General features: G+C 37.8%; 5 protein-coding genes and 1 long non-coding RNA gene across 14 annotated transcripts in view; 3 read left to right on the top strand and 3 right to left on the bottom strand.

Moving 5' to 3' along the window:
• The window catches only part of LOC117421498 (pituitary homeobox 2), a 17,327-nt gene extending 10,050 nt beyond the window's left edge, over positions 1-7,277 (top strand). For 3 of the 4 annotated variants that reach the window (XM_059030713.1, XM_059030697.1, XM_059030704.1), the window contains exons 4-5: positions 4,260-4,462; positions 6,019-7,277. In XM_059030713.1, coding sequence (XP_058886696.1) covers positions 4,260-4,462; positions 6,019-6,579 — 764 coding nt within the window. In that variant the 3' untranslated portion in view covers positions 6,580-7,277. Of the gene's footprint in view, positions 1-3,041; positions 3,550-4,259; positions 4,463-6,018 lie in introns of those variants that run through there. The other variant, XM_034035990.3, reaches the window with a different exon arrangement.
• Positions 7,278-8,488: 1,211 nt separating this feature from the next.
• LOC131737902 (uncharacterized) lies at positions 8,489-11,777 on the top strand. The gene is made up of 3 exons (XR_009329497.1): positions 8,489-8,568; positions 9,252-9,530; positions 10,993-11,777. It is a non-coding gene; the product is annotated as an uncharacterized LOC131737902 (long non-coding RNA).
• Positions 11,778-29,022: 17,245 nt separating this feature from the next.
• LOC117420444 (glutamyl aminopeptidase-like) lies at positions 29,023-52,201 on the bottom strand. 2 transcript variants are annotated; one of them, XR_009329577.1, is made up of 21 exons: positions 51,343-52,201; positions 48,166-48,307; positions 47,551-47,682; positions 44,058-44,178; positions 43,697-43,851; positions 39,455-39,568; positions 38,171-38,305; positions 37,588-37,653; positions 37,117-37,182; positions 36,486-36,637; positions 35,869-35,951; positions 35,197-35,333; positions 34,906-34,961; positions 34,573-34,723; positions 33,706-33,779; positions 33,505-33,609; positions 32,459-32,629; positions 32,026-32,166; positions 31,064-31,145; positions 30,751-30,959; positions 29,023-30,446 (listed from the first exon to the last, which is right to left on the bottom strand). XR_009329577.1 is itself a non-coding variant. In XM_034927753.2 (20 exons), the coding sequence occupies exons 1-20, from the start codon at positions 51,969-51,971 to the stop codon at positions 30,816-30,818; spliced, it is 2,856 nt and encodes a 951-aa protein (XP_034783644.2). In that variant the 5' UTR covers positions 51,972-52,201; the 3' UTR covers positions 30,529-30,815. The 2 variants fall into 2 exon arrangements, 1 of the variants encoding a protein (XP_034783644.2); XM_034927753.2 differs by lacking the exon at positions 29,023-30,446 and having other exon boundaries at positions 30,529-30,959.
• Positions 52,202-89,761: 37,560 nt separating this feature from the next.
• Positions 89,762-134,046, top strand: LOC117421317 (elongation of very long chain fatty acids protein 6). Its single transcript, XM_034035550.3, has 4 exons — positions 89,762-90,052; positions 115,307-115,438; positions 116,975-117,126; positions 129,586-134,046. Exons 1-4 carry the CDS (start codon positions 89,964-89,966, stop codon positions 130,011-130,013), a joined length of 801 nt encoding a protein of 266 aa, XP_033891441.1. The 5' UTR covers positions 89,762-89,963; the 3' UTR covers positions 130,014-134,046.
• Positions 134,047-151,946: 17,900 nt separating this feature from the next.
• Positions 151,947-208,255, bottom strand: egf (epidermal growth factor). Of its 3 annotated transcripts, none has more exons than XM_059030633.1 (25): positions 207,247-208,255; positions 199,667-199,798; positions 195,852-196,051; positions 193,393-193,574; positions 188,775-189,002; positions 188,113-188,306; positions 187,077-187,196; positions 180,360-180,482; positions 177,146-177,268; positions 176,787-176,912; positions 175,983-176,119; positions 173,798-173,946; positions 171,681-171,785; positions 170,076-170,299; positions 169,041-169,208; positions 168,493-168,642; positions 167,939-168,106; positions 166,650-166,766; positions 165,481-165,606; positions 164,522-164,644; positions 164,177-164,339; positions 161,541-161,705; positions 158,312-158,414; positions 155,384-155,486; positions 151,947-154,904 (listed from the first exon to the last, which is right to left on the bottom strand). In XM_059030633.1, exons 1-25 carry the CDS (start codon positions 207,365-207,367, stop codon positions 154,705-154,707), a joined length of 3,750 nt encoding a protein of 1,249 aa, XP_058886616.1. In that variant the 5' UTR covers positions 207,368-208,255; the 3' UTR covers positions 151,947-154,704. The 3 variants fall into 3 exon arrangements, with proteins under 3 accessions (XP_058886616.1, XP_033891721.3, XP_033891722.3); XM_034035830.3 differs by having other exon boundaries at positions 151,947-154,907; positions 207,247-208,253; XM_034035831.3 differs by lacking the exon at positions 199,667-199,798 and having other exon boundaries at positions 151,947-154,907; positions 207,247-208,252.
• A 116-nt stretch (positions 208,256-208,371) lies between these two features.
• Positions 208,372-219,400, bottom strand: LOC117421415 (leucine-rich repeat, immunoglobulin-like domain and transmembrane domain-containing protein 3). Of its 3 annotated transcripts, XM_059030646.1 has the most exons (5): positions 219,212-219,400; positions 218,452-218,924; positions 213,930-214,235; positions 211,976-212,041; positions 208,372-211,566 (listed from the first exon to the last, which is right to left on the bottom strand). In XM_059030646.1, exons 1-5 carry the CDS (start codon positions 219,325-219,327, stop codon positions 210,533-210,535), a joined length of 1,995 nt encoding a protein of 664 aa, XP_058886629.1. In that variant the 5' UTR covers positions 219,328-219,400; the 3' UTR covers positions 208,372-210,532. The 3 variants fall into 3 exon arrangements, with proteins under 3 accessions (XP_058886629.1, XP_058886644.1, XP_033891723.3); XM_059030661.1 differs by lacking the exon at positions 211,976-212,041 and having other exon boundaries at positions 208,372-211,563; XM_034035832.3 differs by lacking the exon at positions 211,976-212,041 and having other exon boundaries at positions 219,212-219,399.
• Between the last annotated feature and the right edge of the window lie 417 nt (positions 219,401-219,817).

Raw genomic sequence — 219,817 nt, 5'->3', positions numbered from 1 at the left:
GTGTATCATTGCTTTTGTATATGTTTAGTTGCATATAATATGTTAGATTCATTCTGCAGCCCTTTTTCGTAAACATAATAAATAGAAAAAATAAAAACATCTCGTTGCTCAGCTTGTATACATTCATCTATATATTGAAATTAACATAAAAATGCCAAACAAGGTTTCGTGGCAAATTGTTTATATGAATCTTAAGATCTGACATCTCAATATTACCTTAGGCCTATTGGTGGATAGTGTGTATTTCAAAGTTGTAGGCCTACTTTACAGATTGTATTGGTTATCAAATCTATTTGACAAATTGAAAACCGCCCGAAAAACGTAGTCCGATTCCCCAGCTGTTTAGACCACTCCATATAGTAAATACAATGACCGAATCAATTACTTGACTCGTGAATGTTTAAGCTAAATACATATTGTAATTGATTGACTAGTGAGCGAGTACAACGTCCTCTTAATATTTTACATGTTCAACAATTTATAATATAAATATGTCCATTTATTATATATGTATAACATATTTTTTAGCTAAATCCATAAAAAGGAAAGAGATTTAAGGAGTAGCCTAGTGCGGGTACCTGAGTTTAGTGTCATAAACTATTATATTGTTTTAGCTAAAAGTGAATATATGTTTATCATCAGTTAATAAGAAATACACTATAAACGCATCCAGACCATGTACTGTAAGTCTTATGCCGTTTAGAATGACTGCAGGCCGACGTCCATTCTATTTATGTTTTTATTTTCTAAATGAAGATGAATGGGTGATTTCCATTGCCTTGTCTTTATTAATTATCTCGGGTGTGAATAGCTATAGGCAGAAAAGTGAGTGCAAAAATGTAAGGCAACGGGCTGGTTGAGCAAAATACTTGCCTATATCAGTGAACAAATATAGAGTGCCAATAATGCATCTCAACTGCAAAACTGAATGGAGCGGTGTCTTTTTAAGAAGGCATTTGATTTACTTGACTTGCAGGTCAGCTGCTAAAATGTTAGGAAGGAAATATTTACTTTGCATTTATTCTTTATGATCTTGGGGGAATTACAGAAAATTAAATGAGAAAACTGCTAAAACTCATTTAAACCCCCCTGTTTAAAAAGACTTAAGCAAATTAGAGTCTTATCAGATTAAAAACCACTACAAATATAAGAGCATTGCCTCAATGAAAACGCTGTGGGGTCTGAAGGAGAGATACTCTGCCAAATCTCTGGGATAAAATACGTCATTTAAATAGGGGATAATGTAAATTAATTAAGCGCTTACCACTAACAGGCTAAATAAGTGAAATCTAGTTTGTTGATGATTTTTTGTTATTATGAGTGGCGTAAACATACGCGGACGGGCCAGGGTTAGAAAAGAGTAATTTACTTTATATAAATACGTATTTATATATACATTTGAAATCTGAATCTACGCCTCATTCTTATGGAATAGCCATATTGGGAATAAACAAATGGTCATATATATATATATATATATATATATATATATATATATATATATATATATATATATATATATATATATATATATATAAATCAAACGAAGACTTGGCCTAGACTATTATTTAATTTTTAAAAAATCTGAATTTTGGCGATTTCAGTTCTAACAAAAAATGCATTCAGATAAAGATCATTACGTAGTCCCGATGTCTAATCGGACTATTTGGTCTTGATAATATTTTTTAAACAGAAAAACAGGTATTCTAAATATCATTCAAATGAATGATACATGTTTAACATGTTTCTTATTTCATTACATACCAGGTAAGTATATTGAATTGTGAAGACGACTTTTCGTTATTTATTAAGAAGCTCGTGTCCATGCTCATTGTTGACAAGAGGCCAGGCCCATAGAACAAATAACTTATTGGTCAAAAAAAAAAAAAAAGTATTCCTTTTATTAGTCCAACAGAGTTAGTACAGAGTAACACTTAAAACCAAATGTTTCAGATTTAGCATGCATCTTACACAACAGGAATCACACACACACACCTTAATGTTTATTTTAACCTTTGGAGAATATACGTTATACTATACTGCTTGAGGTTTATGTTCAGCTCTTAAACAATAGCTTTACAATGCAGTAATAAGAGGCTTTTGTCTTAATCTTGGAAGATAAGGTTAAGCCCTTAGCTCTTTTTTCGAAAATAGGCCGATGCGTAGGTATAGATTACCCGTTGCTTGTTTGACAATAAGTTCTTAACAGACAGAAAGTAGTACAATTAATATTTCTTGAATTGCTTTGGGTAGGCCGTATTGTCTTAGTTTTCTTAATCCGTACGTTTCAGATGTTATAGGCCTATAGTTCTACTACAAAACTGAAGTCTGAAAATGAAACACAAATGTATTGTACCTGTATTTTATTACATTTCGTATTTGTTTAGTTTCTAAACATTTTCTGTGAAGAAACTCGAGCATTCACAAAACCTCTCATTATCTCCACGAACTGATTATGTATGCATGTATGTATGTATAAAAATTATTAATGCAGCTGACCTGTTTTGTATACATCAGTCTACCGCAATTATCATAATATAATAGCAGACCTGACGTGACAGCAGGTTATCATACAGTATATAAAAGAAAACGAAAGGGGAGCTTCAACCCAAACGGCTTACACTGTTTTTTTTTTGTTTTGTTTTTGTTTTCAGTAGCCTAGAGATGCATGTTCTTTATTTGTATTTTTTTTTAAATCTGTAGAAATATTCCCAGTGATCGTAGTTTTTAGTTTGTTGTTGTTGTTGCTGTTGTTGTTTGCCAAATATGTGGGTTTTAAGAACAATTGTTCATTAAATAAAGATGGAATATATCTCCTATTTCTGCACCGAAAGTGGTTTGTTGCATTGTGGGTGCGGTATGGGTTCCTATACGCAAGGCTAATGGGTTTCTATTAAACAGAACATAAGCATTTCCCCGGGGGAAAACCATTGGCAGGTTTTTTCTCCTTAGTTCTGGTTGGTCAGGGAAAACGTCATTTCTGAATTCCTGACGAGTCTGTCAAGGAGTGGGAGGTGTTTTGTGACGTCTGGCTCTAGAAAGGTGGCTCTGTAACTGAAGGCAAACAGGGAGCAGCTGAACTGAACAGCGCATTAGTGTGTGCTTGTGGATATAATATCATCTACCTGTCCCTGTCACTCTGACACTATACGGCCACTAACACAGTGTCAGCCAGGATACAACACTTTTTTTTCAGATACAGATAATGCAAGCAGGGCTTTAAATTAAGAAATCTTAAACAGAGCTGTGTATGCAATTTATTGGATGAGCTCCACCGCAAAACTCTTGATACCACAGGTTTTCTCATTGTTTTTCCCTTTGGACGCTTTGTGTTGGTACTAAGAAGTTAATCTGGTTATACCGCCGGGTCTTTTACTTGTTTATCGATGAACTCCATGAAGGATCCATTGAATTTGGAACGACTTTCCGGGAGTAAACTCACATCTCACCATACCACATTAGCCATGGCTTCTTTGCAGCGGTCTAATGAGTCCAAACACCGACTGGAGGTACCCACAGCCTCAGACACCTCCAGTCCAGAGTCTGTAGGTAAGGTCCAGCGTTGGCTTTGTAATCTAGAGTTGGGTGTTAGTTGGTGAAAAAAGCATTTCAAACTGCAGGGCACTGTTATAGCATACCTATGCTTCACAAGCGTAAAGGTATTGTAAAACTCACACCACCAACAAGAACATGCCTACAAAACGTAGTTTAATGCATTTAACCGTGAAATTCTAAACGAAACATTTAAGAAATGTGTTCCTTTCACGGGATGAAAATGTGTTTTCTCATTTGTTTAAATAAGAAGCTGCTTTCATTCAGCCAACAACGAAGCACTGTTACCGTATTGCTGAACTATAACATCAAATTGTTATGATTGCAATAGTTATCCGTGTCTGCCGTTTAAAATGGTGCTCGACTTTTGACATATTTGACATATCAATTCTATGAAAAATTGCCCCATCTGCAGTCATGCATTCATGTGATGTGATTCCAAAAATAAAATGAAGCACATATTCTGATTTTGTTTGACGGTCTCAGTTCACACAGTAAATTTTAGTTTCCAGGATATATGACAAGAGGTCACATAAAAGTGGATTTAAATGAATGGCACTTCAAACCCAGTGTTTTTTTTTTCTGATTATATGCATGTTTTTCTATGCGTCCAAAAATAGCCTAACAAATAAAATCGAAAATGCTAATTTGATCGATTTGGCAAGATTTCATGTGTAGTCATCTGTTTCTTTCTTTTTTTTTTTTAGAAAAAGAAAAGAGTCTGAGTAAAAACGATGACTCTGCTGCAGACGATCCTTCCAAAAAAAAGAGGCAACGACGCCAAAGGACTCATTTTACCAGCCAACAGCTTCAGGAACTGGAATCCACTTTTCAGAGGAATCGGTATCCCGATATGTCAACCAGAGAAGAAATTGCAGTCTGGACCAACTTAACTGAAGCTAGAGTCCGGGTATGTACAAATTGAATATAATACACAAAGAAATAATGACTACTTTCAAAAAACTAACACGGCTTTTGTAAATTAATTGAATGAAAATGACAGTGGTTAAGCACATTTCGAAATAAAATAATTTAAAAAATCTGCGATCCATGTTCTGGTCATTTTAATTAAGTTCTGGACGGTACACAGTTATGATTTAATGGAAGGTACATTATTTATGTCATTTAGCCTATTAAATGTGTACTGGTTTGAACATTCACTTCTAGTTGGGTATTTAAAGCGGACCATATATTAGGTGCCGATTTGTGTGGCATATATATATATATATATATATATATATATATATATATATATATATATATATATATATATATATATATATATATATATATATATATAATGTATGTGTAGTTACAAAGACTATTTATTACAAATGCTCACGGGATCAAGTGGCCTTAAGTGTTTTTTGTTTGTTTTGTTTGTTTGTTTTAAATCAAACGTGAACCGATGTAAAAAACCATGTGGTTGTGAATCAAAAGTAAAATGAAATGATGTTTCAGAATAAATTAGGCTACATATTTAAGATATAACGAATGTGTCTAGGACCGAATATTTTCAGGAAAGGCACGCGCATTTTTAGCACGACGTTTGCTAAATATCCTTAAAAAAATGGCTGTAGTTTTGAATTATATAGGCCTATATCTTTTTTTTTTAATACACACATACATTCTCCAAATCGAACTCAAGTTATTAAGTCAATTGAGTCAGCTACGGCGAGTATAGGCAAGTGGTTATTTTAATAACATTGTCAATGATGTGTGATTGCGGAGATGTTGAGATTTCTTACGTAAAATATAATTTAGGTCATCAGGTTGTCTCGAGGCATTCTGGAATACACAACCTGGGAATTGCAGGCGGGCGGCCAAGTGGCAATTTGGACAGAAAGATGTGTATTGGGTTCCCTTAAACCAGACAAGGCAGTGAATATGCGAGATAAAACGTTCGATTAGAACGCACTTAACACCTTGTAAACTAACAAACAAGCTACAGAGAATACAACACCACAAGATGAATCCGTTGCAAATGATTACTGACCAACATAAAATTGAAATCCAGGTATTAAGCGGGGTGTTGTTTTTAGTAGGCCTACTCTTAATAAAACAATGTTAATGAATACAACTTTACTTAGAAAAGCTTAATTAAATGATAGTATAGGCCCTATTAGGCTATAAACAGCAAACGTGACCGTTTAAAAATAAGTGTTTTCTTTTTTAATAGTGTTACACTTTGTGTTGTGTAAAACAAATCAAAACACAACCATTAAGTACATATGCATTTTACAAATTGAATTAAACCGCATGTATTCATATAGCTTATTGTCTCAAATTAACAGTGTATTTCCCATTTGTGTTTTCTAAAATTAAAAAAAAAGATACATTCATTTACAAATTAATGCAAATGAATGTGGTATTGCAGTACTTTTTAAAATTGACTAGTTATTTTACATGAGAGATGTAATGGACTCCCGATGTTTCATTTAAACTAATGTAATCTCCTCTAATTAGGTATGGTTCAAGAACCGTCGGGCCAAGTGGAGGAAGAGAGAAAGAAACCAACAATCAGAACTATGCAAGAACGGCTTCGGTCCTCAATTCAATGGCCTTATGCAGCCCTACGAAGACATGTACCCCAGTTACACCTACAATAACTGGGCCACAAAGGGTCTGACATCGGCCTCTCTCTCCACAAAGAGCTTCCCTTTCTTCAACTCAATGAATGTCAACCCACTGTCGTCGCAGACAATGTTCTCACCACCGAACTCCATCTCTTCCATGAGTATGTCCTCAAGCATGGTACCGTCAGCAGTCACAGGAGTGCCCGGCTCCAGTCTCAACAGCCTCAATAACTTGAATAACCTCAACCCTTCTCTCAATTCTGGCGTGGCAACGTCAGCCTGTCCTTATGCCCCGCCAACCCCTCCTTATGTATATAGGGACACTTGCAACTCCAGTTTGGCCAGCCTGAGACTGAAAGCCAAGCAGCACTCCAGTTTTGGATATGCCAGTGTTCAGAACCCAGCCTCTAACCTGAGTGCTTGCCAGTATGCAGTGGATAGGCCAGTGTGAAAACTGAAAATTCCAAAACAGAATGAGGAGAAAAAGAGACTCCAACTGACTTAAAGGGCACTACAGACTAAACCACTGAATATGAGCAAAACCTGAGATGGAGAATCTAACTTAAAAGGAACTAATTAAATATAGGCATCCCTCCTTACAAGTATTTTTTTGTTTGTTTGTTTGTTTCTCAAAAGAACAAGTGCAGAATTCGACTAGATGTGCCATTTTATTCCTAGATAGGCTTGTTACTTTGAAGTTTAGCATTGTGGACACTAAATGACTGAAAGGATGTATATATCAGAATGTCTAAATAATTTTATAAAATCAAATGCTAGTACTATCTCAACAGTGTTTTCAAGGTTTAGTTTAAAAAAAGCATGTGGAAACGTAAAGGAAATGTGTTTTGCTTGCAAACAAGGGAATGTATATACTTAATGCACCAGTTGTATGTTTATAACATTATTATTATTATTATTATTATTATTATTATTATTATTATTATTATTATTATTATATGTCTGTGTGAATATTGGTTTTAGAGTAGCACATCTGGTAGTAAGAAGTAACAATGTTTCTGCAAAATGAAATATAAAATTTACCCTGTGCATAATATTTGGTACAAATTTTTGTTTCATTTTTTTTTTTAACAACAACAACAAAAAAGAATAAAATATTGTGTTTTATTTCATGGGAGTAAATATACTGTAAAACTATTCTTGAGTATGTTTTTTTTTTTAGTTTGCACTGCATCAACACAAATATATATATTATATATATATATATATATATATATATATATATATATATATATATATATATATATATATATATATATGGGCAGCTGGCTCTTTGAGCTAGTATATATTTAACTAGTGAATTTCACAGGTAATAAAAAGCACATACAATGTTATTTACAGCAATAGCTTAACAATATCAGTTTGATAGAAATACACACTTCAATATGGCCCAGACCAAGCACCAGTCTCTCCAATACACATGTGCCAGTTTTGTCACAAAGAGGGGTGTAAAGGTTATTGCTACATTTCCCGGCACTTGAGTAGCAATATGTGGATCGCTGCAAGGTCGAGCATGGTGTGTAAAGTTTTGAATAATGTTGATCTACAATTTGTTACAGCTGTTTGTACATGAAATCATGTAAGATTATAAATCCAACAAGAGCCAGTATTGACTTTGGGTCGCTCTAGATCATGCCAGACGCGTTTTGGATATCGAAATTGATATTATTAATTAGATGCAATACTGTTTAATAGTGTGAGCCTTTAAAACACCTGCTGGATAACGATCTATTGTATTATTAAAACACCAAAACCCGGACAAAACAATGAATGAAGTGCTTGCCATTATGTCTAAAATGCTGCAGCTTTTACTTATTATTATTATTATTATTATTATTATTATTATTATTATTATTATTATTATTATTTATTTATTTATTTATTTATTTATTTATTTATTTATTTATTTATTTATTAGCAGACGCCCTTATCCAGGACGACTTACAATCGTAAGCAAATACATTTCAAGTGTTACAATACAAGTAATACAAGTTTTTTTTCCCCTTACATCCCAAAATGTAAGTGTTTCGAAGTAAGTCTTTAATCTTTATCGCACCACTCAGCAAAAAATGGAGATATACATTTTACAGTTTTATCATTACTTAAACAAAGTATTTATTTATTTTATAAAGGTTGATTTGCTTTATTTATTTATTTTTGGCACTGGAACCAGGTAGACATGTCTGTGGAACCGAGACTTTTGTCATTAAGTAGACAAGGAAAGATTATTCAAACGAATGATACGCAAAAGCAGAAAAACAATATCTCCCAGGCGTTTGTGCATTCCACTGCATCTGGGTGTCTGGGCAGGCTGCAAAGGCGTGTTCACTCATCAGCTCTGACTCCGACCAGTTGCATACAAGCGACCGAGTAACCAGTTGAAAATGGAAGTTAAGGACTCTGATCTATATTGACTTACAAAGTAGGTAAAGTATGGCTGATTTTGAACGTTTTATGGAAGGATCGCGACTGATTAGATATAAATTATATTTTAGCGACTATTAAACAGATATCTGAAACGTTAATAATTTAAGGAAGGCAATAGAAAGATTAAAATGGCTTTGCCTTTGTAAATGTAGCCCGTGTATTTAGTTAGTCATTATATTAAAAAAAAATATTTTACAGCCCCCTCGTTATCTGCAAATTGATTTTTCTATTTTTTGTGGTAAGTTTAAAATATTTTAAATTATTTCTTACGATAACATAAAGTTTAACTCTATAATAGGATAAATCTAATATTGAGTTCGCAGTACGAAATGGCGAGCTGTTTTTGCTAATGTGGTTTTAGAAATACACTCCTGAAACTACAGAAGTAGAGGGTAACTGAAACAACTTTCATTTCTTTGCCCAGCTAAAGCGTCTCGAAAAAATATAGAATACATTTTTTAGAGAGTTGTGGTGTAGGCCTTATTAATTTTTAAACTATTTTTTGATTCTTTGAATTATACAAAACATTGGGGAGCTGATACAAAAAAAATCCACAAAATTATTATTATTATTATTGATTTATTTATTTGCTATATCGCATAAGCTACAGACGACTGCATGTGTACAGTGGCGTTGTTTTAAATGTGTTGCTCAGAATATATGTTCCAAAAATTCTAGAATTGCGCCTAAAAGACTTCATCCTGAAAGACGAGGCCTTAAAATTACTAGCGCATGTTCTTGTTGAAGTCTGTTAAAATGAGGAGATAATAATGGCTGACAGAAGGAAACTCCTCTCAGCGTGAACAAACAACGGTGTCTGGGTCCCAATACACATCTCAATACACATCTCGCTGAGCTGCCCAGTTCGATCTCTTTTGGAAGAAAAGTCTGATTGCTAATGAGAATGGCCAGAGGGAAGCTTGGACTGATCACTAAAATCCCAAATTTAAACTAAAGGTAAGGAACATTGTCGTCGATGGTAGACTGTTAATGACCAGATTATATATGCCTTTGTTTATTTTAATACAAGCATGTAATTATCTATGTGTTTATATTAAATGTGCATTACAATTCATTGTAATTGAAGGATTTGTGGTATTTATTATATATGACAACAAACTCCAGAGTTGATTTCTAAAAATAACGTCACCAAACGAAGGATTAAAGGGGTACATAAACCGAAGATGTTGTTTAACAGTATTTTAAAAGTCACAATATAAACTAATTGTAGCCTATGTGTAGAATATTTCACAGAATTTTAATATATATATATATATATATATATATATATATATATATATATATATATATATATATATATATATATATAGTATTTTACCTATAGGTCTACATAAGGTAACGCGGTATTACAGCTGGACCTAAAAAAAAAAATTGAACAGTTCCGTTTCCTTATAATCAGAAAACATCTATAAAACAGATAAAGAACGCATAATACTGACTCGAGCATATATACAGAAATATACAGAGTTATTCTGAAAGTTCAGCATTGGATTTTCCATCGCAATGCATTTGACCATTTGGCACGGAGAAATATACAGATATTTGAGCTTATTTATAAAATAGTACTTACCTGCAATAACAGGGTGGGTACGTTATAAAAAGTAATTTGTTTTGTTAAAGAGTGGGTGCAATATTTTAAATAACCAACAACTTTTTAGTATTGCTACAACTAAAATACCTATAGGCTACACAGAGTTTAGCATATTCCTTCTATATACAGTATAACTTACTCGTGTGCCGTTGGCTAACAATTTAAACACACAATACATATTCTCAATTTTAAATATGCAATACTTTTACTTGACTTGTTTACTATTTACAAAGGGCGTTGGTTCGTATAGTCTCGGTAGCTATAAGACTTTAAGTCACACAATAACTTTAATCGATGCTTTGCCCCTGTACGTGCATTTACTTTGAACACTAAAGCATCTGTTAAACGTCGAATAAATTTGGACCCATTATGCTCGCAATAGCTTAATTACAAAGTTGCTTGGACCCATGCTATGATATTTCCTTGTTACATTAAGCTACGTGAGAACACATTAGTATAAACACATTTGTCTAATTTAAGATGAGAGGGCAGTATTGGTGTTCTTGAAATTTAGAAAGATCTGTGTCGTGAACTGGCAAATCGCTTGGGTATTGACTGATTTCTACTTAAATTAAAGCCTCGGGTTAAAGCCATGTGTTCTCATTAACTTTGCTGACCCAGATCTGTGCAAACCACAGTCGCCAGCCTCAGATACAATATAGCAAAAGTAAGCTGCATGTAGCAAAATATCACACTATACTCAAACAAATCGCATTTGTTTAAACGGCAAATCGACAATGCCAAGTGTTTATGTGAAACAATGTCTGGTCAGAGGGTATTAACGAATCCCCCTTGTTTCTGTTGCAGGGTCACAAGTGGCATCCGCCAAGCCAACCATACATACAGGGATCTGAGGGGAAAAAATAGATTGCCTTTGAATTGCGAGGTTCGCTTTATTCCACTTTTTACCGGCAAAGACCATTGGACAATACAAGAACATTATACACCTGGCTGATTATTTATTGTTTCATAACCTGATAAACATAATCTGTATCACTGGTTGTGCAACGTGAACTAAAGTTTATTTGATATATTTACTATTCGTGCAGTCTGTGGTTTACCATCTTTCGAAGGAATAATTGTGAAGGTCATAATGTTTGCGTTCTTTTCAAAATATGCTTTAAATGCAATGAAGAATGTTTTGTGCAGCCTCTGGGCCCTACCTGTACGCATGCTATTCATATTGATCCACTCAGCTAATGTCTTTTGAAATAATTTCCCAGACTGGCGCCAGATACCGAATAGAACATCTGTAGCAACGTTTCTCTTAAACCAACATAATTAAAAAGGGTGGCGTAATTGCAAGTCGGGCTAATTTATAGAATGCATTTAGAATAACTGCAGACTCCTTTAGAATTGTTTAACAAACCTAGCTCGATTTACATTATATGTATTCATAAATGTTATGCAGGCAACATAACCGGTGTGTGGAGAGTATAGATAACATCGGAACTTCCCTTATAGTCCACATAAGCTGGTGAAATCCATAATAAACCTGACGGAAAACATACAGAACTAATGACCTAAAGAAGTCTTATTGAAATGACAGTGTATACATCGATGTACAGCCACCAATAAACATATTACATTATTCTTTTTTGTTTATTTGTTTGTTTTATACGGTATGCCCTGTTTAAACGAATCTATTTTATTTGGGATGTTTGTTGTACAGTTATTGTCAGCGCATTGGCCCTATATTGTACTTGATTGTCAATGTATGTTTATAATATTATGGTTTTTAAATTCTAGAAAAAAACGATTTAGATTTTTTGTATTACAAAACGTATAAGATGTAGCTATGTAGGTTGACATTCTGTTATTATTATTATTATTTATTACTTAGCAGACGCCCTTATCCAGGGCCACTTACAATTTTTCTTTTTTACATACAATTACCCATTTATACAGTTGGGTTTTTACTGGAGCAATCTAGGTAAAGTACCTTGCTCAAGGGTACAGCAGCAGTGTCCCCTACCAGGGATTGAACCCATGACCCTCCGGTCAAGAGTCCAGAGCCCTAACCACTACTCCACACTGCTGCCCACAGTGTGGACTGTTGTATGTGTATTTTTTTTCGAAACATCTAGGCATACACTGGTGTTTTAATTTGGAGTTGAGCCAACAGCTTATGCATAAACCAAAGTTAGCAGAACAAGTAAACAATAGAAAATGCATTTCAAACTATCAGCTTTGTAGGTATGGCTCTTAAAACTCCGGCTCAAATGCAGTTAAAAAAACAACAATGACGTTCAATAATTAGACTGTGTGGACTGCAAGCATATACATCATGAATAAACTAGACGACCAGAGAAATTATTAATTGAAGGTTATTACATTGTTTTTTTTCTGTCTACATACCGGTATGGGATCGCTTTTTGACCAGATGGACCAAGTTAACCAACGCTCTGGCTAAATTGCCAATAACCTATAGTCTATAGACCTACATGTAAATTATGCTTTTATTCCGAGTTTGCTACATGGAAATATATAACAAAGTGTAAGATTTCCATTAAAGTCTTAATGTTAAAACGAGAACAATTCTATCGGATATATATATATATATATATATATATATATATATATATATATATATATATATATATATATATATATATATATATATTCTGAACATCCTGCTGAATTGGAGTAGATGCTTGTGCATTTATAAAGCATCTAGATTCGTCTCTGTGGTACACAGTAGCGCTTAGCATTACCTGGTATTTGTGGTTCGCGGGTCTGCTGCATCTTACAGTAACACACACACACACGCACGCACGCACGCACGCACGCACACACACATATACACACACACGCACACACACACCTGCTAATATTTATTTACAACAACCTTTAGACAGCAACATAAACTACTCTACCCCAACCCCACCCCGATGTCTCGGAGAAGATAACCCGACGTTAAGTTAAGAGGTGGTGGTGATCGTACAGCTTAATTTTAATACTGAACAATACACAGCAAAACAACAACAACAACAACAAAAGATACAGCATATACTTTCCGTACAATGCAGCATTCCCTGTAAGGCCAAAGTGTGTGTTTTGCGGACTCATGGGAGTAAAAAAAAAATAAATAAAAAAATCCCGAAGTCCCACCCATCTTGTAATCACTCGGCCAACCCCCTAAAGTTCAAGGGAGATTATTTGCTTATCTAGAACTCGCATTTTGCCAGGTTTCCAATCAAGTTGTTTGATTGTCCATTTGGTTTAATCCTTCTTTTGACACGAAGCAACCGAGTTGCCCTTAAAATGCACAAAAAGCCCAATTTATTGCATTGTTTACCATTAATAAACTGGAGCATATTTCTAGCCTTTACTGTAGTCTTTAATTAATGCTGGATTTATTGTTTGAACAAAGAGAAAAACGTTTGCTAACTATGTCCGTCAAAATAATTTGAGTTACTTATAGTAAAAACGTTACAAAGTATGCATACATTTCAAACAGAAATGAGGTAAACGGATGGCTTAAATTCACATATGTTATTTTAATTAATAATAAATAAACAGCCGTCCTCCGAAGCTTTCTTCTAAGAAAACAATGGCAGGCTTCAATGTATGTTTGTATATATAGACCAGCATAGGCTAGGAAACCTCTAAAGACAGTGCAGTGAATTCAAACAGGTCATGTTTTTATAAATATTTGAAATGGTGGGATTATTTTCTAAGACACATGACATGGCATTTGGGAGCAGGAGAATTTACAAATTTATACATTTTAGTGTTACATTTCAAACCCCACCTAATGACTGCAGTAAAAAGAGACAATTCAATTATATGCAAAACTGCAACATCCAAAACAAACTCTATAGGCAAAACAGCAAACGTAGAGAAGAGAAATATACAATTATATAAAAAATTATGCTAGTTCACAATGTTTATCCAGATCCTGTATATGTGTTTAATGTAACAATGATGAAAGTGTACCCATAATGTTACATTATTATGTAGCTGTTACCACTTGTGATGTGTGTCATAAAGTTCACAAGTAAATCAACTGGATAAAATCAAACATAGCCTTTAGTGTTGAAGTTTACATTGTCAGTGACTACAACTATAAATGTCAATTTTATACAAACAGTTGATATCTATGCATGTGGAGCATTCCATCACAATGTAATATTTGTTAACTCATCTATATCAAACTACTGACAAGCCACAGACTTCTGTTTAATAGGATAGATCCATCACCATAAAAAGTCTGAGATCCATGATTTATCAGTGCATTATGCCTAACATACCATTTTTAAAGAATAGCCCATACAAGTTTAGGCATATAAGAAAGCAGACTGTTACCAAACTAATTCTAAATAGTTTATTTACATGCAATACATATATTAGAATCCTGTATTGTGATATCCATCATGCAGTCATTAATTACTCAGACAAATGCCTGGATTACATCAAAATGATGGCAGTGCCATAGCCTTAATACAGTATAGTTATTCACTTTAATTTATTTCAGACATGGATCCTCATAGCAGCTGTGATGTGCCTTGCAAAAGACCCCATGCATCACTGACAATATATTAAATGGATATAGCCAAGTTGTTTTTTTTTCTCTAAATCTGTAACGATACAAAAGTTTATCCATATTTGATAATTGATTCTAGAATCAGAAGATTCAGCAGTACAGGACAAACCGCCACAACACAGACGTTTTAAATAATTACATTTTTATTAATGATTAAGTACAGATAAACATTAGTCTCAAACAGGCTTGGTTTGAGGGTCGACCGCCTGGCCTGCTGGAAGCAGCAGACTCAAGGAAAGGTAGGTTTTCTGACTATTTTAGGTTTTCTGATATGCCAGAACTGGAGGACATAACGTTTGTGTTGGGGGCAGACTCCCAAACCTAACTTAGAAACTTCATTTGTTTAAAACAGAAGATTGGCCTGGTATTCCATCATCTTGACCTGGAGATCAAAATAACAAGGTGGTAAGGTGTTTTATATTTAGGACAAAGTCTAAATGAGACATGATTTCAGTTGTCACATGAAGAAAAACACATAAAGACTAATTAAACATAGAATTCCTAAAACTTACTTTTTAAATTATTGTCCCCCAATTGATGAACTACACAGGTCCAGGCATGTCGTTTTTTCATATTCTTAAATACTGGCACAATTTATAGACAGATGAAGAAAGCTTTGGCTATTGTAGACTACAATATCTGAACAAAGCATCAGTATTAAACTTCACTATTAAACATGTGGCATGTTAATGATGTTCATCCTCCACCACAGCTATAGGTAAATAATAATATTAGAGCCATCAGTAACATGAAAACGTTGATCGTCATGACCTAAATCAACTACATTTCAAAATGTAGTGTGACAAACTGATGGACAGCTGACTTCACATACTATCAGATTCTGATACTCTCTATAACTTGTGCTAAAGTATATCCAGACCAAGTGTGTGGCTGTACAGACAGATGGTCGGACAGACAGACTGCTTCCATATACCACCAGGTTATATTACACTCAATATTAGCAAGTTTGAGATTATGATACATTATATTTGTGCTTAAGAAGGTCCTTAGCTAGTTTTGAGACAGTTGCACAAGTGGTTCTCTTTATATTTGCAAAATATCAGAGTCTTCAAGTGGGCACCTTCCATCCTCGGTGTTTCTTCGACGAGCCCACGACCCTCTGTCCCCCACTCAACTCAGCCTAGCTTATTTACCCGTACATCAGCGTTTCTTTCTTTCTATTGTGCTTGAGATCCCCAGCCAGAATCTTTCCGTCTCAACCACAGCCAGTTGCTGCTCCTCTCTGCTGCTTCAGATAAGTTCTTCACTGTGCGATGCAACTCTTGGCCACTGAATCCGATGTCTCTGAGAAACCGGGTTGTAGAGTGTGCCACTGGGCAGATTCGTAGAACTCCTGAAGCACTCTTGTACACTCCGTATGGAACTCCATTAGGCCCTGGAGATAACGAAGCCCTTGCTTTTTTCACAGCTTGCTCTACTACCGTGACAGGATAGCATTACGGCCCAAGATGTTACTGGCAGGAATTAAAAACAAACACAACACAGGAACAAATAAACATGGCATGAGGGCCAAAACAAATGTTCAAACAAAACAATACAGGGTGGGCATTTACCTCCACTATAAAGCTTCAAAACAATACAAAAATCATTACAAAAATTACAGCAGTAACACACTCCTCTAACAAACAAATGATTTCTGGCTCATTTTATACATGTGGCCACTCCCTAATTAGCACCAATTACCTAATTGGCCTGCCACAGCCACCCTCCTTGTAAACTTAATCCAGTGCCCTACTGGAAGCACACACTTGTGCAAACAAAGTTGCACTAGTTATCGAAAAACAGCATTATAGGGTCCTGTGGCTTGGTTTCATAGCATGCCCCAGATAAATGTAGGAACATTTGTATCTGTTATGCATCTATATTAATGTTACCTGATGGGAGTTAAAGTTAAGAACGGACTTGCCACACCTTGTGATTTACCCTATTTAGATAGACAAGTAATTTCACAACAGCATTTTGAAACTAATTTGTATATGTATAAGTACATGTAGAAAGCATTTATATAACTCTGAATTTAATTAGATCCCTGGGCTTGAATCTTCACTACCAGTTCATCAAGGCATGTTGTCATTTTACGTTTTGAGAGTTGCTGATGGCAAAGTTCCCATTTCTTTTGTTAAAAAAAAAAATCACATTCTGAATGTTTGTAGATAAAGGGCATCTCAATTTTGCAGATTTAAGAGTTTTGTTTGACAAAACCTCCTGACAAATAATGCACTGGGGCTTGGGTTGTCCTCGGAGTCAGTAAATATAAATACCAGTGCTGGTCCCCGCAACCTGTCCATTTCTAACGCAAAGTATTGCACTCACGGAGTCATCAATAACTATTGCACATCCGTAATAAAAGAAAACAGATACAGGTGAAAAATGCAGACTACATACATATCTTATAATTAGATATCATCTGGTTAACACTTTAAGGACCAAGTTTTTTTCATTGGGATGCTCCCCTGGGACAAGTTTTTTTTTTTTTTTTTTTGTATGTAGTTGAATCTCTTCCTATAAAAAAATCACTAGAAATCTATTTTTTAAAGTAGCATCTTGGAAATGGATGTCCTTTTTCAGAACACTGGGTAACATTAGCCTATAAAGTAAAAACCAAAAAAGCTTTTTTTTTTCAACATGGTATTTCGTTTATGTATTTATTTTTAAACATTAAGTATATATATATATATATATATATATATATATATATATATATATATATATATATATATATATATATTTTATCATCATGTATTCTGCTTAAAGACAGATGTATACAATGTGTTATTCTATGACCAGAGGGACCTTACAATACTTCCTGAAAGTTTTATTGAGACATATTGACGTTGGGGCAAAGACATATTTGTTTTCACCTGTGTGATTGGAATGACATAATACACGTTTACTATCAGGGTCTTTAAACAACAATGGGCACTAATGTCGATTATTTTCTCAAAATAAATATTTATAAATAATAGTTCATTCATTCCATTATTTGGTGTTGTGCGTTAACAAGCTGTGCTGCAAATTATGGTGGCCCAGCAAGTCAAAGAAACAAAGTGCGTTTTTTTTTTGAATCCCAGAATGACACTTCAATATGATCGTGTTTACACCATCAGGAGCCGTCTCTTGTGTTGAGAACTGGGTAACCACATTTGGGGAGTTGTTTGCGGACCACCTGGAGTTACAGCTACAGTTTTGCCTTATTATATTTTAACAGGTTATTCAAAGCTAAACCTGAGAGAATACATCTGGTAATTTGTAGTCCTTCAAGGATGTTTTTTTTTTCGTGTTTGATTTACAGCATGTATTCACATAGAAAATAACTTTGAGCAGGGGTATGCAGCTACTACATAATTAACATTACTTATTTTCTATACAAGTAACAAAAATGCACTGGGATTTTAAGTTTGTATTCTTTGTAAAATGTTTTTTGGCAGACTACAAATAGTTGGTGTTTTGCAAGTGCAACACTAGATGTCACCACCACTATTACAGTATAACTAAAATCTAGAAATTTACACGGTAATACTTTAAAAACCACTAAGCAAAATCTAATTGTTACTATTGATGCTAATGTGGTGTCTGCCGTGGTTAGAGCAGGGGGATTTAAAGTTTAATAACCTGATTTCAAATGTAGTCAAATACACCTCTAAAACTACACCACCCCTTGTTTATATAGGGGTAGGGGACCTCTAAGTCGTGACCAAGATATGGGTTCCCTCATACAAGCTCCTTCAATTGAATAAAAGTCAGTCATAAGTGCAGTTTAAAATTGTCTTTACAGAGCAGTTTTATTAAATAATAAACAGTATAAAAAGAGCACCACAGGGCTCTAATTTAGAATTAAAGAGAAGTGTCAGTTTTCTATAGTTTGACATGTGAGGTTGAAGTTCAAAAGGAAATGCCAAGTATTCAGGGTCTGTAGAGAAGTTAGAAACTATACAAAGACAACCACACCACGGACAGCAAGGAAAAGGACAGGCACAGGAAATGTGATAACTACACAAAGAAATATTAAACGTGAAACTAAAAGGGAAACATAGAAAACCACAAAAACACCAAGTGCAACATAAACAAACACACAAAATAAATGTGCAAACAAAAATGAAACAACATGACTAATTCCTGCGTCTACACAGTCCATGCAGGCCGTGGTGGGGTTGCACTTTGTTGTTAAAATACAGTGCAAAAGGCACATTCAATAATTAATAACGTGAACCGAAACACAAGGTGTATAAAATAATAAAAGGAAAGAGAAATGACATTCCAGAAATAAAAATGTATTTAAATAAAGAGGAAGGTCAGTAACCACAAATAAATAACCAAATAAATACAGTCAATAAAGAGAAGAAGATTGGTAATCATAAAGAAACAAATAGACAGTAACTAAAAAATAGTAAACAGTAAATCGGTAATAAACAGTAATCGAATCGCCGCTCACATACTAAAAAGGCAAGGGACAAAAAGTGAGCGCATAAAACTATACAACTTTAAAACAAGACACTGTGTGTAACAAAAATAAAAACAATACCTCAGGCAGACTGGCGTGTTCATAAACCATACAACTCCCCACAGGGTGCCCTACAATACCTATAAACAATAATAATTATTTAAACCAGTAGAAAACAAAATAATGAAAGTGGATCTTTAAAAAGAAAACAAAAGCATACCTCAAGTAAGCTGTTAATATACATACCAGTTGGAGAAGTCTCACACAGCTCACCCTACAAATTACCAAACATAAATTTCTACAAACAGCGGTTTAAAAATACATTTAAAACTAAAGGATGGTGGTGGAACCAACTTACCTGTATTGGTTTGCAGTTTGTATTTGAAAATGACCCCAGAAGACATGTCTAACCTGACTAGCGTTTCCATTTTTATAGAGCTTTTATAGAGCTTCTAAATTAGTGATTGCAAAAAGGAAGCTACAACCTGCATTCCACGTGGTCCTAGTGTCTCACAAGCTACATTCCACCCCTGCTAAATAAATCGATGCCCCATTGATTTCCCTTAAACAGAATACTGTCAAGGACAAAAACAAATATAAGGGACAGTGCTACAATTGTTGGATAACCTAGACTCAGGAAGATTTGAATCTGAAATTTCATCTCTGTCCCTGCCTGCTAGCCCTAAGACATTGTAGCTTGTGGAAGGCGATGTGGGTTAGAATGGTAACCTGCTATGGTCCTCTGAGTTCATCTAGAGGCCAGTCTTTCAATGGGATCATCTTCCACGGTTGGCTCATTCACCACAAGGTGATCTTCAATGTCAGCTGGTGGGTCAGCTTGTCACGTGGCATCATTTGTACCTCTAGAATAAGGGAATCTTAATCAGAATCACAGGCCTCATTGCTAAAACACTCAAATTGATCAGTACTTCTTACGAAGTCAGTCGAGTCAGTCGAATGAAATCCAGCGTCAGGAAGCAAACCACAGTTCGCAAGATATCAGCACCCCTGTCATAGACGTGAGGAGGACTTGCATGGACACAGTTATGATGAACCTAATGATCCTTGTGAACCCGGTCAGACAAACCAGCATAAGAGAGAAAAGAACCTCAACAGGCACAAGCCTGGAGTTAAATGGCCAAGAGCTTGTGAGAAAACTGCATGGGACACAGTAAACACAGATCTCTGCTTTGCGTTGCGTTAAGTGGAACAGTTGAAAAGAAGCTGGATAAATTTGGGGACATCATCTACGCATATGGAAGCAAGAGATTTGGAGTTGAAAAAAGGAAGGAAAAGGTACAAACTATTCCTGGAAAGTCTAGACGGCAGCAGGAGATTGAACGTTTAGTTAGAGAAAGGAGACAGCTGAGGAAGCAATGGAGAAGAGCAGAACAAAGTCAGAAGGAGGGACTCAATCTCTTACAAAGGGTCATAAAAGAGAAGCTTGCAACATTGCGCAGAGCTGAGCGCCTACGGAAACGCTACAAAAAGTAGGAGCGTGTGAGAACTAACTTTTATAAAGACCCATTCAAATTTGTAAAGTTATTCACCAGTGAGAAGAATGGCAAACTAAAAGCTGGAGAGATATTTGGAGGAAACATATACAGATTCAAAAAGGCAGGAGCCTATGTCAACTCCTTCAGATATCCCACCTATCAATCCACCAGAATACCAAATGGAGGACTGTGCACCTAAGTGGAAAGAAGTAGAGCAAGCTGTGAAAAAAGCAAGGGCTTCATCATCTCTAGGGCCTAATGGAGTTCCGTACAGAGTGTACAAGAGTGCTTCAGGAGTTCTACGAATCCTGTGGAAATTGATGAAAGTGGCATGGGAAAAACAGGTTGTACCAAGAGCATGGCACCAAGCAGGTGGAGTCTTTATACGTAAAGAAAGAGATTCTACAATCATCAGTCAGTTTCGCCCTATTTCCCTATTAAACGTAGAAGGCAAGAATTTCTTCAGCATTATTGATCAGAGATTGTCAACTTACCTATTAAAGAACTGCTTCATTGACACTTCAGTACAAAAAGCGGGCATTCCAGGTTTCCCAGGATGCCTAGATCACATCAATGTGATCTGGTAACAAATTCAATCAGCTAAAAAGGAGAGGAAGGAGCTCCATGTGACATTCCTGGATTTGGCTAATGCATATGGTTCAGTGCCACATGAACTTCTTTGGGCAGCATTTGATTTTTTCAGTGTACCGATGACAATAACAAATTTAGTGAAAGCCTACTTTGGAGATTTGCAATTTAGTTTTTCAGCTTCAGAATTCAGCACTACATGGCAATGCCTAGAAGTTGGAATAATGGCAGGATGCACCATTTCTCCACTGGCTTTTACCATGGCAATGGAAGTAATCATTAGGGCATCAAAATGGGAAGTGGGTGGAGAGCGCTTGGCTTCTGGAATGCGACTACCACCAATTCGAGCATACATGGATGACATGACAACCATGACTACAACAGTAGCCTGCACTAATCGGATATTGGGCAAATTAACTAATAACATTGAATGGGCACAAATGCAATTCAAGCCCACTAAATCAGGAGCATCCTATAATTAAAGGTAAAGTAGTAGATAAAACATTCTTCATTAATGGTGAGGCAATACCAACAGTGTCTGAGAAGCCAGTGAAGAGTCTTGGGAGATGGTACGACGGGGATCTAAAGGACACAGTTCGTGTGGGAGTTAGACAACAAGCAGTGGAAGGGTTGAAGAGCATAGACAGCAGCGCTTTACCAGGCAAACTAAAACTCTGGTGCTTTCAGTTTGATCTACTGCCGAGGTTGCTGTGGCCACTGACTGTGTACAAGGTTTCTTTGACAACAGTAGAGAAGTTGGAAGCTTTAATCAGTTCATACATCAGGAAATGGTTGGGAGTTCCACGCTGCCTCAGCAGAGTGGGACTTTATGTTAAAGGAATACTGCAGCTACCAGTCTCTGCTCTAACCGAGGAGTTTAAGTGCACCAAGGTCAGACTGGAAATTACATTAGTAGAGTCACACGACAAATGCGTAAGGGAGGCAGCACCTGTGTTGAAAACTGGAAGAAAGTGGGCGGCAAAGAAAGCTGTGTAGGATGCAAAGGCTGCCCTTCGAATTGGTGATATCATGGGGCAAGTTCAGCATGGAAGAGGGGGTCTTGGTTTCAGTTCAGCTCCTCCTACATGGCACAAGGCAGCCCCAGCTCAATGGAGGAAGCTGGTAGTCAACAAGGTGCTAAAGCAGGAGGAGAGGATGAGGTGCATAAAGGCCATTTCCCAGGCCAAGCAGGGAGAATGGATGAGATGGGAGAGTGTGGAACAACGCAAGATTGGCTGGCAAGACCTATGGTCAATGGAACAGAGCAGGATCAGTTTCCTCATCAGGTCAACATATGATGTTCTCCCATCACCACAGAACCTAAACCTCTGGATAGGAGAGGATCCCTCATGTCCTTTGTGTTCATCATCTGCAACATTAAGGCACATTTTGACAGGATGTAAGGTGGCTCTTAGCCAAGGATGGTTTACTTGGCGCCATGACCAGGTCCTGCGATGTTTGGCCTTAGCATTGGAAGACAAGCGTAACATGACCAATACGTTGCCACCTGTTCCATCAAAACATTTCACACAAAAGACAACATTCCTCCGCCTAGGAGAGCAACCACCAAGAAAAGGTGTTAAAAACAATCCTCGCCCAGGAAAACTGGAAGCTGCTAGAGACTGGAAAATGCTAGCAGATGTTGGTCAACAGCTTATTTTTCCACCTGAGATTGCCACCACTAACCTTCGACCAGATATTGTCTTGTGGTCTGGATCAGCACGCCTTGTTCACCTGGTAGAGTTAACAGTGCCATGGGAGGATGCTGTAGATGAGGCGTATGAGAGGAAGAAACTGTGGTATGCTCAACTAGCCACTGAAGCGGAACAGCGAGGATGGAGAGTCCGGGTTTACCCAGTGGAGGTGGGTTGTCAAGGATTTGTGGCACACTCTACAACCCGGTTTCTCAGAGACGTTGGATTCAGTGGCCAAGAGTTGCGTCGCACAGTGAAGAATTTATCTGAAGCAGCAGAGAGGAGCAGCAACTGGCTGTGCTTTAGACAGAATGATTTTGGCTGGGGATCCCAAGCACAATAGAAAGAAAGAAACACTGATGTACTAGAAAGTAAGCTAGGCTGAGTTGAGTGGGGGATGGAGGGGGGTGATGATTAAAACATAAGGAGACTGGCCAGTAGACTGATGATGTGAGGTATTATATGCAAAAACTACCCGAGGTAAACAATCTATCCAGCGTCATTTCTTCTCCAAGGGAAGGGTACGCAGAAGGTCATGCAAGGTTCTGTTAAAGCATTCCCATTGACCATTACATTGAGGCCTATATGGAGTTGTCCTAGTCTTTTGAATGCTGTAAAGTTGACACAGCTGTTGAATGAGTTTTCCCTCAAAACATCTGCCTTGGTCAGACTGAATCTGTTGTGGGACCCCAAAACGATAGAACCACTCATTAACAAGCACTTTAGCAAGTACTAGCACATTGGTCCAGTGTCGGCATGGACTGCATGTATTTAGAAAATACGTCAGTCATTACTAACACATTTTCTCTCCCATCACTGGAAGGTTCCAAGATGGTGAAGTCTATGGTTAGAATGTCCAGTGGTCTTGCTGCCACTAGATGGCCCATAAAGCTATGTAGTTTAGGCTGAACTGCTTCTGCAAGAGTACATCATTTACAGTATTTGCTCCACTGCTCTACTGTCCATGCCATACCTGGCCAATAGCATCGGCGATGATCATCATGGAGGCTTGTCAGTACTCCTTGATGGTGTACTGCAGGCAGAAGAAGCTGATGAAGCTCCTTACCTCCATCTGGTGTGTAAATACGGCGGTAGAGAACTCCATCTTCCTCCAAAATCTTATAACACTGCCGGAATAACTCCACCACCTCCCAGGACAACTTCTCCCTCTCACCACGATCCAGGCGCTTTCTTTGTTTCCAGAACTCCAAGAAAGGTCCTATAACTGGATCGGAAACCTGTAATAAAACAAGACTCTCTCTCTGCTGCACTGGAGTGCCATAATGGCCTCCTGTGCTGCTACCCCCTGCCCAGCATACCTGGTCTGATCCTCCTGGATGTTCCATGGGTACACATGTGGGATGGAAATATAATGAGTTCTGGTTGTAAATCTCCCTCTCGACCTGTGAGGATACGAAGTAGCGAAAGGGAAAGGCTTTGGACAGGTTGTCCTGACAGTTCATTCCCTGGGTCGGGAAGTCAATCAGCCTGGAAAAAGACGAGACTCCAGTGCGAGAATGTATTGACCTGGAAGGTAAACGAGGTAGCAGCTGCAGGCAATAGAATCAGCTGCAATCGTTTACCAAGGGGTCATGCATAATAGCATAAAAGGGGCTAGAGAATTGTAAATCTTTTCCTTCGCTTGGGTTTTGCTACGAGGAAACTGGAAGGACCGGGAGATTGCCCAAAATAATTAACAAAAGGAGTTTGTGAGTGTTTTGTTTGTTTGTCTGTTTAGTAATTGTCTGTGTTTGTTATCGGCTAAACACAGATCCGGAGCTGTCGCCAAGGGCCAGCACGACATTGTTATCAGCACTTGTTTCACTAATAGCACGTATTATATTGTACTTCACCACAAGCACTGAGAGCACTCACTTTGGAACAGTGATCATGTGTGTCTAATTGTGTGTGTTTTGTACCGTGTCTATTATTTGCGGGACTGCAACCCTTTGTTTCATTACTGTTTATTGCCAGCTCTTTATTAGTTACTGGCAGGTCATCAGACCATTGGATTATACACCATTAAATCAATCATTTTCACCCGTACTTTGTTGTCTGTGTGTTCTTGGAATTACTGTATCCGCACTGCACCTGCTATACACCTGCTACCACTTACCACTTTGCCACAGCATGTCATAGACACAACATCCTCCACAGAACAAGGTGTGGATTCAACGTATCGTCTTGACAAAGCATCGGCGTTCCTGTTCACTCGTCCCGGCCTGACTTTATCTCAAGGATGAAGACGGCAAGCTGTGCTGCCTATCTCTGCTCCAGTGCTCCTAGCTTTGCTGTCTGTAAATGACTGAGAGGATTATTGTCTGTATACACTGTGCATTTATTGCCTAGCAAATATTCTCTGAATTTCTCTGAAACTGCCCACTTGAGTGCTAAAAACTCTAATTTCATGGAGCTATAGTTATCCATATTGCGCTCAGACTGCCTCAGACACTACTGACAAAGGCAATGGGCCTTATTTTCCCTTCATGCTCTTGAGAGAGAACCGCACCCAGCCCGCTATGGCTGGCATCGATCTCCAAAATAAAGGGGTTCTTAAAATCAGTGTAGGCCACAACTGGTGCTGTTATTAGTTTTGCCTTGAGGGACTGAAATGCCTGTTTGCATTACCTCTGTCCAGCGCTCACCAAAGGGCTGCTTAAGTCCCCTCTTCCCCTTCTGGTCACAAGTCAGTTCTGACACTAGATGGTGTGAAGGTGCAGCAAGTTTAGCAAAACCTTCAACAAAGCGTCAATAATAGCTGGAAAACCCGAGAAAGGACCGGAGCTCCTGCACATTGTGAGGTTGTCTCCAGTCAGCCACTAAGCAATCTTACCTGGATCTGTAGCCACTGTCTACTGAAACAACCTCCTGGCAAAAGAAACAGCACTTTTTAAGTTTCACTTTTAACTTTTGTTGTTGTAACCTGTGCAGCACCAACTCCAACCTCTACAAATGTTGTTCAGCTGAGGAAGAAACGATTACAACATCATCTAGATATAAAAGAAGAGACTGAGAACTTTGGTCACCAAAAATGTGTTCCATTAGCCTTTGGAATGTTCCTGTGGCTTAATAGGGCCCAAATGGTATTCAGGTAAAGTCAGAAAGCCCAAATGGTGTACAAAAAGCGGTTTTACAGCGCTCAGACTCAGCATTCTCCATGTCTAACCTGACTAGCATTTTTATAGAGCTGCTTATTTAATGATTGCAAAAATGGTGCTACAACCTGCATTTCGCGTGGTCCTAGTGTCCCACACGCTACACTAAGGTGACCAGACGTCCCGTTGTGGACGGGACAGTCCCACTTTTGGAACACTCGTCCCAGTGTCCCCAGAACCTTTTTTGGGATGCTCATTTCATCCTGTTTTTTCCCCAGAGCATCGTCACTCCGGTAGAATATTGTATTTTCACGCAGGCTGCTGTGTTAGTACCATATCTGTTGCTAAAAAGAACTGGTGTCTATCCTCGTCTGAATAATCACTCTCTCTGCCTGAGGAGGTACTGTAGTCTAATAATAATGGTTCATACAGGTACCATTTGTTGTGTTGGAATTATTCTTTTCATCCATGATATTTGTACAAACAGCTTTGTTTCATGTGTAGCTATAGATGACAATTGCAAATAAATGCTGTTGTGTCAAATCACGTGCCATATTTACAACGCAGTACACTGAAGCTTGTCGTGGTTTGGATCAAAATAGCCCCTCACAACAATAGGAGGGGCTGTAAAATATGACAACAGTATTTGGAAACATATTTTCTATGGAAATAAGTCTGTATTCACTTTCTGTTCACTACAAGTACCCTCTAAGACACATATGTTAGTGAATAATACAAAATAATTAATTAATTATTTTTTTTCCCCACATTTGTGAAATTCATGTTGTAAAAATATTTTAAAAGTTTCAGAACATTTTTTATTTATAAAACAATATTTACATTGATACGTGAGTACTGTATAGGCTGGAGTCAAGTAAAGTGGGACACCTAAGGTTTGTTTACTTTTTTTTTTTTACATTGGTATGACCCAATCATTAAATATCTTATTGAACTCTTGCAAGGTAAGTACTTAACAGATACAAAGGTTTTCGTTGGTGTTAGGTCATCAAAGTGGGAGCGGCTTGCTATGTAAGGAAGTCTGGACCATTTTAGCACAAGGTAAGCACATGGGAATGAGAAACCACAATGTACAATCCTAAGGTTTTGATTCAGAAAAAAAATATTGTAGTTTGGTTTATTAAGCTGTATTTATTGAATTAATTAAGCACTGCTAAAAAAAAAAGCAAAATTTGTTGTATTTGATTTCTTTTAAAATTAAACTTTTTTAATTGTCCCAGTTTACCAGAGTATAGATCATGTGGGACAGCATGTTTCAGATAAGGTGGGTCACTGTTATAATCACAAATAATAGCGATTTTCATTCAAATTTGGCCTTCAGAGCAATTCAAATAATTCTGTGCTTCAGCATATAAAATTTGTGCACATGCATACATTTGTGTCTAATGTTTATCATTATCACAGGCATTAGCACGGCTAATGAGCTAAATATAAAGGGCCATCGCAGATTTTAGAGAATTCAAACAGATGTATCTGTGCTGTGCTGTTTGCTGGGAAGTGAGTTTATGATTTCTCTACTTCTGTCTCCATATTTTGACAGGTATCACACAAATATGAGTACATGTTACATATTCTAATTAATTTACATTTTTTGACTTTATTGTTTTCTATTACAGTACCATCCTTTTTTGTTTGTTTGTTTGTTTGTTTCGTAGTATTAGATGTGATCCCACTCATCAAACCGCTATTGCTCCGTGTCTCGATTGATCTGATTTTTGTAATGTGTTTTTTTTGTAACCTGCTTTACAAACCTGGGTGGCAATTAAATCAACTTATTTGTATTTATCGTAAAATATTAAAATAAAAATGTCATCTGGTCTGTTTCAAAGAAACGTAATTTGAGGAAATGGACATTTATGATCTATTTTGTGTTTTGATATTTCTATACTGTTTTTCTTTCTAAAATAAAACATTTAATTTGTAATACCAAAAGTTCACGGTACAAATTAATAGCATAAGTAATCACACTGCCAAACCTCAACAAAACACTCATGCATGCACATATCTCAAAGTAGGGCAAAATTCAGCACAGCCCCGACACCGATACCGCTGGCCACAGTATGATGACATTTCCTGCCTTGTCTATGCAGTTTTTCAGTAGGCTACCAATCAATTATATGTTTTTCAGTACTAATCAATGATAATGAGAAAGCATCTCCTGACAATGTGATAGGCTAATCCTTATGCTTATATTAAAGAAGATTAAATAGTATTCCTTTCCTAAGTAAAGAAGTGACAACATTTCATTTGATTAGAAAAGGAATACAATTTAATCTTAATACACATTGATCCATGTCTCAGCCTGCACTGTTGACCCACAAAAATAAACTCCAGCCAAGATCAGCAAAGAAATGAGCTTTCATAGTTTATTTAGATTGTCAGAAGTACCAAAACATGGAATAGGCAGGAAATTTCTTCATGCAATTAACACGTTTTTAACAAAGTTCCTTTCCATTTGAAGTGATACCCGTCGGCTTACAGCAGGTAATGTTTTCATACAGGAAGGGCCTGGTTTGTAGATTGGACACTGGAGGATAGCATAGAGATAGAGAAAGAGAGAGAGAAATCGGAGAGAGAAGATGCAGGTTCTTAGGCAGAAAAGGGACTAGATTTGCAGCAGTAATCAGCAATAAAATAAAATCTTGGAATTTGATATTCTTGATTTGCAACTGTGTAATGTAATAACTAAACTTGTTGTGTAGAAATGAAATCACAAAGACAATAAGATAATTTATTCACAAAAAAGTTTCTGAAAGTAAAAGATTCCACTCTGAATAGTACCACGCATTCACTTTATTAGATCAAGCATTGCCAAAGTGAAAGATTCCATACTGTCCCAGTTTAAGAAATCTGGTCACCTTATATTGATGCTCGAAAATCAGTTAATTCAGTAGTTCACAACAAAACCTACAACACAGAATTTTGAGTTTAACCAAATGTTTTATTGATGATTATCCGATGTATGAAAGAAACACTTTGGCATCAAACCTGGGGCTTGTTTCCTGATAACAGAAGTACTGGAGCTCACAATCATTGTCACAATGAACTTGTGGCTGCTTCCAGACTTTCCGTTTCCCAAAACATCACGTGAAAGTGCAGCTTTGTTCGTGATGTTCACATGCATCATTAGACATTGAATAGCTTCTTCAAGGCTTTGTTGGGAAACACTTTTTAAACTAATTTATGGAGTAGCAAGGCCGTTGCCAGCTATGAGACACGGTCCTTGGTTTAAATCATACTAATAATTATTTATTTAGGCTCTTACACATTGCTTCCAGCTTATTAATATTCCAATGCCCATGGGCAAGTGTCAGTCATTTTTTATGGCTGGCTATGGCCCTGAGTCCCTATATAAATGGTAGTTTTCTTGTAAATCAAACAAAAAGTACACGGCAGGTAGAAAATGCTGGCAAAAGTGAAAAAACTAATTAATATATTTACCCAAAATGAGGTAGAAATATTAAGTAAAATTAAACAAGGATATATTCTTCTGTAAACTAAAAAATAATGTAACAAACAAAAAAGAAGTGGGAAGAAATTGCAATGAAAGTAAATGTTTCAAACACTGGTCCTCCGCGAGACGGCAAAGAGGGTCAGAAGAAACGGCAGGATTTCGCATATGTGAAAATTCATTGCAACGAGCCGACTACGAGGGCGTCTGCTGTGTTACGATTCACAGCAACAAGCAGCCCTTGTTAAGTGCTGTCTTTACATTCCCATAATGCATTACAACCTCCATAACATGATAATATCACACCTCCTCCAGAACTTTAGTTTATAAACTTCATTAAGAAAAATCTAATTAACCTTTCAATCAATTTTGCTTTTGAGAAGTAAACTATAAAGTTCACTATCTTCACAACCAGCTTGATGATACTCTGCATTTTTAAATTAATTTACATTGGATACACATGAAAGGCTTGGCCCATACACAGTTTATGTTTGGTATGTATATATTACAAAATCTCATTTTTTGAATTTACAATTTAAAATGAATCATTCTCATTTTGTAAGTATTTTTATTTATTTTTTTGGTTGCTGCTTGTTTGGAATTTCAGTTGTGGAAATAGGATGCGCTCTATAGTCTGGACGTCGCGAGTTCGAGTCTCACCTCGGCTCACCGCGCACCAGCGACCCCTGTAGTCTGGCCAGGCGCCTGCAGGCTTGCCTGTAAGCTGCCCGAGAGCTGTGTTGTCCTCCGACGCTGTAGCTCTTGGGTGGCTGCATGGTGAGTCCGCAGAGTGAAAAAAAGCGGTCGGCTGACGGCACACGCTTCGGAGGACAGCGTGTGTTCGTCTTCGCCCTCCCGAGTCAGCGCAGGGGTGGTAGTGGTGAGCTGAGCTTAAAAAATAATTGGCCATTCTAAATTGGGAGAAAATAATAAAAATAATTGGCAACGACGAAATTAAAAAAAAAAAATGAAATTACAAATTGACTGTAAAAATGAGGCATCCACAACTGTATTTTATTGGATTTGTTTTCACATTCAAATAAAAAATATAAACTATGAGGAATTTTAATTTGATTAACTCTGTTTCTTCACATTCAACACATGGAGACAATCAACTACACCTGAAAACACCAATATTATGTACTGTATACATAATGTCCATGAAGAGACACACAGGTAACAAGGAAAAGACTTCTGAATATCACCCAAGCTTACGATTATATCTTTACATTAGTTTCTGGAGTGCTTCCATTGTACAGCAGGCAATTGTTCTGTTTTTATTAAGCAATGGTGTCCAGCCATCTCAGAATCTCATCCTTGTTTCTCTTCACCCAATTAATGTTGTTATTCAGAGTTTCCAGCGCCTGCTTCCGCGGTGTCTCTCCTGCACCTGCTTCTGGATATTTCTCAAAGAAGTTGTGCATCTACAATGTTTAAAAACAAGAGTTTAAGACAAGATTTTTTTTTTTTTTTTGCTTACCGCAAAGAAATCAAATTAACTGAACTGGAAAAATGATCTGCTCTATACCTGCCACAATTCCAGTTCTGTATTGAATGTTCCTGAAATTGAGTTTATCAAACGACCCAAGTTTCTGTCATTAATGGTAAATCTGAAAAAAAAAGAAAAAAAAAACTTAGCAGATTGGAACCCAAAAACCAAAACGCTGTGTATACCATCTTTCCAACAGCTACGGTTATGAAAACTTTCACACAGCATCCCTAAACCAGTTAAAACCAAGGTAGCCACCTGTTTTATGTCAAGTCAACCTTTCCAGAATGTTCTAGAACACTCCTATCCACAGGAAAAACAATTTTACCCAAATTCAATTACTTGGAGAATAATGGCTACCTAAAAGTATATTTGGGAGTTATCTCCAAAAGTACATACTTCATTTCAGGCAGCTTTTAGAATCAGTTAATAGCCTCAATAGAAAGCACTATTATCTGACTTCATGAGACTATTCATTCTCCTGAAGTATCTCTTTAAAAAAAAAAAAAAACAATCTGCAACATTTTTTGCCATTTATAGGGACCCATAAGTTTGATTGGTGCCAGATAGAGGTATGTTTGTTTTTTCTCTTACCAGGAGACTCCCTGATCCTTCCAACCTGCCCTGTCTTGTAACTTGCACCGACTTTGGGGTCATTCATTGAACCATATATAGATAGTTACTGAATTTAGATATTGCTTCCAGGGTTCACACTTCTTAAATAGTTCAAGAGATATGGGTCTAAGGATAAGGGTGTGGTTTTGTTGGACACCCTTCCTGACACTTGGTAAGTCTTCTTTCTCCACGTAATTGCAATAGAGTACATCTATTCTGGACAGGATGTAGAACATTTTGGATAGCGTCTGAAGCTGAGAGGGTATTGGAAGAGCTCTTGGATTCGTTTGAGTTGACACAAAATAACTAATAAATTCTGTATTACTGTTAAATAATAATATCCTAGAATATGCTTTTGCTCCACAATATTACTGAATATGACACACCTTTTCACCAAGTAATCCCAATTCAACCGTGTCCAGTCCCAGGCCATAGTATTTCCATATGTGTTATATGAGACATATCTTATGATGGTAAACACATCTTGACTCTTGACAATACTTTCATTTTTGATGGATTTTAAGAACCTGTGAAAAGGCAGCCAATGATAGTAACACAGAAAAACAAATGTTTGGTTTTATTTAATCTAAACATTAGAATTATTGTCGGATTCATACATCTATTCCTGAGATTCATATACGCTTAAGAATGTTATCCAATTTCATCAGTTAAATAAGAGGTTCTCTACATATATGTAAAAATGTAAGTTCTACATGCAGGCACCTCCTCAACTATATGCTTCTCAAAACACAACTAAACAAATCAAGATTGTTTTCATCTGTACTCTAAAAAAAAAAATGCTAATAATAGATAAAGTACCTGTCCAGAAGGTTGATGTCCTGCACAGAAGCTAATCCATTCAGCAGCTTGTCCTTCTCCTGAGCAAGAGCTGTGTTGGTGTATATTTCAAACATAGCATTCCAAGATTCCGCGTCCCCAGAATTCTTCATTCCATAGCGGTATACCAAGAGTCTAAGGTTAACTGGAACGCTGCAATCATAAAAGGCATTTGTGATTTATAACTGGAATTATGTGTGTGTGTGTAAGGTGGAGAGTGCATACTGTACATAAAACCTTATCAATAAATCCAGGATCCAGGAGCGAACATAGTTAACCAAGATATACAATTTGGATTAAGCTGCATGGGTTTGGTTCAGATTGATACTTTCCTATTACTAAAATATCAATTTTCCCACTGAATACACTACAATACCCTGGATGACTAATGGGATTTCCATATACTCTTTTTATTTCAATTGTACTAAATTATCTTGTTCAGTTATTTTATATAGGTTTGCCATTTTTTATTTTAGTCAATCCACCACAATAAGTAAAGAAGACCTTGTTTAGGTTTAATGATTTAATTAAATAATAGTTGACAAATTCTTATTGACATATTGTGACCCATCAATTTGTCCACAGCTATATGTATACGGGTAAAAAATAAATAATACATTCTATCATGATCGGCTGGGATAAATCAGCTTAAAAAGCTTGTTCTTTCTTTTCTCCTTGTGAAACACCCAATACTGTCAATAATGAATACCGTACCTTCTAATTGCAACGACCTATCAATCCCCAATTTTATTTTTAGAACATGGTCCTTTTTATAGATATCACATCTTTACAGCTGATCTGACTGTTCTTTTTGTACATATGACATTTTGTTGGTCAGATTGCACTGCAACAGCATTTTTCTTTCTTGTTAAAACAAGTTGCAAATCTTGTTTTTTAAACTTGTACATATCTATATATTTTAATATAAAAGATGAATAATATTTTTAATTAGCGCAGCAGTTAAACCATATATGTACATGTTGGAATGTATGTAAAATATATATTTTTAAAGACATATCCGTGGTCACCTTTTGCCATTCTTAAGCCACTCGTTAAATAAAGCAGAGGCGTTATTTAATGCCTCTTGGTCATCCATCTGGCAAGCAATTCCCAAGACGGTTTCCCTCAGTAACCTTGCAAAGAAACAAACAAAAAGATTTTTAAATCCTTCAGACATTTTTTTTTCTCTCACTTCAGATTTAAATTAAAAACAGACACACAAAAATCACCTTTCTAAGTGGGATCCTGTGTCTTGCCATCCCAGACGGTCAGCAATTGGCTTAACTTGATCACGGAAATAAGTCTGAAAAGAATTCCGGGAAAAAAAACAAAACGTTATTCCCTTAGCTCAGTCCGCATAAGCGATTCTTCAACGGAGATCTTTAGTACAGGAAGATGTACTTAGGTTTTCTTAAAGACTAATTTGGTATGGGCATGACATGTCAGAGTTTGCTACTAATGTATTCTTGTTGTTTAGATTGATTTTGGATGTCATTTCCTGTCTGTCGACACATTCTGTAGTTTAAAGCACCCCTGTCGCCTCAGAGATTTAAGTACAAATGGTACACTGGAATGTTTCCATTACCTGTGGCTTCAATATAGATATCTCAAAAACGTTATCTCAGAGTAGATCTGGTACATCAGAGTGTAACCATTACTTTGTCCCCCTGCAACAGTATATCCCTTGTGGATGTAAGAAACACCACATACATTCACTACGAGGGATACTGTTGCAGGGGGACAAGGTAATGGTTACACTCTGATGTACCAGAACATCTGAGAAAACAAAACAACAATCTTTATTTAATGACTATCTCTAGGGTTACATGTTATTTATGGTGCTGGTATCCTTATACTCTGCTGAGTGGTTTTAAGAAAACAACCACGAAACAAACAATATCATTACTGTAATAAATGAACGATAACACTTAGTGCTAAACAAAAAAAAAAAAAAACACCTGCTATCTTTGTAGCTGTATTCATCAAACTGGGCAATATAAAAAATAAAACATTCCTTAAAACTGTCTTTAAAGTTTCGTCAATCAGGCCCATTGTGTTATTTCTCAGACAGCTATTGATTCAGCAGTTTATTTTACCTTGAATTTGTTGTAACGTGTATTGTCATTCTTCAGCATGTCTGTCACGTATGATATGGAGGAAGACACTCTTTGCCATACTAAGTATTCTGTTTCATTTGTCAAGTATTTCGTGAGGTTTAAAGCATGTTGATAATCAAGAAGATCTGCCCTGCAAGGAGAAAACAAAATTCACTGCTGTTACAGCGCTGCGATCCATCCTATTATATTGATGGGATAGGCCATGTGTGGCAAAGACATTATACTAATTCACATTGTTAAATATTATTATGTGACTGCTCTGTGTGCATTTGCTCAGCAGATAAAAGTTTCTAAAAAGTGTTGTGTTCTTACCTTGCCAGAGAAAACCCGTCGTCTATGAGCCCAGCTCGGTCAGCAATGCTATACATCTTTAAAACAAATCAATAACTGAACTTTAACAATTGCTTCATACCAAAACTTTATGTTTACATAATAACAGGACAACAGTATAATTAACTATACAGTATAAATAAATTAAAGCACCAAAATATTTTGGGTTAGAAATGAAGTTACTTACAATCAAAAGATCAAGTATAGTGTAAAGTTCTATGTCAGATAATAATAATAATAATAATAATAATAATAATAATAATAATAAAATACCTCTTTATCCATGGACAGCTGGAGAGCAATGTTGTCCCACATTTCAGTGTGATAATTTACTCTGTAGAATCCCAAGTGATCTCTATTTACTTTTAACAGTCCATCGGCGGATGAAGAATATCCAGGCAACGTAATTGCTTTGTGTGGAAACAAAACAGATTTTTAAAGAAAAGACAACAACAATAACATATTTTTCAACATAACATTTATGGATATTATTTATAAAGTAGTATTTTCAACATTAATAAAAACCATATACAATAGCGTGTATTTGTTGCAAGCAGTTCTCAAATGTGATATAATAATAAAAACCAGATTGAAGTACTGTCCCTGTAAATGTAATGCTTTACACATTTTTTGTGCTAAAGATTTTTGTGCAAAATATCAGCATTCCCACATATGCAGCGTCCCAAATAAGCATAATGCTGTATATACTTTGGGTGGTATATTGTTCCAGGAGAAGAGATAACTCCCTAAGCAGGTACTCACATAGCACCTAATTTAAAAAGCACCTCACATACATTTTTTAATGAAAATACGCATTACAAAATATATTGGTTTTCCACATTGGTAATTGCCAGTAGCCCTCGCCCCTTCCCCCACCAATAAGAGTAATAACAGTCATGTGAAGAACAGACATTTTGTGTCTTAAAAATAGTTACTGTACTTTACCATTTTCTGACATGTTAAAGATAAGGGTTCCAATTTTTCTAGTGGTCACTGCATACCACTGAATAGGGATAGTCCATATATATCTGAAGAAAAAGACAAGGAATCAGTATTCCTACTGTAAGGTTTAAAAAATGTTTATGATTATGGGTAGATATGAACTATACAGCTATGGCCAAAAGTTTTGCATCACCCTATAGAATTAACATATTTTGATTCATAAAGTCGAATGAAACCTGCTGAATAATGTTGTGTTAACATATTGAATTACATACCACTTTGTAGTTTTCCATATACTTAACGAAAAACTGTCAAACATTGAAAAATGTGACATTTCAAAATCTAACATAAAATACTGAACTACTAGTATGGCTTCCGGTAGATTTTAGTGATATCATTTTGTAGTGTATTTAATTACATGATGTTAAATAAAAGATCTTTTTATATAAACTTTTGCAAAATTTTACCCCAAGCATAAAAACTAAGCCCATATAGAAATCAGCAGGCATTACCATCAGTAATTGTCATTATGATAACCAACACAACATTATTGTCCACAAATAATACCATTCCTTTATATTATATTGCTATTTTTGTATGATTAAAATAAACAACATTACCCCAAATCTGTTGGCGGCTGAGTGACATCTGCTTTAGGGTCTAACAGAAAACGTTTTTGTGTCATGGAATAACTTTCTGACACATTCAGTAAAGGAAACCCCATCTGCTTTGTCCAAGTGTCCATTACTTCTTTCACTGGTTTTCTACTCACCTAAACAACAGAACAACAGAACAGCACACCATCACTTGCAATCGGGCGTTTTTTGTTTTTTTTTTAACATTACCATAAAATGATATGGCACAGAAAGGGTTGCTGTTTAAAGTAATCACAGACAGCCAGAGTCTCAGGTGCGTAGAGTGGATTGTGTCATCACTACTGCACTCCTTCAGGGGTGTTCTTGTATATATAAAATGGTCTAGAAATATAAAGCAGTATATAAATAAGGGTGAATACCAGAGCCCACCAACTGTACTGACAATACTCAGTTGGAATTCATTTCAGACAATCTTTGGCAGAGCTCTTGATTTGAAGTTATACGAGTTCAGGACTACCATACATAACTCTCCTTAATTCATTTTCAATGTTTTTGAAAATAATGTACAGGCTTCCTACATTGAGAGAAGCATATACCTGCATTTCAATATAGGATTTACTACATTTTTGTTCACTCCTTTTCTGCAGACACATACCTTAGCAAGGGATTCCCAGAAGTTGTCAGTTTTTGCATTCTTAAAATGAAAATCCTTTAAATAGTTCTGTAAACAAGATAAACAATTTAATAATTGTATGCACTGATTTTAGAATAAACTACTGTTCTTTAAACATATAATCAAAAGCATACACTTAAATTTTACTTCATTAGATCACTTGGTATCTTGTAAATGTACTAACATCGTAATACTGGTATTATTAATACCACTACTACACTTCCTCCTCCTACTATTACTATTACTACTACTACTACTAGTAATAATAATAATAATAATAATAATAATAATAATAATAATAATAATAATACATTAAACCAATATCGATTTTTGTGCCTGATTAAGCTGTGATTTGTACAAGATCAAATTATTTAATCAGTAGATCATTTGCTTTCAATAACATATTGTGAAAGTATCCGCACATTCATTGACGTACATTAACACTGTACCTACCTGACATCCCGTTTGAAAATGTTCTGGACTAATCCAGTCCTGAAGCATGCGTAACACTGATGCACCCTACGGAGAAGTGTAAGAGATTTGTTAATTTGGTCTTCCCTGCTGGGGAGGCACATACGAGTCCTAAAAATAACATAGGGCATAGGAACTGAGAACAGAACTCTCAAGTCTCAAAGTTCAGAGCCCCCAGTAAAATAAAACCTGAAGCTGTTACTTTGAGGTTTCACATGAGCACCTGGCATAAGCTGGCCTACTGGTTTTCAACATTAATCACTTTTTTATTTACTTTTTTTGTTTGTTTGTTTAGAATGTAGTTGTGCAAGCTGTGCACTGTAGCATAACTGCATGTGGTAAGAGTTATATGGCACTTCCTTAACAAAAACATGTTTGTAGTAAAGCTCCAGTAGATGGCACTGTTTATGCATAATAATCTTATTTAACTCATTGGACATCACTTTATCTCCTTGTTCCCAATACACCTGTGTTGGTATAAAACAAATAAATAACAAATTGAAATAAATAACATGATTATTTGTATGTATTTATTTTTCTTATATTGTTTAATATCAGTGATTACCTTGCTGTATGATATAACATCAAAAACCGATGTTATTTCAGCTGGGGTCGACACATCTACTATAATGGGATGGGAGGATAGCAGGGCATCATCTCGCATTACTGGTAAAACATCATCGATGACCATCACATCAAGCTGCAACATAAAGTGAAATTTCTATTAGTATGTTTCAAACCCTTCTCATGTGGTGTAATATCACATTAGTTTACAGTAAAATAAGCTATGTCTTAGTTGGTGCTTATCTTGGCAAGAACTGAGTCCATTATCAGCATGAAGTTTTTCAGGGGTTAGCCACCCTAGCTGGCAGTATCCAGCTCTGTGCTTTCAAATAGAACAGGATGCTGGAGACACCCACCCAAGGCTTCTAAGAAATTAACCCTTTGCGGTCATATGTCGGACCAGGTCCGACATTACAATTTTCCCTTTCCGGTCCGATTACCACTAATTCGAGCATACATGGATGACATGACAACCATGACTGCAACAGTAGTCTGCGCTAATTGGTTATTGGGCAAACTAATCAATAACATTGAATTGGCACAAATGCAATTCAAGCCCACTAAGTCAAGGAGCATCTCTATAATTAAAGGTAGTGGATAAGAGGTTCTACGTTAATGGTGAGGCAATACCAACAGTGTCTGAGAAGCCAGTGAAAAGTCTTGGGAGATGGTACGACGGGGATCTAAAGGACACAGTTTGTGTGGGAGAAGTTAGACAACAAGCAGTGGAAGGGTTGAAGAGCATAGACAGCAGCGCTTTACTGGGCAAACTTAAACTCTGGTGCTTTCAGTGTGGTCTACTGTATAATAAGAGAACCAGATAATTCTCCCAAACAGATGAATTTGTATTAACACTTAATTGTTTTTATTATACACTGTAAAGTAAATCTGTAGGGTAATTTTGCAGTTATACCATGCTTTTCCCATGGTTATACTGTGCATTTAATATAGTTTACCATGGTTAACCATACTTTGGCATGTTTTTAATATGCTTTTCCATACCCATCTGGGCTCTAGAATGCTTACATTGATTGTGCTTTCACTATGCATTATTAAACTTTGTTTTGGGTTCCCCCAGAACACCCCAAAAACCTGCCTATGGACCTATGTGCGTATTCATTTTACGAGCACACATTGGCAAACACTCATCCAGTCAGAATTTGCAGAAAATTAAAGAAATGTCTTTGTCTGGTAGACATTTCAACAAGTGTATTCTTTGATGTCTGATTTGACAGTTCACGCCACTAAAAACAGACTAACAGAAAGAGTTTGCTGTACTTCTTACCATTTTCCAATCTGGTTCAGCTTTATTCACTCCAATGTATTCAAAGAAACTGGCAAAGCCCTCATTGAGCCACAAATCATCCCACCAATCCATTGTCACAATGTTTCCAAACCACTGTGGGCAGATTAAAACAATAAAACGAAACATCAACACATTTACACTGTCCTACCATAAAGCTAAAATCTCAAAGCCAACATGTTTATCCTCACTGAGGGATACAGTACGCACATTAGGCGGGCATAAGTCTGTCAATACGTATGTCACACTTGTTTTGCATATATTTAAAGAACCAATGGTCCAATTGTGATGAAACTTGCTTGTGACCTCGTTAAAAACAGGTTATTGAATGTATTGTAATATTGGAGTATATGGAAGCTGTTTGTCTGTCCATCAGATTATTTTTCTGTCTGTCATTTTAGAGTTTTTCATATGTAACAGGATGGCGGTTGGTGCACCATAACCAAGTGTCTTAACCACAATGCAAAATAGCCCGGCACTCAAGGTTTTTGGCGGGGGGGGGGGGCATGGCAAAGTTGGATCTTCCACTCCTAAGCTTTGTTGCAACCCTGTTCTAAACTGTTTAATTGAACCAAGCAAGTCTCCATTCAGACCCTGAATTACTTAATTATCTCCTTTTCCCTGTTAAACCTGTAGTGGAATGGTCCTCCAGGATAGTGATTGGACACCCATTTTAGAGCTTTTAACCTCATCTCCTCTCACCGACAGGGGACAGAATCCGTAACAGCACTGTATCACACAACACCTGATACCCGCTTATCTGTTCATCAAAGAAACACAGGAAGTAAAATAATAAAACATTTGTGGAAGTTATTTAAACCACCAAATCTCTATAACTGCCTCATGTTAACAATTTAAGTAATTTAAGGTGGTATTTTATGTTACTGTTTTAAGGTAGTAAAAAACTAGCAATAGTACCTTAAATTACCTCAAACCACTTTAGTGTTCATATAGATCAAAAGCCAACATGCATCTAGGCCAACTGGAAGATGTTATTTTCCTCTACTACCCAGCTGGGTTCCCTTTCAATTCGAAGACCACCAACATTACTTTTGGGATATGCTTGCCACAGGTCAGGTACTCACTGAGCATTTTATGTCAGAGCTGCCGACAGGCCCCTCCGTGGGTTGATGTCCTCGGTCCCGCCTACCGAGGGAACAGTTAACCTGTGGAGACAATTTTCTCTTTTGCCTCACTTACGGTAAGGTAAACTTCTGTGTTACTGAGTGTGATTTTGAAAGAGCTCTTCTGAGTTGACTGCAGTTCCCTTGCAATCGTGCTGGCTTGCCGTTTTCGTGGAATCAGCGGCTCTATTTTTGAGTTTCTTTCTTGCTCGTTTCTTTCACTGTCTGTCGTGTGTGAGCAACTGCCTGTAGAGTATTGATTAAGTGTGTGTGTGTGTGTGTTTTCAACTTTTACTCTCAGGGAGAACACCATTCCTCCACCAGGACTCGGCTTTGCCGTATGGCTGCCATTCACATGGCTTGGGAGAAATAAAAATAAATATTATTTGTGGAACTGTTGTTGTTGTGTGTCCACCTGTGTGTTGACCCTATTACACAACCCTGCTTTGCCTGTGTTGTGATGTGAATTTCTGCTGCATTGCAGTTAAAAAAATAAAAAAAATAAAAAAACACAACAGCCAGTCAGCCGTGTACTTCCTCCACCGGGGCTGTGTTTCTACCTGCCCCGCTGTTGAGTAGACCTCACCGGCTGCCTTGGCCCATCCACCTTGGTGCATTGGGCCTTCAAAAAAAAAAAGAAGGTGTGCTCTCTCCTTTTTTCTTCTTCACTCACCCACCATGGCTTCCTTTAGCCTGTGTGTCTCCCCTGGTGTATGCTGCACGCTGACCAGGTGTGTGACTATATGCAGTTAGGGTAGGCACCGTTTCATTAACTGCCCCCTGGTGCTTCTGTACCTTGGTGCACGTTTAGCCCTGTGCTTGGTGCCCAGTGCTCAGTGTGCACAGTACTTCAGTTCCTCGGTGCGCGTAGCGCCTCGTGCACTCGGTGCACACGGTACTCTGTGCACTCGATACACATGGCGTCTAGTACCTTGGTGCGCATAGTGCCCTTGGTGCTCGATACACTCGGTATACACGGTACTCGGTGCCCGTAGTGCTCGGTGCACTCGGTGAGTTTGGTGGCGGTGTGCAGCGCCTAGGGTTTAACCCTTTGCGGTCCATTTATTCAGCGCGTCTCAGGCGCTTCTGGTCCAATTTATTTTCACACGCGCAGTTTATTTCAGACGCGCTGTTTAAAAGTATTTTTTTCACAGTAAAACAGTTTTAAAAGGCACTGTATATCAACAGGACACTCAGTACTGCATCTCCATCAACCCCGAATGGAGCCTTGACATTGTACCGGAGGCTCTCACGAAGGCCCCGTTTGAGCCTATACACTCCATAGAGTTGAAGTATCTGTCTAGGAAGACAGCCTTCCTCTTGGCTATCACCTCCACAAAGCGGGTCAGTGAGCTACAGGCGTTATCGGTGCACAGCTCCTGTATGCGTATTTGGCATGATGGGAGCATGGTGTCACTACATACAAACCATGCTTTCCTCCCTAAGGTGATATCAGCCTTCCACATGAACCAGTCTGTGGAACTCGAGTCTTTCCATTCACCTGTTTTCTTCGGAAGAGGATATGAGATTGAACTCCCTCTGCCCCGTGTGGGCATTGAGGTGGTACGTGGATAGAACAAGAGCTCTGTGTCATTCTGACCAGCTCTTTGTCTGTCACGGTATATGAAACCTAGGACAGGCCCTCTCGAAGCAGCGATTGTCGCACTGTATTGTGGACACAGTCTTGATTGCGTATGAGAATGCCGGCTGGCCCCCACCTGGGTGGGTAGCCGCACACTCTATCAGAGGGTTGGCTACATCTAGGGCCCTCTTCAGAGGGGCTTCTCTGTCCGATATTTGTACTCTGGCTAGCTGGGCTACGCCGCATACTTTCTCCAGGTTCTACGGCCTTAATGTGGTCGATCCTTCCTTGCCTTCATTAGGCACGAGGGTCCTTGAGGTTGCATGCTCGCACTGCTAACCTTTGGGATATGCAGTTCTGATGTGTTCCTCATCTTCTGCCGTTCCTTCTCCCTCGCAACTGTTCTGGTATACTTTCCCAAAAGTAATGTTGGTGGTCGTTTTCGAATTGAAAGGCAATGTTATGTAACTTACCGTAATCCTGGTTCCCTGAAAGAGAAGACGACCACCAACCAGCAAGGTCACATCGGTCGTCCTCGTGGGTTTGATGCAAAAGAGAAAATAGTCTCCGCGGATTGACTGTTTAATCCCTTGGTAGGCGGGACCGAGGACGCCACCCCACAGAGGGGCCTATCGGTAGCTCTGACATAAAATGCTCATATCCCAAAAGTAATGTTGGAGGTCGTCTTCGAATTGAAAGGGGGTTAGAAGGCTGAAGGGGATAGTAGTCTGCAGCTCTCCTAACTGAAGCACCCAATATTTACCCCCACAATAATTTTGTTAGTGAACTCATGTACAGCTCAAAGCAAGCTCCAAGCCAGGTCAAGGAAGATATAGGAGAAAAATGATAATAAATCATTATTGAAGCAATAGAACCCAGAGCCACTCAAATAACTGCAAACATCATAAAAAAGGTAAGGAAAATGAAAATAAAAATTTGAATGATATTTTAAGCTACTGTACTTTAAAAACAGACTTTAAATTCATCAAAGCTTTATATACAGGACCCAAAGCTAGCTACAGCTTGGTTGTAGCACCAACATACTTTTAAAGTAATTGTTGCTAACAAAATAGTCCCATAAATTTTGTCTTGCACTTCATGGGTCATTTACCCTGACGAGTGAAATTGTACCCAACCTTTCAATGGCTTCTTCCCTATCATTAACCAAACAGATGCTTCCTCTATTAACTGACCTGCATTCAGCTGGTAACATGCTTTGACCCAGAAGACACTGCTGACGTGAAATGACTTATGACGTGCAAGTTCAGAGAACCTAAGAATAACCTGTCTTGGTAATGGAAGAGCAAAATGGATAAGATTTATGGATTTGTTAGCTTCAATTAGGATATGCATATTGACTAGATTAATAGTTTGCATAAATTACCGAGCTCATTGTACTGTATTTTTTTTTTTTAATGTATTTATTTATTGTGTTTTGGGTAAAAATGTATTGTTATTATATTCTAAACATTCAACAAATTGTTTGCAATAATATGGGTTGTAAATGGTTTAAGTTACCTGATGAACAAGCTCGTGGGCAATGACGCTGGCTACCCTTTGCTTGTTGTATGAGGAAGATTGGTCTGGATCATACAACAGATTGTTTTCCCTGTATGTGATGAGACCCCAGTTCTCCATGGCACCAGTTCCAAAATCGGGAATAGCTATCTTATCTATGAGAGAGAGAGAGAGAGAGAGAGAGAGAGAGAATAAGTGATTTTTTTTTTTTTTAATTCACCAACATTAATCAAAATGTGCTTTAAAAAACAACCCCAAATAAAACATACCTTAAAACAGGCCTTTGTGTTTTGTGACTAGCGTCTTTTAACTTTAAACTTTCAATATAAATGAATACTAAAATAATGTATAACAACATTACCTAGTTTGGGAAGGGAGTAGTTCATGTTGAAGTACAATTCAAAGTAGTCAAAAATGATCTTGGTGGTGTTTGCTGCGTACTCAGCAGTGTGCCTTTGTTGCGGCTGGACATAAATGTTGAGCTAAAATTGAAAAGATGAGTTTGCTTAATATAAATTGCTTTAAGTGCAAGAAAGTTTTAACCTCACACAACTACTGAGAAATTACGGATGCACATATTCTTCGCCTGTTTTCTACTTCTCAAAATTGTTGAATGTTGCTCTTTACATTATGTTAACCAATACATACATTAAGAAAGTATGTCAATTGCAAAACACACGTTTACATTCTTTGTGTAAGCACTTTTAAATATACCAATGATTGTTTCAGAGCATCCTGGAGGACTGTTCTTTGGCCATAGCAATACTGCTGAGTGAGTTGGTACAGTATGTCACACTACTGTGTGTGTGTGTGTGTATATATATATATATATATATATATATATATATATATATATATATAATTACAGTGCCCCCTCACTATAACTCGGGTCTCGTGGGACACAAAATATCAGCGTTGTAACCGAAGAGCGTTATAAATGGGTGGTGAGCAAGATGACATTCTACCGAAGTCACACTTAGGTTTCAAGCTATAGCTGGCAGTATTTATATGACTGGTTGGTATTTACTATTCAATCTCCAAATCTATGTTACACGGAAATCAACAGAGAAAATTAAGGAGTCTTCTGTACTTTACCAGAATTTGTACATGAGCAACAGCACTGATGATGCAAAAAAACAACCAAGGACATGGCCTCGGTGTCCTCATAGCTAGTTACGGCCATGGTTCGAAACGACAGACAAGCAAACCAAATGTTTATTGTTTGAACAACACTGGTACTGTATTTACTGTAGAAATATTGTATGAATCACTAGTATAGGGAATTGGGGGACATGCTGTAGGAGCGTTATATCCGAGGTGCGTTATAACCGAGAGCCTTGTATAAACTCTTTAAGTGAAATTATATTGTGTTAAACATTGAATTATGTTGTTACAGTTTAACTACATTTTTGTTTTTAGAAGCTGGTAAAATAGCCCAAGGCTACAGTAAAGTACTGAAATCTGCAACTTACTAAATACAGTAGTCTCAATTTCTCTAAGTTTTTTTACTCTGTGGTTTTTTCTTTTTTTTTTTTTTTTTTAGCAAATTGTATGTTTTGCGATAAAAACTTTGAAGAAAAGATATTGTGGGTTAGAGGTCTTATTTTAACTTTCTGGCTTGTTTGTACAAAGTTTGTAACAAATTACAAACTGGAGTAAAACAGGTCCTAAGTCCATAAATGTATAATCTGACATACTGTATCAATTGCTCTTTTTTATACTCAGAAAGACAACTGAAGAGTAGTTTTCATATCCTCAAAAGCCATTTTCTTCTGGTGGGTTAATTTGTAGGTTGTCCTTCTGTAAAAACTAAATGAATAAAGGGAACATGTTGCACCATCCTAGCTTCTGGCTTCCCTTGGTGGTTTACACTTGAGATTACTAGTACGTTTCCTGGGTAAATACACATAGGTAGTCTTTCATTTCTAACATTTTCCAAAAAACAGTTTCCAAGGAATTTTTCATGGTGTCAAATATTACTTCATTGAAAACGGTTCACTGCACTTTTAATATATGTTTAGCACAGGTATCTTTAATTTGAATTTACATTCAGAATTCAAATCAATTGAGTATACCTTTACTCAAAAAACAAAAAAAAACATAGAAATAAGAAAAACAACTTAAAATGTACACACATTTAAAACCTAGTTTCTCCTTGTAAAAGTGTATCGTACTAAATTTGCATGGTAGTTTATAAAAATTCCCATGATTTCCTCTTGGTTATTACCCCCGTTTACACTACCACACCCGTACCGTGAGGGCTCCACGCCAGTGGCGCCAATTCAGCAAAACCGGGGGGCAAAGCTGAAACCTGATTAATTAATTACTGGTGTTCATTGTCATGAAATCGGTCGGGTTTTATCAGTGCTAACAACTCATGTTGTGTTCACCTTAAGCACCTACATAGGGTAAACACTTCACACATGACACGCGAATAACAAAACAGTAACAACAAATCTCCAATACACCGCACAAACACCAATGTTTAATAAAACGAACAAAAAAAAAATCTGATCCAATTCTGTCACAAGTAACAATTTATGCAAGATCATAAAGACTTAGCAAAAATTATAATTATATATATTTTACTTTAACGGCAGTGAAGTTTTACCTCGGCTGTGGCGCATTACAGTGCACTGAATGCTTTGACGTTGCTCTCTCCTGGCATAACTTAACTACGGTATAGTTCGAGGGCCATGCAAAAAAAAAACGCAATTGCATATATTATTATTTAAATCTCATAAATAACTCGTATTTTATTTTTTTTTAATGGTTCGAGGCCCAGCCCCCGCAATTGACGCTTGACCACCCCCGGCTTGGGTGTGCAGGTGTAAAAGGGGTAATACAGTACTGTGCAATTACCATCATTTACCATGTTTTTACATACGATTTACTATACTTCTCTGGGTTTTAAAATGCTTATCTATGCTTTACCATGCTTTCACTATTCTTTATTACACTATGCTTTTACTATGAAAAACATTTAAAAGGGCCAAACTAAAGGGGGGCCATTATTGATTTGAATGTACAGTATTGACAATTTCAGGATTTAAAGACTCAATATCCCAAACCGTCTCTCAATGCATCAGCATCCTCAACTACAGTACAGTACAGTACAGTACATGGATGCATCCATTCAGACCTAGCAGCTGGAACTCTGGGTGCTGAACCAAACATCAGGGGCATGGCATCCAAGCATACGTACTATAGTATATTTTTAAAGTAACAGTTCTGTCTGCAGGATCATTATAACATATACTGTTTCTTGTTTGTACCACAGAATTACACACAATTCTAGGATTTTTTTTGAATCATCTAGTGCCAAATTAATACTGATATACACGAGAGGTTACTTAAGATTATGCATGGCTCCATATAGAGAACAGTGTGAAATAGTGGAGAGACAAAAAATATTTTAATTGAAGTTTCACCCTTGTGGATATCTATACAAAGATTGTCTCCATTTAGATGTATTTTTTCAACATTTCAACCAAACATTTTGTCACATTTTCCCTCCTTTTCTGCGTTATTGCATACAATATCAAGTTTCTGTTATTTATTAAGATAAGAATTGAATAACCCTACCCAAGAAGGCCACGACTTTATTGTATTGTATTTATACTTTTATAAAGGTTTGTGACAGGTAAAACATAATGTCTCTATTTATTTAAGAATGTGGAAGAACTGTCTGTGCTAAAAGAGAGATACAGCAGATGGTAGTCTTTCAAGGAGAAAATACTCCAATGTTAGGTGAATTACAGAGCCCCCAGTAATAAATAGCCCTTCCCTATGTTCTCTGTCCCAGTGCAGAAAAGTTGGAATACAACGGAACAATGGGAGAAAAAAAAACTTACAGGTATTCCTTTGGCCGATGTTCTGCCCACAGCAACAAACTGGTGCACAGCAAAGCACACCAAATAAGTACTCATTGGTACTGACTTCTGGAATGCTGTTTTAACAGAGCCATCTGGAAGTATAATATTGGTCTGAAAATGTAACAATAGGATGAGTTATTGTCACCATTATGTTATTAATACTGAATGCAGTAGTTCAAAGACAGGACATAAATTCATGTCAGAGTTGCATGTTCACATACACCTCTTTCATTAAGAGTATATTCACTCCCCTGAGCTCCCACAGCAGTTTTATAAAATCTGTGTTAGTTTTACTGGAATCGAACACCAGGTTATGGCAAGAATCAGATTACAATCTACTGTAAGTATTTGTATTCAGTAGAAATTAAATGCACTGGTAATTTAACTCTGTTGTACAAGGAAGGCCAGTCATAATTCCAAATTACCAAATACTAGTCACAAAATGTACAGTAAAGGGTTGTAAAACAAGTGTACTTGTTATTGGATCTTTTTTCCCCCCCTAAACTGTTTTGACCTTGGGCTTTAGCTCATGGAGCCTATTATATCAAGCTATTGCTACTTCACAGCTTCCCTTTTATACATTAAGAACATTACCTCCACTGGCATATTGGAGAGTGCATTGTAGTCTTTGTCATGTATTATTGATATTTTGTAGGTTGCCTTTTTGTTGGGTTCGTCAAAACATGGAAAGGATTTCCGGGCATCTGTGGGCTCATGGTCGGTTGCAGCAATCTTCCTTGAAATCATGAGTAAAAAAAAAATACAGGCCTGAGACAATACTTTCTTTTCTTGGTCTTTTCTTGCTGTATTATAAGTTGCCAACTTTTTACTCTTTTACAAATTAGTCTGCTAGAATAAGATATGAAATTGTATACAGTTTTTGCTCATGATGATAAAAGACATCCTACACACGACTTATTATAAATGCCAAAAAGGAAGTTTATACTCAAGAACTACTACTGTTGTTTCTCATGTTTTCTATGGGCGGAATTACGTCTGTGCAGAGGATAACATTTAGTGGAATTTTGAACATCGTTAACTGGGATTGCTTGATTTCTAATACATGATTTCTAATAATACACAGCATGCTTTGCTAAATAAAGTGGAGAAAAACGAAGGGCTTCCACAGAAGGTATGGGTAAGCATGCCTTTGTACCACAAACAAAACAGAAAAACAGGGACACAAATCTTTCATTCAAACCAAAGTGCAACTAAAGTGTAAAATGAAGTTGCCACGATATAAAAATTGAAATAAAAATTACAAAAATGCAGCTTAGAGCAGCAACAATATGTGAATAATTTAACACTATATTTTAGAACCCCTACCAACTTCCTGTTTATTGTTTGCCTTTCTAATGTGTAAAGCAATCTTTCTAAAGAGTATACATTGATTACCTTTTTTATTTTTACATGGTATATTTGTTGTTGTACACTGCAGTGTCAAACTCAGCAACATGTATTTACTATAGGACCTATTTACAAAGCTTTCTGAGTGTGTTTTTAGGAACAGAATAATGTTGTATATCCACAAAACTGTTTTATAGTCCACGATAGTCTTGTTCAATGAAAACACCGTGTAACAATTTTTTTTTTTTTTTTTTGGTTCCTGGGTAGTAAGTGTTATTTCCTAATTGCTTATGCCTCAAAAGTATAGAAAATAGCTATTATTCCCCACAAACTTTGCTTTTGTGACCAGGACAGTGATATTTTGAAATTTACCTATTTTCCAGAACATTCCAGATAGATTCAGTGCTGAGTAAACTTGGAGTAACTTCTAGAACTTTCCAGTAATATAAATAGTAGTATAAATACAGGGGCCTTAAGCCCACCAGTTCAGTTTAGTTCCAGCTGCCTAAGTGGATACATATCTGCATTTTTCTGAGATGGCATCAAGGTCATAGGAGACTTCAAAATGGTGGCATTCCTGATGGGTCTCCAAGGCGGTTTTACCAAGTTTCCCTGCTATCTTTGCCTTTGGGACAGAAGGGACACCAAGGCGCACTACCACAGGCGGGACTGGGCACAGTGGACCGAGTTCTCTGTGGGGAGGAACAACGTCAAGTGGGAGCCACTGGTGGACCCCCGGAAGGTGCTGATGCCACCACTGCACATCAAATTGGGCCTTATGAAACCATTTGTCAGAGCTCTAGATAAGGAGTCAGCAGCCTTCAAGTACCTTCAAGACTTCTTCCCTAAGCTGTCTGAGGCAAAGGTCAAAGCTGGTGTCTTCGTCGGACCACAGATAAAAAAGATCCTGGAGTGCAATGAATTCCCCAAGAAGCTCACTAGTAAGGAGAAAGCGGCTTGGAACAGCTTTGTCGCAGTGGTTCGGGGCTTCCTGGACAATCACAAGGCCGAAAACTATGTGGAGCTGGTTGAGACTCTGGTGAAGAACTACGGCACAGTGGGCTGTAGGATGTCCCTCAAAGTCCATATCCTTGATGCTCATCTTGATAAATTCAAGGAGAACATGGGAGCGTACTCGGAGGAACAAGACGAGCGCTTCCACCAGGATATACTGGACTTTGAACGCCGCTACCAAGGACAGTATAACGAGAACATGATGGGAGACTACATTTGGGGGCTGATTCGTGAAAGTGATTTACAGTATAATCATAAATCTCGAAAGACTACTCACTTCTAAATCTTTTGTAGTCATTTTTGTATACTTTAGTATAAATACATGTTAATATGGATTCATATGTTGTTTTTTTCTGACTTTATGTGAACGAAAAGACACAAATTCGCCCGTTTTCTCATTGGAAATAGGTACATTTCAAAATACCACTGTCCTGGTCACAAAAGCAAAGTTTGTGGGGAATAATAGCCATTTTCTATACTTTTGAGGCATAAGCAATTAGGAAATAACACTTACTACCCAGGAACAAAAATTGTGTTACATAGTGAAATCACTTTATTTTGTTCATAAAAACAGACTTCGAAAAATATAATTCTAACATGATTTAGAATGTTATTTTTCAAAGTCTGTTTTTACACACCAATATTACATATAATGGCCTTTTATCCCCAATCAGGCAAATGTATTTGTCATTATTCAAATACATTGTATGATTAACACTGGATATTCAAAATCATCATCTTAAATTAAGTAATTGTACTTTTGTATAACATCCCAATTACCTTTACAGTAAATTGCCTTTTCTATTTATTTATTTTTTTAAATAATCCAGGAATATATAAAAATTAGAAAAGGGACATGCTATAAAACAAGATTCCGTCATTGTACACATGGCTTCAGATCATCATCAGCATTATTTTATCCAAAAGGTAGTAAATTAATTAATAATTTTAAAAGAAACAGAAATAAACAACTTAATATCAGCACTGGTTAATAGTCTTAAGTTGTTTGTTATTAGTTTTATAATTTTTTAACTGCCAATGTGTATATATGGCTTGCTATACTTACTCTATGTCACATAGCCTATAAAAAAAGTCAATAATATATTAACTATCCATATATGAAAGCTGTATATTTGTTATACTGATGAAATAGACTAAAATAAGCTGACTAGTGTGTTTAATAACATTTTTCAGTTTAATTTAAATATTAATTTAAATATAACTGGAGAATCCCAAAAAAGATACATATTATCTGGTTAAAGTTGTATACATTATTTGTTGTTGAGATCTTATGCTTTATCTACATTATAACAAAAAAAGCATAGACATACTTTATACATTCACAAACACACTTAAAATGTTTGCTAGTCATACACTGACATGCACTCAATGAAAAATTGATATAATTACTTTAGAACTCCTTTTTCCATGTAAGAGGTTTTATAAAATCCAACCAGGGATCCATCTAATCGGCCCTGGAACTCCAATGTCAGCAGGTAATGCTCATCATTTGCTGTTGGTTGCAAACTTTCTTTCAGTTCTACAACTACATACTCCTGAGCCTTATACTCAAAACATCTGAACACAGCAACATCCTGCTGACTGTTCCCCGATTTCATCTGGAGCTTGGGGATCGCAGTGACAAAGGTCTCTCGGATGTGAAGCCACAGGTGTTTAGTGGCCTGCTTGATGTTAATGCTTATGGTTGTGCTACCTGTATAGATGTCGGTGTCCAAATTTGGTGCCAGCTCCAGATCGTAATGGACTGGGATCACGTAGTCAGGTAATCTGAAGTTGTTCCAAGCCCCAGCTCTGTTGGAGGGGGTGCAAGGCCCTCGATCTACTGGTGGCTCAAGGCCGCTTGTTGGTTTTGGTGTGCTGGGGGGTTCCTCTGGTGCTTTGGACGACTCCGATTTTGAAAGTCCTACACCCAGTCCAACTGCAAGGGTTGCTACCACCACCACAGCACAGATGATGGCCACATGCTTACCTCTCATGCAGTACTCATATTTAACATTTTCATAATCCATACCTTGCATGATGATGGTCTGTCAACCCTTCCAAACCACGTCTTTAAACAGCTGTCCTCTGAAAATTACCTCTTTTGGAGTCTCTGCGGTCCACAAAAAGCTCCTAATCTGCAGCAGACTGCATCCCTTGCAAAGTTGAGTAATGTTTTCTTAAAATGGCAGCTCAATTTGTCTTTACTTTTATCTTTCTTGGGGAAGGGGGAGGGGGGTCAAGCAAACAGGAAAGCAAAGCGCACAGACTGAAGCTTAGCCCCTGACAGGAGACAGAAGCACTGCTGTTGCTCTATTCATACCCTACTCGGGTTAAATATAAAACAGTGGTATGTTAATCAGCAATTGGGAGTTCTCACATGCCAAGTAGCTGTCAGCAGCTCAGCAAAGGACAGAAGACCATAGTGCACCCTGCAGTGTGAGTGGAATCGCTGCACCATTTGTAAAAACCTTTGAGCTAGCCTCTATAAAATAATAAAGTGTTATATTTCACAGTACAATGGTACCTTTACTCTCAGCAGTTTTGTAACAAGAAAGGTGGAGTTACAGGGAGTTTTGAAGAAGATTTTTTTTAAAATTTTTATTTCCAGATTTTCTTTCTTTCACAAAAACTATATTGAATAGACATGTAAACAATGAAAAAAAACTGCTTATTGTTTTAAAGCCGTGTTCGATAGTATTTTCTCCATATTCCAGGAGATTCTTACAATATACAAAATATTGATCCCTTCCTCCACAAATCAAAAGCAAATTTAACATTTAGAAACTGATGCAAAAGTTCAAAAAAGGGAGAGGGACATCTACACCACAAGCTTAATTATACAAATTCTAAAAAAGTAAACACTTCAGCAAACTATATATATATTTAATTGGGATTTTTGCCATTTGATTTACACAACATACTTAACACTTTGAAGGTGCAAAATATTTTTTATTGTGACGCAAAAGTTAATTAAACAAAAAAAAAATACATTTGTTGGTTGCATAAGTATTCACCCCCCATGAGTCAATACTTGGTAGCTGTGTGTCTTTTTGGGTAAGTCTCTACCAGCTTTGCACATCTGGATCCTGCAATTTTTGCCCATTCTTCTTGGCAAAATTGCTCAAGCTCTGTCAAGTTGGATGGGGACCGTTGGTGAACAGCAATTTTCAAGTCTTGCCACAGATTCTCAATCGGATTGAGGTCTGGGCTTTGACTGGGCCTTTCTAAGACATTCAGGTTCTTGTTTTTAAACCACTCCAGTGTAGCTTTGGCTGTGTGTTTAGGGTCATTGTCCTGCTGGAAGGTGAACCTCCGCCCCAGTCCCAGGTCTCTTGCAGACTGAAACAGGTTTTCCTCTAGAATTTCCCTGTATTTGGCTCCATCCATCTTGCCCTCAATCCTGACCAGTTTCCCAGTCCCTGCCGATGAAAAGCATCCCCATAACATTATGCTGCCACCACCATGCTTCACCGTGGGGATGGTGTTCTCAGGGTGATGAGCAGTGTTGGCTTTGCGCCACGCATAGCGTTTTGCGCTAAGGCCAAAAAGTTCAATTTTGGTCTCATCAGATCAGAGAACCTGTTTCCACATGTTTGCTGTGTCTCCCACGTGCCTTTTGGCAAAATCCAAATGGGATTTGATATGGGTTTTTTTTCAGCAATGGCTTTCTTCTTGCCACTCTTCCATAAAGCCCAGCTTTGTGGAGCGTCCGGGTTATAGTTGTCCCATGGACGGTTTCTCCCATCTCAGCTGTGGATCTCTCCAGCTCCTTCAGAGTTACCATTGGCCTCTTGGTTGCTTCTCTGACTAATGCCCTCCTTACGTGGTCACTGAGTTTTGGTGGACGGCCTTCTCTAGCAGAGTTGTGATTGTGCCATAGTCTTTCCATTTTTTAATAATGGATTTAACAGTGCTCCGGGGGATGTTCAAAGTTTGGGATATTTTTTTATAACCCAACCCTGATTGGTGCTTCTCCAGAACTTTATCCCAGACTTGTTTTGATAGCTCCTTTGTCTTCATGATGCTGTTTGTTTAGATATGCTCTCTAACAAACTCTGGGGCCTTCCAGAAACAGGTGTATTTAATCTGAGATCATGTGACACTTTCATTGAACACAGGTGGACTCCATTCAACTAATTATGTGACTTCTGAAGGCAATTGGTTGCACCAGATCTTATTTAGGGGTGTCACAGCAAAGGGGGTGGACACTTATGCAATCAAGACTTTTCAGTTTTTTATTTGTAAATAATTTTGAAAAATATGTAGATTCTTTTCCCCACTTTGACATTATAGACTATTTTGTGTAGATCAGTGACAAAAAATCCTAATTAAATCCATTTTAATTCCAGGTTGTAACACTACAAAATGTGGAAAAGTCCAAGGGGGGTGAATACTTATGCAAGGCACTGTATATATATATATATATATATATATATATATATATATATATATATATATATATATATATATATATGAACATTGCATATGTTCAGAAATTATGGTTTTATGATATCCCACTAGCAAAAAACCTATTCGGATGCAATAAATGAACGCCAGATCCAATAAACTACTAATAAAATGTAGGTATGTGCAATCAGTTAATAGATTCATTTTTAACGACACTGTATTTTGCGTAGTTGCAATACGCTAAGTAGCTTGCAACTGATTTTTTTGTAGGCAACTAGTGAAGTGTAATTTCTTAATTAAAAAAAAAAAACTGTGAAAATAAATAAACAAATTTCAACTACAAATCTCTTGTAATATAAGCACATAATTATGATCTTTGGTCAGAACTAAACTCATTACTACATGTTACTTACTAGTATAGAAACAAAATTTAATTAAAAGCAATGCACAGCCATCTGGTTGAATGAGTTGCTCCTGCTCAGCTGTCTTAAGTTTAATTAAATTTATATGTGGGATGGCCCGGCAGGATTAGAAAAAAAATAAATAAAAACAGCTCCAGCAGTCTCATTATACTGTAATCAGAAATCACAGCCATTTGCAAAAAATAAAACTGTTCTGGTGTCATTATGTGAAAAAATGGCTTGCAAAGGTCCACAGTGGCTCTGCTGATCATTTGTTCATGAAGAAACTTTACATGGTTGAATTGATTTGACTATGTGTGTTTCCTTATATAGGTCTTTTTGCTTTGCGTGAACGGAAAGCTTTGTCCTTCTGTCACACTACCCATTGATTTAAGTTGGATCATTTTGTCAATTTCTAAAAAATATGTTAGCATGCCCTCTAGTTAGCACTGGCTGACGCTGGTTGAATCAGCATAAGTATAAACATGATCTATATTGGCTGGCAAGTAACTTCAAAAAGCAATTTAAGTTTATACAGAAGTATTGTTCAGAAGTGGTAAACAAAAAAAACTAAACATCTTCCATTGGTGTTACACAAAAGATGTTGCATAAAGACTGCGGGGAGAAGAGACTCAAAGCATACTGTATAACTTAAGTGTTTACAAAGCAGGTTTGTACTGATCATCAGAAACATGCTTATTTATAGACTAAGTATATTTGTTCCAAGTATTTTTCTCCTGTTTCTCTTAGTTAGGTGCGCACAGAAATCATTTTACATGCCCTCTGGGAACTATCTAAAAATAGAAAAACTCTGGAAATCTGTTTCTGATCAAATTGTTGAGCTATTAAAAAGCAATTTGGCCCGGCAAACTCCATGTTCCCATGTAAACATCAGAATAATGACATTTATTGATAATAATATATCTTCATGGGATAAATCAAAAGAGAGCCCCTTCTTTAACACTTGTTTTTATATGTTCCTTTACCTTTTTATGGTACAGTATTTGCAGTCATTCTCAGTACATCTTATAACATGGGTGAAATGCTTTTGAACTGCCCAGCTTTAGTTTATAGTTGATGGAACTTTCTGAAACTTTTTGTGTTCCTAGTTATGGTAATGTAAGTTTATCAACAAATTGCTAAGCATTACACAAGCGATTATAAATAAAGTAGTGTTTCTTAAAAATAAATAAATAAATAAAAACTTCCTAGCACATGTATTACAATTATTTCTCGAATGCATTTACACACAAACATATTTAATCAAAATATATTAGTGCTTAAGTGCTTATTCAATTACAAAATATTAAAACACAAATTGAAACAGTTACTACATTTTTTTACATCTATTTATCCAGTTGTCCTTGGAATATTTCCCAGGAAACCCATGTTTTGCTTTTGCCTACTTTAAATTCTTTATTACAAAAGTAACTTGAGGTATTTTTCTTAAAGGTACATCTACCTCAAATAATGAATGAGACATCCGATAAATCAGGTGAAGGGGAATGTGTTCTATACTTGGGAAAAGGGCAGGTTATTCAGATAAAGGAAAGGGTTAACTAGGCTAAAGGGAAAGGTAAAGGTAATGTAGGTAAGGAGAGAGTGCAAGTCTCTAAGGTTTTTTAGGAAATGTTCCTCTTTTTGGCACCGATAGTGATTTGTTGCTAACCGATTCAAAACTGATATAGTACTGTTTTGTAACCAGATAACTCATTATTATTATTATTATTATTATTATTATTATTATTATTATTATTATTATTATTATTATTATTTATTTCTTAGCAGACGCCCTTATCCAGGGCGACTTACAATTGTTACAAGATATCACATTATTTTTACATACAATTACATTATTTTTTACACATTATTTTTACATACAATTACCCATTTAAACAGTTGGGTTTTTACTGGAGCAATCTAGGTAAAGTACCTTGCTCAAGGGTAGAGCAGCAGTGTCCCCCACCTGGGATTGAACTCACAACCTTCCGGTCAAGAGTCCAGAGCCCTGACCACTACTCCACACTGCTGCATCGTCATCAAATTGGCTTATTCAATCTTTCCAAATCAATCTTTTCAAAACTGCCTTGTCATTGCGAGAGTAATCTAGAGCTGCTGCTGCATGTTTTTACGTGTGTAGGGAGGTGCTGTTTTAATAACCACTGTGTTCAAATTAATGATCGTATTTATAATTACAGTTAGAGCCGCTGCTGCATTGTTATTGTATGTAGGGGTGTTTTGTTAATTCAGTTTGCCAGTTAGTTTATTATTGTTAGTTTGTTAATTGGTGTGTTAGTTTTTCTCTTACTTATTCTGTTAATTTCATATGTTGATGCACGTGCATCATGATGACATAAGCATAATACATTTGTATGGCATTGGCATATTGTGTCCAGTGGTCAACTCTGTCTTGGAGAACACTTCAGCTAAGTGAACACTTTGCTTGCTTCCCAAGGTGTGTTTTCTTAGCCAGAGACTACTATAAAACTTACAGTGTGCCCCAACAAGTGACTGCTTTACACAAGGCAAAGGGTGAGTCCTGTGTTTTCAGAACAATACATTATTTCATATATATATATATATATATATATATATATATATATATATATATATATTATATATATATATATATATATATATATATATATATATATATATATAAAGTGCATACATATATGGAAATGGAATACATGAAAAATAGAAAACAAAACACAGCGTATGGCTTACCTTTTCTGTATTCAAATATACTACCAATTAATACGGCTTTTTAACTTATGTCTTTATTTTTTAAATTGGTTCTCAATTTTCTCTTCTGTCTCACTTGGTATTACGGTATCTACATAATGTGACATGGTTTGTTTTTGTGCTTAAAATATCATTTCTCTGTATCATTGGTGTCTGGTTCTGTCTTTCTTTCACCACTTTTTTCTGTGTGTAATAAATTATTGCAAAACCAAACAAAGAGTTTACTTAAATATGTGGACTTACTTTGAAATTTACTGTGTGCAAAGACAAGTTTGTTGTTTTAAAATTCTACTATAAATACATTATTTTGTAATTACTTTTCATAGACACATATAAGTAACTTTTACTTGCTTTTTAACTCTTAGCGCCTAAAAACCTATATAAAAAAAAAATGAACAAAGTTATGCACTTATTTTGAATTTTGGGTCACTATTGAGGCAAATATTTAGACCCAAGATATACAGTTTTAGACCTCTGCAAAACCCTGAAATTCATTTTCGGTGGGGGACGTTGCCACCTGCACCCTCACCTTCTACTTAGGATTTCTAGCATCTCTATCTCTATCTCTATATGCTATATATCCCTGTTATTAAGCACATTACACGTGTACTGTACTGAACACTATTCAGGAAGATTCTGAGGTATGTTGACAGAAGTGTGTGTGGAAAACTGAGACAAGCGCGTTGTGACAGATATATATAAAAGACAGCCATGACCTTGTGAACTCACAGAGGGTGTGGCCCAATGACTTTTAGAAATGAAATACTTTTAGTTGGGAAAAAAAATTTAAAAAATATCTGTGTACACAGTAGAAAAATGTAAATGAATGAATTCATGCAGAAGGATTAAATTAAATTGACAAAATATCTTCGCTTTCCATTGACAAGCCTCCCTCAGGAAAATCTGCAGAAAGCATAAGCTTCTCTGTTCTTTCTGTACATATCTCCCTTGAGGCAAGTCTTTGTCTGCAATGTGGATGTCTGCCCTTTTACTTGAGATGGGTGCACTGAGGAGCTCTCGTGTTGCGAATCAAGTCCAGATCTCACTGTTGGTTTGGATAAATCCCTGTTGTAAGACTGAAATCTCTCTGTTTCCTCAGTGAGGTGTTTATTTTGCCTGCGGAATTATGACAGACATCTGATGAGCATATGGTACCTTTCCAAAAGGGATGCAGACCTATTAATTGTTTGATCTTCTTCCTTCATTTTCTTTCCTTCATAGAGACCAATCAGTGTTGAAAGTTAGGACTAAATATCTTAGAATTTCCCTGTAATATAGAGCTACTGCATAACCATTGTGGCATCATGGGATTGCCAGTAAAGATCATTTGGTAAGGGTGAGTGGTCTGAATAATAATAATACAAAATATCTAATTTCCTAGTATTGTTACATTGATTTACTTTTAATTCTAATTTGCTAGTAAGTAAGAGGACAAACAGATAAGTGAGACAAAAATGTAAAATGCGAAAGGGATAGAGATGCTATACATTGTCTCATGTAATACTGTTGCATGGGTATACTGCATGTTCTAGCCAAATACTACTAGCCTACAAAAAAAATCTGTTTTTCTGATCTATGTAATGACTGACAATAATCCTTAAACAACTCTTTAGATAAACTGCATGTTATCAGACCATATAAAATGCTTTTTATAGACTATATGGCAGTTAATATGCATTAAACATTAACATCAACTTCACTGAAAACAATCTAAATACTGGTGGACTTTAAACATTTTATTACAATACAGCAGCATTAGCAATAGCAATTACATTTGGGTGGTTATTCGTTCGAACTTTATTCTGTATTTAAACATAAGTACTGGGGAAAATGCATGGCCATAGGAGTTACGCTTGTTTAGTGAGCTTTTCTTTTTTAGAACAGACAGAAAAACATATTTAGTTGGTTGTGGTAGAAAACTGGTCGATACACAACACCAGAAGCTTTTGAAGTATGTTTTTATAGAGTGTTTTCATGACTAGTACTGTTTAATGTTGCTCATCATTAAAAGTCAAGACGAGTACAAAGAAATATCAAACTTGAAGTAATCCATAAAAATGAATTTAAGTGCCTAAAAATGATATGCAACAGATTGGAAATGCAAGGAAAACAGAGTTTGGAACTTCACTTGTACAGAATATCTTTCACATCACAAATATTCACTATTGGGGAACTTTTAAAAAGTAATCCAATACAGTTACTGTACAAGTTACTTGTAATTGTAACTAGTTACAGTAACAAATTACTTCAAAAGAATGTAACTAGTAACAGTTACAAATAGTTTCGATTTTACATAGATTTTTTTTTCAGTCTGGTAAGGCTACTGCTCAAAATATTGTTTCCATGTAACTAAATGTAACTATGTTATGTTTTTTCACAGAAAATGTAATTTGTTACCTGTCTGAAAAGGAACCATTACAGTTTCAAGTTACTGAAAAAATGTAATCAGATTACATTAATTAGTTACATGTAATGCCTTACTCCCCTGCAAATATCAAACTAAAAGATTCTAAATTATTTGCAATATACATATATTATAAATCACATATATGAAATCAACCATAAAGGATTTGACAGCATTCTCGTATCAAATACTGTGTACAGATGTTATCCCATGCATAGAACAAAGGCCACATTCCTAGTTAAAAAAGAACACATGTTGATTTTTCTGATTTATAATAGGTTAATATGTTGGTTAATGGATGTCTTTTATTATAACAGACGTCATTTTGCACAGTTTCAGTGGCTAGAGACACCTGACGTAGTGTTGGGTTATGGGACTGTGAACATCTGTGTACAGGTGTGTGGGCAATATCAGCACAAGTAGTAGTGAATGGACTGTGGCTGATAGTCAGTCATAGTCTATTTCCGTGCTGCGAGTGCCAATATCATTGATAAAAGAAAAATAAATTCCAACCAATTTCCCTGTTAAAAGTGGAGGGCAAGATATTGTTCAGTATTTTGGCACAAAGGTTGTCATCTATTGAAGAAACCGCATGGTCGACACATCAATACAAAAAGCTGGTATCTCAGACTTTATGGGATGCTTGGAGCACGTCAGTGTGATCTGGCAACACAGTCTGCAAAAAAAGAGAAGAATGAGCGCCATGTAACATTCCTGGATTTAGATCATCCATATGGTTCAGTGCCACATAAGCTCCTTTGGGCTGCATTTCAGTTCTTCAGTGTACCCAGTACAATAACAGGGTTAGTGAAAGCTTACTTCTTCTGCTGCAGTCATTATCAGGGCCTCAAAATAGGTAGTGGGAGAAGAACTGCTGGCTTCTGGCATGTGACTGTCAATACATGGACGATATGACTACCATGACTACAACGGTATCCTGCACCAAACGGTTACTTGACAAACTAGAAGGTAACGTCAGATAGGCACATACGCAGTTCAAGCCTCCCAGGTCGAGGAGCATCTCCATCATCAAAGACAAAGTAGTGGATGAGGTGTTCTATTTTGAAGGCCATTCTAACAGTGTCAGAAAATCCTGTAGAGTCTTGGGGGTGGTATGATGGGGATTTAAAGGACACAGTCCGAGTAGGAGAGGTGAGACAGCAGGCAGTGCAAGGGCTGAAGACGATCATCAGTAGTGCTCTACCAGGCAAGCTTAAAGTATGGTGCTTTCAGTTTGGTCTTCTTCCAAGGTGCTGTGACCACTTAAAATTCACTCAAATTCGCAAATCACAGCTGACAGATTGTTTATCTGGAAGTGGGATGCAGAGCAAGCGCTCTGGCTATAGGTCAGTTTTATTGTTTATTGAGAAATATATTGACATATGTTAACAGTTAAATATCCTTTATTCTCAACTGTTTTAAATGTGCTTCTAGAAGTTACAGATTTTTTTTAATGTTTTGCCATCCGACATTGTTAAGCACAGTTATCATATAGAAACCAGCTGCTAGGTCCGGACACATTTCTAAAGTAAACACTGTATCTTGCATGACAGTGCTTGGGGCTGATACTATCATTGATAGGTTGACACAATGAACGCCTGCCCTCGCATATCAATGCTTAGTGATAATTGGTTGAAACACGAAATGCCAGCACCCACACGGCAATACAATTGGTGGAAACAGTTAATTCATAACTTTCTTGCAGGCAGTGCAAATGCTCATTCATAAACTAAAGTTAACGAGAAAAGTTGCTGGTGCAGCTTCACCGCCAGCACTCCTCCCTCGGCATGTGGGGGTACGCTTCCACCCTCCGCACCCCCACTTCCCGCTTCCCTGCATGTGATTGCTCTGTTGGGAGATGTGATCCTAAAGGCGTAATTTCGTGAGAGCGAACAGAACTGAACAACCTGATTAGGCAAAACCGTTCCACCTTCCTGCCGTGGGACATGTTGTTCGGTCGAACAGCCCGATCTGCACACGGTGAAACATGCATGGTGAAGCCCCGCAGGTACAGCTATGGCTGAAAAGTTTTGCATCACCTACATTGTCTTTTTGTTGGATTGAGACAATTAAAAAAAAATAGATTAACATCATTTAGATGTTTTATTTAACATGTAATCAAAGAAACTACAGAACGATAGCACAAAAGTATACCAGAAGGCAGCATAACAGAAGTACAGTATTTCATGTTGGATTTCGAAATGTAACATTTTTAAATTGTTGTCCGTTTTTTGTTAAGTTGGAAAACTACAGAGCGTTATGATTGTAATTTAATATGTTAACATAACATTATTCAGCAGGCTTCATTCGACTATGAAGCAAAATTGTTCAATTATATAGGGAGATGCAAAACTTTTTGCCATAGTTGTAGGCTACTGCTAATTCATTGTATTCTATAGGTAAATTACACAACTGTACATGCAATACTGGCAAAATACAATAAACGTAGTCTCGATTTACGATGGTCTGTACTGTATAGTGAGATGTTTTATATATTTGACCATAATATTAATGTTATAGTTTATTACATATAATATAACTACTTCTTGGAACTTTCTGTCTAAAAAAACCCATCACAATGCACAAGCAACATCCCCAAATTGTTGTCAGCCAGGGCCGGCGTAACCATATAGGCCGCCTAGGGAGGCAAATTGAAGGGGGCGGCAAAAACGGTATATAATTACATTTTAAACTTCACATTTCTTTAATTGTAAAATGTTCAACATCTTAGATCACTGTTTCTTGTTCTGCAAAACGTATTGCTGATGTTACAGAACCATATCATGAGCAGTGGTGTAGTCCTTAATCTGGAAGTAGGTCTTTTACAATGTTCTGATGAAGACAAACTGTCAAAATGCGTTAACATTGCATTAACTAACAGATGGTAGAAATTCAGTTTAAAAAAAAATTGTTTTTAGGATATTAATTTGTTAAGTGTGTTCATAGAATTATGTTTTTTCTTATGAATTGAAACAAATGCATTTGTACTGTGGGCTAAGTTTTGAGATGCACACGTGTTGTTTTTTTTTATATAGAAACGTTTTCATTAATTATAATTCCTATGATTAATGCGGTTTGTGACCAATTTGAAGCTATTAATATGTTTCAATATTAACTAAATCAAGTAATTAATCAAATTGATTCATATTGTTACATAATTGATTCATTAAAATGTTTGGATATACTGTTACTTGATTGATTACTGTCTTTTTCACAGTCATCTTAAAATCTTAAAATAACGTTAGAATATGTTTTGTTGGAAAATAAATAAAGAATATGTTTTTGACCGATTCAGATTTTGTTTCTGATGTATTTATTTTCTAAAGGTTGTATTTGGTAGTGCTGCGTTCCACTTCACTGTCTTGCACCAGGGCCCAGTAAATCCTAGCGCCGGCACTGTGTATAAGGGTTCCCTGTCAACAGTAGAGAGACTGGAAGCCTTGATTAGTTCATACATTAGGAAATGTCTGGGAGTTCCACAATGCCTCAGCGGGGTAGCACTGGTAACGGGAAACTGCAGCTGCCAGACAGCTGTAACTGAGGAATTCAAGTGAACTAAGGTTCGGCTGGAAATGACACTGACTGAATCACGTGACGAGTGTGTAAGGGAGGTAGCCCCTGTAGTGAGAATTGGGAGTAAGTGGGCAGCAAAGGGTGCTGTGGAAGATGTAAAGGCTGCCCTTTTTATTAGTGATATCATGGGGCAAGTACAAAAGAGAAGAGGAGGCCTTGGTCTCAGTTCGGCTCCCCAAGATGGCATAAAGCTGCTCTAGCTGAAAGGAGGAAGTTAGTGGTTACTGAACTGTAAAAGCAGTAGGAAAAGATTAGGTGTGTCAAGATGTACCAGGCTAAGCAGGGTGAATGGGTGACATGGGTAAATGTGAAACAGCATAAACTTGAGTGGTGAGACCTGTGGACAGTGGAATAGAGGAGAATCAGCTTCCTAATCGGGTCCACATATGCGTGGGTAGGGAAGAACCTTGCGTGTCCATTGTGTTCATCACTGGCTATCCTGAAGCGCATTCATACAGGATGTAAGGGAGCTCTGAGCAATGCTTGGCATTAGCATTGGAAGAAAAGCATATTAAGATCAACAGCTCGCTGCCAATGTCAGTAATAGCCGTCCAGGAGAGCAACCAACAGGAAAGGTGATTTGAACTAAGATTCACCTGGGACAACTGGAGACTGCTAGAGATTGGAGAGTGCAGACAGACGTTGGCCAGCACCTTATTTTCCCACCCATGATTACTATAGCTATCCTTCGACCTGACATTATCCTCTGGTCACTCAGCACACCTTGGGAGGATTCCGTGGATCGAAGCATACGACAGGAAAAAATTGAGGTAGAGGGTCTGGGTTTATCCAGATGCACTCCATGACCAGACTTCTCAAAGATACAGGATTCAGTGAACCAGAGTTGCGGTGTATACTGAAGGCTCTATCTGTGGAGGCAGAGAGAAGTAGTAACAGGTTGAGGAGGAAAGAAGTAAACTGGACCTCAAAACGAGGTGATGGAGGAAGTTAACATCAATGAAAAGGAATGGATGGCTAAGGTAAGTAAACTGGACTAGGTTTGGGGGGGTGGAGGGGAGTGGTGCTGGGACGAGGTGTCGTGGGCTAGTTACACTGAAGACGGGAGGTGCCCATCTGATGACCCCTGCGAAGTGCCCCACCCAACCCATTCTGGACGCTAGGGAGGTGACGCTTTGGTTGATCCCTGTCTGGATCCAGCATCACCGTCACTGTGTATGCTGATGTGCCAGAAAAGCCTCAAATAGGCTGATCACTGGAGTCAGCATTACACTTCAGCCATCAGCACTGGGCCAATAGGAAATCCATGTTACCTGGCAGAGGAAAAGCACTGAAGGCTTGTATATTAATGTTAACTTGTAGCTGCTTCAAACTAAAAAATGTATGTTGCCCCTTGTTTCCCATAAGTTGCGCCATAATTTGGAATAACATTTTGTTTTTACCCATTTATCGTGGGAAGGTTTCATAATTAGTTTGAGTAACTGTTTTTTTGGTTTAAAAATATCCAATTGCAGTGTACCAGTAAGGGCATTTTAGGCTTTTCATTTAGATTAATTACCTAAGCCCATGGCCTCTGGTATATAATGAAGCTCAGATGTGACCAATTAAGGTTACAGTAAACAGCATTGCAATGAAAGTCTTACCAATTACACTGCAAATGTATTCTTGTGGGCACGGCCGGATTGACTCACTGTTGCCGCTGTTAACGGATCAGGTGCTGTGCCCGGAGTCAGCCTCTTTCACAACATGCAAATTCGCAGCAGAGGACGCTGGGAGTGGGAATTATTGTGGGGAAAATGTTATTATTTTTTAACCCTTCCTGTGCTGCCTTTGTTTGTTGAGTGAATGTCACCTTGAAAGTCGGAATAGTGCTCCAGGATGGGTAAGGGCTGTCTGTGTGTATGTGTATTGGCTTGTGAGGTGAGTTTGTGGATGGTGCTAGCTGCTGTTGGACACAAACACAAACCAAGCTCTTCCCGGAATTGCATACAGTGAAGCGTCTACTGTAGTGACAGTGAACTGCAAGGACAACTCCACTTTCCATGTGAAATCCTTTCAGCTATGCCAAAACTTGGCTCGGACATCGTTGTTCTGCCACGGACACACAGACATGTAAAGTAAAGCATTCTGACAAGATGGAGAAAGACACTTTGTGGAAATACTTGTAGAAATTAGATTAATGCATTACTTATAATGTGTGTTACTTGAAGTTCAGTATACAAATAAGATGTGAATTCATATTATAATTCTTGTTTAAGAAACTCTATATTTGAGTGGCATTCCGGTACCTTCAAATTTAAGAATACACCACTGGTTGTATTATTATTATTATTATTATTATTATTTATTTCTTAGCAGACACCCTTATCCAGGGCGACTTACAATTATTACAAGATACCACATTATTTTTACATACAATTAAATTTTTTTACCCATTTATACAGTTGGGTTTTTACTGGCGCTATCTAGGTAAAGTACCTTGCTCAAGGGTACAGCAGCAGCGTCCCCCACCTGGGATTGTGGGTATGTGGGTTACAGAACATCATCAACTTGAATTTCTAATTGTCCGGTTTAGTGAGACAGAGCTTTAACGTGACTGTAGTTTTGAAGGTGGTAAAAGAATACCTTGGTATAGTAGTATTAGGGATATGATACTTAAAGGTTGGGTTTTATTGTGTGTTTGACAAGGCCTAGATGTTGCATTGACAGGGTATTATTATTATTATTATTATTGATTTCTTAGCAGACGCCCTTATCCAGGGCGACTTACAATTGTTACAAGATATCACATTATTTTTACATACAATTACCCATTTATACAGTTGGGTTTTTACTGGAGCAATCTAGGTAAAGTACCTTGCTCAAGGGTACAGCAGCAGTGTCCCCACCGGGGATTGAACCCACAACCCTCCGGTCAAGAGTCCAGAGCCCTAACCACTACTCCACACTGCTACTCCACACTATTATGCATCATGGGCAATATCATGTATTTTGCAGATTAAGATGGCCTCTGTTAAATTGTGCCACTGCCCTGTCTGCAGCATACATCAACATATTAATAATTATGCCTATTACCATGTAAAATATAAATGTATCACTGAACTCTGGTGATGATGAGAAGTCACCTATTTTCACAAGAAGTTCTTAATTGGTCAAGTTGGATCTGGACTCATTCTAAGGCACCTCTTAAAACCAAGCAACATAATCAACACTGCAATCCAACTTTCTGTTCAAGGAAGAAGTTGGCAAGTTGGCAAGTGTGGGTATTTAAAGAGACTTGGAAAGGGGAGTGGATGTTTAAACCCTAACTCCATAAAATATCTCACAGCAGAACCACATTGCTGTCTCTTCCAAGTTTGTTTTTACACTGTTTGTTGCCATAGAGAAATTTTTATGAAATGTATTTCATGAGAATGTTGTTTATAACAAGCAATAAAACAAAAGAAATGCTAAAATAAAATCTTTAAAAAAATGTTTTCCCTCAGTTAAAACGTGTATAATGTGTAGTACAAATATATATCGAAACTATGCTTGCATGACTCATCATGCACCCCAGCTTTTACTTGGTGTCACACTATAAAGGTCTTTCCAAAGTATAAAAAGAAGACACCACTGTCCATTATCTTTGTCAGACCATCACATGTGTATTATATAGAATCAGTCAAGCATAGTTCCTAAGATGCAACCTTCTCAAATGGTAAAATTATATTGTTTTGTGTACATGATCTCTTTATATAAGCAGTGTTTTTGGTGAACAGTAGAATCAGTCATATTACCCATTTATAATTTTACAGAAATAAATAGGTTACAAAGTATATAAGTTCTAGTAAAAAAAAATCGCATTTGAGGGGCTCCCGCGTGGCACATCCGGTAAAGGCGCTCTGCATGGAGTGCAGGATGCGCCCTATAGCCTGGACGTCGCCAGTTCGACTCCAAGCTATTCCACTGCTGACCGTGGACGGGAGCTCCCATGGGGTCGGCCAGGGTGTCCTCGGCTCACTGCGCATCAGAGACCCCTGTAGTCTGTCCGGGCGCCCGTTTGTCAACATTTCTTAATCATCTTGTAGGAGTCCCTATGACAATACATTTGTTTTGTCATTTAGTAAATAAATCAATACTTCCCTAATACAAAGGCTAGTTTAAAAATATATTAGCTGTTTCTATTAGGAATGCATTTTTGTACAGTCATTATGTCAGTTTTACCTTAGAATTGTGACTGAATCTTTTGAAGTTATGCATGTTTTTTGCTTGGATTCGTCTTGCACTTGACCAGTAGGGGGTCACCAAAGTGCAATAAGGGATTATTTATCCCTTGAAGATCTTTCTCCCCTAAACCCATAGGAAAGACCCATGCATATGCAATACAAATTGGATTTGAAACCATGAATCAATGAATGCACTGCAAGCAGCAGATATTTTACTATGTGAGCCACTGGGGACCCTCCCTGCTTTTGTTTCCATGCATGTGTTGAATTCATGTCATAGCAACATCTTACGAGTACACAGGGGTTTTGTAATGACCTTTATAGTTCGTTAAGCATCCTTGGGTTTCCTTCTGGGTGTCTGAATTCCAAAAGCATTTACAACCCAATAGTGCCTGCAGAGCCTGCTCTCAGTCACAAGGCATGTCTGTTTTTTAATGAAGTGGCATTTCATAAGATTTAGCACAGCTGGGAGGAGCCTAGCTGTTCATTACTTGCTTGACTTCTCACAACAATGTAGGCTGCTAATTTATTAGATCATAAAATAAACAATAAACATCAAAATTCAACAGAGATATTGTAAATGTATTGGCTGTTCTATCACAAATGCATTTTTGTGCAGTCATTATGTCAATTTAATATTTAAAATGTTTACTTCACTCATCTCTTGTTTCCACACAGCTTTTGTAGTTGTGTGATCCCATTGAAGTGCATTGAAACTATTGTATTGCTTAAGTATTGTCTTAGCGCAGTTTAAAATGTTGATGAAATTGAATTCTAAAAAATATTTCTAGCTGCTTGTAAAATATGTTAAGAGAAAGAGAGGTTATTTACTATCCAACGTTTTCTGTTCCACCCAGGGACAATGGCATTTATTCTGAAGATGGCAAGGATGCTGACTCTTTCTGTTCGTTGTTCATTGTAACCTTTAATTTGAATCTATGAAAAAAAGAATGATAACTGCAACTTTAAAATAAGTTTTCATATCTTTATTAAGATTAGTAACAGTATCATTGGTCTCAGTATCAGTGGGGGTGGGGGGGGGGCGGGGTGTTGAAACACAACAGTTAAATGACATTTAATAGAGACAATAAGGCAATAAAAATGTGCATTATAAATATCATATAGGAGATACTGAAATTGAAGAAGGAATCTATGAAAAACACCTAGGAGTTTATATTGGCTCAGAAATGTCTTCATCTAGACAATGTGGGGAAGTTATAAAAAAGGCCAACAAGATGCTCGGATATATTGTGAGAAGTGTTGAATTTAAATCAAGGGAAGTAATGTTAAAACTTTACAATGCATTAGTAAGACCTCACCTAGAATATTGTGTTCAGTTCTGGTCACCTCATTACAAAAAGGATATTGCTGCTCTAGAAAGAGTGCAAAGAAGAGCAACCAGAATTATCCCGGGTTTAAAAGGCATGTCGTATGCAGACAGGCTAAAAGAATTTAATCTATTCACTCTTGAACAAAGAAGACTACGCGGCGATCTGATTCAAACATTCAGAATCCTAAAAGGTATAGACAATGTCGACCAAGGGGACTTTTTTTACCTGAAAAAAGAAACCAGGGGTCACAAATGGAGATTAGATAAAGGGGCATTCAGAACAGAAAATAGGAGGCACTTTTTTACACAGAGAATTGTGAGGGTCTGGAACCAACTCCCCAGTAATGTTGTTGAAGCTGACACCCTGGGAATCCTTCAAGAAGCTGCTTGAAGAGATTCTGGGATCAATAAGCTACTAACAACCAAACGAGCAAGATGGGCTGAATGGCCTCCTCTCGTTTGTAAACTCAGAAGTTAAGTAACAGGCTATGCCGGAAGGCCTGTTGCATGGGATACTTTAGCTATTTAAAGGGGTGAAGCGTGTGAGAATAGCTATCCTACTAGATCACTGAAACCACACTCACGACAATGGACCAGCAAGTGGGTTCTGGAGCAACAACATTAAAAAGGTGCATACTTGCTACCGCAGCTAGCATAGCCAGCATTTCTTGCTGCACCCCAGGAACGTTCAGGACCGCAGCAACATTCCATCAACTGAGGAGCGAGATTGCACAGGCAGGGGCCAGGACTATTGGAGAGACACTGAGAGAACCCAGTCCAGGAGAACTTAAGTACTGAAAAAAAAAACAATTGTAATTTATTGAAGGAATTGTATTTTGGTTATAGGGGGCGCTACAATCCAAATAATCCAATTGTGCTATATGTTTAGGGTGCGAGACATTGCATCCCAGCCAGAAGGAGAAAGGGCACGCTTGATAATGTATGTTGCAGTTTAATATCATTTATATAATATTTACTGTGTGGGAGGGAAGGGGGTATTTTAGTACTTACTGTGTTTTATGTGTGGGGATACGTTATTAAACGACGTGTCAAGCTTTAAATTATATAGTGCCTTTCATAGGGTAACGTTACCATAGAACACTTTATAGGAGGCTTTGTGGTCCAGTGGTTAAAGAAAAGGGTTTGTAACCAGGAGGTCCCGGGTTCAAATCCCACTTCAGACACTGACTCATTGAGTGACCCTGAGCAAGTCACGTAACCTCCTTGTGCTCCGTCTTTCAGGTGAGACGTAATTGTAAGTGACTCTGCAGCTGATGCATTGTTCACACACCCTAGTCTCTGTAAGTCGCCTTGGATAAAGGCGTCTGCTAAATACACAAATAATAGGGTATAATGCTGGAATTGTGGGCAAATTGGTGGATGTAAACACGTAGTAGGCGTTGGTAATTAATTACCAGCCATATTTATGGTACCATGGTTTATTTCTGTTTGTTTAGCACTGAAAATTTGGGGGGAATAACTTACCAGCATCACAATAAATAGCTGGATTATACTTGACAGTATTATCTGTAAAGAAAGAGCAGGGCCTGGATTTGAATTGCATTTGTACAATTGAACTTGATGGATAGAAATAAAATTGTCTTTGTTGAGCTGACCGCCTTTGTGTCGGGTGTTTACTGTGCACGTTTTAGGGTTGTGTTCTTGGTTGTGGCGGGATCTTTTAGTAGTGGTGATAGTAAATCAAATTGAGTGCCACTGCTTCAGCAATAGACCTGTGACATGCTTATCAAAGTCACTGCCTTTAAAACTGTCGGTGTTTGCTTGCTTTCTTTGTTTTGGAGAGTGGCTCCTGCGAAAATTTAATATGTTGCCTTGTTTTATTTTATTCTTTGGTGGCGTTTAAATTAATATTTTCAACGCCACTAAAGAATACATTTATTGCCTCAGCCAGAATATTATCGCCTTCTAACGCATTCATTTTTTCCATTCTTTAATTATCCAAGTTATCTGTATATTTCCCATTTTAAAAATAATCTATTTCTTGCGCTGAAAAAAAAATACCCCAGCAAAAGTAAAGCCTCTGCACACTGTCTTGTCTATCTGCCACTGCTGTCCTTCCGATTACAGTTATGATCTGACACATTTTTGTAGCCTGAAGAAACATTATTTTGGCGTCTCTAGATGCCGTAGCATCGGTCGTTCCGGTCCCTATGACCGCAACTAAATTGTGTGCTGTACAGTCGCCACCACTTACAGAGTTATTTTGGGCAGCCATTTATATCTGACAAATAGCGTTTGCCGTTTGCCATTCCCATTGATTTCAATAACAAAGGCATTGTTTATATCGTGTTAAGCACGCCATATATTTCGGGAAAACTCAGCTGTTTGGATCTCGTTATGTGCCATTCACAATTGATTCATGGGTGTAGTGCTGGGGGCACCCCACTTCTTGGACACGGAGAGCACCGCTTCCTTCACGTGTAGAATATTTAACTGTTTGCTCCTGTTAATATATGGAGATATACATGTGTATAACCCATACAAATAAGCAAAGAATACAATAACCGTAAGAAACCCTTGAGAGATAAATAATGAAAAAGTTTGAATTTTGGGTGCCTGGTCTGGAACAACAGGTGTTAATAATGTGGAGAGGTGAAGGGAACCTGTATTAACGCTGTGATGAGGAGTCAGTGTTTTACAATTAGATGTAATAATGAGTTTTTATTTTTAGACCCATTATAAGAAATAATGTAGATACAATAAGCTAAACATGTATTTAAAAGATAAAACTCAATCGCAACAACAGTATGTGGCTTTACAGGGGAGTGTTTCGCATAGGATGAATAATAATACTGACGGCGTTTTAATCATGTATATTAGTGTATGAAACAGGTTGTGTAAATATGTACAGTATTGTTTATTTATTTATCTTTAATATAAATAGCTGTAAGCCTAGTTCCTTTACAATAATACCTCAATACCTGAATTTGTAATCAATTCGTACACTGCTCCCTTTCAAAGACCGTAACTACTAGTGATAAACGGCGGTCCTGAGTGTATGGAGAAACTGGGACTACAGGCGGCGTGGTAGAGTTGAGATAGCGGGGTTGGGTAGATAATAGCGACCCCTTACGTCTAAATATAGCACTACACCACTACATAGATTTAAATAACAAAAGCACTGCTTATACTGTAGTAATCGCTCTTACTAATACACAAATCAGCTGCTTTCACCTCGTTACCTTGCCATTCACATAGATTTAAATAAAAAGGCAGCACTTTACTGTTGTAAAAAGGTTTGACAGATCGATCAATCAGCTGTTTGCACCTCGTTACTGAGCGATTACCCCTGTACTGTACCTTGGCTATTTCCTGTACACAGTATCAGGTTTATTTACAGTTTGAAAAAACAGCACTGACTGCAACGGCAAGCAAGCATGACTGGAAAGAGAAAAGCGATGAGCATCAGCACAAAAATTCATTGTTAATGAAATGTCTGTTAGATGCTGTGTGCTTACTAAAGCATGCTTGGAACTCTGTCAGTAAACAAACAATGGACCGTTGCTTCAAAAAGCTGGAGACAATGTGGGAATGGACTGGGAAGGGGATGGGAGTACTCTGTAAATAACGTGTGTTTGTAAACTGTTAATCTTGTTCAGATCTGTCGTTCGCTGTGTGTTTTTGGTGCTTGTGGCTAGCGCTGAAAGATAGCCTCTGTGGGAGTGCGTCACTGAGGGGGTGTGAGGGCAGGTCTGACGCGAGCAGTCAGAGACAGGAAGTGTTGGACCAATGAGTGAGGAAGAGGGGGGTGGACTGGGGTGTGTGTGAGGAGATGACAGTTTGAAAGAGAGAAGCGGGATCTGGCGGCGGGAGAAATTGAGACAAAGATAGTTATTATTATTGATATTATTATTTACTGTTACTGTAAATATTATTTCCTTTAACGTTTAAATTACCATAAACATATTTGCTTTATTCATTTATTTAATCTGTATTTGTCCAATTGACAATACTGCAGATGTTAGTCATGCCAATAAAGCACCCTTTGAATTTGAGTTGAGAGGTTGACTATGTGAGTGAGAGGAGAGGAATGAGAGCCATTGTTCACTAAAAGCTAAAAAAATACAATTAAATAATAATAATAATAATAATAATAATAATAATAATAATAATAAAGAGAGCGGTTTCCTACTGCTTTGAACTGTTGTCTGTCTCATATCTTGGAAACCCCGCAGCTCAGCACTATAATATCTAAATAAACCCTGTTCGCCTGCCTGGCATATCAACTTCAACCTCCATCTCGATCTCCTCCTGCCTGTGTCACTCAGCAGCGAATACCTGCATCCACACGGCAGACGGCTAGTCTGTCACAAGAATACACTGATGTTTCTAAACAATGGATTTAGGGGAGCTCCCTAATAAAAGATGAAACTCAAAACAACAATATTAATATATTATAAACCTGTCAGATGAATAGAACGGGAATGCTGTCTTCTGATTGGTTGCTGTAGAGGTCATTAATGGCCAGGAAATGCCCTCAGAATGTTCACACAACCATCAGTGGCGGGGGGGGGGCAGGGGAGCTTAGCCACTGCGTTACAGGAAAAAAAATACGCTTCAATCAGTACCGCTTTCAATTAGTATACACATGAACCGCCACTCACAACTGACCAATGACATGCTTACTGTCTGCAAAAGCGCGCGTTTCAAATTTCTATTTGTGATGGGGATATTTACTGTCATTTGTGAGAGGTTCAACCTTGAACTCTTCTTTTCCAAACGGACGCACAACGTGACTTAACACTGAGTGAGAGACGTGAAGTATGGCATGACAGCGGTAGGGGAAAGGAAAAATAATTCAAAAATTATGAACTGTCTGAAGACAACAAGCTAGCAGCTACCATCGGCAGTCCTGCGCCAGTCAAACAGTAACTAAATTAGTCAGGTATTGTGAGATTAAATAAAATGATTACCATTTCCACCCCCTCCCGAAAAAAACCTGACTCTTCTGTAGTTCAGAATAACAGCACGGGAGTGTGACGATACTTCCATTTCAAACGCTCAGGTTAGTGCAGGTGCAGCTGTCGATAAAAAGACCCTTACATGTAAAGTGTTGTTTGGAGCTCTCTTGATTGTGACAATCTGGTGTAGAACTGTTTGTGATGAAAGATCTGGTAATGTTAGAAAGCTAGCTTAATGTTAACATAAAATGGTTAAAATCGGCCATCGGGTTTGAGCGTGGTTTCGCTTCGTTAGCTGTTTTTTTTTTTTTTTCTGGGTTTCAAGCCACGAGTCGCCACTGACAACCATCACCGATAAAGTACAGCAAGGTATCAATCCGCCAAACATTTAATGTAACTGTCAACGGTGAGAACCACAACAAACCCATGAAATAATGGCTATAAGAGGTCACAAAAACGAGTCCTCAATAAAAATAAATAAATACTGGCTCCATCCAACAAATGAGAATGGTCTTCACATCTTTCCAATGTCTTAACATCTGCAATTATTGATGTCCACCAGCCGTCAATACGTGAAAATCAGCAGCAAACCTTCCAACAAACTGCAAACCTGCAAAAGCACATTCAAAAACTGAAGCCCAGTGCTTTGCTCCACCCTCAGAAATCACACCTCGGGCCTTCTACTCTCCCAGCATTAATAGTTAAAACATGCCCTGCGTCTCAGTTATTATTGCTTAAGTACAATAATTGTTACAGCTGTGTATAATGATATTTAAAACATGATTAATTTATCTGCCTTTTTACATGTCAGCCCTTACGGATACACAAAGGATTGCTGTACCTATTATTACATTCATAGGTTTTAATACATCTTTTTTATTAGTGCAATGAGTGTCTTAATAAAGATTTTTAGCCGCATACATGCTTGTTTGTTTTGATTACTGTACTGGTGATTAGGGGACATTTTGAATGTCAGGTTATTGTGTGGGTGTTTAACACCGTCCATCCCTTACTGTGGGTGAATTAAGGCTTCTGCAAGTGGAACTGCAGCGATGCGTCAGAATAAATATAACCTACACTATTGAGAAGTACCTTTCACACCAGAGGCGACGCGAAAGCAGCACCAGAGCGTCACCTGACCGACGCAAAATAAATAGGATTTAATCCGATTGCTGTTGAAAAAATTCCCAGAGCTTTATTACAAAGATCATCACAATTATAAACTGGGTAAGCCTGGTATGTATGAAAGTGTTTCGTCGCCAATTAAAAAATTGCATCGTGTCTGGTGTGTGGAGACCTTCACGTTAACAAGCATAGGCGCCAGCCAGCCCACCCACCACCACCACCACCACCACCACCACCACCACCACTTTGAATATGAAGTCAAACTATATATTTTGCCCCTCTGCTTTTTTTGTGTTCATTATATATGTATTATAACTTGTGTTTGACATTGGTTTGTCTTTTAAAAGATTTTAAATAAAATATAAAAATGGAAAAGTGGATGGGCCACATTTATAAACAATCACAATAAATTTTTCCTACAGAACATACTGATTTGACCCAAGGTCTGCATCGTGGCTGACGTTAGCGAACAGTAAGAAAAAATGTCAAGTGAATGTGAACTTGGCAGGCGGTCAGAGAGACAACTACACAAAATATTAATACTTAAATATAGGCATGTCACACAGCTGGCTGAGTGGTGCCGTCAGATCCAGGAAATGAATACACAGAGAGACAGTGGTGATGAGTGAAACTGAGTCAGGGCAGCGCTCACTGCTTAATAAACAAATAAATAAACGGTTGAACAAAACACAGGACACGGCACTTGAGGCCAAATAAAACAGACAAACAAAACAAACAGACACTAACAAACCGGAACGAACAAACACGGTGAGTACAAACAACTATCACTTTACTCCTCTCCACACCCGTTCTCCACTCACCGAACACACAACCCCGAGTGAGTGAAACATGCATCTATATATACTGTTGTGCTGGGATTCAATTACTAATTAATTATTCACTTGAATCCCTGCACGTGAATTAATTATGTGCAATCTCGTGCTCACATATTAAATACTTTAACTGCACGTGAAGTGAAGTGCAATCCCGTGCCTGTGTTGCACGAGGCAGGAACACAAAGGAATAAGTTACCCGTCAGCTGCCATATATTAGTTTTAAAGAAAAGAATGTTTCAACACTGTCTTTGTAGTTTATATTTATCTATTAACCCCACTACTATACCGTAATTTGGTAACAAAAGAAACAGATATACCTGTGTTTTATCTTCTTTACGTGCTGCGAGCCAACAGCTGAGTCGGCTACGGGATCGTAAAGTAAATGTGCACGTTGTTTATAGAATCCTTTTTGTTCACTTTTATACTTTTGAGTTGTAGTATACACAATCACGTTGTAGGATTTATTTTATTTATTTGATTTACGTTTTCACGATGGATTGGTTTATTATTGAGAATTTAATATTTGTTTATTTTTTCACATCGCTGTTGTAGCTGTGATGCTGAAGGTGCAGTGACGTTGTTAACCTGCGACTAATAACTTCAATGTATTGCAGTTGTTTAGCGTAGGGCCATTAACCGCTTTGTTTAAGTGGCGGTTTATTGGGTTGGAAGCAGAAAAAGGAAGGACCACGTTCTATAAAAGGCAAGTGTATCCGGAGATCGGGAGCGTGGCTCAGTTTTGTTTGGGATAGCTAAAGCAGGGACGTTTGGTAGACGCGGGGTTGGATGTTTTACCTTGATGATCGGAGATATTTTGTTGTGAAGCTGATGGTGTTTACTGGGGTTGGTTTCGCTTTCAGCCGCTATTCTTGCTCTGCAATTGGTTTCAGGTATAGTGGCAAGGAGTTTTGCTTGTTTTGTTAGTAGGCTGTGCTACAAACGCATTGTGACATTATAGGTGCCTGCCTTAAACTTGTGAAACAGTGACTGGTGGGGAAGAAAGAGAAAAGGAAATACTGTAGTGATATAGCTGCTGTTTGTTTTACTTTATTGCTGCTGGATTGTGGTTATTATTATTATTTATTTCTTAGCAGACGCCCTTATCCAGGGCGATTTACAATTGTTACAAGATATCACATTATACAGATATCACAATATTTTACATACAATTACCCATTTATACAGCTTGGTTTTTACTGGAGCAATCTAGGTAAAGTACCTTGCTCAAGGGTACAACAGCAGTGTCCCCCACTGGGGATTGAACCCACAACCCTCCGGTCAAGAATCCAGAACCCTAACCACTACTCCACACTGCTGTTGGAGTTCTCTGGTGTTTCTGTAGGTTATTCTAGAGCAAATAACCCAGTATTAGTTACCGTGAAGAAGACAGGGTTCTTATATTTTGGGGTTTTGCTGCTGTCTCTCTTTTTTTGTTTTTATATTTATTTAGAATCCCTGCCCTACCTGCTTGGTGATTTGGGTTGCTGCTATTGACCATCGTGTGCTCCTCCTCTGCCCTTCCTTCTCTCCCCTTGAAGAGATTGTTGGTGCGGGCAACATTGCGGGGGAATCTTTTTTTTCTTTTTCTTTTTTGTTTTTTTGATACTTTACACCCTAGCTAATTAGTGGGTGCCTATTGTGTTGATACTTTCACACCCTAGCCATCCAGTGGGTGTTTTTGTTTTTTTTTCTTGTTTAATGGAACTTTTATGCAACATTTTAACATATTTAATAAATATTGTTTTAACTGAGTTAAGCCTTGTCTGTCTCTCTGTGGTGTTGCTACTGGTCCATATCCCAACTATCACGGACAAACTTGTGTTGTGTGTTTTTTTTTTTTTTTTTTTTTTTTTTTTTTGTGGGTTGATTTTGTTAACTATAGTGGTAAATTTATTTTTAGTTAGTCCTGGCGCTTACCACCAGGTGGTGTAGTCGGCGACTATATTTTGGGGATCCTGCGTTTAAATAAGTAGTGTGACGCCTAAATACAATTATACATTTTAAATAACTCGTGCTGCACACACCCATTTATATCCCGTGCAGCCATCTCTATACACCAACATTAACACACCACACGCAACATACAATATATAACACACAAATGCACACAGGGGCGGGGCACATTGCCACAAGGCATATCATTTTTTTTTATTTATTACTTGGAAAAATATCTGAAGGAAGAGAGAGTATCAGACCATTATTAAAACTTAAATGATGGCTTTTAGAATTAAATAGGTTAATGTTGCAGCGGGGCCATTTCAAAATCACATAAGCCTGATTTTACTTTAGTGAAAAAGTTACAATTATTTTTTCAATAAAAACATGCACATTTTGTGTAAAGTAAACCGTGATTAGCTGTCCATTGTTCTCTAACTAGGGGGTGTGTGTGTGTCAGTTCTGTGGTGTCCTGCACATATTATTGGCAACTATAACCCTTCAATCATTTAGTTTTGAGAGTATAATCTGCAAACGAGTGGTATGTGCTTCTGCTCCTGTCTGGAACTCGTGTTGCTGTTTGAATCGGAGTTGGAATAGGTAAATGGATTGTAGTTTAATTGTTAGTTAAAATCGTTGCCTGCTAAAGGTAACCAGCCTGCACTTAAGAACTAGTAATTACGTTATGCAAACTGTGTTGGGGTGTCTTGAATTGTGAGGTTAATGCAAATTTTGTTTTAAGTATACAGCTCCAGGACTACAGGATAGTATAAATTGGCAATCAGTGTCTTGGAATGCCAGCCGTCTAAGGGCCACACGACCAAGGGCAGTCTGAGCTGTGGCAGTCTAAGGGCCACACAACCAAGGGCAGTCTGAGCTGTGGCAGTCTAAGGGCCACACGTCCAAGGGCAGTCTGAGCTGTGGCAGTCTAAGGACCACATGACCAAGGGCAGTCTGAGCTGTGGCAGTCTAAGGGCCACACGTCCAAGGGCAGTCTGAGCTGTGGCAGTCTAAGGGCCACACGACCAAGGGCAGACTGAGCTGTGGCAAACTGAGCGAGGACCTTTTCCAAATCTCAGTGGCTACTGAGGCCTCATTCCAGCTCTTAACATTAGCTGTATTTAAGTAACTTTATAAAGGTGGTGTCTTAATTAGGTGATCTACTGTTTGTGATTAGTAACAGGTGAGTGGTTAAATTGAATAGAGATTGAGTTGCAATTTGACTGGTTTCCACACAATGTTTTGTAGTTGCGTGATCCCATTGAAGTGCATTGAAAGTATTGTATTGCTTAAGTATTGTCTTTAGCGCAGTTTAGTATAATGGACAGCTAGCCTATTTGTGCGCCAGCACGAAGCAGCAGCCAACCAAACGGCTTCTCTACCAAAGAGACGGGAGTCTAGCTGTGGGAGTCCAGCGAGGAGAGGCTGTTGGAGAAAATCCGAACCTAACAGCGCTCTGGAAGACGGTAACTACTAGACAGGTCTGTACCCTCCCCCCATCGCTCCTGCTCCCACTACTACTGTACACTCACCTCTTTCAAGCTGCTGCTCCTGCACTACTCTCCTTCATCTCCTCCCTTCTCAACACCTCTCTGGCCTCTTTCTCTCTGCCTTCAAACAAGCCTCTATCACCCCCCACCTCCCCCCAGAACTACCGTCCTGTCTTCCTCTTACCCTTTCTTTCTAAAACCCTCGAGTGGGCAGTACACCGCAAGTTCTCTGCTTTCCTGTCTAACCACTCTCTGCTCGACCCTCTCCAATCTGGTTTCCGCTCTGCTCACTCCACTGAAACTGCTTTCCTGTCTGTCACTAACTCACTAAACTCTGCCTGTGCTGCCTCTCTCCTCTGTCTTAATTCTCCTCGATCTTTCTGCTGCCTTTGACACTGTCAATCACTCTATTCTCCTATCCTCTCTCGCTAACCTGGGAATCTCTGGCACTGCTCTGGCCTGGTTCTCCTCCTACCTCTCCGACCGCACCTACTAGGTAACCTGGCGCGGCTCAACCTCCACACCTCACCCTCTCTCAATAGGAGTCCCCCAAGGATCAGTCTTGGGTCCTCTACTGTTCTCTCTGTACACCCGCTCCCTGGGCCCCCTCATAGCATCCTATGGTTTCTCATACCATTTCTATGCTGATGATGCTCAGATCTTCGTCTCCTTCCCCCCCTCTAACACCACCACCCCCTCCCGTATTTCTACCTGTCTGTCTGCTATCATCTGCTATCACCTCCTGGATGCACTCGCATCACCTCAAACTCAACCTCTCTAAATCTGACCTCCTTTTCTTCCCCTCCTCATCTTCTCCCTCATCTGATCTCTCTATCTCCATTTCTGTGGAATCTACCACACTCTCTCCCTCCTCCTCAGCCAAGAACCTAAAAATAACCCTGGACCCCTGCCTCTCCTACTCCCAGCACATCTCCACTCTGGCACGCACCTGCTGATTCTTCCTGATCAACATACGAAGAATCCGACCCTTCCTCACCAACTACTCCACACAACTCCTCATCCAGGCCCTGGTACTTTCCCGCCTAGACTACTGCAACTCCCTCCTGGCTGGCCTCCCTGCGTCTGCCACCTGTCCGCTCCAGCTCATCCAGAACTCTGCTGCTCGCCTGGTGTTCTCTCTGCCTCGCTTTTCCCATGCTACTCCACTGGTCCACTCACTCCACTGGCTTCCTATCACCGCTCGCATCCAGTTCAAGACTCTTGTACTCGCCTACCGATGCCTTGACCAGAGTTCACCCAACTACCTCCAGACCCTCATCTCTCACTACACTCTTTAATCCTGCACTTAACCCAATCTGTAGTATTTTGTATTTCACTTGCAGTCATATCTAATCCTGATGAAACTATCAACACTGTTATCTGCTCTTGAACTGCCCCGATATCAAATCGTACTGTGTTTTGCATTTGCTCTTATTAGGACTGAAGTCATTGTATTTTGTATCTTGCTGTGGCAAAGTGGTCAGTGCAGTGCAGAGCGAATATAAAACGGACAGACAATATTTTCCAGGTGCAAGGGTGTTTATTGATTTAATTAACAATGTCCAGAGCCTTATGGCAAACACCTGTAAATAAAAATGTTGGAGTGATACAGCGGCGTGTATCACTCGGTATTTGTAATTCCCTGGGTTTGACCCGTAACCAAAAAGTCCAGTTTTACACACTAAACACAAAACACAAACACAGTTCTTAGTGATAGTGAATACGTGCAAGTGGTGTAATACAGTTCTCCGTGAAATGCAGGGGTGAAAGTGATGTCCGGGTTTATGCTGGCTTTCGCTACAGCTCCGGATCATGCAACTGGTAGTCTATTAAAAACAGACGACAGTTAACAAAACACAAACAAACACAAGACAAAACTCACGGTTCACGAAACAGCACACAGACTCCTTGTAGGTTTTTAGCACTAACCATTTACCAAGGAACAGATCACGTATGCCAAGTCCCCTATTTATATCCTCGCTCATGACCCCTAGGTTAACGAGCGCATCCGCTCCTCCAATCCTCAGATGCCACACCGTTTACCATCTGGGTCATTGAGTTTGGATACCGTAGCTGCGCCCCTTTCCTAAATGACCAACTTCCACCTACCCTACGGAATAAATTATGCCATTTAGTTAAGGGTACTCTGTTCCCGTTACACAGTGCCCTCACAGGTCGAGAGGGAGATCTAACACCAAGCACCATTCGATCTCTGTCACATATCCCACCACTCAGAGTGGAGCCGAAGGAACACTCGGCTAAATCTACCTTTCCCATTACTCCCCCCTCCCGGGAAAAATAATCCACATTTTGGTTGTCTTTCCCTGCACGGTGTACCACGTGGTACATGAAGGGCTGCAATGCCAGATACCACCGAGTTATCTGGAGTTACGGAGTAGTTGTGCTCCTGAGGGAGCATCTTTTTACTTATATACAGAATTGGATGTTCTACTCCATCTACCATTTGGGACAGGACTGCACCCAAACCGACATCCAACGCATCGGTGTGGAGGATGAATCTCTTGGTGAAGTCTGGAGTGATGAGAGCGGGGGCCTGGCAAAGTCTCTGCTTAACAATATTAAACGCACCCTGACATTCTTCTTACCACTTAATTGAATTTGATGCGCTCTTCCTGGTGAGGTCAACTAAGGAATTAACCACTGTGGCATATTCGGGGATAAAGCAGCGGTAATAACCGGCTGACCCCAGTAGAGACCTCACCTGAGCCTTAGTTTTGGGTATTGCCGCGTCCACCAAGGCCTGGACCTTGGTGACAATGGGTTTCACCCTGCCATTCCCCATTATAAATCCCAAGTATTGTGTCTCTTTTTTGGTAAACGCACATTTTCGCAAGTTAGCTGTCAGCCGGGCTTCCCTTAGAGACTGAAGGACGGCTGTGATCCTAGCCAAATGCTCTAGCCAGGTGGAGCTGTAAATCACCACATCATCAATATACGCTGCCGCATATTCACGATGTGGATGTAAAACCTGGTCCATCAGTCTCTGGAAGGCAGCAGGCGCACCATGTAGCCAAACGGTATGGTTATGAAATGAAACAGCCCTTCTGGTGTTGAAAATGAGGTTTTCTCTCTAGAACTACGAGTTAAAGGGATCTGCCAATATCCCTTCGTAAGATCCAGAGTGGAAATAAACCTTGCCGTCCCCAGTCTATCTAGAAGCTTGTCAACCCGAGGCATGGGATACGCATCAAACTTGGCAATAGCGTTTACCTTGCGGAAATCAATGCAGAAGCGGTTGGTGCCGTCCTTTTTGGACACTATCACAATTGGACTGCACCACTCACTCCTGGAAGGCTCAATCACCCCAAGTTCGAGCATGTCCTATACCTCTTTGCGAACACCACCTCGTCGACTTTCTGGAATCCGATAAGGTCTCTCTCGCACTGTGACACCTGGGGGAGAGACAATGGCATATTCAACAAGGTTAGTTCTACCGGGCACGTCAGAAAAAACATTGTTGAATTCCTCAATTAACATACGCAGCTCCTGTTGCTGATCAGGAAGTAACTGTTCCCCCATCGAAATGTCCTTTGTGCTAGAGGTCTCCAGCTCGGGGCCCAAATCATCCTCTATATTGCCTGGAGCTATAAAAGGCCTCCCTTGCCTGCCAGGGCTTTAATAAATTTATATGATAAATTTATTTTTCATTTTTTACGGCGATCAGGCTGTCTAATTTCATAATTCACCTTTCCTATAGCCCGAATCACTTCATATGGCCCCTGCCATTTAGCACATAGTTTTGATTCTGAGGAGGGAAGCAGCAGCATTACCTTGTCTCCAGGTCAAAAGGTTCGAATTAATGCATTTTGATTGTAATGCTGCTGTTGTCGGTGCCAAACGACCGACCAAATCTAGACAATCTCTAAGTAGGAGCACATGCTGCACTACATTTTTGGACGAGCCTTTGTGCTCTTCCCACCCCTCTCTCAACAGATCAAGAATGCCGCAAGGCTGTTGGTCGTACAAGAGTTCGAAGAGGGAGAACCCTGACGAACTCTGCGGCACCTCTCTCACTGCAAAAAGGAGGTAGGGGAGAAGTGATGCCCAATGTTTTTGCTCCTGATTAACAAATCGTCTCAGCATCGCCTTCAAGGTCTGCTGCAAGCCAAGCTCCTAACTGGTGGCAATGCTGCCGTCTCTGTTGTCCCTGAACACCTGCTGCAGTGAACCTTTGACTCTGGTTCACGGAACCTTCCTGAACACCATGAAATGACCAATTCCCCAAAAAATCAAATACTTGTTTTGCTGTAAACATATTGTGGACAGAAAACAAACAGTTGATCAGAAATATACAACAGGCACAAGCCAGACTGCTAAAAAAGTTCCTTATAAAATACATCTAAAGTTATTAACACAATATTGTATGTATTCTAGGATTCTTTTTTTTTTTTTAATAAAGAGCATTTAAAACGTGTACAATTGGCTAAGACCATCTTCTTGCTCATACTTTGGTTCACACAGGCACCAAGCTGAATGTCCGCCTATAATAGAAGTGCCAGGTGACTTTGATACCTGGCTCTGTTTTAAGGGGGAGGTGGCCTTCTATGTGTGTGCTTTACACAAGGAGGGAGCCTGGCTATATGACAAAGCTTTCACAACATCAAATCAGCTGTTTTGTAATATTCTGCAAAGCCAGCACTAATTTTGTTTTTTTAAACTGATGCCTTAGGAGGTGTTAAGGGGGTCATTTTCGTACAGGGCTAGTTTTAAGCCTGCGACTGTATAGTAAATTGGTATTTAAATGGCCTCAGTAAGTACAAACACACCCACTCGCCGAGGATTGCACTGGAAAAGTTTGAAAGACAAACAATGGCTCAAACATGTTGCCCTAAAAAAAAGAAAAACAAACTTCACAGTGGAAGAGACGCACATCATTTTGGAAGAACTAATACAGAATGAATCTGCTTTATTTTGAAAAGGCCCTCTACAAAACATTGTAAAGCAGAAAAAAAGAAGGCATGGCAAACAATAGTTAAGAAAGTTAATGTTGTGTCAAAGGCTTCAAGAAATATTGCAGACATCAGAAAAAGGTCTTATGATGTTAAAGCCCGTGCTAAAGACAAATTAGCACAAAAAAACACAATTAACCAATGCTGAAGAACAAGTGTCCGTACTTATTAATCCACTTATTAATAATTATAAATCGGGGCTGTCGGTAGCCATGATATTTTAGGACTCAATGAAGCAGAATCTAATGTTACGCAGCCAGGAACATCTGCATAGGTACATTGGCACTTCAGCCGAACCCCAGCTGGCAGTGTTGCTTGTAGGGGACATAGGAAAAACAATGTATTTATTTGTCCTCTTAACTAAAACTGCCATTACCTTGCTGATGCATTTAGATATAGAAGACTGGCGGATACCAGAAACATCCCCAGCTGGTATATGGAATGAGCCTGTTGCGTAAAAGGTTAAGGCAGCAGTAACCTTGATATTGTAGTGTCGGGCGATTTGGTGAGCCAAAGAAGACCGGCATCTATGTATGCGTGTTTACTGTCACTTCCCTATCTGTTGCAGTCTTTCAGCTATATAGCGCCTGCTCTTTCCACCCTCTCCCCCCCTTCCATCTGTGAGTGTCTGGCATCAGTGTCCGGTTCTGATTGACTCCCGAATATGGTAACGACGTCTCAATCAGGGACCGAAGGGGGCACCATAAAAGAGAGAGCGAGCCAAAGTAGCGTGCAAGCAGAGGGCATGTACGAGAGTGAGCAGCCAAGCCAACAGCAGGCAGTCCAGGGCTGGCGTGTATCGAGATCGAGAGTGGCCGGGACAGAGACCGGTGAGAAGTGTACAGCCAGGCCGACACAGAGCAGAGCGGCATGCAAGCCACCTCAGGAGATTACAGAGCTATCCATTATGGGGAGACTATCCATTGACCAAATGGTGCTTGTAAGTGCCAGAAGACCAAACGGTGCCTGTAAGCACCAGAAGACCAAACGGTGCTTGTCAGTGGTATGGACCAAACGCTCCTTCACCACCTCCTTCTTTCCTCAAGTATTCTAAACTGTTGAAGACGTAATGCCATGTTTGTTTCAAAATTCCATATAGCTCAAGTTTGTGTTTAAGTACAGATTGTGTCAAAATCACATATGCTGTTGTTAATTACAAACTTAACACAATTCTGTTGCCCTCATTAACACATTTCACACAAACCCAGCTATTCTTAATGAAATACCTTTTGCGGCTCATTGCAACAACTGCAACTCATTTAGAACAACTCAAAGCACACCTAAGTCAAAGAAACGCAACATGGCGAGATGCAATCATTCTACTGCTTAAAAATTGCAGGTAAACTGGGAGGTGGGTAAAAAAAAACAGGGAACGCCCTGAAATGCCCACAAAATTCAGACAAAACCTTGCACCGACGCAAGGCTAGTTTTTCAGTGCCCTTGCACGTAGCATCTCTTTTGAAAATGGAGCCCTAAGTATCAGTCAGGCAAATTGCACGTCAAGGGAAGGAGCCATTGCAGCAGCAGAGTTAAATCCCTGTTTAACTATAACGGGGAGATGTGACAGGGTGAAGAACATGCACATCATAAACATAGAAATAGTGTGTATTTTGGTGGTGGTTTGTAATTTTGTATAATATTTAGTTAGATATAGTGTGGTTTTAACTTGCTGGGGGGTGACTGGTCTCCTACTATTTAAGATCACCTGACCCTAATTGGTTGGTCAATAGCTAATCAAAGAATTAAAGCGAATTCACCAGCCAGACTGGGGCTTATTAAGGCGTTCCAGTAGGTTGATATTCATAGTAGTGATGGGGGAATCTATTCAGTCAGCAAAATCAATTCTGGAGGCAGTTCCTGCAACTGGAATCGAGTTTCTGTGGCCTGGAATTGCAAAGAGGACAGGGCACAGACAAGCAGAGATGATTCCTGACCTGAGACTTCAACTGTAGCAAACTCCATCTTTGATTGTATCCAACCCTTTAACCACGTTACAATTACTAGGCTCCAGCCATCCTTTTTTTATATTACACTATGTGAACCTTGCTACTGTTTAGCCTACTAGACCTGGTAGTGGATCTCTTTTAGTAAGACAGTAGTGTTAGTAGAACATCAGTGTACACTGTTACTGTATTAAACAGGTGCCTTTATTCATTGTAAGTAAAACTGTATTTCGAGAAAATAATAAATCTTGGTTAGATAATGTAATGGAAGCAGTGTTAATTGACTGTGTTAAGACAGGAGAGTGGTTCCTCTCGCCCCTCAACTTCTTTTCATAACAGGGATGTAGCTACTGTATAGTTTCAACGTATTTGGGGGAATGTCTTTATGTATTGACTAATATGAACCCATTAGCAAATTATTTGACTATGTTCTTTAATCTAATCACACTACATATATAATGCACAATTAACGTGTAGGAAATGCAACTGTCGTTCACATGTATTTTAATTACTGGTAATCACATTGACTTGTATGTAAATTATTGGCCTGTTTCATTCATTAACAAAATGCTATTCTGATCTTGCTATTACTTTTATCTCGGTGGATCAAAAACGTCAGACAGAAAATTGGTAATACACATACTAATTAACAAATGAAGACACCATATTGATAAAAATACAAGGTTGCATAACCCATTGTCAATAGTCTTGTACAAGATGTCATTTATATGATGCATTGGTTTATTGATAGACTATGGGTCACATACAGGTTTAAAAGTATGCCTGGTCATTAGGCAAGTCATGTAACTTTATTTTTTATGGAGGGCAAAGGGCCACAAATGCAGTGATGCCACCCAAGGGTTTTCTGCAAAGGGGAGTCTACCGGCTCCTCATGTCACCTGATGTGTTTGATTTGCATAACTCCATCACTTCCAAAAAGACTGCTTGCAAAACAACATAAAAAGCCTAACCTTGTTGTAGATTATGGCAGAAAATAATGTTGTGTGGAACCACTTTTTGCTCGTAGTTCAAGGTCTCATGCAATACTTGCCTGATTACAACATTTTTATTCAGACAGCTCTTCAAATATTGCATTGTAAATCATGGTAGCATCATGTTTTTCTCTCCTGTGGAGTTATTAATGGACAAGTGTTCTCGACCTTTTAGCTTTAGATTGCTGTTTTGCAATTGTTGCAAGTTTCGAAATGGCACAAGGGGTTGTGTCCTGGGCTTCCACTGTGCAGGGTTCACTTCTGGGTTTGTAATATGCTTTTTTCTTAAATGTATTGTTTTAGCGGGATAAAAAGATTGCTTTTTGTCAAGTAAAAAAAAGCTATATATATATATATATATATATATATATATATATATATATATATATACATATATATATATATGTATATATATATAAAACATATAAACTTTTTTTATATTTAAACAGAGGATATCCCAGGAGCAACCTGTACATATGTTACAATTATTTTGCTTAAAGGAAAAATACACCAGGAGCTTCCTGAGGAAAGAGGGATCACTTTATGTGTCAATACTCAATACTCCTGAAGCCGTGTATGTTCCCAGAGCCTTTTTTAGTGGATGAATCGATAACCTGTAAAGTATGAATGTTCATATGCAGAATGAGGCTCTACAGTCGAGAGTTAGGGCACTTCCAAAGTAGTAGGGTGTCAGCATAATATTATTCCGGTTCCATATCATTTAGGTAGGAAATACAGTGGTTGTAATCTGTTGTTGAGCCTGTCAGGTGTTGTTAGCAACTCTGTAAAAATTCAAATCAGGATTAAACAGCTATGACAGAAGTTTGCTTTGGCAGTAGCAGATCAAGTTTTTTTTATGAAAAAGAAAAACCATACCAGCTGATTCCGCATTGTTTCTTTACGTTGTCAAAACAAATAGTTATTATTATTATTATTCTTATTCTTATTATTATTATTATTATTATTATGTATTTTAAAAGAGGGTCTTAACACGTGTAACTGATTTCATGAACCTGGTTTCTTTGTGTCGTAGCATCCTCAACAGTCTATAAGAACAATAGTGATGTACAAACACTTTATGCAGTATCAGCTACAGGGCCCTGTTTGACCCGTTGTGGCAGTTTTAGAATCTTTTTGCCTCCACCTGCCAAAGTTTCATTGCTTTACAGTATTTTCTTCCAAATACAGCAGCCCTGCAAAGCCTATCTGACTTTCTAATCACCCCACACACACTGTACAAGGCAGCGGTCTGGTCTATTAGAGCTTTTTTTTTTTGATGTAGCTTACAATGCTGCAACTCATTTTCTATCAGGATTCTAACGCCAACATGCAGAATTGTAATCTACATAGACAAACTGGCTGGCTTGAACTAATTCTGTGTTTTTTCTTTGTTTTGTTTTTTTTAAATGGATTATTCCAAAAGCTTCCTTGATAACTATTCTTCTGTGTTCCTAATTTAGATACTGGCCTTCTGAGGTCTTTCGGGTCTTTTAACTTTCAAATTCAGAGACTAAGCATGGAAACTGTGCTGTAATTTAAATTGTGCAACTTTCACAACATTGCAAAACATTGTTCTGTTTTATTGGTTTCAGCTCTAGGCAAATACATTTGAGTTTCTGTTATGTTGTTGGTGCTGATAAAAGGAGTACTAGTACTTAACTTATCACCAGAGATAGCTCAAGCATTGACAATGTGATTCTCCCCACAATGCCCCACAAAAATGTCACAAGCTTGTTCTGGAACACCCACAAGTACAGCCTTGGCATTCTTATTTTGCTGTGCAGTCCCTGCATCCACATGGAGCAGGCCAGGGTTTAGATCATCATACAGCTGGGCACAGTTTACCTCTCTTATTTCTCTTTGTGAGATTCTGATTCCCCTTATACTCATCATTCGGCCACAGGCTGTGAGAGCCAGCCAGATGCAGCTGACAGGTCTGTCTTGTTAATTTGCAGACAGTTTCGCTTTCTGACATTTGTTTCTAGAGCCAATGGCAATGCTGATTAAAGCTGTCAAGAACGACTTTACTGTGTCATTGTTCTTGGCCATATTCAGAGTTGGTGCTGGCAGCATGTCTCTGATGTAGCACCCGAAGATTCAATGTTCTTATATGCTTTTTGCACAAAACTTCAAACTTGTATTTTCAGCTCACCAAATACAAAAGTATACTGTACAATTTAAGATGACCCAAATGACCCTAGCACTTATCAAAACATTATTATGTTTGTGGTTAACTCCTGATATCAAGAATATTTTTTCCATTGTATAATCCTTAGGTAGTTCATCCAAAACTTTAATAACTCACTCATTATGATATAAAAACATTATCTTTGAAATGTCTGTCTAAGATTTGTACTAATTTTGTTTATAGTACTGAAAGATTATTAATTCTCATGATTGTCTTTCAATAGCAAGCAATATTTTAATTCAAGTGTTTAACAGGACATCACCTCATCTGTATTACATATTTACATATTAAAAAAAAAAAAGAAACGGTGGCACCAGCATTACAGTATTATGAAACTGTCTGAAAGTTTAATCAAACTGGCTAATCATACCACTGGAAGAGCAGTGACGGCAAATGAGGCTTTAGGACCTGGGAGCGTACTCTTTGTCAAGAGGGCGGATGCCGGCTGGAGGTGGAGAACATTCAGGCTGAGTGATAGAAAGAGACTCCAGCGACAAGAGCAATGCGAGATCAAGGATACAGCTAAGGCAGTGAGATAAGGGATTCCAGGTTAAATAAAAAGACGGTTTACTGATTCTTGATTCAGTCTACAAGAAGACATTCCATGAACATGTCAGTCCTGGCTTTGCAAGAATACGAATTTGAAAGACAGTTTAACGAGAATGAAGCCATTCAGTGGATGCAAGAAAACTGGTATGTGATTACCTGATGATTAACGAATTATTATTAGGGCAATTAAACTAGGAGGGATATTTAATAAACACAGATTGATTGAGTTCGATTTTTGCTTTGGGTGTATAAAATGTGGGTAGTGGTTTAGTATTTTTTTTAAAAAATTTTTTGGTTCCATAGCTGTAATTGGCGTGCTTTATTGTTTTCTATCGTCTTATTTTTGATGCGACAGATTTATCGGTGATAGCTTCAGTGATTCTTGTGAATAGAGATTTGTGGAAATTTTAGGTATTACTTCGGGGATTTCAGGTATTCAAGACGATGCTGTACTAATGATATTACATAGGAGGATACCTGCCTTTTCAGGTACAATGTATCGGCCAATATGATGTAATTTAGAAAGAAATGACAATATTATCACATACAGAATTATGACAGATCGCTCAGAGAAAGACAGATACAGACCGAGACGTTGGATGAATTTAACACGTGCAGTATGATGCACCCATTTCTGTGAAAATGCATCTTTGAATTAGTGTTGCTGTTCATTTTAACATGTTCATTGATATCCAGTACATGTTGTAAAGTCACTGCCATTTGCACTTTTCTAATTCCTATAACAAATTGTTATGCTTTGATTAATTGATCGGGGATGTCTTCTGTGGGAGCATGTAGTCTGCTGAGTGTGGATCTTTAACCTGATTCTAGTATCACCGCTATAATGATTCGATCTGCACACACATACAGGCAGGCAGGCATGCAGGCAGGCACAGTGAATCTATTGTAACAAGGCCGCCGATAGCAAGAAGTTATACTGTATTTATTTGGACCGCTCTTGGATTTTAAGGACCTTCTATAAAAACACTGAGACGGACGCCACAGTAAAAAAAAAAATATATATAATAATAATACCCGTACTGTAGTTGCATCTCCCTTTCTTTTCGTTCAATTCAATACTCTTCAGTTTCTGTTTCACCTGTGCTGTCACATTTCTTTGTGCAACATACTGTAGATCTTCCCATAAAACCATTAATTAATTGGTGTGTGTATGTAAGTGCTGGGACTGATTAACAGCTGGTTTTATAACTCCGTGTGCTCATCGCAGATTACAGTTAACTCCTGAAAGAGCCGCAGTTTAATGTGAACCTAATTCAATGTTTAGTTCATGTGCAAAGTAACTTTCTTTGCTGTTTATTTGTGCGTATTGATTATTGTTTATTCAATGTAATATAAATTATATTTTTACTATAAATGCAAGAAAAGGCCTAAACAACCGCAGTTGGTTGTTAACGTTATGTGCCACCGAGTATTATAAAATGCTTACCTGAAAGAACAAAAAGTGGATACTGCATTTCAACTGTTCTCTGTATATTTACGAGACTGCTGTTGAAAAATATACTTTGGCATAATAAGAGCAAACAGAAAATGCATCTGTTCAAATGTTAATTAGTAAAACAAAACCTACTGTGTTAGCGCTCAGTGGGGAGCAATTAATGAATTAGTCAATGGCTGTGATAGATTTGAAGCAAATTAAATTTAATGCGGTCACTTCATTACTTTTTTAACCCTCATAATAAAAGTATGGTCAAGTGTCAAATGAGTGAATTTGTCATTTTAATGCCAGTTTCCTTCAAAAAAGAGTTATGTATATTGAGGGATAACTAAACAGGTTATAAAGTTAGAAAATGTGACTTTCCATATAACGGTACGGTAGACTGTACAAGACAACCGAGAAGCGTTAATGTGTGTTATGTCTCAGTTTGGAAAAATACAAATGTGCATTACTTGTGCATTTATACATATATTGTCACAAAACAAAGAACAGTCGACGACACTTTGTTGTGTATTCGCCATCCCGAAGTAGCTCTAGGCATCAGCATGCACGCAAGTAGTAAAAGCAACCACTTCCGAATTGCAATCCAGTGGCCAATTGTAATTATCTTATGATGTCTGCTGACGGTCTGCTGACCAATCAGATTGGCAACTGTTCTGTCCTGACTGCTCCAACCTACACTTGCATCATCACTGAAGCTTATTTGACTCGGGCGGCAGAATGCTTCTATAATTCTCTAAAAAAAATAGTTTAACACACCAGCTTCGACTGCAAGGGATGATAATTTAAATGGGATGTGAATGTATCTGAGTTCAGTGTGCATACGTCTAATTGCTGTGCAATTTGTTTACATTTTATGTTTATTCACATTGATTTTATGATAGTTGCGAATAGTAGCTCTTCATTTAAATCACATTGGAATTTCTCAACCGGAAGCTCCGTCGACAGGACCTCATATGAACTCACTCTGTCACATTAGTAAGGGACGCTTTCCAGCGGATTGCGCATACATTGCAAATAAAAGATACAAATTACGTTCGTAGAACATCAATTGCAACCTTTGGAGTATTCGAAATAAGATTCCTGTAGGTCCCATTCCGAGTGTGAATATGTGTAAAGTGATTTTAAAACACTCCGGAGTTCACTGAATATACTAGCCGAACTGTTTGTCTCTTTGACTTCATTTCTTGTAAGTTTTATTTCACAATTGCTGTGCGTTTCTGAAGAATGAGACTCTACTACTGTAACCGCAAATGCTTTTATTGACAGGTACACAGCAAATTGGCCAGGAGTCAAATCAAACACTTTTCCTGTGTACATATGACTCCACAGTGTAAAAGTTACACTTTTGAAAGACATTTAACACTATGGGAGTTAAATATATGTCTATCTCAGTGTATAACTAGCATCCCTTTATTGTAAAATGAACTATCAAAGTGTTGGGAAATAACACTGCTCTAGTGACAATTGTACTCTGTATATAAACACTGTACACTTAACAAGTGTAAACTAATATCTGCATCATTTGTCAAATATTGTTTCATTGCCTCAAAAGTAAATGAAAATTTTGTAGGGAGCACAGGAACGATCAGGGAGACACACACCAAAGCTTGCATGTACAACATGGTTTATTGAAGCAGCCAACACCAAGTCAGCACTGTCCAAACATTCAAATGCAAACACACACACATCCCTTTCCCCACTCCAGAGTACTGCCCTGCCTCTCAAGGTGACATTAACATACTACGTAAAACAACACAGGAAGGTTTCAACAGATGCAGGGTATGGCAAAATAACTAATAGGGGCACATACAATAATCACAACAGTATTTCCCTTACCCTATTTCCTACTCCCAGCATCCTCTGCTTCTAATTAACATATTTGTGGTGGCTGACTCTGGGCTTGGCACGCGATCAGCCAACAGGTCAGCCCAGCCGTGCCCGTTACAATATATTCACCTACCTTGAACTTCTCCAGCACGGACAGAAGTGGCGCCATTACAGAAACCGCCAACTAAAATCCCAGATGTTGATATTATTTACTCTGGATTAGTGTACTTTATTTTACACTGTGAAACATACCTTGGTTTAGATATGAAACAACACCTTGTGGCACCAAATGTAACACCTAAAATCAATATTAACCGTTAACACTGGGATTTCAACACTGACCAATTTGCTGTGAAGACCAACCATACCCACTGACACATTAAAAAACCAGGTTCCCTCACTGAATAAAAAAAAAATTATATAGAACGATTGTTACCGTCAGGGAGCTGTAATGCCCAAAGCCACTATGAGCTGAGTCTGCAATACATATTTAATATATGAGTCAGTTAAAGTAATGAGAGGCAAGGTTGGATAGTAAATATGACAATTCACGAGAAGTCCACTATTTTTTAATGGTGGAAAAATATGATAAATTACATTGAAAAAAGATGTAAAAGACTGAAAACAGCATAACATACCAGATTTAAATGTGCGCTTCCCTGCTTTCTTAGCGGAAGTTGTTTAGTAATGCGTGAGCAAGCGCAGTACACTGACTACCACTTTAACACGTACCTGAAATTAATACTACACAGGTAAGAAATTAAAGTTGCTTTCACCTCTGACTATACCATCTACTTTGACTTCAATTCGGGTAAAATCTGCCAATCTGTTTTAGACATTACCAGAACTGTATATATACTGTGTTCTTAAATAGTACATTTATTATAATTTTTATTATTTGTTTTCCAAAACAGAAACGTTATGTTTCACTTTTATTGGATTTGCACAATTGTGCATTGTGCTTCATTCATTTGATTTCAGATAATGTATTTTTCTCTTCTCTTTTGCACAAAAACATATTATATTTCTGTATTTCCCCTTTTTGTAGGTTCATAATGGAATGAAAACATGAAGTTCACAGACACATTTCTAGGTTGACGCTGCTTAGCGTGTGGTTAATATGTTTTTCACGCATCCGTAATAAATTTACATTTTGGTAAATGAAGTGGTATTAAGTTATTCTGTCATTCTTTTTTTTCTTTTTTTTTTTGCTATCAATCAGTCCTTCTGTCATATCAGTCTGATATATCTGCCTGTTTTGATGGTAGGCAATTTTTGAAACTTCAGTGTCTAGGTTTACACTGAATTTCCCAGGTAAATTGATTGACGTTGCTTGCAAACAGTGATGGCGCGTGCTTGGAACGAGTGGAGATTAGAAGCAAAGCACAGAATATTTAATCACACAGCTACTTTCTGATATTATTATTATTATTATTATGTATTTCTTAGCAGACGCCCTTATCCAGGGCGACTTACAATTTTTACAAGATATCACATTATTTTTACATACAATTACCCATTTATACAGTTGGGTTTTTACTGGAGCAATCTAGGTAAAGTACCTTGCTCAAGGGTACAGCAGCAGTGTCCCCCACCTGGGATTGAACCCACGACCCTCTGCTCAAGAGTCCAGAGCTCTAACCACTACTCCACACTGCTGCCCTATATGAATTAAGAAGCTCTAAAAGTGTGGTTATAACTTCTATGATTATTCGTTTTTCATTCATTTTTGTTTTCAGTAAACTCAAAATTATTAAGGTGACCAATGTTCTATTGTTTTCAGTGCAAATAAATACATTTATATATTCCAAAGATTCAGGGAGTTCAGCAGAATCAGAGTACGTATTTTACAAGAATGCAGTTATAGAAATTTATTTCTAAAGTGCTTAAAAAACTTAGAACATGGATTAAAGTAGTAAAGATAAATAATTACTTGTTTACCATGCTGACATTATTTATTCCTTATAAAACTTAATGCAAAAGAGGGAAACAAATAAACTTGGTCTGCAATAGCTGCAGTTGGGTTTATGTGGGCATGTGTTTACAACCAGCTGGATTTGTGTGGCGGTGTGGTTACGCTGCAAACTTGCTTCCAATTTCTTATTCTTACTATGATCGGCTGCAAAGACAACGGGGCTAACCAGTGATTGGATAATGTTTTGTTGGATGGGTTTTTATTGTGCACAGATTTCCTAGTAACTGTAATATTACCTGTGTAATAAAAAATAAAAAGGACTCATCGTTAATATCTCAAATGTTCGAGTCCGAGTCTTTTGCAGCCATAACTCGAGTCTGAGTCCGTCACAAAAAACTCAGACTCGAGTCCTATAAGTCTGATATATATACTGTAAACAGGGTCATAACATGATTGACAGGTGTATATATAAATTACTATAGTGATTGATTTGAGACTCACCCCATGCTTTAAGTTTTATTGAAAATACTTTTGATGTGCTAATAAACCCATCAGTTGTGCTGATCAGCTTGGCTTGAAAAATATGTTCTTTTGTGCAATTCACACAATGCAGTACTCTCCATGAGACACCACGGGCTGAATCAAATCAAAGTTTGTTTGTTTGTTTGTAGAAGCTTTTTTGACATTTCATTCAGTGTTTATTGTAGTATTTCACATTGCTTTATTATGCACTTTGCGTATCACTACTACGAGTCCAAGACCGCGCTGACATCACCGCGAGGACCATTACCGCGCCAGCCATTACAGCAACTCCCCATAACAGCGCTACGACATTCCAGGTTTTACTGCCAGCCCCCCATCCCATTTCTCAGAGCGTCCCATTTCTCAAGGAAGAAATAAACCGTGCTTGTTGTTAATGCTATTTTGGCCACAAAACTGCCTTTGGTGTGTTTCTTTTGTTCTCTGCCGCCACAATATGTAGAAATGTTTGTTTGCCCGTTTGGCAGAGCACCTAAAAATGTAATCCTGTAAGCCAGGAACCAGGGGTACTTCTAAGGGTCATAGGGGGTACACAGAACGGCTCAGAAATGCACAAATAACAATTCAGTTATTTTTTAACAGTATTATACACTATCTCTAAACCACTGTGCATAAATATTACATTTTTGTTTACAGCTCAAAGCGAACTGCAGATAAAACTTAAAAACACGGACTATATCACGTCCGTACTTAGGCCTGCGTGATTTCGATTGAGTGGGACAGGATTTCCATTGGAGTATGTGAAGGAGGCATCTGGCGATTTGTTCCTGTGGAGAGCACTCTGTGTTGTTCATGAACTCTGCTGTTTTCAGCTTGTTGTATAATTGAAGACTAATTATTATTAATACTATTTAGTCATTTAGCAGACGCTTTTATCCAAAGTGACTTACAGAGACTTGGGGGGTGAACCACCTGGTAATAAGCCCCTTTCTTTAACCACTGGACCACCAAGCCTCCTAATCAGGGAAGCGCAATCTTTCTGCATTATTTAGAAGTACAGTATAAATGCTCCGGTAAATATAGTTATTAATGATAATACTCATACTTTGACGGGTTTTGTTTTATTTATTAGGCCCAGCTGCATTTTAGTAACAGCAATAGCGTCTGGTTGAATTTGTTTTCGGTGTTTGATGAAATGGATACATTGCTTACTTGCAAAACAAAGGAAGACAGCACAAGAGTCTACAGAAAATGCAAAGCGACAGAAAGTTATACTGAATCCCTTTGGATAATTTATGTTCGCTTTAATAAAAACGTGCATCATTGTTAGTAGTTATAGTTTTATCTTGAGAGAAACATTTTAAATGGTAAATAATTATGCGGAGATGGGAAGTTACGTAAACATTTTTTACAATGCACACTATTTTCTATTATTTATACTAACTGTGCCGAAATAGAAAGCGAATACGACTGTTTCCAAAGACATTACTAAAACACTTGTCTTTTTTAATTCTGTGCATCCAAATACTTGTAATTTAAAAGTTTTAAGAATCAAGCCTACTGTTTGTTATTCTGTCCTAAACCAGCAGTTTGTCACCCAGACTGTTGTGACATAAATTATTTATTAAATAAATAGGGAGGAAAATGTATTAATCCGATTATTGTCCACTTTATTACAACTGTTGTGCCATTCACTAGAGCGAAAATTGTAAAGGGGTACTTGAGCTGAAACCTCCAGACAGAAGGGTTACAGTTTCAAAAAAAGGTTGAAAACCCCTGGTATAAGCTGCTGGAAGATAGATTTATACCGTGTGTGTGCCTATACAGTGGTAGTCCAAAGTTTACAAACCCTAATTTATGGAAGTATAACATCCTAAAATTAATGTTGAATACATATAGTTCATTCCTATAAACACCCCTATTTATTTATGGTAAATATATGTAGATGGTACATTCCTAAAATCCCCCTTTTCTTCTGTTTTCTAATATATAAAAAAAAATGTTACAAAACAAAAACCTGTCAGTTCAGCTTGTTACAGTTATGTACTGCTTTGTTTGTGTTGTGCTCTTGTAGCCCTGAATAAATATATTTTCAACAAATCAATAAAATCACCATTTAATGTTAGAAACAGAAGCATACTTCAGGATACTTTTGACAAACAACTGTGAATACACGCTCAAACAAAGATGTGAATGCACAATTACATAATAATAATAATAATAATAATAATAATAATAATAATAAAAGCTTCTGCTCAGAACTCAGATACAGGGGAATGGGGAAGAGCTGCAAGTCTCACGCTGTCACTGGAAGAATTGGATCAGGCTTGATTCTTTGACAATTAAAAAATATTAGCGGATGTAAATATCTCTGATGTATTTGTAAGGATCTTTTAATAGACCCATTTATTAGAAATAGTGTACAGATCCTGATTAGCAGTAGTACTAGAAAATACTAATAATACTAAATAATAATAATAATAATAATAACTACGTGCCCAGCAAGTACATAAAGGGTAGTTATGTGACAACAACATTTTAATTTCAAACAACAAAAGCGAACTCACTCTGGATAAAAGCGTAATGCTAGAAAGAAAACAGTGGGTTCAGTAGAGGTACGACAGGGCAGAGAAGCAAGAACAACAATATAAAATCAAATCTGTACAAAATATACATAAAAAAAATCCAAACACGTCATGTCCTTTTATTGGTCCCCAATCCCAGATGTCCTGTGGAGGAGTAATCATATACAGTGCTGAGAAATAGTTTGTGAACCCCAATGATAATTATGGAAATTCCATAGTTTTACCATGATAGCCTTCTTTAATCAAGGCTATCGTGGTAAAACTATGGAATTTCCATAATTATCATTGGGGTTCACAAACTTTTTCTCTTTTCTTAAATATCCAATAACCAATTCCATGTCTTTTGAAACAACATGATGTATGAATTAGTCAAACAATGAGTAATTAAGATTCAGGGTATGTGAAAAAGTACGTGAACCCCTGGTTTTATCAGCTCAATTAAGGGGATAATTAGAATCAGTGTTTAAATAATTAGGTAGATCTTCAGGAGTGAGTTTGGGAGGCCCCACCCTATATAAAGATCAGAAACTTTGTGAGTTTGGTCTTCACCATACAGGTGTGTGGAAACATGTCATGCCACGATCAAAAGAAATCTGAGGAACTCAGAAAAACAGTTATTGATGCTCATCAGTCTAGAAAGGGTTACAAAACCATTTACAAGGATTTGGGGCTCCACCAATCCACTGTCAGACAGATAGTCTACAAATGGAGAAAGTTCAAGACCACAGTCACTACCCAGGAGCGGTCGTCCTACCAAAATCTCTCCAAGAACAAACCGGAAAATCATCTAGGAAGTCACAAAGAACCCCAGAGTAACATCCAAGGATCTGCAGGCCACTCTCACCTTGGCTAATGTGAGTGTTCAAGACTCAACTATCAGAAAAAGACTGAACAAGAATGGTGTTCATGGATGGATAGCCAGGAGGAAACCACTGCTCTCTAAAAAGAACATTGCTGCCCGTCTGAAGTTCGCCAAAGAGCACATAGATGATCCACAAGACTTCTGGAACAGTGTTCTCTGGACAGACGATTCAAAGGTAGAACTTTTTGGCCTCAATGAGAAACGTTATGTTTGACGAAAACCAAACACTGCGTTCGAACAGACGAACCTCATCCCAACCGTCAAGCATGGTGGTGGGAATGTGATGGTTTGGGGCTGCTTTGCTGCCTCAGGACCTGGACAGCTTGCCATCATTGACACAACCGTGAATTCTGCATTGTATCAGAAGATTCTAGAGGAGAATGTCAGGCCATCCGTCCGTGAGCTGAAGCTGAACCAAAAGTGGGTCATGCAGCAAGACAATGATCCTAAACATACAAGCAGATCTACAAAAGAATGGCTGCAGAAGAAGAAATTCCGTGTTTTAGAATGGCCTAGTCAAAGTCCGGACCTAAACCCCATCGAAATGTTGTGGCAGGACCTGAAGCGAGCTGCCCATGCATGGAAGCCCTCAAATGTCACAGAGCTGAAGCAGTTCTGTAAGGAGGAATGGGCCAAAATTCCTCAAAACCGATGTGAGAGACTGACCAACAGTTACAGGAAACGCTGCTCAAGGGGGTGCCACCAGTTACTGAATCTAAAGGTTCACATACTTTTTCACACATGGATATTGAATATTGAATCATTTGTGGATTAATAAATGTTGAAAAAGTATCATTTTTTTGTCATTTGTTTAATCAGGTTATCTTTATCTATTTTTAGGACTTAGATTAAGATCTAATAACATTTTAGGTTTGAATTATGTGAAAATCCTAATGGGTTCACAAACTTTTTCTCAGCACTGTACAAATATATACATATCAAAACACGTGCTGAATATAATTCTGCAACAAGTTAAAAACAACAAAAAAAATTGATATGCAGCCCAACTACATAAAAAAACACTTTTATTACATGGAGGTTTTACTTATTGCATTTACCAGTCTAGTTATGATGGAGCTGTATGGGAACAGTGGGAAAAAAAATATAATCTTCTGCAATCCAGAAAATCAATCAAGTCGGTCTCCATGTTTGCTCATTAGACTGTGCTGGGAAACCTCCCACAGCTGTCCTAGCTCCGTCTATGCAGACCGTGACATCAGGCGCAGACTCCCGACTGCAACACAGACTTTTTAGGAGTAACTCGAACACAGCCACCAACTGCACTCATTGTCGTTTACCATGAATAGTTCTCCAATACGAATGCATCACAGCTGCGTCCTTTTATGAGGCTGGTGAGTTGACTCTGTGGTGAACCCTGCTCTGACTGCGTCGTGTGTCCCAGTTCCTGGTAAGTGACGCTATTGTGAATTTCGCAGTCTTCTGAGAATTGTAGTTCGGCGTGGTGATGTCGTAGCGCTGTTATGTGCAGTCGCTGTAATGTCCGTCGCGGTGATGTCAGCGCGGTCTTGGACTCGCGGTGATGTCGTGATACGCAAAGTGCATAATAAAGCAACGTGAAATACTACAATAAACACTAAATGAAATGTCAAAAAAGCTTCTACAAACAAACAAACTTTGATTTGATTCAGCCCATGGTGTCTCATGGAGAGTATTGCGTTGTGTGAATTGTACCACCAGTAATTGATATCCTCTGTAACATTATTTAACCATGCTCTTGAAATACTTCATATTTGTATTTTTATATGCTTTAAAAAAATAAACCACCTTGGCAGCTGTTTCATTATACACCCTTAAAAATAACTAGTCGGCATGTTTTATTTGAAATTATTTCCCGTGCAGCGTACTTTGAAAGAATTGCATTAGGATGCAAAACTACAAACCCATGACAAGTCAGCTTCTTATAACAAATTAAAGCACTGCAAGGCTTGCCAATAATGGTGCAGTTTGGTGTGCCATGAGTTTTAAATTCAGTGATGTGTATGTTGTAAAGGTCAATGCGACTTGGTCTATATGTTGTTGATAACAAGAGTGAAGTTGAGTTTAAACATAGTCAACACTTTGTTCTGCTTCTGGATTGTTTCATTCCATTGTACAAGTCATCTCCTGCAAACCCAGCTTTAAATCCTGTGTTTAGAAGGACAGGCAGTTTTAATGATGTACTGCCTCTTACTATCTTTTAATTTATCTATGGGTGTAGACCATCGGATAAAGATGGAATTTTAATAATGAAGTGAGCTAATTCATAGCTCTGAGCACTTCAGTTCTCTGTCAGTTGTGGACAAGCCGGGTTAGTAGCAAGCCTCTTCTAAACTTTAAAACAGACATGATACTGAGCTAAAACGTCTGCTGTTCTGCTTGACATATTTATGTTCTAGTAACGTGTGCTTTAATAAATATTGTTTTAAACCCCTGCTGGCTGAGTCCCGAAGTGAACATGCCACAGCAGAGGCTGACATAACATGGGAAGTCCTTCCAATTTGTGGAATGTTTGGAATCCCATGGTAACAGTAACTTTGTTTACATACAGCTGGAGTCAGCAAGTCAGCCCTGTAAACTGTATATTCTGATGTATAAGGAATGTTTGAAAAGTTTCCAAATTGATTTTCTTTCTCATAGTAACATGTCTCTTTGGGGCACCTTGACAGTTTGAGCATTTTGGGCACAGAGCCAATACATTCACAGCTCTCCACACTGTTTACAGGAATGTCAAACCATAATGCTTCTATATCCACTTTATTCCCCTGAGAGGACCTTAAATGGTATAACTTCCACCTCAACACAAAAAGAAAAACCCATCAAAGTTAATCTGTTTCAGGACCTGGACCTTCCTGGGTGTGTTTGGAAAGCTGCATGCCAGCTTTTCAGAGTAATCATTTTGTGTGTGCATTGCAGGTACTGTGGAAACAAATCTGTTGGTTAACTGTCAGTTAGTATGCAAATAGGCAGGTGTTAAATACTGGTATCTGGAGCACTAGACTAGAGCTGATTTAGAATTAAGTTTTTCAAGTAAATAACAGTGTAATCAGTACAGTCTGAACTTGAATATCCGGTAAACTACATTGCTATCAGAGCCTAGAGGCCCTCATGTACTCGAAATAAAATTTGCTTACTGGTGGGGTACAACAATGCTTTCAGGGGCACCCTGTTGACAATAGTGGCATAGGTGTATAATCTTACAAATACATATAGGCCCACAAAAAAATGGACAAAAGAGCATTATCAAGGTCGGTAGGTAATAGATACACCATGGCCTGCCAGGAGTGTCCTGATTTTACAGTGTTGAGTCAGCAGAAATGTTAGCTCTATCTTAACAGAATACAAGTGAGGAATTCTATTTGCATAACAAACTAATTAGTCATGTGAGGTCCACATAGTGCTCATTTTTACTATCCACAAGTTTGGTGCGATTTAGGCCTTCTTGCTGTAAGTGCTTTTTTACTTCAGTAGATCATGCAGTTTTTCTTACCCAATTCTAGAATGTGAAAAAATGTTTAAAAATAATAATAAGAAGAAGAAAACATTATTTCAAATACAGTTGCAAGCTAAGTAATTTGAATACATGCAATTTAAAAAATGGTGCCAAATATGAATTGTGAAGTGTGTTTTTTTGAGCTACAGTATTAATCAGACATGATGGAATGTTTTATTGAGAATAACAAAGACTTCAGCCAACAATGAATGAGTTCCTGTCCCACTTTCAGCTCTTAGTGTGTCTGCCTGTTAATATCACCTCCCTATTTTGTTGCAGTGCCAGCAGTCAGGTGACGCATGCCTTTGCTGTATGCCAACCCCAGTAGATGTGAGTGACTAACATAACCTTAGGCCTGTAGCAGTTGGCATCTTGCATCAGAAGGTCTTGTGCCATAGTTGCTCCCTTATCTGAGCAGCCTAGTAATACCAGGTCAGCTGATGAATACCTTTTTCTTCATTGTGTGTTTGGCAGAAAGTAATATAAATTATTGTCTTCATCACCATTAAGTAACAAACCAACACGGCATTAGAGACCAGTTGCCTAACCAACAAAAGCCTTTATGGAGGGAGAACACTAGAAAAATCAGTGGTGCTTGGAGTGCAGGGTAAGTCATACAAGCAGAGGCTTGGCTGGGATTACACAGGGCGGGCTGCATTGTTCTTTGCACTAGTAGGATTTTTTAGCACCAATTTTCAATTGCACCCCTGTAATGGATTATGCATATTGGTACAATTTCACCACTGGACATGTGTACATACTTTAGAATTGCACATCTATCTAGAGAACCACTTATTTAATGGTAATGAATCTTGATAAGAATTTTTTTTTTTTTTTTTAGAACAAGTTACTGGGTGAATCATGTGGAGTCTGGAGTCTGAATGCTCGTCGGACTGTATTTTTATTTATTTATTTATTTACTATATCTAGAGAACCTCTCCTACAACTTGGGACAAGCTAAATGCATCATTTTGCACAAGTTGTTGACTGTGTCCCAACCTTTTGTTTTGCATATGGTGGTTGTAGGTCTTGGTGACTTAGTGTTTAGTTTACAAATAGCTGTAAATACATTTAAATGTTTCCCAGACTGTTGGTGTAAATTTGTAAAACTGTAAATTGTGAGCTGTAAATATTGGTGCGAATAATCTATATGCCTTACTTACCATAACTTGCGTCATCGGTTCCTTGCAGAGTCGTTGCCTTGGAGATGCCCTTTTTCTGCCCAACAATACAGTATTTGCTTATTAATCCACCAGTAGCTCTTGCTTGTTAAATTACCATGTGTACTTTGTGTATAGCCCAGGCTGTAACTAATATTAAGATTTAACAAGTGAACTTTACACAGCACTCTTCATCAGAAATGGTTTATCAAAATATTTGTCTGCTGTAGTAGTTTTATTCAGATTTAATCATTAAGTGATAACATTTTTGGATAGATACGTTCAAATAGCTTGTGAGGGAAACTAAAGCTAACTGGCAGGCACTCCACCTTTGTATACAATGCTCTTATACAAGTAATTATACAGAATTTCTATGTAAAGTTCCCTTCGAGAAGTTCATTTTTAATATAGATGTACTAATGACTGTTGCTTCCGTCTGCAGTTTGCTATAGGAGATATTGTGTAGCAACAGCCAGCAAATATAGTGGTTTCACTGTGGATTTCTTTAACCTTATCAGAGGCAGCCCTGAGATTGTATAAAGTCACGTCATGATTTTGACCATAGGTCTTAAACTAAGGCACAGAGTTATTCTATACCTCTGGTATGTATTGTACCCTGTTAAGTAAATGTGTGATAGGCTAGAAAACTTAGGCTGGACAGTCCTCAAGCAGCTACATCAAATCCCTAGGGAAACCAGCATCTTCGCTGCACAAAATTATCCACCAAACCCAATTGTATTGAAACAGTCCAGCATGCACAAACACGTGATGGTAAGACAGAATCTTCTGCAGTTCTTTAACATCCACAGTTTATTCAAGTTGTCTTTATGAACATATTTGTTAGCTTTAGATAATTGACTGTTCTGTTGCAACTGACAGGCCCTCCTTGTGGTCAAGAGGCTTGCATCTCCCTTAATCTGTGTTTTCACGGTCAAAGAAATTGCATCCAGTTTCTTAGACCCAATTTTTTTTTAAGCAACTTTCACTGTGAAAACAGACCTTCCGAGGCAATCCAATTTATTTCCGTGACTTTGAACATGCTCAAACTTGAAGGAATGCCACTGAAACATTGTATCTAATTTTGTATGATTGGTTTGCAGGTTGTTTTATGAAATACATAAAAGCAACACCACCTACACATGTCATATAAATACAAATTTTCCTCACTCTTTAGAGTTTTGCTTATGTATTATGTATTATATTGATGGTAAACTAGCAGGAAGTTAGACACCATGTATAAGCTGTTAAAACAATGAAGACACAAACCCATTTCACTACATTGACAAGCTGGTTCAATTTCGAATCCAAAGAAAGCACAGCTCCTCATAAAGTACATTTGACGTACTTTATTTGACCATGAAAAACATTACTTCCAATAAATTGCATCCAACACAACTTTAGTCAGAGGATGGCCCCATTCAACTCATAAATGTACAATTTTTTATGCATACATTCAACCACTTTGTTTTTATTTTAACTTGATATTTTCCCTTTTAATGTTTATATATATATATATAAATAAATTTAAAAAAAACTGTAGTTCTTCTTCTTTTCATTTAAATCCTATTCACTCTTGCGATTTTAAGGTGGCCCAGGGCTGCCTTTTCTCCTCATATGTGAATGCTCCAAAAACAAAAGGGAGCCCAAAGCCAGCCCAGATTTAGGCCACCGTTTCGATGCGGCCCAGGGCCTGCAATGCAGGACCAGGGTCAGCCTTTACACATATATGAACGCAGAGCAGACTTAGGGCCACCTTTTCATATCACATGACCAATTTGTTACGTATCTCAGTACTCCCATACTCCCACGTGCGCGAAAGGTAAATAGGAAGGTGACTGGTATGCTAGCCAAGACGGCAGTGGATGAATATTGAATGGTAATTATTTCTACATCATACAACTTTAATTATAAAAATATTAAATTAAAACAAATATAGCGGTTATTTCTTTTACATAATATACAAGCTGCAGGGCATTCATAATTCTGCTTAATTTGTCAGTTACCTTTTCTTCCTGTTATTTAGTAACTAAGCGATTTTAAATATAAAAACTGCAGGATTGTGGATCTCACTAATGATCAATAACGTGGCGACTTGGCATATTCAGCCACCATTGTTTATTTTGCACGCAACAATATACACAGCTACAGAAGTGTGTGTCTTTACATTAATATGCTGATCATTTCTTTTAGCTGCTTGCTTTTACACACACACAAAAAACTGTTCTCATCCACAGATATTGAGATTGTTGATGCACCATAACATTAAGTCAAAAGTCAATTATATATAGTTTTTTTGTATTTTTTTTTAATATTACCATCAAATTGATACAGTGCTGCATTGAAAAAATATATATTAATAAGAAACATCTGCTACAAATCAAGAATTACTGTATATCCCGGTAGCGCTTCCATTCTGAGTGAAGGCCATCGTTCCATTTAAAAAAAAAGAAAATTAAATTCACCATATTTTAGGCCTGCTTTTTAGTCACCTAAATATGTTGCGGCCCTGGCCCAGCACAGTAGTGTGAACAGGGTCTTATAGTCTCTTAAAGTTTTATCACAAAGAAAATCCTATGGGCCTTTTGGTTTATGCTACATACTGTATAAACCTCACGACCAAACTGTAGGTTGGATAATAAGAACTATGCAGAAAATAGGAAACTGTCTGAAAACAACTTCACATTCCATCTTCCCCATCTAAATTAAATGATGACAGTTCTGTCAACACACAATTATAATACACAATTATAATACACAACCAGGCTGATCAGGATGAAAGTCATCATTGTCAATAATAGCAAAATAAGCTCAATTGGGTTTTCATTTTTTTTTACAACTTGATTCCCCCATTAGATCTCACCCAATGTTGAACTGTCTTTCCCCTTTGGAACAGTTTCACTAACATGGCTGCTGGTGCTGCTGCTCAGAAGTGGGCAGGGTGATTTTCCTGAGCTGCCTCCCTATTTTACAAGAATAGCACTGTCAGGATTGTGAAGCACGTGTGTTATTATACCCTCAGGATTACTCTGAAAATTACTCAAGGTTAATACAAGATAACTTTTGGGAAGAGACCACAAATGTAGGTCAACTAAATTGGTTTTCTAGTCCTGTCTTAGAAGTGGCATACTTTTTTCTTGCTGTTGTCATGACATACTTTGGCAGATAAACAGTATTATGTGTAGGTGGTTTTGCTATTTACTGTACACTATTAACAGCGAGCTACAAGGTAACTACTAGTTACTTTCCAGTCTTAGAATATTTCTTTGGTGAATGAATAAGCATACTAGAGTGTCTTGCATTCTAACACCAAATATGTACAAGTTCTCCCTCAGAAATATTAAGACTTAAGAATATTCCTAAGCACTCATAAGCCTCTTGTTCTAAACAAGTATTTTTAATTCATATATAGAGAGAGAGATGTGTAAGTACCAATAAGCTGGATTTTCAAACCATTCAAATTCAAACTTCATTAAGAAACACATTTCCGATGTGTAAAACTCCCTCTTTTCTGTCATCCATAGGATTTGATCTTGAGAGTTTAGTGGTCCTGTAGCTCTCAATGGCTCCATGTGCTGCACTCGATTCTGTGGCACAAATGTAAATATCCTACCTTGCTTGAAACAGTGGAAGATATACAACTTTTGTAGGCACAACCTTTTGCTTTTATTTTTAGGTGCCACCACTAGCATGTATAAATAAACTGGTCACCAGCCAGGGAAGCTGTAAGCTTGTAATAGGCTCAAACTATTAACACTGTATAAAAAGCCTGTATCTCCTGGGCATTGGTGTGACCTCACATGGAGTGAAAAGTAAAGAATATTTAAGAATATAAAGCTTATGGTTTGCTTCATACTCTTTTACAGAGTTTGCAAAAATTCACTGGATGTAAATTGCCTTCCAAGCATAATTTGTTTCTGTTTGTGTCATTTTAAAGCTGCTGACACTATCAGAAATCAAAGTAATTATTTACACCCCACTTAAAACTTGCTTGACACAACATCACTGTCTGCTTCTGCTGTACTAGCTGAGCAGTAGGCTATTAAACATTTTGAAGCTCAAAAAACTTTAAAAAGGGGATTACTACAAGAAACCTATAGAGCTGATACTTACAAGGGCTTCGATTTGAAATGTTTAAAACCTCACCGGATTATATAATGCATCTTCCCTTGCACTCGCCAACCTCATATATGGCCGAGTGAGAAAAGTGAGATGGATTGATCCTATCAGTTGCTTTGCATGCACTAGGCACTGTTGAAAGGTGCTGTACTGAGTGGAATATACAAACAGCACAGACAAACAAATGCTGATGCTTTGCAGCTCTAAAGGAAACAGTGGCTTAAATGTGTCAAATGTGTCTCCAGCGCTGAGAATTGAGCTGATGACAGGAACAGAGTGGGTTCTCTGAGTATAATACTCCCAGTGCTTGGATAACATATTGGATAACAACCTTGCTCATGAGCCATCAAGTGTGGTTTGTAAATGTTTGTAAATTTGATGACTATTGACTACACTATACAACTAGTGTTATGTACTTCCTTGTGATAGAGGCACTGGATATTTGTTCATATATTTGTACATTTTTATGTTTATATACATACAAAATGAACTGCGCTGACACTTATGTAAAAAAAAATAAAGTACAAACTTATTTTTCATTGTTTTTTCAGTCCCTTTTTATTAATGATAGAGGCAAACACTACTGAGAGAAACAACATTTATCGAAATGGAAAAGTGTTTATCACACTGTGGCTTTCTGACAAATCCTGTTTAATAAACAAACTCACTCATGGGAACTTTCATTTTCTGAACAGATGTTCTGGAGTACAATTAGAAATTTCTTTTTACATAATAAGTAAATTTGGTCCAATGTATGAATGTCTATAAATATACATAGTCGGTGTGTGTCAGAGAATCCGTTACTCATAATGGTACTCGGAAACTAATACTGGTACAACTGCTTTTACTCAGATGACGTCATTGTACACGGGCAGGGTGAAAACCGAGAGTTGTCAAAATGCATCTCTGCCCCTGATTTACATCCTCAAAAGTGACCAGATAGTGGTTTAAGTCTTAATGTGTCATTTGTATTCTTGTTGAGCACACAACTCATTGGGGGGCAAAAAAAAAAAAACAACACATACAACTCATGGCAAAGGAAATGCTTTTTTTTATTATTATTTTTTTATATATAAAGTTAATGCTTTTCAACAAAACACAGACATAGTAACATTTCAAAAAGTCTGAAATCCCCAAATAAACATAATATGAACTAAATAAAATATTTTTAAGCTGCATATGTTTTTGGAAAGTATATCCTTAGGAAATCCTTTTTCAAAGTGGCTGTATGCAGGAATTCGCTGACATGCTGACAGCAGCTCTCCTCAGAAACTGTAAGGGGTTTTCCAAAATGATCATCATATACAGCAAGCCCCCTGGAGATTAATTTGTGCTTGATGCTCGATACGAGGCTCATATATGCGGTTCTGTTGTACCAAACATAGTGGGTTAGAAACACATTTTTTAGGCCCACACTCAGAATACTTTCCCAGCTTCCTATCATCTTAGAAATATAGCCAAACTTAGACCCTACCTTTCCTTTTTATGATGCTGATAACTGGTTCACAAGTTTGTGTCATCAATTATTAATTATAAGAATGCAATGTGGCCATACCTTCCTGTTTTCTCAGCTTCAGAGCACTAAAAAGTAATTGAAATATGAACATTGTCACCCTGCTTCTAACCTCATTTCACTGGTTGTCAGTGCTTTTTAGAGTTGATGTTAAGGTCCTGCTCTTAGGCCCAGACATTCGAAGCGATGCACAATCCCCTCGCAAAATGTGTGCCTCGCAAAAATTAGTGCTGTTACACAAAAATGTATATTTTCCAACACGGCACAAAACAGTTGCTCGAAGTTGGAAAATAGCAGTTTTTTTGCTCAATTCGCACATGTGTTTGTGCCTCGCAAAACCACCTGTGCATTCAATACCAATATAGCAGAAATGCACAAGAGCTACGTGTGAATGCGCAGAATTGGAATACTACACGACAATGTAATGTAATGGAAACATTCTGCGCATTGCAAGCCTGTCACGCTTATCGCTAAACTTAGCCATTTTCATTCAAATTTGGCCTTTGGAGCAATTCAAATAATTTTGGGATTAAGCATATGAAATTTGCGCACATGCATACATTTGTATCTAATGTTTGTCATTATCACATGCATTAGCATGGCTAATAAGCTAAATATTTAAAGGGCCATCACAGATTCTACGGAATTCAAAAAAGTGTATCTACGCTATGCTTTTTGCTGGGAAGTCAGTTTATGATTTCTCTGCTTCTGTCTCCATAATTGACAGGTGTCACACAAATATGAGTATATGTTACCTGTTCTAATTCATTTAGATTTTTTGACTCTCTTGTTTTCTATTGGAGTACCATCCATTTTTTTTTTTTTTCTTTCTCAGTATTAGCCGTGATCCCGCTTATCAAACAGCTGTTGCTCCATGTCTGGACTGATCTGATTTTTGTAATGCATTTTTTTGTAAGAACTGTAATTCTCCCTGGATAAGGGTGTCTGTTATAAGAAAATACATACATACATTAACAACAACAGCAACAATTATAATTAATAGCCCTAGCCCACGAGTGACCCAAAGCGACCGTTCTCCTGGTGGCCCCCAGGTGACCCAGGAGATTCTGGTTTTCAAACCTCTGCCAGCTGCTGCAGGGCCAGCCCTGGGAGATCCCGCTGCACATGGATCTCCTCAGGCAGGCGAAAGGCACCCTCTGGCACCCAGAACCGAGCCTTAGGGCTCTCACATGCAGTTGTCCATACACTGCAGAACGCTAGGGCCTCCTCCACTGGAGCGTTGCATGCCTAGAAGTGGAGGTATTTTCAAAATTGGTGCATGACCAGAGGTCCTGACCCAATTATTGCCCTATATCAACTATTTTGGAGTTTCTGCAAGATCTGTTAGAGGCGGGTTGATCCCCTTCTACGTTGAAATTGTACCTAGCAGCCATATCTGCATGCAATGTCCCCATTGACAGTCTCCCGGGCACTCATATACTAGCAACCCACTTTTTGAAGGGTGCTCGGCGGTTAAGCTCTCCAAGGAGGGTCGTTCTCCCTGAATGGAGCCTTGATATTGTACTGGAGGCACTCACGATGGCCCCATTTGAGCCCCATAGAGTTGAAGTATCTGACAATGAAGACAGCCTTCCTCTTGGCTATCACCTCCGCAAAGCGAGTCAGTGAGCTACAGCCGCTGTCGGTACACAGCTTCTGCATGCGTATTTGGGAAGATGGCAGCAGGGTGTCACTACGTACAAACCCTGCTTTCCAACCTGAGGTGATCACAGCCTTCCACGTGAATCAGTCTGTATAAATGGAGTCTTTCGATCCACCTCCATTTTCTTTGGAGGAGGATAGGAGATTGAACTTCCTCTGCCCGGTGCAGGCATTGAGGTGTTATATGGATAGGACAAGAGCTCTGCGTCATTCTGACCAGCTCTTTGTCTGTCATGGTATACAGACCCTAGGACGGCCCTTCTTGAAGCAGCGACTGTCGCACTGGATTGTGGATACAGTCTCGCCTGCGTATGATAGTGCTGTCTTGCCCCCACCTGGGAGGGTAGCCGCACATTCTACCAGAGGGTTGGCTACATCTTGGGCCCTCTTCAGAGGGGCCTCGCTGTCCGATATCTGTACCGCTAGCTGGGCTATGCTGCATACTTTCTCTAGGTTATATCGACTTAATGTGATAGATCCTTCCTTGCCTTCATTAGGCACGAGGGTCCTTGCACGCTCAAACCATTAACCTTGCATTATGCGGTTCTGATGCGTCTCTCGTATGCTGCCGTTCTGTCTCCCTCGCGACTGCTCTGGTATACTTTCCCATAAGTATGTTATTGGTCATCTTCGAATTGAAAGAGAACGGTAGGTTACTTACCGTAACCCTGGTTCCCTGAAAGAGAAGACAACCAACAAACCTTGCTAGGTCGCATCGGTCGCCCTCACGGGTTCGATGCAAAAAGAGGAATGGCTTCCGTGGGTTGACTGTTTTGATCCCTCGGTAAGTGGGACCGAGGACATCACCCGAGGAAGGGGCCTATCGGCAGCTCTGACATAAAGAGCTCAGTAATACCTACCAATAGGCAGGCATATCCCATACGTAATGTTTTGGTGGTTGTCTTCTCTTTCAGGGAACCAGGGTTACGGTAAGTAACCTAACGTTTTATACTAAAGCAGGGCCAGCTGCTGCAGGAAAAACTGAGTTTATTTCTCCAACTGATCATTTTAAGAACAGTGACAACAGAACGCATGTGCTTGGGACTGTAATTAGGAAGTGTACTCCTGAGAAGAAGAAGAAAAATGAAGGTAATTTAAAAATGAAATGTACTGCAGCTTACTTGATTGCAGTAGAAGAATGGTTTTCACTAAAACTTCGCTTTCAGATTATGGTAATGAAAAAGAATGGCTTGGAAATATCTGAAATATATTGTGTTTACTGTGGTGTATTTTTAATATTGTAAATAACAGAACGAAATCATTGAAACTTAAACTTATTTTTTACTGAAACAATAAATGGTTACAGGGAGGTACAGTAAAAAAACATAAGAGCTGGACTCCACTAACCAAGATGCAGCATGTTTATTTGCAGTCATCAGCTGCATAGATTACCTATTCAACAGAATGAGGCAACAAAGAAGTGAGTACTAACATAAGTTACTGTTTTAGTATCACTTTAATGATTTAACAAGTTGTTGTATTTTAAGCAGTTGAATATGGTAGCAACCAGCTTGCTCCTAAAGTGGCACCCAACAATTGGATTTGGTGGCCATTGGCTCCTAAGGCAAAAAGTTAGTCTGGAGCCCTGTCTAGGCTAACTGAGATGGATTTACTAGTGAGCAGGAGGAGGATGGGAAATGTAGTTATTAGAGGTCCATGCGGGTACATGGGAAGCCATCTTGAGGCAGGGAATGCAATTTAAAAGTTTAAAAAAGTGGTCAAAATGTAAAAAAAAAATGTAAACAATACACATGCCTTATGTAAACAGTTGTAGCAACACATGGGAAAATGTAACACAATAAAATAAAAAGGTCCTTATGTACCCTATAAGGCCTTTCTGTGGATTTATTAGGTTTTAATTTCTGATTTTAAGGTTGGCAAATACAAGCGCTAAAACACAAAGGGGTAGGTGTACTAAAGTGTTGCGCATGTAATTATGGGTGTTTCTGCATAAATTCGCAAAAAGGGGGTGGAGGTAGTGCAAATGAGGGTTCTCAAATAATATAATGAGATGTACGAAAGCTGCAGGCTATTGAGACACTTACAATTGCATCAATTTGTTAAGAACTTTTGAAAACATGTTTTTAAAGTCGCAATTGTTGCTGGCATTTACCAGTCCGCTTTTTCTTGTGCATTGCCAGTTGTGCTCAATGCATTTTTGAGGCGAACAGCCAGATACCTATTTTTCCCTAAAAGGAGGGCGTTCTTACAAGCCTTCTAAACACATTTCTATTACATTTCTGGTTTCCCTGTGTTGGGAGCAATAGACTGCACACATGTGCCACTAACCCCTCCAGCTCATTCTGAGCATCTGTATAGGAATAGGAAACACACCTATTATATTAATGTGCAGGTGGTTTGTAATTGTGCACAACTTAGCACTGCACCCCTGACCTAACTTAAATAAAAACAAACAGACAGTATACATTTGGCTTGTAGGCTGCTAATGATAATACAAATTAGTGGGATAATGCAAAATGTGTTGCTGGTCCTTTGAAATTCGTATGAACAAGAATTGATTGTCCTCCTGTAAGTATAATAACTTGTCAATGCAGCACCATGATCTATTTTGTGTTCATTGTCTAGGCTGCCAAGTTAATAATAATAATAAAAATAATCTTATTTGCATTGTACACCAATGTGTACAATGCAGCAGCAGCATGATTTATTTTGTGTTACCATAACTGTAGCCTATAGGCTAAAGTAAAAAGAAAGTGCGCTCTGTGTTCATTTGACTTTACTACTGTATACTGTATAGGCATACCAAAAATGCTAATTCAAAAGTATTCATACCCTGACAAGGAAAATGAAATTAATAGCTAGTTGAAGCATTTTTAGCAGTAATCGCATCTTTTAAACGATTAGGATATTTGTCAATGAGCTTTTGGCATGATTCTTTAGTGAATTCTTCAACGCAAAATATTATTCTAGTTCATTCAAATTCCGAGGACTTCTGTTGTGCACAGCTGCCTTCAACTCATACCAAAGATTCTCAATCAGTTGAGAATGATTGGTCAATATGTTTTGGTATGCTATGGAATCCATTTTACCATGTATTGGAACTAAATTTCCTGTGCCATTAGAGAAAAAACAGCCCCATAGAAGGATATTACCACCTCCATGCTTGAGAGCAGGTATGGTGTTCTTTTCTTTGTACACCTCTCCAAACGTAATGACTGTCAGCGTGACCAAATAGCTCCATTTTTGTTTCATCACTCCACAAAACCTTTGTCCAGAACTCATATCCATCATTCAAATGCCGTTTTGCAAACTTCAAGCGATTGTCCTTGTGACATTGTCCTAAGAGTGACTTTTTCCTTGGCCTGCGACCATTGAGACCTTCACCATGCAATACTCGACCTATGGTTAAAATGGAAACCACAATCCCACTTGCAGCCAGTTCACTTTGAATATCTTTGGCAGTCAATCTTGGATTGTTATTAACGTTCCTCATAATTCTTCTACTTGTTCTTGGTGAAAGAACCTTCTTTCTTCCAGACCTAGGGAGCGTTGTGACAGTACCATGAGCCTTGTAATTCTTGATATAATAGAAACAATAGTTAATGTTTGATAAACTGGGATACTCAAATGCTTGGAAATCTTCTTGTATCCTTCTCCAGCTTTATGACAATAAATAATGTTCTGCCCTAGGTCTTCAGATAGGTCTTTTTTCCCATATTGACTAATTAGTAATGACAGGAATCATCCTATACCTAAACCTTTTATACTCTAAGACTGTTCACCTACAATTCAGCATTTTCTAGAGTTTTCTAGAATTAGGTTCTGCATTATCATATCGAAATTTCTAGCACCTTGTAGACAATACTGTCATGGCATCAAAGGGTATGAATACTTTTGAATTGGCACTTTAGGAGTTTTTTTCCTCATCCATGAAAGCAAAACTTTTGCTACAAAAGATTTTGACTACAACTAATATATATATATATAAGAAGATGCAACAAATATTTAAATTGGTATATTGCAGCTCTTTTCATTAACATATTTTCTCTTCGTACAGACGGCGAAATGTATACTTTGCTAAGTGTCACAACGAAAATGCAAATTACGGTATGTTTGCATTGCAACTGGCCCATCTTAGTACACCTACCCCAAAATGGCTATATTCATGCCCATATATGGTCAATCTATTTAGGCAAGAAGGGTTAAGGTTAAACCACTGACCTGTCAAAAGTTTTTTGTTTAGTGTTTAAATGGTAGCTTATTTATCAATGTGCAGTTTTGCAACGCTGAGAATGAAGTTTCAGGTTCAAGTTTGTACAGTATCAGTACGGCTGTATGGTTTAGTAAAATGCACCCTTACTCTTGCAGGAAGAAGTCATTCTTGTTCTCTGCTCTCTACGCTGCCTTTATATTTGGTGGCAGACACTTGATGAAACAGCGCGAAAAGTTTGAATTACGAAAACCTCTAGTGCTCTGGTCAATGAGCCTTGCAGTCTTTAGGTAAGTGTGTGTTTTTTTTTATTTTTTTTTATTTTGGTATGCAACCCAGAACCAAAATGGAGCAAGCCTGCCAAATGTTTAATGTAAGCTGGTTAATACATCCTCATTTTCATCTTTTAGCCTACCACAGAATAATAGAAGGGAGCTATTATTGTAACCCACCATTCCCTTACAATGATCCAAAGCAACAGTTCTGTCTTTTAATGAGGAGACTGTCCCCCGTCCCCCGTCCCCCGTCCCCTGGTTAAATGGATTATAAAAGGATTTTCTTTAACACCAAGAATTATTAATATTTTGACTTTGAAGGAAGCACTTCATTTTAGCTGCAATGGCCTTGAAATATTAAGGATTGCATTAAGCTAAGTAATATGCACTTGCCTGCCCACCACTTTATTAAGTGTGTTGACCCTCTTACATTCAAAGGATACAAGTTCCAGTTTCCTTAGTGATTTAAAACAAAAAATATTAATAATAAAATATGTCCTGGCTTGCCCTTCCATTATTATTAGTTCTCAAATGTGCAGTTCTGTAAGAAACACGTGCTGTAGAAAACATGTATTTTAATTTTAAAACATGGTATCTTTTACTACATTAGGTTAAACAGCATTGTCCGTTTCCATGCCTTAAACTCAGGGAAGGGAATCTGTTATATTGGTAGCACTTCCTAGGTCATTTCACCTCAGCAGCATCTTTTGAATCACAGTATGTTACTGGGTGAATAAAGTATGTCAGTGAATAGGGTAAAAAGAATTGACCAATGAAGTACAACACTATCTGAAAACATCTTAGTCCCAGATATGATGTGAAAATAGGTCATTTCACATCTGATGATATTGCATTTGAATGTGTTTTAGGAAGTATCCCAAATCATTAGCTCTCAGTTTTTGGTCTGTAATATGCAGTGTCAGTGTCACAAGGTGATTTGGTTGCGCGTTATTAACCACAAAGTGGCCATCTGGCCAAAACTGGCATCCTTTCAGCACCCCAGAACTCAGAAGTGGACAGCAGATACACACTTGTGCTTTTGAGAAGTCTGGGGGGGAAAAAAATAGAATTATAAAATGTATCCCTCTACTTCAATATGACATTCATAATATAATATTGTCAAACTGTTATAAATTACATTTATTATCTCATCATCTCATTATCTCTCATCGTCCAATGGTATATTAAACTTTAACACGCTTTCTTGAAAGATCTAGTCATGGTCCCCTTTTTATGCATTTGTTCTGGCATCTGATTGCTTGTGCTAATGAAGATCAAATCTTTATCAGTTTGTTTGTATGGGGAGAAACTTTGCTTTAACATTTGTTTGGACAGTAAGTTGAAAGCAGCTGCTTCCCCTATTGACTGATATCCTTTCATCCAGTAACATGCTTTGACACTGAAGACCCTGCTGGGGTATTCTTGTTCTACAGTATTTGCTATGTACAAAGCATATCATCTGAGATCTGTTTATACGAGTTTGTATAATTTGAATGCTTGCTGCCTCCCTTAGTACTCTGTAATAACACGGTTTGTTTTTTTGGCATGCAGTATTTTTGGTGCTGCCCGCACAGGAGGATATATGGTGTATATCCTGATGACCAAAGGGCTAAAGCAGTCCGTTTGTGATCAGAGTTTCTACAATGGACCAGTCAGCAAATTCTGGGCTTATGCATTTGTGCTAAGCAAGGCTCCTGAGCTAGGTAAGTGATGTCCAATAGAAACAATGTCTAGCATATATTTTATATACATAACAAAACATATGCCAAGATACACGTGTGTGCACAGTAATAAGGGGATGAGATATTTGATTCAGTTAAAGTGGACAAAGCAAAAACCCAGTAATGTAAAGTTTAACAATGACATGAACCAATCAGTTTCACAAAATACATAATAAGCAACCACAGATTGTTAAGAGAACAAAATTTGAAAAGATTTTCATTAGATTGGATTACAACAGTAAACAATCAGCCTCATTTGCTTTGTTGCCTTACCCTTTCACCCGAAGTGAGACGTGCTTGAATTTTTTTAATAATTATAATTATTATTATTAGTAGTAGTAGTAGTAGTAGTAGTAGTCATAGTAGTATTACTACTACTACTACTACTTCAATGGATGTATTTATTGTCTCAGTAAAGCAACTCATTATGTGCTTTTCATCTTGCTGATTTTAGCAAACACTTTGTTACAATACAGGAGTGCTTGATTTCAAGGACTGTGCCTGTACATCAACCTACTTAACAGAAAAGATTTGTCATTGGCATTAGCTGTAAGTCACTGTAAGCTGTCACTTTTCTTAAGTCACGTCTATAGAGTATTTTGTGTACTTGCAGAAATGCATACTTACGAAATACAATATGTAAATTGTGCTTCAAAACCCATTTTCTAAGCATGTTGAGGATGTTTGAGAGGATAGTTTCTTCTGAAACCAGTTCTCCTTGAGTTATGGTATTTTCTGTGCTTCCATGCTGGTGGGCTGTATTTTTAAACTGAGCTTTATGGTCATCATTATTCTAGCTTTGGCTTGATAACCTTTTACGAACAACACTCTCCCTACCACAGTAGATGGGGAGTAAGTGAGAGCAAAGCTCAGCAACATATTCACCGAGTTAAAAATGCATGGGAGCCAGGGTTTATCTCTTGCTTGAACCATGAGACTGGACAAAGCCATTAGCTTCAAAGTGTCACTCACACTGTTTTCTTCTTAGAGACAAACACCCACTGAAGTTACAAAACCTGAAATGAACAACTCAGGAATTTCATTCAATGGCTCTTAGGAGTGCAAGGCTTTCCTCCCATTCTGTTTACATTAAGTGCAGTTTCAGCTAATGTACTCTAAAGGCTGCAGCTCTGTAAGCCAGTATTGGTATTGTAACACATTGCTGACAGATCTCATACAGTTCTTACATGCCTCCCTATCCTCCTACATTCCCTAGCTGCCTCCCACATTAGGCAACTGTTTTCTTACACTGCCAGCTTTGCAATAACCAGCAGGTGAATGACGTTCTCTGTGATGTGACCAGCCTGACCGACTGGTAGAAGCCTATATTGTATGCTTTTATAGTGTTTGTTGGCCACCACTAATCAAGTTTAGTGTATTTCTGGCATACTCCTTGCTGTCCTGGCATACAAAGAGTGCAAGAGAAAATATACTCTCAACTCAGTTAGTGGCACTGAAAAGATATAAATGTATCATTAAGTCATTAAATATAAAATAATAAACAGACTAAAATCTGATATTACTTGTTATTATAGTTCCGTATTTCAGAACTGCTTATCTAATTGACTTGGAACTTGGTATTGCGTTATTTAGCATAAGTTATTGATAAATATCGAATTCTGAAGATATAAGGGGGTGTCTGTCTGTCCGTACATCTCTCCATTTGTATGTTACACTTACATTGAATTAATCTGGGGACTGCTTATCCAGTTGTTAAAACATGTCTGTGATGTCACCCTTTGATCTTTTGATATATTCGTTCTACAAATCTACTAACTAAAAGTGGCAGAGTGGCTTTGAAGAGAAAGAGAGTGTGGGGCAGATATATTGTTGATTAACGAATCCACAGAAAACTGGATTCATTAACGAAACCACAGTGAGTCAGAACAATTCAACAGAAAAGCGAATACCATTTTATTATGCAACAATCATTTCAACAATTAGTTAATTAGTATTACTCATTTGAAACCTAACATTTAGAAAAGGGCTTGCCATTTCAATTTAGCATTTCATATTGTTTACTAAAAGTAGGGTAATACAGTTATACATTAAAGGATGGGTTATTCCAGTAGTAACACAGCTTCTTTTCACAAACAATACAAAGCAAAAATAAATCCCAACTCATGTTTTGGTGCACTAACTAACTTTCGTCAGATGCTGATCCAGTTTACTGACTTTAAATACACACAAATCACAGATTTAATATACTTGTGTCTGTTTTAACTTGCACCGCATTCACTTTGTAAACCTCCATCAATTACATGAACGTTAGATTTTATCAGCTTTTGCATTTCATTCCAGGCTTTAACCATTGTTCAAACAAGCTTACAGCCCACTTACATACTTCTCGAAAACCGATCGCTTGCAACGATATTTAGGTGTGCATCTGTAGGTTTAGCGTTTCTTACAGTGATTTTGAGGACTGATCTCAAACCCTGGTGCACTAGAGCAGACATTTTGAAAAGAGCTTTGAAACAGACTTTAAAGTTATAAGTGTAAAGTTGTCAGGATGTTAAAAATGAAAAGAGAAATTACAGCTAAGTTATTTAAATGGTTGTAGCAACACGTGGGGGACGTATAACGCTGTATTTTTCGGAACCCCGCTACTTGCTCTTTAATACCAAGTTTAATGACACTATTTAGCACAAGTTATGGAGAATATCGGATATGGGTATATAGTGGGATATCACTACGTCTGTTCATACATCTGTCTGTATGTCACTCTTAAATGTTTGCATTAATCTGGAGAATTACATTTCATTGCTAAGTCTTATTCTAGCAGTTTCGGTTAACGCAGGCAGGCACATCACACAGGGTGAGGCAATCCACACACAGGCAGAGGGCGGGCGCGAACCCGGGACCTCTCGCACAAAGCATAGCGTCGATACCGCTATACAAAAGAGACGGCTCCTTTGCAAGGAACGTATATCGGGCTTATGTCTTAGTGTATGACTTTGTCATGTATGACTTATGTACATGTGAGCCTTGGTGTGTGTCTCTAATATGTCCATTTACTTTTGAGACAGTGAAACAATATTTGACAAATTTAACTCATTGGTTTAACACTAGTTAAGTGTACTAGTTAACCGAGATCGCTACATTTGTGTCAGTAGAAGTGGGATGCTGCCTTCCCCCGTGCACACTACTCTTTCCGCTGCCAGCCTCAAGTCCGCCCCGAACTTGCTCACCAGGCTACAGTAAGAGTGCGTGCCGGGGTACCTGCAGCATCCCACACAAACGTAGCGATCTCGGTTAACTTAACTAGTGTTAAACCAATAAGTTCACAATTTGTCAAATATTGTTTCATTGCCATAAAAGTAAATGGAAATATTGGAGACACACACCAAGGCTCACTTGTACAACATGGTTTATTGAAGCAGCCAACAGCAGGTCAGCACCATCCACCAGTCAAACACATTCACACAGACATCCCTTTCCCCACCCCAGAGCACTACCCCGCCTCTCAAGGTGACATTAACATAGTACATAAAACAACAAAGGAAGGTTTCAACAGTTTCAACCTGACATGAAAAGTTAATCCGATCCTCAAGTTTTTTTGTTGTTGTTGTTGTTGTTGTTTTTTCTTTAATCAATTTTGCTTTGCAGCATGGTTGCTGAACAACCTATATTCATGACAGAGATATGCCTGCATTACTCATTTTTTCATACGATCAATATACTATAGTTTCCAGCTTTGCTAAAATAAAATGATTTTCATTTTGGATTCATAAGTTACACAGCGCGTGCTTTTTATTAAGACAAAAGAGTTGACTTCACTGCGGAGGTGGCATCCCGTGCATACAGACCAGGATGTTGACAGTGTGTGTTTATATTATCTTTTTTTGGTTTTTTTTGTATTTGGGGTCCAGGGGCCAGATTCATTATAGCCAAAAGTTCATTACAGTGAAGGGTGTTTTAGTGAGGGTGTAATTATATGTATATATGTGTGTGTGTATACATACATACATACATACATACATGTATGTATGTATGTATGTATGTATGTATGTATATATATAAATATACACACACACAGGGAAATGTGAAGAACAATTAGTTAGAAAATCGGAAAGAGAACCTTTAGAATACATTCTGGACAAGGAAAGAAATAGAATTTTTAGATACCATAGTAAAACTTGAAGGTTCAATTGAGACTGACCTCTTCTGTAAACATACTGACATTCACCAGTATTTACACATGTCCTCTGCACATCCAATACACACTAAAAAGGCAAACCCAAAGGGTCTAGTAATAAGAATACGAAGAATATGCTCAAAAGAAAGTGACTATGTAAAACAAAGAAATGTATTAAAAACAAATCTTAAAAAAGCAGGATACAGGGGCTCCTGAGTGGCGCATCCAGTAAAGGTGCTCCGTGTGGAGTGCAGGATGTGCCCTATAGTCTGGACGTCGCGAGTTCGAGTCCAGGCTATTCCTTTGCCGACCGAGGACGGGAGCTTCTAGGGGGCGGCGCTCAATTGGCCGAGTGCCGCCCGGGGGGTGGAGGGTTAGGTCGGCCAGGGTGTCCTCGGCTCACCGCACACCAGCGACCCCTGTAGTCTGGCTGGGTGCCTGCGGGCTTGCCTGTAAGCTGCCCGAGAGCTGCGTTGTCCTCCGACGCTGTAGCTCTTGGGTGGCTGCATGGTGAGTCCGCAGTGTGAAAAAAAGCGGTCGGCTGACGGCACACGCTTTGGAGGACAGCGTGTGTTCGTCTTCGCCCTCCCGAGTCAGCACAGGGGTGGTAGCGGTGAGCTGAGCCTAAAAATAATTGGCTGTTCCAAATTGGGAGAAAATAATAAAAATAATTGGCAACGACTAAATTAAAAAAAAGGAGGATACAAAGAAAGAATTATAGAGACAGAGTTAAAAGTGGATAAACAAAAAGAGATGATCTGCTAGATTATAAACAGAGATAAAAAAAGGTCAAAATAGTCCCATTAGTAATGACTTACTCTACTCTTTTGCCTAATATTTCTAAGATAGTTTGGAAACACTTGCAGATTCTACATAATTCAGAAAAATTAAAAAAATATATATTTCTTATGGCCCTAGTTGTAGCATTCAAAAGAGAAGCTACTTTAGGTGATATTTTAGTTCACAGTAAACATAAAAGAATAATTGACAGAATAGGTTCTACAAATACGTGCACTAGTACATGTAAAGTGTGTAAATACATGGACAAAAGTAAAAATATAATTAAACATAAGAACAACACATATCCACTAAAAACTAATACCTACTGTAAAAATAGCAGTGTTGTTTATGGAATAGCCTGTGAAAAATGAGATGAAATAAAATATGTTAGACACTGGAACAACGTGAATTCAGAACCACCTTTCATTAATTAGAAATAAAAACAATTGAATGAACCAATAGTAGAGCACTTCACCAGTCAAGGACATTACATAAATGATGTAAAGTTTGTAGTATTAGAACAGCTAAAATGAGACAATGCGACATATAGAAGAATAAAAGAAAGTAAATGCATAAATAGACTGAACACGATTATGCCAGCGGGACTCAACAGAAAAGAATGAACAATTAACTCCAATAAATATATAACATTTAAATAAATAAATAAACCAAATTCATTCAAAATCATGTAAGAATAAATCATGGATTTGAATATAAACAATAATAAGTAGTTGTCATGTCGTCAAACTTATAAATACCTCCAATGATTTGATTCAAGCACATGCTCCCTTGAAAAAGATATGTACAACATATCGAAACACTGGGCAGCTGGCTATATATATATATATATATACTGCTGTGCAAAAGTCTTAGACATTTTGGGCAGGGGGGTTATACGGTTATACTACCATAGAATCAACCCGCTCCATCTACAGAACGCTATGTCAAGTATACATTTTTTGGATGTTTCTCGCACCCCCCCCCCCCCAAACTGAACTGTATTAATAACAGTCAAAGTTGTTAGAATAGTGGAAAACACTAGTGGAGGCTGTGAGTAAATTGTTGATGCTCATAACATCAATATATATTGTAACTCCTTGTGGCAAAGTGCCCCGCCCCTGTGTGCATTTGTGTGTTCTGTGTATGTATGTATGCGTGCGTATGTTAATGTTGGTGTATAGATTGGTACACGGGATATAAACGGGTCTGTGTTTCACGTGTGTTTAAAGTGTATAATTATATTTAGGCATGGGATTGCACATCACTTCACGTGCTGGTTAAATGTAATATGTGAGCACGGGGTTGCACAGAATTAATTCACGTGCTGGGATTCAAGTGAATAATTAATTAGTAATTGAATCCCAGCACAACAGTATATATAGAGACACGTAGCACACAGTCAGGGTTAGGTGTTCGGTGAGTGGAGAACGGGATTGGAGACGGAGGTGAAGTAAAATAATAATAATAGTAAAAGTAATAGTTAACGTGTTTTCACTCAACGTGTTTGTTCGTCTGTCTGTCCTGCACCGTCTGTTTAGCGTTTAGTCGTTTTGTATGTCTGTTTATTTTGGCGCAAGTGCCGTGTCCTGTTTTGTGCTGTTTACAACCCTTTTATTTGTTAATAAACGCTGAGTGCAGCCATTGCACTCAGCTCATCACAACCACTGTCTTTGTTTGAATTCCTTTCTGGTCTGACGCAACCCACTCTGGCCGTCTTTGTGACACTCCTGAATGTGTCTAAGACTTTTGCACAGCAGCTTGTGTGTGTGTGTGTGTGTATATATATATATATATATATATATATATATATATATATATATATATATATATACAGACGTGCTCAAATTTGTTGGTACCCCTCCACAAAAAACGAAGAATGCACAATTTTCTGTGAAATAACTTGAAACTGACGAAAGTAATTGGCATCCACCATTGTTTATTCCATATTTAATAGAAATCAGACTTTGCTTTTGATTTTTTATTCAACATAATATTGTAAATAATAAAACAAATGAAAATGGCATGGACAAAAATGATGGGACCGCTAACCTAATATTTTGTTGCACAACCTTTAGAGGCAATCACTGCAATCAAACGTTTTCTGTAGCTCTCAATGAGACTTCTGCACCTGTTAACAGGTAGTTTGGCCCACTCTTCCTGAGCAAACTGCTCCAGCTGTCTCAGGTTTGATGGGTGCCTTCTCCAGACTGCAAGTTTCAGCTCTTTCCATAGATGTTCGATAGGATTCAGATCAGGACTCATAGAAGGCCACTTCAGAAAAGTCGAATGTTTTGTTCTTATCCATTCTTGGGTGCTTTTAGCTGTGTGTTTTGGGTCATTATCCTGTTGGAGGACCCATGACCTGCAACTGAGACAGAGCTTTCTGACACTGGGCAATACGTTTCGCTCCAGAATGCCTTGATAGTCTTGAGATTTCATTGTGCCCTGCACAGATTCAAGGCACCCTGTGCCAGGCGCAGCAAAGCAGCCCCAAAACATAACCGAGCCTCCTCCATGTTTCACTGTAGGAATGGTGTTCTTTACTTTGAAAGCTTCATTTTTTCGTCTGTGAACATAGAGCTGATGTGACTTGCCAAAAAGCTCCAGTTTTGACTCATCTGTCCAAAGGACATTCTCCCAGAAGGATTGTGGCTTGTCAATATGCATTTTAGCAAATTCCAGTCTGGCTTTTTTATGTTTTTCTTTCAAAAGTGGAGTCCTCCTGGGTCTTCTTCCATGGAGCCCACTTTCGCTCAAAAAGCAACGGATGGTGCGATCAGAAACTGACGTACCTTCACCTTGGAGTTCAGCTTGTATCTCTTTGGCAGTTATCCTTGGTTCTTTTTCTACCATTCGCACTATCCTTCTGTTCACTCTGGGGTCGATTTTCATCTTGCGGCCGCGCCCAGGGAGGTTGGCTACAGTTCCATGGACTTTAAACTTCTTAATAATATTTGCAACTGTTGTCACAGGAACATCAAGCTGCTTGGAGATGGTCTTGTAGCCTTTACCTTTACCATGCTTGTCTATTATTTTCTTTCTGATCTCCTCAGTCAACTCTCTCCTTTGCTTTCTCTGGTCCATGTTCAGTGTGGTGCACACAATGATACCAACAAGCACAGTGACTACTTTTCTCCATTTAAATAGGCTGAATGACTGATTACAAGATTGGAGACATGTGTGATACTGATTAAAGAAACTAATTAGTTTGAAATATCACTATAATCCAATTATTTATTATCTTTTCTAAGGGGTACCAACAAATGTGTCCAGGCCATTTTAGAATATCTTTGTAGAATAAGCAATAATTCATCTCTTTTCACAGCTTCTTTGCTTTATTCTATGACATACCAAAGGCATGCAAGTATACATGATAAAATAGCTTTTAATTTCATCACTTTTCAGGAGGAATGAAGCATTATTTCAATGAGCTGTAAGGGTACCAACAAATTTGAGCACGTCTGTATATATATATATATATATATATATATACACTACCGGTCAAAAGTTTTAGAACACCTCCATTTTTCCAGTTTTTATTGAAATTTACGCAGTTTAATGTCTCAATGTACTCTGAAATTAAAGCATAGAACAAATAAACAATTGGAAATAAAAAAGAAATCATGGAATTGTTTTGTTTAACAAAATTTAATCTAAATTTTTGACTCATCAAAGTAGCCACCTTTTGCAGATATAACAGCCGAACACACTCGAGGCATTCTTTCCACAATGGAAATCAAATATTGTTTGGAAAGTTCTTCCCAACACTGTTGCAGAAGTTCCCACAAATGTGTTGCACTTGTAGGTTGCTTTGCTTTCACCCTTCTGTCCAGTTCATCCCAAACCAGCTCGATGGGGTTTAAGTCTGGAGACTGTGCTGGCCATTCCATGATTTGAAGCCTACCGTCTTGTTCTTTTCTTCTAAGGTAGTTCTGACATAGCCTGGAGGTATGTTTTGGGTCATTATCTTGCTGTAGGATGAACCGCTGACCAACTAGGCGTATACCAGAGGGTATTGCATGGCGCTGCAAAATGTTTTGGTTCAGGGTGCCACTCACTCTGTGCAAGTCGCCGACTCTGGATCCAGCAAAAGAGCCCCAGACCATCACGATTCCTCCTCCATGTTTGACAGTTGGTGTCACACACCGAGGAACCATCCTTTCGCCTACTCGACGGCGTCCAAAAACCCTGCGTGATGAACCGAAGATTTCAAATTTTGATTCATCGGTCCATCTTCCAGTCTTCAGTAGTCCACTGGCGGTGCTTCATGGCCCAGGCAAGCATCTTTTTCTTATTTTGCCATCTTAGCAATGGCTTTCTTACTGCCACTCGACCTGTCAAACCTGTAGCTCGAAGTCTTCTCTTCACAGTTGAAACTGAGACTTGCTTACTTTGATCAGTGTTAAGGTGTGCTTGAAGCTGTTGTCCTGTGAGCCGCCTATCACGCAAGCTGTTGACTCTCAGAAACTTGTCTTCTGATTCTGTTGTGGCTTTGGGTCTGCCTGACCTCTTCCTGTCAGAGTTTCCTCCAGTTTCCAAGTGCCTTTTGATGGTGTAGGAAACTGTACTCACTGACACCTTGGCTTTCTTTACAATTTCTCTAAAGGAAAGACCTACACTTTTAGGGGTTATAATGGTCTGTCTGTCTTCCTTTGTTAATTGCCTTTTTCTTGCCATTATGAGAGCAATATAATACTTCCTGCAGTACAATACTGTCCAAATAATGCTTAAGAGGGTGTAGTAACACAGTCTGTTCCAACACTGCTTTTATACAGACAGAGGGTTTGTAAGTAATCAACAAAAGTTGGGACACCTGTAGGAATTGTTAGCATCAACTTTCAAGGCTTAATTTACTTCCATTGCTGCAGAACAGCTGTAAGTTGTTAACCCATTACTTGTTCCCTGAAAAAGGCCTTTTTGTATAACTCTGAAATGTACATTATTTTTCAGTTTTTGGTAACCTAAACTTTTTTTTTTAACCTCTGGCAGTTTACCGCTTACCTTTGTACCATTTCAGGTTATTCACTGGACTTGAACTGCTTAAATTTCAATAAAAACTGGAAAAATGGGGGTGTTCTAAAACTTTTGACCGGTAGTGTATATATATATATATATATATATATATATATATATATATATATATATATATATATATATATATATATATATATACCACCCACTTGATATATCGCGGGTGTCAGGGTCCAAAATAAATCTGCAATATAGCGAGAGACCCATAGAAAAACAAATAGGCTAATAACAAATACTGTACAACCACTCCCTCATTTTATTGGGTGCGTCAGGGTCCAGTATAAATCCTCTATGCAACCTGCTTTTTCTCATTTTTAGTATAAAAAGCAGCCCACCGTTTTAATTCATACAGTGGAGGGTAATTGCTTCTCGTCAACTTCAGTCTTCCTCTCCTTTCTCAAATGCACCAACCCGCTGCATTGAAATAATCCATTCCCAACAACAACATAGGAGGCTTGTTGCTAGGGAGCTGACGTCACTGCCTTGTGACTTTTGCTAGTGCATTGCTGCCACACATGAAAACCTCGTTGGCTAAAATAAAAACCGCTTCAGCAACATATTTAATTTGCATTGTGTTATTGTGCAATACGTGTGTATATGATAACAGTACGATATGAAAAACCCAGCTGTACTGCTGAACATCGTCGTCTTTAATATTAGCATCACAAGGGTATCCCTGTATTATAAAAAAACAGATGGGCCTCTTCAATGATTTACAGGAAAACAATTCCATCACAGGTTTCTGTGACAGTTTATAAATTACTTGACCTTCGGTCTCTTAATTTATGACGTCGCAGAAACTCTAGATGAAATTATTTTCCTGTAACTCACTGAAGCCCATATATATGTGTGTGTGTGTGTGTGTGTGTGTGTGTATATATATATGTTGCATTCTACTTAAAATAAGGAATCAGTATGGTAATCAAATTGATAATGATCGGTAAATATGAATATCAATTACAGAAACTTGTATTCCCTAATATAAATACACTGAGATTGAGTGTGCCTCTGTGAATGAGCATCATTAAGTGCTTGCTGTATTCCTTAAATAACAGTGGTGTTGGCTTTTCTGTTTTTGTTTAGTTTTGCTGGATTTTTAGGACAAACTGGTGGTAGTGTCCTCTATTTTGGGACATTGCGTGTTGTCGGATTTGGAAAACCCTCCAAAAATGATAAATATACTCAATCTTTTGTAGACGTGCGCGCACACACATTTTAATAGATATAATACACATGAAAGAAAACAAAGACATAAGGTTTTGTCTGTGAGACAAAATGTTAAAGGAAACACTCCAAGCAACGTGTTGTAGTACTGTATTGGATTCTAATAACTAAGCCCCACACTTGCAGGCTACTGTGTGTTAGTATGTCCAATACATAATTCATAACTAAAGGCTCCATGATCATATTGTGTTTTTCATTTTCCACTTGCTTTGCCTCCTTATGTTTGCTCAAATACTGGATATCACATTTACTTGTGGTAGCTCTAGCACCTGAGAAGGTAATACCATAGCAATTACTTGACAAGTTCCCTTTATTTGAAGTTCACTGGCCTGTGATAATCATTTGCTCTGTATGCCCAACTCCACTAGCATTGAACACATAGCCATAGGTGTAACAGTAGTTGTGCGTACAGAATGTTATCTGCAGAAAAGTTGTTCAGCTCAGATCCATTAGACCTTCAAAGAAAGCTATAACAACACTTAATTAAATGGATCTTTTTAAATACTCTATCCTGATTGGTCAAAACAGGTCACCACGTGGGGTGTTGATATTACAGCATATCACCATGGGTTGGCACTTCTTTTCAAAAAGGAGCGAATCACTTGTAGATATCCATACACCAGTAGCCTTTTTTTTTTAAAAAAAGGCAGACATTGGAATTTATATGGAACTATTTTTCCTTAGCTATCACACACCCTGTCGTGCCTTATAGCTTACATGATACTGACCAGCCTGTCCCAGAAAAAGACTCTTGTCTATCATACTGTAACTGGCTTCTTAATTGTTTAGACTTGATGTTGTCAACACAATATTAAGAGGTATAATCAACCACAACCAATTAAGCAGTGCTCAGCATATAGAAAACATATAATTATAATAACAGATCTAATTTGCGAATAAATAAGAACTTGCTTGAGGATACGTAATTAGTTTTAGTGGTTGTTATTTTTAATTGTATAATATCTCTTAGAAACAGCTATGTTCAAGGTAATTACACCAGATTAAAACTGGGATAATGGTGAGAAGATAAGTAACTGTAGGCCTCAAAAGGGTTGTGCATTACAGAATAAAAACTGACATGCTCATTGTAAACTTGAACATCTACAGCTTCGATCAAGGGTTTGTTAAATGTATTAACTTAGACCAGCTATAAGCCTCTGAAAAACCAAAGACCCTTTCTGTACTGCTGTGTATGAAGGAGCCAAACCTGTGTGTTCTGCTTTGGAGTAGCTAAGAACAATAACTCTGCAATTTCCCTTCTTTCATTCAAGGAGACACAATCTTCATTATACTGAGGAAACAGAAGCTCATCTTCCTGCACTGGTACCACCACATCACTGTGCTCCTCTACTCCTGGTACTCGTACAAGGACATGGTGGCCGGAGGGGGCTGGTTCATGACAATAAACTACCTGGTGCATGCAGTCATGTACTCCTACTACGCCTTGCGAGCAGCTGGCTTCCGGGTGTCCCGCAAGTTCGCCATGATCATCACCCTCACGCAGATCACCCAGATGGTGGTGGGCTGCGTAGTCAACTACCTGGTCTTCTCCTGGATGCAGCAAGGGCAGTGTCCGTCACACGTGCAGAACATTGTGTGGTCCTCCCTCATGTACCTCAGCTACTTTGTGCTCTTCTGCCAGTTCTTCTTTGAGGCATATGTCCACAAGAGCAAAAAAAACACAGGCAAGGTTGAGTAGAACTGAGGAAAAGGACCCAAGCCATAGCTCATTGGCTGGAGGTGAATGACGCAGCACAGGGAGGGAGGGAGGGAGGAGGGGGGTGGTTGAGTGTTGTCGTTAAAGTGGGGTGTGGAACCATATCTGCCAAAGCTTACACATCACAGCCTGCCCAACAGCAAGCTTGGTTTAACCCAATAAATGTGTGAACCTTTACTTTTCAAGGTTTAAGGACTCTCTTGTGTTATCTACACTAAAAAATGATGAGCAAATAATGGATCAATAATGAAGGATGCTTACAATAGTACCTAATGCACTAGCGCTGCAAATTAATGAAAAGTAATGAAATTATCCATTAGGGGGAGGGGATTTCTGATGCAATTTTTATTTTGTTTCCATTCCTCCCCTCCCCCTGTGTAGCGAATTTTAGATCTGTCGAAAGAAATATAGGTAATGACACATATAAGTGAGGTACATTTACGTTTACATGCTTTTGCATCTACACCGGAACCCTTCTGACGTAAATTGTGTGGAAATATTGAAAGGCAATGTGATTTATTATTGAAAACTTCTTAATCTTCATCAAATTAGGTCTATTACTTTGGAGATCTTCAGCAATATTGTCTATTTTCAACACATTTGTAGTATTGATTTTAATCTGACTAAAATATTGATATTAAACTGCGTTATCCCTTTTAAAGGTATTTTAAGCTGTATGATCAAAATAACATAACCAATAATGAAGATATTCTCAAATTGAAATTATCCCAAAAGTGAAACCACCATTTACTACTGCGGCATCTGCCTTTTTTTTCTTTTCTTTTTACTTATCTGCTTCATTTACAGTTACACAACACGTGGAAGTAATGGGCTTTCAAACAGACATTATAGTCCACAGAGTTCAAAGACACTCGCTTGCCATACTATAGTATATATGTAAGATACAGCAATTGAATTCCTATTTGAAGGAAAAAATCCAGTATGAAACAATGCAGATAAAAATGTGAGAGGTTAGTGGAACTTCTAACAAATTGACAGTTCAATTGACCTTTGTAAAACTATTCTAAGGTACTGACACTAGAAAGTCAATAGCACAAATGGCGATGAACTGATAAGCAATGTAGCCAGCTGTTGTGGTGCTTTTGTTCATTATTACTTAAGCCAGAAATGTGGCTATACAGTACTTAGAAAACGGTATTTAGCTTTAAAATGACCAGCCAAGGATAACGAAGGAAGGCTATGCCCTGTTATTAAAATAAATAAAAATTGTGTGAGGGGGGGTTATTAGTTAACATATCAAATATTGTTTGTAGTAATTCATACAACCAGAAATATTATCTCATGCACTGTTTACATAAAATTTGTTAGATGATGTTTAGGTAGGGAGTATGCAAAACACTGATTCCACTGTTTAAGTGGGGGAAACTTTACAATCTTTTATTGTATTTTTAATTTCACTCTACATAAGAGCCTTCCGATACATAGTTATTCACGGGACAGAGCCCTTCTTTAACCATACCTAGGTCTGAGCTGATTTATTTTTGTCTAATTTACATGAACTGTCAAACGAGTACATTAGTTTGTGCACCTTCAAAAAGTCATACACCCTTGAGGTAGATGAAATCCATGGTTAGTTTGTTAGTTGGGTAGCAGCTTGGGTCTGCTGAATCTAAATACAGCGAACCATATCTGCTAATGAAAGAAACTTCCACCCTTGGTAGCATCCTAGAGTTTAACCTCATAGTTCAAGAAACCAAAAAAGTACAGTCGTTTCCTAATGTTGTGATCCGCTTTTATGATGTGATTACTTGATGTAAATGTTGTTAAGAGGTTAGAGATCATAAACCTGTTGTATTTATTAAGAGCAAATGTTTAGCCATTTTAAATAGAAAAAATTATTAAATAATTATTATACAATACTATTCTTTACAGTGAAGTGCATAGGAAATCAGCATAATAGAAGTACATACAAATCAGGATATTGTATGTAACCTATGAATAGAAATTTGCTCAAAGAACATATATATTATCTTGAATCAACTGTACATTTTTAAGAAATGTTTGCAAACAACAATTCTAGAGGGACATAATGTGCTGCTATAAGATATATTTTACATTGGAGGCTTTATAAAAAGATACAAGGACTGGGTGATTTAGACTGATTCATTGATTGATTCCACTGATTTTAAAAAGGGACGTGTAAAACACCATATGAAAAATGAAATTATATATGGTATTAGTTTAATAAGAATGTCAGTCAGATTATTGCTAGCCTGTGAATTTTCCAGCACGCTAACAATTTATGAATACTGCTCATGGAGAACTGTTTGAGAGGCTCGGTCTGTCAGTAGCACTGTGGCCATCCATGCGAAGACGGGATGTGTTTGTACATTAGAAGACAATGTATTGCATTATTTGAAAGTATTCTGAAAGCACCGTATTATTAATCATTGTCCATTACAGGCAAACCAGTTGTGATTAGCTGTGTACTACAGCACTGAATTAATGAGGTAATACAGTAACTATATTTTATAAAGAGATTTTGTGTGTGTGTGTGTGTGCACAACCCAATCTCACTGGATGCTTTTTCATTCACAAGGAGAGCACTGTACTATGCTGTAGCATTCTATGTTGTCAAAGTTTTTGCTGACGATTGCTTTTTTACAGGAACCTTGTAACAGTTATGTCGGCGCGTACAGAAAAGTTCCCTGCTTACCTCTCAAACAGTCACCCACACAAACCTGTGATGTGGCAGCTGTTAAATATTGCACTCACTGTTTACCCATTTGTTCAGGCTAATTGTGTCTTTGCTTTGTCTGTTTCACTTTGTTCTGTGTATTAGCTGCAGATTCAGCATAGTAATGGATTAGCACCCGTGTTTACCTGTAGACATTGAATTCTGCGTGTCTGCCTGTATCATTAAAATACATTCTCAAATAACACAAAAGATTTTGTGTTGATTCCCTCAAAATTGTATTTTAATGCTATAGTCATTATTGTCGATACTGGGAGAAGAAAAAAGCTTGCCAATAAGAACCTACAGCGCCACCATGGGAAGCCAGGAAGGCACTGATTCAACGTGAATATTGAAGGCGATTTCAAATATGTGCCTCAGTAATAGCTGCCTCTAATTCTGCAACACATTCTCTTCTCCATAAAGCCTCATTCAGTCATGACCTTTTAGACAGCACAGATTGCTGATGTTTCACTAGGAATATTCTTGGATATCAAAGCGTTTACCAAGCGGGTTACACAAGACATGTCGGGAACGGGACTTTGCAGTCTACTTTAATCCAAGATGTTTAGTTTATACTGGCATACATTTTACAGCAGTTCACACGCACATGGTCTCGCACACGGCAGGTGGTTTTGTTTGATTGAGTGTTCCGTGCAAGTTACTGCAAAACTGAACACAACTCAAAGAGGCAGTTCGATCAATATACAGAAAATGTCGATGCAATAGAGGTAGATACATAAATAATTTAAGTCTAGCTTATTGGAACTTATTGTATGTATCATTAGATGCATTAGTGTTGTAAAATATCATAACAGTCTTCTTGATTTTAGTTCTAATAACCCTTGAATCCCCATATAAAGGGTGTGCCCCCTTGTTCTGAGTTAGGGGAGTGGTATAATTTAAGGCTTGCTGAAAAAGAATGCCAAAAGAATAAACTTTGAATCGAAATGTATTTTACTACGTTAATTGCTGAATGGTTCTTGCAAAATAATCAATTTTGACTCTAAAAGGATACATATTTGCAACAACATTTGCGTATAGAATTTGGATCATGAAACCAAAAAGGCAAGAAACTCACATATTAAGTTACTCGATAATTGCTGTATACTATTAGTACACTGATTAATTTTGGAAGTTCTTTGAATTTTCCAGTATACACACTGAAAAAAAAAAGTTGAGTCAGAACTCTTGTCATTGAATTAATTTAGTTTGTTTTAGTTTTTTTTTATTTTAATTTAGCACTATTGAGTGCTTTATAGTTATGGATGAAATTGCTGTTTTTCACAAAATAAAAATAAAAACAACCAGAATGCTAGACATGCTGTGCCATCTTGCTTTTTAACTGAGTGGGAGAGGTTGAATGAAATGTATATTCTGTCAAGCACAAAAAACACATCGGCGACTCAGTAGTCTTGTACCTTCAAAATACTTGCAGTAAAATCATTTAAAAAAAAAAAAATCTAAACAAGAGAGGACTGTGAGAAAAGCGCTGACGCTAAATAAAGGTTAAAACAAAAAATAGGACTAGCCTAATTTCTTGCGGTTGATGTGTTTAATTTAGTGTATATAGCACCACCTAGTGGAATGTTACCACTTATTTATTTGAAAAGGCTTTTTTGAAAAGGCAGTCAGGTGACCCAACTGGTGATGTAATTATGTTTTTTTTAATTAATTTTTGCTTAGGATAATGTGGCGTAGTGTGAGGTTTTTGTTTTTTCTATTTTCTTTAAGAGCTTTTTCAAATAATAATAATTATTGATGGCAATTATCTTCCAGACATCTGTCCAGGGCAGATGCTAATCTTAAGGTTAATCCTGGTGAGGAGTCTGCCAAAGAGTTAATGTCACTCAACATGATTAAAAAAATAAATAAATAAATAAATACCTTTTTTAATGAATGTATTTATTTATGTATTTGTATTAATATAACAGCTATTTTTAAGTACTACCAACGTATTTTTTTAAATGCCATTATGGAATATAAAATATCATATATTCTTTGCTAAACTAAAATCTTCAAGCACAGCTATTTATATCAGTTTTCCTAAAATGATTTTACCATTTTACAAATATTTGAAAGGACCAGGGTGTAAGAGAGGCCATTTCCCACATGTTTGTTGGGGCAGGTTTTTCAGAGCTCAGTCTTCCTGTCATGCTGTTTTATTTCTGTAGTTATTTATTTATGAACGATAAGCAAGGGCAAAGCAGGAACAAGTGGGCTTAAGACCATTTTATAAAAAATAAAAAAGTGTAACACAGATATAGCCAGGTAGTGAAATACCCCAGCCTTATTTTTCCCTGTGGGTAATTAAACTAACCTCAAAATACCCTAGCCCTACCCTGTGGCAATAAAGTAAGGTTTAATTTATTTCCCTTATTTTTTATGGTAGTATTAGGTAATAAAATTAGACATTCTGACAAGATGCTTCTTTTTAGTATACTGTGTAAATGATGAAACCCTTACCAAAATGATGTACCAGGTTATTTTTATAAAGGTTGTCTCTGACATAATGCTACATGGGGCACTCACAACTTGAGAAAAATAGAAGCAACATTGGCCTAAAGTGAAACATATTGGTCCCACGTTATTTTAAGGCACGCTTTTTATTTGATTAACAGTAAACCACTAGCTTACTAACACAGGAACAAACATTGCATATGTGTTAATATAGTGTACATGATTTATAAACAGATAAAAAGGTATAATTAATAATAAAAAAGTGCTAAATATAAATAAGGTAAATACTCTTTATAAGTGCATTTTCATAAAAGGAAGGGCAACGTGAGTCAGCCAGGCATGTGTGGATGTCATAATACAGGTATGATATGGACCCACCCAACCTAAACTGTAGTGATAATTCAGCTGGCACTTAACAACAACAAATACCTGCTGCTTCTGCCTGGCTCTCTAACAAAGTGTAGACTTTAAACTGCTTTTGTTGAAATGGTCTATTTTGCAGCTGTTTATACAGACATGAGCACATGCACATTACTGCTTTAAATATGTGTTGTTTTTTTTTTAACTAATTATGCAAATGTTAATAAAAACTAAATACATATGCAAAAGTAATTCACAAACAAGCCTTACATTCCAAATCCACTACATAAACAATTCATTAATTCATTTTAAAAATTGAAATCTTCACAGCAAATCCAATGCATAAAATGAAAATGTAAATATAACCTTTCCCCTATGATAAGCTCACTAAAATGTGTTATGTTAATAGTATGTTCTTGACAGCCCATTAAGAGTTGCATGCCTCTATGCAAGGTTGAACAGCCGATACTCAGACTTCATTTCACTAAATGACAGAGAAGGTAAAAAACAGGCAACAGTCCCCAAACTACACTATATTAACTGTGTGGTGTCCAAAAGAAGCTTCGTCAAGTGGATTAATACCTTCCCATTATACTTATTGTTTCCAACATCATAACAGGTGCCTACAGGGCATCTGACCACCTTGTTGCATTAGGAGAAAATAACATTATGTTTGTGGAATATGCAACAAACATAAACAGTAAGTGTTATGAAAGGAATCCTCACTTTCCAATCCCATGTTGGTGGAGGATAACATAGCGAGCAGTATACAAATAGCTGGAAAACAGGATGCAATAAGCAACAACTGCTCAGAACGGTAATGGCTTTCTGCAACTAAGTCTCAGTAAAAGTGCCTTTGCACTTGCTTCAAAACAGAGCCCAGATTCTTCTGCCAGCATTTGGTTAAATTGAACAAACTTCAGCAGCTGGGCTTTCAAAACCATCTACACATAAACCTACTACCAACCTTAAATCATAAATTGACCCCTTTAATCTAACTAACCTTAATCCTACCCTTCACTATCAGATTGCAAAATTGCTATTCAGTCCCACAGCGGGATCGTTGAAATATTCTTTTTTTTACAGCTGATGCTGTTCAAATTGTGGATGCTCTCGGAGCATTTTGTACTGGATGAGTCGACAACCTGCTGCAGTTTCATCCTATGTAGAAAACTGTTTTATAATTATTTCTAGCATGTGACCGCTTTGTAATAATAATGTTGGCACATCACATGGCAATGTAATGTAGCAACTGTTTAAACAACCTAAACAGGTATCAATGGTATTATTCATGTCGACTGTGTGACATTGAACAACCTATCAAACCATGGCCTTGTTTTCCCAGACAGTACAGTTATATTGGTTATTGCCTCCACATAGACCCAGCTTCAGTAGGACTGAACATTTTACAGCTGCCACAATGTTTGCAAGAATGCACTTTGAGAGCTTATTAAATTGCAGGTGGCAGTACTGGGTCAACATGACTAAACACCATTTCTCAGCAAAGCCAGCTATGTTATCCATTTGTTGAAGCAAGCCTGAGATTTAAGGCCCTTCTCCGGCAACCCTTGTATTTATATTTAATTGAAGGAACTGAGCTACTGTATAATTCCAGAGAATCCATCTCAACACAGACAGTCCTGTCAGACTTGCTGAGAAAAAAACACAGAACAAATACTAATCAGTCTAAACTCGAAGGTGGGCAAGGAAGAAGGACATTTTACTGAAAGCCACCTTACTAACCAGTGCAGAAAAGCAAGGCCCATGTTCTAGATACCATATAAGAGGATAGAACAGCATTTACATTCAGAACATTGATGACAGGACAAGCTTGTGTCACTGAGGAACATGTTCATGAAACATTAGCGTACCAGTACATGTATGACTGTCCTATGCATTTACCTTTACACAAATACTTTTTGGATATTTTCCCTACAAAGGGTTTGCTGTTACTTGCTTAGCCGGTGAGGTAATTTGTATTTATCAACAGTGGAGCTGCTTGTATCAGACTGAGGTTCTGATGTTGGATCCCCAACTAATGACAATATCCTTTCAATAAAATGCATTTGATTGTCTGCCGTCCTGGGAAGGGGTCATACTACAATCTCACTGCAGCTGATTCATTTTCTGGTTGACCTTTTCCAACCTCCATATAACCACCTTGAGCAGCAGCATCAAAATGTGTCATTATTTTATAATGAATTAAAGGCACCAGTAGTTCAAACCTGTGCTGAAAGCTTCTTGTACCACTATGTAACCTTGCCTTAAATGTGGTTTATGTGTCTGGCCCTAGCAAAATTAGCAAAGATGTTGTATCAAGCTTGCTCTAAACATAATTACATGGTTACACCGAGAGGTTTTTTTTGTTGGTACAGTATCTTTATTCTCTCTGCTGGTCACTATTTGAAGCTGTACAGTCACTGCCACTATGTCATGGTAGGTTTTAAAAAAAAAAAGAAAAAAATAGTAATTTAACAATGAGATAGTATTTGACATAATGAAAATGTACACAAGGTCATTGTAATCTATCCAGTTTTCCAAGATCCAATATAATACATGTAGAATTATAACAGTAGTGCATGTTTACCACTATGCCTAATATATATTTAGATATCTTACAGTGGGGTTTGTATATATACACTAAGTGTGCTCAGAGCGGACACCTGCAGGGCTGGCCAGAGGTTGGTAGCTCGCTGACATCCGCTCTCGAGTTCCTGGGTTAAAAAAGGAAGCTGGCTTGGTCGTGGGATCGGAGGACGCCCACTGAATCTTCAGCTCTCTTGAGCCATGTGGGGAATTTCTGCAGTGAGGAGAAAGTGATTGGGCATTCCAAATTTGGAGAAAATCAGGGTGAAAATTATAATTGGACACACTAAAATAAAAAATAAAATAAAAATGTATATTTTTCTGATAACACTCACTCACTAAACAATACAGTTTAAAACATCTATTTGCTCAAAAGTCTTGAAACAATCAAAGTCTTCAGTGCATGCCAATTTTAAAAACTATACATTTGAGATCTCCAAAATCTTGCAGGCAATAAATAAATAAATAAATAAATAAATAAATAATGTATTTCATCTTTAAAAGTGATTTTCAATTTCATATTTACCGAACTTGTTTCTTTGTTTATTTTGAAACCGGGAAAAAAAACAAATAGTTCCTCTGTGTGAAAAGTGTCTTACTTGATTAGTAAATAAATAGTGTAATAGGAGAATAAGCTATTGTACTGATGCAAAGTGTTTGTCACTACCATATGTGTTAATACTTAGATACATGTATTATCTTCCACTAAATCTAGTAAGCTTTGCCAAACAGAATGTTCTCCCAGGTCAGGAGCTCGAAAGGCAATGCTGTGACCTTAAGGATAAGAACAAAGCCTTTGAGTGGGCAGTTAATACCTGATTGAGTCCCTCATCTGTGCGGTTTGAGAGAGAAAACTGTTACTTAAGGCCAACTGCTCCTGTCTGACAGAGAAATTAGAAAAAAGATACTGTAGTCTTTGGCAACCCCATCTATGGCCTATTCTCCTCAGGTGGATTACCCCTGATCCCTTTATCCTGATTTTAATTCCAAACAGCTGAACTGAAAATGTGACTGGACTACAACCTCAGCAAAAAAACCTTAATGATCTGCCGGGAAAAAAAAAATCTAGTATCCTGATCTGGCTCTTTCTGTAATGAAGGTGTACAGATGGGGATACATATCATCTATTATACAAATTGCTTTACTGGCAAAGGGGCTCTGTGAGAGATAAGATTGTTTTCTGCTACTTGGGTATTAAGAAGGAGGTGGCATTTAATACCCAGTAATGTAACCTATTTTTTTTTTTTTTGTCCTATTGTCCTTTTTGTCCATTGCAGTTTTTAATAGCCTGAGCTAATTGTTTTTGGTGCACGATTATTGCAATTAGTGTGCATGTTCATGACTGCCGTATTTACTATTGCAATTTTATGCATTACTGCGCGAAATAGTGATCATATTATGGTGCACACTAATTTTATTGTGCCACACTATGGTAATCAGAATGAATATGTGATTCTTCTGGTAATGCGTGATAATGTCTTTAAATGAGGCACCCCACTCTGAATAATGAGATGAGCTTCATTAACACCGTATTTACTAAAAGGCAATAATTGTCTTCGTTTGATTCACTGATTCACTAACGTAAAATAAATACATCTTGCTGAATTACTTGGTTATGAAAATTTGTTTGAACGAAAAATGTCCAGAAATGATCATTTATTGTCTGCGTCAGGGGTGTCAAACTCATCTGGCAGCAAGGGCCATTTAAGATAAGACTGTTCACTTGGTGGACTGCACCATAAAAAAAGAAATTATACATCATAATGTACGTAAAAATGTCTATAGAAATTGTATGTAGGCCAATATACTCAGATATACTACTTTACACTAAACACATTATCCCCACTGCAGGATTCCTAGTCATCAATAAGTATGGAGGCCTGGTTTCACTCATATTACCGAATGTATTTTATAGTACAAAAATAGGCAGATATAACTAGAAGCAGCTTTCCTAGAACATAAAAAAATATATATGTCATAAATTTAATATCATGAAGGAAATAGAAAAGTATTTTACTTTCAATGGAAATCTAAAACTAGTATAAAAAAGATATACTACACTGCCTTATGATGTGCCTACTTGATCTCCTAAAATGTCCTAATAAAGTGACCACTATAACCATCCACTAACTCCTGTCCTGACCTCTGTACACCATTGGACACTGTATCAGTTCATCCTCTAACCTACAGATCACTTGAGAGAAATATTAACTAAACAGATACTAACAGCTATGGTCCAAAGTCTAGCATCACCTAGAATTGTAGGTTGAGACATAAATAAAACAAAACAAAACAAATTACACATTTGTCAAATTATAAATTTATAAATTTAAATGTCACAATTATTGGCACCCTTGTTTTCAGTACTTTGTGCACCCTCCCCTTGAAAGGATAATGGCACTGAGTCTTTTTCTATAATGTTTAATGAGATTGGAGAACACATTGGGAGGGGTCTTAGACCATTCCTCCATACAGAATCTTTCCAGATCCTTGATATCCTTCGGTCTGCGCTTATGGACTACCCTCTTCAATTGAAATCACAGGTTTTCAATGGGGTTCAAGTCCGGAGACTGAGATGGCCATTGCAAAATGTTGATTTTGTCGTCAATTAACAATTTCTTTATGGATTTTGATGTGTGTTTGGGGTCATTGTCTTGCTGGAAGACCCACTTGCGGCCAAGTTTCAGCCTCCTGCCAGAGGCAACCAGGTTTTTGGCTAAAATGTCCTGGTACTGGGTAGAGTTCATGATGCCGTTGACCTTAACAAGGGCCCCAGGACCAGTGGAAGCAAAACAGCCCCATAACATGGTCCTCTACCAGGCAAGTTTTGAACTTCTTAATTATTGCCCTAATAGTGGCAAGTGGTATATTTAGTTTTTTTAGCTATTGTTTTGTACCCATTGCCTGATTTATGAAGGTCAACAACCATTTGTCTCTTTTCATTTGTGAGTTCTTTGCCTTTCCCCATGGTGATGGATGACAAATGGATTTCATATGTGTGTTACCTCATTTTTATACACCAGTGAAACAGGAAGCCATGGAAGGCCACAATACAGTTCCTTAAGACTGAGATGAACTTAAAGAAGTAGAATGTTAATGCAGATTTCATTTTTGTTAATTTTTTATTTAATGTTTGATTTTATTTATAAGAATCTTTTTGAGAACATTTTGTATTACTTGTTAATAAAAAAACTTTTTCTCTGAGCAATTCTTTTAGAATAAAAGAATATGGTTTTCCCATATATTTGAGCATAAAATATAGCTCATTACCTGTGTTGCTTACCTGTGTTACAGCCTTTTTTGCTCCTCTTTATCAAGGATGCCAATAATTTTGGAGGTGACTGTGTGTGTATATATATATATATATATATATATATATATATATATATATATATATATATATATAGAGAGAGAGAGAGAGAGAGAGAGAGAGAGAGAGAGAGAGAGAGAGATAGATAGATATAACATAATTGAGGTCTTTTATTTAACATCATGTAATCAAAGAAACTACAAAATAATATTGCAAAAGTCTACCGGAAGTCATAACAGTATTTCATGTTAGATTTCGAAATGTCACATTTTTTTGTCAGTATATGGAAAACTACAAAGCGGTACGCAATTGGATATGTTAATGTAACATTATTCAGCAGGTTTCATCCAATTTTATGTAATCTTTATCTAATCTCTGTTTGTGACCCCTGGTCCTTGTTTCTTTTTTCAGGTCAAAAAAGTCCCCTGGGTCGACATTGTCTATACCTTTTAAGATTTTTAATGTTTGAATAAGATCGCCGCATAGTCTTCTTTTTTCAAGACTGAATAGATTCAGTTCTTTTAGCCTGTCTGCATACGACATGACTTTTAAACATGGGATAATTCTGGTTGCTCTTCTTTGCACTCATTCTAGAGCAGCAATATCCTTTTTTGTAACGAGGTGACCAGAACTGAACACAATATTCTAGGTGAGGTCTTACTAATGCATTGTAAAGTTTTAACATTACTTCCCTTGATTTAAATTCAACACTTCTCACAATATATCCGAGCATCTTGTTGGCCTTTTTTATAGCTTCCCCACATTGTCTAGATGAAGACATTTCTGAGTCAACATAAACTCCTAGGTCTTTTTCATAGTTCCCTTCTTCTATTTCAGTATCTCCCATATGATATTTATATTGCACATTTTTATTGCCTGCATGCAATACTTTACACTTTTCTCTATTAAATTTCATTTGCCATGTGTCTGCCCAGTTCTAAATGCTGTCTAGATCATTTTGAATGACCTTTGCTGGTGCAACAGTGTGTGCTACTCCTCCTATTTTTGTGTCATCTGCAAATTTAACAAGTTTGCTTACTATACCAGAATCTAAATCATTGATGTAGATTAGGAATAGCAGAGGACCTAATACTGATCCCTGTGGCACACCACTGGTTACCTCACTCCATTTTGAGGTTTCTCCTCTAATCAGTACTTTCTGTTTTCTACATGTTAACCACTCCCTAATCCATGTGCATGCATTTCCTTGAATCCCTACTGCGTTCAGTTTGAGAATTAATCTTTTATGCGGGACTTTGTCAAAAGCTTTCTGGAAATCTAAAAAACATACAATGTCACTGTGACCCGCTGCAGAAAGAAACATATTCTGAGTTTACAGGAAATGAAAGAAGCTCTGGAGTCTCAACGAAAGGTTTTTCTGAAAATTAGTACTGTGGATGCCAGTTTTAGTGTTAGCAATAAGATTGCATGAGCTACCAGATCTTTTTCAGAGGGTGAATTTGTTAAAAGGTTAATGCTTAAAACAGCTGATTTAGTATGTCCTGCAAAAAAACTCTCGTAACACGGTTGCTGAGCGTATTACATGTCGTATGCTTTGCAATTATCCATTGTCAGTGTTGCATCCTCAAAAAAGTCAAGCAGGTTAGTTAGACACGATCTCCCTTTCCTAAAACCATGCTGACTGTCTCCCAGGATATTGTTACCATATAGGTAATTTTCCATTTTAGATCTTATTATAGTTTCCATAAGTTTACATATAATAGAAGTCAAGCTTATTGGTCTGTAGTTACCTGGTTCGGTTTTGTCTCCCTTTTTGTGGATCGGTATTACGTTTGCTGGCACAGTGATGCTGGCACAATAATATACTGAACAATTGATCCAGAAATTCACGGGGCAGGAACCAGGCTAACTAAGAGATGTCGTCTGACTTCTCGGAGAGCCGTCCACCATTAGGACCAAGCCCTCGGCAGGACGAGGTCCGAGTCGTGGTCACCGCTGCAGATTATGAGAGGGCTGCGTCGTGATGCAGTTAATTCCAAGGCTGGATGCTCGGCACCCTCAGGGACATAGAGTTAGTAAAGATTGCAACATATTAGAGATGGCCCGCCGTTTGCTAAGGCCCAACATATAGAAGGGGGGTCCCCGCCGTTTGGGGGACCAGACACAGGGGATATCCCCTGCACATAAAACATATAGAAGGGGGGTCCCCACCATTCAGGGGACCAGACACAGGGGGTATCCCCTGCACATAAAATAGACACGCAGGGGAGATCCCCTGCGCAAAAAAATAGAGGCTTCAGAACCTAAAAGGAAGAAAGAAAGTGGAACTCGATGAGGTGAATTATAGACTTCCAAAGCTGGGGTGGAGAGGCACCCCCAGAGAACCTGAAACGAGAAGATTGCCCCATGTTACAAAGGAAGAGCTCCTTCTGCGAGGTTAGCTAGAATAAGCTTAGATCCTCGGATTGCGAGGGGAGCGATAGGGCGTGAGATGCTAAAAGGTTGGGTTTGGCCGGAGGTCCCCTCTGACTCACTGAGAGAACCTCCTAGTGTAGGTAAAGGAAGCTTAGCTTGCACAAAGGTCGAGGAAGTGCGACTCACTAACTCCCCGCTAAAAGATTCCTACAAGTACAGACAAACAAAAGAAACGCCAATGCATATGTAAACAAAAAGAAAGAAAACATTGAATGGAACAAGGTGGTTAGTAATTGGCTCCCTACTGACTATGTGAAGACCCTCCACTCTTTGGAAAGGAAAAAAAAAACCTTTCTTTTAGGGGGAAACCTTTCGTGGTCCCGGCAGAAGGGTCGTCCCCACTCAGGACATACTAGCAATAGACATGTTGTGCAGAAGATATCTCAGATGGGGAAGAACGTATGTATGATTCAACTGTTGATGAGGTCCAGCACCCCATATTTTTAATTAGATGCTGGTTAATCTTTGCTCTTGCTGCTGATGTAGCTGTCCCGATTCTGAATGCATGAGGAGTATAGAATTGAGGGGGAAGTCCTGCTATGGAAACCAACGTAGACAGATGAGCTGGATATAACGGTCCAGCTTGAATCGATGAAGAGGGCGTCAGAATTTGAAATAGGTTTGCGTTCTGTGATATATTTCTGCATGGAAGCATATGGGCATAAAGGAGTGTCAACTTTTGATAGCTGAATAAATTGACTTTGCCGAAGCTGATCTTTTTTGGAAATGCGCAGGAAGAGGATAAAGGAGGAATCTAGGATGAGTGTGAGATCACTGCAGCGAATACCCAGCATAGGAAAGCTGGCAATAGAAGGAACTGCACATTCTGAGCTTAAAAAAACAAAATGCAGTTAGACATATAGTTTTCATTGTTAGATCATCAAATGTAGAAAAGCAGCCTTGACGGTGAATTGAAATCAAATTGTGCAGAATATCTATAGAGATAGGCAGACGAGAAGGAGAAGCAGTTGGAGAGCTCTGAGAGACTTCACACAGGAGGAGACGGACAGCTGGTATTGATAGGAGAGTTGGATTGGTAGAATTGGTATTGTATTCCTGAGAGATAGGATTTGATTGTAGCTGGTGCAAATTGTAAAGAGTCCTTTGCGTGCACTATAAAAGCCATAATCCAGTCTTGGTTGAATTGGGTCGGATTAATCATGCTTTGGGAGCAGAAAGTCAAATAGGTGGTCCAGCCAGTGGAATAAGAGGATCTGGTGGAAGGAGCGAGTGCTGCAGCCATGTATGCTTGCGCTGTATTGAGTAGTCCACTAATAGTTGGATTTAGTTGAAAATTAGCTGGTTGAACTGGGGTGTCACTGCTGGAATTGGCAGAGCTGTAGGGACCAGACTGTGAAATCTGGAAATCTGTAAACGAGAAAGAGTGTCAGCTGCATTATTATAAATGCCAGGTAGATGGCGGGCTTGGATTAGAAAATTATTTGATACTGAAATCCATATTAGTCGCCGCAGTAGTTGCATAATTAGAGGTGAACTGGAATGGCCTTTATTGATAATATGAACTGTAGATTTGTTGTCACAAAAGAATAGTATTGATTTCTTTGACCAAAGATGACCCCATAGATATACTGCCACTGGATTTTAGATGCGGTGATAGGTTTTTGATTTCTAGTGGCCAAGCACTAGAGAACCATTGATTGTTTAAAAGACCTCCGAATCCTGTGAATGAAGCATCCGTAAATAAAGCCAGGTCGTGAGGTGCTGAAATGAAATCATCGTAGAATATAGACAGGCCGTTCCAATGCTGTATGAGAGAAGACCACATTTTAATGTCTTTCCTAGCTTCTGATGAAATATTGATATAGGAGTCAGAGTTTTTTTTGCTGTCGATAAAAGAGCAAGTAAATCGAGATACAAATATCATATATTATATGGGGGTATAATGCGAATTGCAAAATTGATTTCCATTACACGAGAGTAGATGTTAAAACTTCATGCTGATTTGAACTTGGCTCTCGCCAAGATAAGCACCAACTAAGACGTAGCTTTACAGTAAACTAATGTGATCCATATGTGTCTCCATCCATTTACGTTTCCTTCCATATGATGATGTAGATATCCTTCTGTCTGGTGTTAATGGCTGAAGTGTAATGCTGGCTCCAAGGATCAGCTTATTTTGCCTCCCTGGCGCATTAGCACACACAACGGCTGCGATGCTGGCTCCGAGGATCAACCACAGTGCGGCCTCCCCAGCGCATCAGCATGACAACCATCTGGATTGAGCTAAGTAGAGTACATCTCTGGGGTCTTCAAGTGGGCACCTTCCATCCTCAGTGTTTTGTCGACTAGCCCACGACACCTCAAGAGGGCTCGACAGTGATTCTGGCGTCCCAGCATCACCCCCCTCCATCCCTCACTCAACTCAGCCCAGCTTACTTACCTGTACATCAGCGTTTCTTTCTTTCTATTGTGCTTGAGATCCCCAGCCAGAATCTTTCCGTCTCAACCACAGCCAGTTGCTGCTCCTCTCTGCTGCTTCAGATAAGTTCTTCACTGTGCGACGCAACTCTTGGCCACTGAATCCGACGTCTCTGAGAAACCGAGTTGTAGAGTGTGCCACAAATCCTCGACAACCCACTTCCACTGGGTAAACCCGGACTCTCCATCCTCGCTGTTCCGCTTCAGCGGCTAGTTGAGCATACCGCAGTTTCTTCCTCTCATACGCCTCATCTACAGCATCCTCCCATGGCACTGTTAACGCTACTAGGTGAACACGGCGTGCTGATCCAGACCACAAGACAATATCTGGTCGAAGGTTAGTGGTGGCAATCTCAGGTGGAAAAATAAGCCGTTGACCAACATCTGCCAGCATTTTCCAGTCTCTAGCAGCTTCCAGTTGTCCTGGGCGAGGATTGATTTTAACACCTTTTCTTGGTGGTTGCTCTCCTGGGCGGAGGAATGTTGTCTTTTGTGTGTAATGTTTTGATGGAACGGGTGGCAACTTATTGGTCATGTTACGCTTGTCTTCCAATGCTAAGGCCAAACATCGCAGGACCTGGTCATGGCGCCAAGTAAACCATCCTTGGCTAAGAGCCACCTTACATCCTGTCAAAATGTGCCTTAATGTTGCAGGTGGGGGGCTCCCGAGTGGCGCATCCAGTAAAGGCGCTCCACGTGAGTGCAGGATGTGCTCCATAGCCTGCAAGTCGTGAGTTCGAATCCAGGCTATTCCTTTGCCGATCGAGGACGGGAGCTTCCAAGGGGCGGCGCACAATTGGCCGAGCGTCGCCCGGGGGGAGGGAGGGTTAGGTCGGTCAGGGTGTCCTCGGCTCACCGCGCACCAGCGACCCCTGTAGTCTGGCCGGGCGCCTGCAGGCTTGCCTGTAAGCTGCCCGAGAGCTGCGTTGTCCTCCGACGCTGTAGCTCTTGGGTGACTGCATGGTGAGTCTGCAGTGTGAAAAAAAGCGGTTGGCTTGACGGCACACGCTTCGGAGGACAGCGTGTGTTCATCTTCGCCCTCTTGAGTCAGCGCAGGGGTGGTAGCGGTGAGCAGACCGTAATAAAATAATTGGCTATTCCAAATTGGGAGAAAATAATAAAAAATAATTGGCAACGACTAAATTTATATAAAAAAAAAAAAAAAATGTTGCAGGTGATGAACACAAAGGACATGAGGGATCCTCTCCTACCCAGAGGTTTAGGTTCTGTGGTTCATATGTTTACCTGATGAGGAAACTGATCCTGCTCTGTTCCATTGACCATAGGTCTTGCCAGCCAATCTTGCGTTGTTCCACACTCTCCCATCTCATCCATTCTCCCTGCTTGGCCTGGGAAATGGCCTTTATACACCTCATCCTCTCCTCCTGCTTTTGCACCTCGTTGACTACCAGCTTCCTCCTTTGAGCTGGGGCTGCCTTGTGCCATGTAGGAGGAGCTGAACTGAGACCAAGACCCCCTCTTCCATGCTTAAGCCCCATGATATCACTAATTCGAAGGGCAGCCTTTGCATCTTCCACAGCTTTCTTTGCCGCCCACTTTCTTCCAGTTTTCAACACAGGTGCTGCCTCCCTTACGCATTTATCGCGTGACTCTACTAATGTCATTTCCAGTCTGATCTTGGCGCACTTAAACTCCTCGGTTAGAGCGGAGACTGGTAGCTGCAGTATTCCTTTACCATAAAGTCCCACTCTGCTGAAGCAGCGTGGAACTCCCAACCATTTCCTAATGTATGAACTGATTAAAGCTTCCAGCTTCTCTACTGTTGTCAAAGAAACCTCGTACACAGTCAGTGGCCACAGCAACCTCGGCAGTAGACCAAACTGAAAGCACCAGAGTTTTAGTTTGCCTGGTAGAGCGCAGCTGTCTATGCTCTTCAACCCTTCCACTGCTTGTTGTCTAACTTCTCCCACACAAACTGTGTCCTTTAGATCCCTGTCGTACCATCTCCCAAGACTCTTCACTGGCTTCTCAGACACTGTTGGTATTGCCTCACCATTAATGAAGAATGTTTTATCTACTCCTTTGCCTTTAATTATAGAGATGCTCCTTGATTTAGTGGGCTTGAATTGCATTCGTGCCTATTCAATGTTATTGGTTAATTTGCCCAATAACCGATTATTGGCTACTGTTGTAGTCATGGTTGTCATGTCATCCATGTATGCTCGAATTGGTGGTAGTCGCATTCCAGAAGCCAAGCGCTCTCCTCCTACTACCCATTTTGATGCCCTAATGATTACTTTCATTGCCATGGTAAAAGCCAGTGGAGAAATGGTGCATCCTGCCATTATTCCAACCTCTAGGCATTGCCATGTAGTGCTGAATTCTGAAGCTGAAAAACTAAATTGCAAACTCCAAAGTAGGCTTTAACTAAATTTGTTATTGTCATCGGTACACTGAAAAAATCAATTGAAATGTCATCAATTGAAATGTCCCAGCAGACAACAGTGCACATTTCCTGATTGTTTTACTGATCTGAAAGTTCTGAATAAGAGAACAAATATGGTTGAGCTTAGATACGGGAAGGCTGGCTTCAAACTTTTCTGTGTCCAGTATGTTTTCTAGAAATTCCAGTGAATGAAGGGGGCTGATTGTTTGTTTGTTTGTTTGTTTGTTTGTTTGTTTGTTTGTTTTTCTTTTTTTCTTCTGAAAGCGGGATGCCAACCTCTGAAAATAAACTTTTAAGATTGGTGATTGCTTCTGCTGGCAGATCTGAGGAAGGAGAGATCAAGAGAAAATCATCGAGTAGGTGGAGCAGAAAGGGAACATGATATGAAGTGAGACGTATCCAGCATAAAGCCTCTGAGAGTGTCAAATATTTTCGGGCTGCTGCAGCAGCCAAAAGTTAACTGAGTAGAAAAATATAATTTCTTTTCCCAGCATATCCTCAACGGTGGCAAAGAGAAGGATGGATTGGCATTACTTTAAATGCGTCGGATATATCAGCTTTTGCTAACCAAGAGCCGCGACCTGCCAATTTAATTGAATGAGTTGCATCCGATATGGTAATGTACTGTAGAGAGAACTGATCGTGAGGAATGAGCGAGTTGATACTACTGGTGCTTGATCCCCATGGTGTGGACAAGTCAATGATGAGACGCTTTTTTGTTTGGAAGGAGGAGGGAGATTTGAAAAAAACTTTCTCTAGTCCTAGATTAAATAATTAATGAACCTCTTGTCTGGATGATTCAGAAGTTTTTGTTTTAAAATGGAAATATTTATGGGAGTGGAGACTTTAGGTGTTGGAGAGAGTCACTTTGGAGCTACTGGGCAAATGGCTTTAGAATGAGCATCCCCGCAGAAACTGCACATATGGATGTTTTTGCATTGCCTCATCAAGCAGATACTGAAATTAAAATTGTTACATATTTGCTTTCCTCCTGCGTATCTGATTCTTCACCTGAATTTGTCTTCCCTTGTGGATTTCTCAGGTGGGGCCAAAGAATGTATGGAGTTAGGGATCGAGGTGCCGTCTGCCATTATTTGTTATTGTTTTGTTTTAGTTTTTAGAAAATACCTTGTGAGAATACGTAACTGTCAGCTACTAATTGTTTAACTGGCTGACAGTCACGCAAATTATGAAAGACGTGCAGACTATGGCCGAGGGGTAATAAGATAATTGATTAATAGCTAGTTAACCCCTCAGCCATAATATAAAAGACCTGCACAGAGAGAATGTTCGTGAGCGGAGAACGGAAGAGTCAGGAGGTAAAATAAGGTAATAATTGTTACTCGTGCTGGCTTTATACCAGCACGATACTTGTTGTTATTATTGTTTGTTTATTTGTTTTGGCCCATGTGCCCTTTTGTTTGTAAAAGTGTTTTTTTTTTTAAAACCTTTGATTTATTAATAAACGCGCCGCAGCGCAGTTATACTCCAGTCTGTCTGTGTGTGAGTTGCTTCTTCCTGGTCTGACATCACCAACAAAGCCATCCTATTCACAAGGAGGTTGAGGCTATCCCATACTAAAAAAATATATATTTTAAATATATTTTTGTAAACATATTATTCATATAAAACAAATAGTCTTTGGGAATGATAAAATATATGGAAAAATATATGTATTATGTATGTAACGTTATATAAAATATATTTAACATATTACAAAATTGGCCCGTTTTCATCATATGGAAAATATATTTACAATGTATTTGCTTAAACATATTTTAAATATATTTAAAATATAATTTCAGGTAACAATATATCAATGATATTGTCCATGTATTTTTTAGAAATGTATTATTCAATATATTTACTAAACATGTATTATATAATGTATTCACAATATATTACATAATGTAAAGTGCCTGGACACACGCCATATTTTGCATGTGTTCCACCAAACACATATGAAGCAAATAAATAAGGACTGGAATTCCGCAATTTCACTTAAAAATAACTACTATCTTTAAGCATAACGGAATATATCAACATTTTGTAAAAATTTAGTGTATATAAAACACTCCGTATGGGCTAGCAGGTTTCAGGCAGAGAGAGGCTGAGTGGCCGGTGGAACCGCAGACACCGCATGTGTTGGCTCTGAGACTGCTGAAAATCCTGTTGAATAGGTCTAAATCAGGTTGTGCTCAGTTGATGATGTGGTTATCTGTTGCCAAAATAGGTGCTGCTTTTGGTGAAAATGATTTGTGGTAATCTAAAAACATGGTCCCTCCATATCTGACAGATAGCTCCAGTATGCAGAATTCGTAAGAATCCAGTTCTTGTCTGCAGTTTGGGTATCCTGAACATAGCACATCTCTGTAGATAGCGAAGGCAAGGGCGAATTCCCCCAGGGTTAGATTTTTCAGTAATTTGGGGTCTCTGGATTTCAGCGTGACTGATAAATCTCTGCAATCTACCACTCTATGGTCCAGAAATTCAGATGTAGCCATTAATAGAGAAACCAGATTAACGTTTGTTTGCAGTGAGACTGTGCTGTAACTTGTAGCTATTAATAGAGAAACCAGATTAATGTTTGTTTGCAGTGAGACTATGCTGTAGCTTGACTAGATCAGTGTTTCCAAATATTATAGAATCATGGTCAAAGAAGGCAGCATGCACTACAAAGAAAGGTTATGTTGAAATAACATCTGCTCTCCATGTAGAACTGATAATGCAACATCTTTCCAGATGATGTAAGCATGGTACTGATGAACCATTTGTGAGGGTCACACCAAAAACATGTTTTTCCAATTATATGTTGCAGCTTAGATTACATGGCCATTTTACTAAAGCTATTTGGCAATTAGTCCACAGCATCCAAAGCAATGTGCATGGACTATGGTGCAATAAGGGTGCCTTGTGCAACTAATCCCTTAGGGGAGTGCCTAATTGCTCAAACACTTCCAAATACAGTATAATACATATGAGGGTGTTTTAATTGTATTACTTGTTCTAAAACGTCTAGGAATTATTGGGGTTCACATCCAGGAACACAACACCATTTAGAAAGTCTACCTGTGGAAAGCAGTGCTAATCAATTTGAACTAGTTTTGTTATCTTCCTTCGTGAATCTATTCTGTGACATACAATAACAGTGTTACACAGAAAGAAACCTACAATCTTAGATTGTATGTGTGATGTACAACAAAACAAAAACACAGTTCCCACTAATTGAAATGTTGTTTTTTTACTGAAATGGGTCTACAAGTACATAAAACTATTACAATATAGCAAAACATTGTAAACAAGCAATAGTTTGTATTCGAGAAGCAATGTTAATATATGATATCACATTAAAAAGAGATTTTGCTTAATACATTATATAGCAAGGTTATATACATTTGGTTAAAAAAACACAACATGATTTCATTGTGGTCCTGTTCTAAAACTTTTAATCACATTTAGCACAAATAATAATAGGCCTCCATGTTGTGTTGTTGAATTCAGTTTTATGGAGGGGTTGGTGTTTATTCTCATGTTTCAAGCATAAATGATTTACAAAATATATTAAAATAAAAACCAAGCTGACGTTTTGTGAATTGAACCCACTGTTTTACATAAATTAGCTTAGTGTCACAAACATATTTAATAAAAAGGATTATGTGCATTCAAATGCAAGCATCTGCACAACCACAACTTGATTAGCTATAGTCATTTTAATGTTACTTTTTTATTAATACAAACATGCTGTGGACTAGTTAAAGGTGAAACAGTTACATCATTTATGATTTTCCAAAATAAAATAAAAAGCACCTATCTTCTCAATTGCTTCCCTAAAAGAAAATAACAGCTTATTCAGCATGCACTTCAGTGAAACCTGTGTTGAAGTCAACCAATTATGGAAAATATGCCACCAATTTTAAACAATTATATTTAATGTAAGACAACATATACAATGACATCATTAGTATGTAAATGTCTTTCCAGATACACAGTGGAGTGTCAACGAGCTGAAGCTCGATTTTACAAACTTGTTTATCAGAGCAAATCCCAGCTAGCTCCTATTTTGCCCATAAAGAAATAGCTGAGGTGTATTTATATTAAAATTGCCTGCAGCATTGTATAGTAAGTGTCTGCATTGCTGTGGCATTAATAGCAGTGTTTTTCAGGACCAAAGTGTAGTTCTGGTTTAGTATGGACTATAATATAATATTTACTCAAGCACTTAATCTAAAATGCAAAATGTGTGCAGTTTTGCACTACATACAGCGCAATTTAGCAAGATATTTTTGTTTTTAGGGTTTTAGATACTGGTAGTACTTTCAAAAAACGCTTTTTAAAATGATTGATACTCTTTGAATAGATACACTTTTGATAATTGCTACTTCTCTGTAAACAGGTTTCACAGCTGGCAAATAAAAAAGGCACAGTTAAACAATACCATTCACAATACACTAGCTGCAGTAAATGGATTGATAGTTTTAAGTGCTGGTGTTAGTGTACAGTGTATTTGTATAGTCCCTATATGTATGGTTCCTTCAACTGTTTAATCACAAGCCATGTCATTCCACAGCCCCTGCCAGCACATTGGTAGTTAAAATGAACTAATTTGTCCCTTCTCAAGTATTGCAAATATTATATTTTTATTTTTAAAAGGTATTCATTAATAGGGTGTATTTTAATAATCTGAACAGTGGTGGATCTTTATACTGCCACTTTAAAAACTCTAAACCTAACTTTTTGCTGAACTCATTTCATTGTATTTTATAGTATGCTGTAATGACAAAAAGTTGGTCGATAAATCATTCTTGGGATGAAAGATTAATATAGAAAAAAACGGCCACTGCCTCTGTTTAGATCATTAAAATAGACCCCTACATCTGATTTATATACACAGATATTTATCTAAGTAATGTTTAACTCGCCATCTTAAAGTCCTTTTCCAAACATACTGTGAAAATTGTGAGGACTCACCTTATCGACAACTTTTCAAACTAGCACCCCACAGTGACGTTTCACACTGTATCAATCAGCTTACAATCACTCCGTCAAAGACCCAACGCCTCAGCTGTTATTTGAAAGCAACTGACTTATTGTTTCGAATGGTAACCATGTTAAAGAACAGAGGCTTGCCATTCTTACCCCATCCCACCCTGTACTGAGCAGCACTTTCCCAAATTGCTACATTGTGTTAGCAGGTAAATTCTCACTGTTTTGTATAATATCGGATTCATATTAATAAATCTCTAGTAAACCATTCACGTGTTTTGATTATTAGCACATCGTAATTCCAATGCAACCAGTGTAACAAACTACAATAAAAAATATTTAAAGTCTACAGTATGGGGGAGACATAACACCTTCATAAGCACTATGCAACCCCATGGAGGGTCCCTACTACTTTCATAAATTACATTTGCTTATCATTAAATAATTGCTATTTTTTTCTAAATTAGAAACAAACAACTTGAGAGTGCTTAATAGACTGTGGGCTAGATTCTCAAAGTTATGTATTCCAAATTGTCATTTGCAGTAAAATTTCTTCTGAAAAGACAAAACACCATTTACAATTCTGAAAAAAAACAACACACAATATACAACCAATTACAAGCTGTTAAACTAAATGCCTGAGTCGTTTATATCTATTTTGGTAACTTTATTTGGTGTGAGTTTCCTTTCTGAAAAAAGCTAACGATGACTATGAGTAAATGAGAATCGAGCCAGTTGATTATCTCAGTTAGGTGTTTTTCTCCCTTAAAAATAAATTTAAAAAACACACCACTACTTTTTAATGTTGGCTTACATTGCTTGAGTCTTACAAAACGAAACTTAATGCTATGTAAGTCAACTTCAAACAAAGTTTTACCAATAAAAACAGTCCAGTCTGCTCTCAAACACTGTCCTCTACTGGTGCTTATGTTTTAAATGAATTGAGTTCCCCTGTCCTGGGTCCAATGTTGTGTGGATTTGAGAGAATGACACAAGGTCAAACAGGCTGAGGTGTCCTGCTCTCCCCACTCACATCCGATTCACTATCTTCCAGGTATATGAGGTTCTCCTCCTGTCTAAGATGGAGGACAGTCCTGTTGGTGTCCTGCTGCACATGGCTGCAAGGCACCTGGGGAACAAAAACCAGGCCTTTCCCATCCCTCTGCAAATTCCAAGCTTCCTCAGACACTACACTTTCTCCTTGTGAAAAAAGGAGAGGGTTTTGTAAAACAACGATTTAAAACATGTCATTATTCATTATTATTTTCACACTGCTGCTGTAATGAAAATTCCGAGCAACTATTTTGTTTTAAAGTATAATTCTGTAGATCAGGGATCTCTTGGTTTTCGTTTCAACCAAGCTCTCAGTTACTTAATTTAATTATTATTGGCTTAATTAGCCCAAGATTAGCGTTTGTTCCAGATCTTTAGCCATTGATAACGTGAAGACACCTACAAAACCTGCAGGATTGAGGCTCTCCAGGATCAGGGTTGGAGACCCCTGGTGTAGGGAAACATATTATTGAATCTGGTACCATGCGACTGTTTTTTTTGGTGACTGGTCACATATTTATTGATAGTTTAAAATATAGAAAATTCAAATGGGTTTTTAACAAGGACCAATGAAAAAGTAACAAACTAAAAAAATGTAGATAGCCCTGTGTATATCAGCTCACCTGTTTCTGAGGAACAGGAATGGCAAACCTGTCTGCTGTTACAACCAACCATGTGGATAACTTTGCCATCCCCTCTTGAGCCATGTTCCAGGACAACATAGAACTGAAACAACCGGAGACAGGATCAAGATGTTAGAACAGAGCATACATCCAGTATATAGAACTACCAATGCTAATGTGTCATATCCGCTAAAGCACAAAGAACCCATTCAGTATGCCGTCAGTATGCCCACTTAAAGATATGTTTGAAAAAAGGCTATTCTTATTTTTGTATATGGTTTTGTTTTAAAAAATATGAAATCTTGTAAACAAACAATAAAAAACCAGTGGGAAAAAATGACAAATTGTTCAAGTACTATTACTTTAAAAAACTAATCCCATAATTTCTGGTAATTCTCTCTTTGAAAGGTATTATTGTTGAAACTGAGATAACCTACTATTAAATCTGCTCAGAGACTAGACAACCAACTGACTTCATTTCATCTCCAAAACAGACAGGTTAATAATAGTTTTTTGGGGTGCTAAGGATTTCTTTTTTTTTAAATCCCATACTGTTTCCATCTTAAATGAATGATACCTTCTTTATATACATGCTGCAAGAGGTGCAGAACAGAGAACTGTTTAAAGCAGAAATGTGTCCTTTGTTTTTAAGACAAGCAGACAGTTTGTTGTTTGTTGAGGATTGCATTATTGTTACCTGATGACACAGACACACACTGGTTGTGGAAACCCCGCTCACAAACTATTAGGTTATCACACTAAACCAAAACAGCATTACGAGATAGTGTTTCATTTTTATTTTGAATTGTTGTCTATGTACTTAGCTCAGGTGATAAGTAGTTAAGACTTAATCCAAGACAAACAGAAAAAACTCTGCGAGACAAGTTTAGGCATCACCGTAACTGTTTCATTTGACAAATGTTGGTAACATTTTCAATTAAATGTCCCAAGCAAGTATTACTGCTTGATAGCTATTCGAAAGATGAATTACTTAATTTCAATACTGCTTACAGAGGTACCTGTACTCCATTCAGGATTAATTGCTGTAAATGTTGTGTTGATGTATATTTTACCTAACTATATCTATATTTTACACTTGAGGATTATACTGTTGAACAGTTGTTTTGTGAGGCAATACAGGCAGAATTCTAATGAACCCCTAAAGTGACATGGTGTGAATTAAAAAAGAATAGGTACCTCTAAATAAATTGTAAGGGAACCTTACAGTAAAATCCAACTGTATAAATGGGTAATTGTATGTAAAAATAATGTGATATCTTGTAACAATTGTAAGTCACCCTGGATAAGGGCGTCTGCTAAGAAATACATAATAATAATAATAATTCTGTCAACATGCAAGTAGTGTGTGATCTGTGATGCCAATAACTACATCACAAACGTGTATGCAAACTATCCTGGCTTCACTCATGACTCGTTTATCCACGCTAATTTGCAGACAGCAGCTGTGTTTCAGCGGGATGACAGTCTGAGAGGCTGGTTAATAGGGGACAACGGGTATCCACTGAAGCGGTGGCTACTGACACCGCTGCACTGCTCAACCCCACGACCCGTGTCGAACAGAGGTATAACCATACCTTTATGTATTTGTACTGTAATTGAGCGAACATTTGGAATCCTCAAAATGTGATTCCGATGTTTGGATGGGCCCCTGGTGTTCTCGTGGATAGGTTAGGAGACAATCACTGTATTTTCCTCATGGCATAACAACTGTGCAAAACTGATGTGCTTTAAGACTCATGCTATTTTCACGTAAATACATTATTTATTGCATCCAATTGTATTCTCTTACTGTCTGGAACATTTCATCCGGTTACAAAAGCAGATGCGAAAGGGGTCATTTGAGCCATGATTCAGCATTTGCAAGTTATTTATCATGAAGAAAAAATATGCACATCTATGCCCTCTACATTATACAGTAGAGGCTACTTTATACAACAGATCATAGCGCCTGAAGACTAACTCGCAAGAGAAAGCTATTTAACCCCATGAAAGTCTTCATGATAAGGAGTAAATTGAGTCGTGTATCTCAGTGATTTACGAGTTATTATTGAGACCGACACACTTTTTAATCTCAGAAGGTGAGTGCAACTGCAACGCAAGATGATGGCTCATCTATGGAAATTACAGTATTGCAAAGACTGTGAGATAAATTACAAAAGAAGAGAAAATCAAATGAGGCTAACAAAATCTCTTACAAGTATTAAGGACTAACTCCACCAGACACTAACCTTCTTTTTTTTAATCACACCATGTCCCTTTAGGGGCTCTGTAGAATTCCTATATCATTACATTTTATATTGAATACACTTTGGACATTTACAATATATAAACTATGGTTGCAATAAGGGTACACGTAAACACTTGTACATAAGGCAATGGTAATAAAAAACATTTCATGGTTGCCTTTGAATGATGTGCTGTATCAGGATTTAATGTACTTGTGTTTGTTTGGATAGCTTAACAGCTTCACAGTCAATGAAACATTTAATCGTTAATCTTTTTTCAGTGAAACTCTGTGACAAATGTTCTGACTAGTTTTTCGACATTTATTTTCGGTTGTTATGTGCTTTGTTGTTATTAATATTTCTTGAAAGATTATGAGACACACTTTCACTGTCACAAAAGAAAGAAACAGAAGGTATCTTCAAGCATGCATGCATATGCCATCATATGCCAGGACCACGTTTTTCCACAGCCTTTTCTAAATGGGAATTAAAATAAAGACTCTGTGTAACCCTATAGAAACATGAACCATAGCTATATAAAAAAAACAATCTGGACTACTGTTCAACACAAAGCACTTACGTAGTCCTGCACATACAAAACTGTATGTACACAACATCTGGGCTTCCTTTTCATTGAAAGAAGTGCTTCATTGTGCTCATGCCCATTTCATTATGTAATTACCCGTTGCCCACTGCTGGTGGAAATTTCGGTTACGCTGTCGTCACTGCTGCAGGTCTTACTCATGTCATCAGCATACTGACTCTTCATTGGGTACTTCTTAGACCTGCAATCAAAACAATAAAACAGTTACTGCATGAGATCACAAAATGGCATTCCATTAACATGGACACAAATAGTGTATCATTTGGAGGCCAATATTGTACTGCTATTAATTAACAATTTGTAAATGGATGGAACATAATACTTTCATTAAGGGTTAAAAGTTCCAAGCTCATGTTTTCTGTCTCTTTTTTCTTTTCTTTTTTTTGTATTTTATGCTTTAACTTGGATTATTTTTTTTCCAACAGCGATGTATTTGAAAATTCTGCATATCTTCAATTAAAGAATACAAAAAAAAAAACATTTAAGAAACCAAAGCATCCTCTACACAATAAAAAACGGGGGGGGGGGGGGGGCAGTGATAATCATGTAAATGTTAATAAGAGGTAAGACAATTGATTTTAAAACAGTGTCCTCATATAAATAAGAACATAAGAACATTTGGCCCATCTTGTTCGTTTGGTTGTTAGTAGCTTATTGATCCCAGAATCTCATCAAGCAGCTTCTTGAAGGATCCCAGGGTGTCAGCTTCAACAACGTTTATTTATATGCTAACTCATAACTCATAAACACTACACTGCACATACTCTATGTGCACAGATACAGCCTGCATCATCCAAGCAGACACCAGCTCCGCTTCACGACTTGTTCTTGTTCTTGTTCTTTTTGCTGCTTTCACTTGCTTGTTTTTTTCCTTTTTCTATTTTGATAAGTGACACCTGTAACTCCACAAAGTACCACCACCACATGCTGGAGTGCTGGCAGATGGAGTGTGTTCCAGGTATTCCTGTACAAGGATAAATGCCTGACCTTTTGTCACAGAAGCAAGTGTGCCACCTATCTCATTTTAGATTGTTGTGACACAACTCTGTCAAAACCATAAGAAACTGTGCATACCACATAATACATCTGTTTATTATTACAAAGGTATGTCTGAATGTAGTTTGTCATAACAAAAATACACACATACAATTTGCTTCATGAAAGCTGTGTACATTTGATTTTGTATGACCCTATATTCTTTTGAGCAAACCCAGAATACATTATATGTACTCTGAACAAAAATGAATTGTATTTTAACATGCCTCAAAGTAAATCGAGCAGGCAATTTTAGGAGATACAAATCTCAAGATCCACCACCTTGTACTACCAGTCAAGTGAGAAAGGCAATTTGCAGGAGAAATATTGGTAACCATGCCTCGGTTAAATAAGGGTTATAGACCAGTGGGTCCATTTTTAGGTGCAGAAATGACCTAGTTATATCTGTAATTGCTGTAGTACAAGCCAAATCAAGCGTGTAATTGAAAGCGTACACTTCTACTAGGAATCAACAAGCTTGAATTGATCTCAGCTGCTTTGTAAGTCAAAAGAGCAAATTCAACGTAGTGTGACCGAATAAGAAAAACAGTTGTAAAGGGAATCATGTACTTAAACAGCAGAAGTAAATTGAGTTTAAAAGCTCTCAACATTCATTTGTACATTTTTTGGTGATCTGTTAGTAAAGCTATTACACAACTGATCTTAGTTATCACTGTTAGCAACCTACATTACATGGCCATTTGTGGTTTTATCCTTTCATAAACACATGTAGATGTACAGCTAAGCATATAATAATACATATGATCTCATACACTATGGATTTCCAGTTTATTTAATCTTTTGTTGCAACACAGTTGCACAGATTCTGGATTTCAGAATGTGGAACACAAAAGATAACCTGTTTTTTTGTAGGTCTGGCACATATAATTTTGTTAACCAACAAAGTATGCTGTTAAAAAAAGACATTTCCACAGACCGGGACAGCTTTTTAGGCTATATTTAAAGGACACCCACAGACACTGATCTTGTCAGCTATATCATTGTTAATAGACATGCTTTAGTACAAGCCAATGGGATTTCATGGAGCCTCACTGATTTACATCAATATAAGCTTCACATTTGATCCCTGTCTGTCATACATCAAGCAAAAGAAAATGTTCACTTTATAAAAATGGAGAGTTTGAATGTATTGGATTCATGTATAACTGGGAACCGCCACTGCTGTGGTGGTGGCCCTCAGGGAGCTATCGTGCTCATCTGTGTTGCTAGAGGGGGAAAAGGGCACACTCCTGTTACAAGAACTGAATAATGAGAAGATTACTCTTCCTCTGACAATCTATAGGGACACACTTCAATATTCACAGAGCTACAGACTGGAAATATACAAAGAGAAATGGAAAACAGAAGTGTCTAGAGAGAGAATAAGAGTTGCTTTACACAAAAAAAACCAAGGCTGATTAAATTCAGCATTTTTATGAAAGCAAAAGTCTGTGGAGAATACTGAATACACAGACTGCATTCGTTTCAACTCACTGTACTCTCACTTGGTAGATATTTACTAATGTGTTCACAGACAAAAATAAGGAATATTGGTCGGTCAGTCACAAATCTGGTATGCTTTCATTTTGAACCCCACTATAAGTTTGGTCAAATGTAACCCTGCAAAATATGATCTCTGTAGTATTTATAAAGCAATTCAGAATGTGGTTTGTTTAGTTTATAACTTGCTCTTTACTCTATTAAGCAGATCAGATTGTGTGTATACCAGTGTGTATACCTCACAGCATGAACAACCAAGCAACACCAATGCCATAAAAGTCAACCAGATACACAAACAATTGGGAGGTTGTTTTTCTAATGTACACTTTGTTGCAAAGAAAATAATTATTTTAATTTAATGTAATCCCCCCCCCCCCCTAACTGTACCCTAAATTAATTAATTGGTCCAATTTAGGGTACAGTTGGAACAAAAACCAGGCGGGACACCAGCCCCCCAGGACCAGGATTGGAGACCCCTGATCTACTACTTCTTTCAGTATGCATGTATCATTTATGAAAAGATACTGCTGTAGCTTTGGTAACACTTAATAAAAAAAGTGCCAGTAATATTTAATTATGCAAACAAGTTTAATACTGCATTTAATATGAAGGAAGCATCCAGATACATAACAATGTACTGTAATTCATAAACCTTACATTTATTCAAAGTGATACATACATAAATAGTACATCAATAGAAGCACCTATTTGAAAGTTTGGCTGTATGTTAGTATACTGCTGTATTTTCTACAATAGCAAAGGTTAGCCTCACCTGTAGCAGTACGTTACGCAGGCTCCTACAGACAGGAGTACGATCAGTATGATCATGCAGACTGCAATAGTAAGGTTGCGCCTCTTCTCCTCTTCCTTGTGTTGCAACTCCCACCACTCCAAGTCACTGTACTGGCACCGTTCCCCCATGTAGCCTGTCACACAGCTGTCAATACACAACATGCATTTCTATTAATTATACACTTACCGGCTGTGTTATCAGTGACACTGGCTGAGCATTAACTATGAGGGGAAAGACAATACACCTGGAGGTGCACAATTAAGGGCAATTAATCAGCTAATATGAAAGGAAAGGAAAAAAAAAAGTTTAAATATTCTGATGGCTAAAAACTATTCAAAATACAGCATCAAAACAAACCAAAGCATTGATGGTACCTCAGTGCCCCCAAGTGTTCATTTTTCAAAATGCTGAAAAATAAGCACATTCAGCAGTGCCTACTGTAATACTATGCTCCTAATTATGGAGGATAACAGTGTAGCAGTGAATGTCAAGAATCTATTGGGCAACCTAAGTTAAATAATAATAACTTGAACAAGTACTAAGATGATTCACCCACAGAAGAAAGGTTGCTCATTTTGAGTAGGTTGTGGCATATGAGTTGCTTTTTGGTTCCTTTGTCTGCTTGAGTTTTATGTTAAACTGACAAGGAATAACATCATAAATGTCAGGACTGTCATGTTTCTAAGATGACAATGCCATATTTGAATAAACAAGGTGTGTTGAAATGCATTACCGAAGCGTAAGAGTCATACACAAACATTTTCATAATAATGTAAATGTCAGTTCCACACATGAATGGATCTGATGTTCGGTTGAGGAAACACTCTCCATATGTCTGATATGTTCATTTTGAAATTGACATTCTGCGTTGTGTTTAGTTTTGTCTTGAACAGCAGTGATAATACTCCTCTGTTGTTTGCTTTAGGCTCTCCGGTGGTATGGCATAAGCAGGCTTCTAAAACAGCAAACAAAACAATTGCTGAACTGCTACATCACCTACTGGAATTCCTTATTCTCTGGCTTTGGCTCCCAGAATAAGCAAACCAGGATTACAGTTTTCCCTCTAGCAGAAATCAAGGCTACAAGAAAGCTAATTTGCGTGCCGGCCTTGGGCATTTGAGTATTCAAGGTTAAAGCTGGAAAAAGCCTAATTATGCATTTTGAATACAGTGAACCTTGAATGACTGAAATGCTTCAGCCTATGAATTATAACAAAATGGTGCAGGAACTGTAAAATTAGGTATTTATTTGTTTCTCTGTTTGATAGTTGTATGCCTTGTTTTCCTTCTCATGACCTCACAGGTAGAACCAAATCATTACTTTATACCAACGGAAAGTAATTACCTTAACTAGGTTTCAGATAACACAATAGTAAGGTTTTAAAAGACCTGAGGCAGATGGACGGCCTGATCTTATCAGTAAATTCCAGGCTAAAGAAGCCCCAATGGCAACAGTTTACTGTAATTAGGCTGATTAGCTGCCTCTTATAGGTTTGTTGCATCAGGTACAGTATATCCTAATGCAAAAATTGCAACTTGTCAATGGAAGCTGAGAGTGCAGGTAATGGCCTGCTTTGTTGTATCTAGAAATCATGGATTACCTGCAAAGCCTTGTGTACTATTTGTGGAATAATGGTGGCTCTTGAAAAAAAAATCTAATTTAGTAAAACTTGTGAATAGTGAATGACTTGGAAAAAGAAACTAAACATCCATTGCATGTTTTAAGGTGATAGAGCATGTGGAAACAATCCTTTGAAAGCCATGTATCCTTATCAAAATCAGTGTTGTATTAAATATGAACATTCAGACATTTTGAAGACCTATAGGCTGTTTCTCACCAGTGTAATATTAACAGTTTGTTTTACCTGGTGTAACTTTTCTTTAGTAAATATTTCCCCTTGTATTTTTAACCAAATGTTGATAAAAGCAAGACCATAAAGCAGGCTATGTGCAGGCTTTGCCATCTTGTAGTTACACATCATTGCACATCTGAAGTATTCAAGGTGTGCTATGTTCCAATGCTATTTGATAAAAGTGTAAAAGTTCCCCTTTGATCTGTTTCTTTGTATTGTATTAGAATCTACTTGTCTATGGAATAGACCTGCCTGCTATTTGCAAGTTCTGTACATTTGATGCACAGACTATAACCAGTAACTGATTGGTAAAGAGATTTTATTATAAATAAATTGTTACACTTTTACTTCTTGGTGATCTCTCTTTGTTCGTGCCCAGTATAATATTTTGCCCGATATAACAGACCTGTGCATAATTTAGGTGATTTAGTAAATTAAAACTAAATTCTGAAGGCGCAATACCTTCTGTGGCGTAGTCTGGCTACAAAAGCCCATGCAGCAACAATGTGATTATGACACTTTTAAGCAAAATCTAAACAGTTTTGATGTTGTTGCAATTTCATTATGGACAATCCCCCCTACGAAGAAAGTTTCCTATGAGTTCTTTTTGTGTTCCATGTACTTGAGTCATGCACATAACACCACCCAGTTTCAAGATAACAAATCCTATGCAATATTAGATAAGGTGGGGTCTCTACAGGGTGAGGCCACAGTTAGATAAGCAAAACAACACATGGGTACAGTAACACCACCAGACACTTGCTTGCATGCGTAGGATCCGATCTCTGGAATGTGGAAGCACACTGCTCCGTGGAGACAGTAGTCCTCGTATGAAGACGGGCAGTCCTCCAGGTGATCATTGCGCCAGTGGGTGGTAGTTTCAGAGGAACTGCTGGTCCTCACTGTAGAGGTAGGAGCAACCACTTCTGCAATAGCAAGAACAGAAGAACAGAAGCATTTGGATTGGAACTTGCATTAACATAGCACTATATGTCTGGTGTGGACTATGGTAACAATTACAAATAAATGGATATAAATATCCATAATAAAACAAAGCAGCAGTAATGATATTATTATCATTCCAGGACAGTGTAGTGGTACAACTCACCTTCACAGATGAAGCCTGATCCAGAATATTCAGTCCTACATGTGCAGGTGTAGTTTCCCTCTGTATTGACACAATCGGCATGTTTGTCACAGCTGTGGGTTTCGAACTTACACTCGTCGATATCTGCCAAAACAAATAGCAAGCTTCACTCACATCACAAACAACCATTTTCTTTCTAATTAACAACTCCCATACATAGTGCAATTATTTCATTACAAATGAACAGTAAAAAAAAAAACATTACTTTTGGTAAAATTCTAATGATCCCCAATAACCACATAAACAGCTTATCTCCACCCTTCATTCTCATTCACTTACTATGTCACAAAATGTGTAAAAAGAGACAATGGATGCTGAGTATTGTCACATCTGAAATGCATCAATCAAGATGCATAGTAATCTAAACACTGAATGCAGCTGTTAGGCTGGAATACAATTACATTTCCAGTTATCAGTCATCAACCAAAAAATTAAATAATAAATATGATAATCTACTTATCTTAAATCTTTATTAATTTTTTTTTTACCTAACTGCAAACATCGCCCTAGTTAGCGAGGTTTTTTTAGTTTGTATTTTCTTCCCTTACCTTTCCTTTTTCTTTCTTTTTTTTGTCACCTTTACTAATTAAAGTAATTTAATTGCCCAATAAAATGCCATTATCCTTCATGGACAAATCTCAGAGAAGTAGGGTGTATACAGGATGAGAAAGGAACAAAAGATATCGGCAGTGGTCCTATTTATTTATCTGTACTGTCCAGAAACAGAATTAGTGAGCAAAGTGACCTAAAAGCTGTGTTGACAGATACAGAAGTATGGAGGGTGTGGCCTAATCAATAAGATAAACAGTCCACACACTATTGTAACTAATCCATTAAACATAATATTACTATTGTTTGCGATTAGTTTGCGAATTGCATACGTCAAAACCATGTTTTGGGGCATATGTGGGATTCCTCACCTGAGCAATACAAGCCATCCCCGCTGTAGCCAACATGGCACCTGCAGACATAGCTACCCTCTGTGTTAATGCAGTCTGCAAGCTGCATGCTGCACAGAGCAATGCCAACAGCACATTCATCAATGTCTGCAAAGCAAACACAGAAAAAGTGGGTTGCTAACATAATAAATGTGAGCTTTTTAAATCACAAAGAAAGTGCAGCTTTATGCAGTTTCTTTTCTATTTGGAAAGAAAGTTCACGGTTATGACTCATTGTGGAGAACAGTAATATCTCTGCCTTTCCTGGCAACAGAAGAGTCTGAACTTATTTCGAGAATGTAGGGAGTTTCCATATTTTGGGCCACCTCACATGCTGACACTAGTTTTGCTTGTGTGTACTGCTGAATTCAGCAACAGGCATGGAACTGTAATGACTGTAAGCCAGCAGTGCCTCTGTATGAGAAGTTAATATATTGGTCCTAAATTCTCAAAAGGAATATGTTTATAAAACTTGAACATTTGTGCGTGTATCCTTCTCATGCCTTGCATGCCCAAAGAAGCAGTGTGTGAAGTTTCTATTTATGTTAGAATTATTTTTAACAAGATGTTGGTAATTCAAATACATTAATTAATTATATCCTGATGTAACTATCACTGACACTGTTATCTGCTCCGTTATTGAATCGTATTTTGTCATATACTTGTACTTGCTAGAACCAAAATCATTGTATTTATCTTGCTCTTAATTGTATTATTACTTGTACTGTGATTCTTGAAATGTATTTTTATTTACGACTGTAAGTCGACCTGGATAAGGGCGTCTGCTAAGAAATAAATAATAATAATAATTAACAACCAAACTTGTTTTAAAGACCACTTGTATAGAAGGACTACCTGTTCATACTGATAATGTTGATACAGCTTTCATTTATTATACTATATCATACTTTGTATTATTTATCTATTTATATAAGTATACAATGTGATCATGATAAGGTCTTGTTTTCACAGTGATGTCTTCCAAGAGACAAAAAAAAAGTTGAATTCATAGGTTACCGATAAACTGTCTGTCATTCATTTTTAATTTGTAGATCTTTAAATTAAATAAGATAATACATTTGTGAAAACCAGAAGTGCAGTAAATATGTGCAGGCACTTATAGATCTCAGCAAGTATCCTAGGAGTTCTACCATTGCATGCTTTGCCATCGCCGGTAAATCCTTCCAAACATTGACAAACAGCGCCCCCTTGTGCTGGGAAACACTGAGCATTAACATCACATTCAAGAGCAGAGCAATCATCTTGATCTGTAAGGGGAAAAATGCACACAGGTAAACCATGTCTTACAAATAAGGGAAGATTCTGACATTAAAGACCAGAGACAGAACAGTAAATAAAATATGTTTTCATATATTTTCTTGTGATAATAATATGATGTAAAGACTGTACAAGCAAATTTAATTTTGAATTATCAATAAATATACCAGAAATGTATTTAGTTTAGAAAATCACACAAAAATATGGGTCTTACATAATGCTTTACATAAAAGCTAAGAAAGGAATAAAGAGAAGTGTACATTGTAGGCCAGCAGTGTGGAGTAGTGGTTAGGGCTCTAGACTCTTGACCGGAGGGTTGTGGGTTCAATCCCAGGTGGGAAACACTGTTGTTGTACCCTTGAGCAACATACTTTACCTAGATTGCTCCAGTAAAAACCCAACTGTATAAATGTGTAATTGTATGTAAAAATAATGTGATATCTTGTAACAATTGTAAGTCGCCCTGGATAAGGGTGTCTGCTAAGAAATAAATAATAATAACCTGCACAGTAAAACTTGTAAGACACTACCCAGAACAATTCATTAACTGTTACTTCCTACAACTACAATTTTCTTGACAGTTTTATACAGTTACCATGGTTTAGTATAGGGTCCTGTGGCAGGGTGGAAGCCCTACCAGTGTGTGTTTGTGTGGGGGATGCTGGGTTGGCAGGGAGAGGGTTACATTTCTCCATGTCAAAACACATGGGAAGGTGTATAAAGTAGGTGTTCATGGGTGTTAGTTTAGGACCAGTAGGATTAATATTGGTAATGGAGGTGGAGGTGGAGGTGCGTGTTTGTGTTCCGTGCTGTGCTGTCCCATCTTGTTTACTTTCAGGAGTTTTTGTAAACCCTTTTGTTTTGGCCCTGTGCCATTTATTTTGTTAAGTGTGTTTTGTGAAGTGTTTTTTCTGTGTTATTTTTGTGTATATTTGTTTATTAAAACTGTGTATTGGCGCATTTAACTGGCAGCTTTCTGTGTCTGATGCCAATAACATCTGAGCTGTGACGCTACCCCGCTACAGGTCCAATGGGTTGAATCAGTTTGGAGCAAATGAGGACATCTGATATTGCAACCACACAGGCAGATCAGCTTGTGCAGATTCATTCAAAAGGAGATATGTTGCAGCTGTTGAAACAGGTTGTTTAATCTGACTTGTACCTGATACCATTATCTCTGCCACCTGGATGCTTTTGGGCTGCTCCTCTTTGTGTACAGCAGCCTCCTCAGTGGCTGCTGATGGGCTGGGATTAGCAAGTGGAATGCCTTCATCTCTTAATGTGGTGTTTGACATCAAGAGCTGACTGTGAGAAAGGGTCGCACGAGACACTGCCAAGACATGTGAGAAACAACAATATAGCACTTGTGTCGGGACTGTTCAGGGCTTTTGTGTATAAAAACTGATTCCCATAAACCATAGATTTGTCTTATAATTAAAAAAATAAAATACATTTTATATATATATATATATATATATATATATATATATATATATATAGTACAAACCCCATTTAATATATATTAAAAAAAAATAGCAAACAACCTGCTAAAAGCTAAACTTTAACTCACACCGACTGGTTTGCAAATGTTGTAGATGTGGTTTCTTCAGGGTTTTTTGACAATATTATCAATGACCTTAATCTATCTGCAGTGTTACAGTTACAGTGTGAAGTTTTAGAACATCAGAATCACTGAGAAGACAAGCTTCTACTCACCTGGAGTTGTCAAGGCAATGTTGATAGGGTGGCAGACTCCACCATCGGCATGCTTTACAAAGCCCTCATGACACAAGCAACGAGCAACTCCAAACCTGTTCTCACAAATTTGGCTACAGCCACCATTTTCATACAGGCAGGGATCAGCACCTTTTGGGGAAACCAGGAAATGAACAACAACCTCATACTGTATGTAACTATCAAGAAGCCTCCTTGACTTGTATCATGTGATGATTTTTGGAATTTCTAAAGCAAAACATCTAGGTTTTCAATTTTGTTTATTTGTTTGGCTAGCAGTAAATATTGTATTTCGTACAATACAATATTATACTGTACATTAATTCTCTTTGAGAAATCAGTTTAATAAACCACAATGGAAGTTGGTTAAACATGTTTAGAAAATGTTCAAAGATGTTTTGATAATTGAGAAATCCTTAACTATAAAGGTCTGATTTATATTGTATCTATATTGGACTGAGCACCTTGTTTACCAATACCTTCATTTCAATGAACAAGACTTGATGTTATGAAAAGAGCTATGGCCATACCTGGTTTGGCTAATGGGTGAACAACAACCAAGGAGGAGGGTCTAAGCATATTCCCTCGAAGACGCACCCGGTTTTGCCCTGTCCACTTGTCAACCCTCATAACGGATGGCTTCTCCCAATCAGTGAACCAAACGTGATCTTCAAACACGGCTACATCAAAAGGGCGTCCTGGAAAAAAGGGGGTGAGAAAGCTGTTTCTTTCTAAGGCACTGTGACAGCAATACAGTGATTCTTGGTGGTAAATCTCCCTCCCGACCTGTGAGGGCGCTAAGTAGCGAGAACAGAGTACCTTGGACGAGTTGGCCAGACACTTCATTCCCAGGGTTCAAAGGAAGTCGGCCAGCTAGAGAGCGGGTGGAACTCCGGTGCATTAACTCATCGACCCGGAAGGGAAACGATGTGGCAGTCATGGATTGGAGGGGCGGCTGCACTCGTTTACCAAGGGGTCATGTGTGACGGCATGAAAAGGGGACTGAGAGACCCAATCTGTTCCTTTGCTTTGGTTAAGAGATATAACCCAGAAGGACCGTGTGAAATCTGTGATAAACGTATCATGAGTGTTTGTTTGTTTTGTCTCTGATTGTTCTTGTTTGTTATTATTAGACGGCTAACAAGTTCCGGAGCTGTCGCCAAGGGCCAGCACAAAACCCGAAGAAGCACTGCACTTTTGTCACGAATAAATTTGTATCATCCACCGCAAGCACTACAGCACGCACCCAGGACTGGTGACCGTGTTTGTACATTGTGGGAAGGATACGTGTGTTTATTATTTGGGACTGCATACCCATGTTTATTTACCCCGTACCCTACAGATTGTTGTGTATTTCCGGGGATTATTATTTGGTCATCAGACCTGGAATTATAAAATAAAAGAAAGCACTTTCCAACTGGATTACACTTCTCTGTCTGTTAATTACGCACCGCATCACCTGTGCACTGCAAACCTCTTTGCCACAGGCACTTTGGAATTTTTTTTTTTTTTTATCAAACACAGAACCAGTAAATAGCTGACAAGAACAATGCCAAAAGCCTCACCTACTTCGTTCTGTGTCAGGATCCGTCGGTTGGAGCCATCCAGATCTGCCACTTCGATGACTGATCGCTTGGCATCACACCAGTACAGCTTGTCTGCCAGGTAGTCTATGGTGATTCCACTCGGTGAAACAAGGGTGGTGTTGGCAATAACCAGTCGGACGTCACCTTCCAAGGAAGAGCTTTCTATACAAGGCTTTTCACCCCAGTCCGTCCAGAACAGCTTCCTTCAAATAAAATGAAGTCAAGGTGAATTACACACTGCACCATAAAAATTTTAATATAAACCAATCTTACTATATGGCTTTTTTATGCAACAAAATCAGCCACAGGTTCCTTTTATTTTAGATATAAAAATCATAGCAATAATGCTTCTAGCGGATAGTCTGCCAATGGGCTTACACTGAAAAATGCTTTTCTCACACAGCACAAAAGCCTCATCTGTCCTATCAAGTCTTTATGTGAGTGAAAGTATTTGTTATAAGCACCATAGTATACATATCTGAGGAAGGCATTAGCCTCAATATGTACCTGCTTAACGTTTTACCTCAGAATTTACAATTGAGTATTTGAACATGGATAACTGACATAATTTGGTATTCATTTAAAAAGACAACAAACTACTATGTGGTGTAGCCTAGTTAAAGACAACTAGGAGACATGTTTGTGTAACTTCATGGAACTCTGCTATTCTTCAAATATAATATTACAGAGTTCAAATTAATGATAACTTTTATTTGTTTTCAACCTTGGGAAGAGAAGAAACAAGAAACACTGAACTGAACAATTGTGTTACCTTATTTCTATTACATAAAGGTATTTATTATTACCTGGGACCTGGGCTTTTAGCTGCTATGCTCTCTTTTTGTGGAATTTGTGTTACTATTTGGAATATCAGCCTATTTTAATATTTTAAGTCCAGGCTTACTACCCACCCGTGTGAACAAATATCACAAAGTTTGGCATTATCTGGTCATTATCTCTTTATGATTTTTACTGTAACAGATGCTGTAAATTTAATTTTACGGTATTTTTTCTTTCTATCTCTGACAGATGGTCTGAGGAATGATTTAGGTCCTCTTGCACTGAGTCACTACTTTTCTGCTCTAAACACTCTTAACATGGCATGGCCTGGCACCAAGCAGGTGTCTGCAGAGGTGCAATCTTACATCCATCCAGCAGGTGGCACTAATAATGACAAACTTTGCTTGCTTTGAGCAATTGACCCAAGTAAAAGATTAGACCAGCATTATTGCTAAACAGGACTGACAGATTTGAAGTGAAAATTAGTTTGAGGTCACAGTTTATATTAAAGTGTAATAAAAACAGTGCAGATTTGGCACTTGAAGTTGTTTCGATCTTCACATCAGATAATCTTTTCCATCTGCACGAGAAAATGAAATCATGCCATGGACTCAGTAGCTACCACTGTGTGCAGTGAGGTCCAAGTCTACATCATGATTCTAAGTGAATGCCCCTTCTATATGTTATAGTCCCAACTCTTCTTTGATGATGTGTTCATTTAACCCAAATAAATACTGCATTTCCCCTCAGCAAATACCTACAGCTAAAAAGTTGAAATGTAATGAGAAAGGTACAAGGTCTTACTTTGCCAGTGGGTGCACAGCTATTCCTCTTGGCTTGTTAACACCCTCACTGATGATCACTTCTCTGTGAACACCATTTAGGTCACTTCTTTCAATTCTGGACAGCCTGAATAAAGCATTTAGCAACAATTAACAACAAACGTGTTTATAATGTACACATTTCTATAGCAGCACTAATACCATTAACTCTAGGCCCATATATAGAGAGTATGACCACTTTGGGGAAAAAAATACAAATGGTCTTCAAGACTCCTGTAGAGAATTATTCAATTCCAAATATATATTTTGTTTCTTGTTCTTTTTTATATATGCATACACTATTGTTTTCTAAAATTGACAATTGAAGAGGCTACCTACTATTTTGAAGGTTCTATGATCTTTCTGTATTTTTACTCAAATACGTTGCATGCATAATACAAATGTGTTCCATGCTTTCTTGGACATAACATAGTGTAATGAAATTTCAGCTCATTGAATTGAATGGAAAGGCAAGGGCGGGACAACCCGATCTGGTAACCCCACAGTTCAAATATGAGCATATTACCATGCAACTAAAGAGCAAGCTCTGCCAGAGTATTATTATGTGAGTATTACTACCCATCAGCCACTAGGAGGAGTTCCATTACAATAGTGATGTCATAATCTGGTGATGTAATAAATAATTTGTTAGCAAAATTCACCTGGTTTCGTATTAGGAAGGAAACCATACTGTTACCTCCAATAGTCTAAAGGTCTTGAGGTATGTTATTCACAAGGATAACCATTACACTTGTTTTGTAACATGTTTTTTTAATACACAGTAATTTGGTATTTGTATTAATTGCCAGACATTTGAAAATGATTATTATGCATGCCATGCTATTTAATTGAAGACATCAAAGTAGATTTAGTTCAAAACATGTGCTCTGTCATATACAAGGTATGTATTTGTATGGCTCCATGCTTCGAAACGCTCTGCCCCTATTTCGGTTTGTATATGTGACACATAACAGAGACTAGAAATGAGTTGCAATGAAAGCTCTGGCACCTGAGTTGCCCTGCCTGCTCATTATGGTCTTTATCTTTAAAATGTTAGAGCATCCTTAATTTGAATGGTAATACCTATAACTGGGTTTATAAAGTGTGCTACACCTTGTTATTTCTTCAATATTACAGTATGAAATAATGATGTAAATACCCGAGTTAGACTGAGGCAGGACAGGATTAAGATTGCAATTCTTGAGCAGAGCATGATGTTAATATAATTCTCGCTCTCCAATCCTGACACTCCAAATTATCCTTAGTCTAGACATTTAATCTGTATTTATCTATGGTGATTCATGTAATACTGAGGTTTAATATAAATGTTCATCTGAGATAGATTTATGACACAATTTACAGGTGGGCAGCAGATGCCCTTACTATATATTTTGTTATCTGAATCTCCTAGATTTCAATTACAACATAATTATATAGTGCTGAGTTTAACTGCAGTATAAATAAACTTATTTTACCTGCTCTGTACTTATAATTTACAGTCAAGTGGGAACTGTTACTAAAACTGCATCAGATATGCAGTACTGTAGTTTAGTTATATATTTACATATTTAAGAAATAACACGTCATGATGTTCAAATAAGGTCCAATATCCATACACATGTGCCAAGGCCAAATGCCATTAAACAGCTTAGGTGTGTGGATGTTTGACCATATTTGAACACCCTGGATTTGCACTTACAAAAGGTCACCCCTCGCTCACTAGTCTGTAATTCCAAGCAGTGCTGCTATGGTAATATTTCTGAACATATAATAATAATAATAATAATAATAATAATAATAATAATAATAATAATAATAATAATAGTTAGAGGGTTAACAAGGATGATTTGTTAGTGTTACTATTTTTCTGTACTTCACATAATGTAGCCATTCCAAGCATGTATTTGATAAAAACCAAAAATAATAATGTATTTGTGTGACTTGGAGAAAAGGTTTTACAAGTAAATTGGTTCTCCAGCTCATTGAATCTTCCACATCTCTACCCAGGAAGACTTACCCTCGGTCAGTCCAGTACAGTTTATGGTTAATCCAGTCCACAGCTAGCCCTTCTCTTCCACATCTCTACCCAGGAAGACTTACCCTCGGTCAGTCCAGTACAGTTTACGGTTAATCCAGTCTACAGCTAGCCCTTCAGGATAATCCAGGTCTTCACGCAGCAGCACCTCACGTTCACTCCCGTCCAGGTTAGCTCTTTCCAGCCACTTCAGACCTGTGTGCGCAAAATAAACCTGGAATACAAAACCAGCTAAGCTTCACTGAAGAGGCTGTTGCTCATCATTAAGGGTTAACACATGTGCTGTTAAATACAGTGACAATATGGGAGCACTCAGTAGCAGAATGAGTCTTAACAACAGTGCTATGGTGGAAAGACTGCGTTTCAGTTAGGCAAATTGCCACTTATGACGAGAAACCATAGCTATGCATCAGCGTGCATGTAGTGAGATAGTTTACAAACAAGTGTTTGTTCTGAGTATAGCATGGAGATAGAAATGTCTTTTTTAAAAATGGCAAGATAGGTTCTAGTAGTATTATGACTTTGTTGTTGGTCCAGTTGAGCAATATGCCAGATGAAGTAACTCAGTCTGATGCAAATCTTAGGTAGATAATTCTTGTGTTTCGGACTTCATAGTGTGCTTCTTCTCATTTGTATTTTGATGTTCCATCACTGGGATTGGCTATGTTCAAACTGAAAGGGTTACTTGTATTAAAGGGTTAAATGTAATACGGTTCATAGGTGCACTGCTATATAGCTATCTAATCCACTTAGTATTGAAAATAGCATGCACAGACTGATGCTAACTCCTGTGTATAAGCAAGAGAGCTTGAGGCATTCAAGCACTGCATCAGCGGGTCAGCCTTAAAAGTCTAGTTCATGGAACTGAACATACATAAAATGCATCATTGAAAATGTAATCATTTTCAAAGCCTCAGTGTTTGTTTGTGTGAGTATATAGTATTATTTCTGAGAATTAAAAAAAAGAATAACAAAAACAAACCTAATAAACTATAATACAATAATAAGAACAGTATCTTTATTTACTGCTTATTCTTTTGAATTGCTTAATATTGTATTGTTTTTTCAAATATAGTTTTGGAGTTTCATGTACATATTTGTTTACGTTTCAAATGTGTTAAGGGATGTTCTTTCTTAAGGAGGTCAGTGAATCACCATTGGGATAAGCACCAGCACAATTAATATACGCTGCTGTTTATATTATCAAAATAGATCCAATGGCTTGGTTTACACCCTTAAAAAAACTAAAAGCAAAGCAAAGTGTAATAAAGAATAGTGAAAGCATAGGTAAGCACTGTGAAGCCCAGAAAGGTATGGTAAAACTTATTAAAAAACACAGCAATCCATTGTAAACCAATTTATAGTATAACCATGGAAAAGGATGGTAAAAAAAAAAAAATTACCATGCATAGTGTTGTAAGATAGCTTCATGTTAGTACCCGATAAATGCTTAGAGGTGAAATCAGTACTACCAAAAGCGTGAGATTTATTTTTATTCTTACATGTTAACCAATCCAATGTCTCTTTCACTCTTTCAAGTTGTTTATGTTTCAGTTTTAGAACATAAGAACATAAGAGAATTTACAAACCAGAGGAGGCAATTTCAGGCATCAGTGCTCGTCTGGTTCCAAGTAGCTGGTTGATTTCAAAACTTGGTCAAGTCAGGTCTTAAAGTAGCCTAATAATTCAGCCTCAATAACATGGCTGTCTAAGTCTGTCTCCAACCAATTTTTAACTGCCCTCTGGTCTTGGTTTCTGCAGTTAATGTATTGGATAGGTTTAACTTTGATCTGGGGTTGCTCTTGTTGGACTCTCTCCAAGACTACAATGTCCTTTTGGTAATGTGGTGATCAGAATTGAACACAATATTCTGAGTGCAGTCTCACCAGTGCATATCATTAAGATGGAATATTCTCCTTTGAACAACAAATATCAGTTAATAAAATACCGGAGTGCTTTGAAAGTATGACCAAGTAGTAACACATAGTTCAGCCAGTGGTTTGTGAGTGTTGTGGCTTTGTTTGTCGGACATGGCCTGCATTCAAATAAAGAAATTGGAAAAGTGTTTAAAATGTTTCCCAATTGCAGTATATAAGCAAAACAGTTCTAATAGATTTTTTTTTTTATGTTCATATTATTTAGTGATTTTAACTGAGCCTTTTGTATCAAGATAACTTTTTTTAAATAAGATTATTTAAAGTAATTTGTCCTCACTGCACTTTCCAATCCAATGATTATAAAATACCTTACCTTACTTTGAACAGGGTCATAGTCCAAAGCTAAGACTCTCCCCATCTGCTTATCTAGTAGACTGTGGTAAGCTGTGCCATCAAAATTGATGCGCCGAATGTCTTGGATATTTGCAAAAAGCAAATAAGGTCTGGGACCTGGTAAAACCAATGTAAAACTGCACTTAATTACTGTAAATTAAAACATGAAGATTTATAGATACATCCATACAAATAACATCATTTTTTAATTAACTGAAAAAAATACAATTTGTTTTTTCACTGAGATGTCCTTGGGTTTACAGAAAAAAAAACCTTTGCAAAACAATTCATTACAAAATAAATGCATTCTTCTAAAATGATTTAAAAAAAAAAAAAGTAAAATACCTCTACTGAAAAATATCATAAAATGTTATTTTAAAAAAATCTTAAAGCTCTTTTTATTACATGGGAATCAAATTCTAATTCCTTTGATTGCTTTCAAACGTCATCATTTGTAGTTTTCTAGCTTAGTCAGTGTGGTAGTGTGTGACAGTGTAATTCATTATTCATTCAAGTTATACCTGATACAACTGGACCCTGGGCATTTCTCTTGCTGCTTGGTTTTGTTAGACCTGATATTTAGAGTCAGTTGGTGGCTTTATTTAGCCACCTGTAGGTAAAGAAAGATTATATACTTTCACTCTTTCACAGACAGGACATTAAGACACAATCTAGTTTCAGCAACAGAAGACACCAACAAACTTCCCAAATTTCAGGAATTGGTGCCATGCACATCCAATCATTGCATTAAACTCATCTTGCATTACTGGTACTAAAAGCCTACCTGTTGCACTACAATGCTTCCCATCTGGTTTCAGTCGATAGCCTGGCATGCACTTGCATTCCCACTTCACTGGACTCAAAGCCACACAGACCTGGCTACAGCCTCCATTATCTGGTGCAGTGCAACCTTAAGGACAAGATATATTCTTCCATTAACATACCTAGTGTATTAATGAGGAGAATCCGTGGGTAAATCAAGATTGATAATCAGACCTTGTACAACGACCGAGGATCAATTAATTGTGCATAAATGTTTACAGAATGTGAAATGTTACATAGTAAATAAGCCCTGTATTGCCCTTTCGTTTTGCTCAGACAGTTCACTTAACATGTATGTGAGTGTTTGTTATATGATTTTACCTGTGCATGTTCTTCCATCTGGTCTTAACACCGATCCTTCTGGACACACACACACGGGTCCTATAGCTGTCTGGACACAACTATGGCTGCATTCAGTGTAGTTCTTCAAGCATGGGACAATCTCTAAGAGTGTAAAATCAAAAACGATTAACCTTTTTGTCTTAAAACACATTTCCTTAGCATTAAAGTTACATGTATTTCTCTAAATATGTATTTTACAGTTATTCAGCACAGTCAAGCAGGCTGACTATCATGTGCAAATGGCCATCATATCCAGACACAGTATGCTATATTCATCAAGCTCTTTTAACTAAAATGCAAATTGAACATTCTCGTTCAACAAAAAAGAAACTGTTTATCCAACAAAACTAGAAACATACAAATAAGGGTGTAATGATTCATCATCAAATGATCATTTATGCATCATACAAGCAGTCTATCAGACTCATCACATGTAAAGTGATACATATCGCATTGCAACCTACATATCACAATACTTATCGTATCATGATATTTATTGTATTGTTACATCCTTACAAACTAAACAACCCAGACACGCTTTATATCATCAGAATAACATTGGACTAGATACAGTAGTTATATTGGTAATTGTAAAAAAAAAAAAAAGCCACATATTTATAATAAAATTATAAATTTGTGTCCAATGATATTACAATGATGTTTCACTAAATCATATTATGCATCATCAATGTATAATATTGATATTATATCAAATAATCCTTGAACTATACTTTATTGTATGTTATTTTAAAAAACACAAAAACAAAAAAAGAGCCCTGTCAAAGAAAGTGTTGTAAAATCAGTGATTTGGTAACATTTATCATAATTTTGAAAGAGTTGGTTTTAATGAGTTATAACCAAAAACAAAGTGATTGGTGGTTAATCTGTCATTCACAAGCTTGTATGTTTAGCCAGCAAAATGACCAAAGCATAAAACAAGTTACTCAAACTAGAATCCCAACAGTTATTTTTGAGGTGGCTGGTTGATCTCTCCTTACACCATTTTATCTTCCTGACTAACCTGAGTACATTTGTATAAGCATTTAGGAATTATCTGTTAGACCTTGACATTTCACTAAACTGCTCAGTAGTGCAAAGCTGCTGACTGAATTTGTTGCTTCTTATCCGTGACACATCCTTTTAATCCTACTGTAGCTGTTGGGTTCTCAACATACAAATCCATTAATGCATTAAAGGGATGTACCATATTTTGCCTACATCCAGAAGGGAGAAGGGAACCTGTGGAAACTGACTGGTTTTTCTTACCAAGAAAACTAGTCACTCCCACTCATGCACTGAATAACATGTGCAGTCTATGGCAAGTCAAATTATGATTTAGAGATACCTCAAATTAATTTATAGATATCTCAAAATATTTGAAGATATTTCTAAATCATTTCCAGATATCTCAACATATTTGAAGATATTGCTACATAATTTCCAGATATCTTTAAATGAGATATTTAAAATGCATTTTCAGATATCTTTAAATCATTTTACGATCTCAAAATGTTTTTGAGATATCATTAAATCCTTTTCGGATATCTCTAAATCATTTAGAGATATCTCTAAATAACTTCCTGTTCATTTCGAGATACCTTGAATAACTTCCTGTTCATTTCGAGATACCTTGAATAACTTCCTGTTCATTTAGAGGTTCCTGTTCATTTCGAGAAGACAGGAAGTCCACTCAAAACATAAAGTATTTTCACAGGAAGTAATTTAGAGATATCTTGAAATGACTTCCTGTTCATTTTGAGATATCTCTAGAGATATCTCTAAATGTAGCAATCTCGGGTGGGGAAATAAGGTGCTGGCCAACATCTGCCTGCATTCTGCAATCTCTAGCAACCTCCAGTTGTCCCGAGTGAATCTTAGTTCTAATAAGCGTTCCTGTTGGTTGCTCTCCTGGATGGAGGAATATCGTTCTCTGTGTGCCAGCTGTTGCTGATATTGGCAGCGAGCTGTTGATCTTAATACGCTGTTCTTCCAGTGCTAATGCCAAGCTTCGTAGTACCTGGTCATGACACCAAGTGAAGCGACCGAGCTCAGAGCCACCTTACATCCTGTAACAATGTGCTTCAGGGTAGTCTGTGATGAACACAAAGGGCATGCAGGGTTCTCTCCTACCCACACATTCAGGTTCTGCAGTGATGGAAGAACATCATATGTGGACCTGATTAAGAAACTGATCCTCTTCTGTTCCATTGTCCACTTGTCCGCCAGCCAATCTTATGCTGTCCCACATTCTCCCATCTCATCCATACTCCCTGTTTAGCCTGGGGTACCGCCTTGACACACCTTATCTTATTTTCCTGCTTTTGCACTTCAGTAACTACCAACTTCCTCCTTTCATTTAGAGCTGCTTTGTTGACAGACTTTTCAAGTTTCTTATTTCTGTACTTTCACAAATATTATCACACAGTGAGCTCAAATGTAGAGCTAACAATTGTGCCATGACAGATTCAGAATGACAAGAGGACAATGCAAAATAATTAAAATCTATAAAATACATTTTAATGAGGTAAACAAGGTGTATCATAGAACTCTTCAGATAGATTTCATCAACTTCAACTGTTTTTCAATGCTGGATACTAAAAAATAAAAACAAATTCAAAATAAAAACATGAGTACATTGTTAAGCTTTGTGAAATTCCCATAGTAAATCTGCTGTCAACAGAAACATTGACAACATGTAGCAGATGGCTCAAGTGAGCAACCCATGTTCTTAGGCTGCAGAAAATATTGCATTTCACCACCAGTCTATGGAGTGGTATTATCCTGTTGCAAACTGTTAACGTCACTAAGCGTTGACAAAAAGGGCACAACAGTAAATTGCCTTGTGGACTAACAGCAGTTAAAAAATGCAGTAAAAAAATAGACCCAGTGAAACACAACTGTATTATTGAAGTTGGCTTGAGGGAACTGTATCTATTTAGCATAGAACAAAGAAGGATTAGGGAGGACTTGATTGCAGTGAGTTGACAAAGTTAACCCTTTCCAGTACTTTGAGCAGATTATAATAGGAGTTGACAAAGTTAACCCTTTCCAGTACTTTGAGCATTGCACAGAAACCAGGACCAGAGGATACAGTTGGAAATTAAGTGAAGACAGAATCAGGACAAAGGAAAGATCTCCTCTCATTCTTATGTTCCTATGTTCTGATTTTACAGATATTTATTAGGCTTCTTACCGTGACAGGTTTTCATGTCAGAAAGAAGAGCGAAACCTCCAGGACAGGTACAGAAATAGGAGCCTGGGATGTTTTCACAGCCTAAAGTACAGCCATGGTTCCAGAAAGCACATTCGTTCACATCTGAAAAAATGATAATGGTACAAAGACTAGTATTGTCAAAGCCATATTTTGTACGTTTCTACCTCAAAGTTGGCAGTACAGAAATATATATCTGTCTCTACTGGTTTTGCACAACACAGATATGATTGTGATAATTTTGACTCCAGTTCTGTGAATCAACACAAGCAATAATTCCTCATTTTATTTTATTTTATTTGTTCTTTACTATTTTCCTTGTTCCTTGTGATGGGGGTGTACACCCCTGAGTGGAAAGCTTGTATGTTATGTCCTTTTGAGGCTTCCATAACCAGCAGACATACACTTGGGTTGGTTTAGAGTCAAAATGGCTACCAGTTTCCAAACAATTAGGGACAGGTGGAAATTGTTAATAATGAGGAGCTGAGCTATTTAAACACCCACTGTTCTGGGAGAGAGCCAGTAGATTGGATTGTGCTGTAAGGTGAAGGCTAAAGCATTGGCAAGGACAACTTAAAGATACTCCTGACAAATTAACTTTGAACTGTGGTTGTGACACTTGTATGATGCCTGAAGGTATAAATAGAAAGGAATAGCAGATCATAGAAATAAATGAGTGTACTTGCCACGACATCCAAAGCCTAAAAGTACCTCCACTGTTTGTTTTCAATAAACATACTGAAACGGGGGGAAGTTGGCTCTTTTGAGCAAAAACTATATGTATATATATATATATATATATATATATATATATATATATATATATATATATATATATATATTGTAACACAGCAGGGAGGGGGTTAATATCCTCCCTGCAGAAAATATGTGCGTATGCACATTTTGGTTAATTGTTTTATTATTTTGCTAATTGTTTATTGTTTAATTATCACCCGCACCTGATATATATTGTAAATTAATGCCAGGTGCAGGGTATTTAAGACGTGCAGCTTGTCTGTACGGGGCTGCTGAGTAGAAGGAGGCAGATAGTGTGCTCTGTCTCCGAGCAGTCGTTAAGTGCTGTGTGAAACCGGTGTGTTTTGTGTGACAGGTAAACGGCTTAGCCGTCCTGCGAGTGAGTCAGGGATTTCCTGTGTAGTTAGCGCTCCAACCGGAGCTAGCTGTTTATTTTTGTTTGTGTTCTGTTTATTAAAAATCGCGCAATCGCGCTTTAAAAACCCCATTTCTGGTGTCCTGGGTCTGCTTTCAAAGGGGCAACGAACGACCGTGAGTGCCGGCCGGTTACATATGGTGGCAGCGTGTGTGGGCGCCCCTACGACCCAAAAAGAAATGGAAAGCCTAGAAGAGTTGATCGCCAGGATCAACAAAAACACGGCGGAGCAAGAAGCAAACAACCGCCAACTACAGGAGGAGATTGAGAGGCAAAAAGAGGAGCTGGGGTGGCCCCCGTTAGAAATAAAAGAACGGGAGCCGACAGAATTGGAGCTGCTGCTCCAAAAGTGGGAGCAGGCAGAAGAGACGGTGCCGGCGAGAGAAGCCCCGGTATCGCCTGCACCAGAGGAGCTGCTGCAGGGAGAACAGGAGGAAGAGACCGTCCCGGAGCCAGAGGAGGTGAGCACCGCACCTCCACCACAGCTCCAGCCCACAACCACGGAAGAGGATCCGGCGCTGGTCAGTGCGGTCCCTTGCCCCTTGTGAGTGTGAGTGTGAGTGTGTGAGTGTAAGTGAGTGTGTGAGTGTGTGAGTGTGAGTGTGAGTGTGTAAGTGTGAGTGTGAGTGTGAGAGTGTGTGAGTGTGAGTGTGGGTGTGAGTGTGAGTGTGAGAGTGTGTGAGTGTGGGTGTGAGTGTGTGAGTGTTTAAGTGTGAGTGTGAGTGTGAGTGTGAGTGTGAGAGTGTGTGGGTGTGAGTGTGAGAGTGTGAGAGAGTGTGAGTGAGTGTGTGAGTGTGAGTGTGAGTGTGAGAGTGTGTGAGTGTGAGTGTGAGTGAGTGTGAGTGTGTGAGTGTGAGTGTGAGTGTGTGAGTGTGAGTGTGAGTGAGTGTGAGTGTGTGAGTGTGAGTGTGTGAGTGTGTGAGTGTGAGTGTGAGTGTGAGAGTTTGTGACTGTGAGTGTGAGTGTGAGAGTGTGTGAGTGTGAGTGTGGGTGTGAGTGTGTGAGTGTGTGAGTGTGAGTGTGTGAGTGTGTGAGTGTGGGTGTGAGTGTGAGTGTGTGAGTGTGAGTGTGTGAGTGTGTGAGTGTGAGAGTGTGTGAGTGTGGGTGTGAGTGTGAGTGAGAGTGTGTGAGAGAGTGTGAGTGAGTGTGTGAGTGTGAGTGTGAGTGTGAGAGTGTGTGAGTGTGAGTGTGTGAGTGTGAGTGTGTGAGTGTGAGTGTGTGAGTGTGAGTGAGTGTGGGTGTGAGTGTGAGTGTGTGAGTGTGAAAGTGTGGGTGTGAGTGTGAGAGTGTGAGGGTGTGAGTGTGAGTGTGAGAGTGTGTGAGTGTGTGAGTGTGTGAGTGTGTGAGTGTGAGTGTGTGAGTGTGAGTGTGAGCGTGAGCAGAGAATATTATTTGTTATTGAATTGCTGATAAATGAACACCTTGGAAAAGGTATTTGGATTATGACTTTGGATTTTGATTTGGTTTTGCTGACGAGGGAACAGGCTTAGCCTGCCTTGTTATTAGATAGGGAAAGCATCTGTTTAGATAGGACCCAAGATTGGGTTAGGTTGTGTTTTCTTTATTTTTCTTTTATTATTGTAAATAATAAACACACGGTATGGCGTTTTTTCGCATCCTGGTTATTGTGTGTTTATTTAAAGAAGGAAAACCTGTGACAAGAATGCAATTCATCACAATATCTACTTTAGCCCTAATAAGGGAATCATTAAATGATTTAAAACTGTGAAAACAAAATGGATTAAACACCAAAGGCTGTTCTAGAACCCAAAAGGGGTCCAAGGAAAACTCCAAGCCCTCAGCACACTCTTGTAAAACAGAGAAAGACACTTCAAATTAACTTGGTCAATATCCAGTAATAACAGATTAAAATCAAAACCAAGCCCCCCAACCTTACATAAGAAAGACATCGCCGGTCCTCTCCAAGGCAACTGTACCGAAGAATAAAACAATTTTTGCAAAGTTTGTAACCTAAAAGCACCTGTCCTGCACTCAATATTCATTAATCCTTGCCCATCCTCATCTAATGGCAGATACAGCACACACTGCTTTAACCAATAGCATCCGTTCCAAAAAAACTCCAAAAACATGGATTGGATCTGTATGAACAAAGTTTTTGGAGGCTCCACACATTAACTTATGCCAAAGACTGGAGGCAACTACATTATTTACCACTAAGACTCTGCCTATGAAGGACATTTGAGGAAGAAGCCACCTCCACCTCTGTAAGCGTCTTTCCATATACTTTCCAGAACCCCTTCCCAATTTAGCTGTTCCAATTTCTTGTTGCCCATAAAAAAACCAAACTATTTAATACCTTTTTGACTCCACTGCAGTCCATCAGGTAATATCAAAGATGTGCACCTTTTTCTTCTCCAATATGAACAGCATCCCAATTTACTCGTGCAGATGAAACCTTTTCAAATACTTTCTGAGTCTCCATTAAAACATTTATGTCTTCTTGGTCATTTATGAACACTATTATACCATCAGCATAGGCGGACAGCTCTATTGACTGGTTACAGTTTGGAATATATAAAGCCGTCAAAACACTTATTAACTTATTAAACAATGGTTCAATTGATAAGGAATATAACATGTCAGATAGAGGGCATCCTTGCCTAATTCCTCTATGGACTTTAAAAGGTGTAGTAAGTTCTCCATTTATTTAAAGCAGACTGAAAACGTTACAGTAGAGCAATCTTATTTTACTAATAAATTCAGAATTATAACCAAAAGCAACGAGGACCTTCCACAAATAATGGTGGTCTGCTCTGTCAAATGCCTTTTCCTGGTCTAACAAAAATAGACCATTACTAAAGTCAAACAATTTTGAGGCCGCCAATATGTCCCTTACTAAAAAATATTATCGAAAATAGGTTATGATTGGGGTGCACAACATTCTCAATCACCGCACTTAGTCTGTTGGCCAGGGCTCTAGAAAGGATTCTATACTCAGAGCACAACAGCGACACAGGCCTCCATTTTTTTTTATATTACAAAGATCACCTTTCTTTGGGTGGAGCACGATAACAGCCCTCCTGCAGCTTAGAGGCAGCTCTCCTTGCTCAAAACTCTCTTCAAAAACTTCAGAAAGATCATATTTCAACAGTTCCCAAAAACTTTAAAAAAATTATATAGGCAACCCATTGATTCCAGGAGCTTTGCCCTGTTGAAGCCTCTGTAGGGCGTCAGTGAGTTCTTCAACAGACAGGGCACTCCCTAGCACTTTGTTAGCCTCCTCAGTCAGACACGTCAAGTCCTGCAGGAAACCCTGCACCTCCTTGGGCTCAACCTCAGCCTCCGCCGCAAACAAGCCTGAGTTGAACTGGACAGCTCCACTCCATCCGGCCTAATTAGACAGTGCGTTGCCTTTCTTTGGCTATTTTTATTTATCCAGACCAAACTTTTCCCACATCCCACCACTGCCTAATATTTGAAAATGAATCTTTACCAGCCCTCCATTTTTTCCAAAAACATTTAACGAAGTGTAAATCATTCAACAAGTTAGTATTGAATTTTCAATAGGAACGACTGCGTGTAACAGAGGTAAATAAAACAGAAAGACACAAGGTTGTGATCAGAAAAAGTAGCAGGGAAATGTTACATTGTTTCATCAAATTTAAATGTTCTTTAAGAACATAAATTCGATCTAATCTAGCCATAGAAATGTTACTCTTTCTGTACTTGACCCAAGTATAATGCCTTTTATTAGGATGCTCATTTTTCCACACATTAACTAAATCAAACTTCTTTATCATTACTGCTAAATCTCTTGCAGACTTACAGTGTGGCAGTGTGGCTCAGGGTGGTTCCTATCCTCATTACAATTAGCAGTGCAATTAAAATCTCCTGCTAGAAACAAAACCTCTTCATAAGTACATTTTACTAGAATCTGGTCTGAAGTTTTCAAGAATTCCAACCTCTCTTTTCCATCATTGGGAACATAAGCATTAATAAAAAACCAAGAGTTTCCTTCTATTATAGCATTTATTTTAAGCAGACACCCTTTTACCACTTCTGTAATATCAACTGATTCAGGTTTAAAATTCTCCTTAAACAAAACTGCCACCCCAATTACTTTCCCAGTTGCTAACATGCACTCCTCTATGGGAACAAAACCTTCTGTAACTATTTTGACTCCATGCTTACGTGTCAATCTTTCAAGGGGGAACCCCCCCCCCCCCCCCCCCCACTTAAGCCGGCCATACTGGCCGCAAAAGTTTAGAAACGTTTTCTAGATTACTTAACAAACAAACATATATTATATAACATATATTATATAGACAATAACAAACACATATAAAAAGAAAGAAAAAAACGAAACACCTACTGACCCACGCTACCTCACACACTCCACTCTCCCACCATGCACCACACTAGACAGAACAGGTAGATAGATTGACAGATAGATAGATAGATAGATAGATAGATAGATAGATAGATAGATAGATAGATAGATGTCTTCCTATTTGGGGTAACAGGATTTACCTGCCTCGAGTTTGATAGGGAATGTAATGGTGTAGTTAGTACTCTGAAACAGAGATTTGAACAGAGGTTTTGCTTTCTTTTCTACTGCTGTTTCACCGATGATTTGTACATATGGAAAAAAGCTGTTAAGCTTCTGAAGGCTTTTCCACTGTTATTTGTATGACTTGGTGTAACAGGACGAGATCTGTGCTGGCTCTCTGATGCATGCATGAGCCTGCAGGAGGAGCTTGGGAGCCCTGAAGGGTCCGCCTGTCAATCATGGCAGTGAGACAGAGGGGTTGGGTGAGGGCTCTCTCTCTCTCTCTCTCTCTCTCTCTCTGAGTGGTCTGGAGGCGGGCCTTGAGGGGTGCTTGACCTATAAAAATAATGCTCTGCTATTGCTCAGGCCTGCCCATCTAGGAAGAATGATAATGGGAGCTCTGGTCAAAAACTCCAACAAATAACAAACCACCAGCGTCTGGAGAAAAGGGAACAGACAGGCAAGCCAGGCTGAGGAAGACAGCCTGAACGGACATGATTATTATTGTTATTTTTATTGTTAGCGACGGCCCCAAGGGGGACATGAGTAGTTATCGGGGAAACCCTGGGCAACCCCACAAGTGTATAGAAGTGGAATAGCAGAGTACAGGCTGAAGACCCGAGCCGTACAGTTAGTGACGGTGGGGGACGCTGCAAAAGCAGCACCTTTTATTTTTATTTTTTTGTTACTGTGTTTTATTTTCCTTTTTGCTTTCTCCTTTTGTTTGTGATATTATTTTGACACACTTGTGTGTATGTGCACCCGGTAAACTCCTTTACCATCGTTGGTATTGGAGTGATCCAGCAGCCCAGTGCCACCTTGTGGTGAAACTAATAAAGTACACTCCTGCGAGGTGTTTAAACATTCAAACTACTGTGTTGTGTCCAGTGAATTTCCCCACCATCCTACACTTGGTATTATAGGTAAGTAGCCATGTCCAAAGCAATGTAGCTGCAGTAGCAATGTCCAAATAGGTTTGGTTTAAAGATAAATAATAATAAAAATCAGGCTACAATACCTTCACAAGATCTCCCATCTTTGCTGAGGACATAGCCGCCTCTACATTCACATTGCACTTTATCTGCATCTCTGGTGCACACACTTAAGCAGTCTTCTTTCGTAGCATCACACCCCTGCTCTGTATGATAGAAAGTAATGTATCTATATGAGAAGGACGATCACAGCATAAAGCATTAATAACATGTGCTGCCAAAAAAAGATCATCCCCATTATTTCATTAAAAAGGTATTTTATCTTGCTTGTGTGCTTGGTTAATTGGACTTCCTTAAGCCCTAGGTCATGGCTTGGATAAAGCAGCAGCAGAAAGCATCCAAAAACATCCTCTGGATTACAGTGCTGCGCTAATCTTCTTTTATTCTTAACTGAACAATGAAGCCAATTAGTAAAAGAAAAGCAACAGGCAATGTGAACTTTTCATTATGTGTGGAAGATTCCAAGTCCAACATTCAATTCAACACAGTCTATCTGTTGGAATTATGTTTTCAAACAAACCACACAATTATGCTGGTATGTCCATGGGGTAAGGAACTGTTAATAGCATACACAGTATGATTCAATAAAGAAATAACACATCTCCAATGTCATTAATGATCTGTATTATTTTCCTACTCTTTAGCAGTAATCAATTGCATTTTCAGACATACCCTACCTAAACACACCGTACATAAATGCCAGAAACTCATGTTGCTATCCAAGGATCCCTTAATAAAACATACTGAAGGTACTAGACCTCTAGCAGCTTTAGAACAGGTTTCCTACCATGACAGGCTTTCATGTATATTTTCTATTGCATCTACCTAATATGTGTAAACTACAGGCAGTGTAGGTGTAATTAACTAAACTTTTCTAGCAACAATTCTCAGGTGACTGCCTGGGGTAGGGTTTAAACCTAAGATGCTCATGCTTTTTGGCGAGCTGTTATTCGATCAGGGTCAAGGCTAAGCTAACCATTTCAATCTTGGATGTTTGTATTGGAGTTATCACACACTGAGAAACTCTATTCAGATGTAGAAGGGCAAAGCCAGAAGACCAACCAGCTGTTTGGGAGGGTGCAGGCTGTTTGAGAGGGTGCACGACTTTCACATCAGCAGGAGGAAGAAATGAAGGCTTGGGGTTGATGACGACGACATCCTTGCCTGTGTATTTGCTGGCTCTTCTAATGGTACCAGTTTTCAACTCTGAATAGTATATATACTCAGCGAATAAAGACATCCCAAAAGGCTGGGACCTAAAAAAAAAAAAAAAAAAGGAGCTCACGTTTGAGTATAATTGCAATTGAATTACTAACATTTCAGTAATTCTAATGTACCAGTACCAGCATATCATAGCTCAGAGGAGCATTCATAGCGTTTTTATTGTAAATGAAAAAAGGGGTAGAAAAAATAGAAATAAATAAATACAGATGAATCATCTACTTTAGTTACAAATATTTTGGATTTAATAAAGATGGGGGAAACTAACATATTTTGTATATATTTTAATTTAATCACAAAATAAATATTAACCAACAGCCACCAACCATTTTAATTTTATAATAAAAAAGTGTCCAACACATATATTACCATAGAGTACAAATAATAGAATATAACGAGAAAATGTTAAAGTTGTGTATCTGTCTTATGGTGTAAATGACCTATCTAAAAAATAAAGTAATGGCAACTTTTATGAAAAACCTTCTCTGTGTCATATGACTTACTGTGTTAATTGTTTCATAATATGAACCGCATCACCATTGTAGTCACAAGATCCAATGGCACTCTCATCATCCACGCCATATTGGACCCAAAACAGTCTTTTGTCGATAAAATCCAGAGACAGTGTTTTTACTTTCTCAGTAGTGCTCAAAACTGTGATGACCTTTCCGCCATCAACGTTTGCTCGATTGATGCTTGGTACCAGTCCATCTGAAATCCAGAATATAAACCTAGAAAGAAAACATGTTCCAAAGAAAATGTTTAAAAAACATATTAAACAACCCATTATGCTGAAATGCAAACTACCTACAAACCCTTGGTTTGAATCCTAGCTCAACAATTGGTGTCAGCAGTACAGTAAAATTGAAATATGACATTTACCGGTAAGTGTATACTGCAAACTTGCAGCAAAGTACTGAAACAGAGCCAAAGCCTTTTATTTTGGTATCGTTATGACAGAGTCAGATATGTCTTTTTAAAGGGACACTCTGTCCAGCACATAGAGCTGAGGGGAAATGCCTCTGCACCAACATGGAGAAGATGGCTCCCATACTATTATAAATACAAATTTGAACTAAACAGTGATAACTTCAGTTAAGTGAAATGGAACTAAGAGAGATGAGTAACGGTAGATAAGCTAGTAATTGAGAGCTCAGTTGGACTGAAAACCAGAAGACACATGGGGTCCCAGGACCAGGGTTGGGAAGCCCTGCCATAGACACTTTCATGTTAAGCAAATAAGTGCTTGCCAGTGGCAGGTCAGCTACCATTGCACACCATTGCACACCTGCTTTGAAAAATAAATCAATTGCTACAGGGCATTTTTAGAAAAAAATAATAATTTTACATGATCCTGGATAAATAATTAAGAAACATTAGAAAAAAGTACTCAGCATTTGGGACTGTCTACTGAGAGGTCTCCCTGAAATCAGTCTCTTAAACTTGGGCTGCCTGGAAAAGCAAATTAAGGTGTACTTGTCATGCTAAAATCTACATGTAAATATGTTTATTCTGCTATTGTAGTGGGTAAATAAGTTTGAATGTTATTAATGCGATTAATACGTTACTTACTTTGGAGATTCATTTTTTTTTAAAGCGCGTTAATCGCACGTCTCTGTTTTGACCCTCTTAGCATACCGTAATTCATTCCCTGTGGCACAATTTTAATTATACTCGAGCGCATGGAACGTAGTGCGTGCAGTCGCGGTTTGCATAGAAAGTTAGTCCTGTAACTGCATTACGGAGCAAAGTACTAAAAGTATATATGCAGTAATAGTATTTACAATTAAGGATAATATAACCACTACGGGTAGAATGCTTTGTTTTATTTAGACAATTTTAAGTTATTAATAAAAGAGAATACTTTTTTTTTTAACGGCAATGGAAAGCATCAGTAAAGGATACCCTTTTAAAGGAAACATAAGAAAATATACAATATATAGTTTGAAATGCAATAAGGTGAGTAATAAACTGACTCCATTGTGATTTAGCAATTGGTTCAAACATTTTAACAGCAAATGCTGGCGTTTTTCTGTAATTCTGTGTAAATAAATATAAAACTAAAGAAGGGGCAACAACATTTATCCAGAAATAGGACAACATATATTTTTTAATGTTTTTGTTTGTTTGTTTGTTTTTGATAATAATAATAATAATAATAATAATAATAATAATAATAATAATAATACAACGACAATACCATACAAATTTAACTTATATCATGCTCTTTATGCAAGCATTCCATTAAAAAGCCTGTGTCTATTAATATATAATCCAGCTGCAATTTAAAAAAAACCTAAACAAATACGTTTTCAAACAGGATTTAAAAATTAAATTGTGATAGCATTCCTGATATGAATCGGGAGCAAGTTCCAAAAGATGAAATGCCCTGGCTCCCACAGAGTGCAAATTAATTTTAGGGACTGTCAGAAGATCCGCGTTTTCGATCTCAGGGAACGACCAGGGACATAGGGTCAGCAGATCTTGAAGATAAGAAGGTCCATGCAAGGCCTAATAGGTAATAAGAATAACATTAAAATAATAATACTACTACTAATAATAATAATAATAATAATAATAATAATAATAATAATAATAATAATAGCATCAGTAACAAAACAAACTTGAATGAGATGGATGCAGTAATTGGATCAATTAAATGTGATTAAAACCAAGATTAATTCAAATTAAAATTTGTAATCGCAAGATGAATTGCTATTAATTTTTTTAATCACTTGACAGCCCTAATCCTATGCCTTTCTCCAACCTATCAGTTCTGCATTGATTGTAACAGAAGTGGTTAGGTTAAGAGACTAACTGCTTGTAAACTGAAAATCTGAGTAGCATTGGCAAATTATATAAATATGAATGATTTGTGACTGCATCCATCTTCGTTTACATTTCTATTATGATTCATAACTGTCCTCTGTGACTTCTTCCAGTTTGAATTTCCAGACTTGGTATTCATCCAGTTCTTGGAAAAGCATCAGTAGGGAGCTAATGTGCCAGTCAGCTAGATTACACCCAAGTGCCAGCCATGTTTGAAAGAATGTTGTTGTCTGGTGTCTAGTTTTACAGTAACAGACAAACTAAACAGAAAGAATGATGGTTGCTAATAAACATCTGACTGAAATTACAGTACACCCTCGCTATAACCAACCTATTGGGGTCCAAGCCTTTTTGTTCGTTATGTTGAGGGGTTCGTTAAAGTGAAAGGACAATAAAAATTGAGGATAAACTGTTGGAGTAAGTGAATGAGATGAAATTGTGAATAAGTAGTAGAATTACATATACCTGTTTGTTTCATATATGCAGTATTCTGCTTTTGCTTTATCCAATTTGTTAAATAATTAAAACGCAGCACAAAATAAAGCACAAATCCCAAACTAAAGCTGAACCTTTATTCAAAATCAATCTGACGTGAATCGTTTCAAAGTGCACCAAATTGTAATCCAACATTCAAGAATCACAAACTTTTTTATTCCAAATCAACCCGACATGAATCAGATCCTCTATTTTTTTCATTTTTTTTTTAAATCAATTTTGCTTTGCCGCATGGTTGCTGAACAAGCCAAAAAACGAGTCCTTTTTGACAACCTATATTCATGACAGAGATATGTCTGCATTACTACTTTTTTCAAGCGATCAATAGTGTCCAGCTTTGTTGCAGCATAAAATGATTTTCGTTTCAGAGGCATAGTTGCACGGCACGCGATTCTTATTAAGACAAAAGAGTTGACTTCACTGCAGAGGTGGCATCCCGTGCATACAGACCAGGATGTTGACAGTGTGTGTATATTGTAACAAAAATCCTTGAGCCTTCAGTCGATTCAGGGCCAAACTTGATCTTATTACACTAATAAATGATCAAAGACAATCTGCCAATTGTTAACTATCAATTAACAGGTCGCTGTGGGCCACGACCTACGCTGCTAAAACTAATTCATTTTTTAAAGGAATCTCGGGGTGGAACTCTTCTGTCTGTTTATTCGCTTCTCTCTCTGCTTCACAATAACAACAAACACTCCCCCTGTCACTGGTCGTTAGCCCTAGTTAGTCCTGTGCTCCGTGCCTGTTGCTCATAGGCTGTTCGACCGATGTGAAACACAACCCCTCCTACTCCAAGCGTTCCTGCACTTCACAGACCTCACATAGGTTACAATATTATCATTTTTTTTTTTATTTGGGGTCCAGCGGCCAGGTTTGTTAAAGCCGAAGGTTCGTTACAATGAAGGGCGTTATAGCAAGGGTGTAGTATTTATTATATAGACTGTGGACCAAAACCATTGACTTAAACAGACCCCATTTTGGAAGATTAGTAACAGGTCATCAGTAGCATGACAGTTTAACTCTTTTAGGGTGTGGGCCAGGTGGTGTAGTAGATTAAAGCACTGGCGTAGTGATTCTCTAACTTTTCAAAGATTGTGACCACCTTGGTTTTGCAAGGGGAACTGTCTACAGATCTTTGGTTTGAATTCTAGCTCAATATCTGGGTTCAGAACATAGAACTGAAGTATGATGTTTAAGTGTTAAACTTGCAACAAAAGTATTACACACTTTACCAGAAGCCTTTGATTTTGGTATCATGACAGAGTCAAATATTTCTTCTTAAAGGGACTTGCTCACAGCATAGTACTATTAACATACACTGTGTTGTTAAAGACTATTGCTTGCTTTTAACATAAGTTGATTTCAGGTTGCAGGTGATGGAGCCATGTATACTGGATTCTGTAATAGTAACATTATACTGTACATATGTATAACTGCATGGCTATAATTACATGTTTAGAAATGTAACTGCATGGTAGGGGTATATTTACTTGAGTTGGGCTGTTGCTGCGTAATAAATAAGTCTGTGCTCTGATTGGGTGAAACGACCTTATTATACAATTATACAAGGCAGTTAACATGGGAAAATAGTCAGTAATCATTCAGTATTATAACTAGTTTGGACAAATCTAAGTAACACTTCTATGTAATTTATCTAAAAAAACAGGTAGGATTTATTACAGGTTTGGGGACAGTATTTAGATATGCCACTATTTGGATAATTTCAAGAGACCTCTTAATCTATCAAAATTGCTAGTGCTAAAAACATTCAGCAATGAAAAAAATACATACCTTTGGTTGGGATCAACAGTGATGCTACTGGGCTGGGATACATTCTCTAAAAGTACCCTAGAATTCCTCCCATCTATGTCTGCAACTTCAATGCTTCCCTTCTGATGATTGGTCCAGATAATGCTTTTCTGAATCCAGTTCAGAGTAAATCCAGAAATCCCGTTTCCAACTGAACATACTTTCTGTAGACACAAATGAGAAATCTCATTGTAACAACTGATAACCTGAATTACAAAGCAGTTTTGTTTTTGTTTATTTGTATTTGTGTATATATATATATATATATATATATATATATATATATATATATATATATATATATATATATATATATATATACTACCGGTCAAAAGTTTTAGAACACCCCCATTTTTCCAGTTTTTATTGAAATTTAAGCGGTTCAAGTCCAGTGAATAACCTGAAATGGTACAAAGGTAAGTGGTAAACTGCCAGAGGTTAAAAAAAAAAAAGTTTAGGTTACCAAAAAACTGAAAAATAATGTACATTTCAGAGTTATACAAAAAGGCCTTTTTCAGGGAACAAGTAATGGGTTAACAACTTACAGCTGTTCTGCAGCAATGGAAGTAAATTAAGCCTTGAAAGTTGATGCTAACAATTCCTACAGGTGTCCCAACTTTTGTTGATTACTTACAAACCCTCTGTCTGTATAAAAGCAGTGTTGGAACAGACTGTGTTACTACACCCTCTTAAGCATTATTTGGACAGTATTGTACTGCAGGAAGTAGTATATTGCTCTCATAATGGCGAGAAAAGGCAATTAACAAAGGAAGACAGACAGACCATTATAACCCTTAAAAGTGTAGGTCTTTCCTTTAGAGAAATTGCAAAGAAAGCCAAGGTGTCAGTGAGTACAGTTTCCTACACCATCAAAAGGCACTTGGAAACTGGAGAAAACTCTGACAGGAAGAGGTCTGGCAGACCCAAAGCCACAACAGAATCAGAAGACAAGTTTCTGAGGAGTCAACAGCTTGCGTGATAGGTGGCTCACAGGACAACAGCTTCAAGCACAGCTTAACACTGGTCGAAGTAAGCAAGTCTCAGTTTCAACTGCGAAGAGAAGACTTCGAGCTGCAGGTTTGACAGGTCGAGTGGCAGTAAGAAAGCCATTGTTAAGATGGCAAAATAAGAAAAAGAGGCTTGCCTGGGCCATGAAGCACCGCCAGTGGACTACTGAAGACTGGAAGAAGGTCTTATGGACCGATGAATCAAAATTTGAAATCTTCGGTTCATCACGCAGAGTTTTTGTACACCGTCGAGTAGGCGAAAGGATGGTTCCTCGGTGTGTGAGACCAACTGTCAAACATGGAGGAGGAAGCGTGATGGTCTGGGGCTCTTTTGCTGGATCCAGAGCGACTTGCACAGAGTGAGTGGCACCCTGAACCAAAACTGCTACCACAGCATTTTGCAGCGCCATGCAATACCCTCTGGTATATGCCTAGTTGGTCAGGGGTTCATCCTACAGCAAGATAATGACCCAAAACATACCTCCAGGCTATGTCAGAACTACCTTAGAAGAAAAGAACAAGACGGTAGGCTTCAAATCATGGAATGGCCAGCACAGTCTCCAGACTTAAACCCCATCGAGCTGGTTTGGGATGAACTGGACAAAAGGATGAAAGCAAGGCAACCTAGAAGTGCAACACATTTGTGGGAACTTCTGCAACAGTGTTGGGAAGAACTTTCCGAACAATATTTGATTTTCATTGTAGAAAGAATGCCACAAGTGTGTTCGGCTGTTATATCTGCAAAAGGTGGCTACTTTGATGAGTCAAAAATTTAGATTAAATTTTGTTAAACAAAACGATTCCATGATTTCTTTTTTATCTCCAATTGTTTATTTGTTCTATGCTTTAATTTCAGAGTACATTGAGACATTAAACTGCGTAAATTTCAATAGAAACTGGAAAAATGGAGGTGTTCTAAAACTTTTGACCGGTAGTGTGTGTGTGTGTGTGTATATATATATATATATATATATATATATATATATATATATATATATTTATTATTTATTTATTTATTTCTTAGCAGACGCCCTTATCCAGGGCGACTTACAATGGTTACAAGATATCACATTATTTTTACATACAATTACCCATTTATACAGTTGGGTTTTTACTGGAGCAATCTAGGTAAAGTACCTTGCTCAAGGGTACAGCAGCAGTGTCCCCACCGGGGACTGAACCCACAACCCTCCGGTCAAGAGTCCAGAGCCCTAACCACTACTCCACACTGCTGCCCATATATATAGTGTTTCTGTTCATTTCTATGCTTCTGCCATACCTTTCATCAGTTAGGACTGTATAGATCATTGTAATTTGTCAATATATTCAGTTCCTGTCTGAAACAAAAACCTGGACCTTTGTAGGGTACTTAAGGACCAGGGTTGAAAACTACAGCCATAGCCATACCAAGAAGACTTGAGTAAACCACATTACCTCCCTTTTGGTGCCATTCATGAAAACCCTTTGTACAAGACCCTTGTCAGAGTCTACCCAGTATATTCTTTCTTCATTATAGTGGAAGTCCAACAGGACAGAGATCCCTGTGTTTGTCACCAGTCTCTTGTGATTGGTTCCTTCTCTGTCAATCCTGAAGATGGCGTTTCCATGGCTGAAGATGAGGTAGGGCACAGGGGCTTAACAAAGGCAACAAAGAGCAATGGAAATTAGGTCAAACTCGCTTTCCCTTACACACCAAACTCAATGCTGGCCACATAGTCACATTACTAGACCATGGTGAGGAATAGTAACCCATTACAGCATGTTCAGGTATAATATTGTTATTGTGGATTTCTTTACAAATACAGTAAATAGTTATTCTGTCAATGTTGAGCCCAGTTCTGTGTGTGTTGTTTATAAACATCCTTGTCAGTGAAATAAACACAACCCTCATATTCTTTTGTGTATATAAAGTTTACATAAAGTATGTTTGTTTAAACCTAAATTAAAATTAAATTAAAAAGCTGAATTAGGAGAATTGCTTTCCCTAGGTAAAGCTATGCATCTGCTTTACAATTTGCCCGCTCATTCTGTTGTTGGATTTAATGAATGCATGGTAAATTCCAAAATGCAGTAAAATATAATTAAACGATATTCACTCATAAGAGTGGTGTGTGGAAAATTTATTAAATACTAGATCTCTAAATAAAAAAAAAGCATTGGAGCCAATAAGTATTGCTACCCTGTGATTTCAGATACTCTTATAAATTCCAATGACAGAACATATTTTTATCATTAATTCTCAATAATGTTTTTTTCCCCCCTTTATTAAGGTGCTGTAACATGTTAATAACCAGTTACGCAACTAGGCTGTTTTCCAACATTAGACTGTTGTTGCATATGTGCATGTATTTTTATTAACACTGATATTGGTAGTTTCCTGCTCCAATAAGTATTTAAGATATAAAAAGACAGATATGTAAAACATTGGTTATAAAGTTTTGGAATAATTATATTACGTAATTTACACCAAACTGTTCAACTAGATCCAGCAATGCTCCATTGGGTTCTAAACTTTAAGATTCAGCCTGGGCTAAGAACCAAGAACCTTCATGCTTTCGCCCCATTGTTAAAACAGTTACCATAATCTAAATCAACTGTTATTTTATGCAGTGGTGTAGTCAAGGGTATATGCAGGTAAACAGTGTTTACCCACTTTTAATTTGGGCAATATAGCGTTTACCCACTTCTCATATAAGGGTTAAAGAGTTTAATCATTTCTACTCTCCTGTGATATGCAAATCCTGGGTTAAAAACAAGATATTTTAACGATGAGCATGTGTTGCGTTGCTGTGTGTGAGACTGACAGCTGAGTGTTAGAAGGGGGGCGTGGCCACTAGCCTGCATGTTCTGTTTGTGTGTGTGTGTTCTGTGATTGGTTGTTTATGTTCTGTTAGTGTTCTGTTGTTGGGCACACTGGACCTGCAGGGCGGTGCCATTAGCCTTCATTCTAGCCCCTGACGCTAACAGAACTATTCAGTGAAGCGCACTGTCGGGTCTGTGAATGTTCACACGTGAACAGCACCTGAATGTATCTGTTAATGTTTATCTGTTCAATCTATCTGTTCAACGCCACCAAACATGAGTTTACCCACTTTTTTATTTACTACTACACCACTGATTTTATGCTACTCAGTGAAATAATTGAAAATAAACAGGCTATCCGTACTAGGCACCACTGTATGCAGATTTTGACAGTGTCTTGCACATTATTTGCTGTGTCATTTTAGTTGGTAACTCTACCTGTAAGCGACTCAAATCTGGAAGCTGCTATCAGGAGTTTAGCAGCTCTTCCCCCAGTGTTTGCACTGAGCAGCCTAATGGTAGAATATTTAGAATATGTAGACTTGGTTTACGTAAATAGCAATAGAATGTTGAACTGCAATAAGGTACATTTGTCTGAGGAATGGGACAACTGTGTTATATTTTGCCAACAACTAGTTATTTATCCTGTGGTTTACATACTTTTTTTGTTTTGTTTTGTTTTTGTTAAAACAGTGGATTCTTGATTTCATATGTTAAGTCAACATTCTTGTGTGACTACAATGACTAAAAACTATTATACCTAAATGGCTCTTCCACTGCACTGGCTGCTTGGGACCAATTATAACTCAGATTGACCTACTGACCAGGAAACAGCTTCATTTATGGTGTTTATAGAAAAGGTTCCCAAACTTTTTATTTTATTTTACCTAAAGCCCACCTTATCTCCATAACAACCTATTTTGCTGTTAGTTTTTACTATAAAAAGTTATAGGAGGCTTGGTGGTCCAGTGGTTAGAGAAAGGAGCTTGTTACCAGGAGGTTCTAGGTTCAGTCCCAGCTCAGCCACTGGCTGTGTGCGACCCTGAGGAAGTGACTTAACCTCCTTGTGCTCCGTCCTTTGGATGAGATGTAAAACCGAGGTCCTATTATAAGTGACTCTGCAGCAGTTGTAATTCATAGTTCACCCCCAAGTCTCTGTAAGTCGCTTTGGATAAAAGAGTCTGCTAAATAATAATAATAATAATAATAATAATAATAATATTAAAACAGTAAAGATTAAGTAGCTTCAAATAGATAATTCCGGCATTACATAATTATATGGCAACCAACAAGACCTGATGAACAGCTCCAGGAAATCAGTAGCCACCATGGGGCAATTATTTGAAAAAACTAATCTAAGATATGAATCTAAAAAGATTGTCCACCAAAGTGCTTTACCTTTCCAAAAAGTTTCCAATTTCAAGATCTTAATTTTTGTTTTCCTTTTATTAAGAACAAATGTAAGAATATTTTTTTCAAATAATATAAAAAAAAACGAGGAACTTTTTTCCAAATATAAAATAATTCTTGTTTTAATATTATTTGAGAAATGTATCAAATAAAAGTAAAGAAATAAAAGTCTCGGGGCTCCCGAGTGGCACATCTGGTAAAGGCATTCTGCCCGGAGTGCAGGATACACCCTATAGCCTGGAGATCACCATTTCAAATCCAAGCTATGCCACTGCCGACCATAGACAGGAGTTCCCAGGGGGTGGCGTACAATTGGCCAAACGCTGCACGGGAGGGGTAGGGGTTAGGTCGGCTGGGAAGTCCTGTGGCTGGCCGGGCGCCTGCAGGCCGGCCTGTACGCAATTCAGAACTGCATGGTCCTCTGACGTTGTAAGTTCTGAGATGGTTGCACGACAGACTTGCAGAGCGAAAAAAAAAAGCAGATGGCTGACGGCACTTGATTCGGAGGACGCGTGTGCTCGTCCTTGTCTCACCTGAGTTAGTGCGGGGTTTGCAGCGGTGAGCCAGGTGGAATAATAATTGGCTAAAACTTTTGAAATAATGACTTTTTTCTAAATAAGAAATATTTTGTGCTGTGTGGCATTTCAGTTGTTTCACAGAAAGAAAAAAAAAATGTAAATTAAATAAATTTTACTATTAACACGTTTCTCAGTTATGATGGAGATACACAAATGGCTTAACAGGTATCAATTGAATTCTAAAAGGAGAGTAGAAAAGTCAGGGTAAAACACCGAAAATAAGAAGCCCTGACACAAAGTGCAAAAGAGCAGCAAAACATAATTAAAAGAGAGACAAGCATGGTGAAAGGCAAGGTAAAGCATAGCCAAGCAACACATAAGCATGGTAGTGTGCAAAATTACCTAATTTGCTGAAGTGGTCCTTTGTTCTGAATACCATTTATTTGTCTTTCTGATAACATTACATTAAATATATACTGTATTACTAGGAGTGTAAGTATAAAAATGTATTGGCCATACCATCAACATAGCACGACCATGTGTTATCATCCAGTGTGTAACCAGGTAAGCAGGAACAGATGTAGGAGCCTGGAGTGTTGTGACAGATTTGCCCACAAGTCCCCAGTCCTCCTTCAAGGCATTCATCAATGTCTGCAAAGTAATATATCCAAGTAATGTGACCACAGTACTACTGGATTCAAGAGCAATTACTGGATCCTGTGGTTAACATTGAAGCTGTTAAAAAGATCACTGGCGCTGCATGTAAACATTGCACCCAAGTCAAACAATGCAAGTGCAGTATTTGTCATTGAGACACGACAAAATGCCTGCACAATCCTAAGAGAAACAGCAAGCCTCAGCCACACTGGAAATGAAATGAGAGCACACATTAAAGCTCATTAACAGTAGCCAGGCACAGTCACAGTTCACACAAGAGCACGTACATTTTCAGTGTTTAATGCTGAAAGGCAGGTCACAAGATATCAACTCAACTCAGCAATGTCACATAGATTAGTAGTATGAATGGCTAATCATCACTTCACTCAGTAACACATTCTGAGGTAAAACTGATGTCCTGTGATTTGTTTATTTTATTTTGCTATTGATTTTATTTAGATTTTATGTAATTTCTTGCCATCTTTCTTGCCAGGACCCCCTTGTAAATGAGATGTATATCTCAAGGGTTATATCCTAGTTAAATAAATACATTTGAAATAAATCTGAATTTGTTTTATGGACACTTTGACTTAGAAGCGCTTTTCAAAATGTTTAGTGCAGTGTTAAATTAAGTCCTATTTTCTGAAAGGGGAAAACTCTAAACAAAAGAGCCAAATAACTATTGTAAATTACATACATTACTTTAATTCAAATTTTGAACATCCACCTGGGAAAAAAAAAAAGCCCATTGTTTACACCATACCGGTACTTTGTTGACATTTCATAGAACTCCACTTAATTAAATTGCAACCTTTTGAATTAATTATGTTTCCATTTGTTCACAAAGATAAAGTGGTCCTGTTTATAAATTCAGCACAATAAACTGTGAGACACACAAGGGGAATTTGTTGTGAGTCATATGGTTATGCTTCATTTACCTCAGTGACATAACAGCTGGTTATCATTTAGACAGACCGTCTGTCAATAATACAGCACATTCCAGACATGAACAGCAAACAATATCAAAATTCTGCCTCTAATAAAAGCCAAACACTGAATGAATCACTGGATGTGTTTGCTGCCTCTCTGCTGTGAATTGTTGTGTCTGTCTGCAAAGACAACCTGCTGCTCAAGATGATAAGCACAAGAATCATTTCACTGTTTTTTCACTCTTTGCTTTGGTTCAACAGAGGACAACATGAAACAAAGAAACAAAGTGGTTTACTTTCTAAATCTGAGATGGGCTGAAGAAAATAATTAGTTCTATGAACAATAGGCTTTCTACCTTTTTGGTATAAAACATGTTGCACAGGCCAGCTGTAAATCAATGATAATGTACATATACATTTTGCTGCAATAAGATTAAAAAAAAGATAATCGATATTCTGCAACACAATATTATTAATGTTTTGGTGAGCTTAATGATTTCAATTTGTTCTTATTTTTCTGTTATTGTATCGTAGTTCAATTTGTTGGTTGTTTATTGGTTGTTTGTTGTTATCTGTTTATTTCTAAAATAAATAAATAATGATGATATGGTTAATTAAGGTCATTACATCAAAATTAAATTTCATCTAAAATAAAATGTAAATGTTAAAAGAACAACAACGAAGGCACTCTTTTGAGCCCAAAACTAACCTCATGAGTTGTTTGTTACATGTTTCGTAAGAATAACAATTTTATTTTATTTAAACAGAAATTGTATTTTGGGGTAAACGCCTTCTGGCTCATTATGTCAAGGACCTGAAATCTGTCTCCTCAGGAATAAATACACTACAATTAAAACAATAGTCTGTTGTTCTGCTAGAGTTCTGCAGTAATGGATACATTATACCAGTAAACACAACATTCAGTGGGTGTTCTAGACTTTCAGGCCACAATTAAACTTTCTTTTATTACATCTATACATGACAATAAACATTTTTTTAAACAAAATACTGTAAATATGTCCCATTCAGGCACAGGTGTCTGTGGTCATGTCACACCTAGGATTTGTGTGTTTTCTATATTAGATATTTTCATTTTGTGCTAAACTGCTTTAACGTTATGTTTAAACATCTAAGCAACTCTTTGTTACATCACTATTAAATACAGTAAGCCACTATGAATGAATAACAATGGCCTGGCTCTATTTATATGGGATCAGTGACTGAAATGAGAAGGGTGCTCAAAGATGCATTCAGGTATCCTAGCAACAGCTTCTGCTAATGAGAACCTTCCTGTGTGTGAAATTAGCTATGCCCACAAAGGCTGTCTGAAAGAACTTGACAAACAGTTCAGAATGCAAGAATAAGAAATCTCAATAGGAGCTCAAAAGCCCCTTTATGTCAGCTCAGCTGATACAGCTTTCTTAAAAAATAAAAAAAAAAACATGAATCAATCCACAGTTAAGACAGACAGCATATCATTAGGCATACATATCCCAATCTATTTATGAGCCTGAGAAAAGAAACAACCAAGCATAGCTAGAGGGGCCTTTTACTACTTGGCCGGATAGTGATGAGATCTTGAAGGTTTCTGTTAAGTCAATAACACTGGCCGATACAGTAGGTCAGGCAAATTCTGCATTTATGATTTGCATACAAACAACACTGAACTGTTTCACGAGGGTAGGGCTACAGTGGATTTTCTGGCCTTTGGAAAGTGTGGAAGAGGCTTTTGGGCAGCAGTGTGGAGTAGTGGTTAGGGCTCTGGACTCTTGACCAGAGGGTTGTGGGTTCAATCCCCAGTGGGGGACACTGCTGTTGTACCCTTGAGCAAGGTACTTTACCTAGATTGCTTCAGTAAAAACCCAACTGTATAAATGGGTAATTGTATGTAAAATAATGTGATATCTGTATAATGTGAAATAATTTATAACGTGATATCTTGTAACAGTTGTAAGTCGCCCTGGATAAGGGCGTCTGCTAAGAAATAAATAATAATAATAATAAAAATGGGGAAGAGGAAAGGGGCACAATGAAGTTAGCATTTCTCCCAACAGTTTTATCAACAGTAAACGGGAATTCCCCAATTGTTCCAAATAAAGTCACAGCATGCCTCCCCTCACTCCAATGTTCTACTCTGAAATCTTAACCCACAGTTAAAATCTTGAAATTTTTCAATTCTTAATCACATCAAAGTAGGTAAGAATCAGAAAGCTTAGGAAATCCAGTGCTCACTTACAGCCCTACTTCCATGGCTCATGTGCAGGACAGCTAGCAGTTAATACAGTGCAAGTCTCTGGGCTCCTAAATGCAGTTGTGTAACTGAGAGAGATTCAGGAATATGCAATCACATCCCTGTGATAGGACACAAAACTAGGTTCAATTTTGCACATAAACATTAACCATTTACTAGGCTCTATTCACAAAATCTTAACTCATGAGTTCTGTGAGGAATGTTTTTTTTATCATTATTTTTATTCTATTTGGATTAATTAATAGAGTTTTATATTCATGAAACTGTTCTGTTAATTAGCTAGTTGGTATGGGAAAATGTATTGTTTTAATTACAACAAATTACTTTTTAATTTTTTTATTAAAAAATCTTGCTTGTTCTTGTTTTTTGTATGTAAAAGCTCTGCATAGGGGTTTTGGGTATATCAGTACAACTTGCAATTTATAAGACGGAGTTAATTATACAAAAAGCTCTTGTCACAGAATAGCATAGACAATACCTCCAGAAATACCTGCCATGGAACCTCACTTTCTCATCATAAGGGAAAGGCATCTCTTTGTCATGCTTCCGCTGTGTAAAATGTTGAAATAACTTGAGGTGCTATACACATTACTGTGATAAGGAGGAACTCCAAAATATATCAAGTAAAGACAACACTTTAATTCGCAAGCAACATCAGCGGGCCAAGCACATCAGGTGAAAACCTCTGCAGAGTATTTTGTCAATAAGACTAAAGCCGAAGGAAACAAATAGGTTTTTAGTTTCACCGAATAAATACAAGCTTTTGAGTACAGGTATAATAAAACATTAAAGCATTAACCCATGAAAATGACCACAATCAGTTTTATGGTTTTACTGCTGCCAGAAGACATTCCAAGGCTTATATGTAAGGCTCCAACATGGAGCACTAAAATAATATTTTGTCAGGTAGAACTTCATGCAGATATTGTATGCACAAATAAATATTTTCAGATAGATAAGGGCATAAAGTCAGTATTTTTAACCATGAGTAAAATTATGGGTGCCCCCCCTTCACTTTGAAATGTTAGCCCTTAGCTCATAACTGTTATAGGTTCAGCAAAGATGGTGATCTTTTAATACTGTATTTTCATATGGAATAAGTTACTGTATTTATGTAACTAGACCCCATTCCTCTTATCAAACACAGAATGAAGCACATGATATTTTGCATATTAAATTGTTGACTTTTGAGGCTGGATTATAAACTCAATATGCTCCAGATGGTAGCAAAGTATCATATGTGATACACCAAAGGGAATGATAAGGTTAAAAATATGTATTTTGTAATGGCTGCACATCCTATGTGAGAGGCGACAGTCTCCATAACAGTATAGAACAAGTACTGTAGTAGTACAGTATGTCTTCCTGGCTGGCATAAGTAACTTGATCCAACATGGTTTGCAAGATAAATACCTGTAGCATTTTGCACCTACAGACACAACATTTTAATATCCTGTAAACAAGTACACTGAATCAGATTCCTCTGACAGCGGAGAGTTTGGCAGCATTAAGTTCTGCCTCAGATTTACAGTTTTCGGGTTACTCAGCAAAACAAAAAAGATGAATCAAGTCCAGGGGAAGCCAGGCCAGGGTGATGCCAGCTGACCAGTCTGAGGTGTGGGAGTCTGCGGGGACGGCTCACAGTTTACTGCTAGAAGCACAGAAGAACCTGGTGGCTGACAGTGACTTCGAACTCACACATTACATGCTCTGTGCTCCTGATGCCCTGGATACACTGCATTACTGTTTCCATGGAAATGAGGTCAAATTAAAATGTACAAAGCTTGGAAAGAAACAAAAGGGTTCTTTTCATTTAGTATGAATGTATAAATGCAATGAAGCTATTGAATATTTTACTTGCCAACTGTCAGCTTGAACTGTATGGCAGTGTGTATTGTATTGTATTTATTTTCCACAAGATGTCAAAAACGTTACATAAAACAACTAACACTATATATATATATATATATATATATATATATATATATATATATATATATATATATATATATATATATACAGCTCTGGAAAAAATCAAGAGACCACTGCAAAATTATCAGTTTCTCTGGTTTTACTATTTATAGGTATGTGTTTGGGTAAAATGAACATTTTTGTTTTATTCTATAAACTACTGACAACATTTCTCCCAAATTCCAAATAAAAATATTGTCATTTAGAGCATTTATTTGCAGAAAATGACAACTGGTCAAAATAACAAAAAAGATGCAGTGTTGTCAGACCTCGAATAATGCAAAGAAAATAAGTTCATATTCATTTTTAAACAACACAATACTAATGTTTTAACTTAGGAAGAGTTCAGAAATCAATTTTTGGTGGAATAACCCTGATTTTCAAGCACAGCTTTCATGCGTCTTGGCATGCTCTCCACCAGTCTTTCACAGTGAGGTTGGGTGACTTTATGCCACTCCTGGCGCAAAAATTCAAGCAGCTCGGCTTTGTTTGATGGCTTGTGACCATCCATCTTCCTCTTGATCACATTCCAGAGGTTTTCAATGGGGTTCAGGTCTGGAGATTGGGCTGGCCATGACAGGGTCTTGATCTGGTGGTCCTCCATCCACACCTTGATTGACCTGGCTGTGTGGCATGGAGCATTGTCCTGCTGGAAAAACCAATCCTCAGAGTTGGGGAACATTGTCAGAGCAGAAGGAAGCAAGTTTTCTTCCAGGACAACCTTGTACTTGGCTTGATTCATGCCAAAGTTGCCCGATTCCAGCCTTGCTGAAGCACCCCCAGATCATCACGATCCTCCACCCCATTTCACAGTGGGTGCGAGACACTGTGGCTTGTAGGCCTCTCCAGGTCTCCGTCTAACCATTAGACGACCAGGTGTTGGGCAAAGCTGAAAATTGGACTCATCTGGGGGTGCTTCAGCAAGGCTGGAATCGGGCAGATTTGTCTTTGTGAAGGACGCATGAATCAAGCCAAGTACAAGGTTGTCCTGGAAGAAAACTTGCTTCCTTCCTTCTGACAATGTTGCCCAACTCTGAGGATTGGTTTTTCCAGCAGGACAATGCTCCATGCCACACAGCCAGATCAATCAAGGTATATATAATAGCATACACATGTTTTAGCTACTCAATATCCAAAAAGGGCACATTATAATCCCATTAGGGACCTTAATGTATTTTGATTATTGGTTGTTAGATTGTTTGTTTTTTATTCTGATATGAAATGAGTGAAACAACAAAATCGTGTCTGTTTTAAGAAAATGATAGACATTTGTAATAATAATATTGTGCTTTGAATGCTAATACCCACTTAGAATATATATTACTACACAGACCCCCCTCAAGTATACTGTACATATACACCCAACTACAACAACCACAACCTTATGTCATCATACAAAAAGGACTTCCACAACAGTAGAGGAGGGAAGAAGGAAGGGAGGGGATGAGGGAAGCAGTGTGGTCTGGTTTTAGCAGACAGTAGTTGACGTATCTAACGACCATTGTTAAAACTACAGTGGTATTATGGAACAGCCTCAGGTACATTGCAGGTCTGAAAGCAGAGGAATATAATGTAATTAGCCAATAATAAATACAAGATTACGTGGAGTACCAGTAGGTTACTGGTAAAAGTCTAACCAGGGCCACCAGCAGCATTGTTTTTGGGACTGGTCAGATATGTTTCAAGAGCTTGGGATGCTGGTTCTAGAGCTACTTGTAGTGGTTTAAGAAAGACCAGTAAATTCTACAGTGAATTCAGTGGTAAATTAGTTGATTTGTTTGTAGAACCAAATAACCCATATTATATTTTGCTAGATAAAACTGTTCAAATGCAGACTCTAATACATAGATGGGTAGTTGTTTTCCTACAGAATGATTACAAAATCTTGTTTCAAGCACAATGCTACTAGAAAAAGTCTGAATTAAATGAAAGCACAAAGTCGGTTTTTAACTAGGATTGAAACTATGTTTTTTTTGTTTGTTTAAATGTTAGCCCTTATCTCAAGACTGTTATTGGTAAAAGCAAGCACTTTTAATAAACATTAAATATGAGAGGTTCCAGCAAAAATAGTTACCTTGCCATACATTTTAACACTGTAATGCCCAGGTATCTTAGTATGGAGAAAAGCTACTACATATATGTAACTAGTTCCTCGTTTTTTACACAGCAGTCTCCAGTTTTCTAAACAATTAGCGTTAACAAGAATTAAGTAGCTGTTACAAACAAAATACTGGTACTCATTAAAAAAAAAAAAAAAAAAACTCTTAGATCCATGCAAAAAAAAACCCTACCTATACAAGTGGAATTGTCAGTAGTCAACTGGTATCCATCCAAGCATGTTGATTCCAGAGCCAAAGAGGGGTTTGCCAAAGCAACATTGACCACCACTGTCAAAAAAATAGCAAGTAACATAATCCTGAGCTTTGTGTTGCCCAGGAAGGCACACTTCACTGGTACTCAAGCATATCCAGAAAAGCAAAGCATGAGAAATCCCCATAGGTTTCTTCTGAGCCCGGCTTAGGCATTGGCATCTTCACTCAACTTCAGGGGTGGGGAGAAGAGAAGGTGTTTCACACTGCAGGGCACTGCAGCAAGCAACTTTCTGTGGAACAGTTCTTTTGGAAGCAAAGTATGAAATGCCTGACACCCTGGTGACAGATTTTACACATTGCAGAATGCAGCTCCCGAGGGCTTTTCTGACATGAAATTCACTGGAGCAATTAGAATGCTGAATATGCAGCGGGAAGGAATCGCAGTCATGATACCCCTGTTTTCTGCTTTCATCTCTTCTTTAAGTTTGAATGGACATGTGCCTCCTTAGTCAGTAGCTTCTTTTCAGTTGATCTGGACACCCCGCTGTTTCTCAGCTCTACTTTGTCCCACCCCTTTCTTTTCTTTGCCAGTCACTAAAGCTGGGGCTTGAGTTTACAAATGTGAGCTGTGCAGGATTCCACATGCAATGGGCCAGCTGACTAATCCATATAAAATGCGAGCACTGGTTTGTAAGATTGGAGTTTCATTTCTTGTATGTGATCCCTAATTACTTTAGTGTTTTTCTGTGTTTGCACGCGAGTAAATGCATTGTAGTAGAATTTCAACTATGGAAAGAATGTAGCTTTAAACTGCATGATAATGAAGGTGCAAATATATCTAAAACCTAACAACCAAAACTGTCAGGCAATAAGTGAGAGAATGGCACAAATGTATATAAATTTGTAAACTATTACGCAGGGAAAGAATATTATGTACTGACCTGAAAGATGTATTCATACTATATCTTTTGCAACAGCTGCTGTATTAATTATTTCTGTTTCAAATACAGCTATCTTTATTTGTAGTAAACAGTGCAGAAATAGATAGTACATCTGTGGCACTATATTTATTGCAGCACCTTGCCAAACAATTCCATGAATGCATTTTCAAGAAATAAAAGGTCCTTTATTTTTCTTTCCATACATTTGCATAAAACTAATTGTACAAATGTTGTCTTGAAAACTGAACAGCTGTTAACATTGGCAGGAAGCATACCAGCTGGAGGCTGGTTCATCCATGGGAATCGCTCACTATTTCCAAATATTGACAGGGCTGCTGGGTGCGATTTTGATTGAGAAAGAGGCATGAAACATTAATTATGACTTATGGTGCTCTCTGCCAAGAGTAACTGTGTGAAACAACTTCCTTTTGTTCACACAATCACATACTGTGGATAAAGATATTAATCATAAAGCTGTTACCATATGCAAAACAAACCATGCTTTTCCTGAAGCATTACTTTCACAATACTCCAATGATAAGAATGTGCCTTCAGGTTACTTAATTCTATATTGAATTGAATTCCAACATGGAGAAGATTTAGGATGGTCTCTAATTAATGACTACCATCAAGTTCATAGGGTGTCCTTTGTGAAGTCCTGGGTGCTGCTTAACACAGTTTCTTATCTCTACATGGAATTTAAAATAATACAATTCCAGCTGTTAATCCCATTTGTCAAAATAGACACAAGTGAAGGAAGAAAGGTTTACAGACAAGATGTGAATGTCTTTCTTTAGGAAGTGGAGTTAAATGTATTAGGTGCTTACTTACAGCTGGGGATGACAATGGTTTGCAACTGTTTGACCGCAAGTGACAGAGGTCAGCTATTGACCTTCAGTCCTCCTGATGGGTTTGAATTCAGCATTTCAAATTTGGGGGGAAAAAAAAAATAGGAACATGTGAACACAATGGGTCTGATGAAAACGGGCTCTTTTGTAAATAAACTGTAAATAAATATTATCTCTGCGCTATTTCTTACAATATGTTTGGATGTCAGGGTTTCTTAATCAGTTAAATAAACAGAAAATAATAATAACAAATCAGAACAACAATAATGTAAATACAATCTCCAGAAAAACATGAAACAACTTCACAAATGGGATATTCTGTTACATTTCTATTACAATTCAAGTTTGGTATTAACCCACACTTCTAGCTATTATATGAAATATGTAGTCTTCTGTGATAAGGATACCAGAGAATCAGTTCAGAACATTGGCAATACGTTCAGTAAATTATGTATTGCTCTATACAACCTTTTCAACACAGTCTTCTAACTTCTGTCATGCAGATTGACTACCTATCTGAAGATCAGATTTCATAATGACAAAAAAACAGTGAACCAATAGGTTATTCCAGTTAAAAAACAAAACAGTACAGAGACCAAAACTGCATTAAACCCAACTAAATAATCTGAAAGGTGATATTCATGAATACAGGTCTGACCTTCCTGTCTTGGTTTATAGCATTAATTGGTAATATACTGCAAGAGAAACATACAGTTGAATGTTCAAAATAATTACACCTTATTTTAAACTCTTTCCACCAATTGCCTACTTCATACATTTGCTAATGAGTGGACGATTTGCCTGCAAGTTCCCATAGTGGAAAATTCAGGCCTATATCTCCCCCATAGGTTGGTGTATGCAAGTGTGGAGAACTATTACTTGGAAAAAATGTCAGGACACAGCCCTCCAGACAAACAGAAGTTTGGTTCAGGTTTGGATAAATGGTTTATAAACCATTGGTTGCAAAAGCCACATTGAAAACATTGTGGTACTCAACAAAGGCAATATGTGGTTAAGAGACCTTTTTATGTTGCTTAACATCTCTAGGCCAAACACCACAAGTTATAACTGAAATCAATCAAGTGTTAGCTTGCTTACAAATTAATCTTCTGTAAAATATCTGGGTGAACCACCAGTTGGACACAGTACCTTCCTTTGTGCGGGCATTTGCAATACTCTTGTCTACTGTACTGTCACAATCTTCACTTCTGTTAACAAGTTTGACTGAAGTGAATTAAGGCTGTATCACAGACAAATACAATGTTCAAATCCTATTCTAATCACCTTGGGTAAGAAATGCGCAGAGATTTGCAGATTCTGAACAACAAATGTTCATCAAACATCTGCATTAGTTCATAACAACACATTTCCAGCCTCTAGGCTTTGTCGATAGTGTGATATAACTCTAGCACGACGATCTGATATATGATTAAATTCACCCCACTTCTTCCTTTGTTAAGTGTCGCACAAAAGAAACTAGTATAAGTATTCTGATTGGTAATTGTCACTTTTAAAGGTCATCTGGGAGTCAATGCTGGACCTGGAATAAAGGAGCATTCTTTCTGATTCGGAAGTGTTTCTGCGAGCCCACAGGTCCCCATTAGAGTCTGTGGTTTTCTGCTTCAGTGACAATGTCTCAAATTTGACATATGTCTCTTTGGAAAGATCATCACCCTCAGAAGCACTCTTTTTACAGTACAGTTTCAAAACTTTATAAAGCAGTACAATAACCAGAGGCAGCGCAATGGCACAGGCGATGCCGCCAGCAACAATCAGAATGTGTGCCTGGGGGTCTTCCATCTCAGCGTCTAATGTGGAGAAAACAATACATTGGTCTTTCTTAGGTTGACTTCCTTTTAGGCTCACACACGCTGTGTATTTAGTGCTTGGGACTAATCCATCAATGGAGATTTTGCTTTTCCCTGTGTCTGTGTTAATCATTTGCTTGTCTCTTACACCGTACTCCGAGTACATTACATTCAGAGCAACACCTCTAGGGGCATTAGGCGCCAGCCAAGTCACGACTGCACTCTGCTCAGTTTGACCCACAACTTGTAGGTTTTTGATGGTGATCTTTTGGACTACGGCTGAGGTTGTTGTGTTTCCATCTTCCTCTTGTGGTTTTTGGTTGTTGACAGCCGGCTGTGACTTTGTGGGCCTTGTCCCCCCAGCAGCTGGTTTAGTTTGGCTAGTTTGCACAGGATTTTTCTTCAGAACTCTGCTTAGTGTGGTGGTAGCTAGAGTTGTAGGAGATAGGGTCGTTAACCCTTCAGTAATAGGCTCTGTTTTCAGCAGAGTGGTGACACTCTGTTCTGCGCTCAGTCGCTTTGAGAACCTCAGAGGAGACGCTGTCGTAGTGATGACTCCAACCACAGTCAGAGTGATGGAAGCTTCAGACATCCCAGCAAGGTTTTTAGCTTTACATCGGTATTCACCAGCGTCCTGGTATAAAATCCCATTCAAGCTTATAATAGACCACCGGATTCCTTCTCCTGGAGACTCCTGAACTACTGAAAAAGGGAAAAAAGGGAGGTTTAATATTGAAACAATCCCAGTGATCAGAATATATATTTGTTCTGTTTTAATTAACATTATTACTGTTATTGTAGATGTCCTCCCAGTCCCCCAGCTGAAATGTTTAATCATAGACACAGATAACACTAAGGTAGGGGCGGCTTTGTAGTTTAAAATGGGTTTAAAGGAAATCTCTGCACTTGTAGTTACAGGTAGTGACGCAATAGAGGTGCATGATATGTGCAAAGAGTAACAATACAGTATTAAATGATTAAGAAATTAGTGATTGAGAATTGTGCTCAGATGAAAATACATTTTCTTCTACCCTATTGGATTATACCTAATGTTTAAACCTGATGTTTGGCAGTGACGAAATTGACATTTATAAAGTGTATATGCACTTACAGTTGGTTTTTAAGGTTCGTGGTAGTTTCTCTTTGAAGAAGGAACTAGCTACTTGCCGGCAGCATTCTAAGGATTACACAAGTTTGCACTTAAATATCTAAACATTCAATCTAATTTTTGAAATGATTCCATTCTAAAGGTTATTGAGTTGTTTTGCATGTTTGTATACCAATGACACAGTTTTGAAGTAGAATTAATTTAAACATTGATTGACTAAAAAGACTAAGCCTCCTAGCATTTCGAAAGTAATGACAAGTTTAAAGCATAACACTTCCAGCTCTGTTCTAAGTGATATACCCTAGATTTCTTCCCCCTTTCATTTCTATAAGATAAAAGTAAGGCAGTTAGTCAGGTCTTTCAAATGATAGACAGTAGTGTGCAAATTGTATTTGAACACCCCATTGCGTCTGTTGTTTTGATTTGTTGTGCATTTGAAATCAAACCACCGTAACTGAAAATCATGGAAAATTGCCAAAATAGGCAAATTCATGATTGTCTAATTTAACTGATGACTTTAATAGGCCACTCATGCAATTAATTTAAAATTGTAATAGAAAATAGCTACACATGGTAAAAGCATGAGACTTTTTAGAAGTTGTTTAAGATGCCTAATTAAAGCGCAAAGTGGTCCAACATTTTCACATGTGTGCCTATTGTTTCTATATAACTGATTACTGATCGAAAATTTAAATTCTCACACAAGATAGCACATGATACTGCGACATTTGAATCATGGCTGTGTTGTCCTTGCAATAACAACATGATGGTACTATTTTTTAAAACCAGCAAAGAACAGCTGTGCCATAATTAAATAACTCATTGTGTCGGGTCACCACTATGCTTGTTTATTTCTTTGTAATTGATGTTTTTGTTTTAGGACGGCCTTCCCTGATTGTCCTTCCTTCAATCTAATATTTGAATTCGCCTCACCTGGATCTTTTTAAAGGCTGTGTTCCTATGCAGTAGATCAGGGGTGTCAAACTCCGTTCCTGGGGGGCCGCAGTGCCTTCTGGCTTTCGTTCCACCCGAGCTCTCAATTACTAATTGATCTAATTATTTGATTAATTGGACAGCTTTAACACTTCTCTTCAGGCCTCAGAATGTTTCATAGGTCGTGTACCTTGAATCAAGTGCAGTTTGATACATTTTGATTTGCTATTATGAGTTTTGTTGTTTTCTTTTGTGTTTGTTATTTGCACATGCTACTATATTGGTAATATCCAGTACAGCACAAAACTGCTGTATTTTTCGAAGTTGATGATTGTTTGTACTAATTAACCAATGTTATAGAAAAAACATTTACTGTCCTACTTGGATTGATCCTCCTACTTTTAAATGACTGCTCCCAAATAAACATTTTATGATTTTTTTTATTTTTATTCTTGTCTGTGTGCTTTTTCTCTTCAGACTGCCTCCCAGTTATGTATCACTGCCCTATAAAATGACCCTGTGAGAAACTTTGAATTTATACTTAACTGGATTTTATACTTAAAATTCATTACATTCTGAGGAATTCCCTCTGTGGTGTAGTCTGGCTATTGATTTTTGATCCTGTGGCACATTCTCATGTCTTGGCTCCTGAGGAGGTGCTACATAATGTTTGTCTGCAGATGAAAACTTAGAAATTCTAAAAGAAAGTTATTAAATTCAATGATGTTTTGACTATTTAAGTTTCTTTTAGTATTTTTAAGTTTTCATCCGCAGACAAACATAATATTAGTTATTTAATTATGGTGCGGCTGGTTTTTAAAAAATAGTACCATCACGCTATGCTAAAACTGCTAAATTGCCAAAAATATGAATTATATTTGACATCTTTTTTGTGCTTAATAATTATAGATTATGTATCTACAGGATCACAGATGAAAACAACAAAACAAGCTCAGACCAAAATATTGAGTATATTTGTGACATCAATAAAGAAACCAATAGTCTCTACACCTCTAAATATTACCTGTGTTGTTCACTGGAGAACCATCAGATTTGGTCCAGATCAGAATGGGTGTGGGATACCCTGTAGCATCACAGCGAAGCAGAACATTACTCCCCAGCGGTGAGGTCATCTTTGTCGCTGAGGTCATCACTGAAGGTTTTAGGCACTGTTCCAGTTCAGCTCTCTGGAAGAGAACTCCCGCCAGGTTCTCAGGTCCGCTGCATGTCAGAAGGGGATCCAGAAGCACAACAGCCATCTCAAATGTCTTGGAGAGCTCTATCAGCTTTGATATTCTACAGTCACAAAACCATGGGTTGTCTTGTAAACCTAGAGGCAAACAGCAGTTGTGAATGTTTGTTGCGCTTACATGGATTTTTGTTTCTAATATCCGTCCTCCCTGATTTTAAGTTGACATACTTTCTATATCTCTGGCAGCCTTACAAGAGAAGAAATCTTACGATAAGTGGACCGTTACTGAGAAATACTAGTGGGTATTATAACAACAGTGGGTATTATCCATAACAACAATGAATTTACTTAAAAGCTAGTTATAGGGAGCAAATGGTAACAAAGGTTGTAAAACTCATTTTCTTTATTTCTTATTAGGACTAGCAGTATTAGGTAAAGTTTTATTTTGTGTGAAATAAATTATATGCATTTACCGATTCTTGAAGTTCAGTTACATTTAAATAAACTTCCAATTGGTTGGAGTGTTTGTATATGTCCACCATTATACTGACATTGTAATGTTGTGCTCATATTCCATATGTACATTATGTTGACTATGTTTATTAAGACTTGTATTGGTTTCCTGCACCAAAACAATGTTTAAGACATAAATGGGCAACTATCAAAAACATTGGTTATCACGTTTTGGAATAATACTAATATTTTGACATGTTCATATAGTACAATTTTCTATTGCATACATATTGACTGTTTAACATGTAAATGAAATTAAATAGTTAGTTATTTATTTACACAAAATTTAGCAGCACCGAAAATTTTGTGAACAGCAGTCTGAATCCTGCCAATTTCAGTATTGATTTAAATCCATTTTGATGCGCAGGCTCTCGGGGGGCCTATCAAAGGATTAAGGAGAGATGTCCATGTCACACACAACATCATCAATGTGCACCAGAGAGTAATCATTAATATGTTCACTCTTGCTCATAGTGGATGTTTCTTTTCTACTGATGTGCTCCTTAAATCCACCACATTTAAACTTTTAAATCAGCAATGTAAATCCTAAAGAACTTAAGCCTCTAGTACATCTGGTACATCAGAGTTAACCATTAACTCAGGAGGCTGTGTGGTCCAGTGGTTAAAGAAACAGGCTTGTAACCAGGGGGTCCCCGGTTCAAATCCCACCTCAGCCACTGACTCATTGTGTGACCCTGAGCAAGTCACTTAACCTCCTTGTGCTCCGTCTTTCGGGTGAGACGTAATTGTAAGTGACTCTGCAGCTGATGCATAGTTCACACACTCTAGTCTCTGTAAGTCGCCTTGGATAAAGGCGTCTGCTAAATAAACTAATAATAATAATAATAATAATCTGTACCCCTGTAACACTGCTTCTAGTAGGTATCAGCAGTACATCAGTAAGAATTACCACGTACTGTAGAATATATTTCTGACATCCACTAGGGGCAGTGTTGCTGAGGGAGTGTTACACTCTGGTGTGCCAGATAAGAGGTGAAGCATGTTTCTGAGTTTTAAGAAGTCACCAGGATGTGATGACTGAAACAGAAAATGAAACAAAGTGAATGGAAACAACAAGAGTAACTTCCAATTACACTTTTTCACTCAATTACACTTGTTCCAATTACCTCTTTCTTTTTATGATGTAAAATGGATACAAAGGTGCTTTGACAAGACTAGATCAGCCAGAGTGTCTTTATGGTACTAAGAGCCAGTATTATAAAGTGGACATGAACTGTGGATCAAGTTTCCTTTTGTATTGCTGCTGTTCAGTAGATGGTGCTTCCCTTGTTCTAGCGTAACATCTCTTTGGCTGATCTGTTATTTAAGTAATTCCAATAAAACACTGAGAGCATTTGCCAACATCATAAATATAACAAATGACAAAATAAAAAAGGAAAAATATATTGTCAAATGTTCTGAAAATGTGCCACATTCATTCATTAAAACTGCAAAAAAAATGGGAGCAGTGAAACTGGGCCTTCAGCAGTTTGCATATTTTAAAAATGAATTAGCGTCCTGTGCTGATCTAGGGTGCGTAATCTGCTACCGACCTCAGCCTACAGGTAATTCCTGCAGTGACCTATATTCTCTGCAGGTTATCAGCACAAAGTGAATGACAAAGAACTTAAAGTGTTATGTAAGGGGTAGTGCTGTGTGATGCACTGCAGTTATGGATTGTCCCGTCCCTGAGATGAGATGATGTTAAGAAAGCTCTATATAACCACATAGTGGCAAGGTGCATAAAGACTAATTTGATTTCCCCACGGAAAAGAGATTGCTTCATTGGTGCCCATGCACCGAAAATAGAGCAGTCGGGAGCCGTATAAGCATTTTCATAACAAATCAGTAAACATTCTTAAATTAATTTCTAAGTCAAGGATCTGCCTATAGAAAAAAAGTACTACTACTGAGCATGAGTTGGTATTATGGTAACTTCACAAATGGCAGACTACATCCACAAAGAGGTTGACACTATGATACTAGAGCTACTGTAAAAGGAATTCCCTCTCTGGACAACTTGTGTAGTTTGTTGAGATATATATGTTACACGGCGGAGGCTGGTGGCGAACCGATGACCACTCACAGCGCCAGCAAGCATCTTAACCACTATGCAAAAGAGTCAGGATCCTCACCGATCAAGGGGGAATAGTCTGAAAGTCATATGCGAGACACATGCATTAACTATTAAATCAATATACAAACTGTGCAAATAAAACGTGAATACGTATAATTTGTTTGAGAAAAATCTATATTTTAATTGGGGGTCCGGTGTAGTGTTAGAAAGTGGTACGTCATCAGTATGTGGCAGGTGTACCAAAAACTTGACTCGTGTGACGTCAGAAAGTGGTACAGTGTCCGCCTGAAACTGGTAAACTGTCAGATTTTGGTACACATGCAATCAATTGCGAATAAATGGGTGTTTTGCTGTTGCTTTTGAAGGAAAAAACTATTCATGACGAATAAGACAAAATGAGAAGTCACAGCAAAGTTGCACTAGTAAAAAAATGTACAAGACCCAATGTATTGCATATGATAAATATTTGCATATTATTTTCTTAATGGTGGAAAAATATGATAAATTACATAAAAATTATGTAAAAGACTGGAAAATATAATTGCAATTAAAAAAGATGTAAAAGACCGAAAACAACATAAAGTACTAGATTAAAATGGCCTTTTCCCTGCTTTCAAAGCGGAAGTTGTTTAGCAGTGTGCTGCGTACCACTTTTTAACTCATACCTCTAAATAACACTACACCAGTACAGTACATTAGGATTCAGGGCTACACCACTGCTCATGATCACATAGCCTCATACCTCTGCTAATTGGCTTTCAAGAGAAATATGGTCCTTATACTCTCTAAGCCAGGGGTTCCCAAACTTTTTTGACCTGAGGCCCACCTGTTCAGCTGCATTAGGCAATGCGGCCCACTATTAGCACTCCTTTGGAAAATGCCAAATTAAAAACACTTTATATGTTTAAATCTGTAACATTATAAATAAACCTAATCTAAACTGTCCTTTATTCATTTGAATAAATATTGTGAAAGATGGAAATCACATAGAATATGCACTGAGTGAAAATATATATTTTTTAAAAACACTTTAATTATAGTAAATAAAATAAATTGCAAAAACTAAACAGACGTGTTTATCAAACCTTTAAAATGGCACCTTTGTATAATTGAACATCTTAGAAATGCAGTTATTTTTCTTGGTCATCAAACAAGAAAGAAGTGCATGTCTCTTATTAGTCCCATTCATAAATACTTGAACAGCAATCACTTTTGAGTAAAACCAGTAGAACGTGCACAAAAACATAACTCTTAAATCCTCATTTCTGAACACTGTGTAACTACAACGTCAAGCCGTTAGCTCTCACGCTTAACCAAAAGAACATTTATGGAAATAAATCCATATGCAGCGAAATTTGAATCACTCAAAAAAAGTTATATTATTTTCATATTCTACTGTTATTTTACAAAAGAGCCAGCTTGCTTGCAAGGAGCGTATATCGGGTTTATGTCATCGTGCGAGAGGTCCCGGGTTCACGCCCGCCTGCATTCAGGGAGATCACGACATTGGTGTCAGGGTGGGATTAGGTCACTTACCTGCTGCTGTCTTCCCCCGTGCACGCTAGTACAATATCAAATTTACTTTAAATGGACATGCGCCTGATACGAGGTAATATTACATTTTCAAACTAAATTATATATATATATATATATATATATATATATATATATATATATATATATATATATATATATATATATATATATATATATATATAGAAATAAATGGGACGCAACGCCTTTAAAAATGTGAATTTTACCTACCTAATATTACTCGCTCAGGAAGTGAATCCGTGCCGATGTTCGCACTTGCCGAAAACGGTGGCCAGATATCTATTAAATCCGAGGGCAGTGTGGTTAATTTATTGCTGGAAATGTCTAAATACTTGATGTTTTGTAGGTACCGACCCGCATCCGCTGGGACTGTTGAAAGTCTGTTGTTGTGCAAATCCAAGGATCGCAGATTAGGCATTTCTTGCAGCGACTCCCACGGAAAAGATGAAAGTAAATTTCCATCAAGACGTAGTTCGTGAAGCACTTTCAGGTTGTAAAAGCTGCTGCTAGCGATTGTAGATATAGAATTGTAAGTCACCCACAAATATTTGAGGTCAACAAGGTAATAAAATGCTTCCGTGGGGATCTTTCTTACCACCGTTTTTTCCACGCGGAGTTTAACGGTGTCCACTGGAACATTGACTGGGATGTCAGACATATCTGGATCGTTGCACAGCACAGATCTGCCACAAAGAAAAATAAACATGTAAATGCCTTTAATTATTATGCTGTATTCCCCTGGAAACAATGATAAGGTTATTAATAATTTGTATAACATAAGAATACAAACAAGACCAATGATTGGGTTATAATTATGAATATGAATAACAGAAGCTAGCATGCTAGTGATCTATCATACAATTTCAGCATAACAATCAAAAAGAATAATGGACATGAAATAAAAGCACCAACATTCAAACACTATTTCATACTTCATAAAAAAATAAAAATAAATAAATAAACAGCATACCTGGTGCCAGTCCCATCACTTCTACCATGGTATATGCATGTACACTGAGAAGGGCAAAATGGGTGCACAAATGTAAAACAGCACAGCAGTATATAAATATAAATAAGCAGAGACATGTCAAACACTGCAAAACAGGACTGAAGAAAGAAATCCTATTCCTCAGGAGTCCATGTGTTGTCTGCTTCATGACATTCCAACATCAGGGCGGTAATGGAGGATTATGGGAGATTAACAGAGCTCTACAGGTCATGTAACCTTCAGAAATAACCCTATGCCACACTGTAAGCTAGCACTTGTGTGTCATTAAAGGAACCATCAAGTTTCACATCTTGAAATTAAGTGGGAACATACTGTATCAAGTATCTTTGCTGCATTTGCTGCAGGTTACTAAACATTATATTGATAGTACATATTTCAGCATTTATCATAAACACAAATAAATGGTCTATATATCAAAAACTAGGTGTACTATAATAACACGAGAAAAGCTGCAGTGGAAAGCACTTTTAGCTTGTACACTTTCACCAATTCTTACTTTATCAAAATATGATTGAACTGTTACTTTCAAAGCTGAATACTCCAGTCTTTTTAGTGCATTAAAAGATG

The sequence above is a fragment of the Acipenser ruthenus genome, chromosome 1 (genome assembly GCF_902713425.1).
Source record: "Acipenser ruthenus chromosome 1, fAciRut3.2 maternal haplotype, whole genome shotgun sequence".
Classification (NCBI taxonomy): domain Eukaryota; kingdom Metazoa; phylum Chordata; class Actinopteri; order Acipenseriformes; family Acipenseridae; genus Acipenser; species Acipenser ruthenus.
Note: the sequence above shows the minus strand (reverse complement) of the source record. Positions and strands in the feature narration are given on the sequence as shown.

Excerpts from the sequence above, each read along its gene's own strand:
- LOC117420444 (XM_034927753.2), bottom strand. The coding sequence starts at position 51,971 with ATGCAAGGTATGGATTATGAAAATGTTAAATATGAGTACTGCATGAGA. Across the intron at positions 32,167-32,458 it reads GACATCAACCTTCTGGACAG|GTTCTTAAAATCCATCAAAA; the intron begins GTACTTTATCTA and ends GCCTTTTCACAG. Across the intron at positions 31,146-32,025 it reads TGGGATTACTTGGTGAAAAG|ATTTACCATTAATGACAGAA; the intron begins GTGTGTCATATT and ends TTTTTTTTTCAG.
- LOC117421317 (XM_034035550.3), top strand. The coding sequence starts at position 89,964 with ATGAACATGTCAGTCCTGGCTTTGCAAGAATACGAATTTGAAAGACAG. Across the intron at positions 115,439-116,974 it reads ATGAGCCTTGCAGTCTTTAG|TATTTTTGGTGCTGCCCGCA; the intron begins GTAAGTGTGTGT and ends TTTGGCATGCAG. Across the intron at positions 117,127-129,585 it reads AAGCAAGGCTCCTGAGCTAG|GAGACACAATCTTCATTATA; the intron begins GTAAGTGATGTC and ends CTTTCATTCAAG.
- egf (XM_034035830.3), bottom strand. The coding sequence starts at position 207,367 with ATGTTACTTGCTATTTTTTTGACAGTGGTGGTCAATGTTGCTTTGGCA. Across the intron at positions 177,269-180,359 it reads TGACATGAAAACCTGTCACG|AGATTGTCCCATGCTTGAAG; the intron begins GTAAGAAGCCTA and ends TTACACTCTTAG. Across the intron at positions 166,767-167,938 it reads GGCAGAGATAATGGTATCAG|ATCAAGATGATTGCTCTGCT; the intron begins GTACAAGTCAGA and ends TTCCCCTTACAG.
- LOC117421415 (XM_059030646.1), bottom strand. The coding sequence starts at position 219,327 with ATGTCTCTGCTTATTTATATTTATATACTGCTGTGCTGTTTTACATTT. Across the intron at positions 218,925-219,211 it reads AGTGATGGGACTGGCACCAG|ATCTGTGCTGTGCAACGATC; the intron begins GTATGCTGTTTA and ends TCTTTGTGGCAG. Across the intron at positions 211,567-211,975 it reads ACGAACCTTAAAAACCAACT|TAGTTCAGGAGTCTCCAGGA; the intron begins GTAAGTGCATAT and ends TCCCTTTTTCAG.